The sequence below is a fragment of the Eleutherodactylus coqui genome, chromosome 4 (genome assembly GCF_035609145.1).
Source record: "Eleutherodactylus coqui strain aEleCoq1 chromosome 4, aEleCoq1.hap1, whole genome shotgun sequence".
Taxonomy (NCBI): domain Eukaryota; kingdom Metazoa; phylum Chordata; class Amphibia; order Anura; family Eleutherodactylidae; genus Eleutherodactylus; species Eleutherodactylus coqui.
The window spans coordinates 85103791-85392148 of record NC_089840.1 but is presented as its reverse complement, the minus strand read 5'-3'; the positions used below and the strand labels follow the sequence as shown (position 1 = coordinate 85392148).

General features: G+C 43.0%; 1 protein-coding gene across 1 annotated transcript; it reads right to left on the bottom strand.

Moving 5' to 3' along the window:
- Positions 1 to 81331: 81331 nt before the first annotated feature.
- On the bottom strand, positions 81332 to 233199 carry PTCHD1 (patched domain containing 1). The gene is made up of 3 exons (XM_066598624.1): positions 232834 to 233199; positions 180532 to 181192; positions 81332 to 82986 (listed from the first exon to the last, which is right to left on the bottom strand). The coding sequence occupies exons 1-3, from the start codon at positions 233182 to 233184 to the stop codon at positions 81332 to 81334; spliced, it is 2667 nt and encodes an 888-aa protein (XP_066454721.1). The 5' UTR covers positions 233185 to 233199.
- Positions 233200 to 288358: the final 55159 nt, after the last annotated feature.

Below are 288358 nucleotides of genomic sequence, written 5' to 3'. Positions count from 1 at the left end.
GACCCTGATCCGTGCAGATGGAGAGCTATAGAGGGACATTATCCAGGAGAGGACCCTCGGCTCCAGACCCACCCCCTCCAGGACCTACTCCAGGAAGGTCCATTTTACCCTATCGAAGGCCTTCTCTGCGTCTATCGCAAGAAGGCACAAGGGGGTGTCAGAGTTCCGAGCTTTGTTGATTAGGGAGATAGTCTTAATGGTATTGTCGCTGGCTTCTCTGCCAGGGACGAACCCGACTTGGTCTATTTGCCAAGATTTTTGAGAAGATTTTTAGGTCGCTATTTATGAGGGAGATGGCTCTATAGCTTTTGCATGAGCGAGGGTCCTTCCCCGGTTTCAAGATTACTGCTATATTAGCCTGCAGGGCCTGGGGAGGGAACGGGCACCCCCGGGAAACTGCGTTAAATGCAGCTAGCGTGATTTCTGCCAGCTGGTCTCCGAAGATCTTATAAAATCTAGGTGTAAACCCATCGGGGCCTGGACTTTTCCCTAGTTTTAACTCTCGTATAACCTGGGATAGTTCCTCGGGGGAGATGTCCGCCTCGAGAGATACCGCCTCGGCTTGGGGGATAGTTATATGTTTTGTTGCAAGTACTGGGCGATTTGTTCCCTTTGGGGCGGCTCTTCCGGATCTTCAGTACAGGGGATGTTGTAAAGATCGGAGTAATAGGTCCTAAAGGCTTCCAGGATCTCGCTCGGTGCAAGTACCTCGCTCCCGGAGGCATCCCGGATGGACATAACATTTGTCTGGGGGGTTCGGGGTCTTAAAGCCCTTGCAAGCCACCTCCCACTTTTGTTGCCATATTCTTAATAGCCTGCCCTGAGTTTGTCCCTGATGTATAAGATGTTCTGGTCTAATATGGCTAGAATCTTGTGTCTTATGTCTATTATTTCTGCTAATAATGCCTCTGACTTCTGGGCTTTGTTTGCCGTCTCGCGTGACTCTAGTTCCAGGAACAGCTGTTTAAGGTTGCATGATCTTTCTTTTTTATGTCTAGAGCCGTGGGACAAGAATATCCCTCTCAGGGTGCATTTTAAGGTCTCCCACTTAATAGGTGCCAGGGTCGTGTCAGTTGTATGAGCTTCTAAGAAGACCTCTACTGTCTTTGTTCTGTCGGCCAGACATGTAGGGTCTTTAAGGAGATTGTCATTAAGTTTCCAGTTAAATCCTCTGCAATCCTGTCTCATGGGTTTGATTTCTCCTAGTATTGGGGCATGGTCTGACCATATGAAGTGACCTATGGAGCATTTGGGGGATCCATCTAGAAGCTTATGTGATACGAAGATATAGTCGATTCTGCTGTATGTGTTGTGTACCCTTGAGTGACAGCTGAAATCCCTGTCAGCCGGGTGGAGGGATCTCCACAGGTCGACCAGGTTTAAACTCACCAGCGTCTTCCTGAATCTACGGATAGCCAAGTGGGATATTGAGGAACGCCCAGAGGAGGTGTCCAGGGGAGGATCCAGGGGGATGTTGAAGTCTCCACCGGCCACTATTATCGAGTTTTCAGTGAAATCCGCTAGTCTCCGAAGAGCTCTGGAGCCAAAGGAAACCTGCCCCTGATTGGGAAAATAAAAGTTAGCGAGAGTATATAAGTCATTTAACAGTTTTAGTTTCAAGAATAAGTATCTCCCCTCGTCGTCTTTTTCTATTTCCAGGGTTTGAGGTTTTAGTGATCTATGGAATGCTATGGAGACTCCTCCTACTTTACGGTCCGGGTGAGGGGCATGGTACCAATATGGGTAGTATCGATTGTGGCAACTAGGGGTGTTAGCATGGGTGAAGTGAGTTTCCTGGAAGAGGATGACCATCACTCTCTTTTTATGGAAACTATATAGGATTTGGTTTCTCTTACCAGGACTGTTTAGGCCTCTAGCGTTGTAGGAACTCACTGTCAGTGCCGCCATCGCTTGCTCTCAGGGGGGACACCACCGGCGCCCATGGGTAGGTATCTCCTACACGTAGTAAGATGTGACCGTGAGGGGTTTAAGGAGGGAAGGCCAGGCAGGGAAGAAAGAGAAGAGATGGTAGGAAGAAACAGAATCAGACATAACAATTGTAACATGTTGAGGCGAGGTCTTAGGCCAAGAAAGCCTCGTCCCCTGTGGTGTATCACGTAGCAAGTAAGGCTACGGAAAAAACTAAGTTGTGTGCAGCAACTTGTGCTGCTGGCCTTGGTTGGGGAAACCTGTGCCGGAACAAGGCCCATGGCGCCCCCAAACCCCGGCTTCTCAATCTGAACCCCTTGTAGGGGTTTGATTCTTTAAGGCATCCACGGACGTCAGCGACGGCGGTTCCGTTGCTCGCGAGTATGCAGACGGGCTGGAGAGGGAAGGCTTCCAGAAGGGGGTAGCCCCTTTTCCTTCATTCAATGTTTTCCTAAGGGGCTGGCCAGGTGCCAGTCTTCTCTTGGTGGCTGCGGGTCCGGGGCTCCTACTTTTGGCCATTCAGGAATCGCGATCATAGGAAGTTCAAATTTGGCCAGAAACCTTGGGAGGTCTCCAAGGCCTCTGAAGATAGCGGTTTTCCCCTCTCTTCCCGCTTGAAGCTGAAAGGGATATCCCCAGCGGTATAGGATATTTTTCTCCTTGAGAGCTGTCAGGACTGGTCTCAGAGCTCTTCGTAGTTGAAGTGTCCTGTAATACCAGAAGTGAGCTGTCTTTGTAGGTTAAAGGGCCAGTTTCCCTGATTTTTCGTAAGAGTTCCTCTTTTTCTTTGTAGAAATGGATCCTACATATGACGTCCCGTGGTCTTGCCAGGTCTGTGCTTTTAGGTCCTAGGGCTCTATGGATCCTGTCAATCTCGATAGGGTTGTCTTCTTGTCTGTTAAGTTTTTCGCCAAAGCTTTTGGTAGCCCATTGTTTCAAGTAAGCCGCCTCCACTTCTTCGCTTAGACTGCGGATACGGATATTATTCCTTCTGTTGCGATTTTCCATATCGTCTAGATGAGTTAATATGCTAGTGATCTGCGAGGAATGGTCTAGTAGGATGTTATGATGTTCTGTGAGCTGCGACTGGAGTTCGGTCTGAGCTTCTTCGGTGTCAGCAACTCTGTGGCCGATTTGTTTTATTTCGGTTTGTAAAGCTTCTATAGCTTGCATTTGTGAGCTTGTTGCTTTAGTCAATAAGGCGTCTATTTCACTTCTAGTGGGGATGCTTTTTAGATGAGCCTTCCAGTCCCACGTGTCGTTGTCGTCCCCGTCGTCCTCCTCTGCACCTGATGACGAGGTAGGACTTGTGTGCGCGCGGAGGTTGTCGCTTCTAGCTTGTTTTGTTGCAGCATAATGGGGGGTAACTCTGGGGCTCCCGTGTGGGGTAGTTCTTAAGCCGTCGCTGGGCTGGAAGTCTTGGGAGGGTTCCTCTCTGTGCTGCGCTGGTGGTGTGGATCGTGAGAGGGCTTCATCATCTAGGACCTTTATGCCCTGTGCTGTGCCTTCTTTCTCCTCTCCCATCTTTGGGCTTGTGCACTTGTCCCCCCGTTCTGTGTCTGCGCTGATTAGCTGCTGAGGAGATCCCTGGAGCCCACTTGGCGTCCCTGTCCCCTTGTTGGTTGTGCTGTGGGTTATTTTGGGTCCAGGGGGATCAGGGGGTTACCTTTTGTGCTCCTGGCTGGGAGCTTCTTCTTTAAGATGGTGCCAGTTGCGGTGGGCGGAGCCTGTTTCGGCAGGCTTCTTGCCGTTTTGGGCTGCCTCTGGGGTTGTGGAGCTGGGTAGCTCGGGTCCCTGGTGCTTGTCTGGCTGCTGTGAGTGCCTTGAAGAGGGCTTAGCTGCCATGTATTCGCCCCTGCAGCTCCGGCGCCGAGCGGGGATGTAGCTCCTCCCCCTTTTTGGAGCGCCGGCGCCATCTTAGTTTCCTCCGGAGCTGCAGACCGCCGCGGGATGTGGTCTATAAAAGCATCCAGGGGCCCCGAATCTTCTCCGGCGGGTGCCCCCTGATCTCCAGTCTTCTTCAGACGTCCCATTTGAGGTGAGTTGAGTCCGTGGGTGCCGATTTGTGGGCTATTTGTCCGGGGTTTAGCGGGAGCCTTCAGCCGCTGCTGCCTATCTCCTCATGTCCCAGGCCATGCCCGCAATAATCAATTCTAAGCATGAAAAAAAATCTGCGATACATCAGAGAGTGTAGTGAAATGATTTGTATACTGAGAAGAATCTACCTCATCTCTATGTGTATATACTGAGAAGAATCTACCTAACCTCTATGTGTATATACTGAGGAAAATCTAACACTCCTCTATGTGTATATACTAAAAAGAATCTTAGTCACCTCTGTGTGCATTTACTGAGCAGAAGAAAGTGGCTAGGAGGGGGCTACAACCTCCAGTCTGTGGTTACATTTGAATAAAAAGGGACATTACCTTTAAGGCCTCATGTCCACGGGGAAAATCAGATCCGCTGCAGATTCTCCATGGAGAATCTGCAGCGGGTCCCTCCTGCCCCGCGGACATGAGCGCTGAAAATAGGAATTTAAAAGCATTTACCCATCCGGAGCGGGCGGGGAAAGCCTTCTCTTCCTCACGGCCGGATCTTCTTTTCCGGCCGGCGGATGAATTCGTCACGCCGGCGGCACGTCGCCGGAACGTCGGCGACGTGCCGCGCGCATGCGCCGGGCACATCCGCCGAGCCGAAGCAAGAAAGATCCGGCCGTGAGGAAGAGAAGGCTTTCCCCGCCCGCTCCGGTTGAGTAATTCTTTTAAATTCCTATTTTAGGTCTAAGTTATAAGTTTAGGTCTAAGAACTAAGTTATGCGGCTGTTGAATAATTCTACACTATTGATAGTGTTTGGTTTCAACTCCTCGAGCCTTTTGATGTAAGGGTCGAAGCGTTAGACTCCAATCAACTATGTTGTTGAGGTATAATAATGTTGAATGTGCAAATTTTGTCTCTGCTCAAAAATTGAGATCCAATAATTCCAATTTTTACTCGCAAATTTTGTCTCTGCTCAAAAATTGAGATCCAGTGACTGAATTATTCAACAGCCGCATAACTTAGTTCTTTGGATGGTGTCGAGATTTGTGAACACCACCAACTAAATCAGAAAACTATTTTGCGGTCTGTGATAGAACCCTATTTATATTGATCCACAATAATTTATCGTTAACTTACACCTTCCCTTCATTTGGGTAAGGATCCTAAGTGGTTTCAAATCAAGGGTCATAGTGTCAAGTAACTTCGCTTTATCTTTGGACCTATGTGATGATCTATATACGTCACACTAGACCCACTATAGCGATTACTTGACACACAAAAAATCTGTGTAAATGTGTGTCCTCAAATCTGTTACACCATTTTTTTAATGTGCATTTATATCACTTTTCGTGCCCTAGTGTGTCTTATTTTAATATATTCCCTAATAAAATTCATTCTTTTATTTCAAGTCCCCTCTGTGATAGGGCTTATATAGACTTTTGGAGACTTTTGACTGCCCCTTCTGTGAATAGATTACTATATTACAGAACCTTCAAGTTACAAACTTCACTACATACGAACATAATTGTTCTGCAGTAGCATTACATTATACTGTACAGCGATCAAATAGGCATTCTATTAACCCCTTAGTGACAGAGCTTTTTTGCTTTTTTCCATTTTTGTTTTTTCCTACTCCCTTTTAAAAAATCGTAGCTCATTAATTTATCCATCGACGTCGCTGTATGTGGGCTTGTTTTTTGTGGGATGAGTTGTATTTTTCAATGGCACTATTTATTGTACCATATAATTTACTGAAAAACGTTTAAAACATTCTTAGCGGAGAGAAATGGAAAAAAAAACGACATTCCACCATTTTTCGGTGCGTCCTGTTTCTACAGCACACAAATTGCAACAAAAATGACCTGATATTTTAATTCTATGGGTCAGTACGATTGCTACGATACCAAACTTGTATAGTATTTTTTTTGCTGTAGTACTTTTATTTATTTTTTTTTAAAGATATTTAATTTTTTTCAATTATTTTCTAAGGTCATTTTGTGCGCGCAATACCTTTTTTATTTTTTCGTCGACGTAGTTGTGCGCGGGCTCATTTTTTGCGGGATGTCCTGAAGTTTCTGATAGTATCAATTTGGAATACATACGACTTTTTGATCGCTTTTTATTGCGTTTTTTCTGGGAGACAGGGTAACTAAAAAAGTGTATTTCTGGTGTTCTTTTTTTTTTTTTTCAGACGACGTTCACCGTGCGGGAAAAATAATGCACTACTTTGATAGATCGGACTTTTATGGACGCGGCGATATTAAATACATATTTTTATTTTATGATTTTGATTTTTTAATAATGCATATGAAGAGAAATCGTCGTTAATTACGAATCAAAAAAAACTCAATGATCTATTAGAGAAAGCAAAAACATTCTCCTCTGATCCAGAATTTCTGGCAAAGGAAAAATCTCTACAAAGCAATATAGAAAAGCTTACCACACAAATAAAAGAACGCAAGCATACACAATTTAATAGAGATCTTAAAGACTTCAAGGAGAACAAAATCTATGCAGAGAGAAATACACACTCTGAGACAGACGCCAGTTCTTCTGACTTCGAGCAATCAGATAGTGAGAGAAGTAGAACTAGAAGAGCCCCGAAACCACCCAGACGGGGCCGCTACCCACAACAATCAAAAGGATGTGGAAAAACCACACATTCAGGTTTTTTTTTAGAACAGCCAATATCGCAATACTTTCTGAGAGGGAGGAGGGACTATTGAGCCCCGACATGGATCCCCAGTCTGGTTATGATTTACAGACAGGATTTGACCCTCACAAAAATGTGAAGGCGATAACATCAGAACATGCATCGACTGATAAACTACAAGTTATCAATCTATCCGACTATCATCTATCCGGGGAGGAGAGACGAGTTTTGGAGAGGGGGCTGTCCTTCGTCCCCACGACCAAGTTTGACGCGTTCGTGTGGGCGAAGGACATCTCCCTCTTCACTCGTAAATTGAGATGGCGCAAGTTCTTTATGATCAAAAACCGTGAACGCGCAAAAGAACTAGGGCTGGAGGTCTCGGACCTCCCAGGGCTAGAGACGCTCCAACAGCTTGAGGAGGAAAATGAGAGACCGGTGGGGACCGGACCTTTCACAGATTTAAAGTCCCCAAACACAAAAAAACCCCCGGCATGTTCATGTCCTGAGTTGGACATTTTTGAGCAGCTTGTAACAGAAGACTTAAAAACACTAAAACCTCGTAGAATGCATTCCAATTTATCACGGGCAGAAAGTTTAGCACTACAGGGACTCAAATCTAACAACAAACTGGTAATAAAACCTGCCGACAAGGGGGGAAATGTGGTCATCATGAATCAAGATAAGTATGTATCAATGTGCCGTCATCTACTTGAGGACACGGATACATATAAGATATTAACCTCCGACCCGACCACAAGATTCCAGACGGAATTAAATAAACTCCTACAAATTGCCCTTGAAAATAGATGCATTGGCCACAAAGAATGGGAGTTTTTAAACCCTAAACACCCGGTCGTAGCTACGTTCTACGCACTCCCAAAGGTGCACAAGGGCACAAATCCCCTCCGTGGGAGACCAATAGTCTCTGGTATTGATAACCTTACACAGAATTTGAGTATCTACGTGGACAAAATCCTGAGACCTTTTGTGACATCACTAAGATCGCATGTCCAGGATACCATGGATGTCCTCAAAACAATCGAAGGAATCACGGTAGATCCAGAGACTCTCCTTGCCACCCTCGATGTGGAGTCCCTTTACAGCTCCATTCCACACGAGGGAGGCGTAAAAGCTGCCCGTTTTTTTCTGGAGCAAAGGGGATCACACTTTCTACAGCATAACAACTGCGTCCTTGAATTCCTCTTTTTCATTTTGACCCACGATTACTTTTTGTTTGATACCCAGTACTTCCACCAGCTCAGGGGGACGGCGATGGGGACATCTTGTGCCCCATCGTACGCCAATCTCTACCTGCGCTGGTGGGAGGAAAAGTTCATTTACACCAATCCCGTATGGTCAGACAAGATTTTGTTATGGCTTCGCTTCATTGACGATATCCTGATTTTTTGGAGAGGCACCGAGTCATCGTTTAAGAGTTTCGTTGATTCATTGAACATAAACAATTTCAACTTAAAATTCACAGCGGAAATAAATAAAAAATCAGTAGCGTTTCTTGACCTACTACTATCTAAAGAAGACGATGGATCAATCACCTCCACGCTTCATCGCAAATCAACAGCTACAAACAGCCTCCTTAAATGGGACAGCCACCATCCGTTTGCCCTCAAACGGGGTATCCCTAAAGGGCAATTTCTTCGGGTTAGACGAAATTGCTCCGACAATCAGGATTTTAAATTAAAAAGTATGGGTCTAAAACAGAGATTTGAAGAAAGAGACTATCCCCGTGACATCATTGAAAACGCATACAAATATGCAGAACAACAGTCAAGAAGGGATCTTCTAACTCCCCGGCAAAGAGACGACACTCAAATCTCCAGAATAATAGGGACCTTCGATACGGGCACGCATGAAGTGAGGAATATATTGAAACATTATTGGAGCATCATTGCTAATGATCCAGACCTCACAGAGATCCTGCCATCCACCCCAATGATAACCTTCCGCAGAGGAAACAATATAAGGGACCACCTTGTCAAAAGTCACCTAAACCCCGACACCAACGAGAACTGGTTAAATAGCCGCAAACCGTCTGGGACATTCCCCTGCCACAACTGCATAGCTTGCAAATTTATCTTAAAAAGCAACACATTCACAAGTGCGAGTACAAAGCAAACCTATTCTAACCGCGGGTTCATCAATTGTAGAACCCGCAACGTGGTGTACATGGCCTCCTGCCCGTGCCCCAGGAACTACATCGGAAAGACCATACAGGAGTTCCGGCGTCGTATCCTGGGGCATGTTGGCAATATTCAACGTGGGGAATATACCCCACTAGCGGACCACTTTCGGGATGTTCATAATGGTGAACCAAAAGACCTGAAATTCCAGGGAATTGAGATCCTACGGACGAACGCAAGACGAGGTGACATTGATAAAAAATTGCTACAAAAAGAGGCCAACTGGATATTTAGACTAAACACGCTAAAACCAGAAGGCCTTAATGCGACACTAAGTTTCAACTGCTTCTTATAGCCTCTAAGAGGCTTCCTCCCTCGGCCAAAGAACCATTATAATTCTCCTTTGTCAATGACAATATCTCTTAACAGGGATATTTGTATGAAATAATATATATATATATATATATATATATATATATATATATATATATATATATATATATATATAAATATATATATATATATATGAAAGAATCTTTTTTCTAGGTATCATCCTATAGATATATATCTACACATCATACAACTTCCCGACACTACAGAAGCTTCATCTGACCTATCTTTTACATTGTCAATCTAATATCTTGGATATCACATGACTTATGCATGACACTATGATCTAAATGGAGTGCTACTGACAGAGCAGCCAGCTGCAGACCTGGATACCAAACCTTCAAAGTTTTCCTTCCCCCTGTAATCTTCAGGGTAATAAACAAATCCCTTCTATCTGATTACTATGAAACCTTGTATTACAAGACTGCTTGAGGGGTCTCAGCTGTACCTCTATTAAAGTAGAAACTGATGCTGTCTACATCTCTTATAGCAAGTCGATTTCTGGCATGTCTATATACAGTTCATCATATGAACCCTCAGGGAGGGCTGGGCCACGTTCAAATCACGCCTTCATTCACGCCCATCTGTCATCTTGGGGTAACGCCCCGCTTGATGACGTGTGACTGTTATATGTGATACACCTATACGTGACATGCAGCCCCTTCATATGATGTGCCGCGCGATTATCGTTTGATGCGCCAGATGCTATAATAAAACAAGATTTAGTGGCTCTCTTACCATCCTTGAGTGATCCTTTTCGCAGTTAAGCCACCGTACTATAGTACATCTGACCTCCGATACTAAGCTCCACCTATGCCAGCATATTATCCAATAAGGAGGCTCGCTACGTGATGACGTCATCACGTAGCCCGTCATGCGTTCCACTGTGGAACGCGGAAGCCTCCACTAACCTTGACCCCTCCTGGTCGTCTATCCAATGAGTAGGCACGCTGCGTGGTGACGTCATCACGCGGCGCGCCATGCGTTCCACCGTGGAACGCGGAAACTAATACACGGTCACCTCAACAGTGGATCGCATAGACTTCCACTACGATCGGATAGGGGATTATAAACCACGAAAGAAGGGTCTGCAGGATCGCCCAACGATTGCACCATCTCGAGGTATATAAATACAATAACTGGGCATTATCCCCAGGTGGGCGTACCTTAAGCTAGCTGATACCGCCCCTCGGGGCTCAAATAGGTTGGATCACAAAACTCCTCCCCTAGAGGAGGAGCTACACTTCCTTTTAAGTACTGTCAGAAGCCTCAGCACTTCATAGCCGGCCGCTCACCATCAGAGCCGCAGGCGCTACCTCCTCCACTCTGTCCCTGCTTTATACCCCTGGTCTAATCCAGCTTGGACTGACACCTATGGGGTTCTGTCTTCCCTTGCTTTCCTGAATGAAGCAGAAACGGGGCATTTTTCCCCGATTGTAACTACAATAACCTGTTCTCTTTTCTGAGCTAACCTGTCCCTTCTCTGGGACATATGCTGCTTCGTTCTTTTTTGCCATCCGTCTCTAAGGGCATTTTCCCTGACATACATGGATTGGACATACACCAACTGTGTTAGAGCGGATATAGAGCAATTATAGGGGAGCGTTTTAGTTTAACAAATGCTGACAGATTACCCATTGTGCCGAACAAACGGGCACTAATCTGTAACGATCTGAGAAATCTGGAAGACCAAGGTCTTAATACTGATAGACCTAGCAGGGAATATTCAGGGAGTCATTATCTGGCAACACTCTAATAGTGGGCGACTAGGCTCGATCTGAGGCTGTCATCCACTGCCTGGAGGTGCCTTTTGACATACCTGAAGGGATATTGGTATCTATTAATTTATATGCCAGATCTAATCAAAGACCATTTAAAACTAATCCGGCAGCAGTACAAACTTAAGATACTGCGTCGGGAATGGCAATCAAGGAGTGGGGACTGTAATTTCTAAGAAGTGGGGACCGTAACTTTACAGAAATACCGAATAAGCGGCACCATTTAAACAGGACCAAACTGTTACTAACGTCCTGACTTTGTAACAAATCTTGCTCTATTGCTCTATGACTCTTTAGATACCCGAATTAATGGGTGATAATCACCCGTGCTCCTGAGGAACTGCCCTTTACTAGGACAGGGAAACGCGTCGAGCCTTCTGAGCCTTTTTTGTTCAGCATCATTGATGTGCAATGAGCCCATGTTCCTAGCACCTTCATATGTGCCAACAAAAGTGTGCTGGAACTGAGTACCCATTGAAAACTACTCTAAGCGTCATCAATATGCAAAACAATATTGTGTTTTAAGTGAGCCGTTTGAGCTTTTCTTGTTCAGCACTGCTGATGTACAATGAGCCCAGGTTTCTAGCACACGCATATGTGCCAACACAGGTGTGCTAGAACTGAGTACTCATTGAAAATTGTTTCAAGCATCATTAACATGCTAAACAATATCGTGTTCTAAGTGGGTATCAATCCATGTACCGCATTAACCCTTATAACATCTGTCCTCCAGTTTGGGATATAGAAAAGGGGGTAGAGAATCTTTCCTTCCTCTTTTCAACTATTGGAACCTTTGCCCGGTCTCTATATTTACGAGCGGTACTTACTCCCCCTATTATACCTGGGAGATACATTACCCCACACAATCCCTAACCAGGGTTGATCCCTTTCGTATGTGTGTTACTTGTTCTTCTGTGTATCGTCTGAAAGTGTTATATGTGAGCCCATGTTTTTAATATTTATTAATAAAAGTCATTAAATTTTAAATATCTATATCTGTGAAGGGTCTCTGAAAACTCTATATAGATTTCTATACCACTGTGACTTCGTTTATATGGCAAAAGGGGGGTGATTTAAACTTTTATAACTTTTTTTTTTTTTAACAATTCAAAAAACTTTATTGATTATTTTTTTTACATTACTTTGAAGTCCCCCTGGGGGACTTTAACATGCGATGCTTTGATCGCTCCTGCAGTATGACGTAGTGCTATAGCATTACGTCATACTGCTTTTTTACAGGCAGTCTTTCAAGCCACCCTGTGTGGATGGCTTGATAGGCAGTCTGCTAAGGCAGCCCTGGGGCCATTCATTAGGCCCCCGGCTGCCATGACACCTGCACGAATCCCCCGATCTCACCGCGGGGGGGGGGGGGGGGGGCGTTCGGGGGATTTAAATGCCGCAGTCAGAATTGACAGCGGCATTTAAAGGGTTAATAGCCGTGATCGGCCGAACGGCCGAGCGCAGCTATTGCCCGCGGGTGTCAGCTGTAATAAACAGCTGATGCCCGCGCTGTATGGAGGGAGATAGCAGCGCTACCTCCCTCCATACACATCCTGCAACAGCAGGACGTAGTTTTACGATAGGGCTGTCACTAAGGGGTTAAGCCATGCCATAGACACGGCTTGATAGGCACTCTGCATAGGTGGCTGTGGGGCCTTTCAGAAGGCCCCCGGCTGCCATGGCAACCGCACAGCTTCCCGCAATCTGTCAGAAACAGCCGACTCCCACCCGCAACAGCTACAATAAGCAGTGCCACTCATCTGAGCTGTTAACGCTTCAAATTCTGCTGTCAGAATTGACACTTAGGGGTACTTTCACACAGAACAACTCGAGGGTGCATAAGCAACAGTTGTTTAGTGACTGAAGACGGGGGCGGGTTGGAAATCTCTTTGGCCATTTACCTCCATTCACAGTGATAAGGCAGTTGTTCAAATAGCAAATGACTCCTGTTTACCATAGGCGAGAAGTTGCTCATTAGTCGCTAGTGAGTTGAAACAAAGAGACAAGTGACTACTGAGTGATTTTTTTTCTCAGTGCCATGTCGATGGTTGGTCAGGCAGGTAATAAAATTGTACTGATTTTTACAAAATCAAATTAGGTTCGTTTGAGCTGATTTTTTGGTGAAAATTGTGGAAAATTTTATTTCCCATAAAGCCTGCTGCATAGCTCAGCATGCAGCCAATCAGCACCCAGGGCACCTTGTAGATGTCACCTAATGTGTTCTCTATCTTGCATATGAGAAGCTGTTTTACTGGATGCCTGCATCACATGACCAAGCCATATATAACATAGGCACAGTGTAACCAGCAGCCATTTTACAGTTGAGCACAGGACATAACACATGGTCTGTTGTGAATAGGGACCGCTATTTCACAGAGGATATCTTACTGCTGGGTGTGAAAGCTTGTATACCAGCAGAGAACTTAAGTAAGGTTCTATTGGAGGGAGCAGAGAAAGTTAGAGAAAGTTGTTGCATCACGTTTATATGCCTATACAAAACGTGGTCTGTACATTGGGAGAGGGGATAATTTTGCTGCTGTCAATGTGTATAGCAGCAAAGTAGACAGACAAAATATGCTTTGGTGTGGGGAATACTGCAGTTCTCTATTTGTGGCCTCAGACATCATTTAAAATTGCTAGTCCGGCCACTACGAATTATTTGAAGACCTTTCACAGCTAGCAGTGTGGTTAGCAGAAATCAATAACGCTACACCAAATAGTGATAGCTCACAAAGATACAAATTATACTCTGTGTCCTTCTGTTCTTACTAGAGATGAGCGAGCGTACTCGTCCGAGCTTGATACTCGTTCGAGTATTAGGGTGTTCGAGATGCTCGTTACTCGAGACGAGCACCACGCGATGTTCGAGTTACTTTCACTTTCATCTCTGAGACATTTGCGCGCTTTTCTGGCCAATAGAAATACATGGAAGGCATTACAACTTCCTCCTGTGATGTTCCAGCCCTATACCACCCCCCTTTAGTGAGTGGCTGGGGAGATCAGGTGTCACCCGAGTATTAAAATCTGCCCCGCCCACGGTTCGCCACAGATGCACTCTGACATAGATCAGGGAAAGTGCTGCTGCTGATGCTGCTGCTGCTGCTATAGGGAGAGCGTTAGGTGTTATTTTAGGCTTCAAGAACCACAGCGGTCCTTCTTAGGGCCACATCTGACCGTGTGCAGTACTGTTGAGGCTGCTTTTAGCAGTGTTGCACAAAATTTTTTTTTTTTGTATATCGGGCATGCAGACCATTGCGTCCTCAGTCTGCAGTCATTGTACAGAGTATAGGGGCAGTACTGGTGAGGCAGGAACAGTGGGAAAGGTGAAAGAGATATACTGTCTATATAGGCAATGGGCTTTTTCAAAAAAATTGGGGAAAAATACTATAGTTGGGCTGCCTGTGACCGTCTTCAGTGTACTGCATGTCTGCTGGGGGTAGTAGTCCTAATTAATACGCAGCTAAGCGTTACAGCAGGCTTGCGCAAAATTGCTTCCTGGCTCTGCTGTGCCCGTTACATCACCGCCGTCATAGCGCCAGAGGGAAACAGTATACATAATATACGCTGCATACAGTATCTGTCTGGTGTTTCAGCTCACTATTTAAAAAAATTGAGCAAAATACTTAAGGCCTACCACTGCCCTTTGGCCACTTGACTGCTTCTGCGCTGTGAATTACACTAGCTGAGTGATACGCACCTACGTCTCACTACAGGCGTGCGCAAAATTGTTTCCTGGCTCTGCTGTGCCCGTTACATCACCACCGTCATAGCGCCAGAGGAAAACAGTATACAAAATATACGCTGCATACAGTATCTGTCTGGTGTTTCAGCTCACCATTTCGCCGCTGAGCCTCCAATCGAGCATGGTCCTGTGCGACAACGGCCGTAACCTGGTGGCGGCTCTGCAGCTCGGCAGCCTCACGCACGTGCCATGCCTGGCCCACGTCTTTAATTTGGTGGTTCAGCGCTTTCTGAAAAGCTACCCACGCTTGTCAGACCTGCTCGGAAAGGTGCGCCAGCTCAGCGCACATTTACGCAAGTCCAAGACGGACGCTGCCACCCTGCGCACCCTGCAACATCGGTTTAATCTGCCAGTGCACCGACTGCTGTGCGACGCTCCACATGTTGGCCAGGCTCTATGAGCAGCGTAGAGCTATAGTGGAATACCAACTCCAATATGGGTGGCGTAGTGGGAGTCAGCCTCCTCAATTCTTTTCAGAAGAGTGGGCCTGGTTGGCAGACATTTGCCAGGTCCTTGGAAACTTTGAGGAGTCTACCCAGATGGTGAGCGGCGATGCTGCAATCATTAGCGTCACCATTCCTCTGCTATGCCTCTTGAGAAGTTCCCTGCAAAGCATAAAGGCAGACGCTTTGCGCTCGGAAACAGAGGCGGGGGAAGACAGTATGTCGCTGGATAGTCAGAGCACCCTCATGTCTATATCTCAGTGCATTGAGGAAGAGGGGGAGGAGCATGAGTAGGAGGGGGAAGAGACAGCTTGGCCCACTGCTGAGGGTACCCATGCTGCTTGCCTGTCATCCTTTCAGCGTGTATGGCCTGAGGAGGAGGAGGAGGAGGATCCTGAAAGTGATCTTCCTAGTGAGGACAGCCATGTGTTGCGTACAGGTACCCTGGCACACATGGCTGACTTCATGTTAGGATGCCTTTCTCATGACCCTCGCGTTACACGCATTCTGATCACTACGGATTACTGGGTGTACACACTGCTCGACCCACGGTATAAGGAGAACCTTTCCACTCTCATACCTGAAGAGGAAAGGGGTTCGAGAGTGATGCTATACCACAGGACCCTGGCGGACAAACTGATGGTAAAATTCCCATCTGACAGCGCTAGTGGCAGAAGGCGCAATTCCGAGGGCCAGGTAGCAGGGGAGGTGCGGAGATCAGGCAGCATGTACAGCGCAGGCAGGGGAACACTCTCCAAGGCCTTTGACAGCTTTATGGCTCCCGAGCAAGACTGTGTCACTGCTCCCCAGTCAAGGCTGAGTCGGCGGTAGCACTGTAAAAGGATGGTGAGGGAGTACGTAGCCGATCGCACGACCGTCCTCCGTGACGCCTCTGCCCCCTACAACTACTGGGTGTCGAAGCTGGACACATGGCCTGAACTCGCGCTGTATGCCCTGGAGGTGCTTGCTTGTCCTGCGGCTAGCGTCTTGTCGGAGAGGGTGTTTAGTGCGGCTGGGGGAATCATCATGGATAAGCGTACCCGCCTGTCAACCGAAAGTGCCGACAGGCTTACACTCATAAAGATGAACAAAGCCTGGATTTCCCCAGACTTCTCTTCTCCACCAGCGGACAGCAGCGCTACCTAAACAATACGTAGGCTGCACCCGCAGATGGAAGCATCATTCTCTATCACCATAAAAAAAGGGGACCTTTTAGCTTCATCAATCTGTGTATTATATTCATCCTCCTCCTCCTGCTCCTCCTCCTGAAACCTCATGTAATCACGCCGAACGGGCAATTTTTCTTAGGCCCACAAGGCTCAGTCATATTACTTTTGTAAACAATGTTTATACGTTTCTATTCTCATTAAAGCGTTGAAACTTGCACCTGAACCAATTTTTATTTTAACTAGGCTGCCTACAGGCCTAGTTACAAATTAAGCCACATTAACCAAAGCGATTAATGGGTTTCACCTGCCCTCTTGGTTGGGCATGGGCAATTTTTCTGAGGTACATTAGTACTGTTGGTACACCAATTTTTTGGGGCCCTCACCTACAGTGTAATCCTAGTAATTTTTATGGGCTTCGCCTGCACTCAGCGAAAGCAAGGTGTGTGGGGTTGGCCTACACTTTTGATACATAAATGTAACTGGGGCCTTATCTATACTGCAACTACTGAAATGTGAAAGAGACTGTTATCTCCCTAAACTGCTGCAACGGGAATGTTACTGTGGCCTGTCTTGACTGCTACTACTACTGAAATGGAACTAATACTGTGCTCCCCCTATACTGCTGCTTCGGAATTGTTACTGGGGCCTGTCTTGACTGCTACTATTACTGAAATGGAACTAAGACTGTGCTCCCCCTATACTGCTGCTAGTGATATGTTACTGGGGCCTGTCTGGACTGCTACTACTACTGGAAGGGAAATAATACTGTGCTCCCCCTATAATGCTGCTACTGATATGTTACTGGGGCCTCTCCCTAATGCTACCGCTGAAATGTTACTAATTCTGGGCTCCACCTATACAGCTGCTAATGCTATGTCACTGGGGTGTGGAAACGGAGGCTTCCCAAAGACATGATGGTGGCGAGGCCATTTCCCACCAACACGGTTACTGTTAAGGTGCATATAACCACGGACACGTGGAGAGGACACGTAGTGCCTCAAAAACATCCACCTCCTCCTCCAACAATGAAAACATTCTTGGCAAATACCTTTGCATTGGTCCGTCTGGTGGTAGTCCAAGAATTTCACCTTTACCGACACAGCAAGAGAGCCCCCCCACCATCCCCCCACCACGGCCCACTTAATCCTGGCCACATTCCGAAAGCCAACTAAATAAAACCGCGCTACTAGGTCCGCAGTCGCCACCATATTCCCTCCAACGCGGTTACTGTTAAGGTACATATTACCAGTCTGACTGTGTCATGCACTGTGGGCCGAAGCACACCTGTATTGTATGTGATGTTAGCTCTGCTGAGCAGGGCACTGCAATGGGATACATTTATGTACCGCCGATGAGTTCCAGGGAGCCACCCATGCTGTGGGTCCACAGGGACTTCACATTAGGGATTTGTACCTGCCAGTGTCTATGTATTAAAAACAACGGTCAGACTGGGGCATGCAGTGTGGGCCGAAGCCCACCTGCATTAAACCTGACGTTACCTCAGCTGTGCTGGACACTGCAATGGGATATATTTATGTACCCCCGGTGGCTTCCTGGGACCCACCCATGCTGTCGGTCCACACGGAGTTGTAACTGCATGTGTCCACTTCTAAAGAACCCAGTCTGACTGGGGCATGCAGTGTGGGCCGAAGCCCACCTGCATTAAACCTGACGTTACCTCAGCTGTGCTGGGCACTGCAATGGGATTTATTTATGTACCGCTGGTGGGTTCCAGGGAGCCACCCATGCTGTGGGTCCACAGGGACTTCACAATAGGGAGTTATACCTGCCTGTGTCTACTTATAAAAAACCCCAGTGCGACTGGGGCATGCCGTGTGGGCCAAAGCCCACCTGCATTTAATCTGACGTTAGCTCTGCTGTCCAGGGCACTGCAATGGGATACATTTATGTACAGCCGATGGGTTTCAGGGAGCCACCCATGCTGTGGGTGCACACGGAATTGCCATTGCGGAGTTGTACCTGCCTGTGACTATTTATAAAAAAAACCCCGGTCTGACTGGGGCATGCAGACACCTTGACAGAATGAATAGTGTGTGGCACATGGGTTCCCCATTGCTATGCCCGCGTGTGCAGCTCCTGATGGAGGTGGCACAGGATTGGATTTCTCATTGCTTCTGTACAGCATTATGGGCTATCGCCTCACCCCTTTTAAAGAGGGTTGCTGCCTGGCCGTGCCAACCCTCTGCAGTGTGTGCTTGCGGTTCCTCCTCATGGCAGACGCACTTATAAATAGACATGAGGGTGGTGTGGCTATGAGGCCAGCGTGTGGCATGAGGGCAGCTGAAGGCTGCGCAGGGACACTTTGGTGTGCGCTGCGGACGCAGGCTCGTGCGAGGGGGGGGTTGGGCAGCATGTAACCCAGGAGAAGTGGCAGCGGAGTGTCATGCAGGCAGTGATTGTGCTTTGTTGGAGGTAGTGTGGTGTTTAGCTAAGGTATGCATTGCTAATGAGGGCTTTTCAGAAGTAAAAATTGTTGGGAGGGGGGTGGGCCCACTCTTGCCGCTATTGTGGCTTAATAGTGGGACCTGGGAACTTGAGATGCAGCCCAACATGTAGCCCCTCGCCTGCCCTATCCGTTGCTGTGTCGTTCCCATCACTTTCTTGAATTGCCCAGATTTTCACAAATTAAAACCTTAGCGAGCATCGGCGATATACAAAAATGCTCGGGTCGCCCATTGACTACAATGGGGTTCGTTATTCGAAACGAACCCTCGAGCATCGCGAAAAGTTCGTCTTGAGTAACGAGCACCCGAGCATTTTGGTGCTCGCTCATCTCTAGTTCTTATGTATCATTCCAGCTTACTTAGTTGGTGGGGCTTTTTTTCTTAAAAATAAAAAAAAAACAAAAAGAAAAACAAACAGGGAAACAGCAAATATAAACACTGTGTGTGAGCGACCTCAAGCATCATTCAAAGTCACCAGTCTGGCCACTACAAATTATTTGCAATCCTTATGTAGCTAGTATTGGTTTTCTGCCCAGCTATCCACAAGAACAGATCCTGAATGCAAGCATTGCACAGCTACTTGCAATGGAAATGCTGCCCTTCAGGCTGGTGGACACTAACAATTTTCGCAATTTGATGCTCCATGCTATTCCACAGTACCAGGTGCCCAGCTGCCATTTCTTTGCTCAAAAAGCTGTCCCTGCCCTGCACCGCCATGTCAGCAATATGTGTCCCTGGCATTGGAGAAGTTTGTCAGTGGCAGGATACACCTGACCATGGACATGTGGTCCACCAAGCATGGCCAGGGGCATTACATATGCTTAACAGCACACTGGATCAATGACCTGCAGGTAGGGTATATAGCCGAAAGTGGTGGTCCACATTTCATTGTACCCTAAAGAGTTGTAGGACATTCATACTTGTCTGTCTCCTCCTCGATCTCTTCCTCCATCTCTTCATATCACCTTTCAACACTTTCTATATTGGCACAGATTTCCCTATGTGGTTGGTCACTTGACGCTTGTGGAGTGGCTGTTGATCAAACACGTATGTGCCATTTTAGCCTGCTTTGAGGAAGTGACCAAAATGGTCAGTCGTGATGACGCACTGATCAGTATGGTCATTGCTTTTGTCTGCCTGCTGAAACAGATGCTACAAGGCCTCAAGGACAATGACTTGTTGTTGTCACAGGAGGAGAAAAAACTTTATATTATTCGGTGGGCTCCCTCCTTGATTCCCTAGACAAAGCCAAAATGACAAATCTCATTCCGGTAGTGTAGAGGGACCTCAAAATGCAGCATTATCAGGACAGTTTATTAAGCAGCTGAAGCACAATCATTTCTCCACAGCCATGGGGATGCATCTGCAATGAGTTTCTGCTCTGCAACTCATGGCAGACAAGCAGGAAGCCCCTGCAGCAGCACCCTCACAGGTGGCAGGGGAAGTCTAACAGAGATGTGGTATAGGTTTTTTCAGCCCATTGCGCCTGGCAGCAAAAACACAGAGTAGGACTGACAGTCACAGGAAGCACTTCTCAATGATGCTCCAAGAGTATGTCAGCTCCGGCATGGATTCACTCAGACATGGCATTGGCCCCTTTAGTCTAAGTGTCTAAACTGGACAATTAGTCAGAGCCTGCACAACATGCTTTAGAGGTGCTTGCATTTGCCTGTCCATAGACAATGAGGATCGCCTGAAGTTTATAAAAAGGAACCAGGTGGGATTTCACCTGACTTCTTCACCATCATAGCTGCACACCTGGCCCTGAAGGTGCTATTGCAGATGGTGGGACTGCTACTTCTCTCATTCTCCTGCTTCTGCCGTGTTTCCTCCTCCTTCTCCTTCTCCCAAGATGAAAACTTTCTTAAACAGCCATTCCTTGGAGAAGGCCTATGTGTGTCTGTTCTTTTCACCTGGTAAAATTTGTCCTTTATGACTTGGCTTTTAAAACAAGCAGCACACCTGCGGTCTTGTCTGATAGCTCTACAGCTGTTCCTTGGAGCAGGCCCATGCTTGAGTGTTGTCCTCACCCGGCAGAATTTCTCCTTGTAAAATTTATGATATTGCTTTTAAAAGAAGCAGCACACCTGCTTTTTTGCATAGAGAAGTTTTTGGTAGCTCTATAGCTGTCCTTGAGTGTTGTGTTCATATTGCAGAATTTCCCTTTCTAAAATGTATGACACTGTCTTTAAAACAAGCAGCCCACTTGCTGTCTTGCATAGCAAAATTTGTGGTAGCTCTACAGCTGTTTTTTTGTAGCAGGTATGTGTTTAAGGCGGCCTGTCTCTGGGCGTAGCGATGTCCCGCCGCAGATTTCCGCTGCAGGAGCCACCGTCTGGGAGCACTTTGGCACCACGATTTTCCGCAATGAACCTATCTATAATGATAAGTTCATTGTGGATAATCACAGCAAATCGCAGCATGACGTGATTGTAACGCTAGCGGAAAATCGTAAACCATGTTCTGCTCGTGGACATTTGGGCTGCGCTTTCCATAGTTATCCTATGGAAAGCATTCACTGCATTACGCACATGCGGATTATCACTGTGGGAAACGCAGTGAAAAATCGCCCATGGACAGGAGGCCTAAGTGTTGTTTTCATCTGGCAGAATTTATCCAATGTCATAAAATCTATGACATTGCTATTAAAACAAGCAGCACAACTGCTGTCTTTTTTGACACATTTGTTGATCTAGGAGACCCTACATGGGCCTTCTTTTGTTTTCACTGACACCCCTGTTCTACTATAGACCCATACACCATTTTACACAATTTTTGCCAATTTTTGAGTGGTGTCCCCAAATGTTTGGCTGCATTTAAGGGGAGGTTTGGCTGCATTAGTGACCATCCGGAGGGCAAATTAGTGAACCTGATTTTTAGTCCTATTGACTTTAATGGGAGTCAGAATCGGCTGCCCCGATTCATGATGATTTACCAACATAAACCGATTATTCCACTAATTGTTCATGGCTAGTTCTGTGCTCATGGGACAACTATTGCCGGAAATCGCTATTTCAAGTGGTACCTTAACATCACAGACAGGATTACACTGGAAGATAACACATCAATATGGATAAGACAGGATTCACCATGCACAATAGGTATAAGCTGTGACTATCTACTCCCTGCAATTGACTTCTGCACATCGCACAGAGCCTGTCTAGAACAGTCTCCCATATGACAGTGAGGGCTCCCACCCACTGGCGTTTTTTTCTCCACTGCGATGCGATTCTAAAGTTAAAGTCTCGCATCGCAGTGCGAGAAAAACGCAGGCAGATATCCCAAAATCGCTGCTACATTGCCAGTCTCTTCAATGGGGCCAGCGGCAGCAGCGCTTTTCTTGCACTGCTCTGCGAGAGTTTTCACTTACTCTCGCAGCGCAGTGGAGAAAAAAACGCCAGTGGGTGGGAGCCCTGAGGGTGATCAATGAGTGGAACAGGTTACCACGGGAGGTGGTGAGTTCTCCTTCAATGGAAGTGTTCAAGCAGAGGCTGGACAAATGTCTGTCTGGGATGATTTAGTGAATCCTGCACTGAGCAGGGGGTTGGACCTGATGACCCTGGAGGTCTCTTCCAACTCTACCATTCTATGAGTCTATATAAGTCAGTGGGTCGGCTCTTGTTAATTGTGTGAATGGCCCATGAGGCTGCTGTAAAGCATTTCTAAATCCTCTATATGCTGTTAAATGTAGCTCAGGAAAGCTAGCAGGCCCCGTGGCCATGTGTAGAGAAAAGAATAAAAAATTCTACAATCAGAAAATGAAGACAGAATAGAAAAATAGAATTTGTTTCTGGTTTTAGTTAGAAAGAAATCTAGTTGATATAGTTTCCTTAACAAATTGGCCTAACCTCTTGATACATTTTTATGAAAATCAGTTATGTTTATACTTTAACATAAAAATGTTGAAACTTTTTAAGAAGGAAAAAAGTTTATTAAAATAAAAATGAAGCTTTAATGTACTAATGATCATTTTTTGTATCACTGAGGTAACATTTATCATGCAGTTATTTTCTCACTTTGACAATTTTCATTGTGTTGCTAATAAATAAATAGCTACATTTGAGCTAATTAGTCTGCACAAGTACAGAGAGGTCTGAAAACCACAGATGTTTTGTTCCTCATGAGATGAATGCAGTGGTAACGAAAAATAGTGATTTATTGAGGAAGGAGGAAAGTAAAGATTGTATTTCCTGTCAGTAGAAGGCTCGCAGTGGTCAGTCAATCGATATATTATGGTCAATATGTATGTTCATCATCTAACACTTCCACTTTGTGGGTTTCAGATGTAATAACTATGCCCTGAGCAGCATTATTAATGCAAAACATAAAGCATATATCTAATTGTAAGCTATGTGTGATGATTATCTGCTGTTTTTTCTATTATGATTGTAATTTGCTGCATTTTAATTTATTTATTCTGGGCACTGATGCTTGAGAGGCCCAAATACCCAAGAGATCCAAATACCCTTTAGGAATACACCAGCATTATAAATTGTACATGGTAAGGCCTTAGTCAGACGGGCGTTTTTTTCGCGCGATTTGCGCATGCGCAGGTGTCCGGCGATTTTTTAAAAACCATTGGTTTGCAATGGTATTGGACACATGAGCGCTTTTTATGCGCTCGTCCGATAAATTATAGAACAGAAATCGCAGATCGCACCTATCTGCGATCTGCGGTTCCTGTTCTCTTCTCTATATGCGCTCAATGGGGCCGGCAGCAGCACCGACCCCATTGAAAACATATAGAAGACAAATCATTCTTCTCTGCCACAGCTGTAACAGCTGTGGCAGAGAAGAACGATGTTTGCCCATTGAATTCAATGGAGCCGGCAATACAGCCGGCTCCATTGAAAGCAATGGGCTGCCGGCGATCGTGGGATCGTGGGAGCCCTTCCCAACAATTCATCCCGGGATCGCCCGCAGCGCATTGCTTTCAATGGAGCCGGCTGTATTGCCGGCTCCATTGAATTCAATGCGCTGGACAGCTCCGGACCGTTTCTATTGAAACGCGGCTAGGAGCAGTTTTTTCGGGTGATTTTTCGGCCCCGGTCACGCGATTTGCGGATGCGCATCCGTCATGTGATCCGCAAATCGCGGCAAAAAACGCCCGTGTGACTAAGGCCTAAATGGGTAACTGGGAGCTACAAGCAACACTTCTGGCTGCTCTATATAATCTGCTAGCTGGGTATAATCTGCTAGCTGGGTCATAATAAAAATTATCAAGTAAATGCTTAACATAAACTGATACATAATGAAGGGGATTCTGGGGGATCCACTTTAAAACCATGTTAAACTGTATTAGTGTTTACAACACATGTAAAACGGAACACCAGGCATTACTTATGTGGCTGTCATTTCAAGAATCAGAAGTATTCAAGAATCATAAGTTTGAAGTGATTGCCTTTTTCCACCACTAGCAGCACAGTTTATTTAGCCTTTGGCTTCTACTGTGTTTACCCCAAAACAAGCCCTACCCCAATAATAGGTCCTACGCCGATTTTCAGGATGAGGGGCGTGGCTTAAAATATATAACCCTTCTCTGAAAAAAAGTCCTAGCTACACTACATGAAAAACAAAACAAAACAGCAATACTCACCCAGCTGGCAGCGTCTGAGTTCTACAGGCTGGTCTCCGGCGCTGTGGCAGGCTTTGCAAGAGGCTTTAAATACCCTGCCTCCAGCAAGTGAGTGCTGTGATTGGATCACGAGTAGCACTGGCTCAGCCAATCAGAGCCGGCACTCGATCATTCACAGACATTCAGTGAATTACATCACTGAATGGCTGTGATTGGTTCATCGAGCGCCGGCTCTGATTGGCTGAGCAACAGCGTAAATGATCCAATCACAGCACTCGCTTGCGAGAGGCGGGGTATTCAAAGCTCCATCACCATAAAGAAAGTGCTGTGTCAACGCTGAGGATTACACGAGGATTACGCAGGATGCCGCGGGCAAGGTGAGTATATGACCACCTCGAAAATAAGACACTGTGCCTCTTTTGGGGCAAAAATTAATATAAGACAGTGTCTTATTTTCAGAGAAACACAGTACTTAGTATTGCAGTTTGGGAAGCAAATGCATGACATTCAGTGAGACATCAGTACTAGAGATGAGCGAGCACCAAAATGCTCGGGTGCTCGTTACTCGGGACGAAATTCTCGCGATGCTCGAGGGTTCGTTTCGAGTAACGAACCCCATTGAAGTCAATGGGCGACCCGAGCATTTTTGTATATCGCCGATGCTCGCTAAGGTTTCCATTTGTGAAAATCTGGACAGTTCAAGAAAGTGATGGGAACGACAAAGCAACGGATAGGGCAGGCGAGGGGCTACATGTTGGGCTGCATCTCAAGTTCCCAGGTCCCACTATTAAGCCACAATAGCGGCAAGAGTGGGCCCCCCCCTCCCAACAATTTTTACTTCTGAAAAGCCCTCATTAGCAATGCATACCTTAGCTAAGCACCCCACTACCTCCAACAAAGCACAATCACTGCCTGCATGACACTCCGCTGCCACTTCTCCTGGGTTACATGCTGCCCAACCCCCCCCCCACAACCCAGTGTCCACAGCGCACACCAAAGTGTCCCTGCGCAGCCTTCAGCGGCCCTCATGCCACACCACCCTCATGTCTATTTATAAGTGCGTCTGCCATGAGGAGGAACCGCAGGCACACACTGCAGAGGGTTGGTACGGCTAGGCAGCAACCCTCTTTATAAGGGGCGGGGCGATAGCCCACAATGCTGTACAGAAGCAATGAGAAATATAATCCTGTGCCACCGCCATCAGGAGCTGCACATGTGGGCATAGCAATGGAGAAACCTATGTGCCACACACTATTCATTCTGTCAAGGTGTCTGCATGCCCCAGTCAGACCGCGGTTTTTTATAAATAGTCACAGGCAGGTACAACTCCGCAATGTGAATTCTGTGTGCACCCACAGCATGGGTGGCTCCCTGGAACCCACCGGCTGTACATAAATGTATCCCATTGCAGTGCCCTGGACAGCAGAGCTAACGTCAGATTAAATACAGGTGGGCTTCGGCCCACACTGCATGTCCCAACCTGACCGGGGTTTTTAATTCATAGACACAGGCAGGTACAACTCCCTATTGTGAAGTCCCTGTGGACCGACAGCATGGGTGGGTGCCAGGAAGCCACCGGCAGTACATAAATATATCCCATTGCATTGCCCATCACAGCTGAGGTAATGTTATGTTTAATGCAGGTGGGCTTCGGCCCACACTGCATGCCCCAGTCAGACTGGGGTTCTTTACAAGTAGACACAGGCAGGTACAACTCCCTATTGTGAAGTCCATGTGGACTGACAGCATAGGAGGGTCCCAGGAAGCCACAGGCGGTACATAAATAAATCCCATTGCATTGCCCAGCACAGCTGAGGTAATGTCATGTTTAATGCAGGTGGGCTTCGGCCCACACTGCATGCCCCAGTCAGACTGGGGTTCTTTAGAAGTGGACACATGCAGTTACAACTCTGTGTGGACCGACAGCATGGGTGGCTCCCTGGAACCCACCGGCAGTACATAAATATATCCCATTGCATTGCCCATCACAGCTGAGGTAATGTCATGTTTAATGCAGGTGGGCTTCGGCCCACACTGCATGCCCCAGTCAGACTGGGGTTCTTGAGAAGTGGACACATGCAGTTACAACTCCGTGTGGACCGACAGCATGGGTGGCTCCCTGGAAGCCACCGACGGTACATAAATATATCCCATTGCATTGCCCAGCACAGCTGAGGTAATGTCATGTTTAATGCAGGTGGGCTTCGGCCCACACTGCATGCCCCAGTCAGACTGAGGTTCTTTAGAAGTGGACACATGCAGTTACAACTCCGTGTGGACCGACAGCATGGGTGGGTGCCAGGAAGCCACCAGCGGTACATAAATATATCCCACTGCAGTGCCCAGCACAGCTGATGTAACGTCAGCTTTAATGCAGGTGGGCAAAAAATTAATTGGATTACACTGTAGGCGAGGGCCCCAAAAAATTGGTGTACCAACAGTACTAATGTACGTCAGAAAAATTGCCCATGCCCAACCAAGAGGGCAGGTGAAACCCATTAATCGCTTTGGTTAATGTGGCTTATTTTGTAACTAGGCCTGTAGGCAGCCCAGTTAAAATAAAAATACAGGTGCAAGTTTCAACGCTTTAATGAGCATTGAAACGTATAAAAATTGTTTTCAAAAATTATATGACTGAGCCTTGTGGGCCTAAGAAAAATTGCCCGTTCGGTGTGATTACGTCAGGTTTCAGGAGGAGGAGCAGGAGGAGGAGGATGAATATTATACACAGATTGATGAAGCTAAAAGGTCCACGTTTTTGATGGTGATAGAGAACAATGCTTCCATCTGCGGGTGCAGCCTACGTATTGTTTAGGTATCGCTGCTGTCCGCTGGTGGAGAAGAGAAGTCTGGGGAAATCCAGGCTTTGTTCATCTTGATGAGTGTAAGCCTGTCGGCACTGTCGATTGACAGGCGGGTACGCTTATCTGTGATGATTCCCCCAGCCGCACTTAACACCCTCTCTCACAAGACGCTAGCCGCAGGACAAGCTAGCACCTCCAGGGCATACAGCGCGAGTTCAGGCCACGTGTCCAGCTTCGACACCCAGTAGTTGTAGGGGGCAGAGGCGTCACCGAGGACGGTCGTGCGATCGGCTACGTACTCCCTCACCATCCTTTTACAGTGCTCCCGCCGACTCAGCCTTGACTGGGGAGCCTTGACACAGTCTTGCTGGGGAGCTAGAAAGCTGTCAAAGGCCTTAGAGAGTGTTCCCCTGCCTGTGCTGTACATGCTGCCTGATCTCTGCGCCTACCCTGCTACCTGGCCTCTCGGAACTGCGCCTTTGGCCAATAGCGCTGTCGGATGGGAATTTTACCATCAGTTTGTCCGCCAGGGTCCTGTGGTATAGCATCACTCTCGAACCCCTTTCCTCTTCGGGTATGAGAGTGGAAAGGTTCTCCTTATACCGTGGGTCGAGCAGTGTGTAAACCCAGTAATCCGTAGTGGCCAGAATGCGTGTAACGCGAGGGTCACGAGAAAGGCATTTTAACATGAAGTCAGCCATGTGTGCCAGGGTACCTGTACGCAACACATGGCTGTCCTCACTAGGAAGATCACTTTCAGGATCCTCCTCCTCCTCCTCCTCAGGCCATACACGCTGAAAGGATGACAGGCAAAAAGCATGGGTGCCTTCAGCAGTGGGCCAAGCTGTCTCTTCCCCCTCCTCCTCATCCTCCTCATGCTCCTCCTCCTCCTCCTTAACGCACTGAGATATAGACAGGAGGGTGCTCTGACTATCCAGCGACATACTGTCTTCCCCCGCCTCTGTTTCCGAGCACCAAGCGTCTGCCTTTATGCTTTGCAGGGAACTTCTCAAGAGGCATAGCAGAGGAATGGTGACGCTAATGATTGCAGCATCGCCGCTCACCATCTGGGTAGACTCCTCAAAGTTTCCAAGGACCTGGCAGATGTCTGCCAACCAGGCCCACTCTTCTGTAAAGAATTGAGGAGGCTGACTCCCACTGCGCCGCCCATGTTGGAGTTGGTATTCCACTATAGCTCTACGCTGCTCATAGAGCCTGGCCAACATGTGGAGCGTAGAGTTCCACCGTGTGGGCACGTCGCACAGCAGTCGGTGCACTGGCAGATGAAACCGATGTTGCAGGGTTCGCAGGGTGGCAGGGTCCGTGTGGGACTTGTGGAAATGTGCGCAGAGCCGGCGCACCTTTCCGAGCAGGTCTGACAAGCGTGGGTAGCTTTTCAGAAAGCGCTGAACCACCAAATTAAAGACGTGGGCCAGGCATGGCACGTGTGTGAGGCTGCCGAGCTGCAGAGCCGCCACCAGGTTACGGCCGTTGTCACACACGACCATGCCCGGTTGGAGGCTCAGCGGCGCAAGGCAGCGGTCAGTCTGCTCTGTCAGACCCTGCAGCAGTTCGTGGGCCATGTGCCTCTTCTCTCCTAAGCTGAGTAGTTTCAGCACGGCCTGCTGACGCTTGCCCACCGCTGTGCTGCCGTGCCAAGCGACACCGACTGCTGGCGACGTGCTGCTGCTGACACATCTTGATTGCGAGACAGAGGTTGCGTAGGAGGAGGAGGAGGAGGAGGGTGGTTTAGTGGAGGAAGCATACACCGCCGCAGATACCACCACTGAGCTGGGCCCGCAATTCTGGGGGTGGGTAGGACGTGAGCGGTCCCAGGCTCTGACTCTGTCCCAGCCTCCACTAAATTCACCCAATGTGCCGTCAGGGAGATATAGTGGCCCTGCCCGCCTGTGCTTGTCCACGTGTCCTTTGTTAAGTGGACCTTGCCAGTAACCGCGTTGGTGAGGGCGCGTACAATGTTGCGGGAGACGTGGTCGTGCAGGGCTGGGACGGCACATCGGGAAAAGTAGTGGCGACTGGGAACTGAGTAGCGCGGGGCCGCGGCCGCCATCATACCTTTGAAAGCCTCCGTTTCCACAACCCTATACAGCAGCATCTCCAGCCTGATAAATTTGGCTATGTGCACGTTTAACGCTTGAGCGTGCGGGTGCGTGGCGGCGTACTTGCGCTTGCGCTCCAACACTTGCGCTAGCGACGGCTGGACGGTGCGCTGAGAGACATTGGTGGATGGGGCCGAGCACAGCGGAGGTGAGGGTGTGGGTGCAGGCCAGGAGACGGTAGTGCCTGTGTCCTGAGAGGGGGGTTGGATCTCAGTGGCAGGTTGGGGCACAGGGGGAGAGGCAGCGGTGCAAACCGGAGGAGGTGAACGGCCTTCGTCCCACCTTGTGGGGTGCTTGGCCATCATATGCCTGCGCATGCTGGTGGTGGTGAGGCTGGTGGTGGTGGCTCCCCGGCTGATCTTGGCGCGACAAAGGTTGCACACCACTGTTCGTCGGTCGTCTGCACTCTCAGTGAAAAACTGCCAGACCTTTGAGCACCTCGGCCTCTGCAGGGTGGCATGGCGCAAGGGGGCGCTTTGGGAAACACTTGGTGGATTATTCGGTCTGGCCCTGCCTCTACCCCTGGCCACCGCACTGCCTCTTCCAACCTGCCCTGCTGCTGCACTTGCCTCCCCCTCTGAAGACCTATCCTCAGTAGGAGTAGCAAACCAGGTGGGGTCAGTCACTTCATCGTCCTGCTGCTCTTCCTCCGAATCCTCTGTGCGCTCCTCCCTCGGACTTACTCCAATTACTACTACCTGAGTGATAGACAACTGTGTCTCATCGTCATCGTCCTCCTCACCCACTGAAAGCTCTTGATACAGTTGCCGGAAGTCCCCAGCCTCATCCCCCGGACCCCGGGAACTTTCCAAAGGTTGGGCATCGGTCACGACAAACTCCTCCAGTGGGAGAGGATTCGGAACCATTGCTGCCCATTCTGGGCAGGGGCCCGAGAACAGTTCCTGGGAGTCTGCCTGCTCCTCAGAATGTGTCATTGTAATGGAGTGAGGAGGCTGGGAGGAAGGAGGAGCAGCAGCCAGAGGATTCAGAGTTGCAGTAGTGGACGGCGCAGATTCTGGGTGGTCGATAGATTGCTGGATGCACTTTTTGCCATCCACGACAGGACCTGCTCACACTGCTCATTTTCTAATAAAGGTCTACCGCGTGGACCCATTAATCGTGAGATGAATGTGGGGACGCCAGAAACGTGCCTCTCTCCTAATCTCGCAGCAGTCGGCTGCGATACACCTGGATCAGGAGCTCGGCCTGTGCCCACACCCTGACTTGGGCCTCCGCGTCCTCGCCCGCGTCCACGTCCTCTAGGCCTACCCCTACCCCTCAGCATGCTGTATTGCCAGTAGAGCAGAAACAGAACGCTGTAATTAAATGTGCCGCTTATTGGCCTGTGGTTGGAGGCTGACTTCGCTTACGGAACGCACAGCAGAGGCAGGAAAGAATTTTGCGCAAGCCTGCTGTAACACTTAGCTGGCTGCGTATGAATTAGGACAACTACCCCCAGCAGAGGCGCAGTACAGTCAGGACGGTCACAGGCAGCCCAAATAGATTTTTTTTCCCAAATTTTTTTGGAAAAGCCCACTGCCTATATAGACTGGATATGTCTTTCACTGTCCCTGCCTCACCACCACTACTGGCCCTGGACTATGTAAAATTACTGCAGGCTGTTTCACTCTGGACAGGATGACAGCGGTAATGTAAGAGGCAACGCAGAGCCAGGAAAGAATTTTGCGCAAGCCTGCTGTAACACTTAGCTGGCTGCATATGAATTAGGACAACTACCCCCAGCAGAGACGCAGTACAGTCAGGACGGTCACAGGCAGCCCAAATAGATTTTTTTTCCCAAATTTTTTTGGAAAAGCCCACTGCCTATATAAACTGGATATGTCTTTCACTGTCCCTGCCTCACCACCACTACTGGCCCTGGACTATGTAAAATTACTGCAGACTGTTCCACTCTGGACAGCATGACAGCGGTGATGTAAGAGGCAACGCAGAGCCAGGAAAGAATTTTGCGCAAGCCTGCTGTAACACTTAGCTGGCTGTGTATGAATTAGGACAACTACCCCCAGCAGTGACGCAGTACAGTCAGGACCGTCACAGGCAGCCCAAATAGATTTTTTTCCCAAATTTTTTTGGAAAAGCCCACTGCCTATATAGACTGGATATGTCTTTCACTGTCCCTGCCTCACCACCACTACTGGCCCTGGACTATGCAAAATTACTGCAGGCTGTTTCACTCTGGACAGGATGACAGCGGTAATGTAAGAGGCAACGCAGAGCCAGGAAAGAATTTTGCGCAAGCCTGCTGTAACACTTAGCTGGCTGCATATGAATTAGGACAACTACCCCCAGCAGAGACGCAGTACAGTCAGGACGGTCACAGGCAGCCCAAATAGATTTTTTTTCCCAAATTTTTTTGGAAAAGCCCACTGCCTATATAAACTGGATATGTCTTTCACTGTCCCTGCCTCACCACCACTACTGGCCCTGGACTATGTAAAATTACTGCAGACTGTTCCACTCTGGACAGCATGACAGCGGTGATGTAAGAGGCAACGCAGAGCCAGGAAAGAATTTTGCGCAAGCCGGCTGTAACACTTAGCTGGCTGTGTATGAATTAGGACAACTACCCCCAGCAGTGACGCAGTACAGTCAGGACCGTCACAGGCAGCCCAAATAGATTTTTTTCCCAAATTTTTTTGGAAAAGCCCACTGCCTATATAGACTGGATATGTCTTTCACTGTCCCTGCCTCACCACCACTACTGGCCCTGGACTATGTAAAATTACTGCAGACTGTTTCACTCTGGACAGGATGACAGCGGTGATGTAAGAGGCAACGCAGAGCCAGGAAAGAATTTTGCGCAAGCCTGCTGTAACACTTAGCTGGCTGCGTATGAATTAGGAAAACTACCCCCAGCAGAGACGCAGTACAGTCAGGACCGTCACAGGCAGCCCAAATAGATTTTTTTTCCAAAATTTTTTTGGAAAAGCCCACTGCCTATATAGACTGGATATGTCTTTCACTGTCCCTGCCTCACCACCACTACTGGCCCTGGACTATGCAAAATTACTGCAGACTGTTTCACTCTGGACAGGATGACAGCGGTGATGTAAGAGGCAACGCAGAGCCTGGAAAGAATTTTGCGCAAGCCTGCTGTAACACTTAGCTGACTGCGTATGAATTAGGACAACTACCCCCAGCAGAGACGCAGTACAGTCAGGACGGTCACAGGCAGCCCAAATAGATTTTTTTTCCAAAATTTTTTTGGAAAAGCCCACTGCCTATATAGACTGGATATGTCTTTCACTGTCCCTGCCTCACCATTACTACTGGCCCTGGACTATGTAAAATTACTGCAGGACGCAATGCTCTGGACGCAATACTCTGCACGGCCGATATACAAAAAAAAAAAAGTGCAACACTGCAAAAAGCAGCCTCAACAGTACTGCACACGGTCAGATGTGGCCCTAAGAAGGACCGTTGGGGTTCTTGAAGCCTAAAATAACTCCTAACGCTCTCCCTATAGCAGCTCTGGCATCAGCAGCACTTTCCCTGATCTCTGTCAGAATGCATCTGTGGCGAGCCGCGGGAGGGGCCGATTTATATACTCGGGTGACACCTGATCTCGCCAGCCACTCACTGCAGGGGGGTGGTATAGGGCTTGAACGTCGCAGGGGGAAGTTGTAATGCCTTCCCTGTCTTTTTTATTGGCCCGAAAAGCGCGCTAACGTCTCAAAGATGAAAATGAAAGTAACTCGAACATCGCGTGGTGCTCGCCTCTAGTAACAAGCATCTCGAACACGCTAATACTCGAACGAGTATCAAGCTCGGACGAGTACGTTCGCTCATCTCTAATCAGTACCTTTAAATAAATTGTGTACAAATTGCTGAAAAAGGGATCAAGTACAGGGACATTATAAACCTCACTTTGCAGCATCATGCAGAACAGGCAAAACGCTATATGGTGATTACACAGCATTAAGCAGATAGGGAAAACGTTTTTATTTCTCTCCTGAGGGTGCTGACTTTTTTTTATTTTTGCACAAGCATTTTACGCTGACTGCGTTCACAGTTCTCTTTTACGTGTTTTTCTGTCTGTAGGTTTTGTTGAGCCATAAAATTGTGCAATGGAAGTGGAAAATTGTCTTTTTCGGAATAGTTTTTAAAATTTTAATGTTTTTGAAATTCTGAAAAAGGTTTACGTATGCTTGCGTTCTGTTATAGTCTCTTTGCCAGAGAAAATACCACACAATCCTGCGGTACTGGTTGTGTTGAAATAAAGAAACAAACTGGGAAACTTTTAGCGCTGTTAGAACATGTAGACTTTTTCCAGAAAACACAACATTTTTCCACAGATTTTAGTTCAGATTTTCTGCAGTCGAAGCAAAGTAGAAAGGTTGCGAGGCTTTTAACACTACTGGGAACTGAGCCTACATATGTAACACAAAACAATAACAAGACAGTACAAACATGTCAAAAGTAGTGACAATCCAGCAGTGCAATACAATAATGTTCGTCTCTTGGGTTTTTAAGATGCTTGCATCAGTGGTTCATGGCTCAAAACATGTTACAATAGTGTGGGACCACTATAAAAAAAATAAGCCAATCACAGGTAACGGACAGTTGTGGGGATTATTGCTTGCGTCCGCGCTGCTGCCTACGTCTACGTGTTTCTTCAGAGATCTGGGGGGGGGGGGGGTACAGTTTTATTATCGATGCATCCCTGAATCCCAATGCACTTTTTGGAGTGAGCCCTATCGATATTAAAAGAGAAGTGCCCCCTAGTATAATAGTGTTTAGTATTTAGGTCCTTATAGCTCCTGATCTGTAGATTTAAATTATCTTAAAAGTTATATTTTAATTTCTTTGGCAGTGAATCACCTAGTTAGTGAGGAACTTTGATGTATTCAGCAGTGATCAGGTATTTATTGTGCAGCTGATGGCTACATCATATGGAACTTGACAGATTTCTCGAAACTTATTCAGGCATGACAATAAATTAGAGTGAGAAGTGTTACAGGCAGTGACAAGATCGTTCTTATTTATAGAAATGCACCATATTTAGCAACCAGGAGAAGTGAGAACAATAAAGCCAGCAGTATGAAAAGAGCTAATACATAGAAGTTTGCATAAAGTCTAATTAAACATATATTGTCAATTTTATATATATTTGATTTAGCAAATTAACTGCATCAATATTTTCAAACATTTCTTTGGAATCTACAAAAATTTAACCTTGCTATAATTTTGCCATTAAAACATATTACTTGTAAGCAGTAATAGTGATTTATTTTACATTTAACTACAAATAGTCTTCTTTGCATCATGGATAGTAAGAAGTCAAAATGGAAGCTGTAGTTATATAATATACCGTATATACTCGAGTATAAGCGGAGTTTTTCAGCACAAAAAAATGTGCTGAAAAAGCCCCCCTCGGCTAATACTCGAATGAGGTAAAAAACAAAAAAACGTAAAACTCACCTACCAGCCGGCATCTGTGTCCCCGATGCGATGCAATCCCCGGCGCGACGCACTCCCCGGCAGTGCGGCCAGCTGTTGCAATTTTCTCCCCGCTATCTTCTCCCTGGCTTTCTTTTGAAATCCCCGCCGTCAGAGCTGTGATTGGATGGAGTGCCGGCCAATTACAGCCGGCGCTCGATAAACCAATCACAGCCATTCAGTGATGTCATCCTGAATGGCTGTGATTGGTTTATCGAGCGCTGGCTGTGATTGGCCGGCACTCGATCCAATCACAACGCTGACGGCGGGGATTTCAAAAGCAAGCCAGGGAGAAGACAGCGGGAAGAAGACTGCAGCAGCTGGCCGCACCACCAGGGAGAGCATCGCGCCGGGGACACAGACGCCGGCTGATAGATGAGTATTACTTTTTTTTTTACCTACTATATGTACTCGAGTATAGCTAGGCTTATACTCGGGTCAATAAGTTTTACCAATTTTTTGTGGTAAAACTTGTTGGCTCGGCTTATACTTGGGTCGGCTAATGCTTGAGTATATACGGTAATTTTACTTTCATTTCTGTAGATTATTGGAGAAATTTATCATTCAGTTTGCACCAATTTTGTTACATGAACAAATTACTAGAGATGAGCGAGCGTACTCGGAAAAGCACTACTCGCTCGAGTAATTTGCTTTATCCGAGTATCGCTGTGCTCGTCCCTGAAGATTCGGGTGCCGCTGCGGCTGACAGGTGAGTCGCAGCGGGGAGCAGGGGAGAGCGGGCGGGAGAGAGGGAGAGAAAGATCTCCCCTCCGTTCCTCCCTGCTCTCCCCTGCAGCTCCCCGCTCCGTGTCGGCACCCGAATCTTCAGGGACGAGCACAGCGATACTCGGATAAAGCAAATTACTCGAGCGAGTAGTGCTTTTCCGAGTACGCTCGCTCATCTCTACAAATTACACATTTTGCTGCATACCATATTTGTGCTAAAATTTGAAATCTTACTTTGCACTTGCCACTTTTGGAAAGTGTCAAGAATAATTGGTGGGATTTAGCAGCAGGGTGCATGGCCAATAGCGGTTCATCAAACCCATCAAGTTTAAAGCCATAAAATGGTGCAGAAAAATGTGAAAATCTATGTCTGCTCATAGCAGGTAAAGATTTCATTCTCTGGCTTTAAGGGCTCATCCACATATTTGAATTGCATATTACGCGTGTGATGTATGCATGAATAAAACGCGGGACATTGTGGCAATTCAAATACATTCTTTTTCGCAGTTCCATTCACACTTATGTATATTCATTGCGTATATTATGCACATAAGAAAAATCGCAGCATGCTCTATTTTTGCGTGTATTACACACGTAAGAGACCTATTGTTTTCTATTGGTGCGTATAAAACACAATGCCTATGCAATCACTAGTGTATGATCAGCATTTTTATGCATGTTGCTAGGAAACATGCAAAGCGTGTGAAAAAAAAGGAAGTTCATAGAATCATAGAATGGTAGAGCTGGAAGGGACCTCCAGGGTCATCGGGTCCAACCCACTGCCCAATGCAGGATCACCAATTCATCCCAGACAGATAGTCCGGCCTTTGTTTGAATACTCCCATTGAAAGAGAACTCACCACCTCCCGTGGTAACCTGTTCCACTCATTGATCACCCTCACTATCAGAAAGTGTTTTCTAATATCTAATTTGTGTATCCTCCCTTTCAGTTTCATCCCATTGCTTCTAGTCTTTCCTTGTACAAATGAGAATAGGGCTGATCCCTCTGTACTGTGACAGCCCTTCAGATATTTGTAGACAGCTATTAAGTCTCCTCTTAGCCTTTTTTTTGCAAGCTAAACATTCCAAGATCCTTTAACAGTTCCTCATAGGATATGATTTGCAGACCACTTACCATCCTGGTAACTCTTCTCTGAGCTTGCTCCAGTTTGTCTATGCCTTTTTAAAGTTGTTGCAGTAAAGGGTAGTCGAACAGCTGGGGCAGAGGCAATTGGAGGACTGAGCCATTGTTTTTGACCACACAATCACCACTGTCCTCAAAGATGTGCCAGTGGACAAGCAAATCCGCACACAAAATATATTTCATGTGTATGGCTCGGCATCAGTGCCACCAGCATCACTAAAACACTGAGGAAAGCAGTGTAGCACAGTTGGCTATTTCCAAAATCTCGATTACCTGTGCCAGCGACATACATAGAGTATTCTCATCTCAGCCATGATTGACTGAGATGGGTATATGTGCTCATCTGTCCTCAGGTTTTACAGTGAATGTCCTCTGAAAAATGTTGATTTTAACCATTTTTCGAGTCTAGAAGACCCTTTTGATGCTGCAGTGTGATCTAATGCCAAGCACGTATCATATGATGATAGCGAACATCGCTATTTATTAAACATAGCCATAATCTGAAAAGTAATTTCAAAGAATATCTGACTCGGTATACCAAGGGAATATACTTCTCAAAAGGTTGTTCTTGATTAATCATTTTATAAATCAAATTCATCAAATGTATCCAAACTGCTTGCTCTTTTGCAGTTTATGTGAACATAAGATGAAAATAACTCATAAAACAAATAGCAAGGGAAGAAATTAAATGATTTAAGAGTACACAGAATAAAAAGGCGGTATATACCCAGGAGATAGTCATTTGACTGTTGAATCACAGAACATGGCACAAAGCCCTCTAATTAATCTACAGCTCGTGTTTCATGTTACCAAAGATTTATTAACCATGACAAGAAATGTAACAGAGAACAAAATCAAGGTAATTCTGTTTGCTAATTAAAATGAGACAGTCTCACTGTGTATTACCCAACTATAATCCTTTATTTAAGACTGTAATACAACAATAAGTAGATATGGTGAAGTTTTCTTGCTCTTGCAGTTGTTTTAAACAAAAATATATAGTATATTTTTTTGAAATTTCTGGATTCAGGTAACTTTTTTAGTTTAAACTGGGTTTAAAAGTGTTTTTTTGGTTTGGAAAATCCATTTTTGGATATCCTATGTGAGATTTAATACAGATAGTCCCCGACTTGCGAACAGGTTCCGTTCCAGGAACCTGTTCGCAAGTCGATTTGTTCGCAAGTTGAACAAATGCTTGTATGGACTGGGATCGCGGGTGGATCCCGCTCCATACAACATCGGGTGCAGGCTGTTCTTACAGCGGGCACCCGGCGGCAGCAGTTCGGACAAGCCGCGCCGCTTGTCTGAACTGTTAACACTTTAAATACCGCTCTGACAGCGGTATTTAAAGTGTTAACAGTTCTGACGAGCGGCGCGGCTCGTCGGAACTGCTGCCGCCGGGTGCCTGCTGTAAGAAACAGCCTGCACCCGACGTTCAGGAGGCCCGTACAGCGTCCCACGATGAGATCGCAGGACGCTGTGTGGTTGCTAGGCAGCCGGGGACCTCCTGAAAGGCCCCAGGGCTGCCTATGCAGAGTGCGCATCAAGCGCACGGCTTGCTAGGCGCTCTACATAGACAGCCCTAGGGCCTTTCAGGAGGTCCCCGGCTGCCTAGCAACCGCGATCTGACCGGACAGGCTTCTATCAGGCTTGATAGAAGTCTGCCCGGTCCCTGCACAGTATGATGTAATGCCATAGCATTACATCCATCATACTGTGCAGGACAGATAGTTCGTATCTTGTGAAATTCGTAACTCGAATATTCGCAAGTAGGGGACTATCTGTAGAGGGGAAATTCCTCTTCTTAGAATTCTCATCACTTGGCCAAAGTGGAATGTGGTTACAAAAAGTTTCCCTCACTCTCCCTGAGGGATCTGTCCTACATTACATAGACAAACACTGATTTGTATAGTCGCTGTGTAATGCTTAATTCCCCACTGTTGTGATGTATCATATGGTACAAAAAATAGGTTCACATAGACTGGTGAAATATTGCTAAAGTTTACTTAATGTGGGTATACATCTAGGGTATCACAAGGCATAGCGATAAAAGATATTCAAGATATCAAGAAATATATCATCAAAAAGATATCTAAAATCAAAGGATACAAACAAAATATAGAACTAGTATATGCGGAAAAGCAAAACAATATTATACTTAGCATCCATGATACATGGCGAGCAATCTGGGGGAGTCATAATGATTTTCATCAACCCCAAAGGTCAAGAGTATACTTTCCTTTGTCTAGAGCAAACTTATATACCGTGGATGATGCTACATGGTATTTCTACAAAATTATCAAATGAGCCATTTTACAACAATTCTCTCATTAATTATAAGGTCAAGGTTTCTACTTATCTGCTAGAGAAGTGCTATTCAAGTGTCATACAGAATCCATACTGGGTTATCCCCATGTGTTATCCCCACTGAATGGGACTAGTCTACGTGTGGATCTTCGGCAGCTGTAAATGCAAATCTACAACATAACTCCAATGCTCATCCTCGTATTTGTGCCCCAGATTATGTGGCACAGCTGCATTGCTCTTGGAGCTAATGGTTACAGAGTTCTAATCTAAGTATACTATATAATGGCAGTTTTTTTTTTATCAAGGATATAATATGAACTTCTTAGGTATTAATATACAATAGCTTTGTACCATAGAGACTCTGTTACCATCTTTTTGCACTCCTCTCTGAGGGGAGTATAAGGTATTGCCTGTTTTGCTGATTGCAGTGATATGCCTGCTGTGTGCATCAATGCAATAGTTTTTGAGAAACTTGTCTTGTATTAGTAGCAGCACATGCATACAGGACTACTTAAAGTAATCCTGGAATTTCATGATCTGCAGGCTAGCAAAACCCACCTGTCCTCCAACCAATGATTGACAGCTGTCTGGCTATTACTGTGCATGGAGAGAGAGAGCTGCCAATCATTGGCTGGAGTGTGGGGTGGGCGTGGCTAGCTGGCAGCTGATGAATATACAGGACTAGTTCTGTGTCTGGCTCCTAATAGTATGCATGTTTCCCCAAAAACTACTGCACAGACATTACTTTATGGTGCTCTCAGAGAGGGCTGCAAAAATATGGTGACGGTCTCTTTAAGTCCTAATTTTGCCATATTTCTAATATTTGGCTGCAAATTTACATAATTCACAGAGAGAAAGATAAAACCACTAATGATAAAAAATGAAAAATCTTACTCTCTCTTGAACCATAAAATGACATTCTAAAAATGCTTACACAACTAGTAAATCAGTTAAGGTCACCTAAGCAGGAAAATGTCCAAGGGCCATCGTGAATTACATAAGGTTAATTCCAGCCAGAATGCTATTTTTGTTGCAATGATTGAAATATAATACTGCCAGTAAATGCATTCTAACATTTCCCCAGGGTTTCCAAGAGACATTCACATTTGAGAACATACATCATATGTTGCTTAATTCACAGTATGATAGTGGATGACAGCAAATGATAATTAGAAAATATTAACCAATATAAAAATGAATATAGACAGTGTTGGACTGAAGTAACTTGGGCCCAACAGTGGAAGTAATGAAAGACGACTCAATTGTGTAAAATGTTTTTATATTGTTCTACAATAAAAAAAAAACCCAATATGTTAATTAATCAACTAACCACTTTAAAGGGAGTGTGACATGAGAAAATGACCAATTGTATAAATCTCATTTTTTTGTTAACCAGAATTTTTAGAATTTTTGTTGAGTTTTTTTTTTTCAATTTTCAGTGTCATAGTAGATATATAAAAAGCCTAAAATCGAGACTTTTTTAGACTCATCACTAAGCCTAATAATAGTCTGATACTTCTTGATGTGCAAAAAAAACCTTTCAACAATCATCTGATTATCTTCTCATGCTGTATTACAATGGAAAAAAAAACACTTATATACAACTAAATAATGTTGGATTGACCATTTACAATTGGTGATGGCTACATGTTATCTATATGCCCTTCTTGCACAATGACCTCTGCACAGGTCATAGAGCAAGCCTATAACAGTCTCCCCCAGAAGTCAAAGGGCACCTCCTGTCTATTGTGTCTATGCCCTGCAGCTGTCTCACACATGCCATAGAAGTCTATAGAGAGGAGAAGGGAGGAGGGAGTGTACTAATGGAGGGAGATAGAAGCAAAGAGACTCACAGAGAGATTGTAGCAGTTTCTAGCAAACGTTTTATCTCACCTGGATTCAAAGTTACACTGCTTAGTGCTACTGTATAATGTCCTTCATAATGCTTCTGCTTCTATGTGTATGAAAGATAGAGAGGAGCAGAGTCTCCTCTCTTTATGTGTACAGTGTATGGTAGACATAATAGCAACTAGTCTCCACCCACCCACTCAGGGTGAACTGAGAATTAGAGATGAAGCCTGCAGAGGGGAAATCTTGTGAAAAATGCAGGATACAAATCATATAATGTCTGTCTATCTATGTGTCTAACTATTGAAGAGGTCAATACTTCAGCAGAGGAATGCTATGCAATTGCTACTTAAATTATGTTTAATTACAATATTATTCATTTCAAATAAATATAATAAAAAGTACTGCAAAATGAAGTCTCCCCTATAATCTCCACATAGATTTTTCAGGAAACATTCTGACTAGAGATGAGCGAGCATACTCGCTAAGGGCAATTGCTCGAGCGAACATTGCCCTTAGCGAGTACCTGCCCGCTCGGCACAAAAGGTTCGTGTGCCGGTGCCGGGGAGCAGTGAGTAGTGGCAGTCAGCAGGGGGGAGCGAGGGAGAGAGAGATCTCTCCTCCGTTCCTCCCCACTCTCCCCCGCACCTCCCTGCCCGCCGCCGGCACCCGAACCTTTTGTCTTGAGCGGGCAGGTACTCGCTAAGGGAAATGCTCGCTCGAGCAATTGCCCTTAGCGAGTATGCTCGCTCATCACTAATTCTGACCCATCTTCTTAGCCTATGGGACCATAATAAAAGAAAAAATAAGAGACAAATTCAACTTGTGTTTAATTAATTCACAAGGAAAGAAAACAACTGTCTGGTAAAAGATTAAAAATTGATCATGACATAGTAAATTGGTTCTAATATGCAAAATAACTAGAGATGAGCGAGTATACTCACTAAGGCACATTACTCGAGAGAGTTTTGCCTGAGCCGAGTATCTCCCCGCTCGTCTCTAAAGATTTGGGGGCCGGCGGGGGGCGGGGAGCGGAGAGGAACGGAGGGGAGATCTCTCTCCCTCTCTCCCCCCTGCTCCCCGCCGCAACTCACCTGTCAACGGCGCCGGCCCCCGAATCTTTAGAGACGAGTGGGGAGATACTCGGCTAAGCCACTACTCGCTCGAGTAATGTGCCTTAGCAAGTATACTCGCTCATCTCTAAAAATAACTTATCTTTGTAAGGATATTTCACCTTAGACAGATATTTTGTACAGAGTAACACAGCCCAAAGCTCTTGCCAGATGGCGGTATGCTTTTGTGAATATATTTTCAAAATGTAAAACCTAGGGCAGTTAACAGTCCAGTCTGTCGTAATGTGTGTTTACCCATCAAATGGGAAAGAGTAGGATAAACAGTATTGATAGACTAGAAGGAGTAGTAAAGAATAAGCAATAGAGTAAGGCAAGCAGTACCGATAGACTAGTATAATTTTCTGTGCTTTGTGGGTTATATAAATTCTTGCCAATAGTATAAAAATGAAAAAATACATACTGACTAGAGATGAGCAAGCATACTCGTCAAGGCAAATTACTTGAGCGAGTATCGCTATTTTCGAGTACACACCTGCTCGTGCAAAAAGATTTGGGGCCGGCGGGGGTGAGTGGTGAGTTGCGGGAGTGAGCACGGGGGAGCGGGGGGGGGGGGGGGGGAAGATCCCCTGTACCAAACCCCTCCACCCCCCCGCTCTCCCCCACCGGCCACTGAATCTTTTCGAGCAAGCAGGCATGTACTCGAAAATGGCGATACTCGCTCGAGTAATTTGCCTTAATGAGTACGCTCGCTCATCTCTAATACTGACCTCTCCTGCATCCCTTATTTATCCTTCCACATCTCTCAGCTTCAGAAGGTTGATTGTGGGCAAAGGCAGATGAGTGTAAAGATAAAACATGAAGCTCCTGGGCCTCAGTGCAAAATCTGTAACAGAGCCTTACTTGCCAAGTGCCATTTATAATGCTGATGTCTGCTTATGTGGCAGAGGGGCCACCAGGGCTCAGGTGCATCTACCACTATAGCCATGCTCCTAAGTGAATGACAGATTCTTCCAATTGTTTGCTTTTAGTGCTTATAGTTTTAGCTTTTTATGATTGTGATAAAGATGTACTTAAAGGGCTATTCGAGCGAAAACACATTTTTCCATCCCTGCTCCCCTCACCTGATTGCCTTTCACACTCTGGAGGTCTTCTCTGTGTATTGCAGCCCCCTGTGTAATACCTGTCAGCTACCATCTGGAAGCTGAGATTTTTTTACTTTCAGTTTCACATCAATCCCATGATCAGCACAGCATTAGCGCAGCTTTAGCTAAGACTATACCATTTTTCACTGCAGGGAGGACAGTTGAATTATCATTAGTCTATATTTACCTAAATTTGCTACAGATCATAAATATATAGACAGGAGGATGAGTTTTGATCTCCTCGATTATAACTGTCTGACAAGAGCCTCTAGTCATCAGCAGTAACTGTGATACCCTGTTTCCCCCAAAATAAGACCTACCCTGAAAATAAGCCCTAGTCTGATTTGGGGGGATTTTTGGAGAGGCTTGAAATATAAACTCTACCCTGAAAATAAGCACTAGCTGCATTAGAAGGACATTTCCTGGTTACGGGATTCATAAATCCCACCTCCAGGAAGCGATGGCTCTGATTGGCTGAGCACCGCTCGAAAACCAATCAATGCAGCGCTCAATGAACCAATGTGATCAAGCGCTGCATTGATTGGCTAAGCATCAGTCAAAGAACCAGTCACAGCCATCCCATTGTGCAGGCGGAATTTATGAATTGGCCAAACGATGCTGTGGCTGAGCATGTTGGCACTCTGGTGAGCAGCCAGAGGGACCTGGACCGAGCCGGCTAGGTAAGTATAAGACATCCCCCTAAAAAAAGACCTAGTGCCTTTTTGGGGGCAAAATTGAATATAAGGCAGGGACTTATTTGGGGGGAAACACGGTAGTAGTGCTTGTATTTCCCTGTAGGCAGTTTCTGCAGTAGGGTTCATGTAACAGCATCACACATACTGAGAAACTGACTAGAAAATAAATCCATAACTCCAAGTAAGGCCTCAGTCAGATGCGCATGTTTTTTGCGTGTCCATAAGTGCGCAAAAAAAGGACGCTTGGATGCGCTGAAAACACATGAACAGGCAATGTTTCTTATGCGCATAGCATGAAACATTGCCCTTCACTGGGACTACTGCGCTTGGAGAAGCTGCCCCAGGAGGAGAGAAAACAAGCCCCACAGGGCTTTGGGATTTCTCCAAAGCAGTGAGAGTGAGCGGAGGTTTGGAAGGGGGGGGTCTCTCTATAGCCAGAGAGACAGAGCGGGGTGAAGGGTGAATCCCCATTGCTCCGCTCTTTATCCCTTGCTATGGGGAAATCCCCCATAGGTCCACTCACTCTCCCTGCTCTGGAGAGATTCCCCACAGCTCTGTTAAATCTCCCTGCTATGGGGAAATCTAGAGGGATATTCCCATAGTGGAGAGTGAGTGAGTGGGGCTTGAAAGAGTGGGTGGGGCTATAGGGATTCTCACAGAGAATCCCTATAGCAAACCTTTGGAGCAGGGCTGGAGAAGGGGGGCTAGAGGGCAATACGTCTAACCCAGGATCTTGGGGGAAGCCCTGCAACCCCGCTGCCTCTGTCTCCCCACAATAGGGAAATCCCATGCAAAAGGGGGAAGGTGGAGTCCTCTACTGTCCCCCACTGCAGGGAAATTGCCCAGCATGGGGGCAGGAGGAATAACCCGCTGCTTACAGTGGGACATTTAAAAGTTGCTTCTGGCCAGAAGCACCTTTTAAATGTCCTGTTGTAAGCAGCAGGGAAGCTATTCTGTGAACAGGAGTTTCCAATAACTTCAGCTCCCATAGGAGTCAATGGAAACTCCTGCCCATTGTGCACTGAAGATAGTGCATGTTCTATCTTTCTTAGGTGCGCAGCGTTTTGTGCCTCATATTCCGCTCATATGAATGCTTCTATAGGAACCCATTGGTGGTTTTAGAAAGTGTTTATTTTGCACGCACAAAAAGCACGCTCATCTGACCAAGGCGTAATGGCTCAGTCAGATGAGCATTTGTTTTGCGCATGTGAATAAAGGAGAGGATTCCTTGGATGTGAAACCCCTGGATGCTGTAACAACCAGGGGTTTCACCTTGTTGTCAATGGGGCAGGCGGCAGCAGCGCCGGCCCCATTGAAAACAGGGAGAAGATTGCACTCCTCTGCCACTGCTGTGACAGTTGTGGCAAGGGATTCCTTCATCCCCGCTGGGAGTCCCTTCATCACTGAACACTGTGATAGCACTGTCAAAGTGTTCAGTGATGAGGGGACTTTCTGCGGGGATGAGGGGATCCCGTGCCCCAGCTGTCACAGCAGTGATCTTCTCCCATTGCTTTCAATGGTACAGGTGCTGCTACTGCCCCATTGAAATCAATAGGATGAAGGCAATCCACGCAGAAATTTTCCAGGGGGCTTGAAATATAAGCCCTACCCCAAAAATAAGCCCTAGCTGCAGGGAAAAAAAAAACAAAGAAACCCATCACCTCTCTTCTTCTCCTTAGGTCCTTGGCATTGTTCTTCTTCATTTCTTCTGGCTGGGGATTGAAAAATCCCCAACTCCTGGCTGAGCAATGTGACCAATTACAGCCATTCAATGAATATGCTCAAGTTCAACCCCTATCCTTTTGTCCCTTTTAGAGATAAGCCACTGCCACTGCTGTCTGGCTCTGGCTTTCACCTCGCCATTTAAAAGTTTAGAAAAATTATTATTGAGCACTCCTGAATAGAGATGAGCGAGCACCAAAATGCTCGAGTGCTCGTTACTCAAGTCGAATTTTCAGTGATGCTCGAGAGTTGGTTTCAAGTAACGAACCCCATTGAAGTCAATGGGCGACTCGAGCATTTTTGTATATGACTGGTGCTCCGCTAAGGTTTTCATTTGTGAAAATCTTAGCAAATCACCAAAGTCATGTAAAAAACACAGCTGAATGACAGCTGAGAGCTGCCACTGATTGGTTCCTGTGCTGAGCCAATCAGAGGCAGCACTCACTCACCCATTCATGAATTTATGAATGGGTGAGTGAGAGCTGCCTCTGATTGGTGAGAGCTGTGACCAATCAGAGGCAGCCCATTCAGCAGGCGGGGATTTTAAATCCCCACCTGCTGAATACTACAGAAAGCAGTTCAGGAGAACTGCCGGCCAGACATGGCTGAACTCCGGCTGCAGCGGAAAGGTGAGTATAATTTTTTTTTTTACATATTTTAGGATGATTTTTAGGTAAGGGCTTATATTTTTAAGCCCTTCCCGAAAATTCATCCCGTGCTCGCCGGCAGCCCATTGCTTTCAATGGAGCCGGCTGTATTGCCGGCTCCATTGAATTCAATGGTCAGTGCTCGTTTAATCGAGATGAGTACCGTGTGGTGCTAGTCTCGAGTAACGAGCATCTCGAGCACCCTAATACTCGAACGAGCATCAAGCTCGGACGAGTATGCTCGCTCATCTCTACTCCTGAACTATCATTTTTTCTATATCATCGGAGGTACCCTCTAAACATTTCTGCATCTTGTGTACTTTTCTTGGTTTGATTAACTGAAACACGCAGAAAAAATAACAAAATAAAGATCTGTAAGAATTGCTGGCTTCAGTAGTAAAATATCCAACCTCGGGTTAAGAGACTTAGCAACAGTAGTAGAATTCTTCTGTTGAATATATATTACATTTCTAAGCATGTTGTTTTGGCCTTTATGCCATTTATTACAGTGCCTCTACTACAGTGATGACTCATTCTAGTCACTGACATCAAGGAGAATTTTATGTCTAATATCATAGAGCAAATCATAGTTAATGGCCTGCAGAGAAAACAATTTATTTTTTCTAGGCACGATGAATGTAGATTACATGCAGGTACAACATATGACTGATCACTCAAACTGTTTATTGTATCTTGAACCTTAGGTTTAGGTAGTAATTAAAGTAATTTTATTTAGCAGATATCTAAAATAAAGCAAATTAAGGGGTTATCCAACCTTCTAAGGCCTTAGTCACACGGACGTTTTTTCCCGCGATTTGCGGATCGCATGACGCATGCGTATCCGCAAATCGCGTGACCGGGGCCAAAAAATCGCCCGAAAATACTGCTCCTAGCCGCATTTCAATAGAAACGGGCCGGAGCTGTCCAGCGCATTGAATTCAGCCGGAAATACAGCCGGCTCCATTGAAAGCAATGCGCTGCGGGCAGTTGCGGGATGAATTTTCGGGAAGGGCTTAAATATATAAGGCCTTCCCAGCAATTCATCCAGAAATGTGTAAAAATAAAAGAAATATATATACTCACCTGGTCCCGGCAGACGGAGTTCAGCCGCGGCCGGCGGCAGTTCTCTGAACTGCTCTCTGTAGTATTCTGAATGAGCTGAATGAGCTGCCTCTGATTGGTCACAGCCTGACCAATCAGAGACAGCTCTCACTCACACCCATTCATGATGAATGGGTGTGAGTGAGAGCTGCCTCTGATTGGTCAGGCTGTGACCAATCAGAGGCAGCTCATTCAGCAGGCGGGGATTTTAAATCCCTGGCTGCTGAATACTACAGAGAGCAGTTCAGAGAACTGCCGCCCGCCGCGCTGAACTCCGTCTGCCGGGACCGGGTGAGTATATATATATTTTTTATTTTTACACATTTCTGGATGAAATGCAGGGAAGGGCTTATATATTTAAGCCCTTCCTGACAATTCATCCCGCGCTCGCCGGCAGCCCATTGCTTTCAATGGAGTCGGCTCTATTGCCGGCTCCATTGAATTCAATGGGCAAAGATCGTTCTTCTCTGCCACAGCTGTTACAGCTGTGGCAGAGGAGAATGATTTGTCTAGTATATGTTCTCAATGGGGTCGGCGCTGCTGCCGCCGGCCCCATTGAGCGCATATAGAGAAGAGAACAGGAATCGCAGATCGCAGATAGGTGCGATCTGTGATTTCTGTTCTATAATTTATCGGACGAGCGCATAAAAAGTGCTTATGTGTCCGATACCATTGCAAAGCAATGGTTTTATAAAATCGTTGGACGCATGCGCATGCGCAAATCGCGTGAAAAAATGCCCATCTGACTAAGGCCTAAAAGTGATGGCGTATCCTCAGTGTCCTGTAGTGTAAAAAAAAACACATAAATTGAAAAAGTTCATGACAACCCAAACAACGTTGGTGAAGAATGTAAGAAAAAATAAACAAACTGCCAAAATTGCTATTTTTTGGTCCACCCACCTCCCTAAAACAGGTGCGAGATATGATGTCATAAAATCAAACGATTAACACAGGGTTACCAAGTAAACAATACTTAACTGAAAATGGGATAAAAAATTACTTTAGGGATTACTGACCAATATTCAAACAGCTTTAGAAACAGAAAAGCTGCAGTTCCGCTGCAGAGTTTCTGCAGTGGAAATACTGCAAAACCGCAGGTTAGAGTTACAGTACAGTTACAGCAGAAATTTGCAGCGTTTTTTCCTCTACATAAGGCCGCCTGCACACGAGCGGAAATCCCGCCGCAGGATTTCCCGCGGGATTTCCGCCGCTGAAAGTTTGCATAGGAGTGCATTAAAATACGCACTCCTATGCAGACGGCCGCGGTTTGGCCGCGCGAAATCTCGCGCGGCAAACAAACCGCGGCATGTCCTAATTTTCTGCGGGGCGCGTACTCACCCGGCCGCCGGCTCCGGTCTGCGCATGCGCCAGCTGCGCGGCAGCCGGCACATGAAAGAGCCGGGGCCGCCAGGCGCGGGTGAGTACGCGCTCGTCCCTGCAGGCGCTCGGGTCGGATCGCGCGGCGAGAATTCTCGCTGCCGGATCCGACCCGCTCGTCTGCAGGCGGTCTAGAACAGGATTTTATTTAATACCATTCACTTTATTAGTAAACATTTCCGCCATAGCTTTTCTGCAGTCTTTCTACAACATATAAACACATCTTTATCCCCTTAGTGACCAAGCCTGTTTGAGCCTTAATGACCAGGCCACTTTTGGAAATCTGACATGTGCCACTTTAACATAGAATAACTCCGTACAGGTTTTGCATGTCCAAGAAATTCTGACATTGTTTTTTTCGCCACATACTGTACTTCATTGAACTAGTAAAAATAGACTGATAGAATGTGTGTATTTATTAAAAGTGCCAAAATTGGGAACATTGTGAAAAAAGTGTCATTTTTTTCACATTTTAAACTGCAATATGTCAAATATCTTCAAACATACTGTACAATTTTTTGTAAAGATATATATTTCCATCTGTTTACTTTATTCTGGAAGAACATTTATAAAACGTTAGTTTTTTTAACCATTTAGGAAACGTACAAATTAACATTAATTATTACTAGAGATGAGCGAACGTACTCGTTTCGAGTAATTACTCAATCGAGCACCGCGATTTTCGAGTACTTCCGTACTCGGGCGAAAAGATTCGGGGGGCGCCGGGGGGCGGGGGGAGGCGTGGTGGAGCAGGGGGTAGCAGCAGGGAACAGGGGGGAGCCCTCTCTCTCTCCCTCTCCCCCCCACTCCCCGCTGCAACCCCCCCCCACTCACCCACGGCGCCCCCTGAATCTTTTCGCCCGTGTACGGAAGTACTCGAAAATCGCGGTGCTCGGGTGAAAAAGGGGCGTGGCCGAGTAGGGTCACTCATCTCTAATTATTACATTTTGAGGAACGTTTTGTTTTCCTACACTGAGCCAAGATTGCATATGTGTTAGAATGATAGATACCCCCCACAAATGACCCCATTTAAAAAAAAACAAAAAAAACTCTATTATATTCATATAAGGCCTTTTTAGCCGCGATTTGCGCATGCGCATGCGTCCGGCGATTTTTTAAAACCATTGCTTTGCAATGGTATCGGACACATGAGCGCTTTTTATGCGCTCGTCCGATAAATTATAGAACAAAAAATCGCAGATCGCACCTATCTGCGATCTGCGATTCCTGTTCTCTTCTGTATATGCGCTCAATGGGGCCGGCGGCAGCAGCGCCGACCCCATTGAGAACATATAGAAGACAAATCATTCTTCTCTGCCACAGCTGTAACAGCTGTGGCAGAGAAGAACAATGTTTGCCCATTGAATTCAATGGAGCGGCAATACAGCCGCTCCATTGAAAGCAATGGGCTGCCGGCGTGCGCGGGGTGAATTGTCGGGAAGGGGTTAAATATATAAACCCTTCCCTGCAATTCATCCTAAAATGTGTTAAAATAAAAAAAAATTGTATACTCACCTTTCCGCTGCAGCCGGAGTCCAGCCGCGGCCGCTGTCAGTTCTCCTGAACTGCTTCTTGGCACTATTCAGCCGGCGGGGCTTTAAAATCCCCGCCTGCTGAATGATCTGCCTCTGATTGGTCACAGCCCTGACCAATCAGAGGCTGAAAACACTCACACACCCATTCATGAATTCATGAATGGGTGAGTGACTGCTGCCTCTCAGCGCTGAGCCAATCAGGGGCAGGTCTGACTCACATCCATTCATGAATTCATGAATGGGTGTGAGTGAGGCATGCCTCTGATTGGCTCAGCGCTGAGCCAATCAGGGGGCAGGTCTGACTCACACCCCCTTCACACCCACTGCAGGACGGCCGCACTGAGCTCTGGCTGCAGGCAGAAGGTGAGTATACAATTTTTTTTTATTTTAACACATTTTAGGATGGATTGCAGGGAAGGGCTTATATATTTAAGCCCTTACCGACAATTCATCCCGGGCTCGCCCGCAGCGCATTGCTTTCAATGGAGACGGCTGTATTGCTGTCTCCATTGAATGCAATGCGCTGGACAGCTCCGGCCCGTTTCTAATGAAACGCGGCTAGGAGCAGATTTTCGGGCGATTTGCGGGCGACTTGCGCGCACCGGTCACGCGATTTGCGGATGCGCATCCGTAATGCGATCCGCAAATCGCGCGAAAAATCGCCCGTCTGACTAAGGCCTAAGGGGTATGCAATTGAGGATAAAAAATACAATTTCATATTTTTGCAAATACGGCATTTTATAGCCAGTTTTTTTTTATACTGCACATGAAAATGAGGATTTGCACCCCAAAATGGATACTCCTGTTTGCCCTGTGTTCAGAGACAAACCCATTGTGTCCCTAATCTTACGTCCGTATGGGCAGCAAGGCCCAAACCAAAAGGAGCAGCTGCTGGCTTTCAGTGCAGAACTTTTGCTTGAAGGTGTTTTAAGCCCCATTGCACACTTGTCGAGCCCAGGAGCTGCCAAAAAGATATAGAAAACCCCACAAATGACCACATTAAGAAAACTAAACCCCTTAACGAATTCCTCTAGGGATGTACTGCATATTTTGACCTCACAGTTTATGAATAAATCAAAGCAAAAAGAAAAAAAATTATGATTTTCATTTTTTTGGGCAATTGTGTAATTATAAAAACAGTTTTTTTTTAAAGCACATATATGAATAAAGACTTGCACCCCAAAATGGATACCATGTTTTTCCTGTGTTCAGAAACATACTCATTCTGGACCTAATTTTATGTCTGTATGCACAATGGAGCCAAAACCAAAAGGAGCAGCCGCTGGCTTTCAGAACAGACATTTTGCTTGAAGGTGCTTCAAGCACCATTGCAAACTTGTACAGCTCTTGAGCAGGCAAAATATTTGAGAACCCCCACGAATGACACTATTTTGAAAACTAGACCCTTTGATGAATTCATCTAGGTGTGTACTGCATATTTTGACCCCACAGTTTTTTATGAATCTAAGCAAAGCAGAAGGGGAAAAATTATGATTTTCATTTTTTTGGCCATTATATAATTTTAAAAACTGGGGTTTTTTTGTGTAGCACACACATGAATGAGGACTTACACCGCAATAATAGATCCCCCTGTTTGTCCTGTGTTCAGAAACATTCCCATTGTAGCCCCAATCTGCTTACTGAACACATGACTAGGCCTATAATGGAGGGAACACCCGTTGGATTTCAGGGTACAACTGAATAAATTCCAGGCCGCATTGCTCACTTGTAGAGCCATTAAGTTGCCAAAAGATAAAATGCCCCCCACAACTGACCTCATTTTAAATTTCTAGACCCCTTCACCCATTTATCTAGGTGTGTACTGAACATTCTGACCCCACAGTTTTTTGCAAAATTTAATATAAAGCATGTGAAAAATTTATAGAATTAGATTTTTTTCACAAATGTCACTTTCATGACAGTTTCCTTTGTTTCGAGCAGGGAAAACTGGGGACACGCACCCCAAATTTCATAGCACTAGTTTTTCTATGTTCAGTAATACCCCTATTGTAGCCTAATCTGCTTATAGGACACATGGCTAGACTTATAATTGAGGGAACACCCATTGAATTTCAGGGCACAATTAAATAAATATTAGTCCCCATTGTACACTGGTGCAGAAAAAAACTGACTCCCTAAAAGATTCCCCCCTCTTTTTTGGCATTCCCTAAATCTTAGATAAAAGTAATTATGTAAAACTGTGTAGTATGTCTCAAAAGAGGGGTAATTACGGAGGCTAGGTTAGGATGGGCACATAGAGCAATAAAACCGAGTATCCCTCCTCCTCCCATGCTTTCTGAAAACCCAACATTTTTTGGGGGGTATTTCTTGACCTCAGCGATAGGGATGGGGTATAAAATGTGGCGCTCTGTGAGGCTTCGTAAGCTTTCTGAGGTTCGAAGGTCTCACACAGAAGGCGCTCAGCAAGCTGTATAGATACCATATGAATAATGTTGGGCCGTATGTGGAATCCGAGTGCAGAGGCCCGCAGCAGATCCCAGCTGTGAGCCCAACCATGGCCTTGTGTATGGTCGCGAAATGTACTGTGCATAACTGCATACTCATGCAGGCAGTGCACAGTTCACCTTTTTTTTTATTTGTTTGTTTATATTTTCTGCGCCGTCGCTCAACGATAATGTGGGTACCTGTAACCCATACACAATGTAATTGCGTATGGGCTGCTGGTATACCTGTGACCATAGAACACAATGGGCTTTATGTTGCGGATTTCCATGGTAAACAGAACATGCTGCGTTCTGTTTTCTGCAAGTGAATTACATAATTCTAACCCACTAATGGGAGTGGAATTGTGTAATCCATTGCATTTAAATTTCTTGGGCCTTGCCCGACTTCTGCGCTTGCATCCGCCATTTAGCCAACAGGCATATGTGCAGAGACCAGGGAAATGTCTATGGATAATCCCATCGGGGGACATCACTGGAGGCCTTAGGTAAGTAATATCACCACCCCTTATGGATCGGATCCGTGAGGGAAGGTGAACTTTAACTTTTTTTTTTACTTTTACATGATAATGGATAACGGTGATCACATGACCAGGGACCGCAAACCGTGGCCTCCGGTGAAATCTTCAGGCTTTCTGCTACTTTTGGTAGCCAGGAGCATTGAGATTTCAAATTTCCTAGGCAATTCTCAGCTTTTGCGCATGCATCTGCTATTTTGCCGATGGGCAGAAGTCGAAGAGAGGTTGGCGGATAAAGATCCCAGTACGGGACAAATCCGGGGCTTTAGGCAAATAATATCATCTCCCCTTGCGGATACGATTTTAAAAAACTTTTTAATACCTTACTTGATCGCCGTTATCCATTGGATAACACATAACCGGAAACTACGTGCCGTGGTCCCTGTGAAATCTCCAGGCTTTCGACTACCTTGTTAGCCAGGAGCATGGAGATTTTTTATTTCCCAGGCCATCCCCGACTTCTGCGCTTGTGTCTGCCATCTTGGCTATGGGCGCATGCGCAGTTGCTGGGGAAAGGTCCGCAGATAAAGATCCTATCGTGGGACAAATCCGGGACCTTAGGTAATTCATTTCATCTTCCCTCATGGATATGATCCGTAAGGAGAGATGAAACAGTAACTTTATAAACTTTTAAAAAAACTTTTTTATAGTTTACATGATCTCCGTTATCCATTGAATAACGGGCATCGTGTGACCGGGGACTGCATACCGCATCCTCTGTCTAATGAGTTGGGGATCTCATGGTGCAACGTTATTCATGAATATGCGTCGCTGAGGTTCTTCTCTGGATGTCTCTCTGCTACAGCTCTACTAGCTGAGTCTTTTTCTTCTCTAAACTCTCTAAAGACAGAACATATGCGAATATGCAACGGAACTTCAAGACATGGACAGGTACGCAGGGTCGCCGGTCACAGGTGCGGGTGGATTCTGTGCGAGATTCCCCATGTGGAATCCATGCATGGCCGTGGACAAGAAGCCTTGTGTATAGCTCAAATGCGGTGTGAACACACAAATGTGTCCACTCTTAACTTTTCTTGAATTTTGGTAAAGACTATTTTTTAAGATAGAAAATTGATACAATCTTGTGCCATCCAGTAAAAAACGTTTCCATTAAATGTATGCTTTTCTAACATAGGAGCCTGTGGGCAATGGATGGCCGATAGATTATATCATTTGAGGTATTCGACACAGCCATTCAGTAAATCAACATATATACTGAAAGCATACTTTTTTACATAGAAACCCATAGTGAAGAATGGCTGACAGATGGCAAATCTCAGAGGCATCCATTGGACTTATACATTTTTTTTAATCTCATGCCACACATCTCAGGATATTTTGAGTTAAGGGAGGACACATCTGTAGCCTAAAATAAGAAATCAACACATATTGAAATGAAAATGAATCTTTGTCAAATTTGAGCTTTAATACAGTTTTGAGCTTTGTTATATCCTCACTTGATGTTTTTTATATCAGCACAAAGCTTTAATCCTTGATTTTTGACCTTCCAGCTTTTAATGCCATTCTTATCTTAGTGCCCTTTTCCTACGCGGGTTTTATTTCAGAGAGAGAGAGATGAAATAAAGCTGACATTACTGAGCACGTTGACAATACTGGCATCAGCTTCTTTGTATTACATTCTTTGCAGAACAAAGGAATTCTAGGCCATCATCTTTTTAAAACTAAACTGGTAGTATGATAATGGTTCAGTAATCATATGAAATATCTTTATTCCGAGAGTATCTTTACATTTGAACCACATGGGATTACTAAACTGTTCTATAGACTAGTTAACTGCTTAACATCAAGAGTGTTTTGGCCCTTAATGAAGCATACAGAACATTTTCAAGCTGTCCTATGTGTGTATATGATTAATAACACTATTTCTGACCCTTATATGACTTGCGTATGGCAATTTTCACCAGTTTCCCCTCTGCAGGTTGTATATCTCATTTTCAGTTTTCTCTGGTGTGAAAAACTGACCATTATGTTGCCTTCTATACACTGCAAGTAGACAAAACTGCAGATTCTGCATTCTATAACACACAGAGAAATAACTGCATCAAGGAGGACACTACAGCAGTCCTGAGCAGTGTAAATGTGATTTTAGTCACCATGAGGGCTTAGTCACACGGGCGTTTATTGCCGCGATTTGCGCATGCGCATGCGTCCGGCGACTTTTTAAAACCATTGCTTTGCAATGGTATCGGACACATGAGCGCTTTTTATGCGCTCGTCCGATAAATTAGAGAACAGAAATCGCAGATCGCACCTATCTGCGATCTGCGATTCCTGTTCTCTTCTCTATATGCGCTCAACGGGGCCGGCGGCAGCAGCGCCGACCCCATTGAGAACATATAGAAGACAAATCATTCTTCTCTGCCACAGCTGGAACAGCTGTGGCAGAGAAGAACGATGTTTGCCCATTGAATTCAATGGAGCGGCAATACAGCCGCTCCATTGAAAGCAATGGGCTGCCGGCGTGCGCGGGGTTAATTGTCGGGAAGGGGTTAAATATATAACCCCTTTCCTGCAATGCATCCTTAAATGTGAAAAAATAAAAAAAAAGGATGTTCTCACCTGCTCCCGGCAGCTGGAGATCCCGGCGGTCGGCCTGCAGTGGGTGTGAAGGAGGTGTGACTCAGGCTTGCCCCTGATTGGCTCAGCCTGAGCCAATCAGAGGCTGAGCTCAGTCACACCCATTCATGAATTCATGAATGGGTGTGACTGAGACTTGCTTCTGATTGGCTCAGCGCTGAGCCAATCAGGGGCAAGCCTGAGTCACACCTCCTTCACACCCACTGCAGGCCGACCGCCGGGATCTCCAGCTGCCGGGAGCAGGTGAGTACATCCTTTTTTTTTATTTTTTCACATTTAAGGATGCATTGCAGGTAAGGGGTTATATATTTAACCCCTTCCCGACAATTAACCCCGCGCACGCCCGCAGCGCTTGCATTCAATGGAGCCGCTGTATTGCCGGCTCCATTGAATGCAATGCGCTGGACAGCTCCGGCCCGTTTCTAATGAAACGCGGCTAGGAGCAGATTTTCGGGCGATTTTTGTGCCGATTTTTCGGCGCCGGTCACGCGATTTGCGCATGCGCATCCGTCATGCGATGCGCAAATCGCGTGAAAAAACGCCCGTGTGACTAAGGCCTAAGGGTGTATTCACATGAGCGTGTGCGTGTGCCATACATAGGTGCGCACAAAACCGCGCACTCACATACGTGCATGCGTGAATGCAGGTCCATGCCCATTGCCTTTAATGGGGCCACGGCTGCTGTTGGTGGTCTCATTGAAAGCAATGGGCTGCTGGCAACCCCTGCAGTAATTTTCGGGGAAGGATTTTAAATTCCCTTCCCTGAAAATCATCCCTGTTTGTGTAAAAAAAATTAATAAATAAATTATTTATATATATATACTCTCTTCTCCACCACTGCCGTGTAAATATTCACCACAGGGAGTCCCCTTGTCACTGAACACTGTGACAGCACTGTCACAGTGATCAGTGCCAAGGGAACTCCCTGTGGGGAGTAAAGAATTCCCTGCCACAGCTGTCACAGCTGTGGCAGAGGATTTCTTCATCCCTGCAGGGAGTAAAGAATCCCCTGCCACAGCTGTTACAGCTGTAGCAGAGGATCATGGTGTTCTCCCATTGCTTTCAATGGGACCAGCACTTCTGCAGTCCCATTGAAAGCAATGGGTTGCTGGCAAGCCCTGCAGGGATTTTCAGGGAGTGGCTTTAAATATAAGCCCTTCCCTGAAAATCATTCGTAGAATGTGTTAAAAATAAAAAAAAATTATACTCACCTCTCCTCAGCTGCTGAGGCTCAGGCACGTCTATCCTGTCTTCTCCCTATACTGCTCTAAAGCTCTTTCAGCAGGAGGGGATTTAAAATCCCCACCTGCTGAAAAAGCTGTATCTGATTGACTGAGTGCTCAGCCAATCACAAGCAGCTCTCAGCCATTCATTGAATGACAGCTGAGTGCTGCCTGTGATTGGTCACAGCACTCAGCCAATCACAGGCAGTACCTGGCCATTCATTGAATACAATGTAAAATGCTTTAGAAAGATCCAGATAAATGAGATCAATAGACTCTCCCAGGTCCAGCCTAGAACTTACTTCATTGAAGAAGCTAATCAAATTGGTCTGACATGATCGATCTCTCATTAAAGGGGTGGTCTCGCGAAAGCAAGTGGGTCTATACACTTCTGTATGGCCATATTAATGCACTTTGTAATATACATCGTGCATTAAATATGAGCCATACAGAAGTTATTCACTTACCTGCTCCGTTGCTAGCGTCCCCGTTGCCATGGTTCCGTCTAACTTCGGTGTCTTCTTGCCTTTTTAGACGCGCTTGCGCAGATGCATCTTCTCCCTTCGGCTGGTCTTGGAAGCATCGGAGTTTTGGCTCCGCCCCCTTTTCGCGTCATCGCGTAGCTCCGCCCCCGTCATGTGCCGATTCCAGCCAATCAGGAGGCTGGAACCGGCACACGTCATGGGGCGGAGCTACGCGATGATGCGTACAAGGGGGCGGAGCCAAAATGCCGATGCTGCCGAGCGGAGCCGAAGGGAGAAGAAGGGAGAAGACGGATCTGCGCAAGCGCGTCTAAAAAGGCAAGAAGACACCGAAGTTAGACGGAGCCATGGCAACGGGGACGCTAGCAACGGAGCAGGTAAGTGAATAACTTCTGTATGGCTCATATTTAATGCACGATGTATATTACAAAGTGCATTAATATGGCCATACAGAAGTGTATAGACCCACTTGCTTTCGCGAGACCACCCCTTTAACTCATGCTGATGAGGAGTTATACAGTTGTTTTCCTTGAGGTATTCCAGGATGGCATCTCTCAGATTTAATTTTCCAATTATTGAAATGAGACTTACTGGCCTGTAGATATAAGGCTCTCTTTTTGACCCCTTTTTGTATATTGGAACTACATTGGCAATACGCCAATCCAGTGGTACAACTATGGTCACAATAGAGTCCCTAAATATAAAAAATAGCTGTCTATCTATCACATCTCTTAATTCACTTAGAACACTTGCATGTATTCCATCTGGGCCCAGCAATTTGTTGATTGTAATTCTTTTTAACTGACTCTGCACTTCCTCCTGTGTTAGGCAGGTGATATTTAGTGGGTGGAGTGGGGGGGGGGGGGTCATTTTATCTCTGCGCATCTCATGTGACATTTATTTTTCCTTTGTGAATACACTTTAGAAAAAACTATTTAATAGATTTGACTCACCCCCCCCCCCCCCTATCATTTTCTATGGTTTCTCCTTCATTTTTTGTTAGAGGGTCAGTTCTTTCAAATCCTTTTACCGTTATATAATTGAAAAATAGTTTAGGTGTTTTTTTGCTCTCTTTGGAATTCATTCTTTCTGCCTTCTCCTTGACAGTTTTGATCTTTTCCTTACATAATTTGTTTTTTTTCCTATATGTTTTTAGCGCTTCTTCACTGCCTTCTTGTTTTAATAATTTAAACGCTTTCTTTTTTTTGCTTATTGCCCCCCTTACAGTCTTGTCAAGCAACATTGGTTTCCTTCTACTTGTAGATCTTTTTTTTTTAAAGGGTATGAATTACTCACATGAGGTAATTAGGATGTTTTTAAACTTCTCCCATTTATCGCCTTTACTTTTATTTTTGAGGATGTTGTCCCAATTAATGTGGCCAAGAGTAATTCTGAGCTGATCAAATTTTGCTTGACTAAAGTTTAGTTTTTTTGTCACTTCCTGATAAGGCTTCCCATTGAATGACAACTGGAAATTAAAAGTTTATCCGGATATAATATGGGAAGATGAAGTCTGCGAATTTCAGTTTCTCCTGGGGGCCTATAGAAAACACCTACCAAGATTTTGTTATTTTTCCCTCCCTGTATATCTACCCACAGAAATTCCACATGTTCATCTCCTACACCTAAATCTTCTCGTAGCCTCGGCATTAAGTAGGATTTAACTTACAGACATACCCCTCCCCCTTTCTGGTTCCCACAGTCTCTTCTGAAGAGATTGTAACCCTGTAAATTCACCGCCCAATCGCACTTACCATCAAGCCATGTTTCCGCTATTCCTACTATATCGTAATTTTCATCAGACATTCTCGCTTCAAGCTCACACACTTCACTGATCAGACTTCTTGCATTTGTTACCATACAATTTATACGCTTTTTGCTGTTCTTTATATTCATTATGCTACTTATGGTCTTATTAGCTGTTCTGTGAGTTCTAACTGTACTAACACCACCCCTTCGCTCGACCCCCATTTTCATTACTTGGTCTTAGGTCACTGTCTTTCCCCTATTACTCTTGTTGCCCTTTCCCCCAATCTCTAGTTTAAACACGCCTCCAAACTTCTAGCAGTCTTCTCCACAGCACAGCTGCACCCTGCTCATTGAGATGCAGCACGTCCCTCCGGGAGTGGTGGTGCTTGGTATAGCAACTCAAATCCATTCACTTGAATGGAACTGATTTCCTCTCAGGCCACATGGCAAATGAATGTGACATTCCTGGTCAAAGAAGAGCTCACAGTACTAACCTGAGAGCCACAGTCTCTTGAAACAGCTGATTGGTGGGGGTCCTGAGCAGTGGACCCCTACCAATCAGATATCGACCATCTATACTAGAATCAATCTTGGAGTCCTGGAAAACTCCTTTAAATAGAAAGAACTTCTAGGTTTCTCATCAGCCATTCTTTAAATTAGAATTAATGTAATCTAACAATATATTGTCATGAGAATAATCAATAAAATTACAACTTTTTTGTATCCTACTGGGGCATTTGTCCTTTAAGAATAAAATAGTCTAATGGATTTACTTGTCTCTTAATGTGTCCAAAGACTGGAGCTTCAGTGACAATCAGGAGTCAGCTTCTAGACAAAAGAACATAAATTATGTATTGTAAGAGTTATAGGCAGTCAAAGAACCACTAATGAATATTCATAATGAGAAGCTATTTTAATTAAGACAGACAGATACTGTGACAGATACTATTTAATCAAGCTTTGCAGATTCTAGGCAAAAATGTGTATAGTCCCATGTTCCAACTTTTGCTGCTTAATGGTTTTTATCATTAATTGTACCATTATATGGTACATTAAATAGTACTGTTGAAAAATACAACTTGTCTTGCAAAAAATAAGTCCTCACATGGCTATGTAGGCGGAAAAATAAATGCGTATGGAATGCAAACATCTTCAATCATCAACCAAGAAAAAATAAAAAGTTAACCATCAGCTAGAAAATTGATGCTTACAGTTTTCTGGGATTCTCAAGGGCCCGTACAGGTCGTCCCTGAGTTACTAACATTTGTCTTACGTATGACTCATACTTACAAACTGAGGGGAGGCTAGAGTACACAGGCCAATTCCTTGTTCAGTTTTCTGCATGCAGCAAGGAAAATAAAGTAGAAACAATAGAGATCAGAGAGAGGTGAAACTCCATCATCCATTGGTAGAGCATTTGGTTACAGCCGGTCAATAGTTGCAACAATTTTAAAAGATAAAGATAGAATAATGGAGCATGTGAAAGGCTATACCCCAGTGAATGCTAGGGTTATTACAAAGCAAGGCAGTGGTTTAATTATCAAGATGGAATGGCTTGTGACAATTTGGATAGAAGACCAAAATCAGCATAAAATGCATATCAATCTTTAATGCAAGAAAAAGCTCAAAGCCTTTTCAATGGTATAAAAGCTGCTAGCACAAGTCAAGGCGACTGCAATGAAGAATTTGTTGCAAGTAGGGGTTGGGTCAATTGCTTTGAATAAAGAGCAAATTTGTATAATATTAAAGTGCAAGCTGAAGCAGTGAGTGCCAATGTAAGTGCTGCAAGTGATTTTCCCAAGATAATGGAAGATATTATTGATGATGGAGGTTATTTGCCAGACCAAGTTTTTAATGTAGACAACACTGACTTATTTTGGAAATAAATGCCTGAGAGGATTTTTCAAAACAGGAAAAAAGTGTAACGGGACATAAAATATCAAAGGACAGCCTGACTTTATTACTTGGGGGAAATGCTTCTGGGAATTTAAAGCTCAAGCCTTTGCTAGTGCATCACTCTCTGAATCCAAGGGCACTACGTAATCTTACTAAGGCATGGGCTACAGTTGGGATCTTTTAAGAATGGTTTTTGAACTATTTTGTCCCTGATGTTGAACATTATTGCTTAGGCAAAAACATTCCTTTCAAAATGTTCTTTCTACATGAAAATGCCCCTGGACATCACAAAACTTTAGATAACGTGCACCCCAATGTAAAGGTAGTATTTCTACCTTCAAACACCACAACACTACTTTAGCCAACGGGTCAGGGAGTCATATCCTCCTTTGACGCCCATTATTTATGGAGGACATTCTCACAACCTATCAGGACTATCCCAATGAGGAGATGACCTTAAGTGAGTTCTGGAAGAATTATAACATTTATGATGTCATCAGAGATATTGCTGATGCTTGGGACGAAGTAAAAAAGACAAACATGAAAGGAGTTTGGAGCAAACTGTTTCCTCAATTCACATAAGAATTTCTGGGGTTCACAGATGATAACATCCCCGAAACCAGGCAAGCTGTGGTTGCTACTGGTAATCAATTGCAGTTGGACATCCATGAAAATAATATAGAATTACTTGACTCCCATGGCAAAGAACTAAGCAGTGAAGACCTACTGGAACTAGAGCAGCAGATGATAGCAGTTAGGGAAGAGAGGCAGGACATAGAAACTCAAAACTTGAAAAAGATTTTCTACAAAAGGGTTAGCTGATTTTTTTTATCTTATGGAAACAGGAATGGCAAACTTAGAGGAGCAGGATCCTGGTACAGAGAGGTTCACCAAGGTTTACCATAGAGTTACCAACGGCCAGAAATGCTACAAGGCATTTTATGATGAAAAAAATAAAAGCACTGCATAAACCTCCCTTGATGCCTACTTGAAAAAACTGACTCCAGCAGCAGAATCAGACTCTGACTCTCTAATACCAGTCCCATCATCTCCAACAAGTCTATCATCCTCTACCAAGTTGTACAGTACAGTACAGTATTTGCAAATGTTTAAAGGGGTTGTCCCGCGCCGAAACGTTTTTTTTTTTTTAACCCCCCCCCCCCCCCCCCGTTCGGCGCGAGGCAACCCCGATGCAGGGGTTAAAAAAACAAACCAGAGAGTGCTTACCTGAATCCCGGCGGTCCGGCGTCTTCATACTCACCTGCTGAAGATGGCCGCCGGGGTCTGCTCCCTCCGTGGACCGCAGCTCTTCTGTGCGGTCCATTGCCGATTCCAGCCTCCTGATTGGCTGGAATCGGCACGTGACGGGGCGGAGCAACACGGAGCCGGCATTCTGCACGAGCGGCTGCATTGAAGAGAGCAGAAGACCCGGACTGCGCAAGCGCGGCTAATTTGGCCATCGGAGGTCGAAAATTAGTCGGCACCATGGAGACGAGGACGCTAGCAACGGAGCAGGTAAGTATAAAACTTTTGATAACTTCTGTATGGCTCATAATTAATGCACAATGTACATTACAAAGTGCATTAATATGGCCATACAGAAGTGTATAGACCCACTTGCTGCCGCAGGACAACCCCTTTAAGCATTTACATGCACGGGTAAAAATAAATAATATGTTAAGACAAACATCTGTCAAAGTTGCATTTAAAGTAAAACTCCATGCAAATTTTATTTTTTAGGGCCCTTTAACACGGACAGGTCGTCCCAGTGATGATCGTTCCTGCGCTTTTACTGAGGAATGAGCATTGCTCAATAAACAGGCAATGCTCATAAGTGAATGGCTGCCTGTTTAAATGGGCTGATCCGTCGTCGACAAGCGAACTAATTCTCATATGTCACTCAGTCAGGGAATGTATTTACACTGAACGATATTTCAGATTCCCGCTGGATATGGGAATCCGAACGATTAATCGGCCCGTGTACAATGGTGCTCAGTTTTCGTTAGTATGGTGAATGCTAGTATGGAAAGTATGGAAAATAGTTTGTACGGAAAATTTATTTTTTGGAAATTCACACCTGTCCAGACAACAAGACAAACATTACATGCTGTTAACCCTTTTGTATGCAAACTGCAGTTGCACTTAAAATGTTCCTGTTCCAATGTACATACAAATTTAACTTAAGAACAAACTTATAGAACCTGTCTTGTTCGTAACCCTGTGACTGCCTGTATTGGAACATTATCAGGAAAAACTTAGTTTTGAGGTATTAACCCCTTAAGGACATGGCCTATTTTGGGCTTAAGGACGCAACAATTTTTGGCGTTTTTTTTATCTCCATATTTCAAAAGCCATATAAGGGCTTGTTTTTTGCGTGGCGAACTGTAGTTTTTATTGGTGCCATTTTTGGGTACATAGACTATATTGTAAAACTTTTATATATTTTTTTATGACCGCAGGGGGAGAAAATGCATACATTTTTTTTTAAAGCGTTAATTATGCAGCATAAATGACACAATACATTTTTCCTGCGGGTCAGTGCGATTACGATCATACCAAAATTTTTTTTATGTTTTTATGTTTTTCTACTTTTCTCAAATAAAAACACTTTTTGGGAAATCTTTTTTTTTCTAAATAGCTGCATTCAAAGTCCTATAACTTTTTTTTATTTTTTCATGGGCAGAGCTCTTTGAGGGCTTATTACTTGTGAGACAAGCTGTAGCTTTTATTGGTACCATTTTGGGACAAATACAGCTTTTTTGATCACTTTTATTGCGTTTTTTAGGAGGCAAAATGCTAAAAATTTGCATTTTGCCTCAGTTTCTTAGCATTTTTTTACGCTTTTTGCTGTGCAGGATAAAAAGCATCTTCAACTTATTGTACGTGTGGTTATGGACACGACGATACCAAATGTGGGATTTTTTTTATTTATACTAATATGCCCCAAAGAAGGGTTTTTTTTTACATTTTTATTTTTTGTACATTTTTTCTTTTCTTTTTTTTTTACACCATTTGTGTCCTTCTGAGGGACTTGCACCATACCAGCTCTGATCCCTATGATAAGGCATTGCAGGACTTCTCTACTGCAATGCCTTATTGCTTATTACAGCGATCAGAGGCACTGGCAATACAGGACGCCGGTATCTGCCATCCTGTTGCCATGGCAACCAGCCGGGCTCTCTGCGATTATATCGCGAGAGCCTGGCAATGTCTACATTGTAAAATCTATATAGATCGCAATAGGAAAGGGGTTAACAGCAGGGATGCATCAGAGATGCAGGTAAAAGAACAAAACCACGACTATAACCAAACATGTCTGAAAATATTTACCGCAGAACATAAACTTTATTGAACATTTAGTTTTTTTAAGCTGATTGAAAGATTATTTCTATTATTGGAAAAACACAGCTGTTTGTGTTGAGAAAAAATATTAGCGAGATGGAAATGTGCATTGCAGCCATTAACACTAACTGCTGATTGGGAAAACTAATTACTAGACATTAGGTTTTTATATCACTGGGGTTGTGATTTGGTAATATGGAGTTTTATTACAGAATAATGAAGGACAAAACGTGATTCATTAAGCGCTTGCTAATATCTACAATGTGGAGAGTGAGACGATTTCTAGTTCGCAACCTCTTGGTTTAATGAAAGAATAAGACGACTATAGACGTTTTTGCAAGTTAGATAACAGCAGGGGCTGTCCCTGGGTGTTCACTTCTAGGCTAATTTTTATAATAGACTGCCGTTCTCTTGATCCACCATTACACATGCTGTTCTTCTTCCCTTCTATGATTGCCATAATCATCATCATTGCGTCTTCATTCTATTGATGATGGTTTCTGCTTATGGACTGCCCCTTCATACCCATAAATGACATATTTTAACATGTCTCAAACTTATACTTTAGAACATGTGTGAGGGTATATGTATATATTGCCATATGTTTTTTATGCTTTATACCTATATGCAAGTTCTATTCAATTCCAAATGAGAAAAACTTATATGTCGCTTTACATCAGATATTCCAAAGGCCTTGCAAGGCGAAGACAAAATGTATCTTGAACAAAATGTATTTTAAACACAGCAAAGAAGAATCGGACGAAGGACGTGTACTTGGCTGTTTTCCCGGAGGCGCCAGTATTAAGATAACAACTGTTCAACTATGTACATAACTTTCACTGTCTCAGGCCGGAAATCCGGACTTCCCATATATGGTTATGAGCCCATCACCCATTCCTGGTGATGAGACAAAAGGGTATAAGATCTCATGTAATCTGTAATAAAGCGCGAAGCGCAGTCATGTCCCCGTGTGAGGAACGATACCAGACCTCCGTGTGGTGTTTTCTTCTTTCCGCCGGCAGCGGGGCAAGTGGGGTGGGCCTGATTGGTGCTGTACTTAGAATTTTACCCTGACACATGGATAGCAGTGAGCCTTTACTTTAAAGGGAATGTAGTGTCAAAAATAGTCATGTTTTAATGTGAATTTTTTTTGTGAATCTGATTATTTTTATTCTGCTTTTTTTACATTTTTCATTTCAGTATATAGGGAAAAAATACTTAAATATTGCTATTTTGCACTTGCCACAGGGCTTTACAGTAGGCTGTATCTTTATGATTTCTAGAGATCACTTTTCAGCAATCATCTCATTATGATCACAGCATTACAATGAAAATTAAAGGGGTTATTCATGGAGGATTCAATTACTATTATTCAAAGTAATGGAATAATGTACAAAGTCATACTTACCTCCTCACTCCTTCATGGCTCCTACTCATTTAATGTGCGCTCCTCTGCTGGGCTTCACTTCCTGCTTCAGCAAGCCAAGGTAACATTAACGAATATAGGGAAATGTAACCTCCTCCAGACAATAAATGTCACACTTTGGCCAGTGATTAGCTGCAGTAATTGGGACATCAACACTCTAGCCAGAAGTGAAGATCAGTGGGAGAGCGAGAATCAGCGGAACAGGAGCTGCAAAGTAAGTGATTAAGGCTTTTTTATGTTATTCTACCACTGTTTAAAAGAAAATTCCCTTCTCGAATAAACCCTTTAACACTTACATTGTAAAGCTAGAAGAAACGCAGGATCTGCCATTGACAATAAATGCTAGTCATAGCTCACCTCGCCCTCCCTGAACAGTGAATGCTACATATGTGATAATGTATGCCCGAACATATTCACAAGTAAACAGATGGTTTTCTGACAGAGGTTTACCTTCTATAATTGAATCATTTTGTGTATGCATGTCAGAGATTTATGTTCACTAGTATTGAGTGAGCTGAAACAGTTGCAGCTCAGCCTAAAACTCCGTTTCAGTTTGAACCTTGCGAAAAGTTGGGTACGAGCCTGAACCTTAAGGCTGAGTTCACACGGGCGTATTCCCGTCGGAAATCTCGCAGTTTGGCCGCAGCAAAAACCGCCAGATTTCCGCCGGGAGAACCGCCGCGGTTTAAGCCGCGGCGGCTTTGAAGCGGCCCGGCCGCTTGCTTTTCTGTTGTGGCCGGCGCTCCCATAGAGGAGAGCGCGGCCGCGACGTAAATAAACAAAAAAAAAGTAAATAGACATGCTCAATCTCTTGAAACTGCGGCTGCGGCGGCCGCAGCCGCGGCTTCAGCCGGATTTGCCGCAGCGGATTAGCCGTCCCGTGTGGACAAGATTTTTGAGAAATCTCGTCCACATGGCTGGCTAATCCCGAGATTAGCGGCCGCGGCTGAACTCCGTCTGCCGGGACAAGGTGAGTATATATATATATATATATTTTTTTTTTTATTTTTACACATTTCTGGATGAATTGCAGGGAAGGGCTTATATATTTAAGCCCTTCCCGACAATTCATCCCGCGATCGCCCGCAGCGCATTGTTTTTAATGGAGCCGGCTGTATTGCCGGCTCCATTGAATTCAATGCGCTGGACAGCTCCGGCCCATTTCTATTGAAACACGGCTAGGAGCAGTATTTTCGGGCGATTTTTTGGCCCGGTCACGCGATTTGCGGATGCGCATCCGTCATGCGTGGGAAAAAACGCCCGTGTGACTAAGGCCTTACTCATACCGACGTTACAATCACACATAGAAAGTTTCATTCGATTTTAACAACTCCTTTTAGGCATTGAATTTTTCTTTTTACATTGAGTGTATTTATTATTTGCTGGTTAAAACTGTACCAACTGTTCCAGCCAATATAAATGTGCTGTGTACTCTGGAGAAGAAGATAGCTTGATTTTGAAATTTATTGTGTTTGAACATGAGGATCTTCATCTAATTTATTGGACTTAAAAATATTGTTGTACGCAATTACCATTTAACTTTGAGTTAAGCTATTGGCTTGCAGACAGATTCTTATTTAATATAGTGAGAAATGGAGAGTATTGCCATTAACTAAACAGTAATTGCATAAGAACAGAACTAACTGTTTTGCTTAATTGTGCATTACTGTAGCATTTTTTTAAATAGGAAAAAAGGAGATAATGAAGCTCATTGGTCATAAGAGACAAAAGCTTATAAAATCATCTTCTGTGCTGGCATATTTCTAACCATAAGAAGGCTGCAAAATAAAATGAACATCCAAACACTAAGTACATATCGCTTTATATCTGTCAGATAATGTGTAAATAATAATAAACTAACCTAGAAATCACATCCGATATTTTCAATGAAGTTCTGCTTCACAGCATAGCCATATGTTTGTTGATCCATGCTCCATTTTTCGACTGTCCCATTCTGCTTTTCTTGCATCCAATAAATGACACTGCTTTGAAGGATTGCTGAATAATTGTATTTCTTCTTACGACAATTGTATTTTTTCTTTGCGTCTACGTAATAGCATTGACTAAAGGCCCTTTTAGACTGGACGAATGTCAGGCAAACAATGCCCAACACTCGTCCCCACACATACTAGCTCCCATACTGCTGTATGGGAGCAAGTATCGCTGACTCACAGCAGGACGGCTGCATGAGATTTCTCTCCTCTCGTTCCCCCGCCCCTCTCCATTGACTTAACATAGCAGCCATTTAGTACTGAATGGCTCTTATTTACACTGATTGATTAGTGATCAGATCATCCGCCATCCTTTATGCAGCATAAACGATGGATGATCAGCTGAACGATCATCGTTCAGTGTAAATAGCAGCTGTTCAGTACTGGAAAGCCGCTATGTTAAGTCAATGGAGAGGGGTGGGGGAGCGAGAGGAGAGAAATCTTCTGCAGCCTCCCCGCCCCCCTGCTGGCCACTCTGTGAGCGAGCCAGTGATACTAGCTCCCGTGCAGGAGATACTGCCTGTCCCAAATATTATCAAGGTCTGGTTTTAGATTATACTAGACTAACACAATTTACAGTGAAAAGCAATCCTTGCTAGATTTACTTGTGTTGACATATTTAAATTGTTTTTATTTGAATGTTTGGGGGGAAATAACTGAAAGTTTGGCATAAAAAACCTAATTTGCAATGGGGTTGAATAATTTTTCTTACAATTGTAAAAAATAAGAAGCCTGAGGGTGCAGTGTACGATAAAGGGAATATCTATTTTATCTTATTTGAATTCCTGCGTCCTGCAGTCTCTCCTCAGGCCCTGCATTAGACCTAACAGTGCAGTGCCATCATGCTCTATCTTATGGTGGGCTACACTTTTTCCATATGCTCAGACCTGAGAACAGTCCTGGTGGAGCAATAGGGGTTCTTCCTTCTACATAATGCACTTTCCAGGTCGTCCCTCTGATACCCTCACTTTCATTCCTCCATTTCAAGGTAGATACTCTCAGACTCTTCCATCTGTTCTTCTTGCAAGTGACGGTTGTCTACCGCCCCTTGGGTCATTCACGCCAGTTCCTAGATCACTTTGCCTCCTGGCTTCCTCATTTTTTTTATTGTGATATTCCAACTCTCATTGTTGATGACCCTAAAAAAGTTGCCCAGTTGTAAACTACTGATGGCCTATCCCAGGGTTGGCCATCAATAGTAGATGTCTACAGTAAGCAAGCAGCTCCGTTGTCACTGCAGTGGCTAGGCTAACACCAAGCCATTTATAGACTCTATAAGTCATCTTTGTCCTCAATCCCCTTCCTCTCTTGTCCCGATTTGGTTGCTAAACATTATAAAAAAAACCCTCAAAAGTGCCTGGCACAAAACAGGACCCCTAACACTCTAACCATCCCAACACAGACTGTGGCAACCTAGACACATGCCTCTAACACATTTCCTCCAGTGATGCTTTCCTTGTGTTCAACGACCATGGAAAAAATCATATGCATCAGCGGGTTTCATTCTTTATAAGTTTACACTCAGAACTATTACTACTACTACTCTGCCCTTCACCATGTCAAACAATCCTACTTTAGCACTCTCATCTCCTCATTATTGAATTATCCAAAACAACTCTTTGATACTTTTCACTTCCTCCTTAGACGCCTATGACAGTTCTCAGGGCTGAAGACTTGACCACTTATTTCAGAGAGAACATTGACAATATCCAGTAGGAAATAATTTTCCAATCCCCAAGTAACTTTGATTCCCTCCGTTCTCACACCTCGTCTAATTCACTCTATGCATTTAACCTAATAACAGAATAAGTCTCCAGGTTCCTCTTTTTGCTCTACTATCTGCATTAAATCAGAAATCGTCCAGTCTCTCTCTCCTGCTGTTAATTAGTCACCTTACTACAATATTTCACCTATCTTTTTCTTCCGGTATCTTTCCCACCTCCTTTAATCCCTTAAGGACATGGCCTATTTTGGGCTTAAGGACGCAACGATTTTTGGCGGATTTTCATCTCCATTTTTCAAAAGCTATAACTTTTTTATTTTTCCGTCGACGCGGCCGTATAAGGGCTTGTTTTTTGCGTGGTGAACTGTAGTTTTTATGGGTGCCACTTTTGGGTACATGGACTATATCGTAAAACTTTTATTATTTTGTTTATGATAACAGGGAGAGAAAACGCATCAATTCTGCCATAGATTTTTTGGTTTCATTTTACAGATTTAATCATGCAGCATAAATGACACAATATATTTTTTATGCGGGCTGGTACGATTACAACAATACCAACATTCTTATAATTTTTTTAGGTTTTTTCCACTTTTTTGCAATAAAACCCCCTTTTTTTGGAAATTGTTTTTTTTTCTCTATTGCTGCATTCAAAGTCCTGTAACTTTTTTATTTTTCTATGTACAGAGCTCTATTTAGGCTTATTTTTTGCAAGACGAGCTGTAGTTTTTATTGGTACCATTTTGGGGAATATACAGCTTTTTGGATCACTTTTATTGCATTTTTTGGGAGACAAAATGCTAAAAATGAGCATTTTGCCTCTGTTTTTTAGCGTTTTTGTTAACGCTTTTTGCCGTACAAAATAAACATCATGTTCATCTTTTTGTACACGTCGTTATGGACACGTCAATACCAAATATGTGCCATTTTAATTTTTTTTTACCTTTTTTTATGCTAATATTAGAAAAAGCACAAAAAAACGGTCTTTTTAACATTTTCTTTTCACATTTTTCTTTTTTTTACATGTTTCTTTTCTTCTTTTTTTTTTACACTATTTGAGTCCCTCTGAGGGACTTGCAGCACAGCACTTATGATCGCTGTGATAAGGCATGGCAGGGCTACTGCCATGCCATGCCTTATCGCTTATACAGCGATGATAGGCATTGGCACTACAGGACACCAGTGTCTGGCGTCCTGTTGCCATGGCGACGGGCCGGGCTCTCGCGATAACATCGCGAGAGCCGGCTGGAGACACAGATCTCGCGCTATCCCGATGACGTAAGGGTATGTCATTTTGCGGGAAGTACCAGCCTGCCATGACATACCCTTACGTCATAGGGCGGGAAGGGGTTAAAGATGTTATCAGATCCCCATTCATTAAAAAAAAAAATTCTTGACTTGCCCTGTCCTGCCAACTATCAGTCAGTCTTTAATCTTCCCTTCACCTCCAAGCTCCTGAGTCACTTCATCTACTCTTGTGTAATCTGCTGTCTCTACAAATTCTTGATCCATTACAATGTTTTTTGTGTCTTTTATTCTACAGAAACTGCCCTGACAATAGTGCCAAATGATCTCCTGACAGCTACATCTAATGGTAACTACTCTCTACTGATTCTTCTGGATCTCTCTGCAGCATTTGACACTGTAGATCACCAATTCCTTATCACTATGCTCCTCTCTATTGGCCTTAAGGATACTGCCCTCTACTCTTTTTCCTCCTACCTTTTGATCACATTTTCACTATATCATTTTCTGCTTCTACTTCTTCTATACCCCTTGCTGTTGGGGTTCTTCAGGGTTATGCTCTAGGTCCCCTCCTTTTTTCTATCTACACAGCCCCTACTGGAAAAACTATCAGTAGATCTGGCTTTCAGTACCATCCGTATGCTGATGACACCCAATTATACACCTCTTCCCAAAACATCATTCCTACATTACTACAAAACACCAATGATTGCTCGTCCGCAGCCTAGAACATAATATCCTCTCTCTATCTGAAAAGTAATCTTTTAAAACCTGAACTTCTTGTGTTTCCAACATCTATAAAGCTACTTAATCCTAATATTTATATATCAGTGTGCGATGCTACCATAGCTCATTGGCAACACACCTGCTATTTTGGGGATATATTTAGCTCCAATCTTTTCTTTACTCCTTAAATTGATTAATTTGCATACTCATGTCACCTGTACCTCATAAACATCTCCAGAACACGCCTGTTTTTTACTTTAGAAACAACAAAAACTTTTATTGTTGCCCTGATAGTTTGTTGTCTTGACTAATGTTAGTTGCTACTAATCAGTTTTGCTAAACCTCCCCTCTCTCTAATCCACTCTGTAATAACACAGGCAGGCTCATTTTTTTGGTCCAGCTGTTTCATTGATGCCTCTGCCCCGTACCAGTCACTGCACTGGTTGCCTATCCTATATAGTTTGCAATTTACACAAATTACTCTCATCCATAAAGCTCTCCACAGCGCTGCACCACCCTATATCTCCCCCTTCATCTCTGTTTACCATCCTACCTGCATTCTGTTCTGCTAGTGTCCGTAGGCTAAGTTCTGCCATAGTCCAAACCTGACACTCTTGTCTCCAAGACTTTTCTCAAGATGCCCCAGTTCTCTGGAATGTGCTACCTCAGACAATCAAGTTGATACCCCACACCTTTAATTTCAAGTGTGCCCTGAAAACATACCTCTTTAGGAAGGTATATCATATCTGCTAATCTAACTCTTCCCATTTTATCCATTTTCTACACTCTCTATCTGAACCTGATCACCATGTTCCCTACACACACACACGTACATATGTAGATATTGGCTAGTGATTGGCTCATGCACTCTGAGTATGCTTGATGTGCAGCAAACATGCTCTGCCTGTTCATCATTGCCATGAACATCTCTGGAGCACATGCTCTGGTTGTTCATCATTACTGGAATACACTCCATAGAGCATACTCAGTGGGTGCTAGCTGTGCTCCATCTAAAAGCAGAGTTGAAAGCAGAATATCAAAATGGTGGCACCCAGTACACCAGCCCTGATCCAATTTTTCCTGCACAGACAGTTGTGCAGCATAGAAATGAATGCAGAAGCAGCACAGATGAACCAGGGGGAAGCCATTCTGTCTAATGCTTATTGGGAAGCATGTATTGACTGGTGAAGCCTGGAGAAGGTAAAGTATGTTGTTAGTTTACTGCAGACATAGTTTATCTTAAAGGGGTTGTCTGCATTATATGTATTTGTGCTGATGCATTCCTCACCCCTTAACTTCAGTTGTCTAATGTACTTTGTGTCTGAAAAATGCACCTTTTTTGCTTGAAAAAGCTGTCATGTGACTGCTGACGTCATGCAGGAAACAGGGGCTGTAAGATCCCGTAAACATAATACCGCCATGTTTACAGGACATCACATTCGTTTATGGTCAGTCACACTCAGGTACTCGGAATGCATCTTTTAATCCAGGCCATGTTCTCTTCTGCTGCTCCGACTGCTCAAACCAGGAAGCCACAGCCAAGGTCTTTTCCCCTAGCCTTAGCGTGAACGTTTCATCTCTGTTCAAGGCTGTCAGGTGTAGGAGAGCTGACACAGCCCAAGTGCTGCCCATAGTGCCCTTTCATATTTACAAACCTAATTACAGTGACATCTATACATGTATACAGCAATATTACTAACAGCTGTCAGCAAAGTTACAGTTGTTGGCAACTTGACAGTCTTTGATAACATTACTGATAGTTGTCACTAGAGATGAGCGGGCATACTCGCTAAGGGCAATTATTCGATCGAGCATAGCCCTTAGCGAATACCTGCCCGTTTGGAAGAAATGATTTGGCTGCCGGTGGCGGGCGGGGAGTGGCGGGTGGCGGGGGAGAGCGGGGGGAAACGGAGGGGAGATCTCTCTTTCCCTCTCTCCCCCCCCCCCGCTCCCCCCTGCTCACTGGCGCAACTCCCCTCTCACCCGCGCCGGCAGCCGAACGGGGAGATACTCGCTAAGGACAATGCTCGATCGAGTAATTGTCCTTAGCAAGTATGCTCGCTCATCTCCAGTTGTCACCAATGTAACTGACAGTTGTAAGTAACATTACTGACACTTGTCAGCAATGTTATGGTTGTTGGTAATGTTACAGACACTTGTCAGCAATGTTATGGTTGTTGGTAATGTTACAGTTGTTGCCAATGTTACAGACACTTGTCAGCAATGTTACGGTTGTTGGTAATGTTACAGTTGTTGGTTATGTTACTGACACTTGTCAGCCATGTTGCGGTTGTCGGCAATGTTACAGACACTTGTCAGCAATGTTGCGGTTGTCGGCAATGTTACAGACACTTGTCAGCAATGTTATGGTTGTTGGTAATGTTACAGTTGTTGCCAATGTTACAGACACTTGTCAGCAATGTTATAGCAGTTGGTAATGTTACAGTTGTTGGTTATGTTACTGACACTTGTCAGCAATGTTGCGGTTGTCGGCAATGTTACAGACACTTGTCAGCAATGTTATGGCAGTTGGTAATGTTACAGTTGTTGGTTATGTTACAGACACTTGTCAGCAATGTTACGGTTGTTGGTAATGTTACAGTTGTTGCCAATGTTACAGACACTTGTCAGCAATGTTACGGTTGTTGGTAATGTTACAGTTGTTGGTTATGTTACTGACACTTGTCAGCAACGTTGCAGACAATTGACCATTTTCTATAACGTTACAACTGTCAGTAACTTTGCCGACAACTGTAACGTTACTGACAATGGTCAACTAGTGGTAAGGTTACTAATAACTGTCAGTAACCTTGCTTATAACTGTTAGTAACATTACTGACAACTATCAGTGACGTTGCTGACAGCTTTAAGTAACATAACTGACAGTTGACCGTTGTCAGTAATGTTACAGTTGGTAACATTACTGACAGTTGACAGTTGTCAGCAACTTTAGTGACAGTTTTCAGTTATGTTACAGTTTCCGCAACATTACTGACAGTTATCAGCAAGGTTACTAACAGTTGTAAGTAATGTAACTGACATTTTACCATTATCAGTAGCGTTAAAGTTATTGGCAATGCTACTGACAGTTGTCACCAAAACTTGGCATTTTTCAGTAAGGTTATGTACAGTTGTATATAGATATACGTGTGTGTGTCTCTATATGACGGTAGTAAGAATGCAGTACCATAAGTGGTCTGTAGGGGGTTTGAGAACAGGTTTTGAGAGGAAATCTCTTGCAGAGAGGGTATTTTTCCCCCTAATTAATCAGCCAACACCTGAGTAAGTGAGGCTGCAGTACAGAAAATCTCTGGAGTTTCTGAGCTCACGGTCCATTTGGGGACACTCTACCCCTGTACGAGGGTCCTGAGAGATCCATTGCAGAGGAAGCCATGGTCCACTGCTGAATGCTTGATGATGGGTGAGAGAGACAAGAACCTGACAGGGGTGGATGGCCCTTTGGTTTACACCCTGGATTAGTATGATGTGATAAACTTTCATACTATATACATGGTAGAGGGTTGAAGGGGGTTTCCAGGCCACACCCACTGGGGTACACCGTGGTTGGAGCGGAAGTGCTGCTGTGACCCCTGTGTAGTGTCCGGCACTCATAATTGCACGCGCAGCTTTTAATGAGAGCTTTCATGAGGCTTAGGACTCTTTCACACAAGCGCATATACGGCGCGTTTTTACGCCCGGGCGTATATACGCGCCCATGAGAGGTATTGATTTTCAATGCAACCGTTCACAAAGGCAAATATACAGCATGTAAATACACCAGAAGCATGAAAATTAGAACATAGATACTCGGCCGGCGCATATATGCTCAGCCAAATGATAGTTCTGGAACTATCTTTTAACCAGTATACGCCAGCGGGTCCCATAGACTCCTATGGAGCAGGGAAAGAGAAGGGAGGGGGAGGCATTCATGCAGCTTCCAAAGCTGCGAAAAGCTTACAGGTGCCTCTATATAGGCACTGGAAGGCATCCTGAGGATTATGGCAGAGCGAGGGATTTCCGGGGTGCAGTGTATTTTTTCATTAAAAACGACGCTCAGGCCTTAGTCACATGGGCGTTTTTCGCGCGATTTGCAGATCGCATGACGGATGCACATCCGCAAATCGTGTGACCGGGGCCAAAAAATTGCCCGAAAAATCTGCTCCTAGCCGCGTTTCATTAGAAACGGGCCGGAGCTGTCCAGCGCATTGAATTCAATGGAGCCGGCAATACAGCCGGCTCCATTGAAAGCAATGCGCTGCGGGCAAGCGTGGGATGAATTGTCGGGAAGGGCTTAAATATATAAGCCCTTCCCTGCAATTCATCCAAAAAAGTGTAAAAATTAAAAAAATATATATACTCACCTTGTCCCGGCAGATGGAGTTCAGCGCGGCCGGCTTGCAGTGGGTGTGAAGGGGGTGTGAGTCAGACTTGCCCCTGATTGGCTCAGCGCTGAGCCAATCAGAGGCAGGTCTCACTCACACCCATTCATGAGTGAAGAAAGTTCTGCTTTAGGCCGGCTTCACACGAAGCCCGTCACGGCGCCCCCCAGAGACCCCATACTTACCAGCGGAAGATAGCGTGAAGACGCTTCCCCGCCCACCGCCGCCGCGTCATGTGACACGCCCACCGCGTCACATGACGTGGCCGGCCGTGTCACGTGACGCGCAGACGCGTCATATGACGCGGCGGCGGTAGGCGGGGAAGCGTTTTCACGCTATCTTCCGCTGTGTTACAGCGGGAGATAGCGTGAACGGACGGCTTCCATTGACTGCAATGGAAGCCATCAGCGCGTACACCCGCGGCAAATAGAGCATGCCGCGGGTGAGGACGGGAGATTTCACGGTGCGGAATTCCGCGGTGGAATTCCGCATCGTGAGCATTGTGCTATTAGGTTCAATAGAACCTAATAGCAGCGGGCAACGCAGCGGATTTTCGCCGCGAATTACGCGGCGTAAATCCGTTCGTGGGAAGGAGGCCTTACAATGATTTTGCATGGTTGGTCAGTGGAGCTCAGTGCTGGGGTCTACAAGGACATATATATATATATATATAATTTTTATTTTTTTTAAGCTCTGAAACTTCCTTTTTCAACAAGTGAACACTAACATAAATAATTCACAATAGCTAGGTTACATCTGCTTCAAATTTATGGTCACCTTATGTGTGATCTTGCTGCTGGTGCTCAATTTGTTCATCATTGCATCTGCTGGATTATGACATTCTGCACTATATGATGTCATGGATTACTCTGAAAGTAATCCAAGAGTGAAATGATGAATATACCTTACCCTTTTTATATAAATTGGCTGTCACTCTAATTTCCTCATAGATTGTACGCTCTTGTGAGCAAGATCCTCACTCCTATTGTTCAATGTGGTTATAAGTTTAATATTGTATGCAATGCCTGACTCCGCCTGTACATGGATCCTCTGATGTGTACGCTGCGGAATATGTTGGCAAGATGAGGATGGTTATTATTTATCATCATTATTATGATCATCATCAAAAACATTTGAGCCCCATATGGGAAATTAGCCAGGGAACCTTAATGCTCTAATATAATAACAATAATAATAATAATAATAATAATCTTTATTTGTATAGCGCCAACTTATTCCGCAGCGCTTCTATGCTAATATGTTTATCAACTTCCATCTTGCATTCTATAACATATATTTGGTATATACCTGGGGAAGGCTGTCAAGCAAAGTGCCCCATTGATTTTGAAATAAATGGGAATGTTATAACAGAATATGCAGCCTCATAGGGGAGCGTCTGGTAATGGGGAACAGAATACTAATTAGGGTTTGTGCGTTTACCTTTATGTAAAATATGGGAAAGCCAAACTTTGGAACCAGGTTTGCCTATCGGCATCATAGGATGCTTTAATGTTACTAGTTAAACTTCATGGCTCACAGGCAACAATGAGGAAGAATTGGGGCATGGCAGCTTACAAGTCACTTTGGAATCTTTAATATGCTTGGGCCCAAGATAGCAATATCACCAGTACTGTTTTGATGGCAGATCTGACCCTTGCTATAATGTTAATGCAGATATTCAGTCCAGAACGATGTTATCCTGTATGAACAAAAAAGTGAGCTCTCACACCAGTAGATGCATGTATGATTTTTTTTTTATTTCTGCATTACTGAAACTTTAAAGGCGTCAGTTTTCAAAGGGCATTTGTGCAAGATCCCTGAGCTTGTGCAACTCCGGACCTTTTCAAAATAAAATATGATGACAGCTGATACAATACAAAGGATTTTAGTGCCAGTTATATGAAATGACTTTATATATAAAATGATAAAAGACAACACAGCTAAACAAACCAAAGAAATATACAAATAAACTTATGAATGCTACATCAAAGTACTATTTGTAGATAGTTCTACTTCTGGATCCAAACGCCTCTGGACAAGAATCATTTTAGATGTTCAGTGTAATGATTAGAAATAAATAATGTATCAATAGCTGGGCTCTAATTCTGGCTCAGATGTTACGTCCTAAACATATTGTACTAAATGGATGTCTAGTCTTCCTTTCTTTAACTAATGATTAATACATTTTAAATATATTATATATATACTGTAGATTAGTAGGATGTTATGAGATCGTGATGGCAGAGTTAAAGGGGCCATACACGATTAGTAAACTGTAGTTGCTTTCTTTCAAAAACAGCCTCATGAGTTGTGTTTTGGTATTGCAGCTCAGTTACACTGAAGTAAATAAGGCTGAGTTGCAATACCAAACACATCATGTGGACAGGGGTGGAACAGTCTTTTGGGAAATAAACCAACCATTTACAACCCTTTTAATCTAACTTAAGGTCCATTTACACGGAGCGATGATTGCTCAAAAATCGCTCAAAAGAGATGCTTTGAGCGATAATTATTGCGTCTAAATGCACGGCCATCATGCACTTTTCGTGTACTGCTCGTTGATCGTTAAATTCAAGCCAGCCTAAAAATCATTGTGTGGTCTTATCAGGAGCGCACGCTGAGTTCTCCGCGGGTAGTGCTGATAGTATTGTTTCAGCTATTTAACCCGTCAGAGAACAATGGAGCTGAATGCAGATAAGAGCCCTCCGGCTATTAACTGCATTCAGCTAAAGGCTTAATTTGCATGCTAATAAGCTATTAAATAGCTGAGTAGCTACTTAATAATTTATGCAAAAAGATTGCTCAAAACTGTCACTTAAAACTGTCTGCTTTTAGTTAGATAGTTATCATTCAAAAAATTGTTCAAATGAGTTAAAGTGAACGATAATTGTTTGATCTAAACGCGAGACAACGACTGAATGACATACGAGAATCGTTTGCTCTTCACTCTTTGTTCATTCTATGTAGGGCTACAAATCATCGTTGGCTTGTTCACTTCTCATTTAGTGTAAACACCGTAATTCGGTGTGTCACAAAGCAAATGTGAAACACTAAACAATTCTTGTTGAACAAGTCAACAATAAATCTGCCTGTCTAAACAGAATGCACAAGAGCAAATGAGCTAGTGATACTGTTATTGGCTTGTCTGCTCATGTAAATGACAATCAACCAGTCTAAAAGCACTCTTAAATTCTAGTCTTGCTCGAACAGAGAAAAAGCAAATTCTTTGGGATTAATATTGGTGCATTGTGCAAGTGGTGCGCCAGTGTCTGTCGTGTGCAGTGTTGAACTGGCCCACAGGGAAACCGTGAATCCTCTGGTTGGTCTTTCCCTCCCAATACATTTCTTTTAATTGGTCCATATCTACTGTGCAACTTCATCAAAGAAGAAAGTAGCAGTTTTCTCTGCTTAGAATATAGGCTCTGTCCTTCAACAACACTCTTTCTGAAGATTATATGGGTGGCTATATGCTTGTAAAGCCTCCTCTGAGCTGTGGGCCCTTGGCTCCCATTATTTCTTTCTATTAAAACCCATGCTGGTCCCCTCACTGCTTTATATGTGCCATGGAGTGATATATGCATGCAGGAAATTATTCTTCATATACTGCCATAACGCGATACAGAGTCTGCATTCCCTTCCTCCTCTGTCTATGCTGCAGTAAAGTATACCAGCGAAATGTACCTTTACACCGGGCAATTATCACCAGAATAATCGCTTGGAACAGTGATTTTTGGCAATAGTCCTACTGTACGCACCCAGCCACTGACAGGGCAATGAGCGAGAAATCCCTCAGTAGTCACTTGTCACTTTGTTTCAGCTCACTGAAATAAAGCGACTAACAAGTGACTTCTTGCTCCATGTAAACAAGGGGTCATTTAATCTTTGAACGACTGCCTGTTCAATGTGACTGGAAGAGATCTCCGGCGTGCTCCGCCTCCATTCACATTAAAACTATCACTCTTATGTGAAAGCAGAGGAGCGACAGTTGTCTTAGGTAAAGGTACATTAAGCTTCTTGTTGCCTGTTGTAGCACAATATTGGCTGCTCAGTGACAGTGGTAAGAACGGACAGAAGAGGAAGAGGAGTCTGCAGAAAAGAGGAGGACCAGGTAATCCAGGAGGCTCAGCCCTGCTCTCCTTATGTGCACTGAACGCACGCACCCTCTTCATTGGCTAAACAATGTCTTGTGGAACCTGACATTGTTTTCTGCCACATTTCGTATTAGAAAATGTGTTGTACTGCATACGAGTCAATCCCCAACTCATTTTTCTAACGCATTCATATATGTCGAAAGATGAAACAAAGGTGCTTCATAAATAGACGCTTGGCTGACGATCAATATATTTTTCTGTATTTATGACAGTGTCCCCACTCGTCTTCTGCATCCAGCTGTTCTCTGCTCTGAGCGCCCGGCTGTTATACAGCCAAGCGCTCTGAGCGGGGTATGGAGAACAGAGCTGGACAGCTGTTTTCTTCATACCCAGCCTGTCATCAAGGAGCGGGATATAGCTGAAACAATAGTATCAGCTGTATCCCGCTGTGAATTACTGATAACTGATCGCTAATCTTTCAGCGACGAATTAACGAAAACTGCACGATATCAGTGCAGTTAGGCACAACGATTATCACTCAAAAGATGGCTTTGAGCGATTTTTGAGAGAAAATCATTGTGCCTAAAAGGGCCTTTAGTGAGTTATGAGAAACATATGGAAATGGAATTTTAGCTCTGGTTATCTAATGTTGTCAAAGCAAAACCACTTAAAAAAATAACCATCCTCCTGAATAGCATACAAACAAAAAAAGAAACATATTTGTATAGATATTTAACTATCCATAATGTTTATAGATTTATCATATTTAGGAATCCCTTCAAGTTTACACGTGGATGTGCTGTGCAGTCAATGATACATTTTTGTATTTTTTCTTAGTAGTGTTTCAATAAAGAATGTATACAAGGTTCAATATTTTGTGCTATATAAAATATATACTAGCTTATAAAAGAAAACGTCAACAGCAGAGCTTCAAGAGTGTATCCTGAACTTTAACATCTGAGATATTATGTTCACTAACTGTAATAACAACTAACCTTTGTAGGCGTTTGGACTCAGCAACAGTAACAGCCTTACAAGCAGCATAAAAATAGCATTTCCTGCTTAAACAATTGAGTGATGCAAACTCAGACTTTATATTGTATTCCCCTGTATTTACTTTCTTGACTTTTATCACAAAGTGCAATATATATATGTATATATATATATATATATATATATATATATATATATATACATTCCACAGGTCTGTAGAGAAAACAAATCCACTATATTGTCTGCATATAGACTAGCATCCTGTAACCACTGCTTATACCATTGTATATGTCTTTTATTTATTTATTTGTTACTTAGGCTAAAAGTAAGTTTCTGCAACATCCATCAATAGAATTGTATTGGATATTTGTTTTAATATTTCTTCCCCATACAGATGGAAAGTTCCATTAAAACATTCTCATAGTAAGACCTAGGGTGTAAAAAAAACATACAGAGCAAAATATATATCAGACAGTTGTAATTTGGTCAACCACTCTGGTGCTATCTAGATCCACCATTTCAACACATTCGATCTCTTCCCGATTTTCCTGTGTCTTCTTCTCTTTCCTTTTCTTCTTTGAAGGTGGTACAAAAGTAAGCATAACTGGTAAAATGGCAAAGCAATGAAAGAATGTGACAAATGCTATTAAAAACAAGCACCTGAACAGTGTACGGGTCAAATTTGAAGGCACAGCTGCAAGAGGGATCAGACCAACAGTGTAACAGAGGTAGCTCTGTAAAATGGCTACCCCATGTATTTCCAGTGAATTTTTCACCCATTTAGTTCTTGTAAATTCCTTTCCCAAAATAAAAGTGGATATCAGTGGCGCACAGTTGTCTATAGTGAAATTAATTCCATAGATAAGACAAAGTACTGATATACAGTCCAACTCGACTTTCCATAAAGTCATGAATCCAATGACTCCAAACTCCACAGAGGCCACAGTTAGAGTAATCCAAATGTTGATGATAGAGCTTGCAACAAGAAATGCGGAAAAAAAGAGCAGGAACAAAGCACTTATGCAGGAGTTCTGCAATGGAGCTCCCACCGAAGAAGCATATCTATCCATGTAGACAAAAGATGGATTGAAGACAATGAATTTTACTTTGGAGGTTAGAGAAAGTTTCCTTAAAGTTTCAAGGAGATCATAAAGTTCTTCCCTGTTTGTTTCCATGGTCTTGGCAATCAAGAACATCCTAGAGGCCACCACATCAACTTCATTGTTGTATTTTTTGGGTATTATAATGTCTTCAGAAAAATGTGCATAACGTGGGTTTTTAAGGAACGAATACCGTAGTATATCTGTGAAGTTCTTTTTGGGTAATCCAGTAGACATGTTAAGTTTTCTGAGATAACTTAAGTAGCTCTCAAACCAGGATATTCTGACAAAACCTTTCGTATACTCAAGAACATCTTCCTGAACACTTGTATTCCAGTATTCAATAGACTCATAGATGTAAAAGCCTATAACCGGACTATAGTTGCTGAAATACTTTTGCTGGATGCCTGTGTAAGTTATGGTTCGTGTCTCAGTTGCTACAATGTTACTCAGATCAGACCCTTCATTGACCTGTAGGTAGCCCATTAAGGCAAAGGAAATATAAACAAGGTAAAAGAGAACTACAAAAGGTTTTACATATGTATTCGTTATCCAGTCACAGTAATAGCGTCTAAGGAAGCAAACCAAAAGATGACTTTCATAAGAATTTGTTTCGCCAGAGTCTGCTGTGTCTTCACTAAATTTCGCTGTCATAAGAAACCTGTACCACAATGACTTGACCTGTAGGATTTCAGGCTTTGGCACCTTTCTGCAGCAAATACTATGCTGGTAATTGTTTTCAATGTACCCAGTAAACACAAGGCTAGAGCCATAGAATGATAGTACGTAGAGGTAGTTGAAGAAAATTGCTATACATGAATTGCGACAAAATATCCTTGCAGCTTCAATGTTTGTGAAGGGACTAGCGCCAATCCCAAAGGTGACTAAATACATGGCAGTGGTAAGCGAGAAGGAAATCATGGTGTCTGCATACACAACAGCTGTCCTCTCTTTTACGTGTTGATCTTCTCTGGTTTTCCTCCAAGAAGACAACATTTCAAATGTCCCATATAATCCATGACCTTGAAAGAAGAAAGAACAGCACAAAGTTAAAACACATCCTTTTAATAAGAGTTAATTATTTAGAGTATGTCACTTCCTAAAGATATTTATTGCAGAAGTCTGACATCTAGAAAAACACATTCAGCATATCCTATTCCATTTCCTGTGAATTACTCTGTCTGCTATTTTAATTTCTGCATCAATATTTTCTATAATCCTATCTATCATTATTTTGCTGGTAGTCATTAAAGAGCGCCTATCACCACAATATTGATATATGCTTTCATTTAAAAATCAATAGTCCCCTCTAAATTAAATATCTTACTAAATGTGACCCATTGCAGAAATAAAAAAGAACATTCCACAACCAGGCTGTCACTTGCCTGACAACCCACAGGAACTTCTGCTTGACGAACCTCCATCAACTAATCTCATGAGAATATGAGATCTGCTAGTTATCAAGAGATCTAGCATTTTTCTGTATTTATACAGCAGTTATTGATTGATAACTGTGATATTAATGCAGAAAATAGCTTTTCAGTCAAAACATGCCATTTCTCAATAACTAGTGAGATCTCGCTTTCTGAGATTTGACATGGCCTCAGGGGATGTCTGGAGATTGTAGGGCATCCTGGGTGGACATCGAGCAGAAGTTTGTGCCGGATCCTGTGGGGAGGCGGGAAATTAACAACTTGGTGATGGAGTGGGTCTTTTTAACTTTCCTTAATGAGTCACATTTAGAAAAATGTTTATTTTGGAGGTTGACATTTATATGGTGGTGATAGGTGGTGTTTAAATGCAGCTGTAAGTGGAATGCACAAACAGAAGTTTACAATTTTACTATAAAGATGAAAGTTTTCCATACACAGTGAGGAGACAGATTTTTGGGACCTAGAATACAGGGACTGCAAAACAGGCAAAGTACATAGCAGTTTTCCTTTTCTTTTAATACACAGCATTACTTCTCATTCACCAATATGCTATAATTAGAGATGAGCGTGCGTACTCGGAAAAGCACTACTCGCTCGAGTAATGTGCTTTATCCGAGTATCGCTGTGCTCGTCCCTGAAGATTCGGGTGCCGGCACGGAGCGGGGAGCTGCAGGGGAGAGCGGGGAGGAACGGAGGTAAGATCTTTCTCTCCCTCTCTCCCGCCCGCTCTCCCCTGCTCCCCGCTGCGACTCACCTGTCAGCCGCAGCGGCACCCGAATCTTCAGGGACGAGCACAGCGATACTCGGATAAAGCACATTACTCGAGCGAGTAGTGCTTTTCCGAGTACGCTCGCTCATCTCTAGCTATAACTTTATGTCCACTCATAAGAAAATCCCTCTAAAGCAACCCTCAGGTACTGGTAATGGTAGCGCCACTCCTTCCACTATGAATGTACATTTTGCGTTAGTATGCATCATAAGTCTAAGAGACTATAGTCTACTTTGACCAGCAGTGCCCAGTCAGAGCAGCATGTAGGGTCTTAGAGTACTGACGCATACTAATACATAGTGTGCATCAGGTAGTTAGAGAAGAGGTGCGGCCATCTTTGTTTGTCCACGACAAAGGGTCACTTTAAGTAAATAAACCAAAGTAACAAAAAACGATTACTTCATGAGCTAAGATATCTCTAGACAGCACAACTCTATTGCATAAGCACCCAACAGCCATACCAGTGACTATAACTCCTGTGCTTTACAGTTCAAATGAATGGAGGTGGAGCGGGCCAGAGATTGTTTTGCCCATCTGCCTCCATTTACTGCAAACAGTTGTTTCTCATAGATAGAGCCTCTTCTGTCTACACGGAGCAAGAAGCCACTCAACAGTTGTTCTGTTTCAGTGAGTTGAAACGGGACTAGCAACAAGTAAGTGACTTCTTGCTTAGTGCCCTGTTGGGGGCCATGTGTTGACATCAATATTTCATCAATTAGTTTTTATGACCTCTGATATTTGGCACTGAGAAGTACTGCAGTGAATTATTGACTTAATTGGCATTCTAACAACAATTATGGTATTGTCAGACAGGTGGACGTGGATCCACCTTGCCCCACACCGATTTAAATTTGGGCTATTTCAGGAGGCAACACTTGGGCAACACCAGTTTTCAACCTTGACCCTCCAAGCAAGATTTGGTCTTTGTTGTAAGGTACCCAAGATGTTACTCACAAATCTAGTCTTGGTTGTGTGGCTGCTAAAGCACTGTACCTGATAGTGGGAACAATGTTTGGTCCACAATACTAGCAATGGTCAGAGCTGTCAGCACAAATGAATATTGGTATCCAGGCAAAGGTCAGGGCAGGCAGCAGGCAAAAATTACAGTCCAGGAAACCTAGCCAAGGTTGAGGATTACCAAAGTCAAACAGGTCAGGAAACAAGCAGAGATTAGAAATGGAACAAGCTTTTTAGCAAGGCTTTGTCGAAGTGGGTATGGAACCAGTTGCTTAGGCAACCTCCATAGGGAGAAGATGCCTAATATAGGCAGGAGTGATTGGTTGATTGGAGGAGGATCAGTTTAGGGAGTGCACTGGCTCTTTAAGAGAGGGACAGGCGCATGCACGAGCCCTACAGGCAGATTGCAGAGAGTGAGCGCAGCATGCAGTGTGTGGATGACAGTGGTAAGTCATCAAATCCCTCAATATAATAGTTGAAGGTGACACCAGAATTCACAAGCAAATTTGTACCGAATTTTCAATGTATGAATGTACTCTAAATGTTTGACATTTTAAGGAACACCAATGAGATACAAAGACTCGGTTTAGTGCAGTAATTTGACCTTGCAGAAAGGAACACACATTTTGTATTCATTCCATTCATTTCTCCTCACAGACATTACTGAATTGTCAGCAATTATGAAATATGGTCAATTATGTAGAATACATTGTTCAAGGGCAAATGCTGTAATGGACTTGGTGTCTCAGCATGCATTTGGGGCGCTATAAGTTGCTTATCCTTGACCTGACTGGCAATATTTAGAGCTGGCAAATAAACTAAGGTGTAGCAGCACATAGGATTAATAGTCTACCAACTGGAACATTGTATTTTTGAAAGATATCAATTGAAAGGACTGTGTATATGCTGAAACCTATGTAGCAAAAACAGAAACAGGAAAGGAAAACAAATACTGAAAATAAAACATCTATCTATCTACCTACCTATCTCATATCTATCTATCTATCTATCTCATATCTATCTATCTATCTATCTATCTCATATCTATCTATCTCATATCTATCTATCTATCTATCTATCTATCTATCTATCTATCTATCTATCTATCTATCTCATATCTACCAATCTCATATCTATCTATCTATCTATCTATCTATCTATCTATCTATCTATCTATCTATCTATCTATCTATCTATCTATCTCATATCTATCTATCTATCTATCTATCTATCTATCTATCTATCTATCTATCTCATATCTATCTATCTATCTATCTATCTATCTATCTATCTATCTATCTATCTCATATCTATCTATCTATCTATCTATCTATCTATCTATCTCATATCTATCTATCTATCCATCTATCTATCTATCTATCTATCTATCTATCTATCTATCTCATATCTACCAATCTCATATCTATCTATCTATCTATCTATCTATCTATCTATCTATCTATCTATCTATCTCATATCTATCTATCTATCTCATATCTATCTATCTCATATCTATCTATCTTATATCTATCTATTTTCTGACATCGATACAAGGCAAACAGGATGAAAAGAATCTATTAAATTGCTTAATCTTAGCTGAATGCTAAATTCAGCCTTGCTATATAAATTAAATTGACACTTTATTAGAGACGCCATCCTTTGATCTTCAAATCTATATCAATTTGTGGTGGCATAAATTCGACTAGGTGATGAAATTGCTTTTTTGCAGAAATATTGGCCCATATGGACAGTATAGTTTTTTATAGTCGCTGTAAATTAGCTAGAAGTACTGACATGCTCTGAACAGCTGACAAGAAAGGTTCATTGATTCATGCTGCTTGTACCAAATTCTGACCTCCCATCAGCATAGTGCAACAAAAATCTGGATTCATCTGACCAGGTGATGTTTTTCCACTGCTCAGTGGTCCAATTTTGTGCTCTGTTGCTCACTGGTGTTTTGCACATTTAGATGCACCGATTATCGCTAAAACGATCGCCGATTAGCGATTTTTTAGCGATGATTGGCTGGTGTAAATGGGCCTTAACTGAAGTATGAATGCAGTCTTAGACAAAGTTAGGTTAAAGATACTGTAGAATAAAAAAAACGGAAGTCTTTTAAGCAACCAGTAATAACAATGTGATACAGAAGCTGCGGACTATTGCTAAAACTGAAAAGCTTTTACCTTTATCTTGCAACTAAAAATTACAATTCATTATTAATTACGCTCTAAACAGTTATATTCAATTCCCAGCAGGGAAACTGTTATGGTTCTCTTCATAGCGATCTTCATAGTTCTCTTAATAAAAACAGTTTGACCTTTACGCGTATATAACTCATCACACGCCAAGTCTACGAGATAGGAGTTTAATCTTTTTTAGTTATTACTATTTGCACATTATTTTTTACTGCATGATGACAATGAACAATATATAATACCTAAAGTATTTGAAATAAAACAATTTCATTGCAAATGATGAGATCTTCACATTTCTCAGGTACCACGGTATGTAATTGCTCCTCAAAGTGTAAAACAAGGATCCTACTAAAGTGTATGGATCACTATATCCACTTTATTAACTAGAAATCCAATTTGTACATTTTGTTGAACATATGTACAATCCTGTGAATTGATGATGACTAGAGATGAGCGAACCTACTCGGCCACGCCCCTTTTTCGCCCGAGCGCCGCGATTTTCGAGTACTTCCGTACTCGGGCGAAAAGATTCGGGGGGCGCCGTGGGTGAGTGGGGGTTTGCAGCGGGGAGTGGGGGGGAGAGGGAGAGAGAGAGGGCTCCTCCATGTTCCCCGCTGCTACCCCCCGCTCTGCCACGCCTCCCCCCGCCCCCCTGCGCCCCCCCGAATCTTTTCACCCGAGTACGGAAGTACTCGAAAATCGCGGCGCTTGATCGAGTAATTACTCGAAACGAGTATATTCACTCATCTCTAATGATGACTAATAAAATCAACCATGGAAAAAAGTTACAAATTTACATGGTGCATATTGGATTAAATCAATTTTCTATCAAAAGTAATTAAGTTTTTGTAAATAAACACTTCAAGTTATTTCACTTTTCCATAAGAAGGAAAAAAAGGTAATACTATTAAATAAAATTATTGTTAAATCCAAAGAGTGAGGAACATACTGAAGACGAAGTGGGATTATGGGAATACCATCAAAGCCATTGACATCTGGGCTATACCCATCACCAGATACACTGCTGGCATCCTTGATTGGACTCAAGCTGATCTTGATGCTTTGGATCGAAAAACAAGAAAACTGCTGACCATTTGCTATAGTTTACATGCGTCTAGTGATGTCAATAGACTTTACCTGCCCAAGAAGATCAGGGTCAGAGGATTGTTACAAGTGAAGCAAATGGTGGAAAAAGAAAAACAGGGCCTGGCAGATTACACTAAAGGAAGTAAAGAATGGACACCGATTGAAGTAAACAAGCAGAAGCTGCTTAACCCGTTAGTGACAAAGCCTATTTGTGCCCTTCTAACAAAAACCTGACAACGTTCCTGCTGTCAGCTGCAAACTCTTAATCCCGCTTATATGGCACAAACCTGAGGCACCTTCTCTGTCCCAATGGGCAGGGAGGGTTTCACAACTCTACCGCTTTGTAGAAATTGCAAACTGGGAAAATGGTACAAGGCACACATTTTTAAACATTTGGAAACCATGGTATGAATACAGCACTTCACACTGTTTCAGCCTTTGATCATGAACCTCACCTCATGTGCTTTACTAACTCACATATCCCCACATCCTCTATACCTCCAATTCTTCCGTAAATCCTTCCTCAAGGGATCCCTTGAACGCATTCGGTAAATTCAGATAATTATCTCTGAATATTGACACGCACCGCGGACCTATGGTGCACGCATGTCCTAAACATGGACATGTGAACACACCATAGGGAACCAATGGTTTTAATAGACATGTGGTTTGTGTGCACCTATGTACGCACATGCACACGCTCATCTGAAAGCACCCTTATTGTACGCGCGAGAAAAGATAGGACTTGCCCTATCTTTCCTGCATGTAGTATTAACTATTCCGGAGTTTTTCTTTTTTCAAACTCCTGCGCTATGGAAGAAAAAAAAGTGTTCTTATGCACCTACGCTCCATAACAGCGAATGTAGTTGCACATACGGCCATCTGAAACTGCCCTCAGGGTGCAAGAAAGGGATAAGTAAATTTGCAATATTGTTGTAAGTTTACCTCTTTTTTATACTGAATTTATCCAGACAGTTGATAATTGTGGATGCAAAAATTTCTTGTACTCAACAGTTTCTGCTGGGGAAAGCTGCAACTGGGAATAAAATGTCCCTGTAGTGGAGAAATGAATGGCCAACCTTGTTCATGGTCAATTGCTATGGCGGTAAGCGTTTTTTTGTTTTTTTTTAAACATACAGGTCATCCCCTTTATAATAGAGACTAGTGCAGCTTGCAGCAGTATGTATTTTGAGGTCCAAATAAATACTTCCATAGAACACAATCTATAGTAAACTGTATGTTCTTTCTCTCCAATGGATAAAGGGAGCATTCTCACTAATTACAGTATCCATGACCGAGGCTATTTATGCATTGGTTCTGTAATTTAGAATGACACAAAAAATATATGTTTTCTAACCCATTTCATAACTGAGGCTGAGTTATGTGCATTGTGAACTCCCTTCGTAGGAGGATAAAAATGGAATTCAAGCTATGACAGATCTGTCACACAGAATAGGCAGCAAGAACACCACTAACTTATATTGCAGTCCGTTGGATTCCATTATTTTATTGGATAAAGTAGCACTATATGCAGCACTGTTTTATCTATCAAATGTGATGGAACCTCCAACGCAGATGTAAGCAGAGCCTAAAATCTACATAACATCTTAAGTGATTTTGTAAGTGATCTAGTGGTTTTCTCTTGCATGATGAGAAGTGCATTGTGACAGACATTTAGAGCAAAGCCATCAGTTAACGTGTTTTGCAAGTGAGGGATGGAATAATGCCTCGACAATGCCACCTACTGGAATGATAGCTACCTTATGAGTCAATGCCTAACTTTTTAACAGTCCTTGCATCATGACTTGGAATGTAAACAAAATCAGAGCACCCATGCACATACAGATGTTTCAAGATTGTTATACTTCATCAGTGCAGGGTAGGGTGCTGGTTGATTAGCTGAGAAGCAAACAATGTGAGTCTTGGGGTGGAATGTCTCTCCTCGTGGAGAATACCATGAGTATGCAAAGAGTCTTATAGGCTATGCAATGCTCCCTGGGAAAACTATGTAAATGAGTTATAGAATAATCCCTCACAGCACCACCTCTCAGAAGAAAGCTGCCTTGTAGGTCAATAATCAACCTTTTAACAGGTCTGGCAACATGAGTATGACTAGGAATGTGAATCAAACCAGCACCGCCATGTATTTACAGTTGTTTCATGGTTTTTACCCCCATCAGTACACAGTAGATGAGAGGCCATCAATGTGAGTCCGGAGGAGTAATGTATCTCTTTGTTGAAAGCCTGTTAAAAGTTCAGATATTGACTCATAGGGTAGTTACCTTCAAATAAGTAGCACTGTGAAGGGTTACTCCATAACTCATTTGCATATCTTTATCCCAGGGAGCACAGCATGGCCAATAAAAATTCCTCCATTCTCATGGTTCTCTCCCATGGAGAAACTTTGAACCCCCAACTCAGGTTACATATTTTATATCCAAATGCAATTAATCAGCTATCTGTTTACAACAGCCTAATTTTAAATGACACCACACACATATACAAACATGATAGATATATGAATATAGAAATATATAAATTTGCAGTAATTGTAGTAAGATTGAAACAAAATGCACTCCTAAAATGTGGAGCTACAGTTTAAAGGAGTTTTCTGGGCAAATACTATTGATAACCTTCCTTCAGAATAGGACATCAATAGTTGATGCTGAGAATCTGCATCTTAGGATCCCAAGAAATCAGCTGATCATCCAGCCCACTGTCAGTGCAGTGGGGCTAGACATCATCATCAGCGTTAGGTGCCAGAAGTGTAATAGGCAGTTTCTCTCCCATTGATTTCAGTGGATGATAAGCCACCTATTAGACTTCCTGATGACGATCTCTGGCCCCGCTGCACTGGCAGTGGGCCTGGCGATCAGCTGTTTTGAGGGATCTCAAGCGGCAGTTATTGATGACCTATTATGAGGATAGTTACTTTGTGTCAACAACACTCCTCACCAACCCCCATCAGTTTTCAGGGAAGCGATTTGGTCTGCACTCCCTGCTGTGGGCAGGATTCCAGCCAAAATGGAACCAGTAATGAATAAAAAGTGCTCAGGACAGCAGAGTTTCTGTGCCAATAGAAAAAAACATTCATAAGGATGTCCTTTATTTCCTCACAATCATAAGAATAGCGATGTTTCTACACATCCTTATAAATAGAGGAAATAAAGGATGTAGTCGAAACATCACTATACTTATGGTTGTGAGGAAATAAAAGACACCTTCCTATTGTGAGGATAAGACGTCAGTAGTAAAAGACGGAAAACCCCTTTAAATGTGAAAGAGTTTGATGTTCATGGACAAACTCTTGTTGTCTGATGAGAGAAGTTGATCACTGGGTGTCCTGCTTCTGGGATCTCCACTGATAATCTGTAATCTGCCTTGGAATTTGGCAGTAGGTGTTTAGTATTTCTGCAGAGCAACCACAGGGCATGTGTAGCATTGTAACATAGTAACGTAGTAGCATAATATGAAAAGCTGAAAAAATACATATGTCCATCCAGTTCAGCCTATTACTCTCTAATGTTGATCCAGAGGAAGGCAAAAAAAAAGCCAATGAGCTAGAAGCCAATATTCCTCATTTAGAAAATTCCTTCCTGACTCCAATCTGGTAATCAGAATAATCCCCGGATCCCCCTTGAAGTTATTAAAGATTATAACTAGAGATGAGCGAGCATACTAGCTAAGGGCAATTGCTCAATCGAGCATTGCCCTTAGCAAGTGCCTGCCCGCTCGGAAGAAAAGGTTCAGCTGCTGGCGGCGGGTCGGGGAGCGGCGGGGGAGAGCGGGGAGGAACGGAGGGGAGATCTCTATCCCTCTCTCCCCCCCCCCGCTCCCCCCTGCTGACTGCCGTAACTCACCTGTCACCCGCGCCGGCAGCTGAACCTTTTCTTCCGAGCGGGGAGATATTCGCTAAGGACAATGCTCGATCAAGTAATTGTCCTTAGCGAGTATGCTCGCTCATTTCTACTTATAACATATAATATTATATCACTCAAGAAAGACATCCAGGTCCCTCTTGTACTCTTTTATCGAATTCACCATCACCACATACTCAGACAGAGAGTTCCATAGTCTCACTGCTCTTACAGTAAAGAACCCCTTTCTATGTCAGTGTAGAAACCTTCTTTTCTCTAGACCTAGAGGGCCCCATTGTTACAGTCACAGTCCTGGGTATAAGTAAATCATGGGAGAGATCTCTTTATTGACCCCTGATATAGTTATACATAGTTATTAGGTCGCCCTTTAGCCATCTTTTATAAACTAAATAATAATCCCAATTTAGATAATCTCTCTGGGTATTGTATTCCATTCATTCTGCTTATGACTTTAGTTGCCCGGCTTTGTACCCGCTCAAGCTCTGATATGTCTTTCTTGAGTATCGGTGCCCAAAACTGTCCACAATATTCCATGTGTGGTCTGACCAGTGACTTGGTTTGACATTGAAACAGGCCCCATTAAAATCAATGAGCTGTATTAGTAATATACGGAGGTGCTGGCTCCTACAGTGAGCAAGATCTTATTTGTACCCATTTTACTCTCTAGCTAAAACAGAGGGTTCCTGAAAGGAGACCTCCCTCTATTGATTCAGAATTCCTTTGAAGAGTATTCAAAATTGAATTTTCTAAATTCCTCTAAGAAGCCATTTATTGTTTACCATGATTTCTTAAAAGATTATTTTAGCATAACCCTTTAGAAATAGAACGAAAGATGTCTGAAATGACTCAGTATTCCTTTCTCCATACATTGCAAATCTATCACAAGTATTTGGCATATTCTTCAAGGGTCTTATCCTACATTTTTTTAGATAGACAGACCTACAAAAGTCACAGTCAATTATTAGTATTATGAAAAGAAATGGTAGTTATAATGAAAGAGCTGTACTGTATTTTAAGGTCTCCAGGCCAGATTTGGATGGTCTATAGCGATGTGTTAGATGACAAGAATCTTGGTCATGACATGATATTACAAAAGAAGAAGACAGATTTTGATAAAATATCTGCCGTTGGTGTTTTATCAGCATTAGTGCGGTGCCTTGTTACTTTATTTTTGATCTGGAAACAATCAGTTGAAGACAGTTGATGCAATGGTGTAACGTTTCTTAGAGTTGTTCTAATTGGAAGAGAAAGATATGGACAAGCCAATGCAAAATAATAATGGCAGAAAAATTGAAAATATCACAAGTTTGCAGAACGAATGAAACATTTGTCCAGGCAGTCTCTCTCTCCCTCTCACCCCCCCGCTCACCGCCGCAACTCACCTGTTACCCGCGCCGGCAGCTGAATCTTTACAGACGAGCGGGAGGATACTCGGCTAAGGCACTACTCGCTCGAGTAGTTAGCCTTAGCGAGTATACTCACTCATCTCTAGATGTTATTCAACTAATAGTATTTCCTGCTAGAGCAATCTATATTACGTCACTAGTGACAAAGCATTTATTGCCTTGCTGGATGTGTTGAAGCAGCAGGCATATCGTCAGCACACACATGTGCATTATGGAACAGCACCCTTACATACACTCCACTGATGCACTGTACTGATTGGGTGTCACACATGTGCTGTTCTCCCTAGTCTGTGCATAGCATCTATATTGGTAAAAGGAGTATTTGTTCAGGGTTAAAGTAGTGCTGGCATGGAGATCATATCCACTTCTGATGGGTAGTGGTTCACAAGGCTGAAGCAGAAGTGATGCAGGCACTCATCCTGCTTGATTAAAATTGCAATGGAGGGACAAGCTAAATAAATTAAGGTACAACACCTGCTTAAAGGAGTTGTCAGTGCTGGGAAGAACATGAATGGGAACAACAAATAAAAAAAAAGGGTCATGCTTTTAAGGTAATTGTGTGATTGTTCTCAGTGAGAGAAACCAAGTAATCTTGTAGATATGATACCTTTTAATGGCTAACAAAAATGCATGATGTTACAGCAAGCTTTTGGGGATATCTCACCCCCTTCGTCAGGCTATTGAATGAAACTAGTTAGGATGACACATAATTATAACATACAGATGAAGAGGGGAGGAGAACACATTCCTGTTGATCCAAATAAATGTTCACACACAGAAATTTGAGACTGTTTTGCACTCAAAACCTAGAACAACAGACAAACAGAGCTAAGACATACATCATAAATCAGTCCACTGAGCTCAGGACAGTTTTATGATGTGTCTTATCGCTCCTTCAACCTGCACATGGAAGGAGATGCAGCACCACCTATTGGATGGCAACTAGAGATGAGCGAGCATACTCGCTAAGGACAATTGCTCGATCGAACATTGTCCTTAGCGAGTATCTCTCCGCTCGGGAGCAAAGGTTCGGGTGCCGGCGCGGGTGACAGGTGAGTTGCGGCAGTCAGCAGGGGGGAGCGAGGGCGAGAGAGATCTCCCCTCCGCTCCTCCCCGCTCTCCCTCGCTGCTCCCCGCTCGCCACCGGCAGCCGAATCTTTGCTCCCGAGCGGGCAGGTACTCGCTAAGGGCAATGCTCGATCGAGCAATTGTCCTTAGCGAGTATGCTCGCTCATCTCTAATGGCAACATTATTACAAGTCAAGTTCTGAATTTTTATGAAGTTTTAAAGAAATTAAATTTTTTTTTTTAACTTAAAAAATAAATAAATAATAATATATAATTGGGAAAAGGACATCCCTCTTGACCTTCTTCAGGCCTTTTATACTTTCCATTTATGCAAAAATCCCGGGCTGAGGTTCATTCCATTCTTGAGGGTATCAAACATGACCATAAATTTGTACTCCCAAATTTTTCTGTGATGCTGCGACTTGAAATCGCCCTTCAGCAATTGACACAAGTACCAGGCACAGTGCGCATTGCATGAATATTGGTTCAGAATACGGTATGCAAAATGGAACCATATTGCGGTTGCTTATTCTATTTGTTGGATTCAATTTAACTTATGATGAGTTTTCAATTTTCTATAAGATATTATGTGTAGTTTTAAAAAAAAAAACTAAAAATCTGCAGGTTTTACTGTGAGGCTGAGGCTTCCTATTCTATAGAGAAAACTTTTTAAAGTAAATTAGTGATAGAAGAAAGAAAAATTGTGAAATTATAAAAAGTAAAAATGGAGGAAACCAACTATATTGCTGAAGATAAAGCTGTTGCTAACCATTTGAATAACTGCTTTTGTTCAGCATTTTCAGAAGAGGGTTTTAAAAACTATAATACATGCATGTTTTGGTATTGTATTACCTCTAGTTGTCAAGGTTCAGATCCAGTTATTTTAAAGCTGATGTAGGTGTAGGTGAAATATCACAGTGTTTTATAAGAACCATTAAGGGCTCAGTCACACGATGCGCCCGTGTGACTGACAGTTAGAAGACGGCCGTACCTGAAGACGGCCGTCTCTCCAGCGCTGATGAAAGAACACATGACCGGCAATGAAGCCGGTCACATGTTCTTCCTCCCGGTGTTGCAGAGAGACATCCGTCTTCAGGTACGGCTGGCTGCAGTAACACGGGCGCCGATGCGTCTGTGTGACTGAGCCCTAAAAGGTAGTAATATTGAAGTCTAACAGTGGAGCTAAAAATAAATAGTTATGAGTGTAAAAAAAATAGTGAAAACTGTAAAAAAATAAAAATGTCAAAACCCCATCTCTCCCCGTTACTACATAAGAAAAAAAGCACAAATCTGGTAGCATGCATTCTTAATGACTTATATAAAAAGTTAGTACATTATTTAACTTACTTGGTTTATGCCACAAACAAAATAATAAAGAACATGCTGAAAATAGCTGATTTTATATAGCTTGTTGTGAAGAAAACATAATAGAAAGTGATCAAAAAGTCAAATGGATCACCAAATAGTAACAATATAAAGTATAATTCGTACCGCAAAAAAAAACTCACACAGCACCGTTAATGGGGAAAAAATGTTAGTGGTCTTTGAATGCGAAAATACAAAAAAATAGATATTTGTTTAAAAAGTGTGAAAAAGTAGCAGCATACAAAAATTATATAGTTTTTGTTTATGTCTACATATTTGTACTGACCTGCAGAGTTAATTTAAGATATTATTTATACTGCCCTGTGAAAAACAGTTTAAAAAAAATGCCAGAATTGCAGATTTTGATAATCTTGCCTCTAGAAAAAAATGGAATAAAGAATGATCACAATGTTATATGTTCCCAAAAATGGGATAAATGAAGACCATAACTCATCCTTCAAAAAATAAGCCCTGATAGAGCTTCTTCGATGGAAGAATAATCCCCCCACCCCACCCCCACTAAAAAAATTATAAAAGCTATACAAAATATTGTATCACCCAAAATACAACTTGGGTCACAAAAAACAAGCACTATGTCGAAAGAAAAGTTAAAAAGTTATGGCTCTAAAATGTGAAGGAGAAAATGAAAAATTGGTTTATTATTAGGGCATAAAATTGGCCCGTCACCGTGGAGTTAATAATATATTGGGTGTTCATTCAATCCTAATCTATATTACACTTTAGTCTTGAGTGACCACATATATCGTGTGTTATCCAACTGGAATAAACATGGATTTTCCTTCATCTGTAATACTGATATTGAGCCATTGGTAATTATATTCATAGCTGCCTTTATATGAAACAACACGATAAGTCGCACAGCTGTTGTCCATTACATTTATATTTATTGCATTTTATTAAAATGTGTTGTGCCAGTTGCTACGTTACAGTTGGCATGGCAATTGTTGAGACTCAGGTATTCTTTTGTATGAAAACAGCATTGTATTTCTGTCAATTGTTAAACAATATGAAGCTCCGTTCAACATTGAATAATCTCAGCACGATATCATCGGCATTCTTTATTAGTAAATATCTCTTATGATCACAGTTCATTTTTGGCCTTCATATCATTACAATATGTTCATTAATATCTGTCTTGTAGAGGATTCATTTGTATTCCTTTTGTCTTTATTGAATTTGAGTTTTGTTTCATTAATTTTGATTATTTTTGTTCTATTTCCGTTTTTAATCAAATCATCTGAAACAATCCTTGTTTCATGTTTGTTTCGATCTCATTATCTCTACAGAAGTTGTTGCAACTTTGGTCCTTCTAAATTTCAAGGGTTTGCCTATTTTTCCCTTTTTTAATTTGGTTTTTGCAATTTCTATGGTAAAGTACCATATGCGTTGGTTCATTTGACTATCTTATCTTTCATTTAGGCTTTTAATTTGAAACCAGTTTGTAATGTTTTATTTAAGCTTAATGAGTCTGTGTCAAGATTTTCTTTTTATATAAACCATGTAATATTTGTCATATTAGGATTCTCCAACGCGATTGCTTGTGCTGCTATTACCAGTTCAGCATGCCACTAGCGGGTATATCTAGTTTTGGGTCCTATCACTGTGATCATATCTGTTTCTTTTGCGTTTTGTGATCCTCATTACTATCTGGGCATAAGCATGTTGGATTCTGATATAAAATCATCCAATGACAGTTTATCAACCATGATGATTGGTATGTGGTTATGCTTCCCGAGAATTCTGTTGTTGCTGTGAAACATGGTAGATTGTAGGATTAATCTGGACAAACACCTTTAATTCACTGTTTGCTAGATAGGTGGAGCTACCAAAAGACAGAAATTCAGAAACATAATACTGTGTGACCAAATGATGATTGAAAAAAGAATATGAATGTATGGTATTGCCGGCCCAGGGAATGCCTTAGAAATTTGGCGAATTAGTGAAGTCAAAGATAAAATCGGAAATCTGGACAAGTGGTGCAACTCTATGAGCAAATAAAGGCTTTAGAGACCAGGGTAAAAAATCTGACTTAGCCCTTCTTCAGAATAGTTCAGTGGAACACTAATTTATATTAAATGAAAAGCAAAATGTTAAGTTCGAAAAAGGAAGAAGACAGGAATAAAAGACAAAAAGAAAAAAGAATAGACTCCATTATTAGCCAAAAATTGTGTAAATAGAGAATGGATATATTCACATGTATATAGAGCAATAAAAAATAATACAAATGATCAATAAAAGGAAAAATGGATATCAAGCAATTATCCCCAAAAATATACATATATAAAAATGGAACAAATTCATAATATTCATACAACATCCATAAAAATTGATGTCACTAATAATAAAATAGCCAACACAATTTCCAATGAAGTTTCATATCAATAATTCATACCATTAAGGTCAGGAATAATCAAAACTGTAAGGAAAATGCATAAAAATCATAAATTCTTAGTCCATACGAATTGAAGAGAAAAATAAAATAAAAATATTTGGAGCATTAGAACATGGTGCCTATATGAGTAGATAAATAGACCAGTTCAATGTAATAAGGCAACTAACTGGAATAAATGCTTACTCATTCATTTATTCCAGTTAGTTCACTTGAATTGGTCCATTGAAAATTTCATTGGCTGTTTTATTATTAGTGACATGAATTTTTATGGATGTTGTTTGAATATCATGAATTTGTTAGATTTTTAGATATGTACATTTTGGGGGATTATTGTTTGATTTTCATTTTTTCTTTAAATGATCATTTTTAGCACTTTTTTTATTTCTCTATAAATGTGTATAGAGCAATAAAAAATAGAATATTCCAATAGAGTATTCTCTATTTGATCAATTTTTGGTTACTAATGGAATCTTTTTTTTTTCTTTTTGTTCTTTAATTCTTGTTGTCTTCCTTTTATGAACTTATTATCTTGCTTTTCATGTAATATTTATTAGTGTTCCACCCAGCAATTCTGCGGGATCCTCGAAACGCGTAAATATACTGGTTTTATGGCAAATAAAAAAGGAGTCAGTTTTTTACTAGAGTTGAGTGAACATACTCTGCCGAGCTTGATGCTTGTTCGAGTATTAGCGTAGGAGAGGAGAGGAGAGGAGAGAAGAGGAGAGAAGAAGAGAGAGAGAGAGAGAGAGAGAGAGAGAGAAAGAATGGGGTTCGTTACTCGAGTAGAGCTCTCGAATTTTACAAAAAGCTTGACTCGAATAACGCGGACCCGAGCATTTCAGTGCTTGCTCATCTCTAGTTTTTACCATGGTTTCTAGAACCTTTATGTGCTTATAGAGCTGCGCCATTTACCCAGTTTTTACGATTTTACCTTTGGATTTTTTTCAGTGCCTGTTAAAAATAAGAAAAACAATCCAGTATGTGTCATTTCCAAGTAACTGCAATATGCTAATTTACTTTCTGTGCCACTTTAGTTAGTAACATGAATTTGTGAGAGATGGGAACTGCACCAAACTGATTTTTTTTCAAGGGCATTCCCATGTTAAATGTGTCTTTCATGATAACCTGGAAGGGATTTCTAGCAGTATATTCTCTTGCCTCTCTTATGCATGGATAAGGCATCATACTATAAATACATATGTCCTCATACCCTATATAAAATGTAACCTATTGAATTTTCCCTACTTTGTCATGCATTTCATTAAAAAATCATAGGAGGGGGTGAAGGGGATTTTTAAATAATAATAGAAAATTATTATAATTAGCAGTCGTATGCATATAGGGCCTGAGGAATTAGGAAGCCTTCATTCTCAATTGTGTGTACATACATTTTATGCTGGAAGCAAAAAGAAAAATGAACATGCAGAAAGTTTAAGGTTGTTTTTTGGCTTTTCTAATATGATGTGTTTTTTTTACGCTTTATTAACAAGGGCATGATCATTTCCATTTCTTCGTATTGTTGAGTGATAAGTGAACTATTTAGGTTGGGTATTCCAATCCAATATTTAAAAATTGTCCTGAATTGGAACACTCAATTCTGATTCTCATCGAAATCAATGGGTATAAAAGGCAGCTGTTTCTTCCATGAATGTGGCTCAGCTGTTAGCACTGCTACCTTTCACTGCAAGGTCTTAGGCTCAAATCCCATCAAGAACAACATCTGTGTAGACTTTCCCCTTCTAGATGCTGCCCTTGGTCAGATTTGAGCCTGCCACCACATCTGCCCTTTCTGATAAAGAGAAGGGAAAGAACAAAGAGAGCATAAAAACCATCCAGATGTTAAGCCACCATGCTTATCTATTCTGCTCCACAGGGGAAAAACAACAAGAATAAGCACAAAAAAGGTAGAAAAAAAACATTTCAGATCTTGCCCTGTTAAATTTGATCCTACAAATCTTGCACTGCAATGCAGCAGTGCTGACAACTGAGCCACTACATCTGTTGGTTCTGCTAAAAAGGAGACAAGCAGGAGAATAAACACAAAGGGAATGTGAAAGACCCATTCAGATGTTGTCCTTTTACAATTTTGAACCTACAACTCCAGCACTGTAAAGTAGCAGTGATAACATTTGAGCCATCACACCTGTCCTTCCTGCTGAAGAGGAGGAGAAGAGCAGGAAGAATAAATACAAAGCAACTTCCAGATGTTTACTTTGTACAGATTTGAACCTACAACTCTAGGAGTGCTAATAACAGAGCCACCAGACCTGTACTTCTTTTCTACTAGGGAGGAGAACAGCAGGAAGAAAAAATACAAAGAGAACATAAAAAACAACACCCAGATGTTGCCGTTGTACTTCTTTGAACCTACAACATCAGCACTGTAAAGCAGCAATGCTAACAAATGAGCAACCACACTTCTTTCTTCTCCAGAGAAGATCACCAACAAACAGAAAGAGGACATACAAGAGTGTGAGATGAACCTTGAACCCCAGCACTACAAGGCAACATTGCTAGCCACCAAGTTTCTTCCTTCTTACTCTTCCTGCTTCTTCTCCACAGGAAAAGAACACAAAGGAGAATGAGAAAAAGGAAAGATCATCTTATTAATGAAGATCTTATTCTCTTTCGTCACTTTCTTCTATTTCTCCTCCCCCTTTTCCTTCTTATACTTTTTATTCTCCTTTTTCTACTTCTTCACTTTCTTCTTATTCTCCTTCTCCACCTACACTGAGGAGGAGGAAAAATAAATTGAAAGAAGGAGAAGAAGGAAATGTAGGGGAAAAGGGCATGGTGGCTCAGTCTTCAGCACTGTTTTCTTGCTGTGCTGGACTCCTAGGTTCTAATTTCTCCAAGTAAAACATCTGCATGAAATTTGTATTTTCCCGTTGTGTTTATCTGTCTTCTCTCCCTCCTCCAGAGAAGGAAGAGCAAGCATGATGGCTCTGTTGGTGGCACTTCTTTCTTGTAATACTGGAGTTCTTTATTTAACCCTTTCCAATCCAATTTGTATCTTGGTTTTTGTAGGAGGCTTCCTTTTTTTCTGCTGTTATACAACGGCGTTATATGCTGGCTAAAGCCAGTACTGCATGAGATGACACGTTGGACAGGCTCCAACAGCAGAGAGGCTGGCAATATACAGTAAGAGAACCATGATGGACATCTTCCAACATCAGAGCTGTACAGCCTTAAATCATAATGTCTTCAGAGGTTAGACAGTGGATTGTAAAGAGTTAAATCTGTCTAAAGGTAACATCTGGATGGGATTTTTATGTTCTCTTTGTTTTTCTTCCTCATTCTCTAGAGCAAAACAGACAAGTGTGGTGGCTCAGTTGTTAGCACTGCTGCTTTGCGGAGCTGGAGTTGTAGGTTCAAATCTGACCAAGGGCAACATCTGGATTTTTTTTAAGTCCATACAAATAGTATCCTTGAAAGTGTTTGAACCTGGGAGCCCAGCACCAAAAGGCAACAGTGCTAACAGCTGTGACACACACCTACCTCTCTTATTAAAATTTTCTGGCGCTTTTTGTGAAAAATCCTGACAGTATGACCCGACTCAATTTCACAAGAATCAGCACAATTTTATTGCCCGGCCAATCACAATGAGCAATACTATTCCCTAGCACATCAGCAGGATCCAGTTACCATGACAACTTAATCTATTATGTGACAATGCACCATAAACTGTAATCTGCAATCAAACTCATTATTAAATAGGTTATCCCATGAAAAATATTATATATAAAGTCCAAATAAGTATATTTGCAATGTACAATGAATGCATTATAATAATATGTCCATGTGTCCAAGTCATGCAGGTTTCCTCACAAGGAGGTATTTGTTGACAGCGCCAATGCAGAGCATATAGTTTCACATGTCCTTTGCTCTTCATTTTTTTCTTATTTGCAGTTCACATTTTGGGGGCTGTGCAACTAAGTACTAGTTTTCCATAGAGTTATGGTTTCAACTTATAATGGGCGTCTCAGAACGAATTAACATTTTAATTTAATTTAAGGGATTATTTTTTGTTAATGGTTGTACCACTTGCTTATACAGTAATAAACTTTGTACAAACTAGTAGATTAACTAACCCAATGTTTACTGTAAGTAGCTTTAACTGCTTGAATTGCTTCATTCTTCAAATATGATGACTAGGGAAGACAATAGCAAACTACCCCGCAAAACAGCCTGCCAAGAAAATGTCACGATGTGTTGTCACCTAGGATTCAGTCATGACTAGGTGCTTGCACCAGGGCACCTTGCCTTTACCTCAAATATTCACATTGTTGCATTTAAAGTTCATAACATATACAATTGAACAAAAACATATTCCTATATCATCTTTTAACACCCCTGCAATCACTCATTCTATGTGAATCATGCACATATGTTGAAGAGATTCATCTGCTGGTGCTTCTAATGCTCATATACTGTTCCTACTTTAAACTTAAAATCATGTGTAAAATCTGGTGTGGGATGATTGAGCTGGCTGGGTGTGTATTGCTCTAGCCAGCCAATCACCACCAGTCTTCTGCACATAAAAATCAGCCCCTCTTACTGGAGGGTGCTGATCATTTATTCATTTCACATGTATCCATTATCTCGTTCCCTATCGGAACTCTGGTGCTTGGAGTCGTGCATGTTCTGTTTTGGTGTAAGTGTATGCATGAGGTTCTAAGATGGGATTCCCTTGTCTGTTTGTTGGTGTGAACAGTGACATGTTCAGTGTCTACTTGTAGGTGTGAACTGTCCTATCCAGTGTATGTTGTATTTCCCTTGTCTAGTGTTCCTGCCTGTTGCCATCTAGGGTGAGCCAGGCCCCTGGGTTACAGCGTGGGGCTGTCCCTATTGGGACAATCACCCTGCTTGTAGGCAGGACTGCCTTTTTGGGGTTTTAGTTGTTTTGTTAGAATAAGGACAATTAGGACCCTTGACATGGGCTTGTGAGCTTACAAATATGGCCAGAACACAAACAAATACTTATTAGCTGTTTCCATCTGTCTCAGTGTTGTAGTATATTGGTAAGTATTTTGGGACTTGTTGCCTGTTGTTGTTTGTATACACATTCTGGTTTATGTTGTTCTTTGTGGCCAGCATGTATGCACATTCCAACCCTCCTCTTTCCTTTTCAGACCATATTTGGGTTGCATCCATGTAGGTCGTCGCCCCCACAGCAGACGTAACAGAAGCTCGAGACAATTTTTTGTAAATAGTTAAACTGATATCCAAGTTGGTAATGCAGGCGCAGCTCCCAATGAGTTCAATGGGAGCAGTGCATGCATTATCAATTTTGACCACTGCAATGTGTAAGATGCTGTCAGTTTCTGGCTCAGTACACACTGACATTGGGCCGGATAACAGCTGTAACAGTGGATCATCAGGGGTCCCAAGTGGCAGACCCCTTCTTATCAACTATTTATGAGGATAGGTCACCAATAGTTTCAGACCTCTACAACCACTTTATTACAGCAGACAAAGAAAAACTACTTCTGTGATAGAGGAGACCATGTAAGGATGTGCACCGCAAGTGGCACACTTAACCCTTTATAAGTTACTGAGTAGCTCTACCGCTGCTCTTTTTGATCATCATCACAGTCAAGCTAATCAGTCCTCCTGCCCTTCATGTCACAGTGATCCTTTCCTCCCACCAGCAGCGCCTGGTGTCCTCTCTCGCAGTCAAGCTTCACTGCTGCTGTCGTTCTCCTCAGTGCTGCTCTCTCTTGTACTTTCTGGCCTGTTTCTCATAAAGCCAGCATCTGCTCAACTCTACCTGTAGTGCAGATTAAATAAAAGCTTTTTTACAGACTTCACAGTGCCTGTATCTTCTGGAGCTTTTGTGTGCCATAATGCACTACTGTAGGCCTCATTCTGGCACATGGCTCTGTTTTTTCCCTCTAATTCCCCCCCCCCTTACTGACAGGGAGGTGGAGCTTAGAACACAATTCCTGTCACACAGCTATGATAGAGGAGATCACAGCTCATCCTCTTGACTGTATACTTATGATCTGTAGTTTATTTAGAAGACTATAGGAACTAATGCTAATTTATTTTTTCTCCTTGCAGAAAGAAATACTTTAGCTGTGCTGATGCATCATGGGATAGATGTAGGGTTGCCACCTCTGTCACAAAAAAATACTGGCCATGGTCGTGGTGAGGGGACTGTCTTGGGGGTAGTGGCTTATCGTAGCATTTTTTTACTCCTTTATTATTCCAGTCACTGTGTGCTTGACACCTATAGAACTGGAAGTGTTAGGACTGGCTGGGGACACATACACAGTTATCTCTCACTACAGTCCTGGCTCCGCAGTATAACCTTTACCTCCCAGCTGAACATGTTTGTTATGGTCAAAGAGGGACCCTCTACTGAGCCAAGGAAACCTAGTCCACGTCTTCTGCTGGACGGGATGGAGAGGCAGAAGGAGTGGATAGCTGTGGGCATGGGAGGTGTGCTCACTTCGTACAGAGGAATAAGCGGTAATGTAAGATGATCACAGGCGAGGCCCAACCAAAAACTGGCCTGTAATATGGCCGGTAAAAAAAAAATACCAGCACCGGCCTAGCAGGAAAAATACTGGCTAGGCTGGTCAATTACTGGCAGGGTAGCAACCCTAGATAGATGTGAAAATGAAACTAAAGTCTTTCAGCATAAAGATGATGGCTGATGAGGGGTCTACACTGCAGGGAAGTAGCTGGAATACACAGAGGAGGCCTTCAAAGTGTGACAGACAATCAAATGAGGGGGAGAGGGTAGAAATGGAAAAATATATATTTGCGAGAGTGGCCCTTTAAATTTGCACCACTTAAACTGACTGTGCTCCCTAAGATCTGTGTTAAGAAGTTGCAGTTAAATATAAATTGTTCCTCACTGTATGAGTGTGCCCCGAGTCTTGACAAGTTCATCATTCATTACACCAACAGCAGAGGTTGCCAAAAAGGATTCTCCTTTCTGACTTTGCTCAGTGCTCAGCAGCTATTGGCTAACGCTGCACTTCACAGAATCCCTGTTCAGAACATCTTACTGAGTCTTTCTGCTTCTAAGGCCAGGCTCACACGGTCATAAGCTTAAAACACTGCGGGGCTCCCGCAGCCTTTTACAGCAATGGAGCCGGCCATGACCTTGCGTTCGTCCAGGTATGGTGGTGAAATTGCGCTGCACATGACCACATACTCACGTACGCTGTCGTGCACAGTACACCTGTTTTTTCTTGTTTATATTTCCGTGCCGTTACTTAACGATGGTGCATATACCCGATGCCCATACACAATGTAATTGCATATGGGCGTGTGTATATACGCGTCAATAGAGAACAATGGGTTTTATCTCTTGTATATAGCAATGCTGCGTTCATTTTTGCGCTCGGGTGTTACACAATTTCGATACACTAATGTAAGTGGAACTGCGTAAGGCAATGTACTTGATTGCCTGCAAGTTACTGCGTAAAACATGAGCATACAGAGCCCATGTAATAAGCGGTAAACTTACGGTCCTGTGAGCCCAGCCGAATATTGGTAGAGTGCTCTCTGCTTTATTTTAGCTGCTTCCTCCTGGAGTATGCTGAGAAAGCAAAGGGAAAAAGCTGCAAGGGAGCAGAAAATTCTCCATATTATCAGTATTCTGAGCAACAAATTGTGTAGGATTTAATTTCCCTTTGGTTTTTCCAGAATAACCAAAAAGTTAAAAATGACCTGTTGGAGGGTTTAATCATTTTGCAGCACATTTTCCACTGTATCTGGAGGTGCCATAGCAGCCCTGACAATGTGACAGTTGTCACAGTGAAAGCTGTGCTAGGTCTAGTGAAAGCCGGCAGCTTCATGACATGACCCGGTTCTTGATGACTGCTTCCATCATTATCTATGCATCACTCATTGAGTGATGTTAAAATAAATAAGACAGGAACAGTAATTATCATTTCTGCCCTCTCTATTGGATGTCCAGCTGTCTGTGACATACAGCACCTGACCCACTGTTGTACAATCTTCTACTCAGTTGTTACTATAGAACACTTAAGAATTAGCACCCTTAGGCCGGCTGCACACGGGCATATTTGCATTGCGGAATCCGAAGTGGGCTTTCGCCTCCAGATTCCGCAGCATATACCGCCCATAGCATACTATGGAAAAACGCTTTTTCCTGCAAATGAGCAGAAAACAATTGCGATTTTCTGCTCGTAGAGGAAAAATCGCAGCATGCTTTATTTTAGTGCAACTGCATGGAAAAATCTGTACTGCGCATGTCCAACAGGGAGCTGTCCAGACCAATCACAGTACAGATAAGAAGAAAAGAAGACAGGTAAGCATGGGTCACCGTTCGGGCACACTGTCCAATTCCGCTGGGGGATCTTGCATCTGGATTGCGACCCGCCCATGTGCAAACGACCCTAAAGGGGTTGTCCCGCGCCGAAACGGGTTTTTTTTTTTTCAACCCCCCCCCCCCCCCCCCGCTCGGCGCGAGACAACCCCGATGCAGGGATTAAAAAAGAACACCGGAGAGTGCTTACCTGAATCCCCGCGCTCCGGTGACTTCTTACTTACCTGCTGAAGATGGCCGCCGGGATCATCTCCCTCGGTGGACCGCAGGGCTTCTGTGCGGTCCATTGCCGATTCCAGCCTCCTGATTGGCTGGAATCGGCACGTGACGGGGCGGAGCTACACGGAGCTACATGGAGCCCCATTCAGAAAAGAAGAAGACCCGGACTGCGCAAGCGCGGCTAATTTGGCCATTAGACGGCGAAAATTATTCGGCTCCATGGAAACGAGGACGCCAGCAACGGAACAGGTAAGTGAAAAACTTCTTATAACTTCTGTATGGCTCATAATTAATGCACAATGTACATTACAAAGTGCATTAATATGGCCATACAGAAGTGTATAGACCCACTTGCTGCCGTGGGACAACCCCTTTAAATACCTTTATTAGAATTAAGAGGGTTCGCAAATTTTTGTGCATTCATGTATGAATAAGGCCCGTGCCACACAGTTGTATTTTCCATGAAAACTTTGCACATTCAATACGTAGAAAATAGAACCTATTGATTTCAGTGGGTATATTCAGAAGTACATATTAAAGGAGATGTCTCGAGGAAGCAGTTAATTTTTTTTTTTGCCCAGTCCCCCCCATTAAACACACATTACTAAGCCCCCCTGTAAATGACATTTCTAGCTGGTTTCTACTTACCGTTCCAGCGTTTCAGCAAGTTATAAAAGTTTCCTCAAGATGGCCGCCGGCTCTTTCCCAGTCGCTCGCTGCAGCCCGACGTGCGCGCTCCCGAGACGCCGCCAGCTGTGTCTCCATGGCAACCGGACGCATCGCAGCCGCCGACCAGACGCCCCGCAGCCGCCGACCAGACAGCAGGTAACCGGCGCTAGCCCCCGGCTCCCCAGCGCTAGCTCCCCCGGCTCCCCAGCGCTAGCTCCCCCGGCGCAGCGACAGCCCCCCCCATCGCAGCGACAGCCCCCCCGGCCTAGCGCTAGCTCCCCCGGCCTAGCGACAGCCCCCCCGGCCTAGCGCTAGCTCCCCCGGCGCAGCGACAGCCCCCCCCGGCCTAGCGCTAGCTCCCCCGGCGCAGCGACAGCCCCCCCCCGGCCTAGCGCTAGCTCCCCCGGCCTAGCGACAGCCCCCCCGGCCTAGCGACAGCCCCCCCGGCGCAGCGGCAGCCCCCCCCGGCGCAGCGGCAGCCCCCCCGGCGCAGCGGCAGCCCCCCCCCCCCGGCGCAGCCCGTCGCAGCGGCAGCGCAGCCCGGCGCAGCGGCAGCCCCCCCCGACCCATCACTTACCTGGGAGGCTTCTCGGGGCTGCTGGGCTGGTCTTCTCGGCTGGGCTGGTCTTCTCCGCTGGGCAGCTCCAGTTTCTGCACCTTCCTCTAACAGAGGATGGTGCAGAATGGCCGCTTCAGCGCGCTCCCGAGCAGTGACAGCTCGTCTGCGCATGCGCAGAAGAGCTGTAGCGGGGAGCACACTGAAGCGGCTCGTGCTGAATGGAGAAGACCGGACTGCGCAAGCGCGTCTAAAAAAGCAAGCTGCCGGCGAATTTAGACGGAACCATGGAGACGAGGACGCTAGCAACGGAGCAGGTAAGTGGAATAACTTCTGTATGGCTCATATTTAATGCACAATGTATATTACAAAGTGCATTAATATGGCCATACGGAAGTGTATAACCCCACTTGGTTTCGCGAGACCACCCCTTTAAGCGTACACAATTGCATCGCGGCAAAACAACAATGCAGCATGCTGTATTTTCCTATTTGCCGAGGAAAAAAAATACTTCTTGATCTCCATTAACTAATTACCCATTTCAGTGGCTGAGAACATCATTGCGTGTTTTTTGCGCACACAATTACGCATGACTTGAACATGTAAAACGTACAGTAAAATAGTTGCTGTGCACGCAAATACGCAATGCCTGATGCTCAAAAATGTGGCGCAAATGCATGCGCTCATATGCATTTGCTCATGTGACACAGGTCTAAGGGGTTATATAGACTGTGCCCACTAAGTGTGAAGATAACCACTTAGCATTGTGCCTTCTCAGAGACTGTAACCCTTAGCTCATACTATTCACAGTGACCTTCTTCACTAATATTTGTGCTGAAAACTTGAAATTAAATAAAAATTCTTCAGTGCAAGTCTAATGCCCAGGAATAGGGCCCACAGCGAGGGGCTGTTGCAGTTTAGACCATGTCATTGTTCTGCCTACCCTCCGCCTTCACTGTGGTAGACTACAGCATGTCACACCCTAAATCGGCTTGTCACACACTGAAAAGATGGGGTGATGTTCTGGTGCATTGGGCTAGTTAGTTACCCCCTGGGTAGGTTTTAATGACAACGCGCACTCCAAATTATTAAGGAGTCCACAGAGACAGGGGAGGCAGATTAACTCATGATTTACTTGTCCAATAAGCGCAATGAAGCAACATCCAAAACATGATGACACAGTCCGTAATAAACAATTAGAACAGGTGGCTTCTGGTTGGTGGTGGCTAATGTTATGGCTACTGGATAACGTTCATTCCCTCTGTGCTAAACCACCCTTGGTGTGTGATTGCCAGTCTGGCTCACACTAAGGTCTCCCTCACACAGGCGTTTGCAGAAACGCAGCGTTTTTCAACGCTGCGTTTACTACAGATGCCGCCTGGTTTTAGCAGCACTGGCATTCTTTATTCCAGCGTTTTGGCTGCGTTTTCAGCTCAGTTAAAAACGCAGTCAAGGATGCTGAAAAAAAAAGCAATATTCACCTAGCCGCTGCCGTCTGAGTCGCGGCCGCTGGTCTCTGCCGCTGATGCGGGCTTCCCCTGCACTCACAAGTCTATTGCCGTAGGCCAGGTTTGAGAACCCCACCTCCAGCAATAGATTGCTGTGATTGGTTTTTGGCACTGGCCCGATGCCCAATCACAGCCCTTCATTGACTGTCTCAGCCAATCAGAGTTTCCTGGACGGCAGCGGCTAGGTCGGTATTCCTTTTTTTTCTTCTCTATCTAGTGTAGCTCAGACTAATTTTCGGGGTAGGGCTTATATTGCAAGCCCTTCCCTGAAAATTGGTGTGCAGTTAACACTGCCAAAAACGCGGCACCAAGTGTTGCTGCGTTTTCAGCAGTGCTAAAACTGCTGCCCATTCATTTCAATGAGCGACACAGGGCTGAAAACGCCCAAAAATACAACATGCAACGCTATCAAAGTGCAGCGTTGAAGACGCTGCATTTTCAGCCCTGTGTGAGCAGCCCCATTGAAATGAGTGGGTACGTTTACAGCGTTTAGCGCATCGCTGAAAATGCAGTGCTAAACGCTGTACAAAAATGCCTGTGTGAGTTAGGCCTAAGGATACTTTAAAGGGGTTGTCCCGCGCCGAAACGGGTTTTTTTTTTTTTCAACCCCCCCCCCCCGGTCGGCGCGAGACAACCCCGATGCAGGGAGGTAAAGAAAGCTTACCGGAGCGCTTACCTTAATCCCCGCGCTCCGGTGACTTCAATACTTACCGCTGAAGATGGCCGCCGGGATCCTCTGTCTCCGTGGACCGCAGCTCTTCTGTGCAGTCCATTGCCGATTCCAGCCTCCTGATTGGCTGGAATCGGCACGTGACGGGGCGGAGCTACACGGAGCCTGCATTCTGCACGAGCGGCTCCATAGAAGACAGGAGAAGACCCGGACTGCGCAAGCGCAGCTAATTTGGCCATCGGAGGGCGAAAATTAGTCGGCACCATGGAGACGAGGACGCCAGCAACGGAGCAGGTAAGTATAAAACTTTTTATAACTTCTGTATGGCTCATAATTAATGCACAATGTATATTACAAAGTGCATTAATATGGCCATACAGAAGTGTATAGACCCACTTGCTGCCGCGGGACAACCCCTTTAAGTACTCCTGCGTTTTCACCAATCGTGACCTTTCCCTGAAACTGAGGTTGACTATCTACCTCACAGTCCTCAGGTAATTCCTCTTGGTGCAGCCTTTAGGTGCCTGATGTTGCCTTTGCCACTGGTCATTTTCAAAGCTGTCCAAAAGTACCGTTACACAAGCTGACTCACCTGAATAAATGCTCAGATAAGCAATTTCAGATGACTGCCGGCATATGTACATGCAGCTAGCATCAGGACACTAAGCGAGAAGTTGCTCAGTTGTCACTTGTGTGCCAGTGTACTCATATGGGATAAGTAAGAGAAACCAAGTAATCTTGAAGATTTGATACCTTTTAATGGCTAACAAAAATACATGATGCTATAGCAAGCTTTCAAACCTACTCAGGGTCTTCCTCAGGCAACAAACATACATATGACAAGGAACAGGCATGGTGTGATTAATTTGCACTTAAACCAATGACAGAACAAAACGAGTAGAGGAGGAAATACTTAACTAGTCCACTGATAAGGGATGTAAAAGTTTTATGGTCTCTAAATTGGTGTTAGGGGGTTCTCAGTCCTGTGTGTTATCTCTGTTCGAGAGTTCTCATATTCTCCACTGATGTAAAACGCCCTCTCCTAGGTTCAGTCCATTTTTGATAGTGTCAAAGATGGTTATTAACTTGTACTCCCAAATTCTTCTGTGAAGTTGAGATTTGAAATTGCCTTTCAGTATCATAACTTTCATATGTTCTATTTGTGTCTGTGACTAGAAAAATGCTCAACCACAGGTAATTCTGTCTTTCTTTGTTTAATTGTGTGGCAATGCAATCTCATCCTGGCTTTAAATTTTTGTCCTGTTTCCCCAACATAAAAGCCCCCAAAATGACATTTACTGCACAGGATCAGGTACACAACATCAGACGTGGAACATGTGAATGTCCCTGGGATCTTCTAGTCCTGCTGTGTGTTGGGGATTTGTATCCTGTCCGCAGTCAGTATATGTGAGCAGGTCTTGCAGCTCCTTACATTGCAGGGATAAGTTCCTTTTTGTGTGTCAGAGGGCAATGTACTCCTGATTATAAAGTTCCTCAAATTTGGAGGTTGCCTGTAATACAGAAGGGCAGGGTTTGGGAATATGGTTTTCAGACAGTCATGCTTGTATAGGGTATGATGGAGTTTCTTTGGATTCACATAGCTCATATTTCGCAGCTCTTTACACAGATTGTCATCACTCACATTGGGCATGTTTGCATGTGCTTCCTCCAGGTATAGAAACGTGTATGGATAATGTGGCATCTTGAGAAGGTTGTTTATAATAAAGCAGATCTAAGAACAATTACCAGTACATTGAAGAAATCCAGGTAAAGATAATAGAGCTGGACATTGTATAGTTAAAGACAGACCCCACAAGAATCTCAATGCAAATAATGCCATCAGGGAAGCTCATTCCTGGCAGAAAACCTTCTAGTGTAAAAGACATACTTGCCAACCTGCCAACTTTTGATAAAGAACATCAGGGAGATTACAAAGATGCAAACAAAAAGCAGATGTGCTGTGATCGGAGAGCCTCTCTACAATTACAGCACAGGAGCTGAGACTGCCGTGGGTGGACAACACCGCACTGCAAGTCTGGACTGGAGAATAATAGAATCGGTGAGTGCCTTTTGTGGGGGACGGGTGTTCAGGTGGAGATTGTCACCCATGAACCCTCTAAGTTCACGGGTGATTAACACTAATAACACATGGCTGCATTGTACCTATTTTTAAAGATGTGACTCTCACCCTTGTAGAATGAGTTCATATACCTATACCTTTTGTGACTCAAGCAACATAAATACATTTATGATTAAACAATATATCAAATGTAACAGTAACCATGTAGAATTATAGAATGGTAGAGTTGGAAGGGACCTCCAGGGTCATCTGGTCCAACCCTCATGCTCAGTGCAGGATTCACTAAATCATCCCAGGCAGATGTCTGTCCAGCCTCTGTTTGAAGACTTTCATTGAAGAACTCCTTAGCTCCAGTGGCAACCTGTTCTGCTCATTGATCACCCAAGTTTTTTTCTAATATCTTTTTCATCCCATTGCTTCAAGTCTTTCATTGTGCAAATGAGAATAGGGCTGATCCCTCTGCACTGTGACAGCCCTTCAGATATTTGTAGACAGCTATTTAGTCTCCTCTCAGCCTTCTTTTTTGCAAGCTAAACATTTCCAGATCCTTTAACTTTTCCTCATAGGACATGATTTGCAGACCGCTCACCATCTTGGTAACTCTACTCTGATCTTACTCCAGTTTGTCTACGTCTTTTTTAAATTGGGGTGCTCAGAACTGGACACAGTATTCCAGATAAGGTCTGACTAAGGAAGAGTAGAGGGGGATAATTACCTCATGTGGTCTTGACTCTATGCTTCTCTTAATACATCCCAGAATTGTGTTTGCCTTTTTGGCTGCTGCATTACATTATTGACTCATGTTCAGTCTATGATCTATTAGTATACACGTCTTTTTCACATGTGCTGCTGCTTAGCCCAATTCCCTCCATTTTGTATGTTCTTTTTTTTATTTTCTTGCCCAGATGTAGTACATGGGGTATGTGTATTCACATGTACTTTCTGTAATACGTTTTTTGTGGGATGTATTATTAGGAGATTTAAAATCTGAATCCTAGAATATATAAAGGATATTGCCAATCCTAAGAACCGGTACATTTCAAGTTCAGCTACTTTATCACCTGCCATAGTGGGGACATCAGTTCTTTCAGGGTATATATATTAGAGAAAATAAAGAGTTCCCCGAGGGAAAATGACTTAAGGCATCACTTCCTAGATAGGGACTCATTCTTAATGTTTACTCTGATTACAACATTTCCGGATGGCCTCAATTTGAGGAAAGAATTGATGTTTCATTATTAACCCCCAGGATGTTTTTATTTTATTTTTTTTCTCACTGCAGTGATTTGATATGGACTGTCGCCTAGTTACTATTGTCTGCCTATGTTTTTCTGGAGTGTTTTTTGCATGCGTGCCTGTGAAAATACTGTGCGCATTTGCGCAGGCAATGCTCATGGGCGTGAGCAGTGGAATTAACCTGCCCTGTTTTTAATGGCTGTTAAGCCAAATTAGGTGCTAGTGTTCGCGGGTATGCGCAGTTTTGCACTTACATGTGCCTACACATGTGCACATTTGCGCACCCCCATAAACTTCTATGGGGACCTTCAGTGCGCAAATGTGCACAAAAATAGAGTATGCTGCATTTTTTTTTCACATAAATGAAATGCACTAGCAATTAGGAAGTGTGAGAATGATCCCATTGAAAACAATGGGTCCTATTCTCTGCGCAATGCACGCGCTTACATGCCTTGTGTGAAGCTGCTCTAAGACTGCAAGGATAAGTTGTAACATCTTTGGTCTGTTCAAGTGGAGTTTTATTATTTAAGAAAAAAAAGTCTGCATTGCTCTCTCACCTCCTGTACACCGGACTAAGTCTTGCATTGTAAGCTGGCCAGAAACTGGCTCAGTCAAAGAAAACAGAGGGTGGCGATTAACAATACTTACAGTACTCACATAGGGGTCACAGCTACAACGTGTGCAGAAACACTGTGAACGTCCCCTAAGATTTTATATAGAATCAAACTGCATTAATATTTATGATTCTTAAGAACACTAAATAATTCTTCACCTTTTTCCAACAAAGTTTGTAAGGTTGAAGAAAGAAAGTACATCCAGTTGAGCCTATTACCCCGGAATAATGATACAGAGGATAGCAAAATCCCACATGAGGCAGGAGCCAATTTTCCTCGTCTTAAAGAAAAAGTTTTTCACAACTCAAAGTATGACAATAAGAATAAATACTTGGATCAACAAACCTTCTCTAGTAATCTGTGACTAAAACTTGCAACATTATTCAGCTGAAGAAAGGCTTCCCGCCCCCTCTGGCTCGTGGATGAACTATGTTCTCATCTATGCTCCTTTTTGATGTACCCCACAAACTTATTTACCTTGAAAAGCTGGTTGAAGAAAAAACTCTGCAGGATATATAATATATATATATATATATATATATATATATATATATAGGCAAACATATTAGTTGGAGGCGGATCCAGACAGAGATCTCTTCCAGATGCCCATCTTCATCTTTGAACTACTTGCTGTTTGCAGTGGATGAACACCTGCCTGTTTACATGAGCCGGTAGTCGCTTGGTTTTTAGGTAAGCTGAAAGTGATGCAAGTTCGACAAGTGAGCGATCTCTCTCACTACCATTACGGTGCCTCTGTGTACACTGGATGACTATTGCCTAAATTTGCTGTTTCCACCAATTATTTTGGCAATAATCACCCTTTTTAAAGGCACCTTTACATAGTGAAAGAGACCATTTTTGCTGGTATTTATTTGACAAATACTGCAGCAGTCCTTATCTATAATCTGGTTTGTGTGTCCAAATATCACAGCAGGGTTTGCAATGATTTTTACAAGAGACGCACAATTGCTATGTCTGCTGGGGCCCATGGCGCCTCAGCCCAAATTTTACAGATAAAGTTATTTCACAGCTTCCACAAAAGCCAATAGGCTAAGGCCAACTTCATACGGGCATATGTGTTTGTATTTGCATGTGCAATGTGCAGAGAATAGAACCCACTGATTTCAATGGTTCATTTTGTGTCACACAAAAAAAAAAAATAGAACATGCTCTATTTTTCAACATATGTGTGCACCAAAGGATCCCATCGAAGTCAATGTTGGTGCTCAAGTGCGTGTGCAATATACAAGGAGATACGTGAAACACTGTGTAATTGCTCTGGAAAATAACACATCTGGAACTTATTAGACCATTTAGCCAAAAAAAAGTACAGTAACTACGCAGCGCTCAGGCGCACGCAAATATGCTTACACCCATGTGAAACCGGCATTAAGCTCCATTTGCTGGTAAAGGTTTTTGCTTTGGTCAAAATGTTAACATTAAAAAATCTGCATTTATCATTTTTCAATAATTTAATGCAAAAAAAGAACAAAATATTTGTGTACATTATATTTTGCAGTAACGTCAAAGCTACAGGTGGAAAGAATTCTTCATATGATTTGCTCATAATTAAGACTGTACAAAAAGCAATAAAAGCCGATATTCTGCGTGAGCAATTCTGACAATTTCCTGAACTTGTCACGAAGTGATAAGCTGCACAGATGCTGTTTTATTGCACAGTATGGACTATTTATTTTTAGGAGTGTACATTTTTTTCTCTTTATGGGTGATATTCCCCTGAGCCGCAGCTGCGTTAAGTAATTTATTCAGAAAACATGTTTATTTTTACATTTACAGGAGGCAGAGCCGTGTGGAGCAGCGCTGAGGAGAAGCATCTTACTGGAAAACTGTTGCACAGCAGAATGAATGTCCTGTTCTTGGTATCAGAGGTCTAATAAGGAACTGAATTACAATCTTCAAGTGTATAATAAAGCATCGTGCAATTATGTACATTATAGAAGCTAATAACTGGAAATTAAGGACTCTGTGACATTAGAATAAATGCAATGGCAAAAAAAGTGAAAAGAATAAATTAAAATATATTGTCATGATGCTTCATTACAAAAGATCAGGACAGTTCCACAAAATCATCCTTATGACGACTCATTTTCTTGCATATTCATAGAAAAGGGCGAAAGACAGAATGAATCACTTCTCAAGAAAAAAAAAAGTTTAAGGTTGGATCTACACTTAGCATAAAAACACACATCTGAGGGGGGTCTGCAGCAGACTCCAACTGTGAGCCCAGCCAGAGAGGCTATGTACCTCCTATAAGTGTACTGCGGATGACTGCAGAGGCTTTTTTCCTTTCTGTTAATCTGTATTTCCTGCGCCGTCGCTTAGCGATGACGCGGGTACCCGCAGTCAATACACGGAGTCAATTGCTTATAGGCTGTGGGTCGGACGGCCTCTATTGACATCCATGGAAGCCGTCCGCATGGATTCCGTGGCAAAGTAGAGCAAGCTGGGATTTTTCTTCCGCTTACAGAATACGCAATTCATATCTGTAAGTGTGAATGAAAAAGCGAAAATGCTTGCCAATCCAAGCCCGTGTTTTATCATCCGCACAGACGCCGATCACGAGGATCTGCTATTCAAATCCACCTGTGTGAGCCGGCTTAAAAAGGACCTGTGTGTAGCGCTTGAGAAAGAGGATACTGTTAGCTAGCAGCACTCCTACAATAAGTGGTGCCAAGTATTGTAACAGCTGGTTAGGAAAGACATGCTGATTGACAGAATTCTCCTTCTCAAGAGCCAATCAGATATCCTATCATAGTGACGACAAAAAGTGGCAAACAGCTCCTCAAATGCAGGTGCATTTCTGAAGCCTGCTCTGCATCTACTGTTCTAGTTGCTCGCAGGAATCATACAAATGCCAAAACTTAAAGGGGTTATCCAGGAAGTGCCTGCCAAGATACACCAGGGTCAGACCAGAAGCACTTCTCCAACCCCTTTGCAGTGGCCGCTGCATGTAATTGCAAGCGCAGCTACTATTGAATTCAATGAGAGCTGCGCTTGCAATTATGAGCGCTGGCCACTGCACAGCGGTTGGAGCAGCGCTTCTACTCTGACCCCGGGGTATCCCGGCAGGCATTTTCTGCATAACCCCTTTAAAGTGTATTGTTTCACCTTAAAAGTGTTGTCCAGCTTTTAACTATTGATGGCCTACCTCAGGATAGGCCATGAATACTAGATCAGCAAGAATCTGCTGCCCAGGACCTCCATGATCAGCTGTGCACCAGGTTGTTGCATTAGTGACAGGAGCAAATTTATGTCAGAAGCAGATAGCTCCAACCCCACTGCAGGGTTCTGGCTTGGTATTACATTTCCATTCACTTCAATGGAAACGTTGCATCTAATACCAAGCCAAGCCAATACTTTCACATCATTTACAAACCCATATCCTATCAGATGGGCACATTTTTTGCGCAATTTGATCTTCACCAATTTGCTTTACAATTTATCTTTGATACATTGGCTGAATGGATCTTCATGGGTTAAAGATCAGTTCAGCTACAGTAAGGGTCCTTTTACATGGAGCAATTAATCGTTGAAATGAGCAGACATGCAAATAAGTCATTTGCTGTCAAAGGATGTCAGTTTACATACCCAGATAATCGTTTATAAATACTTTTGTTTTCTGTTGTCATAGCTCGTTCAGTGTATCGTTTGGTTGTCAGGGAAGTCTGGAAACCCCTAGGAATGGTTTGTGAATAACCGAACAATTGCTTCTTGCATGAAACGACTGGCAAAATGATGCAAGATGATTTTTATGCCTGCATAAAATTTATGATGAATGATAAGCAAACAATTCATCGTTCATCGTTCAATCATTGGCAATGCTTACACTAAATGATTACAGTTCATTTTTGCATGATTCAGTGAATATTTGAACAAAAATTATTCCCTCTAAAAGGGCCTTAAAGGGGTTCTGTCATTAGAAAACAGAAATTCTATACTCACCTATTCCTCCCCCATCAGTCTTACCACATCTTCTCCTGTTTCCTGCAGTCCCCCCAGGTCACCTCACCTCCAGCCGGCTGATTCTTCTTCCAGTGACAAAGCATCCATTCTCTGCAGTCTCCTTTCTGCAGGTGCTAAGCTATTGCCAAGACTGCGCATGCGTGCTCTCTCTCTCTGCAATAGTATATCAATTCTCTAGGCAGTAAACATTACGTTGCACTTGACGTAACCTACACTGACCTGTGGGAAGAAGAATGTAGAGAAAGCACGCCCCATAACAAAAAGAAGAGGTTCCAGACGGCTTGTGGTGAGGTGACCCGGGGGACTGGCGAAGCTCAGCAAGGAGAAGATGGGGTAAGGAGACGGCCTGGGGAGGAATAGGTGAGTATTGATTTTTTCTTTTTTATAACAAAACCCCTTTAAATTGGGGAGCAATGTAGGTGAATGAATTGTCCCATTGTATTGCATTTACTTATCAAATCTACAGAATTCACTTATCTTTACCAATTACTTGTGAAACATTTTTTTGAAAAAAAAAAGACTGGAGGAAATACATAAAGACTGTATGCAGGTGTTTTAAATAGTATAATTTTAACTAAGGACCTCAGTAATGACAATAGTCTTAACTAACAAGTGTGTCCATTTGATACACAAGAACCTACCATAGATACTGTAAGACATCCGTAAATGGAAACAAAAAGTGTATAAATGTATTATAAAAGTTAAAACAATATGCTCTGAACTTTGAATTCAAGTTCCTTTTTGACACACTAAGGGCTCATGTCCACGGGGAAAATCAGGCCCGCCACGGATTCTCCATGCAAAATCCCGCAGCGGGTCCTTCCTTTCCCGCGGACATGAGGCCTAAAAATAAAAATTTACTTACCTGTCCGGACGCTGCAGATCTTCCCTCCGTCGCGGTCAGATCTTCTTTCTTTGGTCCAGCGGATGTGCTCGGCACGCCCACAGTGGGCCGCGTGCATGCGCCGTGCACTCTTTTTTTTTTAACTCCTGCTCTCCCACGCTCCCACGCCAGAGAGCAGGAATTCAGCTGCGGGTGTGCCGTGAATCTGGACGGCTTCCATAGGCTTCAATAGAAGCCTGAGGGAGCGGTACCCGCGGGAGACCCGCACTAAAATGGAACATGCTGCGGGTTTTTTACCGCATACGCAATCCACACCCCAGGGGAAAATGACATCCGCAGGTATTTAATTACCTGCGGGTGTCCAATGCATCCCTATGGGGCACGGATCACGCGTGCGGATGACCCGCTGCGGATCTGTCCCCGTGGACATGAGGCCTAAGGGCTGAGTCAGACAGGCGTTTTGATGTGTGTTTATTCGCACATAAAAAAGATCACTCTGCGCGCGTTAAAACAAAACCTGTGACCGCGTCCATTGCCACCCATATGTTCTATCTTTTGTAGGTGCAAATTTTATGTGCATGCAAAAATCGGACATGTGACTGCTGCCGTGGAAAAGCATTGGTTCTATATAGATGCAGATCGCAAACGCAACTAACATACGCACGTAAAAACGCCCGTGTGACTGAGCCCTAAACCTAAACTTATTCTCTGAGAACTGAGCGCTTATTTACCTATAATGCCCTGCCAATAATATTTTGATGAAAAACCACATACTAAGGTCCATAAAGGCAGAAAGGAGAAACACAGTTTAATAAAGCTGTTCTTCCATCATCTGTGTGATGTGATTATTTTAGAATTTGTTTAATAAATAATATAAACTCGCATAATGCTTGCTACATTTCCCTCAATAACCAGTAAGTGCCTCCAGCGCTCCAAACAAAGTGTCCAAATGTCATTTTATAAAAGAAGAAAAGCCTATTTTATTCCTATGAATATAGAATGTGACATTTCACTAAGATGGAGAAAAGTTAATATCAGCTTTTCAGTTAATATTAGGAATTCTTTTTTTCATCTCAGCCGCACTTTTTAAAATAGTTACAATACTGGCTAAATTAATAGCGTAATCTTAAATTTTGTATTGATATACAGTGGACCTCATTCATCAAAACTCTGTCAAAGCAAAACTGTCTTTATTGCCATAAATTAAAGCTGTGCTATGGGCAACAAAAACTTTTTCTCTATTAGCCAGTTTTGCTAAATGAGGCCCGTACATTTTTCTGGCAAAATCATGTTATTGATTGGATGTTCATGGGTTTAACGGTAGGCGTTGTTACTTAGTATATGGTCTGTCCATGGAATCTTGGCAGTAAAACCTTGCCTCTTCATTTTGTGGCTTGTCTGATATCTACTGTAACATTGTTGACAAGTTGTTGGAGTTTTTCCAAAAATGTGCAGAAAATGTGATGCTTCACCTTGTAAACAAGGTAAAATTGAAGGGCTGCTTCAAAATTTTGCAAAGACCCAATCTGAAATAGGTAGACAATAATTTGGGAATCAATCGGTGGTGTCCTGGATAAAAAAAACAACTGGATTTGAGCCAGGGCTTTCATTGAACAGAAAGGAATGCTGTGAAAGGAAACAAATCACCGGCCCCGGAGATGATCAAGTACTAAAAAAAAACTGTGCCAGAGAATAGGAAGGCATGCTCAAAATCTTTAAAGTTGCAAATGGAACAAGATGATGTCAAGCTAAGCTATGAGACTGTGAGCAAGAGGCGGTGCTATGCAGGTTACCAAGCTTATTGATCCAGGAAGAAGTAGATTTTTGACATCATAAATGAAGGCTGAATGCCTTACTTGGGCCGAGCAGTTTAAGGGCTTTGGGGCAGTTTGTGGCTCCAAAGATTAAGAGAGAGTGTGCTACTCTGATGAATCAGCAATGTAAACAAAGGATTGTTGCTTGTGTGTAAGGAGGAAGCCAAAAGAAGAATTCCTAGAGGACTGCATAGTCCAAAAAGTTAAGCACCCAGACAAATTAATGGTCTGGGGTGTCATCTTAGTAAAGGATCCAGGTCATCTGCAAACAGTAAAAGGAATGATGGATCAGTTCCAGTATCAGAATGGGTTTGAGAATTTCCTGTTTAATCAGCCCAATGAGTAGTGTCTGGACAGGAACTTCATTTTTATGCAGGAAGGAGCTTCATGCCATATGGCAAAAAGTACTCAAGATACTTCCGTGGCTGGTCCATAGCTCAGACATGAACCAATACAAAATGTTTGGTGTAACCTTAAAAACGAAAGTAATGCGGAAGGGTCTGTAAACAAGAAAGTTAAACTATTTGAAAAGGCTCTTGAAAGTCTGATTTCATGATCCCAAAATAAAGGACATGATTATACAATCCATTTGAGGAAGGGTGAAAGCACTACTAAAAGCCAGAGGGGCACACAAAGTATTAAATGTGTTGTTTGATACTGCTTGTATAAAGTATTTTGTTAACTAAACTGTTTCTTTTTTTTCTAACTAAATTTTAAGAAAATTACTGCAAAAATGCACTGATGCTATCAATTTAGCCAGTAATGTAACTGAATTTACTTTGTGCAGACAATAAGAAAATAATTCTCATAGCTAATCTTGCCAGCTATACTACATTAGTAATCTTCCATTATCATGTATTATCAAGTGTCTACTTTTGAGTATGGAAAATAAGTTTAAAGATCATATTCAATGAGAGTATATTAACTGTTTGGTCAGTGAAATTAGGATGAATAAGGATGTACGAGTATAACTATTTTGAGCCTTCACAATCATTCCCAATTTTTATGTCTCTCCAATGGCTATATAGTAGAGAGTGGTCTGAAACTGTGTAAAATCAGTTATCAGCATAGAATAGGTGAATGAAAAGGATAGGAAAAGTTATTGATGTCACTCACCAGCATGTAATGGTACTATTTCTATCCCTATCTACTTGAAGCCAATGCTTACAAAGATATTCTCTTTAAAAAAAACCAAAAAACATTTAAAGTCTTAATATAAATGGATTACGAGTAAATATTCAAAAGAAGTTTTAACTATGCCAAAGGAAAAAAAACTGCCCTCTCTGCTGTTACAGTGCCAATCCAGTGGATGAAAATCTCATTGTCATGACAGCCTGTTTGAATGTCATATACTATATAAAAATCACAGATTTTAAATGTTTGAATCTCACAGCAAAATGCTTAAAATAAAACATTATTTTTAATTTATGTGAAACTTCAATTTTTCTTTATGAAAAAGTCCTAAGAAAATCTTGTGACAATCAAGTTTTCTGAGGCTCCTCAACTGTCTTTAGCTACAAGGGGTAGACTACTGTGTGCACATTTAAAGCCAGGAGTTCAAGAACATGACACTGCAACCTCTCATTGGCTGCAATGCTCATGTGATTTCCTGTGTCATTATCTGTTACAACACACCCATGGCCCGCAACGGACTGCAGCTTTTGATCCCGGTGGCCGCGGAGGGTTAAGTATATCTCTGTTTATTATTTTCACACAGTGGGTGCCATTAAAAAGGAATTCTCCAGTAACTAGACAACCCCTTTAAATATTAGCTATTAGCAAGCTTTTGGACCATTAGTGTCCTTCATCTAGCTATGGAAGAGCATAGGATATAGAGAAGAATAAAAGGTTGTATTAGGTGGTTACACATTAGAGTTACATGGGGATTGGGACCCAATTCAATTGTCCTTTCCAGGATAGGGGATTTGCTCTTTTCCTTCTCTACATCTATATCCTGTGCTTTCCTCAGCTTGGTGATGGACTAAAAGCTTTATAATAGCTAATATTTAATCATCCGATTGCCTGGAACCCATGTACGACTATGTCAAATAAGGATTACACACTAATTGCATACCAAACAAGAAAACTGTGATGCAGTTTATTTTTTGTAGAATATGAAGAATCACATTTTTTGGGACATTTGCAAGACAATTTTACTTCCCGTAGGAAACATTGAATTAGACTTTACTATGAGTCACTATGAGTCTATATTCCCAACAGCCCTTACACTTTGTTTTTATTTCTTAGGGTACATGCACACGGATGATTAAAAAGTTGTGCCCAAGACAGCATCGGACAGCGTTCAGCACAGCAGACGGACGAGATGTCTAAACACAGTAGACTGACATGTACTATTATCGTCCTAAATTCGGATAATAATAGAACATGGTGCAAATTTCTTCACTCAGACTATCAGTCCAAGTAAAAAAAGGCTGGCTTGCATACACTTATTCAAATGAATGAGTGCTATTTCCATCTGCTTTTTGAAATATCGTCCATGTGCATGTACCCTTAAGGTGCCCTTCCACCTCCAACAGAATAGTTATGCTTCCAGTCTTCTCCACCCACATGAACACTTGGCTTGGCCAAGCACACATGTCTTTTCAATGTGGATAGTGGAGAAAACTTCTGCCAGATAGTTCTGGTGGTGGCTAATATCCAGGGAAAACAAAAGGGTCAGGTGTTGAAATTCAAAATCATCAATCCTTTATCTTCATCAGTTGGAAGAGAGTCTAGAGGCCTCCTTGCACAACTTTTCACTAATGTTCATGGGCCTTTAGATGACACAGTATCGAAAGAGTTCTTTGATGTGCCCATTAAGTATGTTCCTATAACTTTATTCATAAATACTCTCCTTTGCCACAGGTTACTCAGGTTTCCAGATGTCCACCAAAAACTAAAGTTAGGGATGAAAAGATGTAGGGAGATTTGGCAGGACTTAATGGCTTACTTCATTTGTCGTTGCTTGATTCAAGGGGTTTTCTTACCAAATAAATGAATCATCTATACACAGGAAAGCTCCAGATGTATGATCACTTTAGGCACTAGACAACAGCACGTACAATCACTGAAATGGGTGTCTTGGGTCTCCTTTTTCCTTACCGCATGACCACTGCGAGAAGGAGTTTGAAAGGAGCAGCAGTCAAGCATGTGGGCATAGATGATTGAGGGACTCTGATTTTATGTTCTAGTGATCAGTGGGATCCCAGCAATCAAATATTTTGCAGCTATCTTGTGGACAGGTGATAAATAGAGATGAGCGAACATACTCGTCCGAGCTTGATACTCGTTCGAGTATTAGCGTGTTCGAGATGCTCGTTACTAGAGGCGAGCACCACGCGATGTTCGAGTTATTTTCACTTTCATCTCTGAGACGTTAGCGCGCTTTTCTGGCCAATAGAAAGACAGGAAAGGCATTACAACTTCCCACTGCGACGTTCAAGCCTTATACCACCCCCCTGCAGTGAGTGGCTGGCGAGATCAGGTGTCACCCGAGTATATAAATCGGCCCCTCCCGCAGCTCGCCATAGATGCATTCTGACAGAGATCAGGGAAAGTGCTGCTGGTGCCGGAGCTGCTATAGGGAGAGTGTTAGGAGCATTTTAGGCTTCAAGAACCCCAACGGTCCTTCTTAGGGCCACATCTGACCATGTGCAGTACTGTTGAGGCTGCTTTTTGCAGTGTTGCACATTTTTTTTTTTTTTGTATATCGGCCGTGCAGAGCATTGCGTCCTCAGTCTGCAGTAATTTTACATAGTCCAGGGCCAGTAGTGGTGAGGCAGGGACAGTGAAAGAGCTATACTGTCTATATAGGCAGTGGGCTTTTCCAAAAAAATTTGGGAAAAAACATTCTATTTGGGCTGCCTGTGACCGTCCTGAGTGTACTGCGTCTCTGCTGGGGGTAGTTGTCCTAATTAATACGCAGCCAGCTAAGTGTTACAGCAGGCTTGTGCAAAATTCTATCCTGGCTCTGCGTTGGGCGTTACATCACCGCTGTCATCCTGTCCAGAGGGAAACAGTCTGCAGTAATTTTACATAGTCCAGGGCCAGTAGTGCTGAGGCAGGGACAGTGAAAGAGATATACTTTCTATATAGGCAGTGGGCTTTTCCAAAAAAATTTGGGAAAAAACATTCTATTTGGGCTGCCTGTGACCGTCCTGAGTGTACTGCGTCTCTGCTGGGGGTAGTAGTCCTAATTAATACGCAGCCAGCTAAGTGTTACAGCAGGCTTGCGCAAAATTCTTTCCTGGCTCTGCGTTGCCCGTCACATCACCGCTGTCATCCTGTCCAGAGGGAAACAGTCTGCAGTAATTTTACATAGTCCAGGGTCAGTAGTGGTGAGGCAGGGACAGTGAAAGAGATATACTGTCTATATAGGCAGTGGGCTTTTCCAAAAAAATTTGGGAAAAAACTTTCTATTTGGGCTGCCTGTGACCGTCCTCAGTGTACTGCGTCTGTGCTGGGGGTAGTAGTCCTAATTAATACGCAGCCAGCTAAGTGTTACAGCAGGCGTGCGCAAAATTCTTTCCTGGCTCTGCTGTGCATTCTGTAAGCGAAGTCAGCCTCCAACCACAGGCCAATAAGCGGCACATTTAATTACAGCGTTCTGTTTCTGCACTACTGGTAATACACCATGCTGAGGGGTAGGGGTAGGCCTAGAGGACGTGGACGTGGACGCGGGCGAGGACGCGGAGGCCCAAGTCAGGGTGTGGGCACAGGCCGAGCTCCTGATCCAGGTGTATCGCAGCCGACTGCTGCGGGATTAGGAGAGAGGCACATTTCTGGCGTCCGCACATTCATCGCCCAATTAATGGGTCCACGCGGGAGACCTTTATTAGAAAATGAGCAGTGTGAGCAGGTCCTGTCGTGGATGGCAGAAAGTGCATCCAGCAATCTATCGACCACCCAGAGTTCTGCGCCGTCCACTGCTGCAACTCAGAATCCTCTGGCTGCTGCTCCTCCTTCCTCCCAGCCTCCTCACTCCATTACAATGACACATTCTGAGGAGCAGGCAGACTCCCAGGAACTGTTCTCGGGCCCCTGCCCAGAATGGGCAGCAATGGTTATGAATCCTCTCCCACTGGAGGAGTTTGTCGTGACCGATGCCCAACCTTTGGAAAGTTCCCGGGGTCCAGGGGATGAGGCTGGGGACTTCCGGCAACTGTCTCAAGAGCTTTCAGTGGGTGAGGAGGACGATGACGATGAGACACAGTTGTCTATCACTCAGGTAGTAGTAATTGGAGTAAGTCCGAGGGAGGAGCGCACAGAGGATTAGGAGGAAGAGCAGCAGGACGATGAGGTGACTGACCCCACCTGGTTTGCTACGCCTACTGAGGACAGGTCTTCAGAGGGGGAGGCAAGGGCAGCAGCAGGGCAGGTTGGAAGAGGCAGTGCGGTGGCCAGGGGTAGAGGCAGGGCCAGACCGAATAATCCACCAACTGTTTCCCAAAGCGCCCCCTCGCGCCATGCCACCCTGCAGAGGCCGAGGTGCTCAAAGGTCTGGCAGTTTTTCACTGAGAGTGTGTGCAACCTTTGTCGCGCCAAGATCAGCCGGGGAGCCACCACCACCAGCCTCACCACCACCAGCATGCGCAGACATATGATGGCCAAGCACCCCACAAGGTGGGACGAAGGCCGTTCACCACCTCCGGTTTGCACCGCTGCCTCTCCCCCTGTGCCCCAACCTGCCACAGAGATCCAACCCCCCACTCAGGACACAGGCACTACCGTCTCCTGGCCTGCACCCATACCCTCACCTCCGCTGTCCTCGGCCCCATCCACCAATATCTCTCAGCGCACCGTCCAGCCGTCGCTAGCGCAAGTGTTGGAGCGCAAGCGCAAGTACGCCACCACGCACCCGCACGCTCAAGCGTTAAACGTGCACATAGCCAAATTTATCAGCCTGGAGATGCTGCCGTATAGGGTTGTGGAAACGGAGGCTTTCAAAGGTATGATGGCGGCGGCGGCCCCGCGCTACTCAGTTCCCAGTCGCCACTACTTTTCCCGATGTGCCGTCCCAGGCCTGCACGACCACGTCTCCCGCAACATTGTACGCGCCCTCCCCAACGCGGTTACTGGCAAGGTCCACTTAACAACGGACACGTGGACAAGCACAGGCGGGCAGGGCCACTATATATCCCTGACGGCACATTGGGTGAATTTAGTGGAGGCTGGGACAGAGTCAGAGCCTGGGACCGCTCACGTCCTACCCACCCCCAGAATTGCGGGCCCCAGCTCGGTGGTGGTATCTGCGGCGGTGTATGCTTCCTCCACTAAACCACCCTCCTCCTCCCCCTCCTCCTACGCAACCTCTGTCTCGCAATGAAGATGTTTCAGCAGCAGCACGTCGCCAGCAGTCGGTGTGGCGCGGCACGGCAGCAGAGCGGTGGGCAAGTGTCAGCAGGCCGTGCTGAAACTACTCAGCTTAGGAGAGAAAAGGCACACGGCCCACGAACTGCTGCAGGGTCTGACAGAGCAGACCGACCGCTGGCTTGCGCCGCTGAGCCTCCAACCGGGCATGGTCGTGTGTGACAACGGCCGTAACATGGTGGCGGCTCTGCAGCTCGGCAGCCTCACGCATGTGCCATGCCTGGCCCACGTCTTTAATTTGGTGGTTCAGCACTTTCTGAAAAGCTACCCACGCTTGTCAGACCTGCTCGGAAAGGTGCGCCGGCTCTGCGCACATTTCCGCAAGTCCCACACGGACGCTGCCACCCTGCGCACCCTGCAACATCGGTTTAATCTACCAGTGCACCGACTGCTGTGCGACGTACCCACATGGTGAAACTCTACACTCCACATGTTGGCCAGGCTCTATGAGCAGCGTAGAGCTATAGTGGAATACCAACTCCAACATGGGCGGCGCAGTGGGAGTCAGCCTCCTCAATTCTTTACAGAAGAGTGGGCCTGGTTGGCAGCCATCTGCCAGGTCCTTGGAAAATTTGAGGAGTCTACCCAGATGGTGAGCGGCGATGCTGCAATCATTAGCGTCACCATTCCTCTGCTATGCCTCTTGAGAAGTTCCCTGCAAAGCATAAAGGCAGACGCTTTGCGCTCGGAAACTGAGGCGGGGGAACACAGTATGTCGCTGGATAGTCAGAGGACCCTCCTGTCTATATCTCAGCGCGTTGAGGAGGAGGAGGAGCATGAGGAGGATGAGGAGGAGGGGGAAGAGACAGCTTGGCCCTCTGCTGAGGGTACCCATGCTGCTTGCCTGTCATCCTTTCAGCGTGTATGGCCTGAGGAGGAGGAGGAGGAGGATCCTGAAAGTGATATTCCTAGTGAGGACAGCCATGTGTTGCGTACAGGTACCCTGGCACACATGGCTGACTTCATGTTAGGATGCCTTTCTCGTGACCCTTGCGTTACACGCATTCTGGCCACTACTGATTACTGGCAGCATGTAAAGCACAGGCAGGGGAACACTCTCTAAGGCCTTTGACAGCTTTCTGGCTCCCCAGCAAGACTGTGTCACCGCTCCCCAGTCAAGGCTGAGTCGGCGGAAGCACTGTAAAAGGATGGTGAGGGAGTACGTAGCCGATCGCACGACCGTCCTCCGTGACGCCTCTGCCCCCTACAACTACTGGGTGTCGAAGCTGGACACGTGGCCTGAACTCGCGCTGTATGCCCTGGAGGTGCTTGCTTGTCCTGCGGCTAGCGTCTTGTCAGAGAGGGTGTTTAGTGCGGCTGGGGGAATCATCACGGATAAGCGTACCCGCCTGTCAACCGACAGTGCCGACAGGCTTACATTCATCAAGATGAACAAAGCCTGGATTTCCCCAGACTTCTCTTCTCCACCAGCGGACAGCAGCGATACCTAAACAATACGTAGGCTGCACCCGCAGAGGGAAGCATCGTTCTCTATCACCATCAAAAACGGAGACCTTTTAGCTTCATCAATCTGTGTATTCTATTCATCCTCCTCCTCCTGCTCCTCCTCCTGAAACCTCACGTAATCACGCCGAACGGGCAATTTTTCTTAGGCCCACAAGGCTCAGTCATATAATTTTTGTAAACAATTTTTATACGTTTCAATGCTCATTAAAGCGTTGAAACTTGCACCTGAACCAATTTTTATTTTAACTGTGCTGCCTCCAGGCCTAGTTACAAATTAAGCCACAGTAACCAAAGCGATTAATGGGTTTCACCTGCCCTCTTGGTTGGGCATGGGCAATTTTTCTGAGGTACATTAGTACTGTTGGTACACCAATTTTTTTGGGCCCTCGCCTACAGTGTAATCCAATTAATTTTTTGCCCACCTGCATTAAAGCTGACGTTACATCAGCTGTGCTGGGCACTGCAATGGGATATATTTATGTACCGCCGGTGGCTTCCTGGCACCCACCCATGCTGTCGGTCCACACGGAGTTGTAACTGCATGTGTCCGCTGCTAAAGAACCCCAGTCTGACTGGGGCATGCAGTGTGGCCTGAAACCCACCTGCATTAAACATGACATTACCTCAGCTGTGATGGGCAATGTAATGGGATATATTTATGTACCGCCGGTGGGTTCCAGGGAGCCCCCCATGCTGTGGGTGCACCCGGAATTCCCATTGCGGAGTTGTACCTGCCGGTGACTATTTATAAAAAAACGCGGTCTGACTGGGGCATGCAGACACCTTGACAGAATGAATAGTGTGTGGCACATAGGTTCCCCATTGCTATGCCCACATGTGCAGCTCCTGATGGAGGTGGCACAGGATTGGATTTCTCATTGCTTCTGTACAGCATTGTGGGCTATCGCCCTGCCCCTTTTAAAGAGGGTCGCTGCCTAGCCGTGCCAACCCTCTGCAGTATGTGCCTGCGGTTCCTCCTCATGGCAGACGCACTTATAAATAGACATGAGGGTGGTGTGGCATGAGGGCAGCTGAAGGCTGCGCAGGGACACTTTGGTGTGTGCTGTGGACACTGGGTCGTGCGGGGGGGGGGGGGGGGGTTGGGCAGCATGTAACCCAGGAGAAGTGGCAGCGGAGTGTCATGCAGGCAGTGATTGTGCTTTGTTGGAGGTAGTGTGGTGCTTAGCTAAGGTATGCATTGCTAATGAGGGCTTTTCAGAAGTAAAAATTGTTGGGGGGGGGCCCACTCTTGCCGCTATTGTGGCTTAATAGTGGGACCTGGGAACTTGAGATGCAGCCCAACATGTAGCCCCTCGCCTGCCCTATCCATTGCTGTGTCGTTCCCATCACTTTCTTGAATTGCCCAGATTTTCACAAATGGAAACCTTAGCAAGCATCGGCGATATACAAAAATGCTCGGGTCGCCCATTGACTTCAATGGGGTTCATTACTCGAAACGAACCCTCGAGCATCGCGAAATTTTCGTCCCGAGTAACGAGCACCCGAGCATTTTGGTGCTCGCTCCTCTAGTGATAAACATACCCAATAGGAAAACCCATTTAATAATATTTCTGAAACAATAAATATTTTGGTGAGGTCCATAGTGAAAGGTGGTAATTGGTTGTAAGCTTTTAATAGAAATCTGGTTATTTCATGTGATAAGACGTCTACAAAAAGTAGGTAAGAAGAATATTAGATAAAGATGAGTAGGCACAAGTGCAGGATTTAATCTTAAGGTGTTTCATAGCCATAAGTAAAAAATTTGCCTGAACTTAGCGATTCAGAATCATTATTTTAATGTCTGGGAATTGAACAAGTGAAAAATCTTTACACTAAAGGGGATTCGATATGTCCGATATTGAAGAGAAAATCATCCATGGCCTCTGATGAAATACTCTTACCTAGGGGTCTGAATGAAAAAGGTAATCTTATATTGAGAGGTAATAAAGAAAAAATACCTATTTCAGTCAGAAAGGTCAAACTCTACTTTTTTCTAATAACTGTGAATTTGAAAAAGAGACTGAAAAGTAATGGGTCCTGCAAAGACATTTTTTTACATTGAAAAGTGTTTCCAGCTTAATAGTCATTGTAGTTTTAGAAAGATTAAGCTTAAATAACTAGAACAAAAGTTATAGAGGCAATTTAAAATATATAAATTTGGATTAGAGTTAACTGTAGTTTATAACAAACACAAAATATATAAAAAACACTTATTGAACTAAGGCCGGCTGCACACGGCCGTGACGGGATCCGCCACGGAATTCCGCGGCGGAGCCTGTCACGGCGCCCCCCAGAGACCCCAATACTTACCTGCGGATCCGGCGTCCTACGTCCTGCATGACGCGCCGCAGCGTCATGTGACACGCCGCCACGTCACATGACACGCCCACAGCGTCACATGACGCGGCCGGCCACGTCATATGACACGGCGGCGGGAGGCGGGAGGCGGGAAAGCGGTTTCACGCTATCTTCCGCTGTGCAACAGCGGAAGATAACGTGACGGACGGCTTCCATTGACTGCAATGGAAGCCGTCCGTGCGTACACCTGCGGCAAATAGAGCATGCCGCGGGTGAGGTCGGGTGATTTCACGGTGCGGAATTCCGCGGTGGAATTCCGCACCGTGAGCATTGAGCTATTAGGTTCAATAGAACCTAATAGCTGCGGGCAACGCAGTGGAGTTTCTGCCAAGTATCACACGGCGGAAATCCGTCCGTGGGAAGGAGCCCGGCTCCTTCCCACTAGCGTTTTTTTCTCCACTGCGCTGCGAGAGTAAGTGAAAACTCTCGCAGAGCAGTGCGAGAAATCGCAGCGATATCGCTGCGACAGTCTTCTCAATGGGGCCAGCGGCAGCAGCGCTAGCCCCATTGAAAAGATATGGAGAATGCCACGGACTTCTGCCACAGCTGTGAGAGCTGTCACAGCTGTGGCAGAAGTCAGCGGCATGCTATCCCATTGCTTTCAATGGGATCGGCACTGCTGCCAATCCCATTGAAAGCAGTGGTTTCTGACAAGCCCTGCAGAATGATTATCGGAGAAGGGCTTGAAATATAAGCCCTTCCCGATAAGCATAAAAAAGTGGTTAAAAAAATAATAAAAAAGTTACTCACCTCTCCTGCTGTCAGCCGCGTCCTCCGGCTGGCTCCCCGGCACTGCTACTGAGCTCTTTCAGCAGACAGGGATTTAAAAATCCCCGCCTCCTGAAAGGGCTGTGCAGATTGGCTGAGGGCTCAGCCAATAGCAGCTACTGCTTAGCTATTGGCTGAGCGCTCAGCCAATGGCAGATAGCTCTTAGCTATTCATTCATTCAAAAAGGTGAGTAACTTTTTTATTATTTTTTTAACCACTTTTTTATGATTATCGGGGAAGGGCTTATATTTCAAGCCCTTCTCCGATAATCATTCTGCAGGACTTGTCAGAAACCACTGCTTTCAATGGGATCGGCAGCAGTGCCGATCCCATTGAAAGCAATGGGATAGCATGCCGCTGACTACTGCCACAGCTGTGACAGCTGTCACAGCTGTGACAGAGGGTTCCTTCAACCCCGCGGTCCCCGCGGGGATGAAGGAAACTCCTGTCACAGCTGTGGCAGAAGTCAGCGGCATTCTCCATATCTTTTCAATGGGGCTGGCGCTGCTGCCGCTGGCCCCATTGAAAAGACTGGCGATGTCGCAGCGATATCCCAGCGATTTTGGGATTTCTGCCTGCGTTTTTCTCGCACTGCGATGCGAGACTTTAACTTTAGAATCGCATCGCAGTGGAGAAAAAAACGCCAATGGGTGGGAGCCCTAAGGGTAACATGTTTTTATGTTTTTGTATTCTACACTAATATGTACGATATACAGTACATTGTATATATATATATTACAGAGGGTGGACAAAATTATGGAAACACCGTATGAAATGCATGCCTTAAAATCAGTCTCTGCATGTCTTATTAAAATATGATTTATAATACCATGTAACTTAAGTGGAGGTAATATGAGACAGATGCTGCTGGGCAGATGTGAATATCTGCCCGAGCAACAGGGTTCCATTGGTCAGGGGTTTCAGTCACTTTCCTGCTGTTACCAGTTGGCTCCCAAAACTCCCCAGAGCAGAGGAAGAGGTGAAGTAAACACAAATTGGGCAGGAAAGCTCTCTGCCAAGCAGGGGTCAAAAGGGCAGCTCAGTGCTAATCGTTAAAATCCCATGTATTTTGAATGTTATGTCCATATTTTTGTCCACCCCTCCTGTATACATGTATATCTACTGTATAAACAGCGAGCTGACGTCCACAGAAGATCTGTGGTTAGTTCTCCAAGATTCATGAAAAAACCTTTCTGCCGAGTTCCATCAAGTGTACCTAGAAGAGTTGATGCTGTTTTGAAGGCAAAGGGCGGTCATACAAAAATATTGATTTGATTTAGATTTCTCTTGTTCATTCACTTTGCATTTTGTTATATGACAAAAAAAGTTACACTTCTATTTTTAAAAGCATTCTTACTTTGCTGCATTTTGCACACCTGCCTAAAGCTTTTGCACATTACTGTACATATACACGTGTTGTTGCCATCAATTTCTAAATGAATTCTTTTTTTAAGTGAAATGGAAAAATGTCTTACTTTCAACTTCCGATGTGTTCTATGCTCTGTGGTGAATAAATATGGTTATATGAGATTTTTCAAATAATTGCATTGTTTTTTCTTTACATTTATTTACATTTTATGCAGCACCCAACATTTTTGGAATTGGCGTTGCATATACACTGTGCTTTTTTGAATTTATGTGATTTGTGTATAGGTGAGAAAACCTGCTTATGTTTAATTAGAGTCCAGACAGATGGTTATTTTCTGCTTTGTAGCTTGTATTATGTGCTACAATGTGCCTGGACAACTTTGTTGCCACTTTTATTTTGAACTATGTAATGCCAAGTTTAGACTTTCAAATTAGTAAACTTTGTAAATTGTCATTATCAATTAAGTTCCCCAATTACACAGATCCAGACTATCTATCTATCTATCTATCTATCTATCTATCTATCTATCTATCTATCTATCTATCTATCTATCTATCTATCTATCATCTATCTCATATCTATCTATTATCTATCTATCTCAAATATATACCTATTATCTATCTATCTATCTCATATCTATCTATCTATCTATCTATTATCTATCTATCTTAAATATATACCTATTATCTATCTATCTATCTATCTCATATCTATCTATCTATTATCTATCTATCTATCTCATATCTATCTGTCCATCTATCTCATATCTATCTATCTATCTATCTATCTATCTATCTATCTATCTATCTATTATCTATCTATCTTAAATATATACCTATTATCTATCTATCTATCTATCTCATATCTATCTATCTATTATCTATCTATCTATCTCATATCTATCTATCTATTATCTATCTATCTATCTCATATCTATCTATTATCTATCTCATATAAATCTACCTTTTATTTATCTATCTATTTATCTCATATCTGTCTATCATCTATCTCATATCTATCTATCTATCTCATATCTGTCTGTCTAGCTCATATCTATCTATCTACATTGAATATTAAACAAACTGTCATACAGTACATCAAGTAACAGTAATAAAACAATAACAAGGCATTTTTAAAGAGAGCCTTTCCTAAACATAAAAATTACCATACATTAATAAATAAGTTAGACCAGCAGACAAAACTTGGTAATCCTGTCCTTTTCACATACTGTGCTGTTGTTATGCTTTGTAGTTATGAACACTTTTGCAAAAGTGACAACAGAAATTGCAATCATATTATCTGATATTTTTACTTAGTACACACACACATACACACAAGCACCATGGGGTTCAAATGAGTCCTCAGAACGGCTTCATATGTGCAAAAGACACTAACCTCAGCACAACGTATTTGCACATAAATACGTGTCTGCGCATAGTACTCTACTTTACACATAGCCAGTTCACACTTGTGCGCAATACATCCCTGGATTACAAAGCTATTTAGCCTAATGAGGCCCACATGTGTTCTTTTACCTGCGGTTTTGCGCAGTGCTTCACGCATACCCTTGCATATTTGCGCACCTTCCATAGAAATTTCTATGGGGGCCTTAGAAAGATAGAGTAGGTCTTTTATTTCTACGCTTATGAGTACACACCTGTGAAATCCATGGGTTCTGTTCTCTGTGCGAGTATATTTTATGCGTGCAAACTTGGTCATGTGAAGAAGCCCTTACAGCAGTGTTTCCCAACCAAGTTCCCTGGAACTAGGTCCAGAGTTCCCCAAAAGGCATCAGGAACAAGTGCTGTCACTTTTATGGCATGGATGACAATATTATTGTATGTGTGGTCATATTTGTAAAAGTGAAAACAAGAAGTGCGGCTATATTGGTTGTCACCTTTGAATTATCTTCTTAGAAGCAGATTGTGAGCTGTCATTCCGTCCGCATGTTCTATCAATACTACAGTGACAGTTTAACATCAGTTTCTGAGAAGATAATTCAAATGTGACAAGCAATACAAATGCACTTTCCCGTTGTCACTTTTGTAACAAAAATGGCCACTTCAACTAAATAGAAAAATGCAAATATGTCTGCAAGCGAATGAAACCTAATTGACATACTGTGCCTGCTTCTCTTAACTTTTGAGTTACTAATATGTGACAATTTTAGATTTGGGTGTAAATCCTCTTTAATAATAATCTTTAGCGTTATCCTCCAGAACCTATGATATTTTACTAATATCCTTGAATGTTTTATCATGAACCATGTTCTCCTTTGAGGTTTGAAAAAAAAAAATGGAAATGGGTTAATAGTATCCCTGAATATGTTACTATGTAACAAGTTTTTCTTTGAAACTGGATTAAGAGAAAATGTTCTAATTTGCTCTATTTGGAATCTTAAAAAATAGAGCATTTCAAAAATGCTGAAATGAACTGTCCTTTATGCTCAAATATATATCTGTCTCCCCTATGTTTACTGTATACAGTGTCCCAATTAAATTGAGTATAGCACGATCATGCAGTAAGGTGATAAAGCATTAAAGTGGTGATTTCCTGTACTGACAGTGTTTGGCTAAAATAATACAAATCAGGAATCCCACAGTGACAGAGGACAAGCAGATGGTTCTAAGCAGTCTGGAGGCAAGCATTCTTCTTTCTGATAGAAGTGAATCATGGAGGGTTTTCTCATTAAAACTCTTGAATGGAAAGAACGGTTGTGCTCGGAATGTTTTGAGTATTCTTAAATACTGAATTCTTCTTTCTGCTGAACGGATATTAATGGACATATATAATTATATTTCTGCTTATATTAAATGAGAACAAGATTCTTATGAAACAGTTTTCCATTTCATAATCCTGTATTTAAGATATACATTTAGTGTGTAACTCAAGTCATCAAAGTAATAAAAATAAAATGTGCTAATAAATCAAAATGGAACATAGTTACATATTAATAAAAAAAAATCAGTAACAAGTTCAGCTATTTGACTTTATATTCCTACAGCTCCTATTCGAAAGTAGCTATTTTTTTAAATTTAGGGCTCAGTCACACGGGCGCATCGGCACCCGTACACCGGCGCCGATGTGCCCATGTGACTGACAGTTAGAAGACGGCCGTACCTGAAGACGGCCGTCTTTCTCCAGTGCTGATAAAAGAACACATGACCGGCAATGGAGCCGGTCACATGTTCTTCCTCTCGGTGCTGCAGAGAGACGTCCGTCGTCAGGTACGGCCGTCTGCTAGCTGCAGTAACACGGGCACCGATGCGCCCGTGTGACTGAGCCCTTAATGTGAGATAATTCCTTCCCAACTCCAAATATGCAAATGTAAATAAATCACTAGATTAACGGCCCATCTTCAGTACTGTTACCATGTAATATTATTACTTTTTTTTTTTTCCTTCTCATTTTTTATGCAACTATCCGCCAAAGTATATATAAGTGATCTACTGTTACCTTGCTTAGTTGTTTCTCTTTACCTGAAACTCTTAGCCTCATTTTCCTCAGATGGTCAAGTGATCTCAATTCGAACTAGCTTTACTTGAGGTTATGTGTTCAGTTAATGGTCAATTTCTCAATCTGTTATATGGATACTACCACAAAACTGCCTAGAGGGACACACAGACAAAAGTTTATGATGATGATGATGATCACATAGTTCTTGTCATTCAGTTATAATAGAGGAGATTACAGCTCATATGCATGACTGTTTACTTGAGTACCATGGCTTATTTAGGGGAATGTAGAAAGTAATGATAATTAAACTGTCCCCCAGCAGGCAGAAATGGTACAACCTTTAGCTAATGCTGTGCTGATGCGTTATGGGATAAATGTGAATATTAAACCAAAAACTTTGACTATGACGTTGGTGCCTGACAAGCATCAGATAGGGAGCTGTACTGCATAGAAGTAGCTGTGATGTACAGAAGAGACCTCCAGAGTGTGACAGACAATCAGGTGATGGGGCAAGGATGGGAAAAAGTGTTTTTGCCAGTTTATGCAAAACTGGAGTTGTTTTTTTAAATGTAATTCTGGGCATATAAATTGTTTGGGTAACAATATTGGCATTAAAAAAAACTTTTAAAAGTCCACCTGAGTCCTGCTGTATCAAATTGTATCCTAGTAAAGTCAAGGATCTGGGGTCTGAAATTTTCTGAGGTAATCCCCTGAGCACCAGATGAATCGGGGTCCTCTGAAGTGGAAGTCCTTGGACGCCTTCTCGGGGGTACAGGGAGTTCGGATTCACTTGATGATGAAGAGGATAATGCCAAAAAAGTGGGGTCATCTTCAGTAGCTGAGTCTGACACAATAATTAAGCAAGCTTACTCCACAGTAAACCTCCTGTGGGCCATATTATATATACCTTCATTTCACACCCACAAAAAGCGCAAATTTTTTTTGATTGTGTGGGTGACCACAGTATACCGGGGGAACACTGGAATGGGGTGACCACGGGACAGGGACTGGAACACAGTAGGAACTACACTGACTAATAATGGGATGTGTGACAACGGTACAGGGTGACAGAGACGGGAACATAGCAGGAATGATTTTTCTGTTTTTTTTTTTACACTGACGGATATGCTGACAAATACACGGACCAACCACACATTACACCGACAGGATCAGGCACTACACTAACACTACACTGATCACACTTTACTAACTACACTATTATACTGACAGATCACACTAAGCTAATACTACACTGGCTGATCATACTTTATACTAACTAATATACTGGCAGATTACACTACACTGACTAATCACACTACCTACACTGACAGGACACCTTCACTACCTATTACCAACTCAGTGGTGGAAAAAGAAAGGAGGTGGAGCTACTCTGTTGAGGATCTGGTGTGGTAAGGAGCAAAGTATTGATTCCAGTGGGTAATTCCTTTTGTGTACAGTAAGGAAATCTATGTATATACTGTACATAATCTCGGTGCTGCCAGATCAGTGGCTGTGCAACCTGTAGAGGTTGACCAGTGTCATAGTGGGGAGAAAAGTAAAATAAAAAAATACTGATGTGGTGGTGCGAGCTATGGGATAGATATGCATGAGCTTGGAGTTTTAAAGGAAAATTTATAAATATAAAAGCCAGCAGAAAACGTAGAGCGTATAGAGGCACCACATGACTATTCTTAAAACACAAAACTTTTTAAGGCAGTTTTGCTGGTGGCACACAGCCAGGAATCACGGAAGAGGGTTGGCTTATATGCAGGGGTAGGCTTTGAAAGTCTGTGTGTCGGCTGCAGTACTGAAGAAGAAACGGTTTTGCTTCAAAATGTTTTGCGTTTTAAGAATTGGTTTGTGTTGCCTCTATATGCTCTATGGTTTTTGTTGGCTTTTAGCAAAAGAAAATGAATTTTCATTCAAAACTCTGAGCTCATGCAAATCTATCCCATAGGTGGCACCACCACATCAGTGTTTTTTATTTTACTTTTCTCCCGACTCAGATCACTGGTAATTTTTTAATAATTTTCACACAATTCTCATTGCAATGTTCTCTTTCCAACCGCCGATAACACACTGCGGGGGTCACTGCTGCACTGTGATTGGTCAGTCAGGACCACTGTGATTGGCCCCCCCAGTGGCAAGTAGTAATTGGCTGCTGACGATGTAAACAGCCATCATTACTGTGTTGTCGAGATCATCATAGCAGTGACATTTTAAACACAGTACTTAAGTTTACATCCTGATGCATTAAATACCTGGCGTAGATTTCTGGTATACATGCCCCCCTTTTAGGAGAGTGGCACAGAGTGGCATACCTCTAAAAAGTTACAAAAGTTTTACGTCAAATTTTCTGAATTTTTTATGCAAAAAAAAAGGTGATAAATAAATCTTCCCCTGCTGTATACAAGAAGATTTCTCAGATTCTGACATCAACTTAAGGATATATCATTAAGGATATAATTAGTTTAAAAGAATCCTTTAAAAGAGGATTCATTTTCTATGTGCCAGTTGCCAAAGACTGCAGCTGTCAGACTTAGGGTGCATTCACACGAGCGTGTGCTGGTGCGTAAATTGGTGCGCACAAAACCGGCACGCCGGCGTACATGCACAGACACGCATGAATGCTGGTCCGTGCAGCATTGCTTTTAATCAGGGCCACGGCTGCTGCCGGCGGCCTCATTGGAGGCAATGGTCTGCCGGCAACCCATGTCGGCCACAATCTACAGTGATTTTCAGAAAAAGGCTTTAAATATAAGCCGTTTCCTGAAAATCATTCCTATCTGGTGTAAAAGATTTTAAAAAATGTATATACTCACCTCTCCGCCGCTGCTGGGGCTCAGGCGTGTCTAGCCGCTTGGGTCCCGTCACTGTAATGAAGTTCTTTCAGCAGATGGGGATTTAAAATCCTCGCTTGCTGAAAGGGCTGCGTCTGATTGGCTGAGTTCTCAGCCAATCACAGACAGCACTCAGGCAATCATTGAATGAAAGCTGAGTGCTACCTGTGATTGGTAACAGCGCTCAGGCAATCACAGGCAGAGCTTGGCCATTCATTGAATTCATTGAACGGCCGAGCGCTGCCGGCGGCCCCTTTGAAATCAATCATAGAGCTTCACGATCCTTTGCCACAGCTGTCACAGCTGTGGCAGGGAATTCTTTACTCCCCATGGAGAGTCCCCTTGTCACTGAACACTGTGACAGTGCTGTCACAGTGTTCAGCGATGAGAGGGCTTCCCGTGGGGAATATTGACACACACCACAGACCTATGGTGCACGCATGTCTTATCTTTTACAGGTGCACGCGTCTGCACGGTGTAAAACACAGACATGTGAACCCACCATAGGGAACTAATGGTTCTAATAGTCATCTGTTTATGTCTGCATGTATGTACGCACACACTCGTCTGAATGCACCCTTAATTTCATTGTTCCATTCTGAAATGAAACACAAGCCTATTCTAGGTCTCCTCAGTTTTAAAAGTGATTTTCTATAACCTTTATTGATGCTTTTTGAAAAGCTTTACTTACTGCCCGAGTAGGACTGTCTCAATTCAAAAGCATGTTTTTATTTTTCCATTTGTTGCATAAAGGAAGCATCACTGCAGTGGTTGCAGAATGTAGTTTTAATCTCTCTCTCTCTCTCTCTCTCTCTTCTCTCTCTCTCTCTCTCTTCACACTGCACCTGTCATAGAGGAGATCACAGCTCAACCTCCTGACTGTATACTTATGGTCTGTAGCAGAGGCATAACTTGAAGCTTCTGGGCCCCAATGCAAAATCTGTAACAGGCCCTCAACTATAATGCTGGGCTTACTATATGGAGAAGATAGGCCTTATGGGCTCCCTGAGGGCCCTGGGCCCGGGATCAACTGCATTTCCTGCATGCCCTATAGTTACGCCACTGGTCTGTAGCTTACTTAGGTGAATATAGAAAGCAATGATAATTAAACTGCTGGCATACATGATATAGCGTTATCTAATGCTGTGCTGATACATCATCAAGTAAACAAAATCTCAACATCAAGAAGGTGCATGATAAGCATCAGACAGGGGTCTGTACTCATAAATGTGGCTGAAATACACAGAGGATACCTTTAGAGTGTGACAGGCAATCAGGTGACTGTTCTACTCCTGATAAAAAAAGAGGTTTGATGCCTGTGGCCGTTACCTGTTTGCAAGAAGGAGGTAGAAGCATTAGGAAGACAAGTCAAGCTATCCATGCGCTAATAGCACCAGGCTTGAGATGACCTATCTTGTTCTCCAGAACATCAATTAAGCCAAACATTTATATCAATGATGACAAATATTGGCACATTAGCTAATATGGGGCACAAAAAAACAAGGTATTTAGAGAAAAGTTTGGTAACAGGATCCACTTCCAATACCATTGGGTGCCTAAGTGGTCAATGTTTTATGGCTTTGTGAGACAAAATACCAATTTGGCTCTTGTAGGTTCTAATGTCACAACTATTTAGTCATTCTTTTAGATATACTTTTCTCTTCCACAGTTTCCTTGGCAAGCACTTCAATTTACGTTGATAACTCAATGTTGGATCAATTTGTGAGTTCTGGAATGTATTTGGGTTTTAACAATGGAAGACATCTATATAAAGATCAAATGACTTTTTATTATGCGGAGCACAAAGAGGCAGCAGTTAAAAACAGACTAGTAAACTGATACCTCTTAGAGACGACTACCCAAAATTAAACAAGATGGCTAGTTTACATAGGATATGATGGAACTGAAAATCTGTCACAGAATATCCAGTCTAAATAAAGTGTCCTCCCAAAGAATAAGACTTTTGGAGAAGTGTCATTGTATATACATTCATGCAAAATGACTGATCCTGATGATAAGTTTGCTACAGGTGGTGCCATCATAAAGAAGGCAGAGATGAAGAGCTCGCACTCTGGTTTTGATTTTCTCATACCTTTTCGTCTATCATTGATGATACTTTCAGTCATATTAAAGCCACAATAACTGCATAAGAGCAGAGGTATAGGAAAAAGAACATTCATTTTCTTTTGGAGGGAACAAAAACAGAATGGTAGCGGCACCAATTTCTCCTGTTGGGGCTTAAATAAGGGGCTATTCTGTATATATTACTGTACTTTACTATTTTTTTTTCAATGTATTGCTCCCTTTAAATGTTTAAATGTTTAAAATTCTGGATAGCATAGCTGATAAAAAGAATGTAGAAGCTTACTTTCCATACTAATCCACTTTTCACATTCCTTGACCTCCTTTGCTTACTTTTACAAATCATGGCAAGCAGCCAGCCAGTCTGTATGACCTCTTATACTATTAAATGACAGCAAAATACATCTAATACACAGTTAAATCATATGGACAACCAAAATTGGGTTTATATGTGTTTATTGAACATCTTATTTTAATATCATGAAAATGAATACTATGGAATTGCCAGACCTTACATTGTTAGTCATTGCAGCTCCTCTCTCATAGAGATTGTCCAGCTATATGATTGAGTTTACACCCTTGTTAGTAATGACCAAGCACTCTAATTCTCTCACTACATAGGCGGAACATTCCTTAATAACCTTATAATGTTTGTATGGTTCCCTATGAAAATTGATATGGACAAAGATCACAGCAAGTAATCACAGAGCAGCTTTCATTTTTCAAGAGCACTATGGGGAATGAAAGATGAGCTGTGATTGGCTGCAATAGGCAACAGTTTCTGTTTTAGGGTGTGTTCATATGTAGCAGAGAATGGAGCTATGTCCATGTTTCTACTGGACTCTTCTTTCACTAGCCAAGCTCTGTGCTCTCTACTAGAGATGAGCGAATATACTCGTTTCGAGTAATTACTCGATCGAGCACCACGATTTTCGAGTACTTCCGTACTCGTGTGAAAAGATTCGGGGGGCGCCGGGGGGCGGCGTGGCGGAGCAGGGGTAGCAGCGGGGAACAGGGGGGAGCTCTCTCTCTCTCCCTCTCCCCCCCACTCCCTGCTGCAACCCCCCACTCACCCACGGCACCCCCCGAATCTTTTCACCCAAGTACGGAAGTACTCGAAAATCGCGGCGCTCGGGCGAAAAAATAGCATGTCCGAGTAGGTTCGCTCATCTCTACTCTCTACCTATTTTGTAAATATCTATAGAGGACGCATACTGTATCGCTTTTTAGGCTCTAATAGAATATTTTCCCATTATTCTTCTGAGATTAGAATCTAGATTATTTTAGAACTGCTGTTCAAATCCCGACTAATATCTTGGAGGGTTTTCTGTCCAGTCGTTCTATTCTATTCATAAAACTGCCTCATAAGATCTAGTTTTTTTTTATCTCTATCTGGTTCAGTTCTATGTATCAATATATTCAAAGTTCTCTTGATCTCTTCCTCTACTTAGACTAATGTCCAAATGGTTCCTGATGAACTGTTTGAAAGACAGTGAAATTTGTGCTCTCAACTTGCACCTCTTCAGGCTGAGATGGAAGGACCCCTGTCCCATACTAATCAGGGAAAGTGGGGCACCCCTGCCTAAAGGTGGGGTCATTGTCCTGATAAGGACAGCCCCACTATCTTCATCTGGGACCTGGCTATCCCTAATTAGAAACCTGGAGAGATGCACCAAAAACAGAGGACACGACACTTTTCACATACACTATACACAGAACAGGACTGCACATAAAGCACAGGTCTGGCCACCTTGCACAGACATATCACATGTCGCTATTCACACCAACATACCAGGTTGTGCATACAACATAGAACGGGAGCCCCACGCAGAGCTCACATGCATAAAGATGGAAAACCATAGCTATTCCAAGTGTCCTCACACTAGGGGAAGAGAAAATCAGCCACGATGCTGACATAGGGAACAGCGTCAGGCATCACACATCTGACACACACACAAGGCATAATACGTCTGGAGGCCACACCTGTCAAAGGGAAGGGAAGAGGGGGTCTGCATATAATACAAACAAGGATTACAGATGTCCAGACCGTCTTCAGGAAAGGAGAGAGACACCTCAGACAAGCATGCAAACACCAGCTCAGATTGGGATTAACAGTGATACATAAAGCACTAAAATGACCAGCACCATCTACTAAGAGATGCTGGTTTTAATATGCAGCAGACAAGGGGGGATTGGCTGGTGGAGAATGCCACTCCCAGCCAGCTCAATTAACCCTCACCTGTGAAGGTGTGCACAAGGAAATATGTAGAAACACAGGTCCGAGACGCACAACCTTAACAGTGCCTCCTCTTTCAAAACATGGCCTCTGGACTCTTTTGACATAAAAAAAAATGCAAACTTTCCAAACCACGCATGTGTACAGGATTTATCTGAAAAGGCCCTGACAACAAGGCAAAAATGGCAAAATGGAATGGAGTAAATTAATGTACACCTCGAAGCACGACCACTGTACACTATACCAAAAGGCCACAGAACAGCAGTCTGCATAGAGAATGCACAAATCCAGAGGGGAAAAAATGGCAAACCTCCCTACTGACACAACGCCGCATAGGACTTATCCATACGGGCCAAGTGCAGAACACATACATGTCAGGTAGCATAGAGAATAAGACACAGGTACATACCACATAGGGGTCTGCAGCAAACGGTATGGCTGGTCATTAGGTTACGTCCGCTGGTTGCACCTCGCCACGGCATGGACGCAGGAGTGGTAAGGCATGCAAACAGAACGTGCTGGAGGACCAAAGGGACAGTGAACTGCATACTGGGAACTGGAGTCATGGACAGATTTAACATAAGGACTGACAAATGAACAAAACACTCACCTTGCATACCTGCACACATAACAGATGGAATTGTTATAAAGTACGAGGTATTAGTTTGTGGATTGGCCAAGTCACTTAAACCCACAAGCCAGTTCAAGGCTCCTCATTGTTTCGCGGGTCCCTACTCTGACAAGACAACATCCACAGGACCCTGCCTACAAGTAGGGCAATCGCCCCGATAAGGGTGGCCCTGCACTGAAACCTAAGGGCCTTACAAGCCTAGAGATGATACATGATCCAGCAGGACAGGACACAGTTCACATCAACACACTAGGGCTAGCATGCAAAACAGAACACACAGAAAACAGGACTGTCCACACCTAATGTCTGGTCACCTGCACAGACACTGGACTAGACACTGTTCACACACATAATACATACATAGGCATGCAGGTAAACCAAACCCTAGAGTGAAGGGATACCAGCTTCGTCTTGAGAGGGACTGGTATATATATGCAGCAGACCCATGGGGATTGGCTGGTGGGAGGAACTCCACACCCAGCCAGCTCAATTAACCCTCACCTGTGAAGCTGTGCTCATGGAAACCTATAGAACCACAGGTCCCAGAAGCACACACCTAACATTACCTCCCCTTTAAAAAGGGGGCCTCTGGACCCTTAAGGCATAAAAAAAAGATGGTACTCCTCCTAAGGACACAACGCAGTACAGGACTTATCCAACGGGCCTGCTACGAACACTACTAGTGTAACTATAGCAGATGCAGGGGATGCAGTTGTACCCAGGCCCTGGAGCCTTAGGGGGGCCCAGAAAACCTCTCTTCTCCATATAGGGAGCCCAGTACTATGAATAAAGCATTATAGTTGGGGGCCCAGTTACAGGTTTTACATTGGGGCCCAGGAACTTCAAGTTACGCCTCTGGCGAAGGTACAACATATCCTGACAAGGAGGGAGAATATGTAACACTCAACAGAGTGAAAGTAGCCAGAGGGGAAAAATGGCAACCCTTCCTACTGACACCACATCTGTGTTAGTTTGCACTGCCTAACTTTTAAACAATATTAGTAATTGTGCCCCATTTTTATAGAATACAGAGCCAACATAAAATATGTCCAAACTATAGACACACGGACAACTACAACACGAACATACGGGAACACGCAAACACAACCTCAAGGTTCATACAGCTTTATTGTTGATACCAAAAACCCCTTCTGTCATAATTATTGTATTTTGGAGGCATCATATTTTCTTTACAGATGATTATATTGACAATCCTGAATACAAGCCATAATAAATCTCAAGAGAAGGAGGATGGTTTTAATAGTTCGCCGTTTAGGTCTTCTTCACATCGCTGTTAAACCTGCTGTCCCTCTTTCATTGTTCTGCTGTGTTTTAGGGGCAGGACAATAAACGTGGTGGCAATGCTGAATGTGTCATACACTGAACTTGACAGATTCCATTGACTGTTATGGAGTCTATAATTTTATGGAAAAGAATATACATGCTATGCTATTATCTTCTGGTCAGTTTAGTGGAATCTACTGAGGAGACTCCTAATGGAACCTTTATTGCAGATCCGAACAAATCACCAGGTGTCACAGACCCATCAACTGGAAACATCGCATTTGTAACAATATTTCAGCAAATCATATGCAGTTTTGTAGTGCTACCAGTATGCAGAACAATCAACATATATGCCACTCTTGCATGTCCAGTGTGGAGCACAAGAACTTAATTTACAACTGGGACCCACTTTGGACCATATTTGTTATATACAGGATCACAAAGCAAAACATCTTAAAAAGACTGTCTGAGTATAAAAAAAATAGCAGCAACAAACATGAAATGTATAAAAAAAAACCAAGGAAGCCATTCTTCTAGTGTAAATATACCACATTTAAAAATAAGCAACTATAAACTTAAAAAAAAATCTTTTTACCCCAAATAAAACTAAAAAACGGAAAAAAGTCAATTAAAAAAATCTACTAAAATAGCCTCAGATGTTATGGAAAAAAAGCAGCATAAATAATTTTGATAGCAAAAAAAAAAAGGGCCATAAAACTACCACTTGGATAAAATCCCTAAGGCTGGGTTCACACAGGGGCAGATTTGCTGCAGAAGTTCCGTACGGAATTTTGCCGCGGCAAATCCACCTGTGGCCGCTAATCTCGGGATTAGCCAGCCATGTGGACGAGATTTCTCAGAAATCTTGTCCACACGGGACGGCAAATCCGCCGCAGCAGAGCCGGCAGAAGCCAGCACTGCGGCGCGGATTAGCCGGCTACAGCATGCTGATTCTTTTTCTTCCTCCACTGCGGCCGCGCTCTCCTCTATGGGAGCGCTGGCCGCAGCGGAGGAGCGAGCAGCCGGGCCGCTTCAAAACCCGCGGCTAAGTGCCGCGGATTTTGAAGCAGCGCTTCTCCCGGTGGAAATCGCGTGTTTTTTTGCTGCGGCCAAACCGCGAGATTTCCGATGGGAATCCGGCGTGTGAGAACCCAGGCTAAAAAGTGTCTGGTGATAGAAATGTACAAAAAAAACCTCACAAAAAATATATAGTTCCTCTGCGCCCGTGTGAGACCAAAATTATTTGTTTTTGATGATGTTCCTCACATGAGAAAAGAGAGAGAAGAGGGATGCTTCTTAAAGGTGGTCCCTAGAAGACCCTCTCCCACAGTCACAATCCAGTTTGTAGCCCAATATAAATTATTGGTAATTTTTATTTAAAAATTTTTTACACAGTATATGCAATGCATTTCGGTGCTATATAGTGTGCTTTTTTCAAGCTTATGCACCCTACATTGATTCCCTCATCTCAATCCACCACCCATCCCACATCTTCCACTCCGCTAACAAAATCAGATTAAGCACCATTTTAAATTAACCTCTTATTCCCTCCTCCAAGACTTCTCAGGAGCTGCACCAGTCCTCTGGAATGTGCTATCCAAAACTATTCGGGCAATCCCTGACTCAAAAAACTTCAGGCATGCTCTAAAAACGCACCTCTTCAGAGGGCATACCACATCTCCTAAACCAAACACCTCTGTACTCCCTCTGACAACATGCTCCCTGAGCTAATGACTGTAATCCCTGCTAGCTGTAATCAACCATCACCTGCAGTCATACCTATTCAGCTAGCACACGGCTTATGTCTGACCATTGTCTATGTGTATAGCATCCCTCACTCTCCATTTCACCATACCAGGCACATCTCCTGCCCCTTTACCTACTGTATCACCCCATTATCTGTAGTATGTAAACTTGTTGGAGCAGGACCCTCACCCCTACTGTTTTTATCAATTGATAACTACATGTAACTGTGGTTTTGTTTCTGTTCCCCCTATTTGTAAGTGCTGCAGAATATGTTGGCGCTATATAAATAAAGATTATTATTATTATTAATTGAACAACCCCTTTAAGTTCACATGAAAATCCAAGTCTTCCATCAGGTCTGAACTTAAAGTTATACAAAGTTTTAAGATGGTGCCTTATAATAAGGTCTGCACAACTGACAACTTGGACATGAAGTAACAAACTGAACTAAAAGGAAATGTGCTGGTCTTGTCAATCATTCAGCATCTAGAGTTACAGCTATCATTATGTTGTTACCAGCAAAAGTCTTGAAAGCTTCAGAAGTAAAAGCAGCAGAACTGGCAGTTAAATAACACCTGGCATTTCATGTAAATAACTGTTGAAAAGGCGGAAATGGTCAGAGTACATATCTGAAAAGGGACAAAAATTACTACTTTTCAGTGCTGTTACTCCACAATGAGGATGTTCTTTTTTAGGAAATAACTAGCAAAATCAATATCACTTTCCAGGGAAAATGGCATTGCGGGGAAGGAAAAGTAGGTGGTGGGGGGGAATTAAACCTGGCCACCAGAGATGGCTTCTTGCAAGAGTTTTCATATATCTAGTACTTAGGCTGAACAGTATATAATATGTCCAGTGCAGTATTGTATTTCTTTTCTGGAATATATATTCACCTTCCCCATAACAAACATCCTTTATGTGCAGACAGCTTATTGTATGGCTGGCATATGTTTCGCTCGCCAATTAACTAAACTGAATTTGCAGTCATTTGTGAAATCTAACTGGCATCCAGCATTGAATTAATTTCTACAGATGATCTGTCCCCATCCCCTCCCATTTTAGGTTAGCAAGAAATGGGGACAGAAAGAATAGGGTGACACATGACTGCTGGATCATAGTGCAGGCAGGGTTCGTTTGTAGTCATCAGCTATGGAGACACATCTGCAGAGGTTGTAAATACAGCAAATTGGAGCTTTTTTTATTTAATCACGGCAAGTTGCATCATAAGTTTTTCTGAGACGCACAGACACAACTAAAACATTTGCAAGCCAAGAAAGGCATATATTAAAACCTGTTATATTGTATTTATCTACTGTGATCTTCATATGCCTTTAATTTAACTCAGTTTAATCCCCGCCCCCACCTCAACATTTTTGGACCAACTCAGTTTGTTCTGCAGGAAAAGGACAAACAACTTGTTCTAATTCAAATGGCTGTAGCTCTGGCTCTATCAGTGCAGGATTCTTGGCTTAAACCCCTTAACGCCGCATGATGTAAAGTTACGTCATTGCAGCAGGGTACTTAACGCAAAATGACGTAACCTTACGTCATTTAAGTAGCGCTAGATCAGAGGAGATCCCACGCCATCCGGCAGCAGGAGCTGGCTATTACCAATAGCCGGCCTCCCACTGTAGCCATGCTGCATAAGGATAGTGACCCCCCCGCTGTTAACCCCTTACACGCCGCAATCTATGTAGATCGCGGCATGTAAAGGGTGCTCACTCTGTGATGTAATCGGACCTCCGCAATTTAAACGCGGAGGGCTGACAGGTTGCCATGGCAGCAGGATGCCAGATACAGGGGGCCTGTTTTGCCATTGTCTATGATCGCTATTACAAGCGATTAGGCATTGCAGTACATAAGTTCTGCAATGCCTTACCATAGCAATCATAGCTACTATGGTTCAGGTTCCCATTAGGGACATAAACCGTGTATAAAAACAAAAGAAATAGTGTAAAAAAAAGGCAAAATGCTTATTTTATTCATTTTATCTCCCAAAAAGCACAATTAAAGCGATCAAAAAAGCAATATGTTCCCCAAAATTACAGCTTGTGATGTAAAAAATAAGCCATTACAGAGTTCCATTCATGGAAAAATAAAAAGGTTATGTGACTTTGAATGCAGCAAGGCTTAAATAATTATAATTTCCACAAAAAAAGGGTTTTTAGTGTGCAAAAGTGGAAAAACATAAAAAAAATGTTTTTGGTATCGTTGTAATCATACCGCCCCGCAGAAAAAATTCATTGTGTCATTTATGCTCTATGATGGACCCTGTAAAAAGAATTAAAAAAACAATGGCAGAACTGATGTGTTTTCTCTCCCTGCTCTCACCCAAAAAATAAATAAAAGTTTTACAATGCATTATATGCATCCAAAAAGCAATAAAAACTATGGTTCATCATGCAAAAAACAAGCCCTTATACGGCCGTGTCGATGGAAAAATAAAAAAGTTATGGCTTCCTGAAAAGTAGAAATGAAAATCCCCCCAAAATCGTCTGTAAGCGCAAAATAGGCCATGTCCTAAAGGGGTTAAAATTACACCAAAAGCATGTTGGTAACACTTACAGAACCAAATCTACAGCTGTTTAAAGTGGGGTCGGGAATACGAAACTTTCATGCGTCACTTTTCCGTATGCTGTGCAGAGCAGAGAGGGAAGGGGTGACATGAATTTTTGTTTCTGCTATCACCCCCTGTCAATCCAAGAGCATATTTGCTTTCTGATTGTCAGTTTTTTTTCCCAGGAAAGGAGTGAAAAAATAAGGACTTGTCCATGCAATCACTCCTTTACGCCATTTAACCCCGCAGATGCTGCAGTCATTGCTCACTGTGGCATCCAAACATTTTTACAGAAAAATATGTAAACTCTTTTTCCCACAAACAAAGCTTTAAATATTGAAAAAAAGCCAAAAACCTGCTCATAATTGATACCACCACATCCGTAACAACATGTACCATAAGATATTACATTGTTTATTCAGCATGGTAAGAAAATAGCCGTTTTCTATTCATATTGCCTTTACAAAACAAGAGTTAAAAATAAGCAAAAAGTCGTATATGCCTCAAAATGGTACAGACGAAAAATAAAGTTGTCCCACAAATAAATGCCCATGTACAGCTCTGTAGATGGAGAAATAAAAATGCTCTCATCCTGGAGTGTGGTGACACAGAAAAAGTGTTTTTGTAAAAAAAAAAAAAAAAGTTTATATTGTGCAAAATTGGTAAAACATAATAAAACTATAATACATTAAATTATTTAAAATCCTTGCCTGCTGAAAGGGCTGTGTCTGATTGGCTGAGTGCTGTGACTAATCAGAGGCAGCGCTCAGCTGTCATTCAATGAATTGCTGAGCGCTGCCTGTGATTGGCTGAGCGCTCAGCCAATCAGACACAGCCCTTTCAGCAGGCGAGGATTTTAAATCCCCACCTGCTGAAAGAGCTTCGAAGCAGTGCAGGGGACCAAGCGGATAGACGCGTCTGAGCCCGACAGTGGCGGAGAGGTGAGTATTAGAGATGAGCGAGCGTACTCGGAAAAGCACTACTCGCTCGAGTAATTTGCTTTATCCGAGTATCGCTGTGCTCGTCCCTGAAGATTCGGGTGCTGGCACGGAGTGGGGAGCTGCAGGGGAGTGCGGGGAGGAACAGAGGTAAGATCTTTCTCTCCCTCTCTCCCGCCTGCTCTCCCCTGCTCCCCGCTGCGACTCACCTGTCAGCCGCAGCGGCACCCGAATCTTCAGGGACGAGCACAGCGATACTCGGATAAAGCAAATTACTCGAGCGAGTAGTGCTTTTCCGAGTACGCTCGCTCATCTCTAGTGAGTATACATTTTTAACATTTTTTTACACATGCTAGGGATGATATTCAGGGAAGGGCTTATATTTAAAGCTTTTCCCTGAAAATCACTGCAGGGGGTGCCGGCAGCCCTATACTCTCAATGGGGCTGCCGGCAGCAGCGGCGGCCCCATTGAAAGCAATTGTCACGGAACTTGGTTCACGCGTTTTTCTGCACATCCATGCAGTGCTGCGTTTTACTCAGCACGGATGCGTGCAAAACAATGCTCATGTGAACGAGGCTTAAGGGGTTAAAATTGCACTTAAAGCAACTTTGTTCTGCACCGAATATATTTAAATGGGAATTAATTTCAAAATCTACAATAAGAAAGTGACATTTTGGGAGGGTTAATAAAATTTTTTGTAAGGGTGCTTTCACACAAGCGGGTTTTTGTGCGTGCATACGCACGCACAAAAACATGCTTCTATTTACAACAATGCATTTCCTATGGTGTGTGCACATATCCATACTTCGCAGGTGCGTGCCTGCAAAAATAGGACATGCGTGCAGCATAGGAAATGCACGCATTGTTTTCAATGGAGCCGCAGCTGCTGCTGGCGGCTTTATTGAAAACAATTGTCTGCCGGCCCCCTGCATTCTTTTTCAGGGAAGAGCTTTACATATAAGCTCTTTCCTGAAAAAGAAAAATTTTAGTGTAAAAAAAAATAAAAATGCAGGCATTCTCTGCCAGCTGCTCCATTGAAGACAACGGTCTGCCAACACCCCTGAATTGTTTTTCAGGGAAGAGCTTTACGTATATGCTCTTCCCTAAAAAAGAAAATTTTTAGTGTAAAAAAAAAATGACTTACCTGTCTGCCGCTGCTGTGTCCCCGTGGGGATGAAGAACACATTTGCCACATGCGGCAGATGTTTCCTTCATCCCTACTAGTTAAAAGAATTCCTTGCTGCTACATCTGCCACATCTGTCTTCTCCTGCTGCCCCTTGCACTGTGATGCTGATCTATTAGCAGGCAGGGATTTTAAATCCCCGCCTGCTGAAAGAGCTGAATGTGATTTGGCTGAGGTGCTCAGCCACTCACAGGCAGCTCTCCCCGAATGAATGACGGGCGAGAGCTGCCTGTGATTGGCTGAGCACCTCAGCCAATCACATTCAGCTCTTTCAGCATTTGGGGATTTTTAATCCCCGCCTGCTGGGAGATGAGCACCACAGTGCAGGGGAAAGCAGGAGAAGATGCGGCTGTGCCGCCGCAGCTTAAGGGAGGTAAGTATCTATTTTTTTTCTTTTTTTAACCACTTTCACCTAATTTTTAGGAAAAGGCTTATATTCAAAGCCCTTCCCTGAAATCAATTGCCGGCAGCAGAATCCTCTACCGCAGCTGACATGTGTGTCAGCTGCGGTAGAGAATTAAATAATTCCTCTGCTGCATCTGCCACAGATGTGGCAGATGTAGCAGCAGGGAATTCTTTTAACTAGCGGGGATGAAGGAAACATCTGCTGCATGCAGATGTGTTCTTCATCCCCTCAGAGGACACATCAGCGGCTGACAGGTAAGTACATTTTTTTTACACTGCTTTTAATTGGCTTTTCAGGGAAGGGCTTATGAAGCCCTTCCCTGAAAAGCCATTCACGGCTGCCACTGTATCCAGCTCTGCACTGCTGTTTTGAGCTATCAGCAGCCAGGGATTTAAAATCCCCACCTGCTGGTAGCTCTGATTGTGATTGGCTGAAGTGCTCAGCCAATCACAATTAGAGCTACCAGCAGGTGGGGATTTTACATCCCCGGCTGCTGATAGCTGAGAGCTACAGAGTCGGGGATAGCGGGGACAGCGGCAAGGTCGCCGCTGAGCCCGGCAGTTGAGTATTTTTATTTATTTTTTTCACTATGAAGCCCTTCCCTGCAAAGCCATTGACAGCTGCCAGGGCTCAGCGGGGACTTCTGCCGCTTTCCCCGGCTCTGTAGCGCTGCTGAGCTATCAGCAGCTGGGGATTTAAAATCCCCGCCTGCTGGTAGCTCTGATTGTGATTAGCTGAAGCACTTCAGCCAACCACAATCATAGCTACCAGCAGGTGGGGATTTAAAATCCCCGGCTGCTGATAGCTCTGAACTACAGAGCTGGGGACAGTGCCAGAAGTCGTGGCTGAGCCCCAGCAGCTGAAGGGAGGTGAGTATTTATTTATTTTTTTTAATACACTTTTTTAAATGGCTTTTCAGGGCTTATGAAGCGTTTCCCTGAAAAGCCATTGACGGGATGCCGGCAGCAGGATTCTCTACCGCAGCTGTCATGTGTGACAGCTGCGGTTGAGAATTGAAGAATTCCCTTTGCCGCATCTGCCACAGATGTGGCAGATGTAGCAGCAGGGAATTCTTTTAACTAGCGGGGGTGAAGGAAATATCTGCCGCATGCGGCAAATGTGTTCTTCATGCCCACGGGGGTCACAGCAGCGGCGGAGAGGTAAGTTTTTGTTTTGGTTTTTTTTTTGTTTTGCACTAAAATGTTTCTTTTTCAGGGAAAGGCTTATATGTAAAACCCTTCCCTGAAAAAGAATGCAGAGGGCCGGCAGAGCATTGTTTTCAATGGAGCCGCCGACAGCAGACGCGGCTCCATTGACAACAAGCACGCAGCTGTGTTCACGTGTGTTTTTGCTCGTACCTAGGTGCGCACGTATGTACACACCTAAGTACGCACAAAAACACGCTTGTGTGAACGCACCCTAAGGGTGCCTACCCACTTGAGATTGTTTTTTCCTGTGATGTTTTCCGTTTTTTCTCAAGAGCAATTAGTATAGAATGTGTTCTTGTCCATCTGGGGTTTTTTTTCCGTTTCGTGGGGTTTTTTCACATAGGAACTGTCAGTTGCATATGTGTCCTTATTTTTCTCTTAATGCACCCATGATTGTCAATGGAGGGCTGCAAAAAACGCCACGAAAAACGCACAAAAAATGCCGTGAAAAACGCGCAGAAATCGCCGCGTGTTTCACGCGCGAAAATCGACAACGCAAGTGGGTAGGCGCCCTCAGGGACAGCTTCTTGTGTGACTCAAGAATAATTGCAAGAAACATTTGCAATCTTGGCTGTCCAAACATGTAAAGCAATGAAATGATTGCGGTCACTTTTATCTACTGGTCATTTCTGTAATGTAATAAAAATCTCTGTTTACAAGATTAACTTTCAATCCAGTTTCGGAGGGAATTGAAGTAGCTTTGTGCTACTGCTTAAACTCAGGACTGCAGAGAGGAAATACAGAGCTAACCCTGAAAGCTAGTATTATGCATAGGTACCAATATTTCATCTATAGGCAAACAGTGCAGCTTCACTGGGCCATAAAGCAGAATATCTTCAGACTCTGCTCTGCATAATGCATGGAATGTCTCTTACTCTCTTGTTGGCGCTGTTTACACTCTTTGACAGTGTATCCACTGTATTTAACCTCTAAATCTGCTATTTTTCTGACTTTCTGTTACTGGAGATCAGATTTAAATGGATTTTGGCGGCATCTAAGATATTTATAGGACTGTAAGGGAGCAGAGGAGTTCCCATCTGGAAATACATATGGCTCTACAACTCCAGAGAGTAAGTTCCGGACTCTCAATATTGAGGGTGTGATTTCACTGCCCTAGGAACATCTTAAGAACCTGCTGCCCCCTGTGATGTGGCTAGCACATCACCTGTGATATCACAAGAAGGAGGAGCCCTGTAGAAAAGCACTGGCTGGTGACCTCTTGGGTGAGTTAGTGTGGTGTTAGCCATGTGTAAAGCTACATCTCCCTGTTGGAGGTACAGACAGGACCCATTTCATGTGGCAAGCAAGGGCTCCCCGTGTTAAGTCATGCTGCAGTAGGTGGAAGTGGAATATAACCCAAGAGACCACAAACATGTCCCAGTAAAGGGCTGAGGGTTAGAGAGACCCACATGAGAGCCAGTAAGGCACAGTCATCCATAGGTGTGAAGACTAAGCCAGTGTGCGCAGGGTTAACTGATATCTGTATCATCCTGGAGGAGAGCCAACACCGCAGTTGCACTGACACAAACCACCATGGGGCCCAAAGGGAGCAGAAAACCTGTTTGTGGAAGGAGAAACATTCTCCCTACCTGCTCTGCCAGACCAAAGATAACCTAAAGCTGACCAAATGATCAGCCTGTGGAACAGACCCAAGTGCTAATTGAGAACCCAGAGAAAAGGGCAAGCAGCAGAGAGCAGGGTTGGAGCGCCGAGCATTAAGACCTGAAGAAGAGTCATGATCATCAACAACCACTCGCGCTCTCAGACACTCACTTTTATCACCTCACTTGTACCACATAATACAAGAGGATAGATACATTCAGCAGCAGAGCTGACAGGCAATGGGAGTTAACCCTTCAGACGCCACAGCTGTGCAACACACATACTGAAAATTGACATAACAATTTTGCACATTGCATCCACATAAGACAACACATGTATGACAATTATAGAGGGGACCAGGATGATGTTCTGGGACACTGCACTAAGCATACCATATAAAAAGCAGAACAGTTTTATTTTTTCCTCTGGAGTAGTATGGGTTCTACCTTCTTTTCCACTGGAGTGAATGAATATGTTCTAGTGAAGGGAGGGGGCAACTTGGGAATTATTTGGATTGCGCCCACCGATGTGTTAAAATGGCCACTGTCAATATGCTTGACTGGAATTAAGTTTACTGTTTGACCCAGAGGACATTTGAAATATGCATCAAGAAAGCTGTGATACAGTAATATCATTATAACTGCTTGATTTGCACTGCTACACATTGTATTTTTTAACAGAAATCTTGGTTTTGAAACATCATCTGTTTCTGGTGTCTACATATACAATTACATGCAGAAAAGATTCCCTCCCATTACAATATACATGATCTTTGCCCTTTAATAAGCATACACTACACTCATACTGGCAAGTAGGGTAATTAAACCATTGCAGAGAAAGCAGGAGAGTTCACAAAATAACAGATTATAAAATGTTGGTTCATTTTTTCCCCCCGACTTTCTAATGATCCTAATGAAAATGTTACTTCTAATGACATGGATTTTTAAATTAACCAATGTCCATGCAGTAAACCCGCCGACATATTTTAGGCTATTGTCATTCTGTCTTAGCATCGAGTCTTCTAACAACAGCTCTCTGTATCTGTAGGTAATAAGGGTCTGACTTTGATGGTGACTGACATATAGGATTCCTTAGATTAAGGGTTGGAGAGATGATGGGAGTCAGCAGGTAACTCTCTTGGGATGCAGTTTAGCACTGCAGTATAACATAACCTGACAGGGACTCATGATATTTTTCTCCGAAAAGTTATCTGTCATTGCTTTTGTGTGATTTCTGTCTGAGGAAGAAGTAATGTGCAAAAAAAAATGTAAAGCCAATATCCACTTTGTTCACTGCTCGTCTAACAGTCTGGATAAAGGAATTTAAAATATAGAATGAAATAGCATTCTTCGCTGTTTGCACGTATTTTTTACTCAATGATTTGTTCTTGAGTTTTAATAGTGTCTTATAAGGGAAATAAGATGGCTACAGTCATTACATTTTCAGTGATAGCTTCTTCTAATTTCGACAGACAATCTAATGTCTCTGAAGACTGACACAGAAACATAGAAGATTGATGATGGAAAACAACTACATGGTCCATCTAGTCTGCTCTTATATTATTTCTGTTTTATTTTCATCTTAGGATATACGAAGGAAACCCAGAAGAATCCAGCAACCATAAAGAATCTCAGGATTTATTAGCCTTTATGTTACAACCCAAGAACACACTGGAGATTGCCGCTTACTGCGTATGTTTCAGGCTATGACTAAGGGCTGTAATAGCATAGGCCTCCTTCTACTCCTCTAAGAAAGAGCAGTAGAGCTACCAAAATTATGCCAAGGGAGACAACAGGCGTTGTGCTTGTCTTAAAGGTAATGTCATAAATTTTACAAAGCACAAATTCTACCAGATGAACAGAATAGCCAAGCAAGGCCCTTCTCCAAGGGAAAGCTGGACTATTAAATAGAGCAGAGATTAAAATGGATAAAATACAAGTTATGCTGAATCTTTCCAACAAAACTATATATCAGTCTGCAGAGCTCCTCCTGCTCTATAACAGGATGCCCGCAGACAGCATTTTCAATGTGACAGGTTCCCTTTAACAAGATGACAAAATTTAATTTCTTATATAAGATCATACTACTAAAACTAAACTAAAATAATAAAACTATTTCAGTTGTACAGTCACGAAGATAGAAGCTTGTAGCTTCCCTTTGGGAGACAAAAAGGGAAGAAAATAGAAAAGTAAACATTTGTTGAATAATGCAAGATCAGGCAGCAGAAAGGTAATAAGAGTGTAGGGAGGGGGCTCACAACAAAGAACTACATGGGGCCTCTTCTTTATGGTATCACACCCCACTTTATAGGTACAGGTGATGATATGGTAATGGTTATACAGATGTTGTTATAGCCGGTGGTCATGACCAACAGCATCCCCAATCTCCTCCTGCAATCGATCATAGTCAGCGCTGTGGCTCCCGTGTTGTCTGCAGCAGATGCAGTATCTCCTGTCAGTTTCCTGGTCCCAATAGTCTGTGTGTGCCTGGCTGACCTGCTTTTTAATCCTTTAAGGACATGACCTATTTTGGGAATTTCATCTTAAATTTTCAAAAGCCATAACTTTTTTATTTCTCTTTTTTTTGTGACATAAAATAATTTTTTATTGGTGCCTTTTTTGATACATATAATACATTGTATAACTTTTATTACATTTTTTTGGAGGGGAGGGGAAAAAAACACCTCCATTCTGCCATTGTTTTTAGTGTTTTTTTTTTATATCATTAATAATGCAGCATAGATGACATGCAATTTTTTTTCTGCATGTTTGTATGATTGTAAAAATACAAAAAGTATATACTTTTTTAGGTTTTTCCACTTTTGCACACTAAAACCCCTTTTTTTAGAATTACTATTTTTTTGCATCACTGCATTCAAAGTCCCATATCTTTTTTTTATTTTTCCATTGACAGAGCTCAACAGAGCATTTTTATTGCACGACAAGCTGTAGTTTTTATTGGTACCATTTTGGGGTACATATGCCTACATGGCGACTTTTAGGGCCCGGTCAGACGAGTGTGTTTTACGCTTCTATAGCAACCAATAGATTGCTATGGAAGTGCTCACACGAACCCTGTAGGCTGGCTGTCAGTTGCAGCCAGGTCCCGCTGCAGGTGGCACAGGCTCAGCTTCTGTTGCCTTCACAGACAGGCAGGACATAAACTTACTGTACATCCTGTGTCATTAAGCAGTTGAAGGGCCAGCATTCACCCAGCATTTCCTTCTCTGGAAAAGCTGACAAGTTTCTGGCTATATAGGGAACCATCCCTAGATAGCAGATGCCTGATCAATGAATGCAGTTTGGAATGTGTTGGAGTGGATTAGTTCTGACTGACTGATTGTTTGGCTTTTGCTTGTTCTACCCAGCTTTCCCAACTTCTCCTCTCTGGACCTTGGCTTGTTTTTAGACCATGCTTTCTCTGTCTGTTGCCTGCCCTGACCTTTGCCTTGCTATATCTTACTGCAAGAATTTTGCCTGTCCTGATCTCGGCTGTGTTCCATGACTACATATCTGCCTTTTCTTCTGATACCGCTACATGGCTACCACGAGCAGTTTTCGTCAGTTGATACTATTATGCCGAGATTTCCACAGGATAAGCGCAGCTTCAAAACCCACGGCACTTAGCAGCAGGCTTTGGAGCGGCTTTGACACATGCTTTTCTGTTGTGGCTTCGCCGCATGCTTTTCCGTTGCGGCCGTCTCTCCCATAGAGAGGAGCGAGGCCGCAATGGAAAAGAAATGGAATGACATGGTGCATCCCAGGAATCTGCGCCGCAGCGCCAGCTTTGCCGCGATGGATTGTCTACCCCGTGTGGACGAGATCTTTGACAAATCTTGTCCACATGGCTGGTCAACCCCCGGGATTAGCGTCCGCAGGCAGATTTGCCGCAACGAAATTCCGCGGGGGAAATTCCGTGACAAATCCACCCTGTGTGAACCCAGCCTAAGACTACCCTGCAGAGAAGAAGATATCCTGATTGGTGGGGTTAAACGGTGAGTACTGGGGAATCCCAGGTGCTGCCCCTGGAATTAGCCCTATGCCAAATTGGTTTGTGGCACAGTGGGTCCACATTTGCTGTCTTGAGAGATGTTAATAAGCAAAATGCACAAAGCATTTCAAATATTAATACTTTCTGTGAGACTTAATGTTCTTAACCTCATTATTAGAAATATTGCTATAGACCGTGACCCTGTTGGCCCAATGAGTGTAACTAATATTTGATCCAGTAACCATTTTATATTGGCAGCCTGTGGCATGAATTTGTAGTTAGTGTTCTAGAAATTCCACATGGATTTCAAAAAAAGTTAAATCCCTGGATACTCAGAGATTAAAGCTTTCAAATCTGTCTGCAGTCTGTTGATACTGTATCTTTACTTAGAAATCCAGATGTGTATTTTATCTGAAAATACTCTGTGGGTTTAAATTTATAACACAGTCATTTGAAACCAAAATTTAAAAGAAAAGTCACCCTAAAAATGGAGCATTAAAATAAAAGGGCAATATTTATAAATGGGCAAGTAAAGGTTTCCATATTTTGGCAGAAAATGAAATATAAAAAATGAAACTTATTTTTTCTTTTGGGAAATATTATTTCTCTTGTTAATTTGAACATAAGCCATTCATTCTCTCATGTTACAGCAGCATGTATTTTTGTTAGCCATTAAAAGGTATCATATCTACAAGATTACTTGGTTTCTGTTACTCAGAACAATCACACTTTACTTAAAGGGGTTCTGTCATAAAAAAAGGGAATTCTATACTTACCTATTCCTCCCCACGTAGTCTTCTTACCAGATCTTCACCTCACTGATCTTCTCCTGGCTCCTCCAGTCCCCCAGGTCACATCACCTCCAGCTGGTCGAATCCTCTTCTTCCTGTTATAATGCGTACATTACCGTCTTTCTGCTTCCTGCAGGTCAGTGTACCCGGTCACTAGTGACATAGCATTCACTGCCTAGCAGGGAATGCCGAATTCTCGCAGCCTGCTTTAGCACGCAAGCACGGGGTCTCGCCGTCAGTATTCATATAGTCTGTATAGCGGTGAGACCCTGCCCTGCGTGCTAAAACATGCTGATGTGGATTCCGCATTCCCTGCTAGGCAGTGACCCCTACATCACTAATGATGTAGTGTACATTGACCTGCAGGAAGTAGAATGCCGACAATGTATGCTTCATCAAAGGAAGAAGATGATTTGGCTGGCTGGAAGTGACGTGACCCAGGAGACTGGAGGAGCTAGGAGAAGAAAGGTGATTACAAGATCTGGTAAGAAGGCTGCCTGGGGTGGAATAGGAAAGTATAGACTTTTTTTTTTAATGACAGAAGCTTTAAAAAAATTTTTTTGTGGTTTTGGTCATGTGAGCAGACTTTCATTGCCTCCATTCACCATGCATCACATTTCCATGCAATGCACTCATGATACGCGGTGAAAATACGGTCGTGGACATGAGCCCTTAGTGTCAAATTTTCATTTCCTGTATCATAAGGTCATTGCTATCTGTCAGCCTTACCAGGGATTTTGTTTTCACTATCATTATTCTCATGTCTTTTTAATTACACGTAATGGTTTGTGGCTACAAATACATCAGAGGTCACCATATTAAAACAATTTGTTGATCTTTTTTTTTTTTTTTTAACATGCTTGAATAAATACTGGTCAGAAGGAATTTCGTCTCTGCTTAAGGAGAGCACCCAGAAGGTGTGTGGAGACACCTAGTAGGTGAGTGGGTCGGGGAGGGGCATAATCTCCCCCCAAGAATAGCACCCAGAAGGGATGTGGAGACACCTAGGATGTGAGTGAGGAGACTCATAAGGCCATTCATGTTCCCTTTGGGTTATGCATGCAAATAAGAAGAGACGACACCCATTCCGACCCACATCACAGGCCTCCTACTAGCTAAGCCAGAAAATTCTGTACACTGATGAGTAGCAAACACCCCTAAACAGCCGTATGAGTGTGGTTATCTGGCTTAGTTTCCTATTTCCAATAATTGTTTTAAAGACTTGTTTAAGGAGACGTACGTGGATTTGAAGGAATGCTGCCATCCAATACATGGTGCTGCAGAGGTATTGTTCCATTTTCCTTAGTTGGAATAAATATTGACATTTTATCCTTTGTTATAGCTCTGGACAGTTGTACTAGTTAAGGCCGCCTGCAGACGGGCAGGTCGGATCCGGCTGCGAGGATTCTCGCTGCGGGACCTGACCCAAGCGCCTGCAGAGAGCAGCGCGTACTCACCCGCGGTTCCAGCTGTTTGATGTGCTGGCTTGCTGGGCAGCCGACGCATGCGCAGACCGGAGCCGGCAGCCGCGCACCGGAGCCGGCGAGCCCCGCAGAGAAATAGAGCATGCTGCGGTTTGTTTGCCGCGTGAGATTTCGCGCAGACAAACCACGGCCGTCTGCCTACGATTGCGTTTGCTAACGCAATCCTATGGCAGCTTCCAAGGGCGGAGATTCTGCGGGAAATCCCGCCGCGGAATTTCCACCCGTCTGCAGGCGGCCTAAGGCCTATTCATACAGCTGAGTGCTCCCAGCGGAGGATGCAGAAGACAAGCGGGGTGACCCCGCTTGTCTTCTGAATTAAGCTGTTTCTGCACGGAGCAACCATGCAATTTTACAGCTGAGCACTCCGTGCGGGGTAAGGAGAACGCAGCTGGACAGGTGCATTCTTCATACCCTGCCTGTCATCAGAGAGTGGGATACAGCAGAAACAATAGTATCCCGCTGTGAATCTCTGATAAGACGCTTCGTTGTCTTTCAGCATGCTGAAAGACAACGATCAGCGATGGTTTAATGAAAACTGCACGATGTCAGTGCAGTTAGACGGAACGATTATTGCTCAAAAGACGGCTTTGAGCGATTTTTGAGCGATAATTGTTGTGTCTAAATGGGCCTTTAGATTTGCTTGCCAAAGTTGGAGCAGATGCATGCAAATTTCATAAGGTAGTGATCCTGTTACAGCTGCTTACCTGTGCTTCTGTTTTATCCACACCTTTTCTCTATCTCGCTCTGACTGCCCATCTGGCAAATGTCAAATGGGCCACTGTCTACAGTTGGCCATCCCCTCTGTAACCATCATGTGATCTGTACATAACTGGACTGAATAAGTAGTGGACTAAGTAAGTGGTGGTATGGGACCTGTGATAATGTCACCGTTATGTAATCAGGGGATGGAGCAGAGCAGTGCAGATGAGAAGTGGTGCGGAAGGACCAATAATTGTGATGATGTGATATGAGAAGATGGAACTTTATATGGTGCAAAAGTGAAGTAATGGATTGAGCATTTCACTGCTATGGGGTGAGGAGTGAGAGTCAAGAAAATGCTGAGAGCTGTAGTTCCATGATAACCTCCATCATGTAATAACGCCTGACATCACATATTTACATATGACATTAATGAACATTTTAGCTAACAGAAATATTGCACGTAAATCGATGTGCCAATTGCACAGCGTCTCATGATCAAACGAACGAATGATTTGGGACCCCTGCAAAATAGCGTAATAACATCAGTTATTATGTAGAAGGAAATAACTTTGATAGCCCAATTTTCAAAAACCTATCCCTGTGCTTATAGCCCTGTGCAACGCACAGATATATCACCTAGGTCTATATACAAAATATAGCTTGTGTAAGACATTTGTCACTAGTATACAAATTGTATACTTCTTTGTACACAAATATTGCACATTTTCATATTATTTTAGTCTGAATGTTTCTAGTTCTCATACAGCGCCACTATGCTGCGCATAATAGGAAAGAAAAAAGTTACAGTTGCGAACAATAGGTTTGACCAAACCAATCTAAAAAAAAGGCTAACACTCACTATAATGTGAATTATATTATGACATGCAATACTAATCACCATCTGATTGGGCACATTATGACTAAACACGAGTCTATTCTCAAGAGGGATGCTCTCTTGAAAAATGTTATTCTGAATATTCCAGGAATTATTTATCGAAGGCCTTAAACTCTTAAAAACAACCTTCCACCCAATAGATTACATATTCCCCAAAAAAGCTGAATTAGTCTAAAAAAACATCTTTTGTTCTAGCTCCAAAAGGTAGTTACTGGTGCAACCATAGCCGATGTAAATGTCCTAGGGCAATCAATATAAAGTTAGTAGGTTTGTATGCAATATTACAAGAGAACAGTTTTGTATTAAGTTATTATGGAAGGGTCCGTCTTCATATGTTATCTATCTCTTAGCAGGGTCAGCATTGAAGGGATGAACTGGACAATTTTCCAGGGCCATTATCCCCAAGGGAGCCCCCCAAGCAATCCAGGGCACAGGAAATGTGAAATAAAAACTGATATTACTCACCTCAACTCTCGCTTCCTCTGCTGATGCAGTACACACTGTTCTGGTCTCCAATTGCCTCCCAGCAGCCAATCACATGACCAATCCCTGGCCTCAACATTAATGCAGCTGAGGCCAGGGATTGGCCACAGCAGTCACATGTTCGCACTACCTGATAAACATTGATTGAGGCATGTAAGGGGTTAACAATGGGAAGCAGTGTTCCTGCCAATCCCCACTCTTGCAGCAGGAGACCAGCTGTTAGTTACAGCTGGCTCCCACTGCGATGGAGCATGCTCAGTCTCTGAGCCCATGCAATCTGTAGGACGTACCTATACGCCCATTCACAGGAACCGCTTCTCGTCCAGGGTTAACATATACGCCCTGGGGCAGGAAGAAGTTGAAGACTGGGGGTATAAAGGGAAAACTTATCAAAGACTGGGGCAGAAAGGGGGAATTATCAAAGGATATCGGCATTATTAAAGACTTGGGGTATGAAGGGGTAATTATTAAAAGCTGGGGGCAAAAAGAAGAAATTATCAAAGACTGGTGAAAAAAGAAGGAATTCTTAAAAGAAAGTGTGCAAAAATTAAAATCAAAAGTGTGGACTATTAAAAACTGGCGGCACTATGAAAGAGTGGGAACATAAAGGGGGCATTATTAAATAATGAGGGCATAAATTGGGAATTTTTGCTGTGTGGGTACTTAAAGGGAGTATTATTTTTGAAAAGAGTATAAAATGGTGTTATTAGTGAGTAGGAGCATAAAATGGGGCACATTTACTGCGTGAGAGGTATAAAAAGTGTCACTTGCTATATGGGGCCCATAGTTCTGTGTGGGACACTACAGATGGCATTATTACTATTTAGGAAAATATGGATGGAGAGATTGTGTAGGGGTATGGATAATGTAGGAAGAGTGCAGTTAAAGTGAGGAATCTGTGTGTCAAATTCTACAGAAACAAATCGTGACTGGGAGAAGCCATCACGGTGATCTGGCTGGATAGAGAAAAAAAAGGAATGTAAATAACTCCACTCGGAGAGGACATCACCTGTAATCACTGGATATAATGGTACTGTAATCACTTACACAGTCTGCAAAGTACTTGTGTAGAGCTGGTTTCCACCACCATATGAGGGTAATATTAGTATTTGTATAGTATTTATAGTGTTTTATATTTATTTTCATTTATACTCCAATACATTTTAAGCTTTCACTTCAGTCTATCAAATTGCTTTTCTCTCTTATCTGCCCCCTTATAGTCTAATAATATTACTTACTTTATAGTGGTAATGGTAGTGGTCATGGCATGGCGGTATTTGTTGGGCCTTTTATGATGGTATTATTTGCTAACTGCATATGTATATGAATAATTTGTGTGTGTGAGGGGGGAGTTGGGCATACAGTACGCCTTGGGACTTGTGCTCCTCATGTTCTACAAGCCTAACAATGTTCCTGAAAGCAGTAGAGTTCAGTGCTTCAGCGCTCTACACACTGCCACATGGATTGACTGAATGTAATATGCTCTTAGAATTTTTCTACATCTGGGGCTCACTTTTAATTGTAGTCAGGGCCAAACTTTATCTAAAACTGTCCCTGTCTCTTGTGGCCTTCAACACATTGATCGGACTACCCGAACTCTAAGAGAACACGTTAATAAACATAGATGAAATGTTACTCATGGTTATACGGAACAAACTGTACACGATTGTGATTTTACTAATTTTATAGTTCTTCCCACACCAGGAGATTGTTCAGACCATTTCAAGCTGTTAAGAGCAAAATAAATGTTTTGGGTTTTCAAATTGAACTCTTTGTCACCACTGGGCCTTAAAGAGGTTTTGCCACTTTTTCCTATTGGTGGCTGTATCATATCCTGGATACAGTAAATTTCTGTGTACTGAGGCTCCGCCCAGACAGTTTTTATTGTGCGCCATGGAATCAGGGGATTTTGAGCTATATGGGGGGGATTTATCAATGTACTTATGCATGTTTTCTGGTGTAAATACATTAAAAATTTGGTGTTCAGACTGAGCGCCATATTTATGAAGAACCTGTTTCTGCTTTTGTCACAAAGAACGTGACTTATTTATTAGTAAGGAAAATTCCTTCATTTCTATTTAGAAAAGTGTTAAGATAGGTCTGACATGGCATTTTTAATCCAAGCCAGATTCATCACCGGGGTGTGCAGCCTGCTGATAAATCTGTTACATGCTGTAGTGAGGTGGATGCTATAACATTTGCACTGCACTGTGCATCAACATTAACAGAATTCTGCCTATAAAGATCAATCATAAAACTACATTGAATATTGACATAAAAAAATGGAAAAGTTATTGGGATTGTTCCTGCACAGTGGGACTCACACTAAACTATTCTATTTGAGAAATAACGTCCAGTTTACAAAGAGAGGCATACTTTTAGCCCCTTTGTACAAAAAAGCAAGGGGCGCATGGAGCAGGCCCAGAAATCCTGAGAGTTGACAGCTGTGTTAACCAGCTAACACGCGTCAGTACCAGCTGCAAACTGAGCTATCTCTCATTGCGACAATTTAACCACTATAGACTGTGGCACCTATGTTGGTAGATAAGAGGACCCCAATTCAATTACCTAGCTTCACACAAAACTTGATTGGGAGTGCTGATGGTTGCCATTGCAGCCTGGGCCTAATGAAGGCTCTCAGGGCAGCAATATTTTGCAGTCTATTAAACGTTGTCTATGGCAGGCCTTAAAAGGCTAAATGTTAAAAGTACAATGTACTGCAATACTGAGGTATTACAGTACATTATACAAGCAATCAAATTGCAAGTTCAAGTCCTTTATAGAAGTTTAAGGAATAAGTAAAATTAAGGTTAATACATTTTGCAAAATCACCGCTTTCACATAAAAAAAATGTTAAAATAATTAATAAAGTAAACATTGCTATCACTGCATCAATAAATGTACAAACTATAAAAATATCACGTATTGTATCCTGGGAAATCAATTCCGTGGAAAGAATAACTATGCTAGAAATTTTTTTTTGTTCACAAAAAATTGAATAAAAGGTGATTGAAAAATGAAAGTCGCATAATAGAAACTACGACTCGCCCTGCAAAAAACAAGTCCTCACACAGCACCATTGACGGAAAAACGAAAAAGTTATGATGCTCAAAATAGGGTGACAAAAAAGCAATTTTGTTTTAAAAAAAAAATTCAAAAAGAGTATTAAAGGGGTTTTCTGGGCAAAATACTATCCTGTGGACAGGTTATCAATAGTTGATTAGCTGCTGTCTGTCGCTTGGGAGCCTGAGCGATCAGCTGATTGTGTGCCTACTGACAGCACCGCAATTACATAGGGGTAGGAGCAGACGCAGCAGAAGTCTCTCCTCTGACCCTTGTGTAGTGACCGGAGCTCGTAACTGCAAACGTGGCTCTCATTGAAATCAACATGATCCGTGTCTGCAATTACAGCAGCTTGCAGTTTCAAGCGCCGTCCACTACACAGAGGTTGGAGAAGAGACTTCCACTCCAACCCCTGTGTAATTGTGGCACACAATCAGCTGATCGGTTGGGATCCCAACTGATGGACCCCAGCCGATTAACTATTGATGACTTACCCTGAGGAAACCCCTTTAAAACACAAATTGTATAAATCTGGTATTGTAATCATATTGATCCACACCATTTTATTGCACCATGAACACCGTGAAAACGAAAGCCAAATAACAATAGCACAATTGCATTTTTTTTCTATTTCACCTGACTTAAACATTCTTGAAAGTTTTTTGGTACGTTATCTGGCAAATTAAATGGTGAGATTAAAAATAAAAAGTTCTAACTATTAGAAAGCAGGGATGAAAAAATTAAAACGGCTTGAGAGTGAAAGAGTTAAATGCACGTGAAGTGCAGGGAGGTGTTCTGCGATGAAGCCAGGCACAGCACACCTTGTTGCACTGCACATGCTTGAGGAGTACAAGGCAACGGCACATTGTGAGATTTGTAGGAGGCTTGTGGTGACGTGCGGCGGAATATCAATCAAGGTTGGAGAGATGGGGTTGGACATTGGGCTGCCTTACTCGACCATATAGTGCCAATGCTGAGTTGATTTTTCACAGGTCACTAGCTGACAGTGCACATACTTTTAATTAGCTGCATCTGAAAAAAACAGGCAGGGACATGTTTTGATAGGATCCCCTTAAAGGGATTGTCCTCTGGATAGGCCATCAGAAGTTGATGGATGGGGATCCCCATCCACTAGCTGTCCAATGGCGACATGGGAGGAATTGTGGATGCTGGCTTCACATCCATTGAAATAAATGGGAGCACCGCACTGCCATTCCACTTCCTGCCTTGAACAGGTTGTCAGAGACAGGAGCAGGAAGTGGCAGTGTTGCGCTCAAATTAAATTCAATTGAAGTGAGCCCATGCCTCCACTTCTTCCCCCGTCAGCTGATGACAATGTCCAGCAAGCTCTGCTGGTCAGATGATCAGCTGAAGGATGGTGCTCCCGAGTAATGGACCCACATACAGAGGATAGGTCATCAGTTGAAACGTACTCAGACAATCCCTTTAAGCCTAGGGAGGAACCCTTTTACTGTTAGTACTCCCATGAACTGCAGGTTCTAGTGGAGTTTTACACCCTATGAAGTATTTTTTTTTACACAGGAAATACCTCAAAAGGCAAAATGCACTAATTTCAAAAGGTAGAGATAATAGCCTACAGCAGCACATGGAACAACCATAAGTGTAGAAGAATCATGGGGAATGGGGGACATATTGTAAGAGAAACTTTTGAAGAGGACAAGGATTGATATGAATGGTGGCAATCTCCATATATAGTTACAGAATGTTTGTTACATAGTATAAACAGGAGAATATAATTATATAGAAAGTTATTAAAAAGTATCCAAGAGAACAGAAGTTTCCGTTTGGAGCTTTTGCATGTGTATTTATGTACAGGTTTTGCTTGACTTGTGCTTGGAATGGAACACAGCACAAGTAGAGGACCCTGACAATACTCAACACATTTATTAATTCTTATGCTTGGACATTTCTGCTCTGCAGACACATAATAGTCATTTGTAAGGCTACTTTCACACCTGTGTTATGGCTCAGTTCAGGGTTTCAGTCTCTCTGCTCCATTTTTGGAGGAGAGAGGCAGAAGTAAAACGGAAAAAAAACAGTTCCCTTTTTTCCCTATTGATTTCAATGGAGGTTTTAAAAAATGTATAATAAACGGAAAGGCTTTCATTTGCTTCCATTCCGGGGGTTTTTTGGGACATAAAAATAACGCTGTAGACTGCACTATTCACCCTTCCAAAAAAATTGGAAACCTACAGGAGCAGAAGCAAACTGAAGCCTCTCCATTCGCTTTCTGGTCTTTTGAAACCCCATTGAAATCAATAGCGAAAAAAAAGGATTAGATTTTTTTTTTCCATTTCATTTCAGTTTCTCTCAAAAACAGAGTAGAGAGACAGAAACCCTAAACTGGCCCTAAAGCAGATGTCTAAGCAGCCTAATTTGGAGAAAATCTATTACAAAGTGTGCACGAATGCGGGATGAATGAAACTAATATGATTATATTATCATTTATGTGCACATGTCATATATTATAATGGCGGCCACCCACTAGCGTATTTACATGCTTATTTGAGGCCACAAAATCTGCACCCGCAATACGCAGCAAATAGAACCCATTGATTTCCATTGGTTGCTTCACCCGTGTTTTTTTCACGACATGCTCTATTTTGGTGCGCACTGAAGGCCTCCATCTGCCTGAACTGCGCGATTATGCAGGATTAAACAATAATACCTGGGACTACGTAGGCTGGCCTCACCCACCTGCTAATTCAGCTGACCCACCTACTAAGTCAGCTGACCCACCTACTAAGTGGGCTGCCCCACTTACTCAAACATGGCGCTGCCGGGATCAAGCCAATCTGAGTGGTTCCGGCAGCGCAAGAAAGTACAGTAAAAAGCACTGATGCGGTCGCTATAGCACGCGATTTTGCACCCTGAATAGCGCACACTCATCATACTATAGCAAGCATATATGCGCTTACCCCGGTGTGCGGCAGCCCTAAGTGCAAAATCGAATATAGTCAACATATTTGTCTGAAGATTGATATTTTGCTGCTACTAGGAAAGAGTCTGTCCTCCTTTCCATTCAGAACATGAATGAAGTCTGACTTGTATTCATGGAGGAATCAAAAGGACATCCCACTGTGTATATTGATTTTGCATTTGGATTCCCAGGTAGCTCATATCATTTTTCACAAATGAGTAATGTTAAAATATGAAGTACAGCACATACTTGTACATTTAAGTAAAAATTCTGTTACTGTTTGCATAAACATCAGCTTTAGCAGCAGGGGATTTTAAGTTTTCTAGTTTAAACTGTTAACACCATAAATCACAGCCTTGGTATTATTAACTTGCAATTGTTCTAATACCTTATTATTTTGAAACAATACATTTCCATGGAAAACTATCACCCTTTGAGAACACTGCGTATGTTCCGATGTGTATGTAGTGACCCGAAAGGTCCTACAGGGCAAGCTTCAGGTTCATAGGTCCTAGGGACCTCACTATGAGCCCTTAGGGGGACATAGGAGGTGGCCTACAGGAGAAAAACAGTATTTTTCCCTCCATAATGGGTTAAATGTGATCTGCCTAGCAACAGTGCCCCTTCTTTTTGGCTGCCTGCAGCTAATTTTTTTGCCTCCTCTCTTGAGAGAATTTATGTTACTGGAGGAAACTGGCCATATGACCCAGGAGAAAGAGAGCTCTGTTGATTGGTGGAGTGGGAAGAGTCAAGTACAACCCCAGGAAAGTGAGCTAGTGGGGGAAAGTGGAATGAGTCAGCAGAAGCAGAGCGCGGGAAAACAGGGAGGAGCAGAGGTGTAAGGAAAGGAGCAAGCAAGTGCTGGTGGAGTGCAGGAGCTGGGAGACTTGATCAGACAGAGCCCGGAGCAGGAGAGGAGTCTTTTTCAACCCTTCCAGGAGGAACCTGAGCAAGGGCAGACCCCGTGTAAGCTGCAAGAAAACCAGACACCATAACTGGGAGCCGAACTTGTCCCTGCACAGTCAGGAGTAAGTGAGTCTAGAAAAGAGCCTGCACTGTTCCCCCATGCCTCCACAATTAACCTCCTAGTTCAGCAATCCCTTCACTTTGCCCAGCAACCTCAGCCTATTCTTCAGAAGAGGGTCAAGGAATTTATGTATGTCATTTAATATGTTCAAGAAGTTGCTGGAGACTTTACTGTTTGTTACAAGAAAAGTGTGAACATTGTACGCAGTCCTCAAGTCTAAGTAAACTGTGTGCCTTCAGTTTTACTGTTACATCTATGGACTTGTCTCTTCATTTCACCACAGAAATTCATTCATTCTAAGGCACTGACGTCACAAAGAATTTACACTAATTGTTATAGCCAAAAACCCCTTTGCAATCCCGTCTGCTGCACGAGCTATCCTGGTAGACTGAGTAGCCACCACCGTGACCAGTCTAAAGTTAGCGCACCCACTCAAGCTACTCCAGCCAACTCCTGCTTGCTGCATGTACAAATTACAATATATGGTTTAAATTGGACCTGGGTTAAACACATGGGTGTGTTCTTGTACGCTTTTGCGCTCATAAGATTCACTGCTGCAAAACAGGGCAAAACCATTGATTTCAATTGTTTCATTCTCACTATCAGGATTCTAAAGTTTTTCTATGAGCGAGAAAAGATAGAGCAGGACGTGCCTTCCCGTTTTTTTATTCAATAGCGCAGAGTTTGAATAGTCAAAAATAAAAAAAAAACTGGTTCATGCGCTAATATGCTCCGTAGTGCCAAGCATATTAGTGTATGCGCCCATCTGTTTAAGCCCTCGAAGGCATTTTTGTGTACTGCTTACAATAAACATATAAAACACCTACTGTTGTTAACACTAGAGGGTCAACGAGAATAGAGACTTATACATTCTCCCAATGCACCTATTATGAAATGTCAAGCAACTTTACAAAGTGTCTTGATTTTAAAAAAATGCTACCATTTTGTCCACAGCCCTCATGCAGACGTATTTGTGTCCATGGCAAAAAAATCTGTATAGTCTGATCCTGCATTCACATAAGGTGTGGGTTAAGATGAATCGCCTGCAACTAGATTCATATTAAGTAGTATACAAAAAAGTGCTAAACAAACCAGAATATATTTTAGATTTTAGATTCTTCAAAGTAACTCTCTTTTGCTTTGATAACAACTTAGCACACTCTAGGTATTCTCTGAGTCAGCTTTTGTGAGGTAGTTGCCTGGAATAGTTTTTAATTAACAGGTATGCCTTGTCAAGAGTGTATTTGTAGAATTTCTTACTTTCTTAACCCTCTCCAATCCACTGTCTGACGTCTAAAGACATTATGATTTAAGGTTGTACAGCTCTGATGTTTGAAGACATCCATCAGGGTTCTCATACTGTACATTGCCAGCCTCTCTGCTGTCTGAGCCTATCCAACGTGTCACCTCATGCAGTACTGGCTTTAGCCAGCATATAGCGCCATTGTATAACAGCAGAAAAAGAGTAAGCCCCCTAGGAAAACCAGAATACAAATTGAATTGGAAAGGGTTAATGTGTTTGAGACCATCAGTTGTGTTGTGTAGCGGTAGGGTTGGTATATAGAACCATACAGTGTTTAGCTCTATTCAACTACTGTTCTAATCCATATTATGGTAAGAACCACTCAACTAAGTAAAGAAAAACAACAGTCCAGACATTACATTAGGACATGGACATCAGTCAATCTAGAAAATTTCAAGACCTTTCAAGACGAGAACCCTAGGAAAGGTAGACCAAGAGTTACCTCTGCTGCAGAAGAGATACCAGCCTCAGAAACTGCAAATTAATTGCCCCTCAGATTAGATTCCACATAAATGCTTCAAAGAGATCGAGTAACGGCCCATTTAGACACAACGATTATCGCTCAAAAGTCACTCAAAACACATCTTTTGAGTGATAATCGCTGTGTCCATTTACACGACAAGATTATCGCTCAAAATTCACTCAAATGGCAGTTTGGGTGACAGTTTTGAGCATTCACTTTGCATAAGTGTGTAAATAAAGGCTCATGCTGTATGCAGAAGACAAACGGGATCGCTATCTTTTGCATACAGGTGTTGTCTTCTCGGAGCGCTCAGCTAGTATACAACTGAGCGCTCCGAGCGGGGTATACAGAACACAGCTGGAGCGCTGTCTTCTTCCTACTCCGGCTGTGTTCTCTGAGCGGGATACCAGCTGAAACAACTCAGAACTCAGTGCGCCGCACTGATAATGCTCATCGTTGTCTTTCAGCATGCTGAAAGACAACGATGAATGACTTGTTAACGAAAACTGCACAATGTCCATGCAGTTAGACCCAACGATTCTGCTCAAAAGACAGCTTTGAGCGAGAATAGTTGGATCTAAATGGGCCTTAATACCCCATTTAGACACAATGGTTATCGCTCAAAATTTGCTCAACAGCCATCTTTTGAGCAAGAATCGTTGGGTCTAAACACGCAGCCATCGTGCAGTTTTCGTTAATGATTCGCTTATCATTGTCTTTCAGCTAGCTGAAGGACAATGGGGAGTCCTACCAAGACTGCGCGCTGAGTTCTCAGCGGGATACCGCTGATACTAATGTTTTAGCTAGTAACCTGCTTGGAGAACACAGCAGGAGTATGCAAAAGACAAGCGGTCCAGCTGTCTTCTGTATACCCCACTTGGAGAGCTAAGATGTATTCCAGATGAGCACTTCATGAACACAGCAGGAGTATGCAGCAGACAGTGCTCCAGCTGTCTTCTGCATACCCCGCTCAAAGCGCTCAGCTGTATACCAGCTGAGCGCTCCATGAATATAGCAGGAGTATGCAGAAGACAGCGCTCCAGCTGTTTTCTGTATAACCTGCTTGGAGTGCTCAGCTGAACACCGGCTGAGCTCTCTGAGAACACAGCAGTTCTCAGAGCTTGTAAATACACACAATGATTATCGCTCAAAAGATTGCCTTTGATCAAATTGTAAGCGATAATTGTTGCATCTAAATGTTCAGGGGAGACTGCGAGAATCAGGTCTCTATGGTCAAATTGCAGAAAAAAAGCCACTACTTAGGAACATCAACAAGAAGAAGTGAATTGCTTCTGCAAAAAAAAAAAGGAATGGACATTAGAATAGGCGGCTACTTTGAAGAATCTAAAGTATAAAACATATTCTGGTTTGTTTAACCTTTTTATTGTTTACTACTTAATTGCATATGTGTTCCTTAATCGTTTATGTCTTCTATATAAATCTATAATGTAAAAATATAATGTAACCATTATGGCTAATATGGGAATACCCATCTGTATGTGGCAGCTATAGTTACGGAAACAGTCAAGTTGACTGCCAGATTAATGCGGGTATTCCCATTTCAGCCATATTTGTGAGAGAAGGGAATAACCCTTTAATGTACTAGAACCAAGCTCATTAAATATTTATAGCATCAGAACCAAGCTCATTATATATCTCCAGTACTAGAAGCAAGCTATATATCTTTAGCACCAGAACAAAGCTTATAAAATCTACAGTCCCAGAACCAAGTACATTACAAAGTTATAGCATTATAACAAATCTTGTTAACATATCAGTAGCATATTTACGGCACCAAAACAAGCTTGCTACATATTTACAACACACCTCTATTTTATTACATATCTACAGCATCAAAACCTATATCATTACATATCTACAGCACCACATCCAAGCTTTCTAAGGCCTCTCTTATAGACTGCTCAACAAAACTCCTCTAAGACACTGCTCCCCAGGATCCCTCCCAAAGACTGCTTACTAGGGTCTCTCTCAGAGACTGCCCCTGAGGGCCTCTCTCGGAGACTGCATCCCAGTATTTCCCTTATTGCCATTTATCATAGAAGTTTCATTGTGCAGTTTACAGCAGCCCAGCCTCTTTCTACCCCTCATCTCCTCTGCTCTGCTGTTAAGGACCTTCTAACATGTCACTATAATGTCACAGAAGGTCCTGAAGCAGCTTCACTTGTTGTAATTTTGCTATGATTTATGCAAACGCGTTAAAAAGACAAGTGTATCTTAAGGCCCACCAAGGAATTCACCATCTCCCCAATGGGCTAGTCTGAGGCCGGCCATAATCCTCCGATTATACTGCCTTTCATTATACTCTACTTCTTGTCATTATACATTCAGTAGAAGTATGACTGCAGCACCAGACTGACCATAGTTTATTTATTGTGTGCTACCATGGAGACCATGGGTCTGCATTTGGGGATATAGACCCTTTTTTGTATTTTAGATGCACTGGAATGCAATTAAGAAAATTGGCTATAGATTCCTTTTCACATCAGCAACATGAATGTGCCACCATGTATGCAAGTACTGAATGAGAATTATTGGTAACATGTCATGGTAACCTGGGATCTTGATTATGGATTCTGCCATAAATGCTAAAATAATACATTTCTCAATATACTTGAATTTAGAATTCCTCAGCATTCCCATAACTACTTTGTCTGGGTCCCACATCACTTCTGGGCTTTTACACCTGCATGATTTTGTGCCATCCATAGGAATGACATATCACATGAGCAGGCCGTAGATACAATTGAATAGGTTGATCTTTATGAGTTTAACTCCTGCTTCAGTTCCATACAAACCCTGTTGCCGGAGGACAGACATGTATGCCCTTTTGCACTGAGGGGTTAAGAGGGTTCTGACCATGATTACCCGCAGTGCATAACTCAGAGTTCACAATATGTATATATATATTTTAAAGTATTTGTTTGTGATTGGAATCACTTCAGCAGGAATCCCTTTTGGAATACGTTTCTAAACATTCTGTTATTTATGCCTAAGTAAACTTATATTGTTTTTCTACATCCCACAATTGTAGCATTTCAAGTCATATTTGTTAATTATGATAATCCATCTGCTTTCAGCTGACAACATAATTACAAATTTAGCAGTTTGTTGCTCAACTTTTCCATTTACATTAATGGGAATGTTGTCTGCATTGTATAAATTGCAATTTCAGAGATTAGCAGCTGTACAGATGTTTATATTTTAAATAATAGCCAATTGCTGTAGACTCTTCAAATAATGTATTTCACTTCCAAATCACAATGTCCTTGGAACACTTTAAAAAAGATATTTATTGGCAACAGCCCTCACTGGAAGCATATTCTGAAATGGGAAGAAAAAAGTGTGATGTTTTGAAATATTATTTTATCTACATACAGCATGCACGAGGGAAAAAGAAATTAAAAACTTAGAAAAAGGACAAACTAAGACAATTATTAGGCACTGGCTCAAAAAGGGGAAGAGTATGTTAACTACTCAATGTCCGTTTTTTAGCTATTTGAACAAGTTCAAACTTGGCCACCATAGTTTAAGGAAATGATGAACAATCTAAGAGCGAATGGTCCTGTTGAAATGTAGCAAGGGAGCAAGAGTATTTTGAAGCAGATAACACTGTTTGTATTACATCAGCATGCATGTAAATACTTGGATGAGAATGCAGTAATCAACCAGAGCCAGCATGGGTTTGTAACAAAGAAGTCATGCCAGACTAATCTAATTTCCTTCTATGACAGATGCATGGATCAGGAAAATACAGTAGACATAGTATATCTTGACTTTAGTAAAGCATTTGACAAAGTATCTCCTACCATCCTTCTTGAAAAAATGACCAAATATGGAATTGACAAGGCAACTGTTAGGTAGCTGAGTGATCGTACTCAAAGATTGCTCATAAATGGTTGCACTTCCAATTGGAAGAATGTGTCAAGTGGGGTACCGCAGGGCTCTGTCCTGGGCCCAGTGTTGTTCAACAATTTTATAAATTATCTAGATAAGGGAACTTAAATAGTTTGTACTTTTATGAATCCGACAATACCATTTATGTTTATTTTTTTGCTGTGATTTTTTTTCCTTGAGTTTCAATATATTTTTTTTTTAATACTTAAAAAACTTTATTAAATTTATTTGAACTTTTTTTAGTACTTGCAATATCCTTTAAAGTAAAGCTATCTGATCATTTCTGTCTTGTATCTTTTTAAACTCCATAAAAGGTATAAGATATAGGTAGAAGATATAGAAAAGGTATAAGATCTGCCTCATTGCTTAGGCATTTCAGATGAGAGGAGGATTGTTTCAGCCTAATTTTGCATAACATTAATAAGGTATAATATAGTCTGTGAACGATGAAAAATCGGGTAAATCAATGAGCTAGATTAAATAAAGTGTCTAATACAGCTTTAAAAATATTCTCCCATGAGTGCTAATGGTATCTCCAACATCAGAAGTCCATATAGTCCTATTTAAAGCTTGCTGTAACCTACTTATGTACAAGAGAATGGTATACAGTAATTTAGAAAAATAGCTGTTAGTTAGTGTGCGTTCTCTATGGGGTAGATATCTTGAAAACCTGATAAAAAAGTATATTGTCTAGACAGGTAAACCACAGATAATTGGACAATATAATTGGGAATATGTATTAGATAGGGTTACAAAATACACTGCTTGAAAAATTAAGGAAAAACCTTCATCAGATTTCAAAGAATGAATGATTCAAGTTAAAAATGTCCTGCTCTCATCTGTGAAGAGAACAGGATACCAATGGTGGACGTGCCAATTCTGGTGTTCTCTGGCGAATGCCAATTGAGCTGCATGATGCTAGGATGTGAATATAGCTCCCACTAGAGGACATTGGGCCCTCATATCACCATTATGGACAGAAATGATGTATGTACCATAAGGGTAGACCCTGGGGCTGTTAAGGGGTCTATGGAGAGAGTAGACCCAGTGATGTTCGATTCCACCACTTTATCTACTGGGTCATTGGAACCAATACCAGTCTCCCTTTTCCAGAGGAACTAAATTATTTCAAAATAAGGGACTTGTGAAATTTATTAAGGGTTATGGAAAGAAAGTAGAAGGAAAAGCAAACAGCAGAACCTTCTTGGTCGCCAAAATCCAGGACCTTATTTTGATGTATATTACTGCCAGACCGATCCAATTTATATGCAGTATTGCTACTTTACATATTGACAATTAGAGGCTTATTATTCTGAAGTGACATAGTTAATCTATATGGTATTTGAATTTAATGTCTGCACATTTTGTGATTTGATGCTCACTGTTAAAGTATTTCATAATAAATTATTTTCGCTATTTCTGAAGATGTGTAATTATTTCATTTTCAAGCTGTAGTCTTCTGAAGGATTTAATGCTGCTAATATGGTTTCTAGAGCAGTATGATCAGTGATCATAGTACATTACAAGATGAAATGTGTCAAAGAGTGTCATTTCAAAATTCACCTGCCAAGAGATTTGGCAGCCATAGGGTTACTGAGAAGCAAACACAAGCAGCAATGCTTCCAGGTAGCAGAATTTTTCTTTTAAATAACTAAACTCCTTAGAGAAACATTTATTTCTACAATTTCATAGACTTTTCCTTAAGATTCAACTTTAAACCTTCAGTCTGTCTCATCATTTTTTACTGTGCAGTTACCTAACGCTTGGTTGCAGTCACTTTGAGCTTGGAAGATACAGACTATTGTATTACCTAATGACATTACTGACAGGAAGTCTAGAAAAAATGTCAACTCCCATGAGCATTACTTTCTGACACATATCTTGAGTTCTGATAACCTCCAGAAATACTGGTATACATATATGGGAATGGAAGCAGTTGCTCTTTCAGTAAGCTTCATTAATATTAGCAGCTAACATTACATGTAGTGTTCCTATAAAGAAAGTAAATGCACAAAAACTACACAATTTATAGCATTAAAGGAGTTGGCCATCTTATAACTAAAACGTCCAAGAAAGTGTATAGTGGGTATTTGAGCAACTTCCTTATGTATTAAGTTCACTAAAGCCCACCTCTTCACCATCCAGTCCATCAAGTCAACTTTCTGCACAGTGCGGCTGCACTGTCCTACATGCTGCCGATGGACATGTGATGTGAATCGATCCACCGATGCCTCCATGTCCCACGCTCTGTGCTTGCACCAGTTTCCTGCATGCTTGATTGAGCTGTAGTGGAAACCCAATATATATCTATATTGGGTCGGTGGGCCTTGGCAATGGACATTTATCAATTAACATTCTGTATAACATGTTTGCCTTCTGTCTTGCTACAAATATAATGTTCTTACAGTTATGCAATAGGTACTTCCGTTTATATGAAAATATCTGTTCTATAACTCTGCTGACAAGGTGAAATTTAACATGAAACCAATCTATAGATATATCTGTTTCTCCAGCTGTTTGTGCTTTTAGAAGAAGTAAAGGATTAGACAGTTAACCACACAAGTACCGCTTTTAGATACCGCAATAATTACCCCAGCAATTTTACTGGAAACGTATGCAAATAACCTGGGAGATTTATGCAATTACTAATTCATGAAATTGCCTCCAATCATTTCGGTCAATACACACGTGGGGTACGAAATAGTATCCGCCCTATCCAATCTGCTACCACTTGACGGGCAATGCCAGATGACCGGATGAAGGAAGACGCTTATCCAATAATCAAACAATACGTTGTATCTATGTAACCTTTGCCTGCCCCAAAAGGGTGGATTATGTTAACCCTATAAAAGAGGCTAAGCGCCCAAAAATAAACAGGAAGTTACTTATTCTGAACGTGTGTCAGACTGATTACTTCATGACAGTGCGCACTGTCCCATACCTTTGATCATTCAATCTGGAAGGGTGTGATCATTCCTAAATAATCAAGTCCGTGGACAAAAGCATCTCCACGACAGAGCATTCAGGTAGGAAACTAGGGCAGGTGCAAAGCATTTCAATGCAGTGTGTAGCTTGACAGTAAAAGAAAACTGTGCAGAACTAGTCAACACTATACATTAGCATGAGCCTGTTCACATCTTCTTATGGTATCTGTCCAAGGGTGCCGTTGGGTTTTCCATTTAAAACCCCTAAAACGGCACTTCTCTATGACGTGATCTGAACAGAACTTCTCTGTGCCTCTAATGATAACTTCTAAAATGGAGACCAATAGGTCTCCTTTTCACAGGTTTCTGTTCATTGCTGGCATTTTGTGTCAGAAAGAATAATGGAGTCTATTACAATATTCTTTCCGGCACAAAATGCCAGAAATGAACAGAAACTTGTCAAAATAGAGACCTGTTGGTCTTGGTTTCAGTAGTTTTTATTAATGGCAGAAATAGTTTCCATTCAGGTCCCATCCAGGAATGGAGTTTTCAGGATTAAACAGAAAAGCCCGATGGTGCCACTGGACAGAGACAATAAGCAGATGTGGATAGGCCCAAAGTTCCTCAAATAGTCACCATAGACTGTCATGGACTTTTTACGTATAAGGTAGCCAACCCCTTTATCTGTCAGTAACTGAGTAGGGCAGTTTCCTGGGCTGAAAAGCCTAAATGGGGCAGAGATTAAAATCAACAAATTACCGGTTTCCCAAAAAACATATCAATCCGCTCAGCTTTTCCAGCTCTATAACATGCTGCAGTCAGATGAAGAAGCATATTCAACTGGACAGATTCACTTAAAGAAAATATAGTACAGTTCATACTTCTGGCTTCTATTGCTATATTTTAAACTTTAACAAATCTTAGAAACCTCAAGTTCATCCTCATCATCCTCATAGTTATCCAGCTCATAAAGTTGACTTCCATCTCAGAACAATTGAAAAAAAAAGTTTACCTAGCATGATGAATGGAATTCCCAGGAAAGATGAATTATATTTTCCTCCTGTCAAATTGATGATCCCTGCGGCAGTGAGAGTGGAAAGAGTGACAGTTACTAGTCCAAGTAGACCCAGCCAAGGTTTACTTCGAACACAGTCTTGCATGGAACAACACAAGATGGCCAATGAAACAACTAACATAAGACTTGTCATCAGATAACGTTGTGCAACCCTGCTGGTTTTCTGAAAATCTTCTCCTAAGGATGAAGACGTGAAAGGGTACATTTTAACCTCTCTGTTTAACCTTTGAAAGGTTTCTACAGTCTCGCAGAAAACAGATTCCCACTTTTCAGCCACCATTTCATTGATAGAGTTGATTGCCTGCAGATAATACGTGAGCTGAATGGCCTCTGCAGACTTAACTCGATCTTTACTGTGCACGGTGACACCTCCCAACTGATGGCCATTGTACACCTCTTTGCCATCCTTTAGCTGTGTGATGGGATAGGTAATGATAAAGTTTGTTCGATTTAAAGAGCGAGCTGACTTCAGTTCCTCCAAAATGTGTACTATATCATCTACAATGCAGGTTTTCTCATTGCTCAACATGCAAATGTGAGCAAATGTATAATTGAAGCCTGGTCTGTGGACTTGAATCCTTTTCACTGCCGAGTGAAACTGTAAAAGAAGAAAGAAAAACAGATGATTAATTTGCAATGTTGTGTCCCTTGCTGTGAAGTCTAAAAAGTCCATCTAGTTCACATAACAATCAAGTCAATGAAAGCTACATTAATGTAGACCAGGGAAGCACAACTTTTTGTGGTCCCCACAAAGTCAGACTGAAAAAATCCCAAGGGACACAATAAAACTTTAAAGGGTTTCTACAATCTGAAAATTTATGATGTTTCAAAGGCATATGCTATAAATGTCCACTTATGTATCTATTAGGGTAAAGGTGGTATTCTTCCCCCCATTTGCACTTCAGAAAGGAGGAGAACAGCCATGTTTGCGTGCGGCCCTCCCCATTGTAATTTATGTCAGTTGCGGAAACAGCAAAGTGCTTCACTATTTTCATTAACAACAATAATGATGGCTGCAAACATGCATGGCCACCTCTTTTATTCCTTTCTGCAGTGCAACAAAGGGTTCAGGAGACCCCCATTCTGCCGTTAGAGAGATGGCCACACAATACACCATTAACATGGTTCTGTCATTAAAAAAAAAAATCTATACTTACTTATTCCTCCCCCATCAGTCTACTTACCAGATCTTCACCTCACCCATCTTCTCCTGTCTCCTGCAGTACCAGGGGTCACCTCACCTCCAGCTGCCTGATTCTTTTCCTTCCTGTTAGGTTATGTACATTGCTGACAGTCTCTTTCCTGCCAGCCAATGTACGCTACGTCACAGTTCACAGGCCATCAGGGAGAGTGCCGAGCTACTAAAGAGATTGCTCATGTGAGCTGTCTCTAAAATAGATTAGAATTACTTCCTAGGCAGTGAACACTACAGCATTGGGATGTGACCTTCACTGACCCAACCTGAAGGAATGTGAGGAATGCTGGCTTCATAACAAGTGACCCCGGGGAACTGCAGAATCTCAGTCATGAGAACATGCGGGTAGGAGACTGACGGGGAAGAAATAGGTGAGTATAGAATTTTTTTTTTTTTTACAAAACACTTTAATTCCTATCCATCCCTGCTCCTGCGCTATGCACCATACCTCTTTGCTCTGACATGGAAACACATATTAACAGTGACCAGACTCAGACAAGCATGTCTGTGCCCAAATAGTTAGATGTTCTACAGAATAGCATCATCGGCTGCATGTGGCCCCCAGACTGTAAGTTGAGAACTCCTGATGTAGAGGTAAAACTCTAAAGCCAAATTAAATAGCTAAGACTAAAAACTAACTACAAAAAGTTTTGCAGGTAAAATCTGTAATAAACACTATTACATGTAATACTGTAGATTGCTGAGATTGGTCAAGCGCTTTTTATCTTTTGTGTTACTCCTATTCTCTCATAGATTGTAGGATCTTGCAAGCAAGGCCTTCATCCCTATTATTGGAATTGAGGACTCAGTGCCAAAATGCAACATCTAAACTCAGACTGTTTTTGAGAAGTTCGCAAACAATGTTTTGTTTTTTTAATAAGTATTCATGTGGTTCATGTGTCTGAATAATTTGTTTTATTCTGAACACAACATTGGTAAAAATCTTGCTTTAAGTCAAGATTTTTTTTATACTATAGAAATATGGCATTAAAGTCTTGTTACTCATCAACTATTTTTGCATGATTCTAATTCTCTGATTTGCTAAGATTTCTGTAACAATCATGATAGATTGGAGGAAAAAAGGTGACAGTTTCATAAGGTCATTATACTTGGTTTGCTTGATGCCGGCCATTGGAATATTTGGTGTTGAATGTGACTGTAGGGGATCCTTAATGATCCCTGCCCTTGAGATTCACTTTCAGCCAAGCACATGTGTTGGTAATTGTATTTAAACTCCATGATTTCAGGCTCTGGTTTCATAATGTGGATTGATGTTACATCACAAAATTTTACTACTCAGCCATCTGTAGCCTTCTTTTTGTTGACAAGGGCTCTTTGTAATGGCAATAAGTCATGTATGGCTTTACGAGTCATGTGAGTAACATGAAAGGGTTTTCTTATTTTGGCTCTCTAAATCAACTCACACCACTGCTCAGAAAAAAAGACAAATTGAGTGAGACATTTTTGTTTTTTAATGAGTCCTTCAATTGTTGATTAGTTTGTTACTCTGTAATATGTAATATTGTCTGTATAAATATTATTATTACTAGAATTTATTCTGAAAATCTATTTAGAGATAGGAAGGAATCCCCATGCCTATTTTCCATAGCAAAAGAGGCCGCAGGGGGATTGTAGTCCGCCCATAATCTTCACAAGGATTCAGGATCTCTGATGTCACTGTCTTTTGATCAGCGGCTGAGCATGTGAGTCATTTGCTTGGGATGAGCCTCACCATCACGTGATCAAGGGGGAGTATGAAAATGATGTCATCACAGGTCCCTCATCTCCAGTGCTGTTCTGCTTCTAATCTCTGTTGTATGGGATGAACAATGTATGTAGCAGTGCTGTGTGTGACATGCATGTGCAAATAAGGGAGATGGAATAATACCTCCACAGTGCCACCTATTGGAAGGCAGCATTCCTTCAAGCCAAAGTTAGACTCTTTATACAAGCCTTGTAACAATGACTGGAAATTAAAAGCAAAGCCAGCACTGTTTAGGTATTATTCTATCTCATTGTACAAAGTTGCAGCTGCACCAATGCTTTGCTATACATTACTTGCTAAGTATTATGGAGCACTTTTTTAGGTAATAAATGTACAACTTTGAACAACATAAGCACAAGACTTGCATTTAGGTTGCCGTAAGAGCCATTTACACAGGACGATTATCGCTCAAAATGCGTTCAAACGAATGAAAGTGAGTGATAATCGTCCCGTGTATATGCAAAAAAAAATTGCTTACTATTTGGTTACTTATCATTATTGCTGACTTTCAATCAGCATAAAAAAACAATGCTGGATTGCTGGCTTCTTGCCGCGTTCATGTGCTCCTCACAGAAGGTGAAGCACTGAGCAAGAAGCCCGCGATCCAGAGGTGAACTCTGCCTGTCTAAGCTCTCTGCTGAAGCGCTAATGACCTTAGGGGTGATGTCAGCACTCGTGCAGTCGTTCTGATGACTGTCCTATATATATATATATATATATATATATATATATATATATATATATGAGTTTAGGTTTTTCAAGCGTTTTTCTAATGAAGGGCCCTGATTCCCCTACTTAGTCATATAGAATAATTATAAAGTTCTGGTAGCCTGCAGTGAACACTATATGCAGTCTAGGAGCTTACAGAATTCAATTTAGACCAGATATGCACAATCTTCTTTAGTCTGAGGGCCACATTGTCATATTGAACCATATCCAATGGTCGCAATATAAAGAGGTATTACTCTTTTAGACGATTGTGGAGTATTAAAATATTAAAAGTATATGTTAGAAATGTCTGATAGATGCTAATTTGACTTTAGGACTCCTATCTATTGGAAGACTGCAGGTCAACTTTTCCCCAAACAGTACTCCAGAGAAGAGGATACCATACATGCATGCAGCTCTCTCTATTGTAGATAATGAGTGTTGTGGTAATAGTTGAGCATTTTACAACACCCATAAATTATAATGGAGAGCGTCTCATGCATAGATAGCCACCTCTGACTCATACACTCCTTTCTGGAGTGCTAAAAATTGGTCAAGGAACCTCATAGATCTCCGAATACACAGTAGATTCTGAGATGACTGCACAGTGCACCAATAAAGAGGTGTCAGTTCCATATAAGACCTCTTTCACACAGGTGACAAAGTTGTGCGATTTTCTCGCGTGGCAACAAAGCTACAAATTGCATGCATGTGAAGCCCATGCTTTCCTATGGGTTCCTTCACATTTGCAATGTTTTGTAGCATGTGACATTGCAACTTTGACAATAGGAAATCCTACTGTCAAGGCCCTAAACTAAGCCCGAGCTGCAGAAACATTTTTTAAAAACACATACATCACCTAAGAAGCGCTGTCATCTCTGGCACATCTTATTCCCCTGAAGCCTTCTGCCAGCCCTTCCTGGTTTGGAGGATGAAAATTACTGCCACAGCCATTCAATGAATGAATGAATGGCTGTGATTGGTTCATTGAGTGCCGACTTTGATTGTCTAAGCACCACGGCACTCAGCCAATCAGAGGCAGTGCTTCCTGGAGGAGGGGATTTTCCAGTACCCGGCCAGAAGACATGCCTGAAGACCAGTGCTGGGGAGTGGATGCAGCAGATCCGGACAGCGCTATTAGGTGATGTATGTGTGTTGGCTTTTTTTCTGCAGCTAGGGCTTATTTTCAGGGTCGGGCTTATATTTCAAGCCCTTCTCCGAAAATCCTTGCACATGGTGTTACAAAGTCACGTGACTTTGTAGCACCAAAAAATTGCTGTATCGCTAATAGAAAATGCAACGATATCGGACGGACCACTGATGCGATATCGCTAAATTTTCCTCGTGGTAATATCGTGTCACCCAGGTAAAATAGGCCTAAAAGGAATCTACTTTATTTTATAAATATAAAATCACATAGTAAAATTCTGCTAGTAGATTTTGAAGTTAATGGCAATGTTTTTGACAATATTAGGAGAAAATATGAAGCTGAAAAATCTAAAGTGTTTAAGAATATATTTATAATTGAAAATTGTCCTTGCATTTATCAACCAAAATACCAATTTCCTAATGGATGAAAACTATAACTTTTTTATGTCTGTGGATAAGACTAATGGGACAATGGCAGGGAGATGAGTCATTGAACGATCAGTATGTGAGTAGAATTCAGGATGATGTGAGTTGTAATGTAATCCTCCTCTTGTGGACATGTACTCTTAGCCCTAATTAGTTTATCAATAGGTACTGCCTTTATGATATGTGGTGGGTGACAACTTTTGGCTTCAAAATAGTATTCCCAGCATTTTCTTCCCTATAAAATTGAGTGACCACCCTATTGGTATTTTATTGACTTTGAGAGTAATATCCAAAGTTCCTTATTATTATATTGGTGCCATGATTGTGTGTTGACTTGGATTGCAGTAATGACCCATTTAGACGAGCCAATTCTCGTTTGAACAAGCAAGTAGCATCACCGCTAACTCGTTCGCACTGTTTAGACAGGCAGGGCATCATAGAGAATCGATAATTTCTCATTAAGTGTTTCACATTCCTATGTAAATAAGTAAGATGGAGCAACACCTCTGCAATGCCACCTATTGTATGGCAGCATTACTTCAAATCAATGTATGTCTTTTTAACAAGTCTGTAAAACAATGATTGGTAACGATATAGCAAAGGTCAAAGCCTATAAAAAAACGCAGGGCTCAAGGTAGTAAACTGAACAATAGGTACACTGTGAAGAACTCACTTCACAGGGGTGCCTCAGATGAGTGCACCCCTTATCCAGAAAAGCTGTAAGGTGAACCGGGTCCAGGTTCAGCAGAAGGCGAGTTGTAGGAGCCACAATGTGGTAACAAATGCTTTATTCAGATACAATGCAACGTGTTTCGGCTCAAAAGAGGGCCTTTGTCAAGCATCTGAGGCACCACTGTGAAGTAAGTTCTTCACAGTGTACCGTTCTTCAGTTCTGCAGTTCTTAAGTTCTTCAATTTACTTCTGGGAGCGCTGTTTTTTTTAAAATGGGCTTTGACCTTTGCTATATCGTTACTGATCTTGTTTTCCGGTACTTTTTCAATCAGTCTCCCATTGATGCTCTCCACCATCAGATGTCCTGAGGACCAGTGTATGTAAACTATATCCCCTGCATACCAGGATTGTGGACGTACTAGAGCACCCTTAACCAAGGGTTCCTCTGGTACACCGGGGTGAGTCGACATTTTTTAATTACTTTTCAGCCACCTAGGCACATATCTACCCAGTGCTAAGCTTCACTTAAAGCTATTTTTCACTCCATCTTCTCTTTGGGGCGCTCCCTACTGATTTTGAAATAAAACAATGATTGGGAATAGAAAACCGGGGTGGGTCAAGAGGGGTGTCATCTCCCATCACAGGCCTCTCACCAGCCAAGCCAAAAACTTACTGCATACTGATGAGGGGCAAGCACCCCGAAACAGCTGTCTGCATGTGGTTTTCTGCCTTGGTTTCCTATTCCCAATCATTGTTTTACAGACTTGTGAAACAGTCATACATTGATTTGAAGGAATGCTGCATCCAATAGGTGGTGCTGTAGAGGAATTCTTCCATCTTCCTTATTTGCATAAATTACCCAGAGGAGCATGCATGGCCGTATATGTCTGTTTACTCACCTGTCGGTTGTCTTCTTACACCCCTTCTGGGTGCTCTGCTTGGGGAGAGATGATGTCATCCCCTGACCCACTCACCCCTAGGTGTCCCCACACACTTTCTGGGTGCTCTCCTTAAGGAAAGACGACACCTCTCTTGACCCACATTCTTATTTTAAACCCTGAGCAGGGAGCGTTGAAGTGCAACAATGAGTGAACGAGCCGCCAATGATTTTTATGCTGGTTAAAAACAAAATGCAGAATGAAAAGCAAACGATTCTCATTCGGTTGTTGGTTTGCGTTAAAATGGAATGATTATTGTTCACTTACGCTCATTTGAAAGATTTTTTGAACCATAATTGTTGCGTCTAAGCGCAGCATAAGTCTTATAGACAGTATGCTGCAGTTGATAAGGTATTGTATTTCAAATAAAATAATGTGCATGATTGAGGAGAATGTGATTTGCATCACTGCTTACGTCTTTCTGTTGCCTCGAGGAGCCCAGCATTAGGAACCCAGAGAGTGGCCCTGAGCATGAAGGTAGATAATTAGTTTTTGGAGAGACATTATTACTTATGGTGTTTTACACAAAAGAACATTTCTAAATATGGACAGAGGATTTTTTAAAATTCTGTTAGTAGATTTTAAAGTGATTGTGATGTTTTTGGCAATATTGAGAGAAAACGAAAAAATCTAAAGTGTTTTACAATATATTTATAATTGAAAATTGTCCTTGCTTTTATCAACAGAAATACCAATTTCCTAATGGATGAAACTATAACCATTTTATGTCTGAGAATAAGATTAATAGGACAATGGCGCGGAGGGGAGCCATTGAACGATCAGTATGTGATTAGAATTGAGGATAATGTGAGCCATGCAGGTATATAGTATAGGATGACTTTTTTTTATTACACATGGGCATCAGTGATAATGTCTTTGCGGGAGTTTTTTAAGTAGATTTCTTTGTATCAATTTGTAAGAAATGATTATAGTTTAAGCTCACAGTTATTATCAGCAGAATTTTATGAAGCTCTACAAAGGTGGAAAACCAATTTTAGGATATAGAATAATATTCTGTAATAGAGCACTAAATATAAGAAAATCCCAAGAATTTTTTTGCAGCAATATCTTACTTAATATCTTCCTCGATCATATTTTGCCTCACGTTGCAATAAAATTATTGTATACATAGAGCATTAGCATGTATATAGGACAATGAGCCCATAGCAAAGATAGAAATTAGGCTTCTTTCAGGTGCTGCTTGACACCCCTACACTTCTATCTTCCTGTGACAGGAGGTCCAGGTGCCCCCATAATATTTTCCACTTCCTTGTTTGCTAGCATTGCAGCAATTGTGGAGACTCCCTTTCATCAATCCATTAAAATGGGTACAAAACCAACCTGGTATGGAACATCTCCCACCAGAGGCCCAATAGTAGACGTTGTCTATATTATTTGATGGCTTAAATATGGGAATCTCTTGTATCTATAATAGTAAATGAAACTCTACTATACAGTATGACAAATATTAAACATTATCTTGGAGTTTCTCGACCTGTATAAAAGTCTAGAATTGCACCATGGCTTGTAATATTATTCCGTTAAGAACCAGGCTGCTTCAGTCCTAAACGACGAGACACTTTTTAGGGATTTTACCCACATGGTGGTTTTACTGACCCATATTTTTTCCCTTCAGCTTTCAAAATTATTTCTGATGTTTTTTTTTTCCTGTGACATATGCGGCTATTTTTGATATCTTCTTTTACTGGCTCCCCCCCCCCCCATTTTTTAGTTTTATTGGGGGTAAAAAGCTAAAACAATTATTTTTTTAAATGTATAGTTTTTTTAAATTTGTATATTTATGCTAAAATAAAGTATTGGAATGGGTTGCCCATTTTGTTTTGGACATTTTAATATAATATATATATATATATATAGATGTGTATTTTTATTTTATTCTGTAAGTTTTTTTTTTTATTTATTTTTGTGACTTTTTTACCATCTGTGACCCTCATGATTTCATAGAAGACCTCTGGGACTCATTCACAATGTCTTTTTTAAAAATTTTACTCTTTTCCACTGTAACTAGGGCATCCATAGGAGCCGGATCCATAGGAGCCCAAGTTATAGGGGACAACATCCCCATGTAGTGACATCAGTCACTAACAGAACTGATCTGAGTCTGCTAGGACCCTGCAGCTCTGCTTCAACAGGGGGCACCCGATGGACACGTGGATGCCGGGTCACATAGTGCAAATAATATTTTCACTTTCACTTTTTAGAACATAGCACTCATTCAACGCTAAGTACCCGGGAAGGAAAAAAGGCAGAACTGGTTAGAAAATGCTTCTTCCTTTTCCTCTGGGTCCTCAGCTGTGTCTGACAGCCGAGAACCGGACTTGACCTGCTTGATTGCTGGAGCAGAGGCTTTTATCTACTATTGGTGGGGATTAAAACCCAGGACCAAGTGCCATAGATTTTACCGGGTTAAGGAGAGCACCTAGAAGGTGAATGGGGAGACTTATAAAGCCATGCATGCTCCTCTGGAAAAAAAAGCAAATGGAAAGATGGAACAATGCTTCTTCAGCATCACCTGTTAGATAGCAGCATTTCTGCAGGTCAATGTATAACCTTTCTTACAGGCCTTTCAACAATACGAAACAATACCTTGCTGACACACTTCTTAAGCCTCTCACGCAGCCAAGCCAGCAACCTACTGCACACTAATGAGAGGCAGTCACCCCGAAACAGCTATCTGTGCATAGTTATCTGTTCCTTCTACAGAAAACTTTGGCTTATATTCCCAGTCACTGTTCCAAGGCCTGTGAAATGATCTGATGTTGACTTGCTGAAATGCTACCTACTAATAGGTGGTGCTGTAGAGGTAATTCCAATTTGTAATATTATATGATGTGTTCATTTTGCCACAAGAGTAGATCTTCAGTGACAGCTTTCTAAAACAGTGCAAATATTCATTAAAACTGCCAAAATTATCAGCGGTATGCAGCTGTCAGTTCTTTTCAAGAGAACCCGTCTCTAGAATCACAATCTGCATCACCTATCTAACCTACAGTACATTAAAACTCAGGCACCTAAAAAGCTGCCTTTATATTTTATTCAGTTACTGCAGTATTGTATTTTACTGCAGTCATACTGACTGCTGCTAATAAATTGAAAGATTAAACCTGTTAGATGTGAACTTAAAAATTGCAACTTATACACAATTATATTATATTAAAAAAGACCATTATTTTAGTATAGGACTAAGCCTGCAGCCTTTAGTATCTAAATGACTACTGCAGCATGCTATTATCTATAGCTTATATATCACAAGTGCCCATTAACCCTCCTCCAGCAGTACTTTTTCTACTAATAATTGCACGCTACAAAAGCTACTTTTTCTGATTAATTACTGTATCTTCATCTCAGATCTTTGGAGTAGCGATTGCATGAACCAATTAATTTCTAAGGTTATTTGCCTTTATTTTCAAGAAATCGCTCCTAGGAAAAATTGCGATTTACTACTTAATACAGATTTACAAAACAATGGCAACAGTTAAAAAATGAAGAGCAATTTAGAACAGGGTTTACTTCATAATAGAAATGTGCATATATTTCCTGGATAATAGGCAGATCCTATTAAATCCTGAAAGATTCTTCATCATGTTAATCTGCTGTTATCATGGCTTGTCCTGTACATCATCAACTCGTCTAATGATAAATTATTTGTACTTTAATGCTGAAAACAAATTAATTCCCAGTGCAGACACCTCACTCTCATATATACGTTACAGTAGCATTTCAAAGAGAATTTATCACATAAATATATGTCAAAGGGAAATGTTCTTATGTTAGTGATGTACCTGGCAGAACATTCAGTTAATAACAATTACTGTATTTGCTTTTATTTCTCAATACTAATGAGTAGGTAAATCAAAGCTAAATCAGCCTCAAATACTTCTCCAAATATTTCTTGCTCGTGGTTAAAGGGGTTGTCCCGCGCCGAAACGTTTTTTTTTTTTTTTTCAATAGCCCCCCCGTTCGGCGCGAGACAAACCCGATGCAGGGGTTAAAAAAGAAAACCGGATAGTGCTTACCTGAATCCCCGCGCTCCGGTGACTTCTTACTTACCTGGTGAAGATGGCCGCCGGGATCTTCACCCTCGGTGGACCGCAGGGCTTCTGTGCGGTCCATTGCCGATTCCAGCCTCCTGATTGGCTGGAATCGGCACGTGATGGGGCGGAGCTATGAGGAGCCGCTCTCCGGCACGAGCGGCCCCATTCAGAAAAGAAGAAGACCGGACTGCGCAAGCGCGTCTAATCCGGCGATTGGACGCTGAAAATTAGATGGCACCATGGAGACGAGGACGCTAGCAACGGAACAGGTAAGTGAATAACTTCTGTATGGCTCATAATTAATGCACAATGTACATTACAAAGTGCATTAATATGGCCATACAGAAGTGTATACCCCCACTTGCTTTTGCGGGACAACCCCTTTAAGTTACTGACATCATATCTATCCCAGTGTATAAGCTTGTGCTCCTGGTTATTGTGTTCTATACACTCACGCCAGCACAGCTCTGTGGGTGTTGGTTGATTTGGTTGGCTGTAGGGTGGATTAGCCAAGCCAGCCAATTACCATTTGATCTGTATATATATTCTGGCCCCTCCTCTTAGAGGGCGCTGGTTATTTTCCCGATATAATTTGAGCATACATGCTGGTCAGATGTCTCTCTGTCTCTTGCCTGGATCCAGTTCTATTCATACCTATCATTTGTTTAAGTTTATATTATATCTGAATTATATCCTGAACCCTGTCTTATCTGGATGCTGTTGTCGAACATCTGAGTCTTGTCTCGTCTGACTGCTATCTGACTTCTGATCTGAACTCTGGTGTAATGCTGTCTGTAGAATCTTGTCTTATGATGTTTGAGGTCTTGTCAACTACACTTGTTGCTGTCTTGCTAATCTGCTTTGATAAGTCAGTTTGTGAAGTACTATTAGCTGGAGTGTATTCTAACAACTGTTCTGTGTTTTTATTATGTGTAAGATCTGTGTCACTGATCCCTGCTGCCGCCTAGGGAGAGATGGGGTCACCCTACATTCCTGACAATGGGTCACCCCTATTGGGCAATCACTCTGCTTGTAAATAGAACCACCTGATCCTGTGAAGACCAGGGTTAGATTGCTCATTGTTCATTATGTCATTTATACTAATAAAATGTACCGAGTATTAGCCGACCCAAGTATAAGCCGAGTCAATAAGTGTTACCACAAAAAACTGGCAAAACTTATTGACTCGAGTATAAGCCGAGCTATACTCGAGTATATGCTGGGTAAAAACAAACCCCTCCATACTCACCTCCCAGCCGACATCTGTGTCCCTGGCGGTGGTGCGGCAAGCTGCTAGAATCCTCCCCGCTGTCCTCTCTGCTCGGCTCTGTCATTCCCCGCTGTCAGCACTGTGGAAGGAAGTGCTGTGATTGGATCAAGTGCCGGTCAATCACAGCTGGCGCTCGATAATTCACAGCGCTGACGGCGGGGAATTTGAAAGCTGAGGAGGGAGATGACAGCGGGGAGTATTCTAAAGCAGCTTGCCGCTGCTTTAGAATTCTCCTCACTGTCATCTCCCCGCTCAGCTTTCAAGTCCCCCGCCGTCAGCGCTGTGATTGGATCGAGCACCAGCCAATCACAGCCAGCGCTCGGTTATTCACAGCCAATCACAGCTCTGGCGGCGGGGAATGACAGAGCCGAGCAGAGAGGACAGCGGAGGGAATTCTAGCAGCTTGCTGGTAGAAGCTGGCTGGGAGATGAGTAAGGAGTTGTCTTTTAAACCTTCCTTGACTTAGGTATAAGCCGAGAGATCTTTTTCTAGTAATTGATCATCCTATTTAGACATAACATTGGAGCTGATGGCAAGCCGCATAAATAGGAGACCTGCATGACCGTAATAGTTGGTCCCTTTAAGACATTCTATTTATACTCATGTAGGTATGCATAAAAAAGCCCTGCATGAATGTAACAAATATCCCTTTCCACTTTGCTAAAAAAAACTACATGGCATATGTCTCAGATGCCAGTATTATTATCTGAACTTTAGGAGAAAAAAGATATGTGGGGAGAGGGGGAGCAGAAAAACTCATTAATACTACTATTTCTAAACTCCAGTGCTCAGATACTGCAAGTAAGTAAATATTATCTACATGAATGAAGGCACTATACACATTCAAAGACCAATATGGCACTATATAAGGCCCATATAATAACGTTACACCATTACCAGTACTATTCCATAGTGACAGACTAACTGAAGAGTGCACACTACTCAAGTCCAGTTCACAACATGATGCCTGCCTGACAAGCAAGCACCATGGGGGTGAGTAACACTAATGAACTGGAGGACAGGCTCCAGCCTGGGTGAAAAGAGAAAGGAGGAGCACTTGGGAGGTGAATTGCTTGGCGTGCTATGTCAGTAAGAAGTAGCCTGGCCATGAGTATGTATTAATGATTGCAAATAGCAAGATGGAAAAATGCCTCCCTCTACAGTGCCACCTATGGGAAGGCAGCATTCCTGCAAGTCAATATCAGACTTTTTAACAAGCCTTGTAACAAGGACTGGGAATTATGAGCCAAAGCCAGAATCCTCTCCAGAAGCAGAAAATAACCATGTACAGGTAGCTGTTTCGAGGTGATTGCCCCTCATCAGTGTGCAGTAGGTTTTAGACTTGGCTGGTGAGAGGTCTATAGACCTGGGTCAAGAAGGGTAACGTTTTTCATTAAGGAGAGCACCTACAAAGTCTGAGGAAACTTATAAGACCGTGCATGCTCCTCTGGGTAATATTTAAATGGAAAGATGTATTGTAGTATATTGTACTTCTGCTGGAATTCTGTTAGGACAGGTCACAGACCTGTGCTTATAGGTAGAAATACAATGCAGAAGGCCCTGGGCTGCTATGATAATGAACATCGCGAGGGGGTCATTTGCGACTCCATAATGTTGATCGGAGTATTTAAATGCCACTGTCACAATTGACAACAGCATTTTACCCCTTAGTGACCAAGCCTGTTTGCGCCTTAATGACCAGGCCAATTTTTGGAAATCTGACGTGTCACTTTAACATACAATAGCTCCGTAAAGGTTTTGCATATCCAAGTGATTCTGACATTGTTTTTCCGCCACATGTTGTACTTCATTTAGGTGGTGAAAATAGTCCAATATAATTTGTGTATATTTATTAAAAGTGCCAATATTGGCAAAATTTTGAAAAAAAAATCGTTTTTTCACATTTTCAATTGTAATATATAAAATATGTGCAAACATACTGTACAAACTTTTGCTAAGATATATATTTCCATCTATTTACTTTATTCTGAATGCACATTTGAAAAACTTTTATGTTTTTTTAACCCTTTAGGAAGCATACAAATTTAACATTACTCTTCAGCATTTTGAGGAACACTTTGTTTTCCTACACCAGACCAAGATTGCAAAGGCTCATAGGTGTCAGAATGATAGATACCCCTACAAATGACCCTATTTTAAAAACTACACCCCTTAATGTATTCACTGAGGGGTGTCATGAGTATTTTGACAAGAAAGTTTTTTTTCAGGAAGTAATCCAATTTGGAGGAGAAAAAGTAAAATTTCATATTTTTGCAAATATGTCATTTTAAAGACATATTTTTTTCCTATAGTGCATATGAAAATGAGGATAGACACCCCAATATGGATACCCCGTTTGTCCTGTGTTCAGAAAAATACCCATTGTGGCCCTAATATTATGTCCGCATGCACAACAGGGTCCAAAATGAAAGGAGTAGTCGGTGGCTTTCAGAACAGAAAGACCTTTTGCTTGAAGACCTTTTAGGCCCCATAGCACACTTGTAGAATTCTTGAGCGGCCAAAACCATAGAAAACCCCCACAAATGACCCCATTTTGAAAACTAGACTCCATAATGAATTTATCTAGAGGTGAGCTGCCCATGTTCACACCACGGTTTTTGAATGAATTTAAGCAAAGCAAAAGGAAAAAATTGTGATTTTCATTTTTTTTGGCAATTCTGTCATTTTAAAAACAGCTTTTATTGTACAGCACACATATGAATGAAGACTTGCACCCCGAACTGGATACTCCTGTTTGTCCTGTGTTCAGAAATATACCCATTGTGGCCCTAATCTTATGTCTGGATGCACAACGGGGCCCAAAATGAAAGGAGCAGCTGGTGGCTTTCAGAACAGAAATTTTGCTTGAAGAGCTTTTAGACCCCATAGCACACTTGTAGAGTTCTTGAGCGCCCAAAACCATTAAAAAACCCGTCACAAATGACCCCGTACACAATCGGCCCTATGTTGCAGATATCTGCAGTAAAATAGAACCTGCTGCGTTCTCTTTTCTGCGAGTGGATTACGCAATTCTGAACCACTAATGTGAGCAGAATTGTGTAATCCAATGCGATTGATCTGCATATTACCGCGGATCAGACACATGCGGAATCCGTAATTCCTATCCGGTCATGTGAGACCGGCCTAGGGTAGATCGCTACCTTTTTATCACGTGACCGGGGACTGCTCAACGAGGTCACTGCTCCAGGCTCACGGCGAACGTTGGTCGCTGGGAGCAAGGAGATTTTAAGTTTCCTGGGCTCCCCGACACCTGCGCATGTATCTATGGAGGTGGATCGCGTCGGGTTCAAATACGGAGGCCTCCAGTAAAAAGTTTCATCTCTTCTCACCAATCGCATCGGTGAGGGGAGATGAAACTTTAATTTTTTTTACCTTTACGTGATCGCCATTATCCATTGGATAACGGCGAACACGTGACCAGGAACAGCTCACTGCGGCCCCTGTGAAATCTCCAGGCTCTTGGCTCAGTTTTGTAGCCAGGAGCAGGAAGAATTTTAATTATTCTGGCAATCCACAGCTTTTGTGCATGCGTCCGCCATTGATGGGCGTGTGCACAGAAGCTGGGGTAAATCCGAGGGCCTTATGTACGTACTTTCATATGATCCGTGAGGGGAGAGGAAACGTAAGCTTTTAAAACCTTTTTTTAACTTTTTTTTTTCTTTTTTACACATGGTAGTCAGGAGCAGAGGGATTTCGAAATTTCTGCGGCCTGAGCCCCTATGTGCACGCGCCCGATGACTGAGGTCTGGCACGCATGCGCAGAAGGGGACTTTAGGTCCCGGAACACGAGGACATCGCGGAGGACCTGAGGTGAGTATTTTCACCTCCCCTTATGGATCCGATCCATGCGCAGAAGAGTGGCGGTGGGTCCGGGAGTACCAAATCTTCGGCAGACAACACGGAGGACATGGGTGGGTAATTTCAGCTCCCCCCATGGATCCGATCCATGAGGGCAGCTGAGTCTTTAAATTTTTAAAAACTTTTTGCACTTTAATGTGATAAGTGCTATCCATTAGATAGCGCCGATCGCATTTCCGGGGGGGAGGGGGGGGGGACTGCCCGCAGCACAGGATGACAGCTCCATGCTGTCAGCTACCTGTAGGCACCGACAGCATGGAGCTTTCACATCCATAGCCCACGTGGCTTTATTCCCTGCAGGACACATGTTTTCAAGTCCTCAGGGAATAAAGCCCACTTGGGCAGGACGTAAAAACACTATGGGCTGGTCACTAAGGGGTTAAAGGTTCAACAGCCCTGATTGTGTGAGCCAGTACCTGCTGTGTATGGAGCTGGACCGCCTTGCAGTCCCACTCCAAACAAGCGCTATACCCGGAGGACATACATGTATGTAGTGGTGTAACTATAGGGGATGTAGATGATGGGGTTGCATCTGCGTCCAGGAGCCTTAGGGGGTCCATAAGGCCTCTTTTCTCCATAAAGGGAGCCCAGTACTATGAATAAAACATTATAGTTGGGGGCAAGAAGCTTCAAGTTACGCCTCTGCATGTATGTCATTTAAGAAGGGGTTAAAGGAAAACTATGGTTGCAGGGTTAGCGCATGAAAGTACAAGCCAGAGGAAAAAAAAGTATGAAATAAAATTCTTTGCATTGTGGAGAATTAGAAGGTGGAAAGATCTCAATATGTTAGAAGGCATCAAATAGCATAAGACAGGAATTCATTTATTTTCATATTTTAAGATTTATGGTTACATTTTATGAATAAAGAGCTCAAATTCTAGAAATTAGGAAAAAAGATGAGCTGTGTTAAATTGTTATATTTTCACTAGTTGGTATTTGTGCTATGTACGAGGCATTTTTGTGTACATATTGGCTTTTTTTTTCTGTATTTTTTTGCTCAGGCAGGGCATGTTCATTTGTGCGCAGCAGACGAACATGCCCCAATTTAAATGTCTATTTCCCTAGTGGTCTAAGGAAGTGGAGGGTCAATAACAGTATATTTGATGGACTAGGGTAACACCTCCTTTTTTGGTATTCTATTGTAGGTGATGGAGTTAATAGCTAAAAGTCTGCTCTTGTGAAACTTGGTGACGTGTGCTCATCTGTTGACCATTGAAACAAATTGCAGTATGTGTTTTTTAAAAATATTTTTAAAGGATTTTTAAATGCTGTTGGCCATGCTCCAAAACAATAAAAACAGCCTATGCTCACTCGTCCAGGGCTCCCGCAACTCCTGTGTCACACCTCTGTTTGGCCTGTTGGATCTGTTTACAAGCTGCACAGTTAAGCCCCATTTCCACACAAAGATGATTGTTCAAAAGATAGGATGATTGACAGTTTGGGCGATCATTTTGCATAAGCTGCTAATGGGCACTAACCCTTTCCAATCCAATGTCGGGCCTGCCCCGACATCATCATTTTCCTCCACAGCTCCGATGTCGGGACAGGCCCGACACTGCAGTGCAGGAGTGCATCTGCACCCGATCATCAGACACATCGGGTGCAGATGCACTCCTACACTGGTCCTCATCGAGGACCCCTGAGGAGAAGGCAGAAAGGGTTTTTAACCCTTTCTGCCTTCTCCTTTACACATTACATAGCGCTCAATTAGCGCTATGTAATGCATAGAGATTCCAACCGGCGATCATGTGACCGCCGATGTTACCTGACCCCTAGCGGTCACATGAACGCCGAGCCGGGAGCCTGCACCGAGGGAGGACCTGCTTACCTGACCGGTGTCTTCCGCATTCTCCTTCTGCCTCCCGGCCCGGTGATCATGTGACCGCCAGGTGCCACCTGACCCCAACGGTCACATGATCGCCGAGTCAGGAGGCAGAAGGAGAATGCGGAAGACGCCGGACAGGTAAGCAGGTCCCTCCCTGCACCCTCGTGAACTCTGTCAGTTCAGGAGGGTGCAGGGAAAATGTATTTTCTCTCATCCATTCTCCCTAGCTCCAATTTATTTGGAGCTGGGGAGAATGGGTGAGAAAAAAATAAATGGATGGGAAAGGGCTAATGCCCATTAGCAGCTCATTAGCTTCATTTGCAATACCAGCAAGTGGTCTGTTCTCTGCATACAACTCTTTTGTTCTGCCTTGGGACTGCAGCAGAATGCTGCCCCTGGTATCAGCTCTCCAGCTGAACAATGGATTTTAAGCTCAACTAAAAATCATCGTTCGGCCAAAAAGTAAACGATAATCATTGTGTGTAAATGGGGCTTAAGTCTGCAAATGCAATATCACAGACTATGCAGCCAATCACAGTTCTCAGAGGTCTGTGATTTGCTACAGCAAGCTATAATGTTGTGTAAACAAGCTTCTTTTTACTTTTACGTGATCCAATAGATAACGGCGATCACGTGACTGGGAGCTGCGTACCGTGGCACCCCGTGAAATCTCCAGGCTCTTATCCAATGGATAAGAGTGATCATGTAAAAGTTTAAAAAAGTTTAAAAAGTGTAAAAAAAAAAAAGAAAAAAGTATCCATGAGGGGAGATGAAATTAGGTACCTAAAGCCCCCGGATTTATCTGCAGACTGTACCCTGCCTTCAGTGCACGTGTCCATCACCCAAATGGTGGATGCAGATGCAAAAGCAGCAGATTGGCAGGGTAATTTAAAATCTTCACGCACCTGGCTACTAAATGTAGCCAAGAGCCTGGAGATTTCACGGAGTGCCACGATACGCAGTTCCCAGTCACGTGATCGCCGTTATCAAATACATAACAGCGATCACGTAAAAGTAAAAAAAAGCTGAATTTTCACCTCCCGTCAGGGATCCAATCTGTGAAGGGAGGTGAAATTACTTAACCAAGGCCACCGGTGATGTCCCCTGATGGGATCCTTATCCGTGGACCTTTCCCCAGCTTTGGCATATCTATCTATCCATCATATCTATCTATCTATCCATCCATCCATCCATTCACTTATCATATGTGGAGCATTTTCTAAATGATTTACTACATCTTATTTTTTTTTCCAAATCTACCGACTTCATAATAAAAATGTCATTGTTCTTTGGCTTGTCCATGTAATAAAGAATGTAAAATAATGTCTGAATTTCTAGGTTGAAAATAAATCTCGTAGTGATTTTCTAAAACAGAAGCTTCTTACATAAGATATAGGATTTATGTAGATCGTCTAAAGGAGTAAAAAGGGTTGTAAACTAGACTTCAAAAGGTGAGATAAAATATTGCAATAATCTTTGTGACCTTTTAAACACTTCAAATATAACACAGGGCACCTAATATACTAAGCATAAAGAACATGTCATAGGACTTTTTTTTCCTATAGCAGTCATTACTGGAGAGATGTATGATTGGCTGCACCTAAAATAAGTGCCCATTCACACCTGCTTAAAAGCTCGGTTAAGGTTTTTGGAACAGAGAAACAGAATTAAAACGGAAATAAAGGTTTCCCTTTTTTCCCATTAATTTTAAAGGGTTTTCAAAAAAATGGAAAGCAAAGGGAAACATTTCTGTTTGCTTCTGTTGTGTTTCCATTTTTTTTTGGATGAAGAAATAGGGCAGTCTGCAGTTAGAGCCCTAATGCAGGTGTGAATGGGCGCCAAGTAGAGGAGAGTAGTTAGTGGGAAATTAAATATGCTCTGCCTCCTGTGTAAGGCCAGCTTGACACAAGCATATGCATATTTGTGCGCACATATGTGCTGTGTTTTTGCAGAACAAATGTTGCTCTTTTGCGCATGCAACAGCGTATTATACTGTGCATTTTGCATGCAGGATATGTAGCACAAGTGCGTTCGTCTGAATAAGCCTTAGAGTTTGTACAAGGGGGAAAAAATTTCACGTAAATTTTGGCTCTGAAATCCATGTCAAAATCTGCTTCCTTTTGATGTAGCTTCTTGGCATGGATGGGCATGCAGAATTTGCCCTGTCAATGTGTAAAAGTTTCATGTGGAAATCTGATGCAAAAAAAAAAAAATCGCCTTTCTGTGCATTTCCTTATCAAGAAGTGCCATGTCATTTCCACAGTGAATTCTGCCATGTGAACATACCCTTACACTCTCAGAGTGTTATAAACGGCTTTTATGGCTCTTAGGGCTCCTTTAGGGTGCCCACCCACTAGCGTTTTTTTACTGCGAAATTCGCAGCGTTTTGTTTTTTTTCTGCAGGGGTCTTTGGGCTATGGGAGTTGCAAAGCTAAAATCGCGATTGCGCAAAATCGCGATTTCAGCTTTACAAGTCCCATAGACCCCCTGTAGAAAAAAAAAGCGTGCGAATTTCGCAGTGAAAAAAAACGCTAGTGGGTGGGAGCCCTTACACAAGCAAATTTGTGTGTGCAAACAATAGAGCCCAATTATGTCAATGGGCTCGACACTTCTCAAGCGCGAAAAAAATAGGACATACCAGAAGGCCCGCTGATATCCCATAAACTTGTCACATTGGCTTCTAATGTAGAAGCAACTGGCGGGTTTACTGGATGGCATCAGTGACGTCCCTGTCGGGCCTTCTATTGGCTACTGCCATAACATGGGTAAACAACCCACATGATCCTTGCAGGGCTTTTAAATAGAAGACCAGAGTATCGGGAGTGCATGGCAGGGGAATCCCCCACTAACCCCAGTGAATCCCACTGCCACCAATGACTTCACCGAAGGGACAAAAGGTTTCAATAATGACTTATGAAAAACCCTATGGAACCTCCTTGTAGCTGGCAAATCAAGTTCATAAGCAAGCAGATATACTACATGCGTGATGACAAAGGGACTCACGTAACGCAGCGCCAGTTTCAAAGACAGGACCTTCAATTTGAGATTTCTAGAAGACAAATATACCTTCTGTCCCACCCTGTAAGGTTCAGATACTGACAGACTCCTCCCACTACGCAATGGCATACGAGCCTCCGTTGCTTCCAGGTTCTTCTGCACTTCTTTTCATACCCCCTGCAGCGCACCTGTGGCGATATCAGCTGCAGGACAGGCAGGCGGAGTAGTAATAGCTGTACGGAAGCAAGGATGCTGACCATATACACAAAGGAATGGGGATACCCCAGTGGAAGAACAAGTACGGTTGTTTAGTGCAAACTCTGCCAATGGCAGGAATTCTGCCCACTGATGAGCATTTTCGCTAGCAAACAACCATAAATATTGCACCAAATCCTGGTTCTTCCGCTCAGTCTGACCATTAGTTTGCGGGTGGAATGCTGACGAGAAGGAAAGCGACATTCCCAGGTTTCTACAGAAGGCTCGCCAAAATTGCGCAACAAACTGAACACCGCAATCAGATACAATGTTCTCGGGAACCCCATGTAGACAAATTATTTTCAGATGGCCCGCAAGAACAGATGAGTGAGACTCTTTAATGACTCTGAGATTCAAGGTCTCTCGCACAAACCATCTGCTCTCTGGCACCCCCGAGGGAGTGTGCTGCTGACAATCCTGTAGATGAGGAACAAGATCAGATTCTACAGCTGCCACCACCACTCCAGGTGCCAAGATAGTTTTTGGGAGCCACTGTCTCATTTTCTGGCGAACCAAAACTCCATGACAGGGCGTCTGTGTCTACTCCCCTGGAGGGTGTTCTTTTACCCTGGAATATATGTAACGATGAAGGTTAAACCTGGCAAAAAACAACGCCCACCTGGCCTGACGAGCCGTGAGTCTCTTAGCATTGGCGAGATATACCAAGTTTTTATGATCAGTATACACGGTAATGGTATGCCTTGCCCTCTCAAGATGATGACACCACTCTTCTAGAGACCACTTAATCGACAATAACTCACGATTACCCACGTCGTAGTTACGTTTTGCTGAACTGAACTTCCGCGAGAAGAACGCTCAAGGACTATACCCAGGTCTCCCGCTGACTTCCTGAGACAATACAGCCCCCGCCCCCACCTCAGACACATCGACCTCAATGAAGAACGGTCGCCGCTCGTCAGGCTGTACTAGCACCGGGGCAGCAGTAAACACTCTTTTGAGATGACTAAAGGCCTCAATAACTCTTCAGAATTAAGAATAATTCTTACTTAATCTACAGTAAAAATTAGTGAAACCTAAAAACCGCTGGAGAGCTTTTAGGGTATCTGGTCTGACCCATTGGGAGATTGCTGCCACTTTATCAGACTCCATTTGAATCTCTGTGGGTGAAATCACATAACCAAGGAAGGACACTTGTTTAGTACCAAAAATGCATTTCTCCAACTTGACAAAAAGTTGGTACTCATGCAAACGGGTCAGAACAAGCTTAAGGTGCCGCACATGTGAATCCCACTCTGGGGAGTACACCAGAATGTCATCAAGATATATGACCAAAAATATCCCCAGGAAGTCATGGAAGACCACGTTCATAAATCCCTGGAACACAGCGGGGGCATTACAAAGTCCAAAAGGCATGACTAGACATTCAAAATGTCCGAACCAGGTGTTGGTGTCTTCCACTCATCTCCCTTTCGGATGCAAATTAAATTGTAAGCCCCCCTTAAGTCCAATTTGGAAAACCAGTGGGCCCCAACCACCTGATTCAATTAATCAGGGATCAGGGGCTAGGAGCACTGGTTTTTCACAGTAATTTTATTCAATGCCCGATAATCCACACAAGGCCTCAATGTCCCATCCTTCTTCTCTACAAAGAAGAGACCTGCCCCGGCAGGGGAACTGGATGGCATGATATGCCGTTTGGCCAGAGACTCTGAGATATAGGACTTAAGGGCTTTGTGCTCACGCCCAGACAAATTGAAAATGGCTCCCTTAGGGATGGGGCTGTCGGGTATCAAATCAATACCACAGTCCCACTCTTTATGGGGAGGCAACGTCTCAGACAGTTTCTTGGAGTATACGTCATGAAAATCAGACAAATACTCAGGAATAAGTATGGTATCTGCTGAACACATAGATATAGTAGCTAAGTGACTATGACAGGACAACCCCCAATGTGTCAATTCCCGAGTAGACCAATCAAGTCGGGGATTGTGCAGTGCCAACCAGGGCATATCAAGCACTACATCAACAGACATCCTTTCTATTACCAAGAACGACAGATTCTTAGAATGGAGAACACCCACAGTGAACTGTAACATGGGAGTCTTCCATTGTAAAACACCTGCAGACAGAGGGGTAGAATCAATACTAGTGAGGCGTATGGGAATCTTTAATGCCAAGAATTCAGTCATCAGAGGTCTGACAAAGCTTAAACAAATCAAACTGGTGGCAGCACCCGAATCAATAAAAGCTTGACCGGACCGAGTGAAATTCCAGAAGCCAATCCGACAAGGCACCAACAAGGGAGTACCTGTGATCCTAGGCGATCCTCCCAAAAATCACCTAGGATCTGAAGTTTAGCTCCGCCCCACCCCTCCCATTGCAAAGAACGAGCGCAGGCAACGAGAGGTAAGCCTGCGATGGGGGGGGGTGGGGGGGTGGGGGGGTTAATAAATAGAATTACATGAAAGCGCTGCAGAATAAGTTGGCGCTATACGAATAGCAAGATTTATCTATTTATTGCACCCATAAAAGCTCATTTCATGCGTGCATTCAGTTTTTTTGCATGTTGGGTATCTATTACAGTTCAACAGTCAGAGTAGTGCAGTGTACTGTGTTATTCTATCCAGCAAAGTGTACTGCAAGCTTCTCTGCCATATACCAGACGACCTCCAGAAAAGTTTTTGCATTCAAAATGGTCACCTTTTGTGGAGTAGCGTTGCTATGCGGCCATCTAGACTCAATTAGACAATTCTCAACAAGTTCAACATTTCCAGACATTACTGTATTCATTAGCCTGGTTGAATAACTTGCTACCTATCACTTATCAAGGGAAACCTTGTTTTTCAAAGGAGTTTCCCTTTAATCATTCTGCAATTCCCTTATTATTTTTCTCTGGAGATGTGTGAAAGCTTTAATGTCTTTTTTGTACATTCTACTGTCCTGAAAGTAATAGTTTGCCTGATCATAAATATCTAACCTGGGTTCTGGCAGTTGTGGTCCTTCCAGCTGACAGAAATGAAATATTAGTATTCCAGTGGGATTAAGTTACTTGCAATTTTAGAGGTTTTAAAGTTAGCAGAGTTAATGTGCATAGCATGGTTAAAATCAACCTCATTAGTCAGTTCACGAGTTTGACCTGGTACAGAAATGGTACATTAAACCCATTACAAGCTTTGAATGTTAAATTCTTGGGTCTCTGGATAGAATACGCATTTTACTTACAATATATACATATAAAATGAATAGAGACATTTTGGTTACATAAAAACATCACATTTTTTAATATACATGATCAGAAAGGCATTACGGCAGAATGTCCATGTTGAGGCCTTACTGCATTCTGGCTACTATGGTATGTTAATGCAAGTGTGAGATGATTTTAGCGCACACTTGCCGACTCTCTGGAATGTCAGGATGACTCCATGAAAAAGGACTCCCTGCAGAACTGACAAATATCCCGGGTACCCCACTCCCCTCCCATTCCTGTGCTAGCACTGTAGCTGAATGTCTAGTCAGAGGACACAGCTCTGTGTGGACAGTGAGGCAGTGCATATTGCACTTGTGCAGCTCCTGCTAGATGGCCTTGCTGTGCTCCCCACTATTGCCAACTGTTGTCCAGATAACTGTTGCCTCCGTTGTAGTCCCTGCAGCTACAGAGTTGTGTGAAGTTGTATGCACTGATGGAGCTGGTAACATCTCTTTATTTTCTCCTTACTCTGTACCTACAGAGGGCCTGGTTTGGAGTCTCTATATATACTAACTCGGTGTCTGTATAAAGGTGAGAACTGGTCTGGGGTCTTTATAAAGGGTTGTGAAGGATTCTTTATTATTGGCAGTGCTGTGTCTTCTCAGGGATCACAAGTAGTGATGAGCAAACTTTTCAAAATTTCAGTTCGGACAGTTAGCCAACTTTCGGTAAAAAGTTTGGTTTGGTTCAAATTAGTTCGAACTAAACTGAAGCTTCAATAATACCACTAAAACTGGTGTTTAGAACTTTCTAAGAGCCATAAAATTTCTCCTCAGGTCAAGCATTTTTTCCTTGCAGCACTGGGTTCCTAGGTTCAAATCTGATCAAGACAATATCTGCATGGATGTTTGCGTGTGTTTCTACAAACAGTCTTTTTACTTTTTTTCTATGACCCTGTAGTGGACATGAACTTGCAATCCTATGATCACACAGATAATACACTGCAGTACTTGTACTGCAGTGTTATTTTTTATCTTTGCCATTACAAGCCATGAGAGACCTGGAGGCCACTGTCAGATATTGGTTTCCATGTGAACCCATTGGCCCTCTGCAGTTAGATGGCAGAGGGTCAATTACATCACAGTGGGAGTGCTCTGCCTCTCTTAACCACTTACATGCCAAGATCAACATTAATTGGGACATGATGTAAGGGGTTAATGATAGGGATCGGAGTTCCGGTGTTGCAGCGGACTCCTGCGGCGGATGGTACAGGCTCATCTCCTGAGCCTGTCCCATCTACATGCCATCTATGTATGGCATTTTGTACTAACTGCTTTCCCCCCCATGCAGTGCTGTTTTATCTAGATTTTAAAAATGACCAAATTCGTTATGAATCAATAGGATAAAGAGATCACAGAAAAAAGTCAAAATCATAAAATATGCAGTATCCTCCATTGTTGTGCGTTTTTATGCCATATTAAGTCAACGGTTCTTGTGAAAATATTCAGCCTTTAATTTTGATTGTTGTTTTATTAGGAATGTGTTCTGTATTTGTGGCTGGGCAATCAGTTTTTAAAAAATCACAGCCAACACTTGTCTTAAAAAAAAACTACTCACCCTTGCAGTATTTTACTTTCTCTCTAGCAGATACAGTAATACCTCTGCCTTCTGTCACTCAGTACACTGCTTACCTGTGTCTTGCCAAGTTAAACTTAAAACTCTACTAGTAATTATCAGGAAATTATATAGTACCAGTGTTTCTGGTGGTGCAATGTGCCACACAGCTCTGCTACATGCACGTCACACACAGCAATGCTACATGTACATGGCATACAGCTCTGCTACACACATTCTTCATACAACTGGGATCAAAAGCAGCACATCAGAGTCCTACACACACTGATCACCCCCTGGTCATGTTACTCTGGACTCTTCCCACACAGGTTACTGATCACATGACAGTGACATCATCACAGGTCCTGTAAGCACATGGCTGCTGTAGGTGTTTGTTAGTATTCCATCTCCTACAAACCACCTGGAATACTATGGAATACTAATGAGCACCTGGACAGACAGCAGCCAGGTGCTTACAGGACCTGTGATAATGTCACAATTATGTGATCAGGGGCGGAGCATATAACTCACTCATGCACGGACGGACAGGTAGTCATTAGTAGTTTGAATAGTCTACAAGTCTCTCCACAATGCTGCCCCATCATACATCTCGACTCTCATCCCCATCTACCAGCCCACTCATGCTCTTTATTCATCCAAAGTACTCTGCATCTCAGCCACACCAATTTCTTTGCAGTGATAGTCAAATCAGGCGTGATATGGGCCAAGACTTTGTCTGTTTGTATATGGAAATCCCACAGTATTTTAGCTGCTTTAATCTGAACCACTTTTTCAGGTCCCACCAGTTCTGCGTTATGGGCAGATGTGCACCAGTGGTAAGTATTATTATTATGTGTCCACATTTATTTCATTACATTCATATTAATGTAGCCTAAAGCAAATGGATTTAATTTATAGTCTGTTGTTTACCATAAAATAATGAGTTACTTTGTTATTTCTCTTGCATTATTTCTCTTAGAAACATGCCTGCAGTCATAACATTTTAAAGTTGTTTTTCTGTGACTAAAAGTAATTTTCTCTCTCAAATATGAAGAGCAAATTTGCTAAAATGTCGCTTGTTAACTAGGAAATTATTATCAAATACTGTACGCTGGAAATATATTGGAGCGTGATTCTGCCAGTAAATCACAGGAGACAAGGTTGTGTAGTTTATCAGAGACCACAGAACCTGACAAACTAATTGCTAATTAATAATTGTGCTCTTCTTAACAGCTTCAAATGGGTATTAGTGTTAGATACGTGTAAAGCGCTGCCTCATAATTTAACTGGTACATTATTATCGGCAATTATAAGCTTAGGGCAGATAATGATAGAAAATGAATGGGGACTTTATATCTTTCTACATTGTACAGGAAAACCTTTCTTGTTGTATCCAATTGTACTGGGAAAGAATTATAAGGTGGGATATACACAATTACCATACAATGCTTTTCTAACAGTTTTCTTCTTCCTTTGTTATCTTACTAGTACTTAATAATAACAGCTTTCCTTCAATTTGAAACTTTCCGAGAACTTAGAAGATATTTAAAGATTCCAAATATTAACTTTCTCAAAAATCTTTGTTCAGACATATTTTGCCTATATAAAAAGTGGTCATTCTTATGCTTAACTCATAAGCAAATGTTTAAAAGTTATATATAGTCAAAAGTCTTCAAGCAAGAATTTTATATTATCTTCTGGGTGCTGATTTTTTATGTGATTATCCATATTAGAAAAATCACATTTTCATACTTGCCACTGGAGCAACCACAATAGGTTGACATTTTCTGTAACTAATTTGTCAGCTGTGCTGTGTAGAATGAGGCATGGTTAGCGGAGGCATTTTATTATCATTAGAATGTAGGGTATTTAATGACAGATGACAGCTCTATTGCACTGCTGAGGGCCTAATCAAAGCACGATAGCAAGATTATGCTGTATGTATAGAGATAATCCTTTGTGTGTATCTAATACGGCCACCCAGGAAAGTTATTTAAAAATGAACAAGTAGCTTGAACATTAAAAATAATAAACACATTAAGTCTCTTCTACAGGCTTACATTTAATTGGGAAAATTAAAGTTAAATGCATTATACATTCCCTAAAGCTCCATATTAACAGCATTTCACGAAATCACATGCAGTTCACGAATACGTTATCAGCAGGATGTAGTTTCCACAGGATAACACACATGTAAATCATCACTGATCATGTGGATTCAACAGCTGTGCGTCTCGATCAGGAGTAGAAATGTGGCTGTGATTGACAACCATACTCTTACACTGACAGCCTGAGGCCGAAGAAAACTTAGTTTCTGACTGTTTAAACCCCTAAATTTGGAGTAGACAAAGGGAGGGGGCTCCATTTGGCCTGTGATGGTAAGCCCTGACAATGTGGTACTTAGGACTGACTGGGAAATCGGGACAACCTTAGGCCTAATAAAAGCTTCCAGGTATGTTTAGCTAGAGGATCTCTTAGGGTTTAGGGCTCTTAGGTAGCCCTAACAGATGGCTGTGCATTTTACTTGAAAAGGCAGTAATGTATAATCATATAGGCATATGACTACATTATGTTTACCTAAACTGGTTAAAAGTAAAAGTTCCCTAAGGCCATTCATTCATTTTGAGAAGACAATTATTTTGCCTGAGCATTCTGCTAGTACGATATGTGCTAGAACTTCCTAAAGTAAACATTTAAATGTATATGCATCTAAAAAACTGGAATGAGTGTGTGTATTGGTGGTGGTTATTGATAAAAGTGGAGTTCATTATCTGAAGTCTGATATTTTCAATGCAATTAGTTGCATAATTGTACTGCTAAGTATGGAAAATCCTAGCATGTTCTAACATCACCTTAAGGGCTCAGTCACACGGGCGTTTTTAATGTGCATTTTTCCGCATGTCAAAAAATTTGCACTAGATAGAACCAATGCTTTTCAATAGCAGCGGTCACATGTGCGAATTTTACATGCGGAAAAACGCCTGCGGCGGAAATTATAGGACGCCGGTTCGCAGAACGCATGTAACTGCGGCAAAACAGTGTTCTAGGTATGTGAAAACCCTGTATGGTTTCGCATCCAGAGGTTTCACCTTGCACTCAATGGGGCCGGTGGCAGCAGCACCGACCCTATTGAGAACATATACTGAGGATCACTCTACTCTCCAACAGCTGTGACTGGGAGCTGCCTCTGATTGGCCCTGCACTCAGCCAATAAATTCATGAATGGGTGAGTGCTGCCTCTGATTGGCTGAGCGCAGGGACCAATCAGAGGCAGCTCTCAGCTGTCATTCAATAGCTGAAAGCTCCCTCTGATTGGTCACAGTGTTGAGCCAATCAGCGGCAGCCCATTCAGCAGGCGGGATTTAAAATTGCTGCCTGCTAAAAAATAATCAGAGCAGTGCCAGAGAAGTGATGGCTGGACGCGGCTGAGCCCCGGCAGCTGCACAGTGGTGAGTATCGATTTTTTTTACACATTTTTGGATTGATTTTCAGGGAAGGGCTTATATTTGAAGCCCTTCCCCAAAAATCTCTGCCGCGCTTGCCGACTGCCCATTGCTTTCAATGGAGTCGGCTGTATTGCTGGCTCCATTGAATTCAATGGGAGAACATCCCGCTCCTCTGCCACAGCTGTGACAGCTGTGGCAGAGGATTTCTTCATCTCCGCGGGGAGTTCCATTGTTACAGGACACTGTGACAGTGTCCAGTGACAATGGGACTCCCCGTGGAGATAAAGAAAACCTCTGCCACTGCTGTCACAGCCACAGCAGGGGATAGCGGGAAACGCCTGTGTGACCATGCCCTTTTGAGCGGATAAGTGCTCAAATGCTAGCAGCGTTTTTTCCGCCATGGTGGCCGCTTAGGTCACGCAGATTTTTGAACGCATCAGTTACGCGTTCAAAAATTTTTGCGTCAAAATGCCCGTGTGACTGAGCCCTGAAGGGGTTTTACCAGAATAACAACTCCCCCTCCATCCCACCCACAGGATAGGGGATAACTTGCTGATCTTGAAAGGTTTCACAGCTGAGACCCCCACCGATTTCGAGAATGGGACTTCCATGTCCCGTTGTCCTGTCATCGAAGGAGTTGCTTCTTCCTAGAAGTGACGTCGTTCTGATTAGAGTGCTGGTTGAGCATGCATCGTCAGCGCTCCATTCATTTCAATGGGAGTGATGGAAATACCCGAGCGGGTGCCACTCAGGTATCTTAGCAGCCTCACTGAAAGTGAATGGAGCACTGACAGCGCATGCTCTGCTGGTGCTCCAATCAGAGTGACCTCACTGTTGGGGAAGAAGCAACTCCTGCAGTGAGGAGGACAGGAGACACAGGTGGTCCGTTCTAGAGATTGATGGAGGTCTCAACAGTGAGACCCCCACTGATCAGTACGTTATCCCCTATCTTGTGGATAGGGGTAACTTATGTTCTGGTAAAACCTCTTTATTATAGTGTAGATGTAAAAATTAAATTATACATTCTTATAAATCAAATCAAACTAAGTGCCTTGGTTATTTTAGATATAGTTTTTTTTTTTAAATACACTGTGCATAGGAAATTAAAACAAGTCTCTGTACTTCTCACAGTAAAACATCATGTTCTGCAATAAAATAACATTTCTTTTTTTTCTATTAACCTTTCCTGAAAGTAGTTTCTAATTGAATGTGATGCTTATGCAGAGCTGTATAATTATATAAAACAAGAGAAAATATCTATAATTACATTTATTTGTATCACATTATCTTAACAATGAGAATCTAAGTTTATTGTGTGTGTTCTTGAGGAATAACCCTGTTTCTGGCTATTATATGATGTGCATTCTGCATGTTTCCATATTTTACCCCTATGCAGGCTGTATATGTGATTTTCAGTTCTCTCAGAATTGGTGGGATGAGTCTTAGCTGTTATACTATGTTCTATAGACTGTGCACAGAGAACTGTAGATTCTACTCTCTGTGTGTAACACACAGACAAACAACATTATCATGTAGGACAATCTACAAGCAGGACTGAGCAGTGGAAATGTGAATAAACACTAACAGCAAATCCCTCATATGTTCAAAAGAATTAAAAATATTTATAAAAATAAAAATTATAAAAAATTACAGGTGAATGAGAATGAATAGAATTAGTAAACATTCACATTATTTTGTTGTGATTATAGAGCACTTTTTTTTATAACTGCAACATGAGCTTGAATGTCTTTACGTTTTCCAAAAACATTTTCTTTAAGCAATTAGAGATGGCTAAATTACTTGAAATATAAGCAAATGTCAACTTGGTTGAAAAAAATTATATATTGCATCCAGAGAAATCAGTAGAATGTGCTGGAAGGAGAAAAAGTTCTTCCAGAGCCCTAGTGGCAGTCAACATTCAGCATAACTCTACATTCTAATCTATCACAGATACCAGGAATTTTAGAAGAGAACCAAAACAACAATCTTGTACATTCTTAAAAAGAAGGAAAGCACTGGGGAGCTCAGCAACACCAAAAGGCCAAGAAGAGCATGGAAGACAGCTAAAGTGGATGATTGCAGAATTATTTCCTTGGTAAAGAAAAGCCCAATCACTACATGTAGAGAAGTCAAGAATATCCTCAAGGAGAAGGCATATCATTGTCCAAGTCTACAACCTAGAGGCACCGCTAGAAAAATACTAAAAAAACAGCTTATTTGTGCAACAAGATTTTGGGACACATGAAACCAAGATTAACATGTACCAGAACGAAGGGTGAAGAACAATAAGAAGAGAAGGAAGTGCACATAATCCTAAGCACACTACAGTATTTGTCACACATGGTAGCACAGTGTTATGGCATAGACCTATATGGTTGCTAATGAAACTCACTGGTTTTTATTGATGATGTGACTGTGAATAGATATAGTAGGATGGATAGACCCAGAAGTGTACACACACATATGTTTTGCTCAGATTCTGTCAAATTTTGCAAAATTGATAGGGTGGTGCTTCACGTTATAGATAGATAATGATGACGCAAAGCATATCACAAAAGCAACCCAAGAGTTTCTTATGGCAAAGAAATTTAATATACTTCAGTGACCAAATCAGTCATTTGAACTTAACCTGAATTAGCAGCTTTTCATTTCCTGAAGACAAAACCCAAGATCTACAAACAAGCAGCAACTAAATGCAGTTGTAGTAAAGACAAATCAGCTCAAGGGAGGAAACTCAGTATTTGGTGATGTTCATATGTTCCAAACTTCAGGCAGTCACTGACTGCAAAGTATTTACATTCAGAAATTTAAAAAAATCCTTTTTATGTATGTTAGTTTGTCCAATTGCAGTTGAACCTGTGACAATGAAGGCTGTGACTAGTGTTGCTGATCTTGATCGACTAGGCAATAAAATCGTCACGATTTTTGCAAAAGCGAAATGGGTTAATTTAAACTAATCTTTGGTGAGAATTGCAGGAAAATCGAATTTCCCATAATGTCTGCTACAGTTATCAGCAGGCGCCTATCAACAGCCAGGGCACTTTACTCATGTCACCAAATGTGTCCTCCATCTTACATATGGGCAGCAGTTTCATTGGATACTTTTATCAAATGACCTAGACATATATATAATATGCACAGTGTTACCAGCGTCCATTTTACAGTTGAGTGCAGAACAGAGAAGCTGCATCATGTTTGCATGCCTATATAACACATAGTATGTTGTTAATAGGGACATGGTTGTTAATAGGTATTCTACAGAGGATATATTACAGCTGGGTGTGAAAGCTTGTAAAAGCTTGGAGGGAGCAGAGAAAGTTGCTGCATCATGTTTATATGTCTGTACCTAAGATATATCTCTGCTGCTGTCAATGTATATAGCAGCAAAGCTGGTAGAAAAAATACTCTGGTGTTGGGAATATTGAAGTTCTCTGTGGCCTCAGAAGTTATTCAAATTCATAAGTCAGGCCACAAAAAATAAGGAGAAGGACGATGAAGAGGAAGAGCAGGTGATAGATGGTGAGGTGCTCCACCCAACATGTACAGACAGGGAGAGTTATAATACCAGTTAACCTTGGGGATGCATCCACAATGTTTCGCAGCTCTGTGGCTCATGGCAAATGAGTAGTAAGCCGCCATAGCAGCACCACCACTGGTGGCAGGGGAAATCTAACAAAGGTGTGGCATAGTTTTTTTAAGCCTGTTGCAGCCTGCAGCAAAAGCACAGAAAAGGACTAACAGTACAGGCAGCACTTATCAAAGATGATCCAAGCGTATGTCAGCTCCCACATGGATCCAAGTGTATGTCAGCCCCCACGGGATCTGACCCGCGTCCCTGCAGGGACCAGTGCAGCTCTCACCTGCTCCTGCGGCTCCGGCTCTGTGATGTGCCAGCTGATGCCCAGCCGGCGCATGCACAGAGTGGATCCGGCGCGTCGGGAGTGACATTTCTGTGCAGGCCTCTGCGAGACCCGCACAGAAATAGAACGTGCTGCGATTTGTTTTCTGTGTGTATTTTCACGTGGACAAAGCATGGCCGTCTGCATAGGATTGTGTTTTGTAATGCAATCCTATGCAGGCAGGCACTGGCGGAAATTCTGCAAGAAATCCCGCTGCGGAATTTCCCCCCGTGTGCAGGAGGCCTAAGTTGGACAATTGGTCAGAGCTTGCACAACATGCTTTATAGGTGCTTGTCTGCCCCACTACAGTGTGCTATCAGAAAGGGTGTTCAGCACAGCTGGAGGTGTGATAACTGACAGATGCATCCACCTGATGTTTATAAGAAGGAACCAGGCATGGATTTTATTTGACTTTTGCAACCCAATGGCAGATTCCACTGATTAGTTAGCACACTGGAAGTTTTCACTCACATATGACAGAGCATAGATTTATATCAAAGAACAAATTGTCCCTCAAGGTACTGCTGCTGGTGGTGCGGCTGCTCTCTTTTTGTTACCGCCATATTTCCTCATCCTACTTCCACCCCAAATGAAAAGTATGCAAATATGGAAATATGATGCTATAACTCTGATGTTTTCACAAGAAGCACACTCTGCCCTCAAGGTGCTGTTGCTGGCGTTGGTGGAACTGCTGCTGTTCTCTTTCTCCTGCTTGGTTCTTTCAGGCTACAAAACATCTCTCATGGGAAACAACTGACTGGAATCCATGGGCTTCACATATATGCATTTTGTAGTGATGATTTTGTAGCGAAATTTTGTTGCCCGTGTGAAAGAAGACAAGCAGCACACCTGATGTCTTCCTGGATGCAATTTTTTGATTTAGGAGACCCTATGTGGGCCTTTTTTTGCTTTCAGTGACACCTCTGTGCTCTGATTGACCCCTACACCAATGCACACTATTTTGACCAATTTTTAGGAGGAGCACAGTGTTCCCCAGATGTGTTGGGGGCTTTGGATGCATTGGGGACCTTCTGCAAAGCAAATTAGCAAACCTAATTATTTACTCCCATTGACTTTAACAGGAGTCTGAATCAGCCATCCAGATTCATAATAATATTTATGAAATTGTCTCAATACTGACACAAACCAATTATTCCACTAATCGTTCATCACTAGCTGTGACTCTTAAATGGTTAATGCAATATTTTCGTTAAATGGCTTGAATTAAAGCTGAAGGTCTACACTACATTCACATTTTGATGGTTTTGTTTCAGATCTATTATGATGGTGGTATAGAGAGGCTAAATGATGACAATTGTGCCACTGTCCAAATACTCCCGGACCCGACTCTATTTTTATGTATTTACAGAATCTGTTATGTTATTTTTCTTCAAGTTAGCAACTAAGTGATCAGCTGTCTCTGCTCAAACCAGTTTTCGACCCCTAGGCACTTCATGTACCGCCATATGGTACCGCAGAAGTCATGCTTCCATAATACAGCACGCGATGGAACATGTCAGGATTTGTTTTCTCACAGAGTCAATATGAGTCCATGAGAAAAATCTGTGCACGTAAGCCCATGGCAGGCTATAAGAGATACATAATGGATCGGTACAACATATATTCATAATACAACCATGTGTATGGATCCTAACTGCCCTCGGAGTAAAGAACTCTTTTAGCTACTGTACAGATGTGGCAAATGTTGTTATTACACTTGAAGCGTTAAAATGTACCTAACTTTAAATTGACACTTAAAAGCCAAAGCCATAGACTTCTATAGGGACCCTTTGTGCAGAAATGCACAGGAAGATTGAAATCAGTGGGTTTTATTCTCTGTGTATTGCGTGCGTATATTTTATGCACCCAAATACACTATGTGAAGGAACCCTAACTATGAAGTTAAAGGGAAACTATTGCATCCTGTAAACACCATAAACTGAGTTATGGAGCTCATAAGACAAGGAATGTGACGTCCAGAAGTGTACCTTCCAATGCCTACCCTGCTCCCCATTCTGCGCCAATATTAGCCAGCCCTTGATCTCTTAGCATGACTGTTTTTCAGTCGGTACACGTGCATTTACATAGAGAACAGTGTGTGCACTGACTAAAGAAAAGAGTAAGGGCAAAGACACATGGGCGCATGCGCTAACACACTCGCCGCTACAGAGCATGTTAGCGCATTAACCAGGGATGTTTCCTCTCAGACAATTCAAACTCAGCGCCATAGCGCACAAGTTTAAAAGAAAAAGTGGGGAGCTAGGTCCTGCCCTAAGAATACCACTAGTGAAAACGAAACCATTGAAATCCACGATTACGTTTTATCCCCTTATGCACCTGAGATTTTCACGGCCGCATAACGGGACAAAATTATGCCCATGTGTTTAAGCCTTCATGCTGATAGTCCGAGTGGCGACTTCCAGAGCTGACAGTGACGGCGGTTTCAGACGATCATATGCGCAAATACACTCGCCTCAGCATTACATATTTGCGCTATAAATGAGGTTGATTTGCGTGCGTGTCTGCGCATATTAGCCTAATGAGGTCCAGATGTGATCTTTTTTCACAGAAATGGCGCAGAGTATAGTTTATGGTGCTTATAGGATGTGACAGGTTGGTTAGATCTGCACATTGAAGCTTGTTTCTTTCCACTGTTGAAGGTTCCGTCTTGCCTTACAGGATGACCTCTAAGTGAAATAAATACTTCCTCAAATAGCTGCTTCTTTGTATGGACCACTTACACGTTTGTACAATAGGATAATGTTTCCCCCTAAATATCTCTTCTCAAGGCTAATTACCGTACATTCAACTCTGTCAATCCTTTTCCATAACAGGTCCTCCATGTCCCTAAACTGTTCCCGTCAAACTGTACTTTTTACATTTCCAGGGCAATGTTTTCATGAATTGATGCTGTGCACTAAGCTACGTATTCTTGTTCACGCCGCAGGTTAAATCAGCAAGTTTAGGTCTCCTTCTTTTAAAAGAGAGTTTATGCCTCTTTTAAATTATGAATGTCAAGGCAGCTGATGTGGACCTGCCGTGCCACAAAACCAATGTGAAATAAGGCTAGCTCCAAGGGCAGCACTTAGTCTTACCTGGTATTCACCCTTTAACCCTAATCCACTAATCTGGATCTGGTTGTTGCTGCAAGCAACCCCAGACCATTACACCAGAAGTAGCTTTAGTTATGTGAAAGCTGATGTAAACTAGTCAAGATTACTGTACTACAGTACCAAAGTAGCAGACAGGGATGTAGTTGTAAAACAGAGAAAAAGGTCAGGGCAGGTGGAATTATTCTGTAATGATTAGTTAGGCCAAAGGTCAGCGCAGGCAGCAGAAAGAGTAAACATGGTCAATAAACAAGCAGATGTCAGGAGTGTAGAAGACAGAGAAATTGAGTGGGACAGATGTAGTGGGACGAAATACCTATATCTGACCCCTCCATAATTGTCTATAATTATCTTAAATGTCATGCCTTCACTGTGGATGCTCTGTGAAAATTGTCTTGTCACTAGTTATGTGTATTGAACAGCTACAGCATGTAAGTGGTTAATGTCTGTGAATGTCTGTGTTATGTCTGGAAAAGTAACAATTTGTGATGTCATGTGAGTATGATTGATATATGTGGATGCAAGGTGAAAAATGAGTTCTCCTGAGAACCCGAGAAAGAGAGGACCGGCTTGACCATGTCGGGGAGAGCGGGAGTGAGTGCCGGCTACATGGGGGTACCTTTTACCCTCGTGTAGTGAAGAATGGAAGTGGAAGAGAGGTATCCTGGAGGCCTATTCCTAGGACCCCCACCCTAAAAGAGAGTGAGAGTACAGAAGAAGGAAAAACAGGGAGTCTGCCGTGCAGTATCTAGAATCCTACAGAAGTGAGTGTTCAGTGGAGTTTTCTTGTTCTCCTCCAGAGTGTGTGTGTTCAGGAGAGGAGCCCTATAGTTAAGTAGACTGTAGGCCCTGTTACATGCTATGTTTCCTCCTTAACCTCTTCAATAGTTTTGTGCACTGGAGTGTCAATTTGTCTACAACTTGTAAGCCCATGTCAAGATATTTATTGCAAGTGAAGTTCTGGCTGTTGACCATTCCCAGCAACTGAGTGTTATCAAATTAACCCATGTGTGGACTTTCTTATTTCTCATAGGACATCCCGTGGAGCAAGGAACGGTGGCATCCCCCGTGACAGAATTCTACAAGTCCACGTGACAACTTATTCAGGTAACCGCTGCACCAGCGTTGCCTGGAGAGGCCTGTCAGGGGCCTTGGTCAAGGGTCACACACGTCCCTCAGGGGAGGAGTTGGTAGTGCCACCGTTACAACCCTAAACAACTACCATTCTATCTCCTCAGTGGTATGCCTTGCGCCTCGGTCACTGCACAGGTACAGATCAAAACCAGTTAAATACTCTGGGCAATATAGCACCTTTGTAGACTAGATAGACTAATTATTCAGACACCTTATTGAGGGAGCTTTCAATAGATCAAAACCACTTTGGATTGACTGGAGGTGGGAAAGCTGGGTGCATGCAGTGGCTCTACAGGTGGCCTTGATAGAAGGCTTGTGTTGCATAGCAGGTGGATTCAGGGTCTACTAACACTAACAAGAACAAGACGTCAGGGGCTGCAATTGCCGGAGGAGGGAGGTAAGGGGGTAGGCAGCCATGGTCCAGGAACATAACAATGAAAATATTCTGATGGCCTTCAAAACAGCAAATAGGAATTGCAAGCTGTTATTTAGTGCTTGATTAAAAGTAAACCCAGATCTTTTTCCACTATTGAATTGTATAGTTTTCCCTGCCTAGGGCATATGTTACACACAGACAATAAGCACTTAGATGTGTAACTTACATGTATCAACCCTAAATCTCAGGAATGATATAAACAATGCTATTAAATGCAATCTGTCACCACCTTTATTCTAGGGCGGCATAAGGTAGTGACAGACATGCGGATGGCAGTGATAGCTGTTTTATGTATCTGTGAAGTAGATTGTCAGAAACTTCCATTTTCTCAGTAGCAGCACATAGAGAGCTACAGGAAGTAGTCCTTGACATTTATGAACTGCAACTAGCCCTGTCCACCCTACCCTCCAGCCACTGATCGACAGCTGTCTGCCTGTCACTGTGCATAGAGAGACAGCTGTCAGTCACTGCATAACGCACTATTTTTCCCAATAAATGTACATGTTATGTGGCAGAGACTTCTAATAGAACCTCAGATATGAGCAAAGTCTTAGACCAATTTCACACAAGCGAGCGCGATATCGGTCCATGAAACTCGGTCCGATATCGCCCTCGGGAACATGCTACGTTCCAGTGGATGTGAGGCGTTTTTGTGTCAAAAATGCCTCCCATCACTTCAGGGAAGCCACGTCGGAGGATCGGCAGGTGTTTCCCATTGTTTTTAATAGGAAACTTTGAATCGCATCGCCATCGGTGCACCTCGTGCGCCATGCAAGGTTTTATCCGACACCAGTGAAAACAATGGGTGAGGTTTTCCGAAGGAACGCCCAAAGATAGCAGAGGCCACGATTTCTTCCCGCGATGCGATATGGGAAAAGAATTACTCCTGTATATGACCCCATTCAACAGAATGGGGTTCATATTCATGCAAGATTTGTGCATCTCGCATCGCACAAATCTCACACGATTTTCTTGGCCGCGTGAAAGCAGACATAGTCAGTTTTTATTATTCACCTGCTCCACCTTCTTTATTTACACAGGACGTCAATAGTGGACAATGTCAAATTATTTTGCAACATTCAATTCACAACTAAGAAAGTTGTTTTTGTCAAGAAATAGTCAATGTGCTGAAACGTCATGCAAATCTTTTCTCATGCACTAATAAATGGTTTTCCTCTACGTATTGTTGAGATGAAACAGTATTAATAAGAAGAATATTCCAAAAGACAGTCATAGGACATAGCAATCCAAGCTGGCATCATCGTCTATTCATAGTGGCGCAACAGCTGAAACCTCTTGAGTAGTAAAACTATTCTAATTCCCATGCATCCACTGCCAGTTACTGAGGCATCAGAAGGGTGCCTCTCAATGGGAAAAGCAATAGTAATTAAAAAGATTGTTTACTCCAGTGTAGACACAATTTAGTGAAGGGAGATTGCTTCTTGTTATCACGAAAGAACAATTATAATTAGTCAATGGGGGAAGAACTGGGTGATTCAGCATTTTAGTGCCAGAAGTGAAAATTCTTGTTGCATGCTTCTCATATACTCCCTGATATTTGTTGCCTGGTTGTAGCAGTTTTCCCATCTTGTATAGTGATGGTATATAGCTAGGATGTACCATCATTTTATGATTGGTGGGGTCTGACCTCTGGAGCCCCTACAGATCCTGGGAATGAAGAGGATGCAGCATGCTATCCCCTTCTAAGGGTCCTTTTAGACAAGCTGACTTTCGTTCGATCTCGGGCAGCCTGTTTATACAGGCAGATACATTGTTGGCTCGTTCAAAGTTTAACCAGCGCTTATTTAGTCCTTCTCAGTCACTTATACAGCAAATGTGAATGACTGAACAAGCACTGTTTAAACCGAATGATAAGTGAACGAGCCAACGATGATTTGTATGCCTGCGTGAAATGAATGAACGAGGAAATATTATCGTTCGTTGTTTGATCATTGGCTCACATTTAGACCGGACAATTATCACTCACTTTTGCTTGTTTGAATGATAATCGTTCTGTCTAGAAGCACCTTAAGTTTTCTCTGCATAGAGGTACTCGTGGCCCCCCAGCTGTGTAGGGAACTACAGCTGACCCCATTCCGCTCATGTGGATTCCTAGGCTGTGCAGAGGAAAAGCAGTAAAGGTGACTCAGTTCGGCACCAGCACTGCAGCCCCTTCATTTTCAGGATCTTTGGGAGCCCCAGTGTCACGTCCATGCAGCACACCAGCCTTAAGCTCGGCATAGACGCAGGGTGATGATAACCACGACTGTAATTGATCAACTATTGCACTGACGAACAGTGCGCACCACAACCAAAGCACGTAAGCCAGAAGTAAGGCCCATGCTACACCAGAGTACAACACTCCGCACGGCGACAGAGAATGTACGTATGGTAGAAAATAGTCACATACCACGCTATGCGGGACAGGAGCATGACTCCAGGGAGAGGGGGGGAAGTCTGGCCCTAACCTAGCAGGGAGGGTGATGGGTCCCTGCCTAAAGCGGGGACATTGCCTTGATAAAAGGCAGCCCAGCGGTCTCCTTTCTGGGCCCTGATTGTCCCTATTGGAACCCCTGGAGAGATGCACCGACACGCAAGGTGAAACAGAAATGGAAAGCAACAAAACCAACTGAAAAGGAACCAGCAGCTACTTATCTGCAAGTTGTGAAACACTCAGCACAGCAGAGCTCCAAACTCCAAGTAATCCACTGTGGAACGAAATAAGCAGCACTGCTCACCCGGAGGGGTGAAAATATATAGCCACTCTGCACCTGAAACAATGGCAGAGTGAATAGCAAACCACACCTCCACCCTACTCTCAGGCATGGCTAATCCAGCATGCATCAATACAGCAAAGGCAGACAGCACCATCAGTACTCTGCACATGGTGTATTAACCCTTGACCTGCTTAACCAGGCAGCAGGTCTTTGCCTGTGTTGAAACCACCATGCCATGACGTTGACGCGACTGATAAGCCGTGACACCCAGAGGTCAGACCCACTACCAATTGTAAAGTGATGGCATATCCTAGCTACAGTATATACCATCACTTTCTAAAATAGGAATAAACCATTAATGTAAAGGGAAACATTCCAAATGTTAAATGTGTTGAATCATTGGGACAGTTCCTTTTCATATGCACTTTTTAGAACATATGGATATCACAGAGGGCAAGCAATGATAGAAAAATAATTATCACGATGGATTCTTTAGAAAAATTGATCATGATTGATGAAAACTGAGTACTTTGTGTGTTACAGAAATAATCTGTCATTTTTTAACAGAATATTAGCATTAGGGCTCATTCACACTTAGTGATTTAATTCTGTTGTTTGGCTCCATCCTAGGAGCTGAACAATGGTAGAACTGAAAGTGTTGAATCTAGCACATGACTAAAATGGGTTCTGTCGGGCTGCTGTTATGCACTTCGGCATTTTCCCAGACAAAATAGCACTTCAGCACAGATGTAAACACAGTCTAAGGCTATGTTCACTTCTACGTTAGTGGCTCCATTCAGAACCGATCTGCCTGTGAACATGAGGCCATACAGTTACTAATCTAGCAGCTCTAACACATGATGTGTTAGTACGCTAGTCTATTAATGAGTCGCAGCAAGTATTAGTTCACTATGAATGGCAATTAGCATAAACAGCCAACAGGACCCTAGTCTGCGCTAGAGATGTAGCACGCCAAACATCCTTGTTGGCGCTGCTACATGTGTATAATAGTGGAGATCACAGCTCATCCTCCTGACTATATTGTGGTTTGTAGCTTATTAAGTTGTTTATAGAATACGGAGGGTAATAGCAATGTTGCAGAGATGGTAGTGGCTGTAGCTGCACCCTGGCCCATGAACCTGTGGCTGCACCCCTGTCAAGCATAATTATATATATTACATATAATTACATTACATACACTCCAAAATCTGGCCATTAAAAATAGAACTTGTCCAGCCAAAAACAAGCCCTCATATGTTGATGAAAAAAATAAAACTTTACGACTCTTGGAATGAAGCAATGAAAAAAATTGCTTGGTCATCATGGTGCAAAATAGGCTAGTCACTAAATCGTTGAAATACTTCTTCCGAGTCTAACAATAGTCAATATATGTTTACTTTGGGGATAAGTACCTATTATATAACTAACCCAGGTTTTGTATAGCACATCAATGTTTACATACCCCACATTACAGTCGGTCTACATTCTGGCAATATTAGGATGTTTCTTGTTATATGCTTCAGATGAACTTTTTGTCTTTCACATTAAGAAGCCACATTTCCTAGTTTAATTACAGCGATGCATAGTTTTATGCTGCCCATCGCAAAACCTAAAACTGTCAGGATAGATCACAAACAGTTTAGTGTAATCTATTAGACAGTAAAAAGAGCAAGGTTGACACGCGAGTCTATAGACCCATAAATACAATGCCAAGCAAGCCTGGCACTTGGAGATCATTTGTTCGTGGCATAAACTATAAACAGCAGTGATTTACTGCTACGAAGAACCAGTTTATTTTTCCAGTGAACTGCAACCTCCGTAGGCATAAGCATAGCAAGGCCAAAGAAGGCTTCTAATAAGCATAAAGAAATAAAGATTCTCATTCTCATATACAGTACATGACTAGTAGAAAGCCCGTCCTAGGACAGCGACTGCAATCTATATAAATAAATATTTACGATCAGGAAAATTACTCTGTGGAATTAAGAATAGTACTTAAAATGCAAAGGCGTCAGCAATTTCGAATACACAAAGTACTCATGACAGACCAACTTGGAGGTCCCTTCGCTGTCTCATTCTCTGTGCTTGCGCAGCTCAGGGCTCGTCTTCACTATTATAAATTCAAGGACGTACTATGACTTCATAGGACTTAAGTTTGAAATTTGTTAAATCGAGGGTTTTCCACTTTGTGAAACAATCACCGTGGAAGCTCAGCCAATGATTGATGAGAACGTGTACACTGTACAATGTAGGCTTGTGTGTTTGATTGAGAGAGGTAATTTGGTAGTGCTTGCGTGGATGTAGATGATGTGAGGCATGTAGCTGGTTATAGATGCTATGGCGATGATTGGTAAATATGAGGCATAGCGTGTCGTGGTACATAATGCATGCACATGAGGGCAGAGTTGTTTTAACCCATTTAGGACCAGGCACAGTAAATATACGGCACCTGGTCCTGGGCTTAAAGCCCAGCCGTATGTAAAATTACAGCAGGGATTTAAGCCTCCTGCTCTGCAATCGATCAGAGGCAGGACAGGTTGTCAGCTGTTAGTCACAGCTGATAACCCAGAGGAGAAGGTAGAAGGGGTTTTTAACCCTTTCTGCTTTTTCCTTCCTCGAGTACACAGTACTCAATGAGCACTGTGTACTGAAAAGTGAAAGTGGAAGTGTAACTTTCACTACGGGAGCCCAGGGGGTAACATGAGCACTGGGATTCCCTGTTATAGCAGAGCTGCAAGGTCATACTAGACCCTGACCAGCTCTGCCAGTGACTAATGTCACTACAGGGGGTGTTTTCTCCTGTAATTGCGGCTCCTATGGATGCCCCAGCTACAGTGGGAAAGTGTCAAATAAAAAATAAAAAAAACATGTGAATGTCCCCCAGAGGTCTTACATGTCATGCGGGACATAGATAGTAAAAAACATAATTACATACATCAGCAATATATACATAAGAAAGAAAATAACCCAAAGCTGTCACCAACCAAAACCGTTGCTATATGCGCCCTATAAACCCAACCATACATATTATATATCAAAACATCCGAAACAAAATAAGGGAACCCATTCCTGTACTTTATTTTAGCATAAATATACTAATTTTAAAAAAAAATAACTAGAAATGTAAAAAAAATCTTTTTTTTAGTTTTTACCCCCAATAAAATGAAAAAAACTGAAAAAAAGCCAGTGAAAAGATATTTTAAAAATAGCCCTATATGTCACAGAAAAAAAATGCAGCAAAAATAATTTTGATAGCTAAAGGAAATAAAATAGGGCAGTAAAACCACCACATGGGTAAAATCCCCCAAAAGTGTCTGGTCCTTAAGGTACAAAATAGCCTGGTCATTAACGGGTTAATAATGAACCACACCACATCAGACTAAGGGCTCCTTCCACATGGATGGATATTTGCTTTGGAACCAATCGTGGTTTCCGCAAGTGGAGGAAAAATCGTAGCATGCTCCATTTTTTCGCGGACTCCGCGTGGACGGCTTCCATTGAAGTCAATGGAAATCGTCCAATCCGCAGCTCATCCGCAATGACGAGGGAAAAGCAGTTGTACTGTGCATATCTGACAGCGAGCCGTGCGGACCATCCGCAGTACAGATGAAAATGAAACTAACCAGGTACGCGTGGATGCCACTGCTGGCAGAGCCGGATTTCACTGTGGGATTCTGCATGTGGAATCCAGCTCTGCTGTTTGCAGGGGGCCTAAGATGTATACATACCAGATGTGTAAGAGTCATGAAACTGGGAAAAAACTACTTTTGTGAATTGCCAGTTTTGCACAGACAATGCTATTGGTTTAAGGTTTCTCTGCTCTGTGCTTGGATTCTTCAGCAAGAACAAACCAACCATATATTAGGGAACTGTTAGTAATAATTTCCTAATATTGTTTCCAAAGTAACTTCAAAACTGTCTCCATATATATTCAATGAACTGTATTCTGTACATTGCAAGACATGGGGAGTGGGGATAACTGGGATGAGTTAGTTAGCAACTTCTGCAGTGACTAGAGTGATTTGATCATAAATGATGAGGCACCTTTTAGCCATTTTGCACACCTGGTGGTTTAAGGGCCCTTGTTTATATATTGAGCTACCAAAATAATTTTTGAAACTTTTTTTCATGGTGCATAGGACTGTTTTATGATACCCCCTTTTTTTAAAAAAAAAAAAGTGTGTTTTTCTTTTTTGTTGTTCTTTGAAAGGGAACTTATGGTAGCAGTGAATTCCCACCGGGCACCCACATTGTGGACAGTTGTGTTTTACTCTCCATTCCAGGTAATACATAGTTTGAAGAGGTGAACAAAGAAAAGAGTCATCAGGTAGGGGGCTTCTCTCTGCCTGGCCTAGCTAGATCGACAGGTCCCTACCTATATGTCATTTATTGATTTGAAGATGGTAATCAGATGATGGTACAAACAAATTATGATGCTGCTAGTCAGATAATGGAGCAGATGGGAGATGGTGACCAAACAGAAAACTAACCGTATCTGATCATAACTCTAGCTTACCCTTAGTCTTCACCAAATGTATTCCTGAAGCTGCCTGTAACATCCAGCACCACTGCTCATGAGTATGCCTGAAGATATTGCTAATGGAAACCCTATCTGCAATACTGACCCTGACAAAGAGTTCACCAGGACCCAGACACAAGAAAACTAAACTTAGAAGACTTGAAATAGAAATCAATAAAAGACAGACACAACTACTAGAAAAGCAACAAAAAACAACCAGGAAAAAAAAGAACTGGACTAGAAATAACCACAGGAACAAACTATCCCGGTAAGAACTAAAGCTAGGCTACCAACAAGATACTATAAGCTTACAAAGAATAATGCATTAAACACATATAGCTTTGCTATAATCAATAACATATTGCATTAGCCAGGAACATGTAAAAAGAAGCTAACCAATCAGAAGCTCCTGCCCAAGTGCATCTGAGCTGCAAAAGGGGGGGTCAGCTGACCCCACTCTGATGGAACATTTGTGAAATAGTTGCACATAAACTGCCTCAACAACAACAATTAGAAGACATGCTAAGATGATACAACTGAAGAATTTGTGGTGATTTAGCACACTGCAGTACTCCTGTATTGCATTGTATTATTGCCTGTCAGTGTTATAATGACAGTCAATTTATTGGGCTCAGCCTTACACTGGGCCTAATAAGTGAATACAAAAGCCAGACACAGAGGATTTTGTTAAAAGTCATGAAAATCCATCACCTGCTTAGATGTTGTGGTCGCTATTGACAACAGCATTTAAAGGCTGTATATTACAGTTCACACCTGCTACAGTTTATGCAAGTACGTCACATTGATTATCAGCTGACAGTGCTATATATGTATGCTGCATGGCAGGAGAGGGTGAAACCAGATAACAAAGTTTGATGAATATATGTGTATATGACGGTAACTCACACATCTGTCAATATGGCAAATTTGGCAAAAGTTAAATAACTCAAAATCTAGACACTGCAATCCAAGACTCTGCCCCACATGCAGTAGTTTCTCTGATTTAAGGGGATAAGTGTAAGCACATTGTAAGCAGTGCTTTTTGCTTCAGTTTGTGAACAAGTAATCTAGATTAACCTTAATCTGTTGTATTTTTTCAGTCTACAGCACATCTGCACTAGTTTGACTAAAGAGCGTTTCATGTTAGATCACAGTGAGCTAGACATTTTGTAACCTGCATGATGTTGTGATGTTAGTTTATTTAGTTAGCAGCGGGACAAATTATTGTGAAATCTGGAATTAGAATCTCTTTTAATCATGATACTGGAGTTTATTTAGGACCAAAGTTGGTATCTTAGTCAGCAGTTTCTTATTCACAGGGAGTGTATTTTTGTTTTTTCTACTGGTTCATTAATGAAGAGAACCAGCAGTTGTATTTCCAATGTATAAAGTGATGGCATATTGCTAGGATGTGTCTTTACTTTATGTTCCTAAGAATAAAGGGGCTGCGGTACTGTGTGAACGGAAAAAGTTGAACCCCGTTTCAGGTCAAACTTTGCTAAAAGTTCTGTTCAGTACAAACCCGAACCTTGGGCACTTCATCTCTGTTGAATCCACTATAATTCCTCTTCCTCCAATGTGACTTAGTGGTAAGCAATGTTGCCTTGCAGTGCTGGAGTCCTAGGTTCAAATCTGACAACATCTGTGTGGGTTTCTACAAACATCATACAGATGTTGTCCTCAGTTACATTTGAACCTAGGACCCCAGTGTTGCAAGACAACAGGGCTAACCACTGAACCATCAGGCTTTTTCCTGCAGATGAAAAGAAGTCCTTATTATTATTCTTCTCCTCTTCCTCATTTGGAAGAAACATGGTGACTCAGTAGTTAACACTGTTTCCTTGCAGTGCTGGGGCCCTAGGTATAAATCTGACCAAGGACAACATCTGCATGGAGTTTATATGTTGTCCCTGTGTGTGTTTCTCCTTTATAAAATGTATGTGTTCTATAAGGTGATTACAAACTCCATGCAGATGTTGTGCTTTGCAAGATTTTAACCTAGAACCCCAGTGATGCAGGACAACACTGCTAACCATTGAGCCATCATACTTTTTCTTCCTTCCTCCTCTTCTTCCTTCGTCCTTCAGAGGAGAAAAAGTAGAAAGAGAAGAAGAAGAAGTGAAATCATCTTTTTCATCACCTTATCTTCCTTTTCTCTTCATTCTCTTTCTTCTCCTGGAGGAAGAAGTAAGAAAAAGCATGGTGGCTCAGTAGTTAGCATTGTTGTCTTGCGGGACTAGGGTCCTAGATTCAAATCAGAACAAGGCCAACATCTGCAAAGAGTTTGTATGAATGTATGCAGAAATCCACACAAACATCCATGCAGATGTTCTCCTTGGTCATTTAAACCTTGGAACCCATTGTTGCAAGGTAACAGAGCTAACCACTAGGACGAGAAGGATGACTTTTTTGGGTCTTAAGCAGTTTCATTTACCAGTTTTAGGAGTATTGGTGAAGCTTTGGTTCGGTTCAAACTAATTTTGTCCAAATCAAACTTTTTACCGAAATTCATTGAATTAGCCAAACCTAACTTTTCAAAATTTCACTCAATACGAACAACCATGAAATAAACCACGCACGAATAGTCCTATAGATAATCGTATATTGTGTCATAGTCTGCAAAACATGGATTAAATATGATTTGAAATACGCTCTAAAAGTGGCCTTACTGGAGGAATTGAAGTTAATTTTTTAATCTATGACTTTTTCGAAAAGCTGCTAAATTTTTGCTGTGAAATATTTCATTGTCTACATGTATAAAATAAACTTATACTTATATCTGTTTTTAATCAGCAAGCACAACATCATTTTGGCAAACAAAACAATACGGCTTTTTTTTATCATGAGAGGAATAATTAAAGTCAATTTTCTCCTGTGCACTTTTCCCCTATGTCATTGGGATGCAAAATGCATTCACTTTATCAAGCAACGTGCAACAGTTTGATCCATTTCTTGCGTTGTGCCTTGGTGAAGGGAAAAAGCACAAGTCAAAACAAACTTCAGTTATTCCTCTTGTGATAAATCAGCCCACAAAATGAACACCAGTTCTGCACTGGAGTGAGCTTGCACAAAAATTTGGCAGCCTTTTAAAAGGTCAATGATAAGTGTCGGAAAAATTAACTCCATTTAAACCACATGCCAATTTTCTGGTGAAAAACAAAACTGTAAGACCCAGAAACAAGCACAAAAATATAAGTCAAGTGCAAATGTGATCAGGAAACAAAAAGGTCGCAAATTGTGCAAAATGCTGGCAAAATCAAAAGATAAATCAGTCCCAATTAGAGATGAGCGAGCATACTCGCTAAGGGGACCTGCCCGCTCGGAAGAAAAGATTCGGGTGCCGGCGGGGGAGAGCGGGGGGGGGGGGGGGAACGAAGGGGCGAGATCTCTCTCTCTCCCTCTCCCCCCTGCTCACTCCCGCAACTCACCGCTCACCCACGCCGGCACGCAAATCTTTTCTTCCGAGTGGGCAGGTACTCGCTAAGGACAATACTCGTTCGAGTAATTGCCCCTAGCGAGTATGCTCGCTCATCTCTAGTCCCAATATGTCAGTTTAACTCCAGGGTTTTAGAACAGTTTGCAGCATCTTTAGAGTATTTCGTTTTCTTCTGAGAATATAATTTTAATTCTGATTGGTTGGCGCCTGGCACCCCATTGATCAGCTAAATGATGGTGCGGTGGCACATCCCCTAAATTGCTCGCCAGGCATAACACCATACATGTTTTGTGGCTGTTATACATGCTGCAACTCAATCCCATTCACTTTATCCTTCTTTATTACTTTGTACCTCCATATAATCTGTGGAAAAACTTTTTTACTGTACAAATGTAGCAACACCAACTCATATTGTGTTATAACACTATGGTGATAACCATAGCATGCCAGTCCATGAATGGTAAAGACTGCAGTGCACAAATAGTTTGGTGTGTTTAGACAATGAATGTAGTGCACCAGTTGTTAAGCTTGGTGATGCTACATTTGATGTTGCACTCAACTATTTTGCCCTGACCCAGCCAGATAACTATGATACTTCTACTGCTACCAGCAACCATGCTCTCCACTGTATGTTTTTCCTTTAGTTCTGCCATTCTTACTTTAGTTATCAGAGAACTTCCTTGCACTTGAGTCTTGGGGCCAATAGACTACAAAGACCCAAGCTAAAGTCACAGCAGACAAAGTTCATCACGGAATCAGGCTCAACCCTGTAGCAGCCACTTACATCACAGAAGATAATTTTGTGTGTTTCCAGTGTATTGGTGACAATCATGGGTGGACTTTCTATGATGGACTAACTAAATATTGGGGGGGGGGGGGAGCTAATTGTGAAATATATTATGAACTATTCTAAAACCTGGCGCTAAACCAAGTTTTTGTTCACCACGATGACATTGCACTTCCCGACTATAAAGACAGATAATGACTCATTCCATATAGAAATTTTCTCTGCATATGGATGGTGGAATCCTTAAAAAATCGTCAAATGCACAAATCACAGCAAGAAGCAATATACATCACACAGCAATGACTGATTACAGCTCACAGATCGCTGGGGGTATTTGTGCTGCTTTAATTTATTCCATTGTATATAAACTCTATTGGTCAGTGGCCCAATTCCTCTACTCACTTTTCAGTAGCTCAACGATAGGACGTTGTCCTGTTTATTTCTGCATGGAATAAACTCACAAAGTCATACAGAGATCACTACGTGCCGCAGTTGGGTTCAAACTGACAATACCATCACACAAGGTTTCAAGGAGGTTCGCCCTCTCTCAAGTGTCGCTAAATCAAAAGACTGTTTGTAATTATTGTACCTAGAAAATTGAGCCTAGGGAACAGGCAAGGGGTTTGAAGAGTAATGGTCAGCTGCAGATACCATGTTATTTGGATCAGTGGCCCAAAGTCATTACAGACTCTGTCCACATTTGGATCATGCCTTCTGTTCATAACTGAAGCCACAGCACCTTGCTAGATGTGTCGTATGATGGCTACCACAATCAGACCCTATTGACTGGTTCATATGGTTCCATTGTGGTATTTGTCATTTTCATAGGAAGAATAGCTGTGCATGCAGCTCGATTGGACTAGAATTTGTGATGGAGTCGCTGTCGTAAATGACATTTACACAGAGCCTGACCCATTCAAAAGTACTTATTCATATCAGTAAAAAACTGTCTGTCTGCCTACTTTTATGCAAGTTTTTATGCTTAGAGCAACTTTGGACCCGCCTAAATTTAATTGAATTTGATACAAAGCATCCCTCTATGTGTATTGGAATTGTAATATTAGTGGTCTAAAGTCAATTAACCCCTTGAAAACTTATTTAACTAAGGAAAAAGTGACCATTTACTTACTTAAATTCTGTTTTTTTTACCCTGAACCACTTAAGGTCAGCATAGGCTTACCTGAATTTGATGTGAAGCATCACTGTTGGCATTTTGCTAATACTGTGTGCTGGTATCAAATCAATAGACCAAAGCCATTTAACCCATTAAATGCACCTGTCTCTTATTCATGTAAAAAAGTGGCCATTTGCACAGTTTGATGACATTTTTATGCCCGGAACCACTTTGGGATGGGCTTGAATTAAATGATTTCGATGTGTTTCAAACATCCTTCTCTCTGTATTTGGCATGGTGCTATCAATGGCCCAAAGCCATGAAACTCTCTGAAAACACCCCTTAGTTATTCAAATAAGTAAAAAGTGACCAACTGCCAACTTTGCTACCAGTTTATATACCCAGAACTACATGACCTAGCATTACCCCGGCTAAATTTGATGCAGAGCATTACTTTCTGTGTGTTACTTTCAGTGTCCATCTGATGACTTAGATGCCTGTTTTATCTGCCTAGAACCACATGAGGCAAGCCTGGAGTTTAATTATTTTGTTGCTGCGTTCTTCTATTTGTATTTTGGCAGTGTGAGAACAATGGCCCAAAATAATTTAATCATTTAGGACCCTCTACTTGCAAATCGTTAATATTTGTCTGATTACCCATTTTGAAGGCAGTTTTAATACTCAGAGCAACTTTGGGCCAGCCTAGATCTAACTGAATGTGATGCAGAATATCACATCTTTGTCTATGTGTCGGTAATAGCACAAGGTTATTAAGGTTGCTCTCATATGGACAGAATTAGCTCGCAATCTGCACTGCAATACGCGTTAAATCCCACACCAAAATCTGCATGGCTACCTGCGGATTTTGATACGGAATTGAAAATGGCTTTCATCTGCCTGGAATTCTGCATCAAAATCCACAGTTAGTCCTACAGATTTTGGTGCGGAACTCCACAGTGCAACTTAAGCTGTGTCTTGCGGTACAGCGTGGCGGAATAATTCCGCCCATGTGAAAGCATCCTAAGAGTGCGTTCACATGTGCACGTTTGGGCAGGTCTTTTGATGCAGTTTTTGAAGAAAAACCAAGGAGTGGAACAAAAACTAAAGAGAAGATATAGTATCTTAGCTATATACTTTCTGCACTTTTATTATCCACACCTGATTTTGGCCTCAAAAACTGCATTAAAAAATCCTGCAAGTGTGAACGGACCCTTAGCCCTTTGTAAACACCCATTACTTACGCAAATCAGTAACAAGTTTCCATCTGCCCACTTTAACATCAGTTTTTAAGCCTAGAATCACTTTGGGCCAGAATAGAGCTAATTTATATGCAGAACTTCTCTATCTGTGAGCATAAAATGTGTAGTACGGGAACAAAGTCATTTAACCCTTTAAATCACACTCTTGGGTGCTCACTTTGTTACTCATTTTATTCATTTTCCGCCAAATGTTTCAGTTTTTCTGTTACTTTCACTGAATTTGCCTCAGGGCACCATGCTAAAATGTAATTCATTATTAAGATATGTTGTCCTCATTAATAAACTAGTAAAAAAACAAAAATACATTTCCTGCGAATAAGATAAGAATCCAACCCTGAATAAGAATCTGGAAGCATGAGAAACCAACTTCAGCATCGTCTTTTAACCTGACATTGTTGTCTAGAATCTCTAGAGAGAAGTATTAATATGCTAAGTAGCTCTGTGCTAACAGGTGGTTGGAGAAGCAAGCCTATGCAGCATAATTACCTTCAGAATGAGATCCGTGTGATGTTGGTCCAACATGTTTGCTCTCCTGGATGATGTTATGATGACTCTGCCGTACCTCCCAGGTGTTTGGAGATCAGAGTATAGGCGGTGTTTTGAACGGTTGACTGGGAACAGACTATCCACCAGGTTCCTCTCTATTTTGGCTAGGCTGTGTTTAGGGGCCAGCAAATATTCAATGTTCTCTTCAACCTTATACCTGCTAAAACTAGCCCCCAGCAAGATTGAGATCAGTACTGGGGCTGATACAAAAAACACTGGATGACTAGCGATGAAAAAGCCCAATCTTGAAAAGCACGTTCTCAGCCCCCTGTGCAGAGCCTTCCGCAACATCCTAGTGCAGAGGGAGCTAAGGAGGGGGAGAGTCACAGGCTGAGATCTGAGGCTCTCCCAGAGCCTGGCTAGGACCATCAGGGATCACAAACATGCGGAGAGACTCCCTAGTCATAAGAAACCTTAACATAAGAGTTTAAAACTTAGCTAATAATAGGGTAATGTAGCTGACCAAAAACATCTCTCATCTACTACTAAGGCAACATTTCTGTGCAAAGTATGTGGTTTGGTTGAAATATAATGATTGCCTCACTTCTCAGTGCATGGTAGAACAGAACAAACCTCACACTTCAAATCCAAAGTCTGCAACCCTGTGGCTTTTAGTTGGGTGCGAAGGTCTACAAAAACTCATCGGGTATTCCGAAAACAAAGCTCGAAAGTTGTGTTTAAACAGTCACATCCACTGCTGTATTTACTCCCAGGATGAATTGATTTTTAATTGCTCATGATGAGGAAGTGATGTCTTGAATTCTTCTGGCTTTTGAAGGAAGCCGGTCCTTTGTGCCTGAACCATCTTTAGGATCAGGGTCAACGCAAATGATTTACTTAACCATTTTGAAGACAGGAGAAAAAAAAAAGAAGCAAGACAGATGAATGAAACCGGATGATAGATCTGTCAATGAAAGTACAATCCACTTTAGGTGAGTCCCATTGCTGCGTCGTCTTCTTTTAGCAGGAGGTAGAATTTCTATGAAATGCAGACAAATGCTACAAGTGAAATAAACCAGCCTGGCTTGATATTCTTGATTTGATGCATTTAAAAGTTGCAGTGCTCTTCTCCTTCCAATCCCTGTCTTAAATTCCTTTCACTACTTTGATGAGGTCTCAGCCATAGACGAGAATTTGTGAATTCCATCGTTAAAGAGGCTTGATCATCGCATAGATACAGTTTTGTGTATTTCATTGGTCTCAGGCGATTATTTAGACTGTCAACACATGACTGGAGAAGACTGCAAAAATCCTAGCAGCCAAGCAGCCAGAAATGTCTAGGCTATTCCCAAACCTCTCTATCTCTCTCCTGTATGCAGCTGCAATCTCCTCTTAGAGTAGTCGACAGGAGCTGGCATTTTCATACGTTGAAACACAGCTTGTTAATACCTGAAATAAAGAGAATGCAGTGGTAACATACAAATGCAGGGGTACAGACATTAGCCCTGATCACCCCCACCCCAAACACCAATGCCTCTGGTTTACAACTTAAGACTGCTCAAATGCACTAACAAACTTACAGCTTAACAGAAGTGTATGCAAAAGGCTCAAATCAATAAACGCCCATATAAGCAAATCCCAAAAAGATAGGATATAAGCCCAATACATCAGGAAAGCTGTCTTCTATTGCAGCATGATCTATAGCACATCCCTAGCCTCCCCCCCCCCCCTCTCCAGCCACTCCTCCCTGAATCAACTGCCACAGGGGCTGTCCCTCCTTCAAGAGAGAAATAAATACAAGGAGAGAAGAATAAATCACCGTGAAATACTTTGAGAACTGGAACCAGAACCCTCCACCCCCAAGCTGAATTCACACTTTTACTCACCTTACACTACCACCTCCATCTCAGGCTCCCCAGTGACTGCTCTTCCATGGCTCTTGCTGATTCACGACAAAGAGAATGCCAGGATGAATTGTGTTCTACATCCACTAATATATAGGAAATAGCAAACAAACGCAAACGGACGTGCCATGGGTGGTTAACATCACGTAAGCTCTGCCTAGCATTAGCCGGGTCTTGTAGCAGTGATGTGATAACCCTGCAGTGAGATGCCTCATTTCTAAGCAATTACTATTAAGAAAACTGGGAAGGGCTGATCCTACCCAATGTCTGTAATCTGATAACAATTAAAGGAATGATCGCCGTATCCTGCACATTATTCCAGATAGCATGTCATCCTTCGCTTGAAAGAAATGTTGGCAATACATTGGCAGCCTAATTTCTCAGCCATAGCCTCTAGTCTGTAACATGTAAATCGAAAGAGGAATGTGCTACTCTTTCTTTGTCCTCAGTCCTGCTGAGAGGCAGTGAGATTAGCAACAGGCTTTAATGCTGAATGTGAAACTGCAGTCTGCACAGAGAATGTAGGTGAAAAGCAGCATCACTCCATGAATAGTTCTCAGCTTTTTTACATGAGCATAGCATAATGGGAAGACAAGTACCTACTAAAAATCCCATAGCCGCAGGAGAGCCATGTCCTTCATCATCTCAAGTAGATTTATGTTTTCTGTCTATTTTAGCCCAAAGTATGCAAATAATCTTATCTCGCTTAAAGATGCTAAAAGCCTGAACTTCTCCCTGAGCAACCTATTGCTAATTATCACAATGGTCTGTTTAACTCTGAAGCATCAACATGCTCAAAGAGGCATGGTATAGAGTCGCTGATGCATGTGAGAAAACAGGTCATGTGGGAAATTTAAGAGGCTGATTTAATGACTACTGACTTGTGCTGGTGACTACAGTGTAGGTAATGTATTGGCATTTTACAATGGCATTTCTCCTCCAAGTTGGAAAACCTCACAACAACTCCCCAATAATCAGTAGTATCGCTTTAGACACTAAGCTATAACAAAAGTTTACCGAATATAAAAAAAAAAAAACTTTTAATCATAATAAATGTATCAGGTATGCACATGAATCTAAACATTAAATATCAATAAATAATACCCCAGTGCAACAATAATAATAAGCAACATTTAGCACCACATTGACAGTCATAAAGCAGTACAAGGATACAAATTATGGGCAAATCATTCATGCAATAAAAAGGACATAAAAAGTGGTCATGCCTTCTCTGTTGTCCTGGACGCACATGTAGGGACTGCTAATCATGTTGATACAGTATCATAGGCAGAGTGGATGAAACTCTCACTCAATAATTCTACAGCTGTGTCTCGCCTTCTCAAGAATACGATAAACAGGACTACTGCCCAAAATGGGTAATTGCCTCTTAGACCTGGAAATTGCCCTAATGAGGCTCTACTGCGCTTTCCTTATACATTTCATCTCACATCTGTACATGAACGTGTCGCATAAAAAATGGACATGCAACATATTGCTAAAACTAACACCTCTAAATATAATTGCCCAAATGCAGGCTGAAGGACAATGGTGAGCGTAGTATCACTAATAACAGTGAGGGCTTCTTCAAATGACTGTGTTTGCGTAGGTATTTGCGTATGCAAAATCTGCACGCGCTAAACAAAGAGAATAGAGCCCATACGCAAGGGGAAGGGTGTGACACTGTGCAAAACACAGGGATAAGAACACATCTGGAGCTTATTAGACTGTAAATAGCCTTGAAATCCACGGAAAGGCTGGATCCGCAGAAAGGGTCAGGCACGAGCATATAATAACTGTAATTTACTTTTATTTGTGTATGTAATCATGTTTTTTTTACTATCTATGTCCCCCATGACGTCATGTAAGACCTCTGGGGGACATTTATTTATTTATTTATTTTTATTTGACACTTTCCCACTGTAGCTGGGGCATCCATAGGAGCCCCAGTTACAGGGGAAAACAGCCCCTGCAGTAACATTAGTCACTGGCAGAGCTATCCAGGGTCTAGTCTGACCCTCTGGCTCTGCTGTAGCAGGGAACTGAGATGCTCCTGATGTGAAAGTTACAGTTTACTTTCACTTTGTAGTACACAGTGCTCATTGAGCACTGTGTACTAGGGGAAAGAAAGGCAGGAAGGGTTAAAAACCCCTCCTGCCTTCTTCTCCAGGTTATCAGCTGTTACTAACAGTTAATAACTCGTCCTGCCTCTGACTGATTGCAGAGCAGGAGGCTTAAAGCACCGCCGTGATTTTACTATCAGTGGTGCTCTAAGCCCAGGACCAGGCACTGTAAATTTGCTGTGCCTGGTCTTTAATGGGTTAATATAAAAAAGTCACAGCCATTGGATTGGTTCATTGAGCACTGCATTGATTAGCTGAGCTGCGGCGCTTGAGAACCAATCAGAGCCATTGCTTCCTGGAGGCAGGGTTTATGAACCCCGTAACCAGGAAATTGATGTGCTGAGGACTGCAAGCAAGTGTGCTGGAATGAAGGACTCCAACGGGAAGACCCAGACCCTGCCTGTTAGGTAATGTATGTTTTATTTAATGTAAATCAGCTAAGGGTTATTTTTGAGGTAGGGCTTATATTTCAAGCCCCCCCAGAAATACCAAAAAATCAGGGTAGGGCTTTCTAATGTTAAAGTCGCATTGCATTGCACAAACGCGATAGGGAAACATGGGCTACAAAAAATCACTAGTCTCAGCTGTATTGAGCATAGTATAAAAGATATATGGTTGCAGCACTCAATCACTCCACCTTCAATAGTAGGGAGCACTCATGGGCGATAATGCAAGCTCATTGGCTTGAAAAAGACTGACTGCATTCAGTCGAAATGTTTTCTTGTTATGCAAAGCTGTGGCAATAAAGAAAGAAAACTGGTGAGAAGATTCTATTTGCCTTTTGGAGGTTTTTCTGTACCTTTGATGCTGCTCTACTATTACAATTAAGCTGTATAGAGCATGCTGGGATTTTTTTTCCTTGCAAAATTGCAGAAGAGAAAACATCACAAATGTGAAGGAACCCATTGGAAAGCATGGGCTTCGCATACATGCAATTTGTAGCACTGTCGTATCACTAGAAAATTGCATGATTTTGTTGCCCATGTTTCCATAGCTGTCATTCACTTCAATAGGACCTATGCAAATAACACCAGACAGTTTTTTTAACAGGTGGTCGGAAAGAGAGGACCATGTATTCCCATCTTGGCCATGAAAAGCCAGGATGGGAACACTCCTTTAACTTTTGGGACTATTCAGTCACTCTTTTTATGTCCTTCTTTAAGCTTTCGGATCCACCTTAGTCTTTGGTGTGCAGCATATAGTATTGGTTAAAACCAACACTCCAGATGTGTCCAGCTCAGCCTAAAGTTCTTTTGATGTTGTACATGGTTTCATTGACTTTCAGAGGTTTCGCTCAACAATTTTCCTCCTTCTACCATGTCCTGGAAGGTTCTTGACCGTTCCTCGAGAAACAAACTGTTTGATAACATTTTGAACTGTTAGAGAAGGGATGCCAAGATCTTTGGAGATAGTTTTGTACCCTTTAGACTTCTTGGACTTGCAGATAATAGCATATCTGGTCTACTCAGACATCTTTATTGTCTTCCCTTTGTCATTGGATACAAGGAAAAGGGCATAAAGCTTACATTTTAAGCATCAAAGCCTCCATTCATAGGGCTAATTAAAGTCATGTGAGTGGTGACCTGAGGGGGATAGGTGAGTCTAATTTCTACTTAATCACAGGTTAAGCTCCATTTACATGGAACGAACTGTCAGACAGTGAAGCTCATTCCTGTGCTCTTACACAGGAGAGAGCATTGCTGGTATCGCTAAAAGTGCTGCCGGCATGGAGGCGGAGCGGCCGGGGAGCGCTTTCCTCCCACCCATGTACATTCATTGTAAGCAGGCAGTCGTTCAGAACTGAATGACTGCTGTTTACACTGAATGGCTAGTCATTCAGGTTTATGCATGTAGAAACTGAATGAGTGAACAACTATCACTCAGTCGTTCAGTCTATGCATGCACTTACATGGGACAACTATCATTTAAACTCCCACGGGGCGCTGGGATTTGTACAACTCTGAATGATAATCGTTCTCTGTAAATGGGCTTTTAGTCTGATTTTGTCCTTTGTGACATTAGTCGTGTCCTAGTATTGTTTCTAATTTTGTATCCTTTTTTTCCTGCAAAGAATTTATTTATTTAATTTTTGTGTCTTGTACTTTTCTGTGTCAAACACATGAGTTTATACATATTGAAGTAGCTTTACTAACCACTTTATCTTAGGAGATATTTTGCATGATGTATTTGTCATGGGTGTCAATTTTGACCACAACTGTAAAGGCCCATTTACACGCAAAGACAATATTTCAAACAATTGGAAGATTGACAGTTCTAGTGATCATTTTGTATAAAGGACTAATGGGCACTAATGCCCATTAGCACTTTATCAGCTTCATTTGCATGTAAATTAGCCTCCAACAGCTGTTTGCAAATCCCAGTATGTAGTCTGGACTTTGCACTCAGCTGCATTGTCTTTGCATGGGCTGTTGTGGGCTGTCACCTGAATACAATGTAATCAGCTGTTCCCATGAGGAACAAAGTGTGTGGTCCCTGCTATATCTCTACGGCTAAATGACGGATTTTATGCTCAGCTAAAAATCATCAATCAGCCGAAGAATGAAAGATGGAAGCGTTACATGCTACGATTATCCCTCAAAAGCCCTCATTTGAACAAATCTTGAGCAATAATCGTTGCATTTAAATGGGGCTTAAGCCTGGGATTATTCCATCTCTACCTCTCCTTAATACAATAGCTACTTAGGGCTTTAAATGTTGATTTTTACATTGCCTAATATGCCCTCAGGGTCAGCATTTATCCTCAGTCACTCTTCTAGCTGAGGTTTGGCATTTCTCTTTCCTAACCTGAACCTGAATACAATAGGGTGATAATATTGGCATTGTCCTCTGCATTCTCTTTATCTACGACCCTCAGTGATGTCACTTTTCCATCCCCCTCCCCTTCTCCATTTAGCTCCCTTGATATTGCTTTCCCAATATCGTAGGCAGAATGTATAGGCATTTAATATACTGTATACTATCTAGTCTGCCTGAGTAAGACTTTTCAGGAGCAAAACCACAATCAGCTGACTAGACTTTATAGTTCAGCTCTCAAAACAAGGTAGACCACTAGATAACAAAAAATCATATATGCGGCACACAGATTAGCAGTGTCCATAGTTGCAGTTATGGACATAGGGGAATCGGCTTATACCCAATGTGGAAAGCAATACTAATGAAACAAAATGGGGATAGAGAATAGGAGGGAGATGGGAAAGTGGCTCCAGAAGGGAATAGACAAGGATAGTCTTTTCTCAGATAGCAATCTAAGCACTACCGTCAAGTGATATTCATGTTGGGATTGGGAAAGAAAATGATTGCTCTAGGGATACAAGTTTGCCAGACCTCTAACTAGAACGATAGAATAATCAACATTTATAGAACTATGTAGCTACTGTGGCAAAGAGAAGGATAGCGGTATGGAGAAAAAATAATGCCAGCCTTATGACTGAAGATAAGTGGCACTTGAAGATGAATTGACATTTTTATCCTTTTGGTGCTTTGTGACTAATGTTGTGATATCTGTTGTCTTCCCATTGGTATTTTATATTAATATTTAGTGTATTGATTCATGTGGTTCTATACCTTTTACATTCACTATGATTAACCTCTTGTGGACCCCAAATTTTTGTCATTTTTGTTTTTTCTGCATTCCCGCTTTTCAAGATGTTTAATGTACCATGAAGTAAATTGTATAACTTTTAAAAATGTTTAAATGGGCTGAAATAGAAAAAAATGCAACTACGGCATTATTTTTGGGGTTTGTTTTTACAGAATGCAAGGTACATTTTACAGAGCAAGCTATTGTTTTTTTGGTACCATTTTTAGGTGCATACAACTTTTTATGCTTATTTTTGGGATGGGCGATAGGGCATTTAAAACAATGCAATTCATGCAGATTTTATTTTTTTTTAACAATATTCACCATTCAGGATAGATAATGCCATAATGCGATGGCTTGGACTCATACAGACACAATGATACCAAAGTATTTTTATGCACATTGTGGAAAAAGGATAATTTTTAAACTTTTAATATATATATATATTTTTTTATTAAAATGTTTTACTTTTCTTTAGTATATGCAGAGGACTTAAACATGTGTTTTATTTATTGCTTCTGCAATGTATTATACCTTTACTGGTAGCCTGAAATACATGTCAGCTCCAATCTCCAGTCTGCTATGTGAACCCATCGGGGGAGGGAAGGGGGAGGGACAATGGGTTGCCAAATGGCTGACAACTGCTTAGATGCCACAGTCGTCATTAACAGCTGCATCTAAGGAGTTCAACGGCAGCAAATTGAGCTACCGCTGATTGCAGCCATTGTGGTCAGCTTTTAGAAACTGCCGACATCTATCAAATATGGAGTAGGCTCAGCTCCTAAGCCCCTCCCCAACATATGTCATAAAAATTATGCTGTAAGTCATTAATGGATTAATAGCCACGTTTTATATTTGATATTTCAAACATTGGTAGACCTAAAAGAATGTATTTCACATGATATACATTGTTTTAGAATGGGACACTATGTGTGACATATCCCACTGTATGGGTCTACAGTCAGATATATTGCAGCCTTCTATCATAGATTATACCTTTCCTGGTGGTTAGGTCAAACAGAGGTGGAAAATATGATGTTTAACCTATGTATCACAGCTGACCATTCACAATGCAGGTGATGAGAGAAAGCAACATGAAGGGTCAAAACTTGACCTTTATAGAAGATATAGATGAAAACTCAACTGTGTGTAGCTCTAGTAACAGAAAGAAGCTCTATGCAATAGCTGCCTTTGTAGTAAATAATATTTTCCTTGGACCTCTTGTCCCCATGTGTTCAGTTTATAAGGTTATATAGGATTAAAGTACGGTGCTCAAAAAAACTTAATTAATAGGGAATAAACTCATAAGAGTTGCAGGGATATAGCTGCTTAAGTGAGGGATGTCAATTGTACACAGACAGAGATGAAGGTTAATTCTATGGGTGATCGCCTGTTCTCTTTATTCAAATCTGACACTGGAGATTTAACCCTGCAGTATACCACCCCATATATCCTGCAAAAACATTGCAATAGAGTAATCACTGCTGATATTGTAATGATTGGTGGATCACAGCTCTAGAAATGTATCTTCTTGTTTGCATACTGGCACTGACTAAGAAATCTAGGCCATGTTTCATTGTGTAATGCAACTACAAGGGTATCTGTAGCAAAAATGTCCCTATAGTAAGAGTTCAATCAGACGAGTGGAGAAAAAATGCACCGCGTGCAGGCAAAAATCCGCATGACCATGTCCATTGCCACCCATATGTTATTTCTTTGGCAGGTGCGGATTTTCATCCGCGGATCTCCACTTGTCTGACTGAGCCCTTAGGCCTTATGCACATGGCCGTGACGGGCTCTGCAAACAGAATACCACAGCGGAGTCTGTCACAGCGCCCACCCAAAGACCCCATACTCACCTCCGGATCCGCTGCGCGAAGTCTCGCATGACGCTTCGGCGCGCATGCGCAGTACAGCGCATGATGCGCCGGCAATGTCATATGACACGGCCGTCGGTGGGCGGGGCGCGTTTTCACGCTATTAGGATGGGTTTCCATACAACAGTAACCACATGTGGCCAAAAGACAGGGTGAATAAAACTTCCAATGCAGCAGTTTAATATGAAACTATCTTCCACACACTAAATTGGACCTAGATAAGTTGGGGGCTTGGGTAGAAAAATGGCAAATGAAGTTCAGTATTGATAAATGTAGGGTTATGCACATGGGCAGGAGAAACGGATGTCACCAATATTCACTTAATGGGGTACCACTAGGGAAAAGTGATATGGAAAAAGGCCTGGGGGTACTAGTGGACTGTACACTTAACTGGAGCAACCAATGCCAGTCAGCTGCTGCAAAAGCTAATAAAGTCTTGGGGTGCATTAAAACACAAACAAGCCCTCATATGGCTATGTTGACTAAAAAGTCAAAATGTCTTGTGTCTGGGGAGATGGGGATGAAAAATGAAACAGCCATCACCAAAATTGGCTGCAGAGGGAAAGGGTTAAGGAACTAACCGGACACTACAATCAACAAGTTTTCTCCTGCTGGGAGGCGTAGAGTCTGGACAGTCACATTAAAAAAAGGGTTGTCTCTAGAGATCATTGCATTAATGTAACACCAGCAAATAGATGCAGAAACAGAGGACTGGTGCAAAATGAAAAATTAGGTATTTGTAGTTCCTTTAGATTCATGCAGATTCTGTTGGACAAGGAGAAATCTAAGAGGGAGGTTATAAATCTAAAACTTCAAGAGCAGATTGAGGTGACTCGGAGTTTCAGAGGTGAACCTGAGTTCATCTCCAAGGAGATTTATTTGAAAAATCCTAGTTGGAGATTTCAGTACGACCTTAAAGAAATAAAACAGTTTATTCACCTTCAGGAGTTCAAAAACAAAATAAGTATATAACTTCTGTACCCACAGCCAGCACCCGTTATTTTAAAGCTGATAGACTTACCATCTATGCAACTGCAACAACTAAAATTCACCCGATAAGAAATAATGAATCTCTTTTGTAGACCACCAAGTGGACCAAAAATGTGTACCGTACTTATTCATGCTAACTAATAATACTGGCGTTAACCTTTCTTTATTGGATTAAAGACATACACTGGCATCAACTTAATCAGTATCAGAAGAAAAGAAATTGTTTGGAATTTAAGATACCAAGGGATTTTCTGGCAGGTGTGAACCTAATTGTGGACCTGTTGGAGGATGAAGAAAGTACCCATGACACAAGCCATTTCACTGACCTAAAGAGAAAGAGTAAAAAGATGAAGCTACAAGATTCCTACAGTTCAGTATATATATATATTTTTTAACTCGTTTTATTGAAAATTGAGTAGCATAAGGAACATACAGTCATAGACAGGTGCAGCACATAAATAATACACATCACTGTATAATTAGATTAGTAGGAAGGTTCAGTTACCCCGATACATCAGAAATAACAAATGAATTCTTTAAAATCTGATCAGATAAGCAAGCCAATTCCTAGAGGCCACAAGTCACGTTCCAGAACGTGTATCCACTAGAGAGTATGCTTAAACTCCAGAATAGATGAAGAGATTAATTGTGGTGAATATAACGTGAGGGGGGAATTACACCATAGTCCCCACACTTTACAAGGGACGTAAGTGTCCTGGGAAATTTGATAGACTATAAAATTATATGGCACCACCGAATTGACCAGCTTCCTCCACATTGAGAGTGAGGGGTTCTTACGATCCATCCACCACAGTGCAATCGTTTTACTAGCAAGGAACAATGATTCCCTCAGAAAAATTTTAATGTAGAGTTGCCAGTTTTTTTCATCTAATATTCCAAATAGGCAAAACTCTGGGCTCGGTGGAACAGGGACTCCCACAAGTTCAGAGAGGAAACCTGCGATCTCCCCCCAAAAACTTTCAATAACGGGGCACTCCCACACCATATGCCAAAAATCGTAATACTTGCGTAAAATCGAAAACCTAATGCAGTTTGTAGACTGTACTCTGCCCATTTTATACCATCTTGCTGGAGTGAGATAACACTGATACACTATAAACAGCTGGATCATTTTATTTTTGGCTGCTGGAGATACATTTAGAGGAGATTCCAAAAGCTCTTGAAATGTATCCTCCTCAGTTAGTGTCGGTGTCAGCGTCCTCCATTTTTACACTGCAGAGTGTATATCCTGAGAGGCTTGTAGTGAGATGAGGTGGGAGTATAGTGTCGATATGAGGCCCTGGGAACAAAGGATCCCTATTAAGGGGTAATGGAAAATAGCAGGCCTGGGCAGTGGGAACTGCACCTGTAATGCATGTCTGACCTGGAGAAATTTATAAAAATGGGAGCGCGGTGGATTATATTTATTCTGTAGCTGCTCAAATGAGGACAGGGTGTTCTGTGGATAGAGGTCTGCCAGGGTCTGGATGCCATATTGTTCCCAAACCTGGGCGTCCGCCAATCAGAGCACTTCTGGGAGCCCAGGATTACGCTGAAGGGGAGTGTCAACTTTTATGTCCATGAAACGGCCAATTGACTTGGCCTGCCGCCAGACTCGTGAGGCCAACCTATGAAGTGGTAACATTTTGCCTGTTAGAATAGAAGGAGATTCCAGCAGGGGCCACAAGCTAGGGATTGTCAGGTAATATGCCAGATGCACCTCCGAGTTGGGGAGGGAGTCATCACTTAGCCAGCTTCTCAAATGAATTAGCTGACTGGCCATGTAGTAAATTAACAAATCTGGCAGGGCAACACTCGCATCTTGCTTTGGCCTCTGAAGCGTTGAGATTCGCAGTTTGGGGCGTGAATTTCCCCATATAAAAGAAGACATCAGGGACTGCATGGATTTAAAGAAGCGGGTCAGGATATGTACCGATACATGCTGCATAATATATAGGCACTTCGGTAGTACTATCAGTTTGATAAGATTAATGCACCCTGCCACTGAGAGCAGCAGGTATCCCCATATTTTAAACTTAGAATTGAATAGATCTATTGAAGGGTATACATTTAGCTCTAGAGACCTTCCCACATTATTGGTTATCTGTATCCCAGGTATTTAAACTGATTGGAGGCCACAGAGGGAGTCAATATCTCCCAAACGACTCCCACCGGAAACAGGCATCAGGGCTGATTTAACCCAGTTGATTTGAAGGCCCGAAAAATCATCACATATATTAATGAGATTTATCACGTGGGGGAGGGTTGCCTCAGGATCCGCCAAGAAAACCAAGAGATCGTCGGCATATAAAGCCACCCAATCTTCCCTATCTCCTACTGTGACACCCCTGTATATCTGGGTTTCTCGTAGCATCATAGCTAGCGGTTCAATAGCCAGAGCAAATAGTATGGGGGATGGGGGACACCCCTGTCTAGTTCCTCTGTGTAATTGGAAATAGGGAGAGCAGGACCCATTAATGGAAATAGCTGCTAGGGGGGATTTGTACAGAAGAGTAATCCAACGAATGAAGGCCTCACCAAAACTGAATCTCTGTAAAACCTGAAAAAGAAAGGGCCATTCAACTGAATCAAATGCCTTTGCCGCATCTAAGGAGGTCAAGGCCCAGTCCTCTCTGCCGTCTGCTCCCACTTGCGTCATCACTTGGGCCCCCTGTAAATGATCTCTGGTGGACTTCCCGGCATAAACCCCATTTGATCCGGGTGGATTAAGTCTAGTATTATGGTATTGAGATGGTTAGCCAGCATTTTAGTCAGAAGTTTGTCATCAGTATTAAGTAGGGAAACCAGCCTGTAGGAACCACAGTCTAGGGGATCTTTATCTGGCTTTAGAATAAGTACTATTGTTGCTTCATAAAAGGATGGAAGGAGAGCTCCCCTCTCAAAGGCCACATTATATGTGGCAAGTAATGAGAGGAGTAGTATTTCTTGATATTTGGCATATACCTCGATTGGAATGCCATCAGGACTTGGCGATCTACCACAAAACATGTGCAAAAGTGCTTCCTTTAATTCGGTCAGAGTAAAGGATAGATCTATAAATGCTTGCTGGGCTTGTGTGAGTGTCGGTAACAGTTCAGTATATTGATCATATTTTTGTAGGTTTGGTGACCATGGACTTTGAGACCCATATGGTGACATATAGTATGCCTTGACCTCCTTAATGACAGAAACTGGGGTCAAGAAGAGAGCCTGGTAACTACAGGCCAGTAAGTCTCACTTAATAATTGGAAAAATATTTGAAGGGTTTCTGAGATACGCCATCCTTGAATTCCTCAAGGAAAACAGCGGTATAACTCCTCATCAGCATGGGTTCATGAGGAGTCAATCATGCCAAACCAACTTGATCAGCTTCTACAATGAAGTAAGTTCTAGGCTAGACCTAGGATAGTCCATTGATCTTGTTTATCTGAATTCTTCTAAAGCATTTGACACTGTGTCACAAAATAGGTTAATATATAAAATGAGACAGCTCGGACTGGGCGAAAATGTGAATAGCTGGGTAAAGAACTGGTTCAGAGATAGAAAGCAGAGGGTGATAATTAATGATTTATACTCTGATTAGGTCACTGTCACTAGTGGGGTGCCACAGGGTTCAGTATTATGTCCCATTCTGTTCAATATATTTTTCAATGACCTGATAGAAGAACTACACAGTAAAATATCAATATTTGCAGATGATACAAAATTATACAAGATAATTAATACAATGGAGAACAATGTACGGCTGCAAATGAACCTAGATAAGCTAGGGGCTTGGGTAGAAAAATGGCAAATGAAGTTCAACATTAATGAATGTAAGGTTATGCAGATGGGCAGGAGAAATGGATGTCACCAATATACACTAAATGGGGAACTGCCAGGACAAAGTGAGATGGAAAAAGTCCTGGGGGTACTAGTTGACTGTAGACTCAATTGGAGCAACCAATGCCTGTCCGCTGCTACAAAGGCAAATAAAGTTTTTGGGTGCATTAAAAGACGTGTAGGGGCGAGGAACGAGAACATTATTCTTTCGATGCATAAGGCACTTGTCAGGCCTCACATGGAATACTGTGTACAGTTCTGGACACCGGTGCTCAGGAAAGATGTTGCAGTACTTGAGGGGTTTCAAAGAAGGGCAACTGCATTAATAAACAGAATGAGAGGACTGGAATACCCAGAGAAGCTATCAAAATTGGAATTATTCACCCTAGAAAAAAACGGTTAAGGGGTGACCAAATAACTATGGATAAATACATGAGGGGACAATACAAGGATCTCTCCCATGATCTGTTTATACCCAGGACTGTAATGATAACAAGAGAGCATCCTCTATTGTTAAAGGAAAGATGGTTTTATCGCCAACACAGAAGGGGGTTCTTCATTATAAGAGCAGTGAGACTGTGGAACTCTCTGCCTGAGGACGTGGTGATGGCAAAATCCATAGAGGAGTTTAAAAGGGGACTAGATGTCTTTCTAGACCACTACGACATTACAGGATATAGACATTAAATAACCAGAAGAGCTGTTCATCTCAAATATTGATCCAGGGAGTACTCTGACTGCCATTATGGAGTCGGGAAAAAATAAGAGTAAATTGGCTTTTGCCCAATGGTGGGTTTTTTTGCCTTCTTTTGGATCATTAGGGTGTGTGGGGATGGGGGGAACAGGCTAAATTTTATGGACATTTGTTTTTTTTCAGCCTAACATACTATGTTCTTATGTTACTGTTGCAAGATATTATGGATAGACTGAATGGATGATTATATTAAAGGGAAGGTGTCATCAAAAAATTATCTGTTATATAAATTAAGTTTTTATGTTTAAACAGTTTTAAAATTTTCAAGATCATGATCTATATTTAAAGAAAAATCCTAAAATCCTGAATTTTTTATACTAACCAATAAACCTACAATAGTCTGACACTTCTTGTTTGTAACAAAAAACTTTCATTATCACAGGCAGGATTACAATGAAAGGTAGTACCTATATATAGATAACACAGGATCCACCATTTAAGTAAGGGATAATCTCAGTTTATCTACTTACCTACCTCTCTGTACAATCACTTCTGCACAGGTCATAGAACATGCCTAGAACAGTCAGTCATAGAAGTCAATGGGTTCCCTCCTGTCCATTATGGGAATGGCTCCTGATGTTTGCTGTAAGGCATCTGTAAATGTTGTTAAACTCAGATCAGGCAAGATGGCTGCATCCATAGTCATACATGCAATAGAATAAAAAAAAAATCCTAAAACAAAAACAGATTAGAAAAATGGAAAATATTTGACTATCTGGTTTCAATTAGTAAAAAAAAATATAAGTGATACATTAGTTTTAAAGATGTAAGGCTTAGTTCAGAAGAGTGCTGTTTTAGTGGAGCAACTGCTCTTGAAAAAGCACAGCTGCTCCAGGAGGGGAGAGAGAAGAAGCCCCCGCAGGGCTTCAGGAATTCCCCATAGCTGGGAGAGAGTGGTGCTATAGGGGATTAAACCATAGCCCCACTCTGTCTCTTCCTGCTATGGGTTAATCCTCCATAGCCCTGCTCTCTCTCTGCTATGGGGGATCAAACCATAGCCCTGCTCTCACTCTCCCTGCTCTGGGGATCCCCAGGAGATATCCCTATAGCACAGAGAGTGGGTGGAGCTAGAGAGAGGGGCAGGGCTACAGGGCTTCTTCAAAAATCCCCCATAGCAAAGATAGAGGGGGTGGGCTAGAGGGGCAGGGCCAGAGGGGCAAGGCCTCACCACCTCCTCTCATGCTCTCAGGGGGAAACCCTGTAACCACGACCCCTCTCTCTCCCCTCTATAGGGAAATCCCTTAGGGAGAGAGGTGAAGGGAGTTCCCTACTGCCCCCTGCTGCTGAACCCTCGGGGAGTGCCCTCATCCCCATGGGGACTAACAGCAGTGTACAGCGGGACATTTAAAATGTGCTTCTAGGCAGCATGTTTTAAATGCCCTGCTGTAAGCAGTGAGGAATCTATTCCCTGTGCAGGAGTTTCCATAAACTCCTGCTTCTATAGGCATCAACGGAAACTCCTGCACATCGCGCACTAAAGATAGGCCAGGTCCTAGCTTTTACATGCAGCACGGACCTGTGATGCGGGCATTGTTGCCACGGATGTCCTATCTTTGTTAGATGCGCTAATTTAGCCCATCTAACAATCGTCCAGGTGAACGCTTTTATAGGAACCTATTGGTTCCTATAGAAGAGTGTTTTGTGCGCCGCTTAGCAGCGTGAAAGTAGGGCTCGTCTGAACGAGGCCTAAAAGGCATTCTTGAGTAGGCTAAATAAGCTAAACTAATAGGCAGTGGAGAATATGCATTTCTCCTTCCTAAACAATCCCAAATTGTTACATTGTATGGCCTGAGCCTCCCTAAGGTCCAGAAGGGCACTACCCTTCTTAAAGGCAGATCTCTAGCGTAAAGCTGGTCCAACATATTGAAATTTATATTAATAAGATGTTAAGGCCCTTTGTGATAGGCCTTCCTTCCTATACCAAAGACAAAATTGACCTTCTCAGGAAAGGTGCATTGGATTAGTAGCTCTTTAGGACAAAATTTGTGGTTGCGAGGCATTGACATGGAGGTCTTGTACTTCTCAATTCCACACAGCTCTGGCTTGGAAGTTGCTGAACTCTTTCTTCAAGCTAGGGAATGTCAGTACTATGCACACAATATTTCTGGAGAGGATTGTCTGTGTTTGCCTCGATCACTGTTTCCTCAAAACTGTTCTCTGGAAAGGAAAGAGTTAAAACAGTAATTAATGAGGGTTACACTAACAGTTTTACACATTTAGCATGGACCAAACTGATATTTGGTGTACCCGGTCTGTTTATTTAACATGTTGCAAGATAGTTTGTTGTGTTATGCTATTTGTGTAGCCATGACAGTTGATGATTAGAGATGAGCGAACGTATTCGTCCGAGCTTGATATTCGTGCGAATATTAGGGTGTTCGGGATGTTCGTTATTCGTAACGAGCACCACGCGGTGTTCCGGTTACTTTCACTTCCTTCCCTGAGACGTTAGCGCGCTTTTCTGGCCAATTGAAAGACAGGGAAGGCATTACAACTTCCCCCTGTGACGTTCAAGCCCTATACCACCCCCCTGCTGTGAGTGGCTGGGAAGATCAGATGTCGCCCGAGTATAAAAGTCGGCCCCTCCCGCGGCTCGCCTCAGATGCCTTGTGAGTTAGATGAGGGACAGTGCTGCTGATACTGGAGCTGCTGTAGGGAGAGAAATAGCAGTTAGTGTAGGCTTCAAGAACCCCAAAGGTCCTTATTAGGGCCAGTAATACCTGTGTGTTGGCTGCTGTTAGCAGTGCCTTTTTTTTCTTCTTCTCAAAATCGCCTCTGCAGAGCGTTGCACCCGGCATTAGGGACAGAAGTGTTGGATAGGCAGGGAGAGTGTTAGGAGTGAGTGTAGCCTTCAAGAACCTCAACGGTCCTTTCTAGGGCCATATTTAACCGTGTGCAGTACTGTGCTGGCTGCTGTTAGCTGTGCTGCATATTTTTTTTTTCTCAAAATCGCCTCTGCAGAGCATTGCACCCTCCATTGATACTACAGGGAAAGAATTGTGTAGGCAGGGCCACAACACAGTTATTATTCATTGAATATACGCAGTGGGTCCTTTTGGTGTAAAAAAAGGGAAACGAAATCTATTTGTCCTGCCTCTGTCCGTCCTAAGGGCTGTGGACACGTGTGAGCTGCGTGTGCAACGTTTAAAAATTAGACGCACCCAGCTACGTTTTACTCCTGGCTTCGCCATTTGCTTTCCTTAATTGGGAAAAAAATACCTGCTCTGCCAGAGTTAATAACTCTGCTACCCTCAAGTTCTGTGACACATTAGCAGGGACACAGCACAGTTATTAAACTTAGATTATTCATTCAATAGAGGCAGTGGGTCCTTTTGGTGTAAAAAAAGGGAAACAAAATCTATTTGTCCTGCCTCTGTCCGTCCTAAGGGCTGTGGACACGTGTGAGCTGCGTGTACAACGTTAAAAAATCAGACGCACCCAGCTACGGTTTACTGCTGGCTTCGCCATTTGCTTTCCTTAATTGGGAAAAAAATACCTGCTCTGCCAGAGTTAATAACTCTGCTACCCTCAAGTTCTGTGACACATTAGCAGGGACACAGCACAGTTATTAAACTTAGATTATTCATTGAATATACGCAGTGGGTCCTTTTGGTGTAAAAAAAGGGAAACAAAATCTATTTGTCCTGCCTCTGTCCGTCCTAAGGGCGGTGGACACGTGTCGGCTGCGTGTGCAACGTTTAAAAATCAGACGCACCCAGCTACGTTTTACTCCTGGCTTCGCCATTTGCTTTCCTTAATTGGGAAAAAAATACCTGCTCTGCCAGAGTTAATAACTCTGCTACCCTCAAGTTCTGTGACACATTAGCAGGGACACAGCACAGTTATTAAACTTAGATTATTCATTCAATAGAGGCAGTGGGGCCTTTCGTTTTCAAAAAAGGGAAAAAATTATATTTGGCCTGCAGTCTTGCGCCAATTTATTTCCTGCCTGTGAAATCAAATCACTGGTAATACAGCATGCTGAGGGGTAGGGGTAGGCCTAGAGGACATGGACGCGGCCGAGGACGCGGAGGGCCAAGTCAGGGTGTGGGCACAGGCCGAGCTCCTGATCCAGGTGTGTCGCAGCCGCCTGCTGCGCGATTAGGAGAGAGGCACGTTTCTGGCGTCCCCCACATTCATCGCCCAATTAATGGGTCCACGCTGGAGACGGTTATTAGAAAATGAGCAGTGTGAGCAGGTCCTGTCCTGGATGGCAGAAAGTGCTTCGAGCAACCTATCGTCCACCCACAGTTCTGCGCCGTCCACTGCTGCAAATCAGAATCCTCTGTCTGCTGCTCCTCCTTCCTCCCAGCCTCCTCACTCCACTACAATGACACCTGCTCAGGAGCGGGAACACTCCCAGGAACTGTTCTCGGGCCCCTGCTTAGATTGGGCAGGAGTGGTTCCTCTCCCACCAGAGGAGTTTATCGTCACTGATGCCCAACCATTCGAAAGTTCCCGGGGTCCGGGGGAAGAGGCTGGGGACTTCCGCCAACTGTCTCAAGAACTTTCTGTGTGTGAGGAGGACGATGATGATGAGACACAGTTGTCTTGCAGTGAGGTAGTAGTAAGGGCAGTAAGTCCGAGGGAGCAGCGCACAGAGGATTCGGAGGAAGAGCAGCAGGACGATGAGGTGACTGACCCCACCTGGTGTGCAACGCCTACACAGGACAGGTCTTCAGAGGGGGAGGCACAGGCAGCAGCAGGGCAGGTTGCAAGAGGCAGTGCGGTGGCCAGGGGTAGAGGCAGGGCCAGACCGAATAATCCACCAACTGTTTCCCAAAGCGCACCCTCGCGCCATGCCACCCTGCAGAGGCCGAGGTGCTCTAAGGTCTGGCAGTTTTTCACAGAGACGCCTGACGACCGACGAACAGTGGTGTGCAACCTTTGTCGCGCAAAGCTCAGCCGGGGAGCCAACACCAACAGCCTCACCACCACCAGCATGCGCAGACATATGATGGCCAAGCACCCCACAAGGTGGGACGAAGGCCGTTCACCGCCTCCGGTTTGCACCCCTGCCTCTCCCCCTGTGCCCCAACCTGCCACTGAGATGCAACCACCCTCTCAGGACACGGGCACTACCGCCTCATGGCCTGCACCCACACCCTCACCTCCGCTGTCCTCGGCCCCATCCACCAGTGTAGTTCAGCGCACCGTCCAGCCGTCGCTTGCGCAACTGTTGGAGCGCAAGCGCAAGTACGCCGCCACGCACCCGCACGCTCAAACGTTAACCGTCCGCATAGCAAAATTCATCAGCCTTGAGATGCTGCCGTATAGGGTTGTGGAAACGGAGTCCTTCAAAAGTATCATGGAGGCGGCGGCCCCGCGCTACTCAGTTCCCAGTCGCCACTACTTTTCCCGATGGGCCGTCCCAGCCCTGCACGAGCACGTCTCCCGCAACATTGTACGCGCCCTCACCAACGCGGTTACTGCCACGGTCCACTTAACAACGGACACGTGGACAAGCACAGGCGGGCAGGGCCACTACATCTCCCTGACGGCACATTGGGTGAATTTAGTGGAGGCTGGGACAGAGTCAAAGCCTGGGACCGCTCACGTCCTACCCACCCCCAGAATTGCAGGCCCCAGCTCGGTGGTGGTATCTGCGGAGGTGTATGCTTCCTCCACTAAAGCACCCTCCTCCTCCTCCTCCTCCGCAACCTCTGTCTCGCAATCAAGATGTGTTAGCAGCAGCATGTCGCCAGCAGTCGGTGTCGCGCGGTGTGGCAGCACAGCGGTGGGCAAGCGTCAGCAGGCCGTGCTGAAACTACTCAGCTTAGGAGATAAGAGGCACACGGCCCACGAACTGCTGCAGGGTCTGACACAGCAGACCGACCGCTGGCTTGCGCCGCTGAGCCTCCAACCGGGCATGGTCGTGTGTGACAACGGCCGTAACCTGGTGGCGGCTCTGCAGCTCGGCAGCCTCACGCACGTGCCATGCCTGGCCCACGTCTTTAATTTGGTGGTTCAGCGCTTCTGAAAAGCTACCCACGCTTGTCAGACCTGCTCGTAAAGGCGCGCCGGCTCTGCGCACATTTCCGCAAGTCCCACACGGACGCTGCCACCCTGCGCACCCTGCAACATCGCTTTAAGCTGCCAGTGCACCGACTGCTGTGCGACGTGCCCACACGGTGGAACTCTACGCTCCACATGTTGGCCAGGCTCTATGAACAGCGTAGAGCTATAGTCGAATTCCAACTCCAACATGGGCGGCGCAGTGGGAGTCAGCCTCCTCAATTCTTTTCAGAAGAGTGGGCCTGGTTGGCAGACATCTGCCATGTCCTTGGTAATTTTGAGGAGTCTACCCAGGTGGTGAGCGGCGATGCTGCAATCATTAGCGTCACCATTCCTCTGCTATGCATCTTGAGAAATTCCCTGCAAAGCATAAAGGCAGCTGCTTTGCGCTCGGAAACGGGGGCGGTGGAAGACAGTATGTCGCTGGATAGTCAGAGCACCCTCCTGTCTATTTCTCAGCGCGTACAGGAGGAGGAGGAGGAGCATGAGGAGGATGAGGAGGAGGGGGAAGAGACAGCTTGGCCCGCTGCTGACGGTACACCGGCTGATTGCCTGTCATCCTTTCAGCGTGTATGGCCTGAGGAGGAGGAGGAGGATCCTGAAAGTGATCTTCCTATTGAAGACAGCCATGTGTTGCGTACTGGTACCCTGGCACACATGGCTGACTTCATGTTAGGATGCCTTTCTCGTGACCCTCGCGTTGCACGCATTCTGGCCACAACGGATTACTGGGTGTACACACTGCTCGACCCACGCTATAAGGAGAACCTGCCCACTCTCATTCCCGAAGAGGAAAGGGGTTCGAGAGTGTTGCTATACCACAGGACCCTGGCGGACAAGCTGATGGTAAAATTCCCAGCCGACAGAGCTAGTGGCAGAAGGCGCAGTACCGAGGGCAAGGTAGCAGGGGAGGTGCGGAGATCGAGCAGCATGTACATCCCAGGCAGTGCAACAGTCTTTAAGGGCCTGGACAGCTTTATGGCTCCCCACCAAGACTGTGTCACCGCTCCCCAGTCACGGCTGAGTCGGCGGGAGCACTGTAAAAGGATGATGAGGGAGTACGTAGCCGATCGCACGACCGTCCTCCGTGACGCCTCTGCCACCTACAACTACTGGGTGTCGAAGCTGGACACGTGGCCTGAACTCGCGCTGTATGCCCTGGAGGTGCTTGCTTGTCCTGCGGCTAGCGTCTTGTCGGAGAGGGTGTTTAGTGCGGCTGGGGGAATCATCACAGATAAGCGTAGCCGCTTGTCAACCGACAGTGCCGACAGGCTAACACTCATCAACATGAACAAAGCCTGGATTTCGCCAGACTTCTCTTCTCCACCAGCGAACAGCAAGGATACGTAAGCAATACGTAGGCTGCACCCGCGGATGGAAGCTACGTTCTCTCTCACCATCCAAAACGGGGACATTTCTGCTTCATCAATCTGTGTCTAATATTCCTCCTCCTCCTCCTGCTCCTCCTCCTGAAACCTCACGTAATCACGCTGAACGGGCAATTTTTCTTAGGGCCACAAGGCTCACTCAAATAATTTTTCTGAACAATTTTTAAAAGTTTCAATGCGCTGAAAAGCGTTGGAACTTTAACTTGAACCAATTTTTCGTTACACTGGGCTGCCTCCAGGCCTAGTTACCACTTAAGCCACATTAACCAAAGCGATTAATGGGTTTCACCTGCCCTCTTGGCTGGCCATGGCCAATTTTTTGGATGTACATTAGTACTGTTGATACAGCAATTTTTGTGGCCCTCGCCTACAGTGTAATCAAATGAATTTTTAGCCCACCTGCATTACAGCTGACGTTACCTCAGCTGTGTTGGGCAATGCAATGGGATATTTCTATGTACCGCCGGTGGCTTCCTGGCACCCACCCATGCTGTAGGTGCACACGGAGTTTTTACTACATCTGTACACTTGAAAAGAACCCCAGTCTGACTGGGGCATGCAGTGCGGGCCGAAGCCCTCCTGCATTAAGCACGACATTATTACCTCAGCTGTGTTGGGCAATGCAATGGGATATTTTTGTGTACCGCCGGTGGGTTCCAGGGAGCCACCCATGCTGTAGGTGCACACAGAGTTTTTACTACATCTGTACACTTGAAAAGAACCCCAGTCTGACTGGGGCATGCAGTGTGGGCCGAAGCCCACCTGCATTAAGCACGACATTACTACCTCAGCTGTCTTGGGCAATGCAATGGGATATTTTTGTGTACCGCCGGTGGGTTCCAGGGAGCCACCCATGCTGTGGGTCCACAGGGACTTCACAATAGGGAGTTGTACCTGCCTGTGTCTATGAATTAAAAACCGCGGTCTGACTGGGGCATGCAGACACCTTGACAGAATGAATAGTGTGTGGCACATAGGTTCCCCATGGCTATGCCCACGTGTGCAGCTCCTGATGGCGGTGGCACAGGATTCTATTTCTCATTGCTTCTGTACAGCATTGTGGGCTATCGCCCCGCCACTTTTAAAGAGGGTCGCTGCCTAGCCGTGCCAACCTCTGCAGTGTGTGCCTGCGGTCCCTCGTCATGGCAGACGCAATTCTAAATAGACATGAGCGTGGTGTGGCATGAGGGCAGCTGAAGGCTGCGCAGGGACACTTTGGTGTGCGCTGTGGGGGGGAGGGGGGGGCGGTTGGGCAGCATGTAACCCAGGAGAAGTGTCAGTGGAGTGTCATGCAGGCAGTGATTGTGCTTTGTTGGAGGTAGTGTGGTGCTTAGCTAAGGTATGCCATGCTAATGAGGGCTTTTCAGAAGTAAAAGTTGTTGGGAGGGGGGGGGGCACTCTTGCCGGTATTGTGGCTTAATAGTGGGACCTGTGAACTTGAGATGCAGCCCAACATGTAGCCCCTCGCCTGCCCTATCCGTTGCTGTGTCGTTCCCATCACTTTCTTGAATTGCCCAGATTTTCACACATGAAAACCTTAGCAAGCATCGGCGAAATACAAAAATGCTCGGGTCGCCCATTGACTTCAATGGGGTTCGTTATTCGAAACGAACCCTCGAGCATCGCGGGAAGTTCGTTTCGAATAACGAACACCCGAGCATTTTGGTGTTCGCTCATCTCTATTGATGATGTGTGATTGTTCTCAGTGAGAGAAACCAAGTAATCTTGTAGATATGATACCTTTTAATGGTTAACAAAAATACATGATAATTACAGCAAGCGTTCGAATCCTCTAATGATCCTTCTTCAAGCTAAAATGGAACTGGTTTGGATGGGGCACATATATAATATACAAATGTAGAGAGGACACCCCTCTTGATTGAAATACAAGTGTTCACACATAAATTTTAGACTGTTTTGCACTCAAAGCTTAAAACAACAGACAACTAAGCTGAGATAAATACTTTTTTTTTTTAAAGGAACTTTATTTAGCCAGAAGTTGATTAACCAACATACAAACATAGGCAGCTGACACCACAGGTGTCAGATTCAGTGGGCAGTACATTGCATAATAAAACAGGATAAGAGTAGGCGTTACCTGTATATACACGCTCATTTCTTCTTGATACATAGTGCCTGGCTAGAGCTTTTTTTTTTAAACTTAAACTTTATCAATTGTTACTAAACAACAATTTAACCTTGAAATGAATTAGCTGTAATCAACCAGGAAAAGAGAAAAATGAGAAAAGAAATAAAGGAAATTTAAAGGGAACCCCCCCCCCCCCCCCCAACCCAACCCTCTGGCACGACTCTTCTAAGGAAAATTGTGTAAACACAGAAAGGTTCTAAGAATAGGGTTTTAACTTGGGGAACAAGTTGAACAGATGTCCTTCATTGTGTCCTTCCCTCACTCCCTCTCTATCACCTAGCTAGGCTCTCCCGACGCCGTCGCAGAGCAACTCACCCAACCACCCCAAATCTTATCAAACTTTTCAGGACATCCCCTGGCTATGTATGTCAGTTTGTACATCGGGATTTCGGCGTTGACCACCCGAACCCATGCATTCCTGGTCGGCCTCCCAGGGTGCTTCCAGTTAAGTAAAATTACTTTTTTGGCATAGAAAAGTAGCAACTTGTACAGTGTACGTGTTGCTGCAGCCACCAGCAGGTCTCCAACAAGCCCAAATAGGCACGTTCCAGGATGCATGATCCTCGGTGCCCCCAGATGCGTTTCCATGAAGACAAGCACGTCTCTCCAGTAGTCCTGCAGGACTGCACACCCCCAGATTACGTGCATGACCGTCCCATCCGCAGCCAGGCATCGCGGGCACGTTGCAGTAGAGAGCAGCCCCATAGTACACAATTTAGAAGGAGTGTAATATATACGATGTAGGAACTTGACTTGGATGAGTTTATCTCTCGCGCTAACCAGGGGGGGACCGGATCCACCTAGTATATCCTCATCCTCCCCTTCGGTCAGGTCAGGGACATCCCCCTCCCATCTCCGCACGGCCCTCTCTCCCAGCGGGGCCAGATGTTGCGCTATATGGGCGTAGAAGCTCGACAGCGGTTTGACAAGATTGCACATCTGCGGCAGGCCCTCCAGCCGTGTCATGGACAGTGGGATAGTGATCTGAAATGCCTCTGGGCAGGTAGGATATGTCGCGGACCATGGGGAGGCAGTCTGGGGAGCCAAAACACAGATCTATACGCGAGAAGGCATTATAGGTCGGAGTGTGGCATGAGTAGGCTCTGTTGTGTGGGTGCCGCGCACGCCATATTTCTTACAATAAATAGGAGTCGGCCCACCCAGGCAGTCGAGCCCGTGCGGAAGCAGCTGGAGTGAGACGGTCCCGCATCGGGTCTAAGATCAGGTTAAAGTCTCCCATAATTACTGTTGGGGCCGCCTCAAGGTGGACCACTCTTGCCATCACCTCATGGAGTATTTCAATATTAGCGGGGGTGGTAGGTAAATGGTTACTATCGTGAGAAGGCGACCGTGAAAGGTGCCCTGTAGAATCAGGTAGCGCCCCCCAGGGTCTATATGTATTTGACGAAAAGCAAACTGGGCTGACTTTGCCACCAGGATGCTGACTCCTCGGGCATAGTTTGAATAAGTCGCATGGTATGCTGCGCCTATAGTTGCTCGCTTAAGCGCCAGTGTCCTTGAACCTCTAAGGTGTGTTTCTTGGAGTAGTATGATGTGAGGGGAGTGAGTTTTGAGGAAGTCAAAAACCAGCGCTCTTTTAATTTTAGAATTTAGGCCCCTGAAGTTCCAGGAGACCAATTTTAAGTACATACTAGCCATTGTCAAAGAGCTGGACATTGTTCCCACAAGTTCCCCGTAAAGCATTTAAGAGAGAGTCGCGCCAGAAACAACTAGTAAAAGTTAGAGTAGACCAAAATCTGTTCACATTTGCCAACCTCGAACCAATCCCTCCCTTCCCACCCTACCCATCCCCCCGAACTTTGGACAGGTTTCGATCCCATAACTCACAACTTTGTAGGGGGCGTAAGGCCTAGCCCCCAGAGAGAGTCAACAACAAACTAGGACAGGAGAATGAAAAACAATAACAGCGGTCACAGATATGGGAATGAAATCCCCCCCTGTGAATAAACAGAGACAGGATCATGTGCATGTGGGCTGCTCCAATATGGACCATAGGTGCCCAGCACGGGCCCTTGGTCCAGCCTGGCCCTCACAATGCGAGACAGAAAAGAATAATCTTATAGCAGTCCACATTACTTTACAGTATCATTGTCTTCAGCTGCCGGCCTTCTTATCTAACGTGGAGGAGGGGGAGGGGGAGAGGACAGGGGAGAAGAGGGTAGGGGAGAAAAGGAAAAATAAAAAAAAAATTAAAAAATGTTAAAAAGGGGGGGGGGGGGGAAAGGGGGGAGGGGAGCGGGGTCGCCTTCCACAGTTATAGTGCAGAAAGAAAGGGAAGCATTGGCCGGCCAGCCACATCCATTACGTATTTTTGGAAGTCTCACGGCAAGGATCAGTTTTGTTCAAGCCAGTTTAGGACATCCTCTGGTCTTTCAAAAAAAATGGGAACGGTTATCCTTGACCACCTTTAGCCTAGCAGGGTATAACATGGCGTAGACGAGTTGTTTTAAGCGTAGCATTTTCTTTGCTTCTGTGAATTTTTGTCGCCTCTGCTGCACCTCTAGGGAAAAGTCCGGAAAGATGCAGACTGTTTGTCCGTCGACCCTTAGTGGTTCTCTCTCACGGTTAAGTGCCAGGATTTTGTCTCTGTCCCTGTAATTAAGCAGCTTTGCAATGAAGGTGCGTGGGCGGCCCCCGGGCGGCGGAGCCCTTGATGGGATGCGGTGAGCCCTCTCAATGCAAAATAGGGGGGACAGAAAGTTAGGGCCATACTCCTGCTTGAGGAGCGATTCCAGGAAGTCGCAAGGATCTCTGCCCTCAGCACCCTCCGTCAATCCTATAAATCTGAGGTTGCATCTATGCAAGCGGTTCTCCATATCGTCCAATTTCTTCCGCTGCACCGTGAGGTTAGAGTTGAGGGTGCGCACCTGATCTGAGAGTGGTGTAACAGTGACCTCCAAGTTAGAGACTCGCGTCTCAACCTCTGTTGTGCGCTCTCTCAGCGTTTGGACATCCGCTCGCAGTAAACCAAAGTCTGACTGTAGTGCGTCGATTTTTTCTGTGAGGGCAAAGCGCGACTCTGTGATTGCCTTTAGTACGTCGGCAATAGTCGGGCCGGATACAGAGGGCGAGGCTGGTGCGATTCCCTCAGAGGGTGCGTTCTGTGGGCTGGAGGGCGCGTTAGCCTGGGCTCTGTTGAGGTGCTGGGCCGAGAGTATTGCTGGAGCTTACTGGTTATTTTGGCTTGCTTGCTGGGCGCCATCGCGCTAGGGGATAGTAGTAGGGGATGTCCACCGGCTTGAACTTATGGGATGTCACAGGGGGGGATCCATGCGCAGTTTAGGCTTTAGTGCATAGCTGTTGGGGTACAGTCATAGTGTAGTAGTATCTATGCGCCGTCGACACGCCACCCCCAGACGGCAGTACGGGGCTCAGTCTGTAGGTGTATGTAAGACAATGGGTTATAGTCCCGGAGTGTCTCTGATGAAGAGGTCCGCAGGTCCAAGTCCCTCTCCACCTCCCGCACTATCCGTCAAGAGGCGAAGTGCATCAGGAGTGGGGCAGGTAATTGCCTCTGCTCCCCTCTGTTTAGGGGTAAATTGCTCTCCCGGGGGAAGGGGGGGGCTCCGCGTGCAGTGCTCCTCTCTGTGTATATGGCTTCTTCAGCGCACCCCCACTGTCCCTCTCTCCTCTGTGGCCCCCCTTACTTCTCCTCTGCTAGATGGTGTTTGGCTGGGGGGGAGGGGTAGGGGCTGCCCCTTGCTGTGACCAACGGACTGGGATGATAGCCACAGGGAGCCCTCTCTAGGGGGCTTCTGGTGCCCCAGATGCAGTGTTACAGTCCTGTGGGAGTGGAGGAGCACGGGAGGGGGGGGCGCCGAGACCGGCAGCGGCGGCCGCCGCATCACTCACCCGGTCTGCCGCTGTATGGAGTAGGCAGCCAGCCCTCTCAACCTCCGCTGGTGCCTCTGTTGTGGTCCCCGCTTCGGCCCTCTGAGCAGGGGAGCTCAAAATATAGCACTTCGGGTCGCGGCCGGCCGGCACTCGAGTCCGGGGATCTTCAGGCCTTGTAGGCCCCGCGGCGTTCCTACTCGGAGGAGACCCAGAAAGGTCTCTAAATGCTCCCACCGGGTTGGGGAAGTCAGTGCCGGCCTCCTGAACGGTGTCCCAAGTCTCCAGCGCGCGGGATGTCACAGATTAGGGCGGGCGCAGAGCGGAGCCTCTCCAGGCCGGCCTTCTCTCTTGGGCTGCTAGGCCACGCCCCCAAGACAAATACTTAATCATTCCATTGGCATCAGGAATGTGACAGTTTTATGATGTGTCTTATCTCACCTTCAACCTGCACATGGAAGGATGCAGCACTACCTATTGGATGGCAACATTATTACAAGTCAAGTTCTGAATTTTTATGAAGTTTAATAAAAATGATTGGGAAGAGGACATCCCTCTTGACCTCCTTCAGACCTTTCATATTTTCCACTTATGCAAGAATCCCAGGCTGAGGTTCATTCCATTCCCTAGGGTATCAAACATGGTCATAAATTTGCACTACCAAATTCTTCTGTGACGCTGCGACTTGAAATTGCCATTCAATATGATGAAAATTTCAGAAATTCACTTGTAATAATGCTGCCATCCAATAGGTGGTGCTGCATCTCCTTCCATGTGCAGGTTGAAGGAGAGATAAGACACATCATAAAACTGTCACATTCCTGAGCTCAATGGACTGATTAAGTATTTATGTTTCAGCTCAGTTTGTCTGTTGTTTTAACCCCTTAGTGACCAAGCCTGTTTGCGCCTTAATGACCAGGCCAAATTTTGCAAATCTGACATGTGTCACTTTAACATGGAAAAACACCAGAAAGGTTTTGCATATCCAAGCGATTCTGACATTTTTTTTCGCCACATGTTGTGCTTCATTTAGGCGGAAAAAATAGACCGATAGAAATTGTGTTTATTTATTAAAAGCGCCAAAATTGGGAAAATTTTGAAAAAATCGTCATTTTTTCACATTTCCAACTGCAATATCTTAAATATGTGCAAACATAATATAGAAATTTTTGCTAAGATTTATATTTCCACCCGTTTACTTTATTTTGGGTGCACATTGGAAAAAATTTCGTTTTTTTTTTAACCATTTAGGAGACGTACAAATTTAACATTACTTTTTAGCATTTTGAGGAACACTTTGTTTTCCTATACCAAGCCAAGATTGGAAAGGCTCATGAGTGTCAGAATAATAGATACCCCCCCCAAATGACCTCATTTTAAAAACTACACCCCTTAGTGTATTCACTGAGGGGTGTCATGAGTATTTTAACCCCACAGTTTTTTTTCAGGAATTAATTCAATTTAGAGGAGAAAAAGTAAAATTTCATATTTTTGCAAATCTGTCATTTTAAAGACATATTTTTTTCCTATAGTTTACATGAAAATCAGGATTTACACCCCAAAATGGATACCCCTATTTCTCCCGTGTTCAGAAATATACCCATTGTGGCCCTATTGTTATATCTGAGTCCACAACGGGGCCCAAAATGAAAGGAGTAGTCAGTGTCTTTCAAAACAGAAATTTTGCTTGAAGTCCTTTTAGGCCCCATAGCACACATGTAGAGTTCTTGAGCGCCCAAAACCATAGAAAACCCCCACAAATGACCCCATTTTGAAAACTAGACCCCTTAAGGAATTTATCTAGGGTTGTACTGCATATTTTGACCCCACAGTTTTTGAATGAATTCAAACCAAGGAAAAGGAAAAAATTGTGATTTTCGTTTTTTCGGCAATTCTGTCATTTTAAAAACAGCTTTTTTTGTACAGCACACATATGAAGGAAGACTTGCACCCAAAAATGGATACCCCTGTTTGTCCCGTGTTCAAAGACATACCCATTGTGGCCCTAATCTTATGTCTGGATACACAACGGAGCCCAAAATGAAAGGAGCGACCGGTGGCTTTCGGAACACAAAGTTTGCTTGAAGTCCTTTTAGGCCCCATTGCCCACTTGTAGAGTTCTTGAGCGCCCAAAACCATAGAGAACCCCCACAAATGACCCCATTTTGAAAACTAGACTCCTTAACGAATTTATCTAGGGGTATACTGCGTATTTTGACCCCACAGTTTTTGAATAAATTCAAGCAAAGCAAAAGGAAAAAACTTGGATTTTTGTTTTTTTGGCAATTCTGTCATTTTAAAAACAGCTTTTTTTGTACAGCACACATATGAAGGAAGACTTACACCCCAAAATGGATACCCCTGTTTGTGCTGTTTTCAGAAATATACCCATTGTGGCCCTAATCTTATGTCCGCATGCACAACGGGGCCCAAAATAAAAGGAGTAATCGGTGGCTTTCAGAACATAGATTTTGCTTGAAGTCCTTTTAGGCCCCATTGCCCACTTGTAGAGTTCTTGAGCGCCCAAAACCATATAGAACCCCCACAAATGACCCCATTTTGAAAACTAGACCCCTTAACGAATTTATCTAGGGTTGTACTGCATATTTTGACCCCACAGTTTTTGAATAAATTCAAGCAAAGCAAAAGGAAAAAAATAGGATTTTCATTTTTTGGGCTATTGTGTCAATTTAAAAATGGATAGCCCTGTTTGTCCCGTGTTCAGAAACATACCCAATGTGGCCCTAATAGACTTACAGGACCCATGGCTAGGCCTACAATGAAAGGAATACCCGTTGGATTTCAGGGTACCACTGAATAAATTTCAGGCCCCATTGCCCACTTATAGAGCCATTGAGCGGCCAAAACTATAAAGAACCCCCTCAAATGACCCCATTTTGAAAACTAGACCCCTTAACGAATTCATCTAGGGGTGTACTGCGTACTTTGACCCCACAGTATTTGAATGAATCTAAGCAAAGCAGAAGGAAAAAGTTACGATTTTCAATTTTTTTGGCAATTTTTTCAATTTAAAAACATTTTTTTTGTACAGTGCACATAGGAATGAAGACATTCACCCCAAAATGGATACCCCCGTTTGTCCCGAGTTTAGAAACATACCCATTGTGGCCCTAATCTACTTACAGGACGCATGGCAAGGCCTATAAAGGACAGAACACCTGTTGGATTTTAGGGCACAACTGAATAAATTCCAGGCCCCATTGCTTATTTATACAGAATAAAGATTGACTCCCTAAAAATCCCCCCCCCCCCTCTGCGCCCTTTTTGGCGTTCCCAAATCTTAGATAAAAGTAAAAATGTGAACTGTGTAGTATTTCCGAAGACAGGGGTAATTACGGAGGCTGGTTGGAATGGGCCCATGGGGCAATAAAACCGGGTATCCCCCCCCTCCTCTCATGCTTTTTGGGGGTATTTCGTGACCTCAGTGGTGGGTATGGGGTGTAAAAAGTGGCGTTCCGTGAGTCTCCGTAAGCTTGATGAGGTGCGGCGGTCTCACACAGAAGGCGCTCAACAAGGTGCTCCTGGAACTGCAGGAAGGCGAGCGTTCCCGGGGCTTCTTGTAAAATACGTATCACAGGTAGCTGTCTGAATAACGCCGGGCTCACGCGGGTGCAGGCGGAATCCGCTTGCGGAGGCCCACAGCGGATCCCATCTGTGAGCCCGGCTGTGACCCTGCGTACGGCTGCGTAATGTACTGCGCCTAACTGCCTACTCACACAGGCGGTCATGCACAGTACACCTTTTTTTGTATTTCCCGCACCGTCGCTTAGCGATGACGGGGGTACCCGCAGCCCGTATACAACGTAGTTGCGTATGGACAGCGGGTATATCCACGACCATGGAGCACAATGGGCTCTACGTTGCAAATATCCGCAGTAAAATAGAACCTGCTGCGTTCTCTTTTCTGCGAGTGGATTACGCAATTCCGACCCGCTAATGTGAGCGGAATTGTGTAATCCAATGCGATTGATCTGCGTAATACCGTGGATCAGACGCATGCAGAATCCGTAATTCCTATGCGGTCATGTGAGACCGGCCTAAGGTAGATTGCTACCTTTTTATCACGTGACCGAGGACCGTTCAACGAGGCCACCCGTCACTGCTCCAGGCTCTCTGTGACCGTTGGTCGCTGGGAGCAAGGAGATTTAAAATTTCCTGGGCTCCCCGACTCCTGCGCATGTGTCCGGCTTTTTGCCGGCTATCGCATGTGCAGAATTCGGGAAGGTCCACGGAGGAAGATCGCGTCGGGGTTCAAATACGCAGGCCTCCGGTAAAAAGTTTCATCTCCTCTCACCGATCGCATCAGTGAGGGGAGATGAAACTTCAATTTTTTTTTTTTACTTTTACGTGATCGCCATTATTGGATAATGGCGAACACGTGACCAGGAACCGCTCACTGCGGACCCCCATTAAATCTCCATGCTCTTGGCTACGTTTTGTAGCCAGGAGCAGGGAGAATTTAAATTATCCTGGCAATCCACAGCTTTTGCGCATGCGCCCGCCATTTTGGCGACGGGCGCGTGTGCAGAAGCTGTGGTAAGGGCCGCGGATACATCTGGGGGCCTTAGGTACGTACTTTCATCCTCCCTCACGGATATGATCCATGAGGGGAGATGAAACGTACGCTTTTTAAACTTTTAAAAACTTTTTTTTACTTTTTTTAAAACTTTTTTACACTTTTTTTTCACTTTACATGATCACTGTCATCCATTGGATGACAGTGATCATGTCCCCGGTATAATCTCTCTGCTCCTAGCTACACATGGCAGCCAGGAGCAGAGGGATTTTAAATTTCCCGGGGCTCGAGCCCGTCTGTGCACGCGCCCGATGTCAATCATCGGGCGCGCATGCGCAGACGGGGATTCGGGTCCCGGGACATCGGGACACCGCTGAGGACTGGGGGTGAGTATTTTCACCTCCCCTCATGGATCCGATCCATGAGGGGAGGTGAAACTGACTTTTTTAAAACTTTTTTTTAACTTTTTTGCGATCGCCGCTATCCATTGGATAACGACGATCGCGGTACCGGGGACCGCTCACCGCAGTCCCCGCTGACATCTCCTGCCTCCCGGCTGCTTACAGGAGCCGGGAGCCAGGAGATTTTAAATCTCCCGCGCCGCCGGGCCTTCTGCGCATGCGGCTGACGTAATGCCGCCTGGCGCGCATGCGCAGAAGACCGGCTTCGGGCCCCGGAGCGGCAGGAGAGCGGGGAGCAGCGTGCCGGACCTGGGTGAGTAATTTCAGCTGCTCCGATGGATCCGATCCATCAGAGCAGCTGAATCTTTAACTTTTGTGTACTTTTATTTACTTTTTTTTGCGATCGGCGCTATCCATTGCATTGCGCCGATCGCAATGCCGGGGGGGTGTCCGAACAGCACGGGATGACAGCTCCATGCTGTCAGCTACCTGCGGACACTGACAGCATGGAGCTGTCACGTCCACAGCCCGAGGGGCATTATTCTCTGCAAGAAGCATGTTTTTACGTCCTCAGAGAATAAAGCCCACTTCGGGAGGACGTAAAAACACTATGGGCTGGTCGTTAAGGGGTTAAGCTTTGAGTGCAAAACAGTCTCACATTTCTGTGTGAACATTTGTATTTCAATCAAGAGGGGTGTCCTCTCTGCATTTGTATATTATATATGTGCCCCATCCAAACCAGTTCCATTTTAGCCTGAGGAAGGATCAATAGAAGACCCGAACGCTTGCTGTAATTATCATGTATTTTTGTTAGCCATTAAAAGGTATCATATCTACAAGATTACTTGGTTTCTCTTACTGAGAACAATCACACTTTGCTCTACTGGCTAACACGGTACCAAAGCTTTTTTTCATTTTAGTTAATGATGTAGCACACCACAAAATTCAAAATGTGAAGATCTGCATCTGCTTCGGTCTGCAGAGTTTACAAATTTTAACACTATCAGTCCCAGAGCACCCAACTTAGAGGAACCTTCACCAGAAATTACTACTATTTATTTGAAAGGAAGATCTACCACTAAGTCAAGGGTGCAGCTATGGTGAGCTTCTACTCCCAACTTGTGTAAATGTGTTCCTGCACTTGTGGGAGGAGTTCCTGGTCTTTGGGGATAGGACCATCAGAGGCAAGTAAGATTGGGTAAGAAAGGTGATTGAAGATAGAGTCATTATTGAATGGTCAACTTAATTTTAATTACAACTTGTAGTCTTAAATATCTATTAGATAAGGCATAGGAGTCACGTATTCTTGGTCCATATGGTAACTTCCCTCTCCATTATATACTTATAATGTATCTGTGACAACTCACTTTTGAGCACTACATAAACTGGTTAGGACACTGCTTATCTTCAGTAATAGGTCTGGCATTATTCTATCTCCACACCTCTCTTCAGTCTCCTTTTTCTACAATAGCTACATAGTACTTTGAATGTTGATTACTCTGTCACATAATATACCACCAGAGCTACTGCTTATCTTCAGCTACCTGTCTATTTAGGTATCTGGCATTTTGCTATTCTTTCCCTTTCCCAACTTGAATATTAATACAGTAATTGCCATTGTCGCCCTGGCCCTCTGCAATAACTGTGTCTGACCCCTTCGCTCGGGTCACTTTTTTCTCCCTTTCCCATTTTTCATCTCCCTGCTGCCCCATTGATATTGCTTTTCCATTGTGCATACTGTAATTCCCCTATGGCCATAACTTTGCTGATTGCACTGCAATTCATGTAATACGTCCATAATTAGTAATTGGCTGTGAGGTCCCTGACCCTCCTCTACTGTCCAATGGGGCAGATGCCTCATCATATGTCATGCCAGGCTCCTGACAGTGCTGCCGTTAAAGTGTGTGCATGCCCCTGGTCTGCCTTTTAAAAGGCCAGTACATGCACCTAGTTTTTTCATCCTTGGCCAATCCAGTCAACAACTTAGTTATAAAGTCACCATCCCACAGCTGGGTTCCTAAACAATAGGAGCCTGTGTTACCCAGCTTTCCCATCTTCTACTGCTCTGAACACAGCTTGTACTCTGACTATGTTGTATCTACCTGTTGCAAGCCCTGACTCTTGGTCTGTCTCTTCATTACACAATAACTCTGCCTCTCCTCAACTCAGCATTGTATATTGACCATGTCTCTGCCTGACTTCTGGTACTGCGCTCTGGTGCATCTGATCTTTTCATGTGAGCGGCACAGAACCAAAACTGCGCTTAGAGAAAAGACTGGTTATTTCTTGCAGCTTCGATCAGATCCCAATTGGTGTGCAGTAAGCCCAATCAATCAGAGGCATGGTGAGTCAACACCCGCTGTTCTGACATTGACTAAATAAGCCTATTTATTAGAGCTTGATTAGTACACAACTGGGCAATGTTAGGATGTGAGCAAGTTAAACTGAGTGATGCCTAGCAATACATCGAGACTGCTACATGGGAGTGCTACAATTCTACGTCCACATCATGATTGGTGGAATGATGATGTGAAGATGGGTCTTTAGTAGATGTTGCTGCTATGAGCACCACTTTGTTCCCTTTTGACTTTTAGCCTACAGCCTGACTATTACATTTAGAGGTTGAGTTGTTAGTTTAAGCAATATTTTTCCTGTGCATTTTTTCCACTGACAGTATCAAATACGGATGCAAGGTGAAACACAGAAAAGGTGCAGCAGGGCAAAATTTGAGAAATTTCTAGGGCTATCCACTTGAATGGCTTTGTCCTATTTTTTTTTGGGGGGGGGGGGATATCTGTCACTAATCAGGAGATGCTGTAAGTTTATATGGGTTGATACAGAAGTTAAAACTGTTGGAATAATGCTATATTACCTGGATGATTTGACATTTTAATCCTTGTATTACTTTGTGACAGCTGATTTGGTTCTATCTGTAACCTATCAATTGGGATTCTTCATTGTTATTTAGTGTTTAGATTCACATGATTGTATATCCTGTTACATTCACTATGATTAAAAGTTACATTTTAAATTTGGTGATACCTTTTCTATGATCTCTTCTTCATGTTACACATGTTTAAAACTTGAAAACATTGGGCTGGCAATATTACACATGCAGTATAAGTTATATTCCTATGCGCATATAAGTGCAGTATTGTAACTAAATTTATGGGTAATTCCCCAATCAACTGTATAGCATAGTGCTGTATGTATCTCAGTTCAGCAGCACCACGGACAGCGTCAATGAGCCTGTGCTATTAGAAAGCGTAAATACAAAAATGAATACCCTAACTGAATGATGTGAAAATAACTTTAAATCCAGCATATTATCCTGCAAGCATAATGGATCAGAATTTATTAAAGCCAACCTAACTTAACAATGAGAACATAATACTATACCAAGTTATATGCTTTCACTGTCTAGTTAATTAATTCATGTATGTGAATATAATGTACTGTGTCATTATTTACTTTTGCATCTTGCTATTTCTTGGACTTTTGCAAACATTTGCATTCATGCAGAGATCTGGAGAATGTTAATATACACGACACACTGAGGAGAAGTAACAGTGCCACCTTCTTGTGGATTCATGTTCTCATTATGAACTATACTCATGTTTCCCAAAGTAATAGTTAATACTCATGCTGTAAAGTTATGAAGAGAATTGCCACCTGTATTACTGAAACAGATTTCATAAAGTCATGTATCAGCAGTGCTGTAAACATTTATATTTGCCCCATTTCAGATGCCCCCTGTTGTTGCATATTTGTAGATGTGAATGGTTTATGATTTTTAAATTTTAATATTTAAGAAATGGGACATAATTAATAGCACATTTATAAAATGATGCTTAAATTTAGAGATAAGCGTGCATACTCGTTAAGGACAAATATTCGAGCGAGTATTGTCCTCTTCGAGTACCTGCCCGCTCGTGAGAAAAGATTCGGTTGCCGGCGGGGGTGAGTACTGTGTTGTGGGAGTGAGCAGGAGGGAGTGGGGGGGGGGGGGGAGAGATCTCCCCCCTCCTGCTCTCCCCCGCCGCCCCACGCCGACACCCGAATGTTTTCTCACGAGCTGGCAGGTACTCGAAAATAACGATACTGACTCGAGTATCTGCCCTTAACGGGTATGCTCGCTCATCTCTACTTAAATTCTTCTTATACTACTTATTTTAGACCTTCTTGCAAGTGCATTTTCTTTTGACTTGTTAACATTTTTTTACTTAGTGGCATCTTTTGGAGTCACAGCAGAAAAGGTAGGTTCAGACAACCAATAAAGAAAATGAAAGGTTTTTTAAAAAAAATAGTTTTAACCTTCCCAGTCTTCAAATACACAGTACTACATGAGTGCTGTTTATACAACACACAATACTAAAGCATAGATGTTGACAAATAAAAAACAAGAATATGCAAAAAAGATACATACCACTCAGTTTGTTTTTATTTATTTAGTTATTATAATGGGAGTTATTGGTAAACATATGCAGCTGTATATGCATAAAAAATATTTACAAACAAAATAAGTGCTACCGTAATCGCCATGGGTCTATATTAAATGTCACATTTATTAGGGTATTATGAAAATTAACAATTAATGGTTTAAATCCCACCAAAATATATTATATATACCTCAACCCATAGACAACACATATCCATAATACTAAACAAGCACATGTACATAAAAAAATACATCTTGTCAGTACACATTTGCAGAAAGTTGAGTGTGTGAGGAGAGCATCTCAGCCATTTTAAATGGGTTGTCTGGTTACAAAGTCATATTTTATAATTAGTGCAAGATCACTTAAAACAATAAAACAAAGGGTACTTACCTGTTCTCAGCCCCAGCGATCCAGCACCACAGCCATGCAATTTTTCCGGTCTCTGTTTATACTGGAAGTTAGGTGACTGCAGCCTGCTAATCAGAAGTTGCAATTTCACTGCCTATTCACCTGGTATCAGTACTCATATTCTGGATGCCATGATGCCAGGAGTTCAACACAGTGACACTGCGCCCTCTATTTGGTAGGCAGCAGTTAACAGAAACCAGAAGAATCATGGGGCTGCAGTACTGGATCACCAAAGCTGAGGAAAAATAAGTACCCTTTGTTTTATTGTTTTAAATCATTTGGCACAAATTTTAAAATATGGCTTTGTAACCACACAACCTCTTCAAGCCAACTGCAGCTATATGTACCCTCCATCTGGAAGTGTTTTCTCAATTGGTAGGGAGATGATACCTATCGGAGATGAACCTGATCATGATGAGAGCCAATGCCAAAGTAAGGAGATTTAATTTAATGTCACTGGAGTTTCCAGTAGCTTTTGTGTTTGCTACCATGCCCTTGGTCTCAGAAGTCCTGGCAATAGCCAGGCAAGTCCAAACCTTGCTTGCTAAGTTTTTATCAAGAGAACTTTTAATGAAGGGGTTTCTAGTGGCAATTAATAAAATTTTTTCAAGGGGAGTAGTAGGCTACAGGCTTTGGCCCCCAAAAGGAACTTTATATATTCTTCCATGACTTTAAAGTAGTTAGGGGCTCTATCTTCATTCAGGCTTAAATTTCTATATTTCTTGGGGGGGCATGTCCTGAGCTCAGAGCAGTATGGCCACGTACTGGACCTACTCCCTCCAAGCAAATTAAAAAAGCTACAAACAAAGCAAATACCTCATCCACCAAATCACTTTTGCCAGCAGGTAATGCTTCTCACGAGGCGTTTGCCATATTCACAATGGAGTTTTCTCCTGCACTGTGTCATGTTGTAGTAGAGGCAAACACCTTATGAGAAGCATAGTGATGGCCTCTCTCCTCCATCATCCTAAGCTGATGCCAACACTCCATTCAGTGGAGATACAGGCTGTGGCTCACCAGCACTGGACTCACCACTACAGCCCTCACAGTGGCACGCACGGCTGAAGAGGTACAGATTAAATCCCCAACAACCCGAGGAGAAGGCTGAACAAAGTGGGGTCGCTCTACTTGCAGCATGAGGCAGAGCTAAGGCCCAAATTAAGGCTACAACAAAATTAAAAATAGCAGTGCTCGCAGTGAGTCCCAGTAGTGAATCACGGTCATCAGAGGAAAGCATGGAGAACCATCATTGCCGCATTCCTAAAACAGAATCTGCAGAACCATATCAGTCTTTAACTCAAAAAAGGAGATCCTAACATGGGAACAAAATATCTTCAGAATAGCAGCTTGAACACAGTGCAGGAAAGGTAGTATTGCCAGATGGTCATTTAAGTAAGAATTCTCCCCCAAATAGTCCAGCTAAACAACATACAAAATGGGCCTCTTAGCTGGTTATTAACAGTCTTTACACTGATGCTATCCTTCCTAATACAATTAGAGCAGACGACTCTCTTAACACAATAATAATCAGACTGTTTTAGATGTTTTTTTGAAGGAAGCTATGCTAACACTACATAGCTCCATTTCAAAAGGTATTACCAAAACAATAGATGTAGTCTCATCTAATGTTGACTCTTTGGGGGGAGAAAGTGGATCACATAGAACAGAAAATGGGTGTTACGCCTTCTTCTACCTGAGCTAACTGCAAACCAAAATATGGTCTGGAAACAAGGATTGGGAAAGGAAAATAGGCACACACACTAACATCACAACAAGGTGAACTGCGAACAGGACTCACGAGCAGACATGACATAACGACTGACAAATGCCCAAAACACTTACCGAACATACCTACATGTTTAAGCAGATGGAATAGCTACTGAACATATGAGGTATTGATTCATATTTTGGCCAAGACCCTTAAGCCCACAACAAGGGTGCTTGTTGTCTCATGAGTCCCTACTCTAACAAGAAAACTTACCTTATGAGTCCTACCTGCAAGTGGGGCAATCTTTCCTAATAGGGATGGCCTCACACTGGAACCTAGGGGCCTGGCATGCCCTTGATGGTAAACAATCCAATTGAACAGGACATACTGTAGTTCACACCAACACACAAAGGAGGAATGGAGCTTCTTTAGCTATAGGAATTGTTACCTCCATCTCGAATAAGCAAAACAAAATTAAGATTCATTCAATATCTCTCAAGCTGCTTAAGGAATGGAGTTCAGTGACAGTTGAAGAGGCAGTTGAGGTTAATATTATGTTCATCCTTAAGTAGGCCTAAGACAAGAACTGTTCTCCTACAATTCATCCTCACGTTTTGCAGTCTCACACACTTCCCAAACGCCCTCTATCCTATGGCAATACTTTACCATATATTGTGTTATCTTATTTAGTTTCTTTAGTTTTGCTATGTGTACCATTGTGCCAAGGGGTTTATACTAACCTGTACCAAGTTACTGAAGAATGTGGAAAAAGACAGCAATTAGCCAACCCAAACTTTTTGTGATAATCCACAATGACTGTGAAAATACTCTTAGGGCTCACTCAGATGAGCGGATATTCGCACGTTTTTCTGCGCAGAAGAAAAAAAACGCACTGCGTGCGTAGCAAAAATTTTGCGCCTGCAGAAGATAGAACATATGGGTTGCAATTGACGTGGTCATGCTAATTTTTTCTGCATGCAGTGCGTTTTTCTTTCCATGCGGAAAAACACACGAATATCCGCTCGTCTGACTGAACCCTTACTTAACGTTAAAGGTCTAAACAGTCCATACAAATGGTAGTTATTGAGGAAAGAAACTAAGAAGGTAAATGCTGATAAGAAATCACATTTTTAGGGAAAAAAAAATTCACACTGAAATTTTCCAATCCCCACTTTCCGCATATATTTTCATCTAATGCAGACAGGGAAAAACCCAGGGTACTTATTACTGTTGAAGATTCAATTACGTTTTCTCATTCTAATATGATTACTGATAAGAAGGGCAGATGTGTTGCCCTAATCTGCACTATAAGCAACTCTATCTATACTATTGTTAACATTTACGCCCCTACCAAATCTCAAATAGGCATCGTTAACACATTGTTAAAAAAAACTTAAAAATAGCATCTCAGGAATATTGGTTATTTGTAGCAACTTTAAGGCCTTAGTCACACGGGCGTTTTCTGCCACGATTTGCGGATCGCATGACGGATGCGCATCCGCAAATCGCGTGACCGGGGTCAAAAAATCGCCCGAAAAAACTGCTCCTAGCCGCGTTTCAATAGAAATGGGCCGGAGCTGTCCAGTGCATTGAATTCAATGGAGCTGGCAATGCAGCCGGCTCCATTGAAAGCAATGTGCTGCGGGCGATCTCACAATGAAGTGTCGGGAAGGGCTTAAATATATAAGCCCTTCCCTGCAATTCATCCAGAAATGTGTAAAAATAAAAAAAATATATATACTCACCTTGTCCTGGCAGACGGAGTTCAGTGCGGCTGGCTGGCAGTGGGTGTGAGTGGGTGTGAATGAAAGCTGCCCCTGATTGGTCCCTGCGCTGAGCCAATCAGAGGCAGCTCTCACTCACACCCATTCATGAATTCATGAATGGGTGTGAGTGAGAGCTGCCTCTGATTTGCTCAGCGCAGGGACCAATCAGCGGCAGCTCTCACTCACACCCACTGCCAGCCAGCCGTGCTGAACTCCGTCTGCCGGGACAAGGTGAGTATATATATATTTTTTTATTTTTACACATTTCTGGATGAATTGCAGGGAAGGGCTTATATATTTAAGCCCTTCCCGACAATTCATCTCGCGATCGCCGGCAGCCCATTGCTTTCAATGGAGCCGGCTGTATTGCCGGCTCCATTGAATTCAATGGGCAAACATCGTTCTTCTCTGCCACAGCTGTTACAGCTGTGGCAGAGAAGAATGATTTGTCTAGTATATGCTCTCAATGGGGTCGGCGCTGCATATAGAGAGGAGAACAGGAATCGCAGATCGCAGATAGGTGCGATCTACGATTTCTGTTCTATAATTTATCGGACGAGCGCATAAAAAGTGCTCATGTGTCCGATACCATTGCAAAGCAATGGTTTTATAAAATTGCCGGACGCATGCGCATGCGCAAATCGCGCGAAAAAACGCCCGTCTGACTAAGGCCTAAAAGTGATGTTACATTAGACACAATTTCTAGAAGTAGTAGGGCCCCACTCAATTAAGACCATGGCTCACCAAAAAGGCTTATACGATACATGGAGATGTTTGCATGCATCCGAAAAGACTTCACATATTACTCAGAACGGCATAATACATACACACAAATCGGTATGTTCATCACTACTTAAAACGTTATTCCAGATATAAGCCATTGTAAAATTGGACAGATTACATTGTCAGACCAGGCACCTATTACCCTAATGATTCAAACTCCAGAATACCCCAACACTGCATACATCTGGAGAAACAGCACATATATATCGTCTTTGAAACAAACAGAAAGTTATAGCTAGTCAACTCCCATCAACTCTCTATCAATAAACCAACAGCTTGCAATTATTTCTCCTTAGGAACTCACATAAAGCATTCATTAGAGGCATATTAATTCAGCAAGCCGCAAGCTTTAAAAAGCAACAACTTAAAAATATACAAAATCTACTGAACAATATCAATCTATTAGAAGAACAAAACAAATCTAATCCATCACCTATAACACAATCGCTCCTTAAAGAAGCACGTAGTTCCCTCCGGAGTTATGTGTCTCTAGAATTCGAGAAATATGCTAAAAAATTAAAAATTAATTACTATAATTCTTACAACAAAGCTAGCAAGCTAATGGCAAATGGAGTGAAAATAGCTAGGAGCAAAGCTATAAAAACATATCTGAAATCTCAAAGCTCTCGGATAACATTCTAAATCCACAAGACATAGCAGATGAATTTAGTCATTACTATCACAACCTGTATAATTTATAGTTCGACCCCTTTACCTCACAACCCCAACAAGCTTTGATACATGATTTTCTCAAAGGGTTAAACTTACTGTGCCTCTCACAAGAGCAATTACAGACACTTAACAACCCCTATAGTTGAGCAAGAAATTACTTCTGCTATTCATATGTCAAAATTAGGGAAAGCCCCAGGTCCAGATTGGTTCCCTAACGAATACTTGAAAACTTTCCAATGTGTTCTACTCCCACACATCTGTAACTTCTTTAACCTAGCAATGACTAAGGGAATGTTTTCAGTAGAGAACTTAAAAGCCATACTAATAGTTCTTTCCAAACCAGGAAAAGAGCTAAATGTCCCAAAAAGCTTTTGTCCAATTTTTCTCCTTAATTCAGACCTGAAACTGTATGCTAAAGTTATACCAAACAGATTGTTCCCCTTGATGCCCAGGCTAATTAAAAATAATCAGCTGAGTTTTACTATACCTGGTGGATGTTGTTGCAAAATGTCGAGCGCCTTCTTTGCTTTAACTTTGGACATGGAGAAGGTGTTCAACAGGGTTCACTGGGGACATGGGCGTAACTATAGAGGATGCAGGGGATGCGGTTGCACCCGGGCCCAGAAGCCTTAGGAGGCCCATAAGGCCTAACGTCTCCATATAGTAAGCCTAGTACTATGAATAAAGTATTATAGTTGGGGACCCTGTTACAGCTTTTGCATTGGGGCCCAGAAGCTTCAAGTTACGCCTCTGACTGGGGATATCTGTCTCATGCACTACAGAGATTTGGTTTTGAGTGTCCCATTTTTTTCTGCTATTAAAGCTCTATATTTCTTTCCCTCAGCTATGATGCTGATCAATGGGCTCCCGTCTAAGTCATTTATTATATCAAGTGGCACAAGACAGGAGTGCCCTTCATCGCCTTTAATCTTTTCAATTGTTATGGAACCATTGGTAGAGGACAGTAGAAGCAACCTGAACATTAAATTAGGTCCAACAACGCATTAAAAAAACCTATTCACACATGATGGTATTTTAACCATTTACAATATGTATAACATTGTACCTTTTTTTGCATTTTAATTTGATAAATATCTCTATTTACTTTTCTACTTTGTTGCTCTGAAAAATTCAATAAAAAATATTGAAAAGAAATTCCATCCTTCTCCAAAACTAAGTAGAAGATGCCCCTGATAGCCTTTTGCACCCAACCTACCTAAGAGGAGGAAAGGCATTTACCGGCACTAAATGTGAGATGTTGTCTGACCGAGATTTAGAACAAATCCCACCATAGCCTTTACCATAAACTGAAACCCATAGTTGGGTCCCCTTAAAAAATAACCTTTAATGATAAGTAGTAAAATATATTATAGTAACAATGAATTAATGTAGTGAGAATGAGTGTAATATGTTAGACAAAACCAGTCTAAGAGAAACACTATCTTACCTTGCTAATAAAGCGCAAATATCAGGGTCACAAGTGCATCACTTGCTGCAAATGGTGTGCGCTACCATGCAGCAATACAGTGCTATATACTGAAGATTTGGCAAGTGATTAGATTCCTACATGAGCTGTCAGCATATATGATAAAATGCTGCCAGATAAACTGAGTCTGACATAAACAGAGAAGGATAGACTACATAAGGCTCTGCTAAAAGACCAGCTTTCCCTACATGTTTCACCAGAACTCTGGCATCATCAGGGGTATAGGCTCATGTAAGCATTGAAGGGGTTAAGGACCTTCCATCACATCACACATGTCCTGGACATTCCATGCAGAACAAAGCTCGGTGTTTGCACAGCCCTCTACTCTTGATGCTGTCTTGAAAAGTAGTAGGACGACAGAACGGTAGCATCAAGAGAATGAGGCTGAGCAAACACTGACTTTTGCTCTGCACAGAAGGTCCAGGAACTGTGTGACCTCATGGAAGGTCCTTAATCCCTTCAATGCTCACAGAAGCCATCAGAGAATCTGCAGCAACTCCTCAGTGTGGTGAGAGATGTATTTTTCTCTGTCAACAACTTCTCTCAGCTGTAAAGAGATAAGTGAATGACTAATGAAAACTGCATGGATAGCAGCCAAGTAAAAGTTGGGGAGGTCACAATAAAGGTGCCTTCTCTGGACCTCTGACAAAGAGTTCTCATTAATCATTCACTTATCACTTAGTAGTTTTAATTCTACTGACTACAAGAGCTGCTCTGTTCTGCAGGTAATAAGAAATTTTAGGGAAAGTCACACATGCAGGGTAGGATCTTTTTTACAATCCTGTGAATGGGCAAAATCCACATGTGGAATTTCTGATGCATTTCTGCACGGATCCATGGAAAGAGGTAATATGCAGATCTGCACGAAAATTCATCAAAATTTTCACATGCAGGGTTTTGCCAAATGATAGGGCTAAATCTACATGCGGGTCCACGACAGGAACCACGGCAGAATAGCCACAGATTTCTGCTGCAGTTTTACAGATGGATTCCATGGCAGAATCCTCCATAAGAACATAAAGTTAAAGTTCCATTGAAGCTGCCAAAAACAACATTCTGACAGAACCATGCATGTAACCATCGGCTTTAGACAAAGGCTACATGGTGATTTGGTTCACAACAGTTGTTGCGCAACCAAGACCACTGTGTAGCACAGCAACATTGCGCAGCCATTGAACTCAATGAAGCTGCAGTGCAGACCACAGCTGCGATGTTGCAGCAACATGAAACCCGCATTGTAACTCCATTGAGTTCAATGACAGTGTGATGTTGCTGCACTACACAGCAATTTTGGTCAGATGAGCCCCTTCTTGACCAAAATTACCCTAAATATGACTACTTTGGTCTCTCCTTGACAAGGTTTCTATTGGTTTGTTTATCATGGTTAATGGTGATGGTGTTTGCCGTTAGCAGGCGCTGTATGGATATCGGTCACTTGACGCCTGTGGAGTAGCTCCAGATCAAAATGTTTGTGGTGTTTTAGCCTGCTTTGAGAAAGCTATTAAAATGATCAGTCATGATCTACGTCACTGTGTCCCTCTTGTCTGCCTGCTGGAACAGATGATACAAGGTCTGAGGGACAATGACATGTCGTTATCACAGGAGGAGGAAGAGTTAGCGATATCCCAACTGTCTGACCAGTGCTCCATTACTCAACACTGCAAGGTGGCTTTGGGCAAAAATGTGGGGCATCTTCTCCAACATGTTTCTTCATCTGTGGCAGAAGTACAGAGGAGGAAGAGAAGGAGGAAGAAGAGGATGGATTTTCTGCCATCTGATTTAATTTTTTGATATATACCAGAGTTTGATGGTATTTATCTGCAGCAGACAAGGGGGATTGGCTGTTGGAGAATGCCACATCCAGCCAGCTCAATAAACCCCTACCTGTGAAGGTGTGCACAAGAAAGCCTGTAGAACCACAGGTCCCAGATGCACAACCTTAACACCTGTGGATGACAATGAATTGCTGCACTTCTGAAGGCCAAGGGAGGTCCAACATGCTAGTAGATGGGTGTCGCTAATAAAGTGGTGATTCAGTGTAGGTACTACATGTAGTTAACGTTTTTCTCTTTGTATTGTATCATGCTTTATGGCAAAAAAAAAGATTTTGAGAGAGAATGAATGAATGAAAATTGTGAAAGGAAGGCAGAGTCTTACATAACTGTGAGAGAAATGATATATGTGTCTGAATGGAAGCATTTAAAAGAAATAATACACTTACATCTTGATTTTAGAATACGCTTCTGAAACGTTCCAACTGTTTTCTTGTTTAGCTTAATTAATGTGCTATATTTTCATTCCATTCTTCATTACTTTAAGCACTTTCTTGTAATAGCTTCTTTGTCACTGCTGAATAAATGAGACAAATATATGTACATTGAAAATGGACTTTTTATTAGTTTAGCTTGAAGTCTTTTAACTTTAGCAGAAAACTGTCATTCAGGCGTTTTTACGGCAGTGTGTTAATTCTGAAGTCAATTTAACTAGTAGAGTGACACAGTTGAAATCGTCTATCTATCTATCTATCTATCTATCTATCTATCTATCTATCTATCTATCTATCTATCTATCTATCTATCTATCTATCTATCTATCTATCTATCTATCTAACATGGATATATAAAGTCTACACGCCCCTGTTAATTTGAATGCTGTTAAGCTGCAATACAAGATACAATCCATGAAAAACAGTGACACTGTTTGTGAAAGACAGCAGACATTTTTCTAGTCTTATATAATCCCTGTAAGGCCGAATGCACACGACCGGGTCAGATTTCGCATGTGGGATCCCGCAGCGGAATCCAACCCGATGCCTGGCCGGTGAGCCCTACATACCTGTCAGGATGCTTTTTCTTCTGTACTGCTGATGTGCCGCGGAAGGGCCGCGGGACAGACGGCTTCGATTGACTTCAATGGAAGCCGTCCGCACGGAATCTGGCTCAAAATAGAGGATGTTGCGATTTTCCCCCGCAAGCAGAAAATCATAATTGATTTCCACTCATGGGCATGGAAATCCGCTTTTACATTGCATGCTATGGCAGGTATTTGCTGCGGAATCCCTAGTCGGACATCCAATCCAGATTCCGCAATGCAAATCCTGCTGTGTTCATTGGGCCTAAATGAAAAGATAAAGCTTATTGATAAAGTCTGCACACTATGCACTTATCATATGTTCATATGAAGTAGGAGTTTTGCTTTCCACAGATATCTGATGTTGCAGTATATTTTAATTTCAATCCTGAGAATTGAGTTTACAAAATCTCACTACAAAATCATCGCTACAAAAAGAATGTGTGTGAAGCTCATGGATTCCAATGGGTTCTTTCAGGCTACAAAACATAGCAATGATTTTGTAGCCCGTGTAAATAAGGCCTTAAGGGCTTTTACCCACCAGCAGTTTTTTTTTCGCTGCGATTTCGCTGCCTTTTTTTTCCAAATGTCATTGGGACTTTCTAATGTTTGGTTGCTGCGATTTTTGTGTAATGCGAATAGAAAGTCCGATTGACATTTGGGAAAAAAAAAACTGCGAAACCACAGCAAAAAAAAAACGCTAGTGGGTAAAAGCCCTAAGGAATATGGGCATACAGTGCTAGCAGATGTATTACTTATAAAACTTTTAGCAGAATTCTGTATATTTTTGAAAACAACAGTGTTTTCACAATTCATTTAACTTTATCTTTCTTTATATGTCTACGAAGAGAGATGTTTGGAGATTTGCAACTAATATATTATCCCAGATGAGTTATTTGCTTTCGGTGACAAGCAAATCAGGCTGAATGTGTATTTGGCTTATTAAACATAAAATGTATTTTCAGCCTCAGTAGATGTCCATTCATTTTTGATTCAATGTTTTCTGTGTATTAGGATTGAACTATAAATCACTTTGACCGTGTCCAAATAAGGGTCAATAAAGTATGTGGTATAAAATGTGTGAGTGTAAAGTTGTGTTGAAAGCCATGTTCACGCATCGAAAACCTGGTACTTGTGATACTACAAATGTGAAGCCTGTTATTATTATACTTATTACAATACAATTCTGATAACTATTTTCTAACGATCACCAGTAACACTACCTCAGTAGACTCTCCTGCACTACAGATTCTTTTAAACTCGTTCCGTCTCAATTATCCCAAACTCTGCACAGATAAAAAGTAGGGATGAGCAAACTTTTGAAAAAAGCCAAATTTTTGAAAAAAAAAAGGATTGGTTCATCCCAAATTAGTTCGGATTGAAACTTCTGGGGTTCTAGGTTCAAATCTGACAACCTCTACATGGACATTGTATGTTCTCCTTGCGTTTCATAACAATCACCTATATTTAACTCCATACAAATGTTTCCCTTGGTCAGATTTAAACCTAGGACCACAGCACTGCAAAGCAACAATACTAACCACATCGTCCATTGATATGGTAACATGCGGTATCCATCATTTATAATTTTATGGATTTTTTGTAAGTAAAGAAGAATAAAAGAAGTGTTTTTAAGGAGCTGGCTTTTCTCCTTTTGCAGTTACTATTCAAGCTGTTTGACTCAAGGTCAGCCTGAGCACCTGAAAACCTTCTGTTGTGTGCTGCTGGGATCTGTAGTTCTAAGCTTCCTAGCAGCACAGTCCCCACAGGGTTAATTGATTGAGCTGGCTGGGTGTGGTACTTCCTGCTAGCCAATCTCCTGGGTCTGTGCTCACATATAAACCCTGCTTCTGTCAGTCTCTGTCTGGATTCCAGACTGAGCAGTCATGAATCCTTGTCTGAAGCTGGTCTTGTACTGTTTGGATGTTTCGGCCTTGTTCCCACTCAGATCTCTGTTTATAAGTAGATCTGTGTCTCTTTGCTTCCCCAAGACAGTTTGGACACCTTTAGTCCTAGTTTTCTGCACATGCATCTCCCCTTTCCTTCCCCCTTTATAGGTGCGGCCTCCAAACATCTTATGTCTTGCTCTGTGTGTCAGTTGGTGGAACTTGACACAGTTCCCTATGTCAGCTTGCGTGGCTGACTGTCTATCCCCCCGGTATGAGGACACATTGTGTCTCTCTGCTTCCCCAAGACGGTTTGGACACCTGTAGTCCTTGTCTGTGTTATATGCATTCCCTTTAAAGGTGTGACCTCCAAACATCTTATGTCTTGCTCTGTGTGTCAGTTGGTAGAACTTGACACAGTTCGCTATGTCAGCTTGTGTAGCTGACTGTCTATTCCCCCTGGTATGAGGACACATAGACTTGCTGTGAGTTTAATCTGTGCTCATGGGAGCTCTGGTTGGAGTCTGTCTGGTTTTCACTATATGTTGTAGTCTGCTGTAAGCCTGTGCCTGTAAGCAGGTATCCTGTTGTCTGTCCTGTTCCTGATGCACCTTTCTGTGTGATCGGTGCTCTGTCCTGTTCCTGATGCACCTTTCTGTGTGATCGGTGCTCTGTCCTGTTCCTGATGCAACTTTCTGTGTCATCGGTGCTCTGTCCTGTTCTTGATGCAACTTTCTGTGTGATCGATGCTCTGTCCTGTTTCTGATGCACCTTTCTATGTGTTCGGTGCTCTGTCCTGTTCCTGTTGCAGTTGGCTGTGTGCCCTGCGCTCTGTCCTGCTCCTGATGCAAGCTTGCTGTGTGTTCTGTGACCTGTGCTCTGTCCTGCTCCTGTTGCACCTGGCTGTGTGCCCAGTGCTCTGTTCTGTCCTGTTGCAAGCTAGCTGTGTGATCTGTGTCTTGCAGGTTCATGTCCGTTTGTACGTTTATATTCTGTCAGCTTTGTGTTAGCTTGCTGTATGACTTGCGATTTGTGTCCTGTCCTGTTGCAGCATTCTGTGTGAACGCTGTCCGGTTCTCCTGGACTCCTGGTTAGTTTAGGGACTAGCGGTATAACCAGGAGCTGTGAAGTTGGCCCGCTAGCTTCCACGTTTTGTACAAAATGTAAACTAATACCTGGTATATATATATATATATATATATATATATATATATATATATATATATAGCCTTATCTGTTACTAGTGGTTGCATTTTGGCTGCTGTTTTCTGGATCTATGTATTCTGTTGTTCTGTCCCTGTTATGTGGCATGTCTATGTCTCCTGTTTTGTGGCATGGCTCCTAGGATCAACTAGGGCCAAGATCCGAAGACCGCTGGGCCGCCCTTTATTGGGGCGAATTCCTCCGTTAGGTAGGGCCACTGTCATCCCCCTGGTAGCACAGGGTCAGTTGCCTGTCTTCCGTGTGAATCTCCTGTGTCCCTGTGTGCATACATACTGCACTATAATACTGTACCACTACTACTACTATTCCACCTACTATTTGGGTACGATCGTGTGGGCCCCGTCCTTAGTTTGCCCACACGATCGTAACACCTTCCAGCCAAACCAGGTTAATATTACTTACTAACCAGATCCAGATAACATTGTATTATGTTTTTTGGAATCAACAATACTAACCACCAAGCCATCCTGCTTCTTCTTCCTTCTTCTCTTTAATAAAGGCATGCACTGTATAAATAAAGATTATTATGAAGAAGAACTCCACGCAGACACAAGGAGAACACACAAATTCTATACAGATGTTGTCCTAGGTCAGATTTGAGCTTAGGATGCAAGCTCTGCACGGTAGCAGTGCTAACCACTGAGCCACCATTATTAGTTCTCTTCCTCCTTCATTTTAAGGGTATTAGTGAAGTTCCAGTTCAGTTTCAACTGATTTGAACTACATTTTTTCTCAAATTCAGTGAACCAACCAGATTTTTAAAAAGTTTGCTCACCTCTGGTTGATAGCATCTAGATGCATAGAGCACAATTACAACTACATATATGCAAATAATATAACCATAAGGGCGCCCACCCACTGGCGATTTTTTTTTCTTTGCGTTTTGCGTTTTTCCTGCAGAACCATTAGAATTGAATGTACTCCTGTCCACTGGCGTTTTGCGTTGCGTTGCGTTTTTTAACATAGGAACTGTCAGTTGCATATGTGTCCTTATTTTTCTCCTAATGCACCCATGAAAGTCAATGGAAATTAATGGAAAAGCCGCGAAAACGCCGCAAAAACCGCGGGAAAAACGCCGCGAAAACGCGGCGTTTTTCACGCACGAAAATCGCAAACGCCAGTGGGTGGGCGCCCTAAATATGCAAAAAGGTATGAGTGGATACAAGGGCATGCATACAAGAGAGAGATCACAAAGCAAAGATCAAAAATGGGCTCCCTATTTTAGTACTGATCTTTGCACCTCAGGACAGAAGGGTTGTCCTGTGGTCCCCATTCGACACCCCTGTCATGACCCTCGGGGTCCATTCGTCAAATTCAAACTTGCTTGCTTTGCAGTTCCTCTGGAGAGGGGAATACTAAATAGGCTTTTACTACCCAGTCTCCAAGGCCCCAATAGCAAACGCATAGTCTGCTTTTATAGTAGGTTCACCCTTCATTTCAAAGCAATGGTTTATTATTAGAGATGAGCGAGCACCAAAATGCTCGGGTGCTCGTTACTCGGGACGAAATTATCGCGATGCTCGAGGGTTCGTTTCGAGTAACGAACCCCATTGAAGTCAATGGGCAACCCGAGCATTTTTGTATTTCGCCGATGCTCGCTAAGGTTTTCATGTGTGAAAATCTGGGCAATTCAAGAAAGTGATGGGAACGACACAGCAACGGATAGGGCAGGCGAGGGGCTACATGTTGGGCTGCATCTCAAGTTCACAGGTCCCACTATTAAGCCACAATAGCGGCAGGAGTGGGGCCCCCCCCCTCCCAAAAACTTTTACTTCTGAAAAGCTCTCATTAGCAATGCATACCTTAGCTAAGCACCACACTACCTCCAACAAAGCACAATCACTGCCTGCATGACACTCCACTGACACTTCTCCTGGCTTACATGCTGCCCAACCGCCCCCCCTCCCCCCCACAGCGCACACCAAAGTGTCCCTGCGCAGCCTTCAGCTGCCCTCATGCCACGCCACACTCATGTCTATTTAGAAGTGCGTCTGCCATGAGGAGGAACCGCAGGCACACACTACAGAGGGTTGGCACGGCTAGGCAGCGATCCTCTTTAAAAGGGGCGGGGCGATAGCCCACAATGCTGTACAGAAGCAATGAGAAATATAATCCTGTGCCACCGCCATCAGGAGCTGCACACGTGGGCATAGCAATGGGGAACCTATGTGCCACACACTATTCATTCTGTCAAGGTGTCTGCATGCCCCAGTCAGACCGCGGTTTTTAATTCATAGACACAAGCAGGTACAACTCCCTATTGTGAAGTCCCTGTGGACCGACAGCATGGGTGGCTCCCTGGAACCCACCGGCGGTACATAAAAATATCCCATTGCAGTGCCCATCACAGCCTTATGTAGTAATGTCATGTTTAATGCAGGTGGGCTTCGGCCCACACTGCATGCCCCAGTCAGACTGGGGTTCTTTACAAGTGGAAACAGATGCATTTATAATTCCCTGTGGACCCACAGCATGGGTGGGTGCCAGGAAGCCACCAGTGGTACATAGAAATATCCCATTGCATTGCCCAACACAGCTGAGGTAGTAATGTTGTGCTTAATACAGGTGGGCTTCGGCCCACACTGCATGCCCCAGTCAGACTGGGGTTCTTTACAAGTGGACAGATGTAGGTTAAACTCCGTGTGCACCTACAGCATGGGTGGCTCCCTGGAACCCACCGGCGGTACATAAAAATATCCCATTGCATTGCCCAACACAGCTGAGGTAGTAATGTCGTGCTTAATGCAGGTGGGCTTCGGCCCACACTGCATGCCCCAGTCTGACTGGGGTTCTTTACAAGTGGAAACAGATGCATTTATAATTCCCTGTGGACCCACAGCAGGGGTGGGTGCCAGGAAGCCACCGGCGGTACATAGAAATATCCCATTGCATTGCCCAACACAGCTGAGGTAGTAATGTTGTGCTTAATACAGGTGGGCTTCGGCCCACACTGCATGCCCCAGTCAGACTGGGGTTCTTTACAAGTGGACAGATGTAGGTTAAACTCCGTGTGCACCTACAGCATGGGTGGCTCCCTGGAACCCACCGGCGATACACAAAAATATCCCATTGCATTGCCCAACACAGCGGATGTAACATCAGCTGTAATGCAGGTGGGCTAAAAATTCATTTGATTACACTGTAGGCGAGGGCCCACAAAAATTGCTGTATCAACAGTACTAATGTACATCCAAAAATTGGCCATGGCCAACCAAGAGGGCAGGTGAAACCCATTAATCGCTTTGGTTAATGTGGCTTAAGTGGTAACTAGGCCTGGAGGCAGCCCAGTTTAACGAAAAATTGGTTCAAGTTAAAGTTTCAACGCTTTTAAGAGCATTGAAACATATAAAAATTGTTTAGAAAAATTATATGAGTGAGCCTTGTGGCCCTAAGAAAAATTGCCCGTTCAGCGTGATTACGTGAGGTTTCAGGAGGAGGAGCAGGAGGAGGAGGAGGAATATTAGACACAGATTGATGAAGCAGAAATGTCCCCGTTTTGGATGGTGAGAGAGAACGTAGCTTCCATCCGCGGGTGCAGCCTACGTATTGCTTACGTATCGCTGCTGTCCGCTGGTGGAGAAGAGAAGTCTGGGGAAATCCAGGCTTTGTTCATCTTGATGAGTGTAAGCCTGTCGGCACTGTCGATTGACAGGCGGGTATCGTGCGATCGGCTACGTACTCCCTCACCATCCTTTTACAGTGCTCCCGCCGACTCAGCCTTGACTGGGGAGCGGTGACACAGTCTTGCTGGGGAGCCATAAAGCTGGCAAAGGCCTTGGAGAATGTTCCCCTGCCTGTGCTGTACATCCTGCCTGATCTCCCCCCCCCCCCGCTACCTGGCCCTCGGAACTGCGCCTTCTGCCACTAGCGCTGTCGGATGGGAAGTTTACCATCAGTTTGTCCACCAGCGCCCTGTGGTATAGCATCATTCTCGAACCCCTTTCCTCTTCGGGAATGAGAGTGCAAAGGCTCTCCTTATACCGTGGATCGAGCAGTGTGTACACCCAGTAATCCGTAGTGGCCAGAATGCGTGTAACGCGAGGGTCACGAGAAAGGCATCCTAACATGAAGTCAGCCATGTGTGCCAGGGTACCTGTACGCAACACATGGCTGTCTTCACTAGGAAGATCACTTTCAGGATCCTCCTCCTCCTCCTCTTCTCCTCCTCAGGCCATACACGCTGAAAGGATGACAGCCCAGCAGCATGTGTATCCTCACCAGTGGGCCAAGCTGTCTCTTCCCCCTCCTCCTCATCCTCCTCATGCTCCTCCTCCTCCTCCTCAACGCGCTGAGATATAGACAGGCGGGTGCTCTGACTATCCAGCGACATACTGTCTTCCCCCGGCTCTGTTTCCGAGCGCAAAGCGGCTGCCTTTATGCTTTGCAGGGAACTTCTCAAGATGCATAGCAGAGGAATGGTGACGCTAATGATTGCAGCATCGCCGCTCACCACCTGGGTAGACTCCTCAAATTTTCCAAGGACCTGGCAGATGGCTGCCAACGAGGGCCACTCTTCTGTAAATAATTGAGGAGGCTGACTCCCACTGCGCCGCGCAAGTTGGAGTTGGTATTCCACTATAGCTCTACGCTGCTCATAGAGTCTGGCCAACATGTGGAGCGTAGAGTTCCACTGTGTGGGCACGTCGCACAGCAGTCGGTGCACTGGCAGATTAAACCTATGTTGCAGTGTCCGCAGGGTGGCAGCGTGCGTGTGGGATTTGCGGAAATGTGCGCAGAGCTGGCGCACCTTTCCGAGCAGGTATGACAAGTGGGGGTAGCTTTTCAGAAAGCGCTGAACCACCAAATTAAACACATGGGCCAGGCATGGCACGTGCGTGAGGCTGCCGAGCTGCAGAGCCGCCACCAGCTTACGGCCGTTGTCACACACGACCA

Coding starts and splice junctions, on each gene's coding strand:
- PTCHD1 (XM_066598624.1), bottom strand. CDS start 233,184: ATGTTGCGGAAGGCTCTGCACAGGGGGCTGAGAACGTGCTTTTCAAGA. Junction 181,193..232,833: donor ACACGGATCTCATTCTGAAG/GTAATTATGCTG, acceptor CTTCTTTTACAG/TTTCACTCGGCAGTGAAAAG. Junction 82,987..180,531: donor AATTCCATTCATCATGCTAG/GTAAACTTTTTT, acceptor TCTTCTTTCAAG/GTCATGGATTATATGGGACA.